Source organism: Phalacrocorax carbo, chromosome 1, assembly GCF_963921805.1.
Source record: "Phalacrocorax carbo chromosome 1, bPhaCar2.1, whole genome shotgun sequence".
NCBI classification, from domain to species: domain Eukaryota; kingdom Metazoa; phylum Chordata; class Aves; order Suliformes; family Phalacrocoracidae; genus Phalacrocorax; species Phalacrocorax carbo.
This window is the reverse complement of record NC_087513.1, coordinates 114909638-115195931: the sequence shown is the minus strand read 5'-3', so window position 1 is coordinate 115195931 and position 286294 is coordinate 114909638. Positions and strand designations below refer to the sequence as shown.

General features: G+C 44.5%; 3 protein-coding genes and 1 long non-coding RNA gene across 13 annotated transcripts; 2 read left to right on the top strand and 2 right to left on the bottom strand.

The window, feature by feature from the left end:
* Positions 1-3638: 3638 nt before the first annotated feature.
* On the bottom strand, positions 3639-7293 carry LOC135316630 (uncharacterized). Of its 2 annotated transcripts, none has more exons than XR_010375884.1 (2): positions 7132-7293; positions 3639-6873 (listed from the first exon to the last, which is right to left on the bottom strand). It is a non-coding gene; the product is annotated as an uncharacterized LOC135316630 (long non-coding RNA). The 2 variants fall into 2 exon arrangements; XR_010375883.1 differs by having other exon boundaries at positions 7148-7293.
* A 56-nt stretch (positions 7294-7349) lies between these two features.
* SCAF4 (SR-related CTD associated factor 4) lies at positions 7350-54257 on the top strand. Of its 2 annotated transcripts, XM_064470571.1 has the most exons (21): positions 7350-7660; positions 19309-19392; positions 19990-20034; positions 20929-21090; positions 23340-23475; positions 25931-26070; positions 26624-26800; positions 27156-27256; positions 27753-27800; positions 28955-29063; positions 29412-29579; positions 31048-31133; positions 32555-32745; positions 34606-34706; positions 35739-35852; positions 36571-36727; positions 38305-38459; positions 44474-44636; positions 44768-44848; positions 44948-45136; positions 53048-54257. In XM_064470571.1, the coding sequence occupies exons 1-21, from the start codon at positions 7631-7633 to the stop codon at positions 53887-53889; spliced, it is 3279 nt and encodes a 1092-aa protein (XP_064326641.1). In that variant the 5' UTR covers positions 7350-7630; the 3' UTR covers positions 53890-54257. The 2 variants fall into 2 exon arrangements, with proteins under 2 accessions (XP_064326641.1, XP_064326646.1); XM_064470576.1 differs by lacking the exon at positions 27753-27800.
* Positions 54258-57552: 3295 nt separating this feature from the next.
* On the bottom strand, positions 57553-62768 carry SOD1 (superoxide dismutase 1). Its single transcript, XM_064470587.1, has 5 exons — positions 62615-62768; positions 61759-61852; positions 61190-61259; positions 59035-59149; positions 57553-58148 (listed from the first exon to the last, which is right to left on the bottom strand). Exons 1-5 carry the CDS (start codon positions 62687-62689, stop codon positions 58038-58040), a joined length of 465 nt encoding a protein of 154 aa, XP_064326657.1. The 5' UTR covers positions 62690-62768; the 3' UTR covers positions 57553-58037.
* Positions 62769-89257: 26489 nt separating this feature from the next.
* TIAM1 (TIAM Rac1 associated GEF 1) lies at positions 89258-283024 on the top strand. Of its 8 annotated transcripts, XM_064470513.1 has the most exons (30): positions 89313-89402; positions 125876-126215; positions 137458-137518; positions 147107-147166; positions 189835-190013; positions 195343-196322; positions 214523-214970; positions 217353-217525; positions 221639-221863; positions 223320-223505; positions 225950-226096; positions 228163-228237; positions 229287-229457; positions 235238-235342; positions 239173-239254; positions 244688-244774; positions 248131-248355; positions 258391-258494; positions 266617-266796; positions 267239-267307; positions 267619-267744; positions 269412-269520; positions 271678-271857; positions 271983-272101; positions 273890-273998; positions 275555-275613; positions 276585-276687; positions 277444-277531; positions 278398-278570; positions 280592-283024. In XM_064470513.1, the coding sequence occupies exons 6-30, from the start codon at positions 195354-195356 to the stop codon at positions 281074-281076; spliced, it is 4797 nt and encodes a 1598-aa protein (XP_064326583.1). In that variant the 5' UTR covers positions 89313-89402; positions 125876-126215; positions 137458-137518; positions 147107-147166; positions 189835-190013; positions 195343-195353; the 3' UTR covers positions 281077-283024. The 8 variants fall into 8 exon arrangements, 7 of the variants coding, with proteins under 7 accessions (XP_064326619.1, XP_064326583.1, XP_064326592.1 ...); XM_064470522.1 differs by lacking the exon at positions 189835-190013; XM_064470549.1 differs by lacking the exons at positions 125876-126215; positions 137458-137518; positions 189835-190013 and having other exon boundaries at positions 89258-89402.
* The last annotated feature ends 3270 nt before the right edge of the window (positions 283025-286294 follow it).

The window sequence follows — 286294 nt, the reverse complement described above, 5'->3', positions numbered from 1 at the left end:
AACAACCACCAAACAAAAAACCAGAACAAAACCAAACCAAACCAACAAACAACTCCCGGTTGTAAATCTAAGGAGTAAAGTCTGTAAAGAATTATTTGCTCTAGAGATAGTAGAGGACAAAGAACAAGTGCTCACAGATTTAATGTGAAGAAATCTCATCTGGAAGGTAAAAGCATCTTCCTGAAGTTCAGAGCCATCACACTTGCAAGCAAGATTCTAATGTTCATAGCATGGGGAAGGATAGACACAAAGCCCTCCTTTGAAGTGCATCAATCAGGTAATGTCATTTGCTTCAGCTGGAAGCAGCTGTAGCCAGTGACCCAAAAGTCCTCCTTATTCTGTGTTCCCAAGATCAACATGCTGACACCTGTAAAGCTAAATAGATGCCACAAAAGAGGACTGTGCCACTGGTACTTCTCAACAGTACCAAGGAAAAGTGTTCAAATCCCTCTTAGGGCACTTTAGTCGAATTTCAGAGACATTTGTCACCCCTCTATTGTGTTGCTGGGCTGAAGGAGCAACACAGAATGATACAGAAAATATGCACCTGAATCAAGTGAATCTCAGCAATCTGTCCATGCATCTCCCATGAAGGCTAAGATGCCTTCCTATTGCCACATTTTATAAACTTAGGCCTAAGAACTGTTGTCTCTTGCATACGATTTCTTCCTCCTCCCTCAGGTATCATCTGACTAGAAATTTTTACCAGTATATTGCAAAAACAAAAATGCTTAAAAGTTAGTTACATATTCCTTCTTAGTCTTAACACTTTGTGGCTACATCCCACAGTAAATCAAATCTCACTGCTAGTACCTGGAATTTTATTGCACCCCATGATACTTAGCTGCCTTAAAATTGCATCTTCTGAAGTAGTGACTGCATGATGACTACATGGACATCTTGATGTTAAAAAAAAAAAAACAACCAACAAACCAAAACAAAACCCTAACTTGCTCATCAGCATGAGGAAGAAACACTAAAAAAGCCAACTTCCAAAAGCTAGAAAGCAAATAACTACAAAACACATCTACTGTTCTTGGTGACTTTTGTGTCTCACTCATTACAGGGGAAGAAAAAAGGACTGAACATGTTTTTTGAATGCCTGACATAGACAACAAACTAAAGCACTTTAACACAGGTTTAACAGAATGGGTTACTGTAAACACAGATTATACAACATACTGCGAACTGATTATATATAAAGAAAAATCACTTTACAACCCAGAACCTATTCTGCCCTAGGTAATACAGGAGAGGGAAGAAGAGAGGCTAAAAGGAACAATAGCAAGCTATTATTTATTGTTCCCGTGCAAGATGTTTGGCACAAACTCTTTTGAGACCTAAAATGAGCCTGATGGGTTTTGTGATAATCACCAAGGACAAAGCCCCCGGGGTGCTTCTGACCTAGTGATGCTAGTAGGAGGTTAAGTACAGAGTAAAGGAGCCGAGGCCTGCAACAACTGTCACTGAAACCTGTGGAAGATTTATCTCTGTGAAATTCAGAAGCACAGAACTTAAAGGCACCAAGGTTTGATCCTGTTTAGAACTGATTTGCAAAATAGGTGTCAGTGCTAGAAGAGGTGAATGTTGCCAGGTTTTACTCACAAGAAACAGTAAGCTGAAAGCTGGTTTCATAAAGACAGCGTTTTCTGCTTCTGTTGACTGTGTAGTCTGATTTTTTTTCTCCTAGATAAACAAACACAGAAAATATGAAACAATTCCTAGCTGACACAAGTTCTTGCTGCTTCTCACCTCACTTACGGAGGGTGTGGGAAAAACCTTTTGAAGTCAAATTTCATTTAATCCAAAATTAAATACTTTGTTTTAAAATATCTAACAGGAATGGGGATAAAGAATAAGGACCACAAAGTTACAAGAAAAAAGGAGAAATTTTACAAGCGGTGAACAGTTCAACATTTCTAAAAGTTTTATTGCTATTGGCTTACACACGTGCCCAGAAATTAAGTCAAAGTCAGAACGGTGGCTGCCTTAGAATTGCAGACTTTTTTCCAAATAAATTATTAGCTAAAAAATATCATTTGTGATTCCTAATTTAAAAAAATCACACTTGCTTCCTATTATGCAGGTTTCCTAAAGTACTGAATAATTAATTTTAATGTGATGATGTGAACACATTACAGTTGTTCTTAGAAACCCTATATTGTGCTAAAGAGATTATTAACCATCACATATAATATGTATTTCTGTATGTTTCCTTGCCCTGTGTCCTAAATTCCATATGTTCACATCATCTCTTAAGCCACAGTTAAACACTGAACTTTTCAAAAGAATTACTTAGTCTTTGTTTAATGGCTGTTAGCTCCCAGCAGTTTCCGTGCCTCTGGACAGTAGGAACAGCAGTACCAGTTTTACCAGAGAAGGAAATAATTTCTGACATACTTTGATCTTCAGGCTTTCACCTACAATAAAACCTTGTCTAGTCTCATTATCTTGCCAGCCTCCACGTCAGATGAGAAGAGGCTGGTGAGATAACTATGGAGGAACAAAGTGGGAAGTCTGTTCTCATGTGTTTACCAGCAAAAGCAAGTCTAGATTGCACAGAAAACCTCAACAGCGGTTTGTCTTCTACCAAGTTAATATTGTTTCCCATAAGCTTTCAAGTGCAAAACCTCCATTCACTTAATAAGGAGTTGTGAAGTGAGCTCCTTATTATCATCATGCTGTATGATTTGGAATCTCTGTAAATTCTGGGGTAATATTCCAGATCCACAGGAGGCAGGGGATTAGTGGGCAGTCCCATTTCCACATGGTTAACCAAGCTATCTTGTTAAAGGCAGAGGATTCCTCCTGTCTGCAAAATATTAAAATAAGTTGTTACCCTAAGCATCAGATACAGACAAGCCACACCCTCAGTGGCTAGATATCCTGCAGCAGCAGTTTTAGATATTGTCTCATCAGCAGTAGAAAAAAGAACCAAGTATTTTTTTAACACCAAAGCCAAGTATACATAGTGAAATTATGGCAGAGCATAAAAATCTAAATGCTCACAACAGACAAAACCCATAAATTTCCACTGCTCCAACTTGCCTCAATAAGTAGTTCAAAAGTAACCTGCTGGCCAGAAAGAAGTATTTTACACCCTGCTCAAATCTTGGCATTCATTGAGAATACAAGAGAAAGCCCCACAGCTAGAATATCTTAAGTGCAAACATCAGATCCAGCTGTCTGCACCAGAGGTCTGCCTGCAGAATTACCTTATTTTACTTTGGTTATTTGTATCACTCCAACAGTGCAAAGGAAGAGTCAACCTCTGAGGTGACCAGCTGTTAAACTTTACAAGGTTTCCTAGGTTAGAACCCAGGACCTTAAACTATACCTGCATACTTAAGGTGGGACTTAAATTGAAAGCCAGCTCTGTCCAAAGCTTCTGCATACTGATTCACTCCACCAAGAAGGCAGGCAAAGTGCTCCGTCCTATGAAGTTTTCAAAAGGCTTTCAAAGCACAGTTCCACTACAGTCTGCCCATCAGTAATACCTGACTTTACAAATGGTAAATGAACAGATCAGCACCCATAAGCATCAGTTTAACTCTCAAGTACAGAACCACAGTGCCAGGCCTACATGTTTAATCCCACCAGAGTGCAGTGAGGGAAAGCAAACATCTCTCAAAGACGTATTGATTTCAAGGATTTTATTTTAGCGTGGCTAGAATTTGATGCCAACATTTAGGAACAATAAGTAAATCCCTCTCCGTGGTGTGACGTAGCCAGAGTGCCAATCACATTCTAAATACTTACAAATCATGGTAAACATAGAGTATTATTTTAATAAAGAATATAAAGCCACAGCGATATACTGAACATTGCAGGAAAAACAGTTTTGTCTTTCTGTAGAACAAAGGATTCCAGGAAATTCTAGTCAAAAAAGAAAGTTGGCCCATAAGTCAAGTTACACCAGTAAATTAGATAGTGATAATGCACAAGTGATAACTAATCCTTATTGAATGAGTCAGAGACACTCTGACAGGCTGACATAGATAATCAAAGGACAAGGCATACAGATTTATGGATTATCATTGTCAATCATTTTCTTTGTCAATAATAATGCATGATGCTAATAATTTAGGAGACAGCAAAGTTTAGGATTATCATTTTCAAAGATCAAGACAATGTTACTGCAAGAAAAAATGACAGACATATCATTATGTAAAACTCTTCAAATGCTTAAGCTAACTGAAATTCAGTTAAACCTGTATTTCATTATGTACAAAATGACAAGAACTATATTGAATTCAAAAACATTTCAGATTTCAACAAGCTTGAATAAGACTTGCACATGTATTTCATCAGCTGGTAGAAAGATAAAAAGAATCATTACATCAAGTAACCATAATTTGTTCTCACAGCGATTTCCATACATTGGTGCGCCCATTTATTGCCCATCTGTTGGAAACAAAAGGAAGCAAGCTGAACAAACTAAACCCACGCACCAACACAAGTCAAAAAACTGTTAAACATAGGACATATGGAATAATATGGAACGATATTATTTTAAAATATGTGTTATATGAACAATAAGAATGCTATTAAATGCTCTACGAGCCACACTGGATTGCATGGTCTTTCAGGCAAGGACCATCCTTCACATCATACAAATACATAACATAATGCTGGGCATTGTACACCATATATTTATACAATGCCTAATGTTGTAGTAAAAGCAACTTTAAATAATAAACCTGCTGTAAGGTCAAGTACCTGCAAATGTAAAATTGAGAAAATAATAATGAAAAGAACATTTTTGTTAAGAAATTATATGATTGTCTCCACTCTCTCTAGAGGTAGTGATAATACAATATAAGCAACGGCAAATTTTACTGCAAAATTACTGAGCATATTATCTTGATGAAGCAGATCTGCTATGAACAGCAACGCTATAGCCTACTAAAACCTAGACTTCAGCCTAAAGCTGCAGCAGTCATTAACCTGCTTCACCCTATCCAACCCCCAAATCCTAACATTCAGCCCCTGAGGAATCAGAATTTAATTCTCAATGAACAAAAGTTGCCAGGGATCATTCTACAGACCCTAATGATTTGTCTATACTGCAGGCAGAACTAGGACCATATTACAGCACAGTCAACTACACCAGATTTTAGCTTGGTAGGGGAACGGGCACAGAGCTTCGCATGGCAAGGTAAGCACTTTCACAGCTAGCCCACTGAGCACCAAGGCAGTGCAGCTACCAGCATTTGTACTAGACAATTTTGAAACACACCTGTGTATACCTACATTATTTCCTCCTCTGTGGTTACAGAAAACCTGATTTTGCAAAGTCTGATTACAAACATGCCTCAAAAGCGTATGTTTAAAAATAAGTTTAACAATAAAACAATACCTAATACATAAATAGAACTGAGGAAAACTGAAAAAGTTTCCTCACTCAGTTTTCAGAGGAGTTACCTGTAGAACCTGTAGTCACACCCTCTGAACAGCAAACATACAATATAAAAAACTTAAAAAGTTTTAATAAGCAAAAGAACTCCCAAATTTAATGTGAATTTCCAGAACCACTGGTAGGTTTTCCTGTCCTGGTACTGATGGTGTGTTAAGAGCATTCCATTTGTATTATCATATATATATTGAAAGGAACATGTCAGGTACTCAACATTACAGAAACAGCTGTCACCATTTAACATCTATGTTTCAAACCTGAAAATTAACTACCAATGTAGGAAGTCTACTCTCTCTCCCTAAACCAAGAGCCCTCAAAGAAATCATTCTTACTTTTCAGACATCTTTTCAGCTGATACAAGAACTGGATAGAGACAATTCGCATTTTTTAAACCTTTCACCATATACTCCAGTTCTACTTTTGCTGTTTGTATTTTTCAGGTACCAGAAAGAGGTACCTTTTTTAAGTTTTTGGGCAGTGACATGAACAAGAACAGTAGTAAAAGCTCCCTATGAAGTAATTTACCATGTTGAAACTAGTAAAAATCACAAAGACACTGACACTAGATGGGCAATATTATCTTTTTTCCCCTCATTCTTCTCTAGCTTAACAGCTTTGTTTGAAAAAAACTATGAAAGGTAGAATTACGGTTTTTTCTGCTAAAAGAGCAACTTATAGAAATTAATGACATCTGAAAGCATTTTTCATTTCCTACTAGAACCTATTTTAAAAATTCCTCTGAATATCAGCCATATAACTGTACACAAACCCTACCTTATGCATTTCATAATCTGGGTAGAACAAGAGTTCCTGTTGCTTTCTTTGAATTTCGAAGTATTTGCTTTTAAAGACTGCTAATTGCTGGACAGCCATATATTGATGACAGGGAAAAGAGACTCCTGAAAGCAATCTACATTTGATTAACACCTCAAACACCAGGCACAGCTAATAACAGAATGTAAAATAAAGCCAAGCACACCTTCTTTGAGATTTCTTCAACACTGAGTTTCCTCTTTCCAATTTATTCCCTTGCTGATGTACTGGACTAGAGTCAAACAATGAAATCGGAAGTTAAACACTAACATTTGGAACATACCATACAGCACCTTGCAAGCCTCCGAACTGCTGATTTGACATTGATACCAACACATTACTATTGTACTTGACAAATGCACTCTTTATTAGATGCCTACACTTCGAAGCGTACACGCAGTTTGCTCATGAACATCAGCTGCCGTTGTCAGCGTAAATGTAGTCCTTAACTATGTTCTTTACCGGTGCAAGAGACTCGATTTGGAGAACAGCCTTTCAGTTTCGCTCTGGTTCGTAGTTAAGCAGCGCCGTCTCTTCCCCCCTGCGGGTAGGGACCATGCTGGGTACCAGACACACTCCAGCGCCGGCCCTTCGCTCTATGCAGGGCAGGGCTTAGCCCGTACTCTGCCACCCGCGAAACACCGCTATGGGGGATTAGAAAAACGGTGATTTTAAAGTGAGAACGCGGAAGCAGACACCGCTCTCACCCGTCTCCCGCGGCTCCTCGGCCCAAACGCGCACGCTACCCCTACCTCCCCCACCAGAGAACCGAGCTGAGCTAGGCTAAGCCTAGCCAAGTCCAGCCTAAGCCAGCCAGCCCAACAACGCCACAGGAGCGGCAGGCTCCCTGGAGAAGGGCGAGCTCCAGAGCCTCCCGCCTCCGCCCAGGCGCAACGACCCACCGTACCGCCCGCTAACCTCACAGCCAGGGGAAGGGGGGGAACTGACGCCTTTATCCTCCGCCATTTCCCCTCCCCGGGGGCGGGGCCGGCGCTGACATGGCGGGGCCGGGGAGTAATGCGTCACGTGGTGTCCGCGCCGCGCGCGCGCTCGCTCGCTCGCTCCCTCCCCCCCCCGCCTTCCCCCCATCCCCCCCCCGCCCTCTCCTGTGGGTGGCGCGGGGCCAGGAGGCCTGCACGATCCCAGGGTGCTGTGCGCGGCGTGGGCTCCGCCATCCCGCGGGGAGAGGCGGTCTGTGCCGGGGCCCTGCCAGCGAGACGCCGCACCGAACGAGTGGGTTTGGGGAGAAGGAAGAGGGGAGAGTGCCAGCCCCGCCGCCGTCGCTGAACGGCCATGTCCGCGCGCAGCCCCTGAGCGGGACCGAGCCGCCCCTCCTCTCCCTCCCCTCCTTCCCTCCCCCGCGCGGGCGCCCGCCCGCCCGCATCAGCCGCCGCCGCCAACATGGAGGCCGTGAACGCCTTCAACCAGGAGGTGGGAACCGGGGAGCGAGGGGGAGGGAGGGGAGGGAGCGTAGGGCGGGAGGCCGCGGTGGAGCAGGGTGGGTCACGGTGGCCGCCATCGTTTCCCACCACCCCCACGTCCCCCCTTCCCCGCCAACCCGCGCTCGGCTTCCGGCTCTGGGCCGCGCGGGCCCGGTGCGGCGCCGCCAGAGGCCTGCGGTGGGGAGGGCCCGGCAGCGCTCGGCCCGGCCCGGCCCGGGGCCTCCCGCTGGCCCGAGGGGCGTGGGGAAGATCGGGTCTCCTGATTAAAATGGAGGCGAGTGGGGTCGGGCTCGCTGTGGCCGTTGCAACGGCCCGGAGCGTTCCCCAAGCCACGCCGTAGGCCGGGTTCCCGCACGGGCCGGGCCGTCTGGGTGGGGGTGGGGGTGGGGGGTGTCGTTGAGGGGACCTTCGGGCTCCCGTTTCTGCCCACCACCGGCTTCCTCCTCGCCCCACCGGAGAGCCTCTGAGCCGGGATCCCTGTTACAAGGCGTTCCCGCTGCCTGCGCGTTGTGAAGGAGGGGGAAGCCGCGTTTCAGGGCGCGAGGCACTTTTATTTCCTCGAAGTGGTTTGGCGAGGGACCTGCCATGTGAACAGGCGGCCAGTGGGATAGGCTGGAGGTTGGACAGAGAGAGGGAAAGCTGCGAGGGGCCTTATCTCTGCCTAGAAACGGCGCCTGGGGACGGGACTAAGGGATCGACCCCAGCGCTAGGGACATGGGAGGTAGGTTGGAAAGCACGAGGCGCTCGGTCTCCTTTCATGGCACACAGAAGGTCACTGTCGTCTCCCCGTGATTTTTTTTTTTTATTCCTTAGTCAGCCAATCGAAATTGGAAACAAAATAGACCATGATTGTTTTTTGCATAATATACAACAAAATACTCTAGCCTCTACTTTATAAAGTTGTTGACACGTGACTTAAAAATGATTCTTAGATTAGATGATGCTGCCGCCTCAGTTTGAGGATTTGACTTTTGCAGATCCTGTATGGACTATGGAACGTGCGTATTTTCATTGCAGATAATCAGTTAAAGCTAAGCCAGAACCTATTTTGGAATGTTTAATACATTTTGAAAGTCAGATTGCTATGCTTGTTTACTGAACAGAAACAGGAAAAATGGCAGACTACTCTCATGTGATGAAGTCATGCTGTGTAAAGTTCACTCTCTGCAACTGCTTGTCTTACACACAGAGAGACACAACTGAAAATCTACTCATCCTTAACAAAATTATGGAAGTGCAAAGTGAAAAGTAGCTAGGATATGCCTCCTGTTAACGGTTTTATTTTTTATTTGCCCGTGTCATGGTTGTATTGTGCTGTTTTGACCCAGTGATATGGAAGGGTGCAAAGAAACCTTCCCAAATATGTTAAAATAGAATGGCATGCATACGGTGTTTTCAATTTCCATGTAAACAGAGAACAGAAATATCTTTACCTGCCTAAATAGAAACAGAAGTTCTAGCAGATGATTGCTTTCACTTAATTCATTTCAGCCTGATAAAACTTAATTGTACAGACAGTCCTTAGTGTTTTTCAAACAATAAAACCCACTTCTTCTGCTGATCTAGTGGTGAAAATATGTGTGACTTTAGAGTGAAAGCAGTGTTTCTTGGTATTCTGTGACTAACCTGTTTTAGAAATGGGCATATTTTATTTCATACATATTCCTCTCAGATGTAGGAAAAACATGATGCTTTTGTTTGAATAAATCAGATATATTGAGTGAAACTTTGGTGGCTGGCTGCTGAAAGGTAGTAAAACACTGGATTTCATTTGACCATCAGTTCTGGGAAGAAGACCATACTTAGAAAAATCCCTATTCTGCAATCATTTGTACATATGAACAGTTCCACAGGACTGCTAATGTGTACAGCAAGCATGTTAATAAATTCAGGATTTGTGTAATTACTGTCCTGTTCTCAGGAGGTATGTTTATGATACTAGTTAAGAACATGAAATCCAGTTCTTAAATTGTTCTCTTAGCTTTCCAGTGAGTGTTGCCTGAAGTTGTGCATGCCAAACAATACATACTAAAATAAAGCATGAAACATTTCAAGCTTTTTTTTGAAGAGGGTGAGATTTACAGTCTCATATTGTTCCATTTCTGGGTTTTCTCAGTGAAAGTGGAGAAAGTAAAAGAGCTGCTTTACAAAAGGTCTCAACGTTATTCACAGAGTGGTGGGAATAGCAGAGGCTAGTGAGCGTGTGAGAACTCATTTTGTCTGTAAGACTGTCTTACAATGTGTAGACATTGTGAGCATTACAGAGGTACCAGTCTCTGTTCACTGAATAGTTAACTATTTTATTGAGAGCGGAATAGCTTCAACAGCAAAGATCAGGGTATATACATAATACCCTGTAGGTCAAGAATTCCTGAACTTGCTGGCTGTACAATACCATTGTAGACAGAGAATTGTGGCTTTATAATGGTAAGTTTAACTGCAGCAGCCATGAGTTTTGTGCTGGACTTCCGATGTATGCTAGAGGTGATACACGTCCAGCTCTCCTGTCTCTTCTTCTGTGGAGGTGGCAACTGTCACCTCTTTGCCGGTCTACATGAAGGAGGAGATGTCACTGCTTCAAGTGATACAGTCATTTAGGACTTTTTGGGGTGGGTTTGGTGATTACAGCAATTTCTTGAGTGGTGGGAGGCCCAAGTTCAAATCATGGCTGTAAATTAGGCATCCTCTAAGCTATTAGGTTGGTATCCCCTTCTCAGACAAAAGAGCTTAGGGAGGAAGAGAAAAGCACCAGCAACACTTCTAACTTTTATGTATGCAATTTGAACCGTTTTGTTTTGGTTGAAGCTGTTCACCCAGTCCAGTAGAAACCATTAGTATTTTTGGCTGACTTAGGTTCCAGTTCTACTTGGAAGTTCGGTTTCTGCGCTTTGGGTTATAGGTTTCTGATGGTACTTACGGTTATGTTGCAGTGAAGTAACAAGTTTCTGCCTGCCAGCTAATTGTGATAAGTATGTGATCTCAACTGCCCATCTGAATTGTGAGGTATAACTTAAATATAGAGGTGTGAGCTAGCACGTTGCAGTTAGCAATTGTGGCAAGTTAGGAAGGAACACTTAGAGTCACTTAGTTTGGCTCTGGCAATGGGTGGTAACTTACACAGGTTGCATAATTTGATCATGTTTGATTGTGTTGCCTATTCTCTTAGTCCTGTTCTTTGTATCTATATTTTAAATGGAAGCTTACCAGGAAATGTGCCTCTTAAAAAGTAATTTTTTGTAGGCACATTTTTTGTATTGAACAAACACGTTTGCTGCTTTATTTTTATCCAGCTCTACTCTGAGCAGATATTACTAACTGAATAGGTGGGATTTGACAGTTACGTAGTATAGTATATTTTGCCTGAGGAAATTAGTTCAAACTGGATCCTGGAAGAATGAGTTAGAATTCATGTACTGTTAGGTGTATTTGTTGTGTTAAATTAATAGTACAGTGTAAGTAAATCACAAAAGGTAACTTGGTAACGGTGCAAAACTTTGTTATGTTTTTAAGAAAACAACTAAACATTTTTCTAAAAAAAAAAAAAAAAAGGGAACCCCCCCCAAACCAAACAACAAAAGCAAACCCACACATTTGCCATAGTTGATAAAGCTTTTAATCCTTGTAATTTTTCAATTTAGGGGTTATGTGTTTCCTTTTCTTTATTCTGCAAAACTTGAGGGGTAGTTTAATTGTTACAAAAGTTAGAAATTGAGACTTCTTCACAGTCTTGCTGCTGGAATTAGAATAAAGTCAAGTTTCCTATTTTGTAATCTTGTATTTGTATTGAGTAATGCGGTACATTCACTTAATCGCACGTCTCAGGTTGGCAATAGTTAATCTGTACTACTGAAATAATTGATATTCCACTTAAGCGTGCCTAGGTCACAAACAGGATAGGTATTTTGTGGGCTGCTTCTTTGAAGTTAGAGCTGTAGCTTTCTTCTTTACTACTTATCCATACTCAGTGAACTGGACAGTTGTAATTTTGATCTAGTATAGCCATCTTATGCTAATGGTAGCTCTTCATTTTGCATGCTCTATTACAATCTGTTGCTCCCTGTTCTTCCCCTCCCCAGGTCCTATAAATAGAGGTTAGCAGGATATCCTTCACTATGATTCTTAGCAGTTACTGTAACTCATGAACCCCAGTTAGATTCCTTCTGTTGTATGGCAAAGCAGTAAGCACACAACTACCAAGATCTGAGGTTGGAGGAGGGATTAACGTAGTCTTGTGCGTTTTGGCGCCCTTTGTCTCTCTCAAAAAAAACCCAGTGAAAGCTGCTACCTGTTGTAGCTGTCTAAAATGATTCCCATGTTCCAGTAGGTGCAGTAGGCTGTATTTTTAAGTCAGTGCTGCCTCCCACATGTCCTGAGAGAGTGCTTAAGCACTTCAAATGCTGTTTGCATGGGTAGAGGGAGAGAAAGATAGGGGAGTGCTACTAGACTTCTAGAGTGAATTTAGTCCTTTTTTTTTTACACTGTGAGGCCCAGACTGAAATTATTGCAGAAGTAGTGTGCAGCTCTTTCGGAGGGAAGTTGTTCTGTTGCTTTTGTGACTCTATCATGGTAATTGAAGGGTCATCATCGCTGTGATCTTGAAAGAGCTGTGTCTCTTGCTTCTGAACTGTTCCTGGGAATATTGAAAGCTGTGGCACTCTAGCAGAGATTCTTGGTAAGAGAAGAAATGGGATGAACAGCTTTTCAGGAGACATGCTGGACTTATGAGCACAGCACTGATCCTAAGAGGCAGATAAGTTTTGAAAACATTTGTGTAGAAACCAAAATTCTGTTCTGTGTACTTTTATGATCTCATTTTTATATGAGTGTCTTCTGTAAAGATGTTTCTCCCCAGTGATTAAGAATTTGTGAATGGTCTTTCTAGGCCACAGGAATAGCTTAGTTGATTTAGCTTCATTGCCGGGGGTTCATATCTGGTTAAATTTAAATCTCACTTTATTTTCCAAAGAATGTAGCCTGACAGCCATGAATTTTATGGTCATCTCTTACCTTCAGCAGCACCTAATACTTGGTACACTTATCAGCTGATGGTCCAGAATGTAAAACTTACATTGAACCTGTGAGACATAGCTTAGTGACAGAAGTTTAGTAGACATCATTACCCTTTTCCTTTTCTTAGTAGCTCAAGGAAGAATGGGGACCTGGTGAGGAAAGGAAGCAATGAGTTTTACAGGGAAGCAGAATATATGTGACTGACAGATTTTCTTTGGACCCATGTATATTTTTTAAAACAACTGACCTTTTAAAGGTCTGATCGTGCATTAACAGTAATGGTGTTTTGTTAAAAAATAGTATGGTATCTGTGCTTTTCAGTCGTGTCTTCCAGCATCCTTTTTTTTTCCTGTGGGCACATGAACAAATAACTACAATTATACATTTGTAAGTGACTTGTAGTTTGGCTGTATCGTGTGGTTTCTAAATGTGTAAATAAAATACATTCCAAAAAACAATGAATGAACGTACAAAGTACTGACTGTGCCATATGTGTGTATGGAGTCTGCTTAGAGAAGTGTTCTTGGACGTGTAAGACTTGATGAAATTGTTGAGGGCATGTTAGCCTGCTCTGTGAAAACTGGAGAAGGGAAGATTGAGCCGAGAGTATTTTAACAATGACCTGAGTGCTCAATATGCACTAAACACTGTGTTTCTTTCAGTGGATCGTGATTCTGTCTGTGCTGCTTCTTTTCTATGGGCTTTATTTAGTGAGTATATAAGATGGACCCGTACCTCTTTTTTTGTAAATGAAGAGACTTTTTTATGGCAAAGAAACTTCAGCAAGAGAGCAAAGCAGGGAAGTCAGTTCAAGTCTTAAAGGTATTTTTACCTTCCTACTATGTTATCTCATGCTTAAAACAGATAAATAGACTTAAGATCATACATCAAGCTTGAAACACCCCAAAGCATTATAAGCCTGATCTTTTTCCTTCTATGCCAGTGGGATAAGTCTCACTGGATGACACTATCGCGCATCTTTCCTAGTAGTTTGGAAAGCATATGAGCTGCTTTCTTTCTCTGACCATGTGTCTTATGTTTTTGCCTTGGCACCCTTGTTCCTTCTCTACTGGCATGCACGCATCACTGTCTGGTTTTGCTTTTCTTGTAATGAATTCAGTAACAAAGTGAAGCTGATCGTATTCCTGCATTTCAGCTTGCTCTCATTCTGAAGACATGCTGTGCCTAGACATGCTGTCTTTTTAGAACTCTAAGGTAGGGCTGTGGGTAAATATGAAAATATTGATTCTCCCCTTTGCTTCAAAAACCCATAGTTCCTAGGTTTCTGTGTAAAATGGACCCTCAAAGGGCATTAATTGTAAAATGTCAGAAATTAATAATTTGCTGCTTGAAAGAGTGAAAAGTAAAGACTGTCATCCTATTCCTTCTCCCGTTACTCTCACCTCTCCAATACACCTCACCCAGGGCTTATGAACTGGAGCAGGTTCTACAGTTTGAGTTGGAAGGCCTTAGTTCAGTCCTGCCACATGTTTTTGGTTTTTTTTTTAAATAGTACTTCCATACTTTACATTGAATTTTAATTTTGGGGTGGTTACTAGCTTGCTCTTTAAATAGGCAATATGGTTAGCCTCCCTTTAGCTATCTGCTATCGTTTAATGAGTGGCTCATCTTTGGTTTTTTTGCTTTTGCAGTTGCTTTGCAATTGCTTTTATTAGCCTGAAAATGAGCAGGTGATTTTTCTGCCTTTGAGGTTCTTGGCTTTATAGATATTTTATCCTGTACTTCCATACTGTGGTGAAAAGTACACAGAAATACTCTTGAATCAGTATTTTATATTGTGGCTTGCATTTAGTAGGCTCTTTAATACCTCCACTTTTTTATAGTACATGGGTTGATACAGAGCAAAAAAGAATTGATTCATTTTAAAAACAGTGCTTTTAAAAACATGTACAGCTGCAGTGCATGGACTTTCAAATGTAGGGATGGAGGTTCCAGAAATGTTTGGAAATTCTTGAATTGAAATTGTATCCTAAGCTAGAGCTTGTGTGAAACAAAAATGTAGGTTTTTTCATACTGCTTTCAGCAGGTGAGACTATTATAACTGAAATAGGGAAGTTTTTTTATTACCTTTGCCTTAATGATTTGGATAACGTTTTGTGGCTAAGCCTTTCTGCTAGTTTGTCTGCATTAATTTTTCCTTGTGTATAAAAGAATCCATGTGGACAGCAGGAGGCAATTCTTAAACTATTGAAATTATTAAAACTGAATAAAGATCCAAGTCTTGAATGGTCCTTGGAGTAATTAGTTCTTATGTAAAAATAAAGTTCCACTTCCTTTCTTTTACACTGCTGTCTCTTGCCCTATGGTACCCCCCCATCCCAGTGAACAGGATACCCTGGATGGTTTTCATTGCCAAATGAACGGACTGGGGGCAGTGGGCAGCAGAAACAGAGGCAGAGCTAAACTGCTTTTTTCTTTAGCAGGTGGTGTCACTATATGGGGAAGGAAGGTAGGGAACAACTAGAAGCTGTTGTTTTTTTTTTTCCCCAAACATCCAGTTATGGTCGATAAAAGCAGCAAGTCATTTCTAGCAGGTCAGGCTTTACAGGGCAGAGCATTCCAGGGACAGGCTCCTGTTGTGAGGCGGTACATTGGAGACACTTTCAAGCTGCAAATTATTGTTGCCTTTGTTACATCCATCACATTTATTTTTTAAATAAAGTGTAAGTTTCTGTGTCTAGGTTGTTTCTTGAGCTGATCGTGGTGCCCTTTGAGGAATTAGGTGTATTATTAGAAGGATGGTCCTCTGAAAATGCGGGGGGAGTTTCCATATATTGGTTTGGGAAATGTAAAGTACATGGGTGTCTTACTGAACAGTTTCCCCTTCTAACTGAAAATCCACAAGCAACTAGTAGGGTTGTTAAATTTTAGATTTACCTGTCTTTAAAACATGGCTTTGACACATGTAACTGATACTGAAAATTAAATAACAATCAGCTTTAAAATAGTCATTTGGTATTCTAAAATCTTACGAAAATTTAAAAAGGCAACAAAGTTTTGATGTGCTATTCCAAGAGGTAGTGGTGGGGGGTGTGTGTGAAGAGAGGGCAGAATACATACATACATATACACACGTACACATATATGTGTGTATAAATGCACGTGTGCATCTATATATATAAAAATATTTGCATCTCGCTTTGATGCATGTTTCAGCTGTAGTTCATCCTGAGCTGGAAATATCTGTGTGTACTGACCTCATTGCTTTTAGTACGTTTTTGTTGCTGTTGCCCAGAGTGCTGTCTGTAACAGCAAAGGAACAGTTCACAGTGAACTGTTCAGTCCTGCTCTTCCAAAGCTCTTGTTTATTCCCACCTTATTAGCCTAACTTTCAGCCTCTTGTGTTCTTTAATTTCTGCAAGCTACCGTATTCTTTATTGCATCCTCCCTTGCTGCTTCAGTGTATATAGCTGATTTCCCCTTTTTCTGCCTTCTGGCAGTTTTTCTCCTTGGAATTTTTTTTTTCTTCCCTGCCCCACCCTGCCCCGGTTTGCAACGTCATTCTTGGGATACCTTTTAAGACACTCCTTTTTATTTTTTTGCTGCCACTTGTTTATTGTCATCTTCTGTCCTGCTATGAGCTCTCCTAGTTGCATGGTTCTCTCCAGTTCTGTTCCTGAAATAGGAACGCTGAAGTGCTGCTTTCACACTGGCTTCTTTGTTCTTGTTATATGGGACTGGCTCCTTTTGCTGGAGGACCAGTTGCTTCTTGGTCTGTAAAGGAAAGGATATGGAGTGCCTGCCTTAATGTTGGCTTCTTTTTTCCTCCTCCATCTAATTTTTCAAGTCTTCTGGTAGTTTGTTTGCAGGTATTGGGCTTTGGATTTTTTTTTTCTTTCATTACCTCTTAACACAGATTTTCCTGAATTTTAAAAAATCACACTGACTTTCTTAATCAAGAGGCTTTCCATTTATTCTAAAGAAATAAAACTAAAAATTGGAATTAAACTTTTTTTTTTTAAATCAACGCACAGACACTTCTGTCTTTTATCTGACAGTTTTTATTTGTCCGTGCTGTGATTTCTCAGCAGGCAAGGATGTTAGCTGAAGTATGTCTTACAGCTTGAATGGCTTTAAAAAGCAAACATTCTGGCACTAGAACTTGCCTTTTATGGAGATTAGTAATGAGAAATCATGGTCTTGGCTTGATTTTTGGTGTTGGAAAAGATATGTGGCTACCTCTGGAAGTACAATTTTTCTTCTTTCATATCTCCTGGAATAGGAATAGAATTAAGAAAGTAAATACCTTCTTGCCTAGTCTTTGTATTTCATTGGTGTAAGGCTTTCATTTTGTGTTGCTGAAAGTCTTGTAACCACTTTACTTGCCTTTAAATACTTGGCCAAATTTTTTTATCTTCTGCATTGTTTTTTTTCTTAACTGAGGCAGTGGATAGGTCTGTGTAAGTGGTCACATCACAAGTATCTCGGAACTTTAAATTAATAGAAAAGTAAGAGATAATTTTTTAAATTACATATTGCTTACATCATGATACGCTGTCAAATGAAGATACTTTTATTCTCTTATTTTGCTTTGTGGCAATTGATTATATTTTTGGCTAGTATACAAGGGCTCTATTTCTTTATTGTGAAGAGCAAAATCAAATTATATAATGAAAAACCATTTTTCTATTATTTTTGGGGAATATATATATAATAATTATGTGTGTGTAGGAAATGTTTAAGATCTCCATGGTTGTTTTGCACTGTACAAATCATGACAATATAATGATTCTACCTTCAGTAAGCCACAGCTTAAATAGGAAGTTAAGTTCATGGGAAGAATAGAAGATAGTATTTAATGAGGCAGAGCACCTAGCCATGAGCTGTGATATAGAAGGAGGAATTAAAAAGAAGTACTGGGATGTCCTGGCTTCTTTCTGCTTGGAAGATAGGAAGGAAGATCAGAGAAGAGAGAATGGTCCTGACAAGCTGATGTGGATTATGCTTCCAGGTCTAATGACTAGTGGAACAGAAGTGTGCACAGTATGCTGTAAAAACATAGTGTAGCATACGGTGTAGTTTTTGTAACTGGTTATTTTACAGTGTGGAATCACCACACCAGTTTATGGAGTATATAGAATTCAGTGTAGATCCAGAGTAGGCAGAGTGGTCTGGAAAGTGGCGAAATGTGTATTAGATTTTGATGTCTTCTGGCATGCATGCATGCATGTTTATGAGTGCTGGACTATAGGACTGCTATTTAAAAACAAACCTCCCCAAATCCCTCATTTCCCTATTGTCTTCAAATGCTCTACAGGAAGTGAAGTACAATAAGTATGTCATGTTGTTCAGGTGGTGCTGCGGTCCTGAGGACAGTGTATCCCTCTTCCCTCAGCTTTCTGTGTTCAGCCCTTCACAGATATTTCATCAGCTCTGGCAGTTCTGTGTGCAAGTTTTAGTTTCTCTCAGTTTCTGAAATGTGAAGCTAATACTTATTTTCAGAGTTATGGTCAATTCTGGAAGGCAGAGCAGTGTCTTTTCTGAATGCCTAGGTTGAAGACTTTTTGAAAGTGTTTTGTAATAAATTTTCTCACGTGAGGTGTAAGTCATGGTGACGCTATTTGTGAAAATGAAGTTTGGGGTTTGTTTTGCTTTTTCAGATTTGAAGAGCTGAACATTCTAACTGTTTATACATGTTTTGAATATAGAATATGCTTTCTGCGAATTCAGATTTTTTAAAAAAGAGAAGAGTATTTAAAACTAGCACTGCAGAATCCCTTTTGTGCTTAATGGTCTTAACAGAACAGCACTCTTAACTTCTGATATGATTAAAACTCTTTGAAATAGTGTGCCTGGGCCATGTTTATAGAAACGAGATCAGAATTATTCTGTAGGTCAGGTTCACAGAATGCATCAAACTGTCATATATAAAGACTAGTAACTTCTGAAAATTTTGTCCTTGAGGAATTAACTTTCCCACTGGCTGACATTAGTATGGAGAATAGTGCAGAGGATTCTCCAAAACAGTTTGTGCAGTTGATTTTAATAATAATGTGGTATGGCCGTAGCGAACAAAATGGTAAACATCTCCATTAAAGACATTAGCAATGACTGTACATAGTGGGATAATTCAAAAACTTAGTATTGATTTGATCATTTTAATGGATAAAAGTTGTCATACTTTTATGTACATTATTTTAGGATGGGTTTATGTGAGTCTAGCTATCTGTAGGGCCGTCCTAACATTTCTATTTGGTAAGCATATTCAGGCTAATATAAATCAAGCTGCAGTTATTTCTGTTTGGGTGTTGTGGGTTTTTTTTGGTGTTTTTGGTTTTTTTTTTGTTAAATAGCAAGTTCCCATACCATAAGTTAGCAGTGCCTATACCATAATTTAGAAGATACTCATTTGCAGACACAAATGGAACTTTGACAGCAGCCTTATCAAAATCTGGTAAATCAGTGAATATGGGTTAGTTCACAAGGAAGACAGCTTTGAATGATTCCTGGAAAAATCTGCTTGTTAGCCTCTTTGTTTCAAGGGCCAGCCAGCATTGTGTACATCATGTGGAATGTCAGTAATCAAGCAGTTGTCTGAAATGTTGTCTTTTTGGTTAATTGCTTAAACTTCAGAATACTTTTTTGATATTTGTTTTCTCTCTTTAGCTCTTTTCACTGATGGAAATGAAACCTCCTATTTCCCGAGCAAAAATGATTCTCATCACAAAAGCTGCCATTAAAGCTATTAAGGTAGAGTACAATAGAGCAAACATGAAACTGTTAACAGTAGCAATGTTTTATTATTTTACTTCTAAGCAAATGCACCTCTGGATTTCCCAGTCTTAGCTTCATGGATGTTTTATTCTAGAAACAAGTGGGTGGTGAATACCATCTTTTGGTTTTAGACTAGTAGTGTAATGCCAGCTTGATTTTTTTTTTCTTTTTTGAATCATTGCTTTTTAATGCTACACCCACTATGGTGTTTTGATCTCTAGGTAATAAAATTTTAAATGTTGCAGGATGCAGCTCTACTGTAACGTGTTAAAATATAGCAGACTTGCTTAATAAATCCAGAAAGCTCTCACTAATACTGTAGCAGCAGTGTCTTCTGTGTCACATTTACACACTTCTGACAGAAAGGATGGCTTGTTTCTGTCTGTTCCCCCCATGAAATCTTTTCCTCTGTGCTTGATTAACTTAGCTTGTTAAGATACTTCTTTTTAGAATGTGACTACAATATTTTGTAGTCTTTCCTAAGTGGTAGTAAGCACAGAGAGTTAAAATACTTCTAAAATTATGCGCTACTGTTGAGTAGATGATAAATTAATTTCTGTATTTATTTTCCAGCTCTACAAGCATGTTGTCCAGATTGTAGAGAAGTTTATCAAAAAGGTAAAAAGTAACAAATTATCTACTGATAAAGATATTGTCTGCATCTATTACTAGATATTATTAATAATGCTAGTAAATAACAAAAAGGCTTGTGTTATTCAGGGATTGAGTGAGGAAATTCTGTTTTGCTAGGATTTTATACATTTTGGTATCTCTTCATCTATATAATCTCGTCATTTTAGTTTTCCATAGTACATTAAGAAGGGAAGAAAAAAAATTTGTGAAATTCCCCTTTCTTCCTCTACCCAGCAACTGGGGAGGAAAGTGAAGGTACTGAACTTCAAGTTAATTTTCACTGGCTAAGATAATACATATTACAGTTTTCATGCTTGCCTAGGCATGTAGAACAGGCTAAAATATAATACTCACTAAAACCAAACTATCATGCTGCCTAAAGTAAGTTCCTCTGAGTGAACAGGAAAAATATTTTTTAATTAAAGTCCTTGAAAGACCTCCAAAGAGAAGGACTTTGCATCAAATTCTGGAAAATAGAATTGGTGGAAGTAGTTCAGTGCACTGAGTGTGGGGTAGCTTGATAGCAGAATTGTGACAATCTGTACTGTAATGTAGTAGACCTCTTGTGGTCATGTGTTTTCAAGCTAAAGGTACTGTAAAAGCAGTGATTGAGAAGATAAAGGCTGCTTCAGGCCATCCAGGTATATTTTACTCTGCCCCAAATGCGAAAGCATGTTTTTCTCCTTTCTTTTCCATTTCTACAAAGCAAACCCCTAAGACTCCCACAAAAAACAAATTAAATCAACATTTTTTTTTCTACTCAAGTCTATTAAATATGGATTTCCTGTAGGGATCAAAGATGAATGTAAGGATCTAAGGTGAATGCATGTTACCTTGTTAGTATCACTGCATAATGGAAAATTATTTCTATGTTTTCAGTGCAAACCGGAATATAAAGTCCCTGGACTGTACGTTATCGACTCTATTGTTCGTCAGTCTCGTCACCAGTTTGGAACGGACAAAGATGTTTTTGGGCCAAGATTCTCTAAAAATATTACTGCCACATTCCAGTATTTGTATCTTTGTCCATCTGAAGATAAGGTACAACTAGAATTTCTTAAGTGTTGTGAATTGATAACAGTGCTGCCTTGGTGTTCCCTCTTACATGAACGCTAATTTGGTGATTCTCTATGTCCATGGTAGTGAATGTTGTTATATGAAATGATAAAACACACTGAGAAAGATTATCAAAAGTGATAGTTAAGTGAAAGTTCTAGTTAAAATATTTATTTTGCCTAGCTTCATCAGTTTTGTTTTGCCTGTGCAGACACTTGAACAGTATGTGTAACTATGCTAAAACTTTTTGTCTTGAGGCTCCTTCAGGAAAAATTACTATGGAAGGTGGTATCTCCCACAAAAAGAAAGTGTTGTAGGAGAAGCTCTGGTGTTGTAGGCAGTGAAAGTTCCGCTCCCAAGTGTTTTCTAAGAAAATCATTATGTTGATTTCCTCTGTCTTCTCTACAAATCCCACACTTGAGAGTTTCCTTGCTGCTCTCCATTTTCTAGACTGGTTTAAGGCCTCGATTTTCTTAGTTTTGCTGTACTTGCTGATAGAACAGAGGCTCAGAAAGTATCCTGAATTCATGATGGTCCAGGTTACTACCAACAGAAGATGGCTTTTATGCCCTCTGTCAGAACAATTTCAAAAGACACCCAAGGAAGTTGCCAACTGGTTTCCAGAAAATCGCCTGCTTACTCTTCTTTTTTAAAACTGAATTTTCCACTAACTTTCTAACTAAGCTTTTGAAAGGCTTTGATGCTCTGTAGTTTTCTAATGGGGAAACATTTAGACCTTTGGGTCTTGAATCTCGTATCTGGAGCTTCTGGGTTAATAGCCTGGTGAAATAGTGCAGTCCCTCTTCTTTCTGTCTTTGTGGTTATCATTTTGTTCATCTAAGTGAATTAGACTATCCATCTCCTTTATGGAGCTACCTGATATCTTGCTGCTAAAATAATTAAGATGATTTCCACTAGGTAAATAATACTGTATATAACGTGCTTGCTTTAATGAATTTCCAGTACCTAAACAAAAAACCTGATCTGCAGATACAGAACAACTATGCTTGATTTTCAAAGATAATGATACTACTCTTTTTAAACAGCCTTTCTGTAAGATTATTATGTGACTGAAAACAAGAGTATTAAATTTATTCATTTTTTGGCCTTCATATTGTTTCCAGGTCTTTTGGAGAGACATAATACCCAAAGCCAAAATACGCTGCTGTTTTAAAGTTCACTGTTTTTTTGGACCAAAATCTTAACAAAAGCCATTTCAGGTTTCTCTCTAATTGATTGTATTGTAGAAAACATTTTGTGAAATTCTTTGATTGCTTAGCTTGTGAAAGTATAGGTGGATTTGCATGAGTGTATATAACTGAGTCACAGTGAGGCATTTTATTGTTGAAAAAGAAGGAACAGAATCGATTCATTCTTAGCAGCTACAGTAGAAGTAAAAAATACTTAAAATGTGTATGGTGCAAGTCAGATGACTAAGTATGCAAAAAAGACATGTGTGTTGATATAACATGTATTCTGACTTTTACCTGCTTGCATGTTCCAACTGAAGCAGCACATCTAGTTAGATATTACTGTTTAATACAGGGAAGGAAAGGCTAATTTCCAGCTTGTTCCTGAAAGCTTCATTGTTCTAAAGGTTAAAAAAAGAAATGAGCTTAAAATAACAGCTGACAATCAGAGGTTCTAACTTAATCTTTTTGCAATGATTGCTTAGAATGTTTTCGACTTGCTTTCCTGATCTTCTGAATGATGGTGGAGATGGGTTTTCTGGTGTCAAGAGAGAATTGGTTGGGTTAGTAGAAAAAAATTGAAGCAAACCATCTTCTGTTGAACTTTAAAGCTTTGTTTTAGTGTTTTATAGTCTAATTGCCCCCCTCTTCACTAGGGTTTTCCAGCTCATCTTCATTTTCTCTGTCTTTCTTGTCACATTTGTTTCACCCCCTTATGACTGTGAAGAAGTGGTGGGGCTGATGTAGCTTCCCCTATCATATATCAAACCGGAATTTTTCTGACTGGCCAGAACCATTTTCGAAAAATGGCACAAGTTGTTTTTGATTAACACAGATAGTAAAATAAGTTGGCAGTTTTAATCTCTGCCGTGTAAGAAGTCTTGCTGACCTATGTGACAACATTGGGTTGTTAAATAGGTATGCCTGATTATTCTGAACTCCTATACTGTTCAAACCTTTCGTCTCACTGTACTGAAGATAAAATTGGAGTTTGTGAATTAGGAAAGCTGTATTTAGTGTTGATGCTTGCTTTTGTTTTGACAGAGTAAAATAGTCCGTGTCCTGAACCTTTGGCAGAAAAATGGAGTATTTAAAATTGAAATAATTCAACCTCTTCTGGATATGGCAGCAGGAACTAGTGCCACTGCACCAATGACAGAAAATGCTACTAATAATGAAGGTATGAATGACATCATAACTTCCTCTTTTAAAAGGGCGATTGATAATAGCTTGTTTGCTTTCACATTAAAGCACTTACTATTAGTTTCAACAGAAGCACATTAATAAACTCAACTTTGTTGTCATGATTACGTGGAGCAGCTGAACTCATTCTAAATAAATGCTGATACTGTACTTCAGAAATTATCAGAATGTGAACACTTGGAATAGATCTAAAATGTATATCGTGTGTATGCATATGAATGTACATACAGGTGCACGCTTGACTTACAGATTACTTCAATGCCCCCTCTTAAAAATACTTCCATTTTTTCCTTTCAATCAGAAATATTTTTCTGTTGCTTCTCAATTTTATAATTTTGCTGTCATTTTTTAAAATGTTAGAATCTGGATAAGTAAAATATGATCATATATGTTAAGAGCTTCATCTTTCTTTGAATCAGCTTAGTATCTGAAAGCAACAGCTGTCAGTCTGTTTCAGTATGCAGCCCCAAAACATTTTAGCTGGTGTTTCAAATCCAAATTCTTGATCAGTAAATTTATGCTTGGCAGTAGGCTTTTACACGGGCTGCTGGTTGAAAACCACTGACATGAAGAGTAAAGTAATGACAGCCTGCCCACAGAATTTTCACTGACCTATTTTATGCCACATAAAAAGCTGGTAGTGAAGTTACTGAATTCTGGATGAGAATATGCATACCACAATTCTTTTTTCTCTGGAGGGGCATCTCTTTGAGTTTGCACTCTATATTTCAGACTTCGCTTTGGTAACCTCCTATTCATTGCGCTCATGTATGTTGGAGTAGGACTTGCAAAAAATGTAATGGAGTGAGGGAGGTGTGACAGAGAAGAAAATGATGCACAAGTGAAATGGTCTCCAGCAGTGTTTAGGAAAGCTTATCCTACTGACATATTTTATAAACATGGCAGGGCAGGAGAAGGGAGTGTCTTAGCATCTGAGCTTGGGTGCAGACTGGTGGCTATACAATTTCATTCTTATATGACAGGTGAGTGGAACTATTTTTCCATTGTTGTCTCACCACTAGTAGCTAACAGGTTGGGTGCTGTCTGTATAGATTTTCGTGTATAAAATTACCGATTTCAGTGAGATTGTTTAAATGCACCAGAGGGGATAATTTGGTCCTGAAATAAATATGCTAATGAATAATAATAAATATATTAATGCATTATGTGAAATAGAATCTGTTTAGCTCGTAATGCCACAAAGTCTGTGTAGCCGAAAAAAGAGAGAGAGAGAACTGCAAGTTTTCTCCCTTGAGCAGGCAAATATTCTTCTGAATATATACAGGAAATAATTTGGAAGTTAATTTATATTTAAAAACAATCACGTATCTTTTTGCAGTATTCTTATGTAGCATCTGACTTAAGGGAAAAATTATTCAACATGTTTGTCTCTGCTTGCTGCATGTCAACACTGCAGTTATTTAAACTGCGAACAGATGAAAGCTTTAAAGAAGTTAGTATTATGAGGCAGACATTTGTGTAGTGTCTCAAACTAAAAAAATCTTTCTGTTTCCTCTAAACTGTCTCTCCTTTTACAGTTTTATAGTAGTCCATTAAAAGATATTTGCTAAAGAATAGTTACTTGCTCACAGCACGTACAACTAGATGGCATTACTCCTAATTTACTTCGTAGTGGCAAAATGTTAAAAAAAGCATTGTAGTCGAAAGCAAAGAGAATGGGAAAGCTGCATGTGTAGACAAAGCTAATAGCGTGTCTTAAAATGTGATCTCAGTTTTAGTAGAGGCCAGTGGAAATAGGAGTCTTTTCCTGGAAGAATTAGTAAAAATTATTTTTCTGGTAGGAGGATTCATCTATCAGATGCAGGTTTGGCTTGTGCCTATGCAAAAGTGGCATGTGAACAAACCTTATCAAATAAAAAGTTGCTTGTGAAATTATTTTTAAAACCTTCAAGTATTACCAGACACTTCAGCAAGAGTTCAGTTACTGCTAGAAAACAGAAAATATTAAGAGAAATTTGGTTGCTCTTAAAATGAACCATTAGATGTTTGATTTGAAATACACACCCAAAAGAATGAGTCCAGAACTTTGTAATCCAAGCTAAGGTTTTAGGTGTATTGATACACATTGCTTAACACTGAGAAATTATTTTTCTCTTATCTTTTCTAAAATTGGAAAATTCTAAACACTGAGTTGTGATCTAAATGCTGGATGCTAGACTAGCTTTCAGATAGGCCATTTTTCTTTTTTTTTTTTTTTGTATTGTATATAATGCTCAGATGTGAGCAGTGAATGGAGCAGTTAAAGGCAAAATGAATAGAATATGCAGTTGGGGTAGTTTAGATAGGACTTTTTGGGTTAAATAGAGTATTGTAGATAGACACTTGTTTTGAGGAGGTAGATGTATGCACTGAAGAGTAAGATGAATGTTTTGGAGTAACATAGCGCTTTCTCAATTCCTGTGAACTCTCAGGTTCGCCACCCCCTCCAGCAAAGGTTCCTTCGGAGCCCCCGCAAGTTACTGCTAACTCAGTACCTACTGTGCCACAGTTGCCCAGTTCTGATGCCTTTGCAGCTGTAGCTCAGTTGTTTCAAACAACGCAAGGACAACAGGTAACCTGTTTATATTTGGTTCCCTTCTAACTCCAGTTTTTATGTTAAATTGGGGGGGGGGAAATTGCGGAAGTAATATCCTTGATTTGAGGCAAAACAAAAAGCCTCCCTAAGGTCTTCAGTGGAAAACTTGTAAGAGTTAAAGTCAGTATTTGGATGATCTGTCACCCTTCTAACCAGGGGTTATGGTATTTGAGGAAAATGCAGTTATATATTCCTAAATAATTAGTTCTGATTGGTGCAGTTACAAAGTTTCAAGAACAGTCAGAATATATCAAACAAAATGTTTGAGTTCTATTGTTCGGTTCACTTAATCGTTGGCAGTTTTGAAAGGCCTGAATACTGAAATCTTGGGATCTGCTGATTTTAGCCACTGAAATGTTTAAAAAGTGACTTTTGGTCTTGCTGAAATTTCTCCATAGTTGGGTCAGGTTGCTGTTGGTGTTCATCCTGTGCCATAGTCTGGTTTGATGTAAAATTTATATCCTACAACTCTTTCAATACTATGTGTTTATGTAAGAACATATACTTAACACTATATGTGTTTTTGTAGCTTCAGCAAATTCTTCAGACTTTTCAACAGCCTCAAAAACCCCAGTCACCCGTCATAGATAACACTGTGATGGCTCAGGTTCAAGCTATTACTGCTCAGTTGAAAACTACAGCAGCACAACCACCAGAACAAAAAGCTGCTTTCGCACCGCCTGAGCAAAAAACGTCATTTGACAAAGTAAGTCTTCATTTGTTCTGTGCGTTTAACTTTTTCAGTTCAGCAGAGGACTGTTTGATGGAGACCTCAATGTCACTTGTTTGTTAGGAGAAAAATTATGCAAATTTTGTTTCTTCTCTTTCCGTTTGGAGGTTGGTTTCCTGTTTTTATAGCCTTTGCATTTTCTGAAGCTGAATAAAACTGGTTTTGGACAGTTTCTGATTCTGTATTAGAATATTTTTTTTTTTCTGATTCTAACCTTGTTTTTAATTCCACAGCTGTTAGATATATAGTAAGACTTTGATAATAAGCATGTTTTGGCTGCCAATTATATAAGATACAGAAAAAATAGTTGTTTCAATATAATTTCTTTCAGAAGCTGCTAGATCGGTTTGACTATGATGATGAGCCAGAAGCAGTGGAAGATTCAAAGAAAGAAGATTCAGCTCCTTCTCCTTCAGTTTCTCAGCCAGCTTTGTAAGTTTTGTGTCATAATAAAATTAACAAATCTTGGTTCTAAAAAAATCTGCTTTAAATTCCAAGTTACTTCAGTGCTTAACTGTTACAGACCAAAGTTAGAATGGTGTTAACAACTTCTGGTTGTTCATTTTTTCTTTTTCTTTTTTCTTTGGTGATCCGGTGTAGCTTTGGCATGTTGCATCATTGATTGAGGAATGTGTTCTGTAGAGAAAACCTCAGTTTGGTTTCAAGATGAGTTCCATGTTTTTATTGCACAACTGAGTGCATTAGGGCATTGTTAGTAATCAGCTGGATTGCTTTGCTGGCTGGGGAAAAGATGCTGTTTCAAACATTGTGGTAGATCTAACAATTAAAAAAATTTAAATTGGCTTTGCAGCTTTACGTTCTCAAACATTAAATACCCACGCAAACTAACTCAGACTCCTGTTTCCCTTTTGATATGCATTATGATAAAGTCTTAAATTACATGATCACATACTAGTTTTTTCCACAGGACCCCTCTCTCATTCAGTGCACAGGCTGGATGGTGCTCAATACCTGGGTTAGTCAATATTTCTTTTTTCCCTGCTTCAGTATGTGGCCCCATGTCTTACTTTCTGTATATGCCATCCAAACCCTGCTCTTAAAAACAGAATCACTAACTTTGTCATTAGCTTTCTTACTGTGTTTATCACCTTGAACACTTTGATGTTCCACAAGTATTAGTTAATTAAAATGCCTTTTAAGTAAATTGGTAATATTTTCCCTATAATACAGATGGAACTCTGGAGTACAGAAAGATAGGGTAGATCAAACATAAGCACTGCTTGTGTATGTCCAACTAGAGGTCATTGGACTAGGCTTTTCAGCATGTTTAGGTTCTGTTTGTAGCACTTCAAAGCCTCTGTCCTTTTTACCTTATAGTTGTGTAAGATGCCTCTCAAGATTGGATTCCAGTAGTCTCATTTTTGGGCACATAAATTCATTAATACTCTGTATGAAACTGATCTGTCCAGAATCATCAAAGAATTGTATGGTACTGGTGTCTTAAAATACTACAAAGTTCCATTTCACATCACCATTAAACTTCTTTATCTTCCTGAAATCCTGTTCGGTTTCTGACACAAACTGCATCTTGTAAGCAGGTCCTGTGAACTGCACAGACCCCATTAATTCCCTGAGCACTGTCCATTCTGTGTGTTGAATCAGGAAGTGAATGGCTTGACTGTAATCCTTGTGTGATATACATACCCCTTTCTCCTCTGCCCTAAATTCCTCCCAAACTAAAGTGGTTTTTTCCCAGCAAAAGTATGGCCAATTTATTTTCTGTGAGGAAAAGGCTTACTTCTTTTGTTCCCAGAAAAGGAACTGGAAAGGCAGAAAGTTAGCCTAAGGCAGACAACCTTCCTGAAAAATTTCTGTAGACTGAGATCTTTAGAAAGATCGTCCAAGTACAGGGGGAAGAGAAGCTTAAATCTTTATGTAGCATTTCTTTAAATGTTAAAGGACTACTCTTACAATGGAGAAAAATTATAAGGAAGCCACTCATCCCCTTTCTTTGTTTTAATTTTTTAGAGAGAAAATGGGATCATAATAAAGATAATTTTTCTGTCTAATTTTGAAACAAGAATGCATAAATATACATAGAAATATAAAATAAAGGCAAATAATCTGTGTATCTACTGACTTGTCTCACCAAAATATTACTGGTTTTAGTGGATTTCCAGGAGAAGGTATACAACAGCCAGTATTTCCTCAACTTGCAAATATGGATCCCTTTCAGCAGCGAATGATGGGAATGCAGCAGGATCCAATGCGTCACCAGGTGACTTCAGGCGTTTCCCTTGTCCGTCTGTTGTGTTATGTTTTCCATTTTGTGTTGTTTTCTTTGGTGCCGAGGTAAGAAAGTGGTGTTCCTATTGGTGAAGGGCAAATATGGCTTAGCCCTCCAACTTTCCCAAGCATCAAATTTTTGTTCTCTGTTCTAGTCAAGCTTTGAAAAACAAGATTTTTATTTTATACACCGAAACGCTTGACCTATTTAATCTTTCTCGGGTTTCTGATCTTTTATTGTAACTTTGGAGCAGAGGTACAATTTTACTTTAGCAAACTGGGAAGGCTAACGTAATTTTTTCTCCTAACTGGAAGTTTTCATGTTTTTTCTCCTCCAAAGGTTCCGCTTCCTCCTAATGGGCAAATGCCAGGTTTTGGTCTCCTGCCTACCCCACAGTTTCCACCCATGACTCAACCTGTGATTCCACCAACAGCACCTGTGCAGCAAACTTTTCAGTCTCCTTTTCCAGTACAGAGTGAATCACACATGCAAAAACCACATCAGCAGGTGAGGACCCCTTGCAGTATACAAACAAACTTAAGTGCTCTAATACATGTCCTTCTCAAACTTGTATAGTTTGTTCAGGAGGGGAAATTTCATGATAACCATGGACAGAGATGGCTGTGAGGGTAGCTCATCTGAGAGAAAGTTGGATAGCTGCTGCGCTACATGACAAGCCTGGCATTTCAGAAGTCTCGCAAAACTAGCATCTGTATGCTTTATGCTTCCTTTTGTGAAAGACTTTGGATTGCATTTTGTCCTTCCAGTTCTCTTTCCCTCATCCTCCCTTTCCTGTCCCCATCATGCTTCAGGAATGTTTTGTTCCATGGAATTCCAGCAATGCAGTCTCATTCTGGAGAGAAACTATCTGGAAAAGTTGATTTTTAACAGCCTGGTAGATCACTAATATAGTGGAAATGGACTCAGAAGTCTGTAAAAGTTTTAAAAAATAGAGGGGTATGTAAACACCTCTCTCTTGCTTCTAAGATTTTGGAGGATATTGTTTCCTTGGTAACTGGCTGCTATTAAAAAGACATCAAAGAGCAAGTCTATTTATGAGCCTATATCTTAAAAAAACAAAGCTTCATTTATTTACCTCTTCTGTTCCAAGGAGAGGAAATACTAAGATGAAAAATAGAGATGGAATCAAGCTGTCTTTATACGGTTACCTGTGATGTCACAGATTCTAGAAATAAGTTCTTGCTTTCCACTTGGAATAAAGGGACAGTTCTCAAGAGTATCTTTGTAGATAGTTTTTTTTAGTCTTGAATTCTGTTGGATCAGTACATTTTGAGAGACTGCTTGTTTGGATGTTCCCTGCCAGGGTTGCATCATGAAGACCATTTAAAGCTTAGGCAGGACACAGTATGTTCTGGAGTGGGGAACTGCAGGGGATTTGGGGTAGGAAGAGCTGTGTTGAACTCACTGGTTTGGGTTTTTTTTTCTTGTGTTGGGGTTTTTTGTTGGTTGGTTTAAAGCATGTTCTTGCATTTTATGTATTGTTTTTATGACTTGCTGCTTCATTCTTCAAATTTATTGCAATGTAATTTGCTTATATATATAGCTTACAGTAGTTTCCTATAACATCTTAGAGAATAGTTTTCTAGTAGACCTTACTGTGCCTGTGATTTTGATGACAGAGCACGAGCCACTTACTGACGTCAAGGAATATACTCATATTCTGTGGAGATACGTACGGTGCTGAAATTGACTAAAATTTGCAAATTGAAAATGAGAATTAAGTGTAAATTATTTTTGCAGTGGTTGTATTAAGTTCTTTTAATACTGGACTGTCTACCTATTAGTGACTACAAAGTAGTGGTGAAGCTTCTGAGGAGAGTTGTATTACATTTGAATTACACATATATGAATATTCAGTATAATTTTAGTGCCATTACATGTTTTAGTCTAGGCACAAAATGAAATAAAATGCTTGTACTACCTACCTCTAACACCAGTCAACTTAATATTTTAGGATATGGAAGTGGAACAGCCACCTATTCAAGAGGGAAAACGGCATGTTTCTGACAACAGAAAGTCAAGATCTAGATCTGCGTCAAGGTATATCTGTGAAAGTTCTTTTAGTGAGTGTATAAATTATATCAAGGATTGGATTTTGACGTAAGGAACTTAAGTGTGTCATGTAGAAAGACTTGAAAACAGTTTACTAATTCTGTACGAGTAGTGAGGAGAGTTATACTGATTATCTGGAGCTCAGAGAATCCGGTACTGTACTGCCAGATCTAGTGCGGGGGGTGGTAACTTCTAACTGAGATGACAGTAAATAGCTGAGAGGTGAGCTAATTCCTTGAACTATTGGTGGAGCTCATTTCCAGTGCCTTAGGACATAATCCTGTTACCTCTATTTCGAGTTGGCTCGGGTGCCCCAGTCAGCACACTTCTTTTGAAGTCGTTTCTTGTAAGTGCCCGGTTGTGCTGTACAAATTGGATTCTATGACTAAATGCCAAGAGACACATGTAACAAGAGTCCACTTCAGTTTAATCTAAGGATTCATTACAAGAATTACTGTCTGTGTATTATTCTCTGTGTGGACAACACTAGTGAAATTTCTTGGTAAAGTCAAAACTGTCAAGGGCTTTATTTGAATTTCTCTTCTGGAAGTCAGAAAAAAAGACACCCTTTGAATCTCTTACCTCTGAGGGGAGTTGTGTATAAATACAGCTAAATATTTTATGTACTTCAGTGCAGTGGTAATGAGACACAGATTACTGACTCTTAAGACCTGTGAACCTCTGAAAGTCATCTACCTTCTAAAGAAAACTGGGTATCTATGCAGTTCTCTTTTATTGGTAGAGAGTAGCTTCATGCCCATCAATCTGAGTAAATTTTAGGGAAGCAGAATATGATAGTTTAATTTTGTCTGTGCTCTAAAGACAGTTTTCTTAGGAAGAAATCTGTGATCCAGTATACTGTGGGACTTCACCTGTCACAGAGGCATATTTCACATGCCTCAGCTGACCTAACAAATCTGGCTCCAGTATTAAAGCAAAGCTATCTGCTTAGTTACTAGTCTTCTCCTTTGCCAAGTTTCATATGACTTCTTTGAAGGTTTACTCTGTCTTTCAGGCCTTGAGTGGTTTAGAACTTGAACATGGTGTGAAATACAATTCCACTGGCCGAATTTATTTTTAACCTCTCTTTTTAGTCATTCTTTGTAAAAGCAATAAAAATTTTCCTCATATAAGCAGGTGTAGTTTTTCTGTGTTAATATGGACATAGTTTTGATAGTGAACTTCAATACAAAATTAATAGAAGATAACAAAATGGAACTGTTCAGGTAGAGTGCATTAATAACCTACTGTAATAATTTATTCTAGTTCTAAATGCATGTGAGCTTGGATTTTTGGTTTTTTTAAGTGACTGAACTCTTGCCTGGTTATTTAAATAGATCGCTGAAATAGTTGTCTGTCAATGCCAGGGTCAAAAAGATGGAACATAAATGGGTTTCCGTTTAAACTAGGTCACCGAAAAGGAGACGTTCAAGATCTGGCTCCCGATCGCGAAGGTCACGTCATCGTCGATCTCGATCTCGGTCCAGGGATAGACGCCGACACTCTCCTAAGTCTCGGTCGCAAGAAAGACGTGAACGTGAGAGGGAAAGAGAACGCAGGTCAAAAGGCCTTCCTCAGATCAAGTCGGAAACTGTTAGTGGTAAGTTCACTCTTTCCCTATATTTTTGATGTAACTCTGCAAATTCTTGCAATACCATTGTCAGATGTTCAGCATCTTCCGGGTTCATGCATGGAATTTTTTTGTCAGTGCCCAGTATTTTCTTCAATGAATTTTAGAGTTCTGTGAAGTGGAAGATACTACGGTAGATACTACCCCTATGTAAAATGGAATACTAAGACGACAAGCAGTTATTTTAGAAAAACAGTAAATGTCAAAGAAATACACTTCTTGTATCTATTAGACTTTTTTTTTAATGTAATACTGACAAGTCCACTTACCTTCAGTATATGATATCTGCTCAGAATATCCCAGAAGGCAACTCTGATCTGATGTGTGTTATTTAAATTTGTTCCTTTTTCTTGGGTTTAATGCTATTTGATGTGGGTTACAAGACTCATCCAAACAGAAGAGAAGTTAACTATACTGCGTTTTATTTTTTGAACAGTTGTAAAGCTGGTAAGAACTAAATTCACCGCTCATCCCTGTACTTCCTTTACTCATAGTAGACAATTTGGCATTTTTTTAATATCTCCAAGTCAGAAATATTTTGGCTGTAAAATGAGGAAAGAAAAAGCTGAAACACCATGGGTTTTTTTTCCTTCCTTCGAGTCATAGAAGGTAACGCAGATTGGGCAACAAGAAGCTGAGCACATTATTATGATTTTTCTAATGACTCAATGTTGTGTGCCTCTCAAACCTGGAGGGGAGCTTTGACCTGGAAACCACACAGGCTAACGTTCAGATTTCTGAAATAATCCCAGTTTTGACTGTGTTTATAGACAAAATGTAGTAGTTGTCTTCTGAATATTCCTGGGGAGTGTGGAATCTTCTCTGGAGTCATCAAGTAAAATGAGAACATTCTTTAGTTTTTGTTTCTCTTAGATAAAAAAAGAGTGTTAACTGGCCAAAACTTGGAGAATGACAATGCCATTAGTTTAAAAGGACTGAGACTTAGTAGCTGTCCATTAAAAGCTTATTGGCAGTGGTGCAAGATATGCATTTGCCAACACCTCTCCCAGATTCTGTCACATAATGCTTTTCAGGTTTTCAGTTTTATGTCACTTAGTGGGGAAAACATAGATGAGTATTAAATATTGCTGTAGTAGTCTTCAGTGAATGTGATACTTGCAGCTCATCTGCTATTTTATTACCTGGAAGCGTGAGGTGAGATAAGCATGTTGCTTACTCTTTCCTGAAAGTAAAAGCTTGTGACAATAGTTTTTCACCTAACTGTAGAAAGAAATGGCATTGAATAGGCCACTAAAGAGGTCAAAAGTTTGGTTGCTCATTGCCGTTGAATTGTCACCGTGTTCTGGAGGAAACTCTTGCTAGTAGTGGGTGTATCACTGTAAAGGATCTAGTTATCACCTTGCCTGTAAGTACCATCCATAACTTGCAATGGTGGCCTGAAGCTTGGATTTCATACTAAGCAGAGTGAGTTACCTTGTTGTGAAATATCCACTGAATGTGTTGCGATGTTTTATGGAGCGTTGTTAGCAGCAAAGCACATTTCTCCATTTTATGAAGATTTGCAGGGGTCACGATCATCTGAACTTGTAGGTCACTTCAATATTAGATAACTAGAGAAGCTTCTCAGTGAGTACATCCTAACAGTGATTCCGATGTAGTTGCTCTGGTTAACTGTTAATGCAGCTCCAGGCAGGCAAGAAAAATAGGATTCTGTCAAACACTCCTGAAGATTAAAATATGTATTTTAATATTAGCTGGCTTTTAAATTTGAGTAACTGATTATTTTAAAATTACTATTTTGGCATTCTGGCTTGTAAAAATGTGTATTTCCAAGTGCGCTTACAATCTCTGTTAACTCTTTGATTGTAGTTTGTAGTACTACGCTTTGGGTAGGACAGCTTGACAAAAGGACAACTCAACAGGATGTTGGAAGTCTTTTGGAGGAGTTTGGCCCAATTGAATCAATAAATGTAAGTATAAATGGTGCAGTGTAACCATACCATATCAAAGTAGCTTACAAAAACTCGTTTCAGACTGTTTTAAGACAGCTTTAGTTTTGATATATTCAAATGAGTCAAAAGCTCTTATTTCCTATATGGGTGGTTGTTTTCTAATGTGTAAACTCAATTCATTTGGTTGCTTTGTAGAAAAACAAGAGGGTAGTTGCTTTAGTTTCTTGCAGTTTAAAAATGCTCTTGGGGGTAATACAGAAGATTATCCCATTTTCATAAAAGTCATGCTTTCTCTGGAGAGCATTGAATGAGAAAGGGTTATTGAGGAGATGGGTACAGAATTACATCCTGCGCTACCATGTTCCTTGTGTGCGCCATTTTGTTTGATTATAGAAATGTGGACTCTCAGCGGGTGTTCTTGTTTCTTTTGCTTATTCTTCTCTAGAATTGTTATGCTTTGCTGTATTTAAGGATATTTTTATACATAAATGATTGCTGTTCCGGTAGCTATAAAATTTCATTAAAACAAATACAAAGGAGTGACTGTAATTTTCTTCCTATTCCCAAATTTTATACAACAACAAAGAAGTTTCTTGTCAAATGCATTACAAATAATAAAAATTATTACAAAACTGCAGATAAAACTTAATGTGAAGGTGCAGCTGGCAGCTTGTGGTATATGGAATGAAGTGGGATATTAGAGCATCTTGTTTCTTCCAACAAAGTAACTAATTGCCGAGCACAGCGTTTACATGAACACTACTGTTTAACAATTTTAAAGGATTAAATAAAGAAGTCGTCCATATTCTCACAGAGAATAGAGTTTAAAACTTTCCACATAAGTTGCTTTTAATTTACTAGGAATTTGTATTTCCAGAGGATACTGGTTATCTCAGCCTCTTAAACTAACATTCTGTTTCATACTTCCATAGTCCTTTTTGAAACACCTGGTGATGTTCCAGCTTACTGTAAATGAACACTTGTATGTTGTTCATCACTTTGTTAATGGTCTAGCAAAACCAATTTTGTTTTTTATTAAAATGCAAACAGATGATACCGCCTAGAGGATGTGCCTATATTGTAATGGTTCACAGACAAGATGCTTATCGTGCCCTACAAAAACTGAGCCGAGGAAACTTCAAAGTCAACCAGAAATCTATAAAGGTACTTCTTAGAAAATGTCAGGTGGTTCTAAAGTTATTGTAATTACTATAATCCGTTTTAATCTCTTCTAGGCTTTTGGTTATTTTAGACTTTTATGTATTTTGGATATGGTATTCTGTAAGTTTATAGGAATGGACCACTTTGTTTTCTTGATAAGTATTCTTCCCGTTCTGTAATGTAACTAGTGGAACTTGTATCGGTTTCCTTGAAAGATTGCCAATAATTGTCTTTTTAACCAACAAAAATGGTGTCCTTTTAGTCATTACAGTGGACTGTAGCTGTGTTTTTCTTGTTGTTGGTTATCTGTCTTGTGACCGAGTTTTGTTAGATAAGATAATCCTACAAAGAGTACTAATAAATAAGGAAGAACACATTCATTAGTGAAGTTCTTCCTTTTGTAGAACATTGTATTAGTGTGTGACACTCCTCTGAAGGAAAACAGAATTAATCTTAGTGACTGGGAAATATTTGAAGAAACTGCCTTTATACAGTTTTACAAATTGTGTGCAAGATTCAAGCCAAGACATAAGAACTAAGTCTGCTTTAAAAAAACCTCTTATTTCAGAGTTTTGTAACTAGCCTGTTTTTCCTGCTGTTTCACTTAGAGCATTCTTTTTGCTTTTTAGCCCCAAATGGTAATGCTGTTTTGTCAGAACTAAATATTAAATCCACTAAAATGGAAGCATTTTACTGACTACATGTATTTTCCCCCCCAAAGATTGCATGGGCTTTGAATAAAGGAATAAAGCCAGATTACAAGCAGTATTGGGATGTAGAATTAGGTGTTACTTACATACCATGGGACAAAGTGAAACCTGAAGATCTTGAAAGTTTCTGTGAAGGAGGAATGTTGGACAACGAAACTCTTAGCCCAGGTAAAGTGGTGCTACATCTTTAAATGCTTTTAAAGAATTGTCCTTTGTGCTGATGTACTGAAGTTGGTGTGGCTGACTTTCATGACTCTGAGGTGCATATAAAGTCCTTGAAATGGCTGAGAAGTGTGGCATGTGTAACCCATAGATTGGAGAGTTTGTAAGCACTTAAGGACTGTCCCTCATCAGGAGCTGTGCAGCTGTGTTATGGGAGGCTGGGCTAAAAATGCATGTGGATACCAGGTGACCTGTCAGCTGCGCTGGTATTTGCCCTTGATAGTAATGCATGATGCGAGTGTGTTAGTTCCAGAGCCAGCTTGGTGCCCCCACCCTGGTTTGTGCAAGGCACCCCTAGCAAAGGAGCCTGCCTTTGGCGTGCTTGTGTAGCAAATGAGCTGATGGCAGCTTTATGATTTCTGAAAAAAGTGGCTATAGTTTTCACACTTGTGACATTTTCAGTTGCTTTAGCAAGTCTTGTATTTATAGGGGCCTGATAGAATTCTTGTTATTTTGTGTGTAAGCAGTGAAAATAATCAGGCTTCTATAGTTGTATTAAGAAAATGACACGTGTTACAATCAGCAGCTTCAAATCAATTACAGGCTTCAAGTCAGTATAGAGTTGTTAGTGGGCTGGCTGTTGTGATTTTAGAAGTAATATTAAATGAATGCAGTACTTAATTTAAGGCAATTTCAATTTTTATTTGAATTGATACTCTAGGCTACTGTGTTGGTTTTTAACCATTGTGTGGTGTGCTGTCTAGTTACTGAAACTTTATTCAGGGTTTTGTAATTCTGTCCAATTTGCCCTAATTAGGTAGTGGTTATGCTAAATAGTAGCATCTCTTCATGATAAATACACAAAAATAAGTCAAGTGTATATTTTAAATGGAAGCCTAAAAATTATAAACATAACCTCAGTGTGTTCCAGTCTTCTCAATGCTATTCTCTTTCCCATAATGCCCCTTCACTGATCCCTTTTTTCTGCTTATCTGCCTTGTCCCAGGAAGTTCTGACAAACAATAGGAGCTGTATTTCTTCTGTACAATGAGTTTAAACCTATATTTGATGTTTTTCTTATTTTGCTGTGAATCTTTGTTGTTCTATTCTCCTTTTCCTTGTTCGAGACTTGAAAGTGTTGGGGTTTTTTCAGAAATTACTTCTCAAATTAGTGAAAAAGCTGCTGCCTTCTTGCTCCAGAGCAATGGAATGAATCTGTTGAACACTTGTCCCAAAACAGCCATACTTGTTTGTGTTACAGATAATGTGTTTCAGAGTCCCGGTCGTGTATAAATGCTGTCAGTGCAAAGAATTGTTAAATGACTAATGAAAGGACTAAATTTACTTTTATATTTAAGTGATTAACTGTACTGTGTTTAAAGTAATTTGGAGTTTTTAATATCAGAAATACATTTAAGTGCTTCTTAGCTCTGTGCTGCTCATTATCTGAATATTTTCAATTACATTATTTTTGTAGATATCACAAAGCATGATAGTTTTACATGGCAGTACTTGACTACTTGTCTCCTTCTACTGAGCTGATACATGTATGTTTGGGTTTGTTTGTTTGTTTTTTTTAATAGAGTGGAAGGGGATTCCTAAGAAGGCAGAAAATGAAGTAGCTCAAAATGGAGGTGCAGAAGCTACACATAATGAACCAGTGTCACCTATACCTAAAGCTTTACCTGTTCCAATTCCTGTTCCCATGCCTGCACCAATAACAGTACCTCCTCCACAGGTGAGAGTTGCTTCTCATTTGCTCTGGATATCTAAACAAAATCTTACTTTAAAAAATAATTCAGTATGGCAATATGTAAGTTAGAGAGGGAGGAAATAGGATGAATGGTGACTAGTTATTTCGTGTGTGTGTTTGTCATGTTCTTGTCCCTGGTTAAAAATGCTGCCACATTTTTACACAATGTTGCCACACTTGGCTGTGCTGTCAATTTATGAAGATAACTTTTCTATGCCACGAATCAAGTATGCACCTGAAATCCATCATTGGAGTTTCTTCATGTAAAAGAGCCATACCATAGAAGAACGTTTCTTTTCATCTAAGTCACAGTGGCAATGGAAGAGTTGAAAAAAATGAACCCGTTAGGGTTTGGAGCGTGTTTTGTGCCCAGCAGCAGCAGAGACTCTGGTTTGATTTCGTTGAAAAGAAATGTAGCTTGCATGTAACAGAACAACCCTGGGAGCTGAGTCAGCACGTGGTTAGTGGGAATGATGGAGGATTTTCTCCAAAACCTTGTTGCTGCTTAATGCTAATGTAGACAGAGTGTATGTGTCTCTGCCAGATCTTTATTTGAAGTATTATAGGGACTGTACTTCTAATATCTGCTCTCTCAGTCCCAGATAAATTACTGCAGTAGATTCTTTTTATTAATGGACTGAATTGCATCCTCTGTTTTATGATTGCTTTTTTTCCTGTTTTCCTAATCAGTTTTCCTCACTGTTGGTTTAAATAAGCTACAGACCTCCTAAAATATGCACATTGTTTTCATGTTTGTTCATATCGTGTATACTCTCTATGAGCAGCCTTTGGGAATTTAATATAAATATTCTCATACTCTTCCTTTGTTGTGATAATGGCTCTTTAGTCAAAGATGGTGCTGTATATGCATTCACTAAAAGAACACTCTGAAATTTTACCATTAGTTTAAGTAGTGTGTAATAATAATAATTCCCTCCAGTGTTTGATAATCTGTATTTCTTTTGGCTTTACTTAATGACAGACGTGTTACTACTTTTATAGTAATAGTTTGTTTCTTGTCACTGTTAAAATAGTAATAAACCTTCTCCCAAATGGGAGGAAGTGTGAATAAAACTATTTTACATCTTGAGAAAATGGGATTTATGAACTGCAATATGGCAGACACTCAGAAAAGATCAAGAACACGAATTATTTGAAGACATATATAATTTAGCCAAGTATGTGATTTGAGAACATAGTATATTGAATTTGGTGTTGTTTTGACACAGAATTCCTGAAATGCTGTAAGGTATTATTAGTAAATGAACACATTAAATAAAATTTCTCAGTTCAGAGTGTTTTAAGAGCCATTAACTATATGAAAGAGTAGTGATTTTGTTTATTTTCCTTAAATCCATGCTGAAAAAGAAAGTGGAAAGGAAAAACCAACCAGTTTCAGAATATATAGGGGGTGCTGAATTCTTGTCCAGGCTCCTCCACTTCAGTTTTTTACTATGGCAAAAAACCCTCTGTCTTCACAAATTCAGGCCAGGATCAGAGAACTGTATTTAGTCTTCATCTTTGGTTTCGCTGTGAACTTTCTTATGCTGTCTTATACTTAACCAATGCAGTTGTCTTCTCTGGCCATAAAATGAGTTTAATGATTTGTAAATAGTTCTTAAAGCTTGCTAAGTTCAGCTGTGCTGACGTTAGTGGTGTTAGGAGTAAAAGTAATATGTTTTGTAATATGCAAATGTGACCTAATACCTAAAGGAAAAAGCTCATTATATTCCACTTCTTTTGTTTAAATAACTTTGTAGAATACTCTTGCATTTTAATTAGCTGATATATTTTTGTCCTTTGATACAAGCAGAACTGCTTTCATTTGTATTTGGCTTCAGTGTTCGGGACTGTAAGAGGTGGGGAGGTTGTTACGAGTGCTGGGTAGCTGCTGATGCTGTCCAGCCTGGAATGGCCATCAGTACAGGTATACCAGGTAGCTCAATCCATCTGTCTGGCTGCTCCCCTATTAGCCATGGAAAGCACCCTGCCCACCCTGGTCCCTGACTGGAGAAGCAGGTTTGATGCGTGTGGTATATCAGAACAGGCTTTATGTGTTGTCCTGATTCAGGCTGCAGTGGTCAGACATAAGGCTGCCTGACAGATAACCCCAAATGGCATTGGCTGCATGATTCTCACTTCTTGACCTTCCTTTTTGTTGTGCTTTCTCCACCCTTTCTCCACTCTAATCTCCTTCCAAGTAAACAACTCTCCCCTAATTATGTTTTTCTGTGTTGGTCCCAGTTTTGCTGCATCCTTACCCAGATTTGCTATTTATGGTACAATTACCTAAGTAATATTGTCCTTGTATGGTATTCTTGGATATGGTTACTTATGTGTTGTTAGCCTCACAAGGGAGGTCCTTTTTTCCATTAAGACCTCCAGTGCTCTTTTCTGGTTATCTATGAAGTCTGGCTGTTGTTCGTGAAGCAACCTGTTAACCTCTGGCAAAACCCATCCATCCCTTATGGCACTGTCTGTAACTTGTCAGCTTCTCACATTGTTATCCATCATGTCTGGCAGTTTCTCATGTTATGTCCAGTAGCTTCTCATGCCCATAATGCCCTTAATGCCCTTTCTCATGAAGCTGAACTTCAGGCCAGGGCCTAGTCAGCAGCTTTGTGGTCTGCCCACAGCCCTAAAAATGCCATGCTTAAAGGTAGGATGGGAAGGAGCTGCATCACTCCTTTCTCTGGCAGAGCCTGAGTGGGCCTTCTGTGCTACCCCCCTGCATGGGCTGGACACATAGGGATGGGGCCCTGCTCTGCTGGACACGACCTGTGAGCAGCATAAGTAACTGCGGACTGATCTGTAACTGCCAGCATCACCTTGACCATGAATTGCAGCTCTGTGTATGTAGTAAGGCACTTAAAAACAATAACATCCTTCTAAGAGCGATAGCCTGTGTAGGTAAGTCTGATTCTTTGACCTCAATGCCACAGCATCTTCTCAGCCACAGGGTACTGGGTTGTTGGCAAGATAGGTGGAATACTTTTGTTGTGTTGTGCCACTGGAGTGAGCCCTTTTCTTGCCTATAGATTCAGATCTCTGAGCTGTTGCTGAATCTGGTCCCACTCCTGCAGGTCTGAGTAATCCACCTCAGTGGTCGGCTCTGAGGGTAGGTCTGTGTTTATTTTTGAGTCATATTGCAGTGTCCAAGATCAACTTAAGTCTATTACTTGGTTATTGAGAGTCAGTTTCAGTTAATAGCACTCATGATATGGCTTGTGTTGTGCATTCATTGATGAGGTTTTGGGCAATGGGTGTTCCATTCTCCTGGCAAATCTTGGTGTTACCCTACCAAAACTGCTATTCTTTCACAGTGAACCATGGCTCAGGCTTTGCCAGAATTGTACATTAAAGTCCAGGGGGTTTGCTGTGGCCACCCTTTCTTTAAGTTTTCCCATCCAGCCTGAAGTTCCTTCATTTAATGAGTTTTCAGCCAGAAACCGGAGTCCAATTTGAGTGGGTACCTCCCAAATTTCCTGATGTATTTCTCAGTCCCATGTGCTCCTTCTCCCTGTAACTAGATGTGGGAGTTGTGCACTGATCCAATATCCATCCCATACCTTTCTTACTGAAACTGGCAGATTCCTCCTTTTCAGTCTTCCTGTTGGAGACTCCAGGTGCCATTAAATATGTATTTACTTGTCTTGGAGCACTGTAGGTAGACTGTGCTCCTTTAGTTCACAGGGACAATGATTCTCCTTCAAGTCTCAATCTGAGAGGTTGTGTAGTAAGAAATAGTTGTACCTGGGCACAGGCCAAACCCCAAGACATGTTCATGGAGATGCACCTGGCAGCCTGCATTACAGTTATTGAGAGTTTAGTTATTCCAGTTTCCAATGTTGCTAGTAAAATACCAGGTTTTACCAATATTTGTCTCCCCTTGATTAAAGGATCTCCCCAGTAGCGTTTGTTACTTTGTTTTATGCAATTCGTTAGCTATCATTCTGAAACCGTTCACCAGTCCTCTGTTTGTTATCTGTCAACGTTTATGAGCCATTGGTTCCATCTATTCAACAACAGAGAAACTTTATATGTCAAATTGTATTTTAAATTAGATGATGTGACATTTATGCAGAGATTTGTACCATCTTCCTTTTTTCTTTCTGCTTAAAGGAAAGGCTTTAAGTGTTACTTGCAATTATGTATTAGAGGGTTAACGTCTTAGAAAAAATTAAGTATAGCGGTTAAGCTTAGATAATTGGGTATGAATATCCTCTAATATGTACCTAAATCATCTTCCTTTGATGATACTTGTATTCTGGTTCCATCATAATATGGTACTGTTCATGATACCTTCTCAAGCCATTACGTACACATGCTTCATCCACGGTTTTCTCAGCTTATAACTACTTACGGACTGGCAGCGCTTGGCAAGTTTCCCCTCTTTTTTAAACCTTTTTGCCTTCTTGGTACCCCTCCCCAATTCCTTCTGCTGCATATGCACTCTGTACATGAACGTTTGCTTCACAGAACATTACTGTGATCAACAGATCTGTCACAATGTCTAGCTTAATTTTTTAAGCTGTTCTTTCAAGGAGTGCCCTGTAAAACAAACAGAAAGACCTACCAAGACTGCTAGGTTACTGTGGTTTTGGAGCACTTTTTCGAAGGCTTTAACTGTGATTGATGGAAACATCTCTAGGGTTACTCAAAGTTAATGTTTATCTAGGTAGTCTTGGCCTTACTTCGTATTCCTAGATATGCTTACCTGTGCAGGGTTAGCCTTGCAAGGTCCTACTTCCCAGAAGGTCCCCAGTGCTCCTTTCTAATTCTCTGTGAAGTTTGGCTGTTGTTCACATAACACCCCCTCAACCACCTGCAGAATCCATCCATCCCTCATGGTGCTACGTGTAACTTTTGTCAGCTTCTCACGTTGTTGTCTGTCATGTCTGGCAATTTCTCATGCCACATCCAGTAGTTCCTTACATCCTGCTCTGTTAGCTTAACCTCAGGCCAGGGCCTAATCAGTGGGTGGTTATAAGCCAATAAATAACCAATTTAAAACTAAAAAGTAGTGATCTGCACTACAGCCTAATGAATTAAAGCCTATTGTAATTAACTGATTTTAAAATTCAAGTACTACAAGTTTTAATGTGCCTCAGCTCACTAACTTAGCCATTGCTGAAGAACTTGAAACAGAAGTTTGAAGGTGTATCAGGTACTTGGCAGCTTTAGCATCTTCTCCAGCTTTAAGGAGAATATTCTGCTTACTTTGGTTTAATGCCACTTCTTTCAGTTCTGAGAATAAAACAGTAAAGGCTTTTCCTTCTTTACTTTAGAAATAAAAAAAATGAGTTATGAAGGGTCTTGATGTAGTAGCTCTGAAATGTTGATGGTCATGGAGGTGAGTCAGTTACAATCACTTGAGTACGCAGCTCTCCTTTGCTTTAATAAATCAATTTTAAAGCAGAGCATATTTTGATTAAACTTTTTTCCTTTTGATTCCCAAACATTTACTTTAATTTTTATAGTCAGGTCATAAATATGAGTCTAAGAACCAACTTAATTTAAATCAGTTTTCATTCAGAGCTTGATATAAATCAGAAGTGAAAAAAATAAATGAATAAGGAAACAGTAGTCCCTCTCACATAATATACAAACTCAGGTAGCAAAAAAGAAAAGGTTTTCCGTTGTTCCGAAGTTGCATGTATTAGAGCGTATCATGCTGGATGGTAAAATTGATTCCAGGTACTGTGTAAAGTGTATATTTAGATGAGTTACCAGCATGCCTTAATATGGATTTACCACAGAGAATATTTTTTCTTCAAGAACAAAGGCAAACAAGATCAGTGTTGGCATTTTAAGTTGTAGGAGTTCTTTGACGACTAATTAGGTCAGTTACATAAGTCACCTTGCTGCACAGTAATTTAAGGTAGCTTAAATTTTCTTGTTTTAATGGACAAAGCACAGAAGACAGCAGTCCACATTTGAAGAACAAATAATCCATTCAGTCTTCAGGTAATGCATTTTTCCCCTTACCTTTTTCTTAGGTTCCACCACATCCGTCAGGTCCTCCTGTGGTTGGAGCACTCCAACCACCTGCTTTCACAGCACCTTTAGGAATCCCACCTCCTGGATTTGCTCCCGGAGTGCCACCACCGCCACCACCTCCATTTTTACGACCTGGTTTCAACCCGATGCATTTACCGCCAGGTATATTTATATATTTTTAGGAATAGTCAGTCTTTTTTTAACCATGTAGCAATTAAAAGCATCTGCCGTATAAACTGCACAAGTATGTTTTGATAAAGTGATACTCAGTGTTAATATATACTTGTTTATAGGTTTTCTTCCTCCTGGACCGCCACCGCCTATAACTCCTCCAGTTTCTGTTCCTCACACTCCAGCAGTAAACATCCCAAATTGTAAGTGTTTAAATCTTGGGCAAGCGGCAGTAGAAGGAAGGTATCGTGCAAGCAGAAAAGCTGACTTTTTTTTTAATATGTCAATGCATTGTTTCTCAGCTACAGCAACTGGTGTGAATGAAGACACTACAAAAGATTCATCTGTAGGAAATCCCATCCCAACAGTGGTTTCTGGATCCAGAGGGAATGCTGAAACTACCGATAGTTCCAAAATATATGCGACTGTTCCACCTCCTGTAGCACCTACTAATGTACCTGCTCCTGTCACCCAGGCTATTCCACTTCTTGGTAAGTTAATTTTTCTATATATTCTTCAGTTTATTCTGCCCTGAATTTAAAATATGATTCTGATTTTGCTACTGACTTACACTTCGTGGGAAAGTAACGCAGATTTTCCTAAACTCGTCATAATTTCTGCCCTTCTGTTGGCTTTTAAATCATTCTTAGAGGTTTGATTTTGCACAGAAAGAGCAGTAAATTTTTTTTATTGTTCAATATCTGTTTTCTGAAGAAGCAAAAAAGCCGTAACGTTTAAGTTACAAATTCAGGACAGAACAAATGCTGTCTACTTTTAATAAGCCAAGTTTCATACCGTAGAGAAAATTAACTTACAACAAAATATCCGTATGACATATGAACTATGTTATAGACTCAACTATTACATGTATAAAATTAACTTATAGAGAAACAGTTAGGGGTTTTTAGTGTATTTTTTAAATCTGTGAAAATACGGTATACTTTTTATGTATGGAATAAATGATTTTAATAAAATGAAAAAATGAAAGCTTTTATTCAGCCCCGCAGTATTCTAGGTTCTGAAACCTTTTAAACAATAGGTTACCTTATTTAAATATTATGAAATAGTGTTTTGACTAGCAAAACCAAGCTGATTTTGGATATTCTGATATAAATCACTCATCACAAAATGATAGGAACTTGGTCAGATTTTTGAAGAGACTATATACTGTTTAATGTTACAGAGGTCTACTAAATATTTATTTTAGGATGGCCTTTTATGGGCCAGTGGCCAAGAATATACTCAAGAGATGACAAATTTTAATGAAATTATTACATTTATGGGATTTTAGACCTCTAAATGAGAGCCTAACAGGTGAATGAAAAGATCATTTTGTTTTAGTGTATTTCTGCCCAGAACTTCAGAGTGTACGCTGAAAAAAACCCCAAAGACTTGTCTCCCTGAGAGCTCACGGCACTGTTGAATCTGATGGCTAAATTTTACAACAGTGACTAGTGATTTTTGCATCCTTTGTGTTGGAAACTTGAAATAAGACCCTTTTAAAAGGCATTTTTCAAAAAGTGAAGAGCTGCTTCTCTCTGAAAGTCAGTCTGCTTTTTAAAAATCTACCACAGCAGATATGCAAAACCAGTAGCTAATGCCTTTAGAGTATCTTGGACTTTTGGGAAACAGAGAAAAGCTTAAGAAAAAAATTCTGCAGTGACACCGTGGACTGAGAGAATTTTGTAGTAATAAGGATTATTGGGCTACACATTTGACATTCACATCTTAATGATGAAGTTACACTTTTTGTAATTGTAAAACAACATTCCAGATTTTTGAAGTTTCATGGCACTACGTCTTGTACGGCATAACTTGAACTTTTTATTCCAAGCCTTTGGAATGTACTGAGTTACTCTGCCGTTTGCTGTATCACTATACACATACGAAAAATACTTTATTACAAAATAAAGATTGGAACGAAGTAAAATATATACCCACATTAGTTACTTGGACAGTACATTTTTTTTTATACTTACACATTCAAAGAAGCTGAATTCGATAAATCTGAAGATCAAGAACTTGCTTTTGTTTTTATTATTTTGCTTACTGAACAGCTGAGGCAGGTCAAGTTGTCCATTTGGTCAGAGTGACTTCTCTGAACATTCAGTCTCATCGACAAGGCGACGGGAGAGATTTTTTTTCTTCTTACAAGATTGCACGTGTGGGCTTACAGAGTAGTCATGAAGTAATAGCTTAGAGATCTCTGTGTTTACTTAAGTCATAGCATTTTATGTTGATGAGTGTCTTATTTCAAGAAGTTGTTATTTATAATCAAGGAGTTATGTAAAATCCTTCCATCCTGACATTTCGGAGTTAAGGGGGACTATTCACAATCTGATAGAAGATACAAGAAAACCAGAAGAAACAGATAATGATATTTTACTTGATTAAAGATAAAAGATTAATATCAGTTGTCTTTGCTTTTAAAATTTTTTCAGTAAGTTAACACAAAAGAAACTGTCTTCTTAAAACCACTTTGACCCGCGTTATCAGTTGAGCTCAGCTCTGTGTGTGAGAGTCCAGATCTGGTCTCTCCTTAGGCTGGAAGAAAAACGTGAAAGAGGTGATGTTTTCCACCACTCATGCTGATCTATATAGCAAAAAAGCGTCCCTTGAAGTCTTGCCCCCTCCCCCCCCCCCATCCTCTGAGTTCAAGAGCTGGCCAGGCTGCATCGTCATTCCTTCCTTTCCATTCTGTGTGTCAGGTTTCACTCCTAGGGAAATCAAAGCATGGGAAATGGAGCGTGCCAGGGTTTCACCACGCATGCGGACATGAGATGCAATCTACATACGCATCCCAGTCCCAGAGACCAGAAGTACTTGCAGGCTTGACAGTTGAAATGTAGCCTTAGTGTCTGACGTGCGGTCTTGTACAGGTCAGAGGCAAATGAACTGGACAAAGCAAATGAGTAGGTACAGCATCACCCTCAGTTAGCTGTGGGAGAGTGCAGACAAGGGACGTCAGACACTTCAGACTAAAGGACCTCCTGTTCAAGAGTATATGGTTTAGCAGTTTTCACAGATGACCGATTGTGTGACTGGTTTCTCACGAAGTCCTCAAACTGCTCGTTACATATTCCCATGATGTGGCTCTCCAAGCTGAGATAAGAAGGTGGAAGAAAGATTTGTCTGACAGCATCATGAAGTATGTCATGAGGACTTTGCTTGGGGAAATAGGGATGAAGGGGCTTGAGTAGTGTAACGTGAAGAATGAAGAAATGTTCTTCGGAAATTTGGGCAGGATAGAAGAACTTCAGCAGGCTGAATAGAAGGAATGAAGATTGCTCTGAAGAGACTGTCATAGAAATCTAAACTTAACCTTGCTTGAGAACACCTTATGTAATCTGTACAAACTCAGGAGCTCTTTTCTAATTTTTGTAACTTCAAAATGAAGCTTATCTATCTGTTCAGATTTTATATGGAAGATATGTCACAAAGTAATTCTAAATTGATTATTGTAAGATTTCATATGCTTTCTTAGTAATGTAAGTTACGTTCTGTTTCATCTCCACTAATTTCATTCGTTCCCCTAATGTAATTCCTTCATCACTTCCAACAAAGACATGTTTGTGCTTAGAGGAGTGATCCCTCGTGGACATTGTGTCTGAATATTTTTGTGCTTATTCCTAAAAACCACCCTCACCCTCAGGTTGTTCTGATTTAGTTGTGTCCTTGATCATATTCACTGCTGCTATAGCTTCTTGTTCTTAATTTGAACAAGATTATCCAGACTGTAACTGGTTTTGTGTGTGCTCATATGCCATTTTTAAAATGATCTGCAAAGCAGATACTTTTAGACTCCTTATATGTGTGCATATTGCAGAAAGCAACAGGCTTTTAAATCATTTTTGATTTGCCAACTTGTTCTTAGCATTGAGCAAATGCTGTAATTTGGACCAGTAATAAACTGCTGTTGCAGATGCTATGTTTGAATATTCAGATTCTGTGATCTATTATCTCGATTAAATACACTGTATTGCAGTTTGTAGGTTCTGGTCTAGTGCTCTTTTTACCAAAATTCCTACCATGATAATTACCTATTATCAAAGATGAATTATACTGTAGTTCTCATCGAACTTGGTATACATTTCCTGTTAATGCATGCTGAATTATTATTCTTTTCTCCCTTGCTGGTTTGTTCTTAAGTGACTACATGGTCTTTTTGTAATCTGCATTAATATGAAAGATGACAATATTCTCTGAGCTCCTCAGAGTACTATTATATCATAAAGCAGCTGCTTCCTTCACAAGAAGGATGAGCTTCCTGTTAATACAGGATATGAATGGTGATACACCTAATACACTTCCAAATTCCTTGTGATGGACCATCTTAAAAGCACAACGAACACTGCATGTTTGCTAATTACATATATGACTGTTCCTTTCATAACCCTACCGACTGAGAATTCAGAGGTAAGGGAACGTGACCTCTCAAGCACCATTCATGGAATTCAGTTTCTCCTTGATGATTCCTTTGACCTGGATCAGTTCAGTGTTCATGTTTTATAAAGCAGGAATTTTAGACGTCTCTATACCAGTAACCAACACTGTACCCATAACGTAGTTTGACTCTTAGGTCCTTGTTTAAGCATCTGCTGTGAACAGGAGCAAGCTCCTAGTGGCTTCAGTGGTGGACATTGACTGCCCAGAAAAATGTTGGTATTTATGGCAAGTTACTTAAGCTGTGAATTGATATTTAGGCTTTTAAGTTTAGGCTTCTTTCTTTACAGTCTTGGCCTGGCCTAAAGGATTCTGTATCAAACTCTAGAAAAAGACATGAGACTTAAAACACTGGCCCTCTTTCAAGAATTTCCTGGTAGTATTTCATGATCTAAGACGCAGCATTCCCCACTGGCAAATGACAGAATCAGTGGGACGTGCTAAATGTTGCAGAACATCAGCATCAGACTCAAAACTGTGAACCTTTAGCTTGTTCTGCTGGAATTGTAAGCTCTTTACTTCTTGTTCTTATATGTATTTCCATCAGATTTGCAAAGGGAGGTGTATTTGAAGCAGGGTTGCTCTGCCAGATACAGAAAACACCATTCCTCCACTTGCTTTCTTGTAACAGCACAGCGGAGAAGTAATGTAAGGGATTATAAGAGACACTGTCATCACTCATTGAGCAGAGTTGAGTTAAAAAAACCCAACACCAAACCCAGATGCTACATTTCTCAGTTACATTAGCATTTTTAACACTGATAATTACCACAGAGGGAACATGGGCTTTGTCCAGCCAGAAGAAAAGATAATCAGAAATGGAATTACATCTGGCTTTTTACCTAATTTACCAGAACAGTAAGGATGACTCCTGTGACCTCTCTGGATAGAAGACACTTCTTCAGGACAGCTCTAGCATTCTGGGCTGTGTCTTACGAGTAAAGTGAAATTACAAAACTTTTGACGCTGTGTGATTGTTCTTGCACCTCTGAAACAACACCTGTGGTGGTTGGCGATGGGTTTTCGTCATACACTTGCACCTGCGTCCTTCATAGTGAATGCTCTTTGCATGTTCTGAGGACCTTTATGAATCACTGGTAAAAGTTACAAATAAAAATAAGGTTCGAAAGTAATCTATAATTTTACACATTTGAACAGAATTACATGCTACGTGTAAGGTCTGAGGATTATATCTCCAGATTTAAGAACTGTGTCTTGCAATAAAAGCCATGTCTTATCAAGTTTTGCAGAATAATGACCTGGTGAAAGGGATGGCTGCGTTGCATACCCATAAGCAAGAAAGAGAAGGTTAGCTACTACAAAAAGGTGTACAGTTACGAACAAATGAATAAAGTACAGGCTGAGGCAGATAAATTCTGTCACTCATCTGCACAGGTATGAGGTGGTCATTAAATCACTTTATTGTTTCTCTAGGAGCTCCGGTACTTCAAGTTTCACAAACAGTTTGAATTTTACGTACTGTCTTTCCCTATACAAAGGGCTTTGAACTCTCCAGGACATTCCTAGATTTCCTAGACAGTGCAATCTGCACCACTGATTTCACCGAGCATCTTCAGTAAACTTGGATGTGTTTCTGGATGAGAGTAAATTTTTAATTGGTGCCCAATTTGTCAGCATAACGAGGAAACTCTAATAGCTACAGCACACTTTAGCCTCATGATTTGAGTGGGCTGATCTAAAATAAAAAAGTGTTCAGCTACCCTGCTGATGCAGCCCAGATTGGAAGAGAATGCGTTTCAGATACCATTATGCTGCTTCTGTGCTGCATTTTGTGTAGAAATAAGGTTGAGAAATTCAATTACTCGTACTTGTTGACTTCAGAAAAACTTTCCACGCTTGCCTCACGTTCATGCTGTTGTGACCTGCGTCTGCTCTGCTGCTATAGAGCAGAAGCATACGCTTATCCTCTCCAGCTCCTTAGATCTCAGTTAGTCTTTTCTGCTTTATTTTGAATCTTCTGTGGAAGATTTTACTTACCAGCAAAAAATATCCCCAAACCTCAGCATTCATCAAAATAACGTTCTTGGAAGACGTCGCTAGCCGTGTGTCTGTCTCGTCGGATCTGTAATACTAAGCCATGGGAGGAGTTTAAACTAGGTGACTTACAGCCCTGGTTATGAACAGGAAGTGGGTGGGTGGGGGTGTGTGTGTGCCTTTTAAAGTTAAAGGGGAAAAAAACCAAAGCAGAAAAAGTATGCTGTTGCTGCTGGAACATTCTTTCAAAGAGTGTGAGCTATCAAGCCGTGTCTTAAAAGTGACTGCTTGGAGGGGAAGGTAAGGTGATACCATGGGGTGGAAGATTATTCACATCTTTGTTACCCGAGTTCTCCTGATTGGCGAAATGTGGTTTCCTTCTAATATGAATAGAGAGAGCACTCAGATAAAAAGGTTTCTCTTAGAGATGTTCTTAAGCCTAAGAAGTGGTGTGGTGAAAGGGCAACACGTATGTTCTTCAGAAGGCTCAGGCGTATTTGGGATAGAAGTGCTAAATAAATCGGAGGGAGAGGGAAGCAACAATAGCTGAATGGAAGGTTATTTGGGATGTCTGCTCCTGCGTACTCATTAAGCTGAAATCAAAGTGCAGTTTTCATCGACGATGCTGCCAAGTATTCTAGTATTAATTTACATAGCTGCCTCACATGCTAGTTTTATCTAGGGCAGGAGTTCCAGAATTTTACATAGCCTGCATTCTTACCTTTCATTTTTATTAATGTATGTGGAAATAAACCATTATTTATCGTCTCAACAAACGTGTAAAGGAACGCAAGATGGAGTAGGAGAGGTTTGTGCTTGTTCTGCGGGCAGCTGCTGGGGCCTTTAAATTTCAGTTTGGGAGTTTTGAAAACAACACATGCTTTCTCAGATAGGGAGCTTGTTTTCAGGTAAATAACTGCTAGTGAGCAGAAAGCAGAGGGATGCAGTATAAAGGCTACAGAGACCATGAGACAGTAGCGTTGTAGTTCAAACAAAAGGAGGCACCCGAGATAAGCTGGCCCACGCTTATTGGTATGAAGTCCTCAGTTGGAGCTCGGTAATCCCCGTTCATTCTGGCTCCTGTTGGTGTCAACAGGGTTTGGGCTGAGCTTTCTCAAACGGTATGTTTCGAGAGCTAATTTTTTTTTTCCTCTTACAAAGACCATGCTAAAAACAAGAGTCCAGGAATAAAAACGGAAAATAGTTGGTGCTGGATATGTGCTGTGAAGGATGGAAAGTCGCATTTAGAAAAAAAATAATCTGGAAACTACTGGTTGCATTTCCTTTTAGTTTACATTGCGAGGTTTATTCTACTAAAATTAAACTTTGACGTATCCCTTTTCTCTGGAACGGTAAATTGAACTCTCTGATTTCCTGCTCCTACTCCAGCCCTGTTCTGACCTTACCTCCCCCTTCGTGGCTTACTGTATCTGCCGCCTCTCCTGCGCGTTAAATCTTGGTGATGACCAGATCACATCTCCAGCATTGTAGCCAGATACGCTCTCACTGGTGTTTGTAAGAGGAGAAATGTTTCAAAGCTAAGGAAGGGAGGTGAGGTGTCTTTAATTAGAAGCCTGGGAAGCGTAACCAATTAGGAAGGTGTTTCGTCAGCAGCAGTTGACGAAGCAAGGCACCGAGCTGGAGGTAGGGAGAGCTCTGACCTGCAAAATGGCAATGGCTTCTTCAGAAAAGGGAGCCTTTAGGATGAGCAAAGAGTTACTACCATTGCAACATGAATTACCTCTAGCACAACACAAACCTGTCTTTAAAGACGATGCTCTCTTTACAGCATGTAAACCAGCAGAGGAAGCTTTGCAGGCTGCTCTTTCCCCCTCCTCCCCCGTCAATTTTGGTGTTAGTCATTTCATGACATAATGTCAGAATGTTTTTGAAAGAATGAAAATGCGCTTTTTTCCCCCTCCTGCAGCCTCTGATTTTACTTGGTGTGTCTGTGTTTGTTTCAGGCACTCAAGGAGTTGCACCGCCCCCACCAGCCCCCGTTGTTGGCTTGCAGACTCCATCCACTGGCCTCTTAGGTGCCCGGCCCGGTTTGATACCACTCCAGCGACCGCCAGGAATGCCACCGCCGCCTCTGCAGCGGTTTCCTCTGATGCCCCCGCGACACATGCCTCCCCACATGATGCACAGGGGTCCCCCGCCGGGGCCGGGGGGCTTTGGGATGCCTCCCCCCCACGGAATGAAAACCCCCTTCCCGCCGCCGGGTCACTTTGTGAGACCTGGGGGGATGCCGGGAAGCGGGGGCCCAGGCGGACCCGAGGACAACAGAGACGGGAGGCAGTTTAGGAACGACAGGCAGACATTCACGCCTAACAGAGACCAGGAGAGGTTTGGAAGGAGGTCTTTTGGAAATCGGGTAGAAAATGATCGTGAGCGCTATGGTAACCGCAACGATGACAGAGATCACGAGCGACTCGGTAATCGTGACAGGCGAGACTGGGGACGAAGAAGCCCCGAGCGCGACAGACACAGAGACTTGGAGGACAGAAACAGGCGGTCCAGCGGCCATCGAGACAGAGAGAGAGATTCGCGAGACAGGGAGTCTCGCAGAGACAAGGAAGAAAATCGAGGGAAGGAGAAACCGGAGCTGACAGACAGGTCCGATGGCGACAAAAACCACGAGTCTCACAGCGGCAAAATGGAAGATGCAGACATTGTTTCCGAACTTGCTGCGGGAGAGTCTGAACCTGCGGGTGTAAAACCTGTTGAAGAGTTACCATCCGAGGCTACCTCATCTGTGGAACAAGCGGAAAAGGATATGGGCTCAGTGGCGGAGGCTCCGCGCTAGAGACTGGAAGTTGTCGAAAGACGACAGTGACATTTGTTGGAGTGTAGAGCTTTAGAGTTGTACAGTCTGCTGTATTATATTTGCTTCTGCTTATATCACCGCCCCTCAGTAGTTGGTGGGGAATTGTAAGCAATTTGATTGCTTCCCTTCTATTTAAAATAGCCACAACATAACATGAAATACTGAAGATATGATTAAAATATTACCCATTTTTGCTGTAACTTTTTTAAAGTTTTGACTTTAAAAAGTTTACAAATCAGAAGTAGAAGTGCTTTCTATTTTTTTTTTTTAATTTAAGAAAAGGTAACGGTGAAAGCTCCTCAAAACAATAGGGATGTGTTTTTAATAAACTCTATTTTCGTAACAAACTTTAACGTGTGCTATTCTTCCTACACTGCACTGAAGTGGAAAAGGAGTGTTCAACATCTTAAAGTTTGAACTGTTAATGCTGTACTGGAGTCTAAATTAGACTGTTCTGTTTATATTTGTTAAAAGAAATACATCTGTTTGTGTAGCTATTCACAGAAGCAAATTTCTATTTGTAATAGTCATCTTGATTTTTAGATTGCTGCATTTTAATGATTACTTGACCATACTAGGTAAGAGTTAGTGGTTTTAAAATGTTAATTGAAGAGTTAACTGTTTAGTGTTTGCAATGCAATCAGTTCTCCCCCCCCCCCCCCCCCCCACCTGGTTCTGTGGTAAATGTTGCCCTAATTAGCCTTTTTTTTAAAAAGTGGACGCCTTCAGACATACTTTGTCTGCTCTGCTTGTGATGTTATAAACTTACTGCGCGCGGCGGGCTGGGAAGCCCACCAGTTCAGCAGCTTTTGTACTTGTTGTTCATTGATGCTTTTTGGAAAGCGGGGTGAAAGAGAAATCAAAGACGCCAAAATAGAGAATATAGAATGCTAACCTATTTTTTTTAACCGGGGCCAGGAAAAGGAAGGGAGGCGGGAGGGCGCGCGAGGATTTTGAAACGCTGCCTCTTCATTCACTCGAGTCTGGGTTGCTACTGGTGTCAGCGGCAACGCCGTCTGCCTCCTGTAAGCCTGCAAGAGGTAGGTTTAACACTTTTTACCCACTTAGCGTTGTACCTACCGGACTGATGGACAGAGTGCATTTTCTTGTGTTTGTGTAAGTTTTAACCATCTTCTCTCCGTAATCACTTGAGCAATTTTGAGAGGGCAAATGCTAGCTCTTGGTGGCCGGCCCTTCAGGCGCAAGCAGTTTTGAATGACGGCTGCGCTGTACGGAGCGGCAGCCGAGCCCTGGCGGCTCTGCCCTGAAACACGCTCACTCGCCGGCCGCCTGCGTTTGAAGCTTGGCCTTCAGTTGAAGCTTGTTTTAATTCTAGAAGCGTAGTGGGGAAATTGTATGAATCCTGTGCATATTTAATTTTTTTTTTCTTTCTACTTGATAGAGGTGTGTTCTACTTTTGAAGTTGGGTTTGGGTTTTTTTTGTTTGTTTGTTGTTTTGGTTTTTTTTCACCTAAGTGAAGGGCAGCTGCTTTCTTACATCAGTACTTTTTCATAGCTGCTCTGGGGCAGCGGCATTTTTTTTCTGGGGGAGGGAAGAGGGGTGGGAAAGCAAATGCGGAGTTACGGGCTGGGGAGAGGACATATATTTTTATGTTCTTGCAATAGCAGAATAAAGAGGCAAAAAAAGCAAATGTGTTTACATACTTGTAGTGAATTCAGCTTCCATGTGGTTAAAAACCTGTGTCCTTAATGTCTGTTTCATGCTGGGCCAGCGGAACTAACTTTATACATACGAAGCCAGACATTTATGTCTTATGTTTAAGACTTGTCTTAGTAAAAAATGCCATTAATTCTGTAAGGAGGTAGGATTTTTTAAAATGAATACACTTTATTAAAAGATTTGAAGACAAGAATGAAAGAGGCGGAAGGCTTGTCTGTTCACACAAATGCCACCTCACATTCTCTCCATTTCCCCTTTTTAGGAAATTGATAACAAAGCCTACGAAAACTTGGGACGTCCTTTGCAGAACAGTTTCTTGCTGCCCCCTGAAGCAGTAATTGTAGAATAAACCTACTGGCGGTGCATCACCTTTACAGCATCACCAGAGTAACCGTATCTTACTCTCGTACAACTACCAGATTTCTTCTGGCTTTAAAATCAGACAAGCCATAAATTTGTTCTGGAAGATTGATTAGCTCGGGGCAAGGAGCCACTACTGATAAAGACCAGACAGGGTTAGCAATTAACGTTAACCTTGGATGACCGAGCCCGCGCCTGCCAGTTACGATGACTGGTACATAAACGCAGCACTACGTCAGCACGGCAGTGACCTCCTTCTAGGCTAGCGCGCCATCAGACATGTCGCCCAACAACAGAAAACGGGTCTGAAAGCCAACACCAGGCTCCAGCAGGCTTTCAGAGCAGCAGGGCTCAGTGCTAAGAACAGCTGGGAGAGGAGGTGAGCAGTGGCACTGCCAGGGCTCACCTGCTGCTGCAGCTCGACCCACAGCTGCCAAGTACTTGCTGTAAGGGAAAGGGGAGATGACATAACCGTCCTCTGAACTTCCGGAACGCAAAGAGGCAATGGTAGTATTTGCGAGTGTTCGGTGTGCTGCTGCACCCCCGATGCTTAAGGAGGGAGCGGAAAGGTGTGTGTGCTGTCTTAATTCTGCCCCAGCAGCTGAATCAGGGCATAGGCTGATCCACTGGAAAAGGTACAGGTGGGTAGAGGCTGCACACGCAACTGTTTGCCACCCACAATGAATGTAAGTTTAAAGCGTTTTTACAGTATTCTTGCTACACTGCGAAAAGCCATGCCCTTTGTAACATGCTACACTGGGACCTGGGTGGAACTACAACCAACTACTCCATGAATATTCTCTTACGTATAAGACAGAGGAATGTTGATACAAGTCTTCATTAAAATTAATATTTTTCTCTATTGGAAGACTTGGAAATCTGTGTTGAAGAGGTACATACGAGAAAATACTGAAAGCTGGCACTAGTATACAGGAATTACACTGCTGAGAAGTTTTATGAAATTCAGTACAGAACTTCTGGCTCTGTTTATCCTTTTTAAGGAAAGACCTAGTCCACACTGGACACTGCTGAATAGCTTAAGAAAAAAGGACTTGCCTTCACCAAAACATCCCGGCTTTCACTGCACGCCTGCCCAGAACAGCCTGACCCACACAGCCAGAGGCCCAGACACAGCACAAGGAGGCATGTCTGAGCCAGACCATTCTACATGCCTGGGGCATCCCCAGCACATGCACGCTCTGCAGTCACATGTGAGTGCCCCAAGCGTCACACACCATTAACATTTTTCAGTAATAAGGTATTTCTGCAAAGCAGCAACTCTCCTTCAGTACATAAAAGCCTTAGCTGTAATGTGCAGAGGGTGCCAGGTTATTACCACAGAGCATGGGGTTCTCTCACAGGAAAACACAGGACAATGTTTCTTCTGACTCACATACCCATTGATCTCAGTTCTGGGTTCTAGGCTTACCAGCTGGAAGCAACTGGGATGCTGGGGGTGTCTAGCAAGTTAACTACTCACAGTATGAAGTCCAGGCCTACTTTTCATGTTAGCATATCAGCAAGTAGCAGTTTGTTGTTAGGGTTGGGTTTGTTTTGGTTTTTTTCTGGTGTTTTTTTTTTTATAGACAGCAAGACCAAGGTATATTTGCCCAGCAAGTTTATTACACAAGTTTGAAACCTACAAGTGCTGCAACTTTGCCAGGAGGAAGCCCTGATACATACAACAGTGCCTACTGCTCTTTGGTGAGTGGCCCTGGTAGAGCTCGTGAGGCTAATCCTCCACACCAGAGAGTGTACTATAAGTTTTGGTGCTCAGGATGTGATCGCTGCTACACATCTTCCATTACACAGAATGGGAGTTCCAGTTAGTACCAATTACACTTAATGGTTACAGCAGATGCTTTAGCAGAAGACTACAGAAACATTCCATCAGGGTCACTTTAATCGCAATGTACATCATACAAAATTAAGTCAGTGTTCACCTGTTTAAGCGATACTCAGAACACAGAGTAGTAATGAGATTAAGTGATAAATCTTTTGCTTGCACAAGGAAGGGCAAGTACAGCATTTGCAATGAAATACAGCCCATTTATCACTGTCACCTTAAGCATTTTGGGTACAATACTTAACTCTTCGCTATTCCAATTACACCACAAGCTAAACGAGGGCCAGCATTGCCAGTTATTTTGCTCTCGTTATCTCCCCCTCTACCCAGGTCATCACGTTTTTCATGGACCTAGAAGAAAATTGAAGATACCTTAATGCATGTTATTGCATAACCAATCACCATTTTTCACCAGCAGGGTGCATTACAGAAGGGTAAGAACCTGTTCTAACTACATAATACTGAATGCCAAATGGATACTCATGCTAAAGACTAGATTTGTCTAAAAAGATGAGTTGCCCTCAGCTGAATTTGTTTTGAACTGGAAGTCACTAAAAACCCCCACTTTAAAAAGTCATTACTAGTCCAAGAACAAGCTTGGACTTGAGACACGAGGTCACCCTCACAACAGGAGGCTGACGGCCATGCTACAGGTGTGGTGCCTTGGCCACACGACCCAAGCGGCCCCACTCCTTGGCCATCAGTCCCAGCTGTCCCACACAGGAGCAGGGTGACTTCAGCACACACTGGAGTCCCAAGGGAAACAAGACCAACAGTGCTCATGGGTGGCCAATGCCACTCAGCCTCTGCCAGCCCCCATCCCAGGGATGCCACGGCTCCAGTTACACCAGCAGTGACCAGACCAGTACTGGTGAACAGTGGCCTGGAGTGCCCATTGCCATGCCTTTCCGTTACACCATTTGTGCCAGACTGCTGCCTCCTGCCTCAAATCCAGTTGCTTTACTCACTCACAGCTGGGAAGAAGCAAAGGTAAATGGAGAGGAACACCTCTGGAAGGCAGGCAGAAAATGAAGATCTCATGGCAGTGAAGCACCACACTCACACAGAGAGGACTTGCGGCAAGGCTTCAAAGCACTCCCTGTGCTGGAAATCTTGCACTACAAGTTCTGCAACGAACAACGCCAGGGACTGGCCTCCAGCATCAAAAAGTCTCCACTTGCTGGCAAGATTGTTCTAGAGATCCTTGAAGCATACAAGTAGGCACCAAGACACTTACCACCATGGTGCGTCCAATGATGTTGTGTGGTCCACAAAGAGAAATGATGGAATCTTCTATTTCCACTTCTGCCACTCCTCCTTTAGCGGTCACATTGCCAAGGTCTCCCACATGCCTACACAGAGATGCAGAGAAACTCATGGAAAACTTGGTTAAATTGAAAGCTCTTCTAGGGGATGGCCTGGACAATACAATACCCACCGTTACTACACTGAAGTACTCCACCACTGTATCACATTATTAGAGCACATACAGCCTCTTTTATCACCACCAGCCAATCTTGACCACTTCCACTATTTTAACTCCTCAACTTTGGGGAAAGGAATGCCATCACTCCCTAACAAGCCAAGCACACACAAATCTTACAGCCAAGAACTCCTCCATGCTGATGACATCTCTCTCTGCCCAAAGAAAGTCTCAAATGAGGTGAAAAACCTTCCCTGCACATACAGGGTTCAGTGTAAACATTGCTACTATCCTTGAGAGCTTTTAATGTCTATCACAAATCAGCTATTCTGCAGGCAGCTGCAGGATTTAGGTTTAAACAGGATTAGTAAAAAGCAGTTTGTCAAGTCACAGGTCAGAGGGGATACATTAAGTGCTAGCTAAGTTCTCATCAGTTCAAGGGATGACTATTTGAGTTTGCCTAGCATTTTTCCACACGCTGGGCCTTATACCCTACCACAGAGTTTTTACCAGAGCTAGATCTCCACTAGGACTTCCTTGAAGAATTAAGCCTCAAGCAGTGCAGTTTTCACTGTCTACCATTCTACAGGTCCAGTGTATTGTTTCCTATGCATCTGCCCCCCAAAGAAGTATTCACTCAAAAGACAAGTCGGCGATGTTCTGCAAGACTTCTATCCAGATTCAGAACCTTGAATACCAACTCATTTCTAAAACTCTCCATGCACGCAGGGTAACCAGCTCAGCTAGCTGAATGCTGACTGCCAGCTTCTTAGTGCCAATTTAATATTTTTAACCAAGCCCTATAAAACCAGGTCAAGGGCAGTTTTCCCTTTAGGAATCTGCTTGATTTAAGCTTCCAGGAAGCTTCGGTCCTATTGTTTCAACTCTACACTGATATAAAAGTTCTTGGTCAAGTTCTTATACCCTCCTAAGGAATTTCCCAGCCTACAGCTGTCTGAGCTGGCAGGTTACACCAGAAGCAGGATTTGACAGAGCAGAACCAGCAGAAGCCACCATGCTCATGCAATTTTGATCTTCAGCACTGGAGCAGCTGGCTGCCTGTGAAGCTCACAAGCACACCACTTCATGCTGCTGTCATCCAGACAGTTGGCTAGCAGCCAGCTTGCTTGGTCTGGCACACACCTGATCATTCAGGTATGAATTTATCAGTCACAGAAGGTGCAGTTACAGACATAAACGTGAGCAGTCTCCAAACCCAATCAGCTCAGACATCAGCTCTCAAGCATGCAACAGTTCCCTGAAGGTAACTGGACTATGAAAACTGCTTCCAGAGGAAGAACTAGGTCTGAGCTCCCACTGAGGTACAGATATTCAGCATAAGCATCAGCCCATGTACTTACAGGCAGCACACACAACCCCCAAGGACTACATACTGTTGGTAGTATGGTACCCAAGTATGGCTAAGAACAGCCCAGCAAGCCCAATAAAAAGCCAGCATGCCTGGGCACACAGAGCTTTGTATTCATCTTGCAGCTTCCCCAAAGCCTCAGTACCTTCCATTGCTGATCCTGATCTGCCACATGATAAGCCTGCATACAGCTCAACACCTAACAATCAGGGCTCCTGCTGTCCAAAGCTAGCCCCAAAACAGAAGCAAACCACTACTGACCAAATAAGGCTTGACCACACACATTCCACCACCCCCCCATACCCTGAGGGACCTTCACTCACTAAGAACCCGTGTTTCCTCTTCTCCCCAAGCTATGAGAAAACCAAGAGTATGTCCCAAAGGCATACCCATACTCTTGGAACCAAGGTGTCTAGCAAACCACAGTGTGGTTATGACAGCCTTTGTTAACTGACCCTGGAAGTCCTGCAAGAATTACCAGTCATCTTCTGGTATTGTCCTAGCATTAGTCATGAAACAGCCTCTCAAGCACAAAGTAGCACTTTGATGGCTGCTGCATGGAGCAGGTACCCACTAAGAGGCTGGGCACGTTAAACTCACCGTTCTGCATCTTTTGGTCCACCGTGCTGCTTGCCTTGAGGGTTGAAGTGAGAACCTGCACTGGTACACCCTGAAACAGAACATAGCCATCAAAAGAAGTTTTTTTTTCCAGCAGCCAGTTTAAATCTATTGCTTATAAAGCATACACCAAGGTAGTCCTCCCATAGCCAGAGGAAATGAAGTCAGTAATGATGAAATAGCTACTCTCCTGTTGGATGTTCTACTAATCCTTTGGAAGCAAGTAACCTACTACAGACTTACAAGTCCAATAAATTAAGATTACTTGTTCTAGAACACTCTGGGCTCAGCTGAAAGCTTTCTTAACACTAGCTTATCAAAGTAACTAGGTTAGTGCTTGATACATCAGTTCTTGACCACAAGCCTAAACATGTTCAAAGTATTAAACGAGAAGCAATTCCTTAGGAAACATCATCATTTCTTAACACTGATTTGCAGTCATGAGACTTAAGCACACCTATGCTAGCTGCTGCTGCAACCGAAAAAGCAGTTCTTTAAAGCTGAGCAATCAAATTACAGCTGCAACTCAAAAGCTCGAACAGACATCTTACCATTTGTATTGTCCCCAAATTCATGGACGTGGAAGCCATGGTCTCCATCAGCCAAGCCACTGATTTTTCCAGTAACTTTCACCGGTCCATTATCCTTTAATGGAAAGAATTTGTTATCACCAAAATTACTATACCATTAGGTGGCCTTGTGTCAGGTGAAGCTTCCTCATCAACAGAAAGCACTAGAGACTTCACAACAAGTTCAGCTACCGAGACACGAATGATCACCCTCCTACGCTAACTGGCTCTGCGTGGCCATACGTTATTTCACAGAACGGGTGCCATTTATTTAGCCACATAAAATATACTCTTGCTACCACGTATGAAGAAGCAGAGGGAATGCCTTTTATCAGATCGCTTGCGTTTAGCGGCCATCGCACGCTTCCATTCGGAAGCAGAAGTAACCCTGAGGCCGCTCCTCCCCGAGAGCCGCAGCCCTGCCTGCGTGCCGCCCCAACTTCTTACCGCGTACAAGTGACCGAAAGGGCTCCGGCCATTGCGCACTCGCAGCTCCGCCAAGCCCCGCTCTCGGAGCGGTAAACAAGCCCGGCGGGAAGGCGAGGGCCGGCCGCAGCACGGAGCCCAGCGAACGGCCTCCGCCAGGGCGGGAGGCACGGCCCAGCCGCCCCCTTCCCGCGCTGCGCCACACGGGGCCCGCTCCCCGCCTGACCCGGGGGCGCCACTCCGACAGCCCCGCTCCCTCCCCCCGCCCGGCCTCCGCGGCGGGGAGGAGGAGAGAGGTAAGGGAGCTCGGCGCCGCCCGCCCCATCCCGTCCCGCGCGATGACTCAGCACCACGGCCGGGCGAGCCCCCGGGGACGGCGCAGAGGGGCAGGGAGGCGGCCGCCGGCCCTTGCCTGCTGCTGGAAGTGGATGACGCCCTGCACGGGGCCGTCACCCCTCATCACGCACACGGCCTTCAGCACCGCCATCTTCCCGCGGCGGCCAGAGCGAGGCGCGCTACGCAGGACCTCAACGACGTCGCCCGAGCAGTGAGCGAAACCTCACCCCCACCCGCCGCCTTTATATAGCCCGGCCCGGCAGCGCCGCGGCCAATCGCGGCGCGCTGGTGGGTCTCCGCGTGCAATTATTACTCGCGGTTCGGCCAATCGAAGGAGAGGGGTCGCGGCAGCGCGCGGGTACTGGGCCAATGAGCGGCGCTCCGTCTCGGAGCCAATGGGTGGGTGTGCCTCCTCCTCGGTGGGGCGGGCGTTGTGTAACGGTGGCGAGTGTCGCCGTCGCTGTCGCCGCCGCCGCCACCGCCGTTGGGGGGGGCGGGGCGGGGCGGGGCAGGACCCGCTGCCCCCGGGGGCAGGGAGGGGGAGTGGGGCCGCTCCGGGCGGTGGCGGTGCGGTGCCCGGGCCTGGGCAGGCCGGGCAGCGGGGCAGAGCGGGTCGGACCCCGCGCTTTGGCCTGCTCGGCGTTTTTTCTCGGGAGCCTGAGGGAATTTGCTGCTGCGTTTCACATCGCAGCGGCACTTGGGCCCTGAGGAGACCGTGTGTTTTAATCAGGCTCACTTTAAAGTTTCCATCAGTCTTCAGTTTTTCAGTCTTCTAATGTTTTGATTTCATTCAGACATAGAAAAACGCGTTTTAGAGGCGTGCCCTAAAGTAGTGACATGGGGTGAAGCTGCAGTAGTGCTGTTCTTGTTTTCTGCAAGCATTTTTTCTTGTAGTATCTCTGCATCTGTTTCCCTCCCCTGGAGGCAAGAGCCTTCCAGTATTGCCGTGACTGAGGTGTGTTGCATCATGAACTCCCGCCTAAAATTAGAATGCAATTCTGAGGTTGCCTCAGAATAGAATCAGAATCGTTTAGGTTGGAAAAGACCTTTAAGATCAACAACACCCACTGTTAACCTACTGCTGCCAAGTCCACCACTAAACCATGTGCCTAAACACCACAGCTACAGGTCTTCTAAATACCTCCAGGGATGGTGATACCACCACTTCCCTGGGGAGCCTGTTCCAGTGCTTGGCAATGCTTTTCAGTGAAGACATTTTTCCTCACACCCAATCTAAACCTCCCCTAGTACAACCTGAGGCCAATTTCCAAGTAATTGCTTGATACTTGGGAAAAGAGACCAACCACTGACCACACCTCACTACAACCTCCTTTCAGATGGTTGTAGAGAGCAATAAGGTCTCCCCTCAGCCTCCTCTTCTCCAGCCTAAACAACCCCAGTTCCCTCAGTAGCTGCTCATAAGACCTGCTCTCCAGACCCTTCACCAGCTTCACTGCCCTTCTCTGGACACGCTCCAGCACCTCAATGTCCTTCTTGTCCTGAGGGGCCCAAAACTGAACACAGGATTTGAGGTGTGGCCTCGCCAGTGCCGAGTACAGGGGCATGACTGCTTCCCTGCTCCTGCTGGCCACACTATTCCTGGTACAAGCCAGGATGCTGTTGGCCTTCTAGGCCACCTGGGCACACCAGCTCATACTCAAGCCGGCTGTTGACCAGCACCCCCGGGTCCTTTTCCCCCAGGCACTTTCCAGCCACTCATCCCCAAGCCTGTAGTGTTGCATGGGGTTGTGGTGACCAAGTGCAGGACCCTGCACTGAGCCTTGTTGAACCTCATACAATTGACCTCAGCCCATCGATCCAGCCTGTCCAGGTCCCTCTGCAGAGCCCTCCTACTCTCAAACAGAAAAACACTCCCACCCAACTTGGTGTCATCTGCAAACTTACTGAGGGCGCACTCAATCCCCTTGTTGAGGTTATTGATCAAGATATTAAACAGAACTGGCCCCAAAACTGAGCCCTGGGGAACACGGCTTGTAGCCAGCCGCCAATTGCATTTAACTCTGCTCACCACAACTCTCTGGGCCTGGCTGTCCAGCCAGGCTTTTACCCAGTGAAGAGTACACTCATCCAAGCCATGATCAGCCAGTTTCTCCAAGAGAATGCTGTGGGAAACGGTGTCAAAGGCTTTACTAAACTCCAGGCAGATAACATCCACAGTCTTTCCCTCATCCATTAGGCGGGCCACCTTGCCAAAGAAGATCAGGTTAGCCAAGCAGGACCTGCCTTTCATAAACCCATACTGACCGGGCGTTGTGTACGTGCCATGTGATGGCACTCAGGATGATCTGCTCCATCATCTTCCTTGGCACTGAGGTCAGACTGACAGGCCTGTAGTTCCCAGATCCTCCTTCTGGTCCTTCTTGTAGATGGACACCAAGTTTGCTAATCTCCAGTCATCTGGGACCTCCCTAGTTATCCAGGACTGCTGGCTAAAGGATTGAAAGTGGCTTGGTGAGCGCTTCTGCCAGCAACCTCAGTACCCTTGGGTGGATTCCATCCAGCCCATAGACTTGTGTGTGCATAAGCAGTGTAGCACATTGCTAACCATTTCCCCTTGGATTTGGGGGCTTCATTCAGCTCCCCATCCCTGTCTTCCGGCTGAGAAGGCCAGAGAACGACTGGTCTTACTATTAAAGACTGAGGGAAAGAAGGCATTAAGTACCTCAGCCTTTTCCTCATTTTTTGTCACTATGCTTCCCCCTACACCCAGTAATGGATGGAGATTGTCCTTAGCCCTCCTTTTGTTGCTAACACATTTATAGAAGCATTTTAATTGTCTTTTATGACAGTAGCCAGATTAAGTTCTAGTTGGGCTTTGGCCTTTCTAATTTCCCCTCTGCATAACCTCATGACATCGTTATAGTCCTCCTGAGTTGCCTGCCCCTTCTTCCAAAGGTCTTAAATTTCCTTTTTCCCCTGAGTTCAGTGAAAGTTCTACATTCAGCCAGGCTGGTCTTCTTCCCTGCCGGCTTGTCTTTCAGCATATGGGGACAGCCTGCTCCTGCCCCTTTAAGGTTTCCTTCTTGAAGAATGTCCAGCGTTCCTGGACTCCTTTGCCCTTCAGGTCTGCCTCCCAAGGGACTCTGTCAACAAGTCTCCTGAACAGGCCAAAGTCTGCCCTCTGGAAGTCCGAGGGAGCAGTTCTGCTGAGTCCTCTCCTTCTCCAAGAATCAAAAACTATCATTTCAGGATTGATGTGCCCAAGATGGCCTCCAACCGTCACATCACCCACAAGTCCTTCTCTGTTTGCAAACAACAGGTCCAGGGGAGTGCCTTCCCTAGTTGGCCCAATCACCAGCTGTATCAGGAAGTTATCTTCCACACAATCCAGGAACCTCCTAGGCTGTTTTCTCTGTGCTGTATTGTATTTCCAGCAGACACCTGGTAAGTTGAAGTCCCCCACAAGAACAAGGGCTAGCAATTGTGAGGGTTCTCCCAGCTACTTATAGAATATTTCATCTGCCTCTTCATCCTGGCTGGATGGTCTATAACAGACTTCCATGATGATATCTGCCTTGTTGGCCTCCTCACTGATTCTTACCCATAAACACTCAACCCTATCGTCACCATCATTAAGCTCTAGACAATCAAAACACTCCCTAACATACAGGGTTATGCCACTGCCTCTCCATCCTTGCCTATCCCATCTGAAGAGTTTATAGCTGTCCGTTGCAGCACTCCAGTGTGCCAGTCATCCCACCATGCTTCCATGATAGTGACTATAGTGTAGTTTTCCCGCTGCACAATGGCTTCCAGCTCCTTCTGTTTGTTGCCCATGCTGCATGTGTTGGTGTAGATGCACTTCAGTTGGGCTATTGATCCTGCTACATTTTTTGGGGAAGAAGCCCTAATTCCTATGTGACCATTCTCAGGCATTTCTTCGGTTTCTAACACATCCATAACCCTTGCGTCTTTGCTGCTGCACGGATCTCCATCCCCTACCTCCACTGAGACGGCAGACATAAAGACCTTGCTAGCACACCATCCCTCAAACATTGGCATGCCACACCCAGGCTTATCACTAGGAAGCCTGTTTTTATCCCTTTCCCCCTTCAAATCTAGTTTAAAGCTCTTTCAGTGAGCCCTGCTAACTCCTGTGCAAAGATCCTTTTCCCACTTTGAGACAGGTGTACCTTGTCTGTCACCAGCGGGCCTGGTGTCGTGTGGACCGACCCATGATCAAAAAACCCAAAATTCTGCTGGTGACACCAGGCTTGGAGCGAGGTATTGACCTGCTGGCTCTTCCTGTTTCTTCCCTCATCACTCCCTGCAACTGGAAGGATAGAGGAGAATGCTACTCATGCTCCTGATCCCTTAACAAGTCATACCAAGGCCCCGAAGTCTCTTTTGAGTCATGGCTCAGGTGACATGACTGAAACAAACTGGGATTTGTTTGCTTGAGTGGTGTATTTCTCTGCCTGTGAAAGAAGTGCCAGGGAAAAGAACCACATACATGGAGAGTATTTGTCTAAGAGACAGATAAAGATTTGTAGTTTAAGCCCAGAAAGAAGCTGAGAAAGCAGGACAGCTGGGCAGCTTCCTGTCTAGGAGGCATCTTGGCACTGCAAGTTAAACTCCAGAGTGTTTCATTCCTGATGTGCCTGGAGAGAAGAGGCTCTGTAAATTACGTGTGAGCAAACAGGTCTGTGCTCATGGCACAACCCGCAGCACCCTGAATGCTTGCTAGATGAAGAGGAAAGATGCCAGTGCCGTGGAGGCAATTTTTGTTTGATTTAAAATGTTTTGTAACCTTGGAGGGACAATAGTGACTCATTTTACTTTCAGTCATCTTTGGCTTCCCATATCATAATCTTTGTTTGTCAGTGCCCTTTCATAAAGAGGGACACCTTGAGTGCTGTGCTATTGTGTTTTCTGTTATTTTTAGGCCTATCTCCAAATCCAACTATGTTTCTATCGGACAGGTTTATTCCTTCCTTCCTTCCTTCCTTCCTGGAGGTAAGTTTTCAAGATCTGCCCTTCTTCATGCCTCTGCATGACCGTAGGACAAACAGGTGGGTAAGAGCCAGATGTGTCAGGCCTCTTAATATGTCAAGTGAAATAATTTGAAGTAATAATTTCAGAGATTTATTGCACTAGGCATCAGTTTCAGGTTACCTGTGAACGTACCCTGAGGTGCCCAATGCCCAAGTGAGGCAGAACGCAGCTAACAAAGCTGGCATGCTGAGAGGCACCATGGCAAAGAAATCAACAGTAGGAGGCTAAAGGAGAGATGTGAATTTCAAGGACTCATACACAAGGGTTTATACGGGATGTGCAAAAAGAGATCAGCAATCTTATATAGGTCATGGCCTCGCCCTTTAGAGTGTTTTCTGTTATTCTTTTCTTTCACAAGTACAATAGAAATACTAAAGTGTTGGTTTACAGGTGCTCTCTTTCATGTAAGTCTTATACAGGAAGCCAGGGAAAGGTTTTTCATTTGTTTTCTCCCACATACTTCCTTTTAAGTAATATTTTCTTAAATCTCACCAGTAGGTGAAAAAATCCACCCCAAAGAGGCTGAATGGGGTATTTGGCAGCAATACCTTATTTTGTTATTTGGAGTGTCAGAGTCAAAGCAGAGTGGAAGGATGAAAAAGTGCAAGGTGGGATTACAAACTTTGATAGTAGGAGCTACAATAAGACAGGATCTGGCAGGCATGAGAACGGGTGGCATCTCTTAAAATTCAGGCACCTCTTGTTTGACATCCCCCTTTGCCCCATGCCCTGATTCTGCCACCCCAGCTTGGAAGAAGCCTAGGGCTTGGGCTTGAGTACATCTTTATAGGTAAACTGGTGGTAAAGTGGGCTGATCTGGAGCCCAGAGGGTTGAAATGAATATGGGAGGGACAGACTTAGGGCTGGGCAGACGCACAGCTTTGTCTACTCCCCCTGTTGTGCAGTTGCCTGCAAAGCATTTCTGTTGTAGCAGGGGAGCGAAACAGTTTTTTGTGTTGATAGAAGGGTTGCTGTCACCACATTAAGGGTAGACACAGAGGGATCTCTGAAGAATGAGGAGTCAAGTCTTGGTTATTTCCTAATTTGCCAACTTAAAGGGCAAGTGACATACTTACTGTGTCATGTAGGTTTACAGAAGTCCACAGTCTACACAGAAGCTAATCAACTCCTAAGCAAAATATGCAAAAGTAACAAAAATCGCAAAGCCTTATGTACTGTAAAAATATGGCATGTATCAAGCTTAAAGCCCATGCAGCACACTAACATGCTTTCTGATCAAGATTTTGTATGGATTAAAAAATCAGAGGGAATTTTTAAGATTGTGGTTCCCATGGCAACCATACCTTTGGCACCTGGTGCAAATATATAGTATTTTCTACTTGTGATGACTTGTCTGGAAAAACATGGGGTAAAAATAAAATTGCAGTGGTAAATATCACTCCAGATCGCCTGAGCTTGTGCACATAGGTGCTTGCTCGTTAAGGTCACTGTCCACGAATCTGCATTTTTTAATGTTTAGTCTCCTATATTAAGAAAAGTAAACAGAACCAGCATGAATTTTGAATGATGGTCCTTCGTAAGGGCCTGTTATGTCCTTGGATGTGTGTCTCTGGAGGAGGCACCACTGTTGAGATAAGTACTGGTACGCTCATCCCAGCATGCAGGAAAGCAGACAACTGTCTCTTCTCCACAACCTTGTGCTCTAGCAACTGAGAATCCCAGTGAGGCTGGATCAGAGGAGTCCCTCCTGCTCCTGGAGCAGATCTTTGGCTATTCTTAACCCATTTTCTCTCTGGCCTCTAGCTGCTACAGAAAGGGGTCCTGGAGCTGCTACTCCCTACCTGCCAGCCTCCCTGCACATCCCTGATGGCACTCTACAGCATCTCAAAAAGCACTAGGTACCTACTCTGAGGAATCAAATCGAACCCTGAGCCTTTGTGTTGTCCTGGGCAAGACATCGCATGTCATTAAAGTCTTCCCATTTGATTACACGTGGGTAACGACACTTCCCTACCTGTAAGGGAAGCTGGGAGGGGTAATTAGCTGAGTTTATGTTTGTATAGCATTTTGAAGATGAAAAGAGCTGTGGAAAGTACTAAGCATTATTTCACTAGAAACTTTGTGATGGCGGCTCCCTAGTGGAAAGCCTGCTGTTCCAATTACAGGGTAGCGGTGCTGATAGAGAAAGTATTCATGCAATTAACATAGTGTCAGCTGGAAAGCCTTTACATGGAACATACAAGATTGAAAATAACATTCACTTTTAACGGCTGAACTGAGCTAATCTGCCTGCTGCAAGTCCCGCATCCTCCGTTGCTTGACAAGCTGAATAAACTTGAAACATGAGACTCAAAGGAGAGGTTGTGTAAATGTTTTTGAAAACCTTTGTACCCAGCATGGGGCTTGCAGCCACAAATTACTACAACCCTTCTAGGGCACCTGTGCTATTCAAGGTCTGTCCACTGATTTTTTTTTTTTTATTTCCTTGTTAATATTCACTAAGGGCTGGGCTTCAAGTATTTAATGCAGTACCAAAGCCTGTGCATGTTATTCCAATGTGAATTTCTAGTGAATCCAGTGGATTGTACAGATCCCCTGCTGAACCATGTATGGAAGTTGGCAGCGGGTGGTCTGTGAAAGCAGTGCAAAACTGATGCTCAGCACCCTCTCTCACCCATGCAACCCCGTAAGGGCATGCTCTGAAGGAACTGGACAGTAGGTGCCTGCGTGGGGCAGCAGCAGTTGCAAGAGAGGGTGCTTCTGGCAGCACCCACTGCCATGGGGATTGCAGACTGTGTTCCCAGCAGCTGCCAGCTCTGTGCTAAAATGCTGACAATTTTTTAATGATATTAGTAAAGCTATATTTTTTTGCTTCCATCTCCCTCAAACAGCAGAAGCAGCTTATGAGAGAAAATGTAGACCTTTGTTTCTGCTTAAAAGGCTGTGTGACCTTTGGCTAAAAAATATCATGAGAATACAAGGAGTTCCTGCCAGGAATGGCTGATCCTGCAGTGCCCTGCTCACATCTCACGGGGTAGAGCTCCAGCGTGCCCGGCAGCCCTCAGGAGAGTTTCCCCATCACAACAGCCTGAGAGGCTGAAACTGGGAGCACAAAGCAGCTAACAGTGGCTGGCAGGATTGTCATACGCAAGATGGGATGGATGCACACACGTGGATCCTGTGGATTCTGCGGGTGTTTGCAGAAAAAATAATTTGCTGAGGTCTTTATGAGAGCTGATGCTATAGCACAAAGTGATGGCTGCAGTCAAACTGTATTGTGGGGAAACATAGCTGAAGCTTAAAATGGCTTTCAAAGTATTCACTAGATTTTTTTTTTTTACTGGGCTTGAATAGCTTATAAAAAATTCAAAAGAATATTTTGATTAAGGTAATGAAAACCATAATTTGAGGCCTTATTCTCCTGCATCTACCTATTTTAAACTAGCGTTGCTCCATCAGCCTCAGTGCATGCACTCCCCACCTCAAGCAGTTTATTTGCTCACTTGGATTACAGGCAAAGAAACACAACCACAACCAGCAGCTGCAGGAAACGGCTGCTCCGTTGTGCACCCCACTGAGGTGACAGCCACCTCTCCTCCAGCCACGGCAGCCCCCCGCAGCCCCCAACCTCCTGCCACCTCTGGGGGAGTGAGGCAGAAGGCTGTGGGCAAGCCCCAGGATTGTGTGCTGCAGCTGGATTCACTGGGGCAAAAATCAGGCCCAGAGGGTTTGGGTTTCTGCCTTCATGGGAGCACAGGGCTGTCAGCATGGCCAACGTCGGGCAGGCCAAAGTCCTGTGAGTCCTTCACCCTGTTCCTGGCAAACAGGCGTCTCTTGAGGCTGTGCCAGCAGAGCTCCCTGGCAGGACGCCAGGCGCTCGGCCCACCCCATGCCAAGCCCCGGAGCAGCAGAGCAGGAGGGGCTCGAGCTCTGGCATCGTGGCCAGCGCTTATCTGGTATTTGCACTTTCAGGAGGAAAATGGGTGCACGCATGTTTGAAGGCACTCGGTGGTGGCTGGCAAGGCTGCTTCGGTGGGGGAGCAGAACCAGGGCTACAGAGCACAGCACACTTCAGGTTACTGGTGGTTAAAGTTTTTGTCGTGAAGAAGTTAAAATGTTCCCTTTGAAACCGGTGAGCTGAAACTAAATTTGAAACAAAGACAGAACATTGTCCATAAAGGTCTTCTGAAAGACTTTTTTTTTAATTAGAGACTGCCAAAATGTTTATGCGTTCAGGAATGTTATTTTGTCTGAAAGGGTCCAGGCACCTAAATGGATGCAACTAAAACATTGTGTATATGTGTGTGTGTATAACTATATATTATGAAATATATTTAAAATATCAACTGGGATAAAGATCAATAAAGTCCAAAGAAAGCCTGTACCTTCTCACACATTATATATGTTATGTGTAATGACCTACTAAGAATTTAATTCACAGCGTAGAAAAAGAAAAGCTTATTCTTAGATTTTTATCTAGGATTTTGTTTGTAAAAGCCCTCATAGTTGTAACTAAACTCTTAATGTCAGGGGATATGTAAGTTGCTTTGCAAATCCCAACCCACATAAGCATATGCCAGAGGTAACTTCCCATGCGGTTTCATTTGGATATACTTTTCAGCACTCCCTGACACAAACTGTTCTGCACTCTCTCTTCAATATTTACCACATTTACATTTTGGTAGTAGAGCAGGTATCAGTACACCAAAGGATTCAGGGGTTTGGGATTTTTTTGGGGGGGTGTTTGTTTTTGGTTTTTTTTTTTTCTCCTCTCTGCTGTGTTGGATAATTCTGGAGATGCAATCACCTGATTCAGTACAAAGCCACAGTGAAAATGCTAATTAATATGCAATTAGAAAATATGTAAATGATACAACAACGTAAACTATCCCATTTCTGCAGTGGGAAATCAAGACTGCCAGACGGAATACATCTAGGCAGGTCTCCAAAATAACAAAGATGTGTTTTTATTTGGATTCTTAAACACGTGATTTCATCTCTGGGGACACTGGGTTGTTGGGGAGCGGCCGAGTTCTTTCATGAGCAAGAAGCAGAACTCAGCTTGGGTTTGTACAGCTGTCGGTGAAACGAGGCTTCTGGGTGCTTTTTTTAATACGAGCAATTAATAAGTGGGAATGCAGCTGTGAAATGCATTAGCCAGGTATTGTAATATGATTTCCACAGTACCACGTATGTAATATTTATGTGACCATTTTGTGTCTGTTAGAAAATTTTTTCCATAGGTCAGCAGACATCTCCAGCCTTGCCAAAAGAATGAAGTGCACCACAGGAGAAAGCCTGCAGACTTTGCACCCAGCGTGCATGCCGTGAACCACCGTCCCTCTGGGTTTGTGTGATCTGGAATGCCTTCATAAAATGTGGCCAGAGCAGATACGCAAGTTCCCAGTCAGGACTCGGGCACCGTGACTGTTGGTTTTGGTGAACAGCGGAAAATGTCCCCTTCCACATTCACTTGTGTCGAGAGACTTTTAAAAGCCCACCTGTAGATCTCCACCAGGGCCAAGCTTTGTTGCTGTTCTGGAACAGGCTGCAGCATCCACTGAAACCCACGTCTGCCTTGAACTGCATCCAGCCCTGTCGGCACGCTCCCCAGCTTGTCGGCATCAGGGACTCTGCATGGGCACGTGGGCCCAGCAGGACAGTGCCCATACCTTTCCAGAACCGGAGTGATTTAAACCTCGTAACAGTCCCTGGCAGGCAGCCCAGTGTGTCACATGCATGTGAACCGCTCAGCTATGCTGGTCCGCCCGTGGCTGTGGAGGAAGACGAGGTTATAGCACCCAGCTGCTGGGAGCAGCGCCACTTCCTGACTTCATGCGTAGTTATTCCCTAATCTGGTCCTGTTGCTATGATCTAGGCTAATTTGCACACTTCTAATAGCAGGAATTTTCTAGCCGGGGTCCTCTGACATAGCGTGGTGAAGGAGCAGCTCCACGTGCAATTATGCCGGGAGGTCTGAGGGACAACGGCAACCTTTGCTCAGGGCAGACTGAAGGAGCTGCTCGACATGGGTGGGTGCAAGGCAGCCCCTGCCATGGAGTGCCAGGCACCTCTCCAGGCCCAGATGCTCACCATGAATGTTCATTGCAGCCTCAGTTGACACCCCTCTGGTGAACAACTGGGCCAGACAGTTTCCACAAAGTAATTCTCCTGCCTTTTTTACAGCGAGTCCCAGATTCCACCTGTGAGTGCCAGCCATGGCAACTGGGATCTGGGCACGCACCAGAGGGGCTCCTTGTAGGAACAGGCTGTCCTGCAGAGGTGTAATGATCAACAGCAGCCCATTTGCTTCAGGGCGTGGAAGGCCACTTCCACAGCACTAGCCCTGGATATGCAATTTTAATTCTCCTGGGCCCCTCTGTCATTTCAGCAATGGGTGGGCATTGCCCTCTGGCAGCCCTGCCTTCCAGCAATGCCTGGCACCCACTGACCAGGGTTACTGCAGCTCAGAGCTAGCGAGTACCTTGGAGCGACTGCCACTGGGAGGCATGCAAAGCTGCCTGCTGCCTAGTTTCCCCTGGAGCTGTTGGCTTTTCATGCCATCCTGAGCATTGTGACTGTATTCTGGAGAAACAGCAATCGCAGCAGCTATTCCTGGGTCACTGCAGGGACACTTGTCTTCACCCTGCCATCTGTGGGAGGAGCAGTCGCTGCCACCGTGGTGGGTTTGCTCCACTATGCTGTGGGAACTTGCAGCAGAGGCAATCTGTGCACAACCACATCAGCTGCATCACCTGTGTGCACAGTGCCCTCCTGCTTCTGAACAACATCCCTGCCGTGATATTGGTTGCGGCTGATCCCTGTGGTGGAGACAGCACCTGTGCAGAATTTTCAGGTCATATATCCCAGTTGTGCCTGGCTCTGAGCAGCTGAGGGCCTGTGGGTGGTACCTCTGAAGCGGTTTGTTGCCAGCACAGAAGACATTTTTTGGTCCATACATAGAGCATGGTCTCAGCTCACAAGAGCTCCTGTTCCAGAAGGATCACTTCTGTGCTGGTCGTGAGTCATGCCCCTTCTCTCCCCAGATGCCATTCCTGCGTTGGTTCGACTGTGGGACCCTCAGCTCCTCTCTCTTTTAAACCACCACACTGCTTCTTTATAGAGTTTTCTCATTGCTTTCACCTCAGCAACCTCTGCACACCAAACTTCTCCTCTGTGCCTGGGAGAGCAAGCAGCAGCCTGGCGGTCCAGGCAGCCCAGGCCAGGACTCTTCATCCCTGTAGGGCAATGGGAAAAAACCCAAAGAAATACTTTCTGTCTCAAAGCAGAAGGAGAATTCCCTGCACTGGATCACCTTTCTGCTTTCTTACCTTGCTCTGAAAGCAGAGGATGTTGTCCTCCTGTAGGGCTCTGCTAGTAGCCCACAGCAAGCCCCCCACACAGATGCTGGAGTGGATGCAGAAACACATCCTGGCTGGGTTTCGTGATCCTGCAGCTCTGCCTGCTCTATCTGAATGGACATGAGAGAGGAGCGGACCAGAGCAGGGTGCAGATGACACTGATTTCACTGTGGCAGTGGTTAGCTGCTTGGATTTTTGGAGGATGTGGCAGTTGGTGCTGGGCTAATCTCTGTTGCAACTACAGCTTTCTCCTCGCCTCTTGCCAGCCAACACTGAGTGCTCCTGTTGCGCCTAGCTGTTTTATAGGGGCTACATGAACTATGTAGGGGCAACAGTATATGACTGTGTAACACACTGTTGCAGAAACAAATAAAACAGTCAGTTTTGTTCTGTACCCCAAATTCACTTTAATACATTTCCCCCATGGCTCTTGGCTGAAGATACTCACTGTAAAAGGGCAGCACAGCTTACTGCATCAGGTGCATGAAGAAAGATCAGCAACAAACTCAGCAGCATGTACAACGTTCATGGGGATTACTTCACCGAGACTAAGCGCTAGATGAAAGGAAAAATATGCTTAAAAGAAGCTAGATAAAATATATGGGTGTTTTCTTACATTTTTTTCGGTGTAAGCCTGGGCTCTGATGGGATCAAGTGCAAAAAACCGCTGTGAATGCTTGTAAACAGCGTGGGGGGAAGAGTTCAGAGCTGATGTTCGTTCCAGTCAATTCAGGGTTTATTAGCGATGGCAAGTGTGTTAGTGCGTGCTGGCCACGGGATGGCATTAGTGGTCCAGGTTTCCTTTGACAGACTCCCACAGTACTTCTACTCTTCCTTTGCTAAAACACTGGAAAAGTTGTAGTAGCTAGAAAAGGAAGATAACCGGGCACGTTGGTTATTTTATACCTACACACGACTGCCCCTGCCCTCTTTCATGTAGATATTGCCATCTTCATCCTTCTTTAGGAAACCCAGAGGCCTCATAAACCAGCAGACCAACCACCAGCTTTTCTGAAACGGCCACTGACTTCCTGCAACCCATCTCATCCCAGTTTTGGGCACTTAACTTTTAGCAGTGTTGGGTTCAGGTGGGCCCTGCCCAGTAGAACCAGCACGGTGCGAGCTGCTGGTGTCAGGCCCTGGGAAGTATTCAGCGCTTCAGGGAAAGTCCTCTGCAGGGTACCGCTGCACCTATCTGCCAGGCATTCAGACCTAGGGACTGTGAGAAACCAAAGCGTAGCTGAGCCAGGTAAGGTTTTATAAGTCATGCTTAATTCCCTGTTGGTGCATAGATCAGTCCGTTTCAATGAAAATGAGACCTAAAAGGAAAATTTTGAGAAGACCTTGAGCCATCAAGCAAGAACTGTTTTGGTAGGCTCCTTATTGCCCTCCTCCCAGTATATCCTTTTACCAGGCCAACATGCTTCATGACTAATCCCATTCTATACAGATTCCAGCTTCAGACCATCTGACAAAAGCAGGACTTGGCTAAGACTTAATTGTCTCTTGGATATGCTTGATAACATTAAGATTTGTGGGTGAGGGGTCTGAGGAAGCAAAGGAAAGAAATGAGTAGGCTTATCAGATCAACAAAAATAAATTTCCCCTTTTTAAATTAGGTTTGCAATTTGGAAACCTTGATGAATCTTTGGCTGTGACAATATAAACTGTTGAACGCCCGCTCCCCCTTCCTTATCCCACAACACCTGGGGAGGATAGCTGATAGTTTTCTGGAAGAGAGAATCTGTCTCGCAAGGGTTGAAAATAACTAGTCTGAAAAGAGATCAGAAAGCCTTCAGGTTTGTACAAATGATTGCTCTAATCCCTCTAGGGACACAGACAGGTCTTTATATAGCATCTTACATCAGACTGTAATGAAAACAAGAGGCATAAGGACTTGCTTGTCCCCATCCATTGCAGAACATGGAACCAGTCTGTCATGTTCACATGGCCTGTCTGGGAAAAAATGGATTTAAAAGTGAATATCACAGAGACAGTGAGTTTTTTAATATTGCGATAATCACGGAACATCAGCAGCTTCAGTAAAAATGACAGGATGCAATCTCTCGCCCTTTGGCAAGGTGTAGGGCCTCTCCATGATAGAAAGAAGCTGGGGAACATAAGAGCCTGACATAACAAAAGCCCTCTTGAGTGCATAAAATGGGAATATCAATGTAGGCAGCACCTGGCTCCTCCAACATACCACTCCCCTATTACACAGACCACTAAACAATTCACTCTGCTTCAAAAATGAGAGCAAAATGCCAAGGTCACAGACGGGCTAATCCCCTAAGGAGACTTAGTAACAAAAGGGTTTGGGGGCAGCTCCAGCACCCACTTAACTTTGCAGGGGCTGAATTCCATGAGAAGCCTTCAAGGTTTCTGCCTCCCATTCTCCCCTGGCTCAGACAAACCCTGTGAGAGCAGTGCTTATGGGTGGTTGTAAGTACAATGCTTGGCACAGAGCCATTTTGCTCCCTCCACTTCCAGCACAGACACAGACTGTAGTTTGTCCGTGTAGGAGGAGAACAAGTGCCAGTCACGGAGAAACTATTTGCTGGAATCAGAGGGTAGAGTGACTTATTACCTGCATTAACTTGACAGGGTTGAGTTACGGGTGGACAGCAAGAGTGCTTGTGTAAATAGAAATAACGTAGCTAATAAACACAAATCAATAAGCATGAGTGTTCAGCAGCACCTAACACCCTCTGGTCCCCTCTAAGGTGGGATCTAACATCCATCACAGCAGGCGAGGGCAGGATGGATGGGTTTGCTCTCAGCACAGGCAGTTCTGTACTCCTGAGCTGCCCAAGGCTGCAGTGACAAAGTGCCTACAGCAAAGCATCTCAGAGCTTTCTAGTCCAAGCAGAAAACTCCCAAAAGCCAGAACTGGCAAAAGTCAAGGGGTTGTTTAAAACTGTCCCATCATGACATCATCTTGGAGGATGCATGTCCAGAGAAGCTAATTTGGACTCTGGTTTTACCTGCTTTCTGCCTTTCCCCCCCAAGTCTTACAGCACATATTCTGGCTTGTGGGAGTCCTTGCAGGGTAGCACTTTTGCCCCTAGCTCCTCAAGAAGACAGAAGGTGCACCTACACTTGCTGAGTACAGGAGGACCAGTGGGAAAGTTCAGGCACTGCATTCCTGATCATCGGCACTGAGTAAGTATTAGGTCAATGTTTCAGATCATTGTGGTGGTCTCTCCTGCCACTGAGACATGACACGAGTCAAAGCCTCTGCCCCAGGGTCAGAGCAGCAGTCCTCTTCCAAGCTCCTCTAAACCACCATCTCAGCTCTCCTTCTGCCAGCACACGTTCAAAGCTGAGTTAGCAATAGAAATCCAACCTAGTGCTTTGCCATAGTGGCCAAGAGTCACCAGTTTAGGTATGACACATATGCAAGTTGTCTCTTCTGTCACCTCATCCTTCACCTTCCAGCACGTCTTAACTATACCTCAAATCCCTTTCAAGACCATGTCCTTCCAAAGCTCAAAGCTTGCGGTTGCTGATCTGCCAAACCATTTCTTAAACTGTGCCTTAAATTCCAGTAAGTGAATCCAGGTTCGTGGTTGACCTTGGGAAGTGCCATGAAAAAACAAAAGGAGGATTACACCTGGGTTGCTTGTGGCAACACAGATAGCAGGAGTAAGAATGACACAGGTTTGTGCTGTCTGCTTGATTTGTTTATTTTGAGAAAGGGCAGTGACCCCATCAGTGGCTACCTACAGAAGCAATGATGCTAAGTGTGGCTTAAAAATATAGATAAATTGAAGGACATTGAGCTGTCCCCCCCTTCTCCCCAATTCCTGCTAGCCTTCCCCACTCCACACCTAGACGCATGTGGGAGAAGATGGTCTGTAGCAACTCTGGCCACTGTTTTTGCTCTCCGTACTGCCATTTCCAAAGAACTAGGATGCTGGGAATGCTTCCCATTGCTTTCCTCCCCAGGGAAAGGGTGGCATGGGCAGGCCATGCTCTAACTCACTATTAAGTAGAAGTTCAGTTCTCTCTGGTTTTAATATTTTAAATGAATTATTCAAAGGGTCTGCAGGCACAATCACCTTTTCAGAAGGAGCAGGTAATCAGGAAAACATTAATATTTGAGGAAGAATAGCTCCAGGCTAACGATCTAGGGGCAGGAGTATTCTCTCCCTATCCTTTCCTAAGCAGCTTTGTGCTTCTCTACGTCTCACAGTTCTGACACATTATGGGGTAAAGTATGATTAATTCTCCATAAATATGCTTGGGCTGTAAGTTTGCCTCAAAAGGCACATTGATTTGACATCACTGGGGACAGAAGGCTTGAAGGTTTGAGTTAGGCTTGCTGCAGCCTGCTCACCCTCAAGCAGCGGGGCCACCTGCCCCTTTCCCCTGTCATTCTGCAGGCTACAAGCCTTTTTCCTCAGGTAGCCCCTTTCAGGAGGCAGGGCTGGCAGGCAAGTCTAATGGAGTACAAAACTATGTCCATAAGACTTGCTCTGGGAGTACGTTCCTGCAGATCTCTGTGCTGCTCAGTCAGCTTTAGAAATCAGGAAAACAAGTTATGAAGAGACCCGCTGAACGCTCTCCACAGGCAAGTGCCCTGCTGCTGTGGCACACGGGCTGGGGAGCACACAGGTTGAAATCATATCTCCGCGCAGCCAGGGCTGAGGCATGCCCAGCTTCTACTGGGTCCACCCGGGGAAGGTAACAAGGCCAGGCATGCAGCTGCCCAGACCTCAGCACAGCAAGCCACCCTAGCAGGTAACAGGGCAAGGTTATAATGGCCCGTGACAAAGCCGGGACCACCACGTCCCCATGGTTATCAGTGTCCAAGTTCACCAGATGAACACAAATGTGGTGGTGCTCACCTACTGCAAGAACCCATCTGATGGCAACACGCGAGCTGCATGTTGGTCCCCGTCCCCCCATGTTCTGGGAGGAGAGCAAAGCTGTGCCTGTCCTCCTACAGGGTTTTGTGCCTGACTAAGGTGCTGATGGGCAGTGTCTGACTCTGCATGGTTGGTTGCTGCTTGCCTGCCTCTCATCATGCTCAGCAACTGCCCCTCTCCTTGCACCTGGGAGCAAGGGTTAGATGCCGTATTCATCCACTACTCAGGCTGAAAGGGGAAATCCAGCCCTGTAGCACGAGCCAACATTCATTTGTTTTATGTGCCCTGTATCTGCTCTTCAGATAGTAATAGCATGATGTACAGCCTCCACTGAGGACTACGTGAAACCTGTGGGCTGTATAAATCCTACGCAGCTCTCCAAATGTTCAATGGCATGTTGGCCCTTGCTGGCCCTCCACCAAGCGGCAAGTTTCAAATAATGCCAGTTGAGGGACAGTGGTCTTTTGGAGTTACCTGAGCCAAGTTCTCCTTGAGTTCTTCCTCTGAATCCAGTCACTGTAGGAGAAATAACTTACCTAGAGGAGGAGAAGGAGTGATGGGGAGAAGAAAAAGAGTCAGGGAGGTTATGAGGTATTACAGTAATGGAGGATACAGAAATGATAGGTGCTGGAGGGGTAATTCTTCCCTGCTGCTACCACCAGATGATGCTCCAGAGCAAGCTATCAGAAGCACTGAAGGCTATGTCTGTAGGAGCCCAGTAAAACCATTTTCGAGATACAATGACTTATTAAGATCCATTTTATGACTCTTACAGGTATTTCTTAGACATCCTCTCTGCAGAACGGAAGTGCCTTTCATGAATTACTCAGCCGAGCTCTTCCCTAGGCGTCCCTGTATGAGGATTACTGCACAGCACCAGCTGCAAACTTGCCACGACACATCCCCAACCACCAAAGCAGTCGGGGCGCAGCACGCACATGCACGCACCAGAAGGATGCCTGCACCACTCAGTGCACCACTGCCCTTGGAGAAATAACATGGGGGAACCAGGCAACCACTAGTCACCAGAATTAACTCCTACAAACAGCCCACAAAGAAAGATGCCCCAAATTGAAAAGGAGTGGGGAGAGGTCACATTTTGCATAAAACAGACACTCAGAGGAACAAGACACCTTCAAAAGGTGAATCTGCAATTAACAAACCTACTGGCTAAAAAGACATCTTGGCTATAAAGAAGATACTGACTTTTAAGAAACATTAAAGATGCTCCACTCCTACTAGCATCTTAGTATCTCACCAGCAGTATTACCTACTTCTCCTACCATATCTCCCATGTGAGCGCTTCACAAGTACTGACTAAACTTGTTCTCAAATTGTCCAGTTGATTAATGTAATTCAATTAAACCCAGAACAATTCATGTCAATCTGTTCTTAACATGAAGATTGCTGCTTCTGTTGCAGATATGAGGAAGGGCTTGTGTGCCTGAAAGCCACTCTGTTTTTTGACAGCATCAATGAATCTAGTGAAAAAAAACAACAGCCATCCAACACCAAATGACACTGCCTCTACCTGCAAACACCTCATTTGTGGGCTTAGGCTATGCTTTGCTCAGTGGCAATGGCACCTTGCATGTCTCCTGGCTCCTCTCTAGTTTCCCCGCCAAGTCCTGCCTCTGCCATCCCCTTTTGCTGCACTGTCACCACTGTTCGTGGCACTGCTTGCTGTATGCTTTATATTATAGCAAAACCAGTATAATAGCTATCTGGTGAGGGAAGGTTCTCCTTTCCTTTATGCTAGTATCAGCCCCTGCCTGTCTGTCCTTCCAGCTTGCTCAGGGGGCTAGACCGAGGAAGCCGATGTTTTGGTTTTGGAGAGTTGATTTTTGGGTGACTGAGCTTGCAGGGTCAGATTGTGCAAGGCAAGCACCAAGGGAGAGGGACAAATGCTACCCCTTTGCACTGTCATTTACCGTTAAGGGTGGCTTAGCTGTAGTATCAACCTGCATCCCAAGAGAGACGTGGGAGTGGTTAACCTGCCTAGAAGCACCCCAGAAATCCGTGCTCCCATCCTGTGTCTCCTGATGGCAAAGCCCACTGTCTGCCTGGTCTGCTGTCTCTTGCTTTGCCATTTATAAGGGGTGTCTTTCATGTAGACACTCCCCTTGCATCTAGCTTTCAAAATTTTGTTTATTTCTGTCTTCTTAAAGTGCACCCCTGAGGTTTCAGACAGTGCTGGTGTTCCCTATAAAATTGTCACTCATGCACTCAACACACCAGTCTCTCGCTGGTTTATCCCACACCTCTGTTACTGTGTTTGCAGATGGAAGGGTAGAAGAGGAAAACGCTGCCGCAGAATGTGCCATGCCTGTCCTCTCCTCTGCTGACCTTCGTTGGTTCCTTGTGGTTCCTTTCACAAAGGCAAAAGCCAGCCACGCAGGGCTGGGACCAAAGCCTGCTGGGGTTTTACTGAGGTGGTCGCAAGGGCAAATGTCCCCTTTGGGATTTAGTTAAGGACAGTAAATGATTTTCTGTCTGTGACCTACATGAGGGCTGAGGCCAGGTTCCCAGTAGTAAAAGGGTAATGCAATCACACAGATTTTGCTTAGGTTTACATGTGCGGGTTAAGCTTATCCAACAAGAGACAAACATTTTCAGTGATGGTCCTTTTTGTTTTTCTCCTCATATAGGCTGTCTAGTAATTTATTCTTTATCCATAAATTAGCAAGGACATTGAAAAAGACCCTTTAATACCATAAATCAACAACAAAACAGGGACAGGAAGCAAGGGCTATTGCCTTCCCCGTACGTGTCCTTATGACATAAGCAATCATACCCTGGGAAAGCTCAGACTTTACCATTATCCGAAGCACTCCGTGATTTTACATATTACTTCGCTCACAACTGGCAGTGAACAGAGATAACAGCATTTTTCAAAAGAGAGGCTAAGGCGGACAGTCATTCATCGAACGCATCTCCTCTTTAGCATTACCCTAGATGCACAAGGATACGATTCTGCTGTTACCCTTGCTGCAGCCTGAAAATCATTCACACAAGTACCTGCTGGAAAAAACATGGAAGGCATTATTATATTTTTTTAAGCATGCAAAGACCTGGGAGGGCTTCTTCAAGGGACTATAAGGAGTAACAGATACTTAGCACTCATGGAAGCAGACCGTCCCTCCTAAAAGGGATACTAAGAAGAGGTAGTTACTATGTACGCATTTCACAGTCTTGGAATCAGCTTGCATTTCTTACACTTAAAAGGCAGCAGGAAACCTCCGCGATTACACTGTCGTTCCTGTTTTCAAAGAAAAACGAAGGCAACAGCTTCTGGGTTGTGGTGAATGTCTTTTATAAGTTACGGGCAAAACTAACAGGAAAATAAGTAGAAACCATGAAGTTCACTGGTACAGAACAAACCCTGATTCAATCCCACTTTGATGGCCTGGTTAGGACCTTGGTGCAAACAATCCTTCTGCCAGCTGTGTGCAGGACATAAAATGTCAGCCTACACGCGTGCAACAGCACATCTACAACTATTTTCCTGATCTTTTTTAACCTATTTTTCAATTTTTCAACTTAAAATGCCCTCTGCCATTCTTCTCTCTCAGATACATGAGTGAGCTGCTCAGGAATAAGAGCAGTGTTTTGTGTAGAGGAGAAATATCAAAATATGGATTACAAAGAGCAAAATGCTTTATTTACAGGTAATTAATTTTACAAATGGACAGGGAATGTCTGGAGTAGAGACAGAACTTTGCTTTCGAGTTTTCCTCATCCATACTTTTTTTTTTTTAATAAGCACATGCTATTTCATGTTTTCAGTCATGGAATTACCATCCTTGCAATAAGTTATACTCTGTTCATTGTGAATTGCCAAGTTGTTTTTTGTGAGTGAGCTACTCCTGTGTGCCCCATCTACCACTTGTGTCAAAACCAACTGTGTTTTTTGCAGCTCAGTCATTTGTAGACAGACAGTAAGATGCCTTACTTCTGCTAAATTACCTGAAAACAACATTTGCTGATGCTGGGAAAAGGTGTTTAGCAAGGGGAGATTTCTGCTCAGTCCTGTGTTCTGCTTCCTTTTAAAATTTTTTGGAGGAAACTGAACTTTTATGCACACAATCACTGCGAGCCAAAAATAACAACTCTTAAATTAGCACTGAGTAGGTGGAGGGGTACAACTAGCACGCCAGCTTGCCGTAACAGTCTGGATTTATAAAAGAAGAGGTAGGACTTGACATGCAGAATAACTAGAACTGTCAGATGACTAATGGATTTCACTCCTTATATTCTGAGGCCCTGGAAAAGTAGCTGATGAAGTGGGATTACTTAAAAAGTGTGCCTATATTAGCAGGCATAAACCCCAGTTGCGCAGTCAGGTCTGCTGAGACGCAGCTGCCTGCCCACATGCGCCTGACCACGGGAGCAGCGTCTGGTGTGCGCAGGGCCGCAGCAGGGGAGGGGGCAGCAGCGTTGAGGTGGGGGGGACAGTTCTCCTGTGCTGTTGTCTTGATGTGCACCTGAGCCTGCGCCGTGGCAGAGAAAAGCAGTCCCTGCAGGGGTTTCAGCCTCCTTTTTCCCTGCTTGGTGCTGACATGAGCACCTGTAAAGCGGAGTGGTGAAGGGGATGCCGGAGCTGGTCTGGGGCAGGGGCAGCCCCCATCCTCCCTCAGACACCTGGAGCTTTCCACGGGAACAGAAATATTCCCCCATTGGGGCTGATGGTAGATGTCACCTACAGGAAAACATCCTCGACCGTTTCGGTTTCCCGCTGTTCTGGGGCAGCCGCTGAAAACCACACCAGTGTTTAAGCGGGACCATGCCAGTGCTATGCACAGTGGTGGCAGGAGACGACAGCACCCCTTCTGGTGTTGGACTCTCATACACTGCCGGATGTCTCTTGCTACCATTTTGCTTTACAAGCTACTAGAAAATGTCCTGGCCTTTTTTCACCTTTAGCTCTTCCTTACCATCCTTCTCCATGTGCCACAAAGGACCTGTGGGAAGGAGCAGATACTGGGTGTGAGAGGATCCTGGGAGCCTATACAGTGCTCGGCTATACAGTGCTCTGCTATACAGTGCTGTGCTATACAGTGCTCTGTGGGAGCCACAGGCTGTGAAACGGAGGAGACAGAGTGCAACAGGACCTTATGGATGATTGCCTGATTCATTGCCTTGTGTTTGTCTCAAAGCATGCTGACAGCTGCAGGGTTTCTCCTTTGGAGAGGTATGAAAGCCCCTGTACCAGAGGGAGGCTGGCAGACTGGAGCATGTCCAGTGGAAGGACACAGAGCTAAGGGCTGGAGGAGCACAGGCTGCGTAGAAGCCATGAAGCCTCAAGCCTTGAAAATATGCAGACCTTGATGAGGCAAGTCCACACACAACCTCCCTGACTGAAATTAGCCTTGCTTTGAGCAGGTGATTGGTTTAGAGGCTCCCAGAGGCCCCATCGACTTCACTGTCTGTGATTTACAGTCCCACTGATGCCACTGGTGCTCCATGTAATTAAGGAAGATTTTCTGCACCATATTGCCTTCTTTGCCTCCCCTTAAAATACCTCAACTCTCCTCTCTGCCTTTCTTCCTTCCCCCTGACTCATTTCAATGAGGCTGTCTCTGAATCGCTTTGCTTGCCCTGTGGGGTGGTAGCAGCTTGGTAGTCTCATCTGTAAGGCATGGACAACGCAGCATGCTCAGCTTAATCCAGTCCTTCTGGCTTTTCTTTGCAAAATCACATGAAGTGGGAGCATTTGGCTCCTTGTCCTGATTTTGCTCTGTGAGGACAGCTCATCATCAAAGCAGTCTGCTGCTGGATGGTATTAGCCAAACCTAGGTAGTGACACAGCCTTCCTCAACCACTGCTTGGGCAAAGCAGCCACACTGCGCAGAGGATCCTCTGCCGTCTTTGGTAGCTTCAACTTGGTTGAGAGTTGGAATGATGTTCTCCTTTTTTTTTACCATGCCTTTTCCCTTTCCGTTCACTAGAAGTTTTCCAAAATGGCAAATCAGATCGGAGTTACAAATCTCATTAGCCGTACAACTAATAGCCAGGTTGAGAGACCTTAAAGACTAACAAGTTGTTGTTATAAAGGAACGTGTGTATCAAGCGTGCCCCAAGCTTGGCTGGGGAGCCAAGCACAGCCTACTAGCCAACGGAGCTGCCTGCAACATGGAAGAAGTTGATTCTGGGCTGTGGGATATACAGAAATAAAGCAATGCTGTGCCAGGCACACCCGCCTGGTGGGGCAGCAAGTCACCAGACCTAGCTGGCACGTGATGACAAAGCAGCATTGCCTGGCTGGTGACTTGCACCCGCTAGTGGCCAGATTGCACTTGTGGCCAAAGGTGCTGGTGGTGCAAATGAGGCACGCATCAGACATAAAAAGCCCAAGGTGGAGGAAGTGCATATAATTGCGGGAGAGGAGGGAGGCTAGGGTACATAGGATTTGGTCACAGAATCACAGAATGGCTGATGTTGGAAGGCACCTCTGGAAAGCATCTGGTCCAACCCCCTGCTCAAGCAGGGCCACCTAGAGCTGGTCGCCCAGATGGCTTTTGAGTATCTCCAAGGTGGGACATTCCACAACCTCCCTGGGTAACCTGTGCCAGTGCTCGGTCGCCCTCACAGAGAAAAAGTGTTTCCTGGTGTTCAGAGGAACCCCCTGTGTTTCAGTCTGTGCCCATTGCCTCTGGTCCTGTCACTGGGCACCACTGAAAGGAGCCTGGCTCTGACCTCTTTGCACCCTCCCTTCAGGTATTTATACATGTTGATGGGCTTCTCCCTGAGCCATCTCTTCCCCAGGCTGAAGAGTCCCATCTCTCTCAGCCTTTCCTCATAGGAGAGATGCTCCAGTCCCTTCATCATCTTCAAGACCCTTCACTGGACCCTCTCCCATATGTCCATGTCTCCCTTGTACTGGGGAGCCTGGAACTGGACCCAGCGCTCCAGATGTGGCCTCACCAGCTCTGAATAGAGGGGAAGGATCGCCTCCCTTGACCTGCTGGCAATGCTTTGCAGCCCAGGATACCATTTGCTGCTTTTGCTGCAAGGGCAGAAGGTCCTGTCCTGCCAAGCCGCTTTCCAGCTGCATGGGCCCCAGCATATATTGGTGCATGGGGTTGTTTTTCAGCAGGTGCAGGAGTTTGCACTTCCCCTTGCTGAACTTTGTGAAGTTCCTGTCAGCCCATTTCTCCAGCCTGTCTAGGTCCCTCTTGATGGCAGCATGACTCTGTTTTATGTCACTCTTCCCAGTTTTGTGTCATCTGCAAACTGGCTGAGTTTGCCCCATCATCCGGGTCGCTAATGAAGATGTTGAACAGGACCGGACCCAGTATTGACCCTTGGGGTACGCTGTTAGTTACTGCCTCCAACGAGGCTTTGTACCACTGATCACACCCCCTGGGCCTGGCTGTTCAGCCAGTTTTCATTCCACCTCACTGCTCATCCAGGCTTCATCATCTTGTCTGTGAGGATCTTATGGGAAACAGTGTCAAAAGCCACACTGAAGTCACGGCAGACAATACCCACTGCTCTCCTTTCACCTGCTGAGCCAGGCATTTCATTACGATAATACTCGATGATCTTAAGTGTCTTTTCCAACATAAATTATTCTGTGATTCTATGATTGTGGAAGATTGTCAGGTTGGTCAAGCATGACTTCCCTTTGTGGTCCTAGTGAGACTGAAGGGCTGAGGTGGCTGAGGGCCGTGGCTGGCCTGGTCTGCAGGAGGTGTAGCAGCCCTGCACCGGGCCAGGTAGCTCTTGGCTACACGGAGGTTGTGATGTGCAGGGCATAGTCTGGTAAGTTAGGTTTGTTTATAAAATGCTGGACACCTTGAAGACCTGGTTTTAACTTATGCCACCAATTGTGAGCTATAAACCAAACCGCACACCTGGGGTAGCTGTCACTTTCCTGGGTTTGTACGATTATTTTGAATAGCCACTTAACTACGTGAACTTTCCTAATCCAGGGCTGTTACACGCTATCAAATTTTAATAAGATCTCCTGGCTGAATCAGTGGGGAATTTTACCTAAAAATCAATGTCAGGAAAGGACCTGCATTTAATCTTGCTGATGAAACGCTTTCACTAAAGTGCCTGGTGCGGTAATGCCATTTAAAACCTGCCATTAAGTGATCAATGGCTTGATGAAGAAAACTGATGTTTTATATTTGGATTTGATTTGCAAGCAACATAGTGATTAGTGAGTAGATAGTTGCGGTTTTGTACTTGTTTTTTAAAGGCAGGACAAATACACAGTATTGGAAAAGAAATATTCTTTATTCGATACGCATCCAATTGTTAAGATTAACAGTGACGACTGACTTGGACTTCCCCATCTTGACTTTCATAGTTGTCAGGGAGGTGTTTCCCCCTTTTTGTGTTGAAAAATCAGCTTGTGTAGTTTGGCGGGTTTTGTAAAATACCCCCAGTTGAGACACAGCTCATGTTTATTTATTAATGCATTTTAAAATGTACTTATCCAGATTTGAGCTGAGTCATTACTTAAAAAAAAAACCCATCGAACACTTTGGCAGCCGGGGCAACGCTTGTGACAAGGTGCTTTCTGGCATCCCTGCGTCCTGCTGAACGGAGTCTGTGTGCGTGATGCACAGCTAAAACACTGGCTTCAATTCCCTCAAAGTCTTTAGCTGCAGGAGTAGCACAGGAGCAGGCGGGCAGGGGGCAAAAGCCGTTGCACCTCGCTTGTGTTTCTGGGCCTTGCAGATAGCCGTCGGTGCTCAGGGGTCTCTGGTAAATGGCAGCGAAGGAAGGGGAACATGGCGTGGGATGGCGCCCACTGTGAGGAACGCGAGCGCAGGCAAGGCCCAGGGGGAAGATCCAGTGCCCCTGGTGCCTGCCGGGCGACAGCTCCTTGTAAACGCCTGGTGGCGACCGTGAAGGAGGGGAAAATGGGGAAAGCTCCGCGCTGCTCCAGGGAGCTTCCAGGGGGTCGGAAGCCGCGTCACCGGTGATCAGGCACCTTCCTCTCACGGCTCCCGACCCCCTCGCAGCCGCCGAGACACGGCGCAGAGGTGCCGGGAGCCGTGAGAGGTCGGTCCCCGGCCGCCTCAGAAGTCGGTTTGACTTCGAAGCCAGGCTCTCTCCGCCCCGCAGCCAATCCCGCTCGCCGCCGCCGCGCGCGCGCCAACTTCGCCCGTCGCCCCCCCACCTTTCCCCCCACGGATTGGCCGGGCTCCGCCGCGCGGCGGGCGGCCCGCACTCCCCATTGGCCGCTTTTGTTGCGGACCCCGCGGTGCGGGGGCATGTGTGGATGTGCGTGCGCGCGTGGGGGGGTGGAGGGGGCGCGGTCCGCCCCCCGGGGAGCGGCCCCTCCCCTCCCGCCCGGGAGCCGCGTGGGCCATTGTCACACAACATTCCAACTCCGAACACCCCGCTGTTTCGCCGCCGCCGCCGCCTATTGGTTCGCCGGACTCGAACTGACACGGCGGGCGGCCAATGGGCGCCGGTTTCCAAGGCGGCCGCCGGCGCCGCCCCTCGCAGCGCCGGCAGTAACAATATGGCAGCGGCGCCTATTGGTGGCGGCGCGCTCTGAGCGGCGACGGCGGCGGCGGCCGCGGGCGCCCGGCAGCGGCAGCGGCAGCGGCAGCGGCGGGGAGCAGCTCCCTGGGCGGGTGGCGGCAGCAGCGACAGCGACCGCGACCCCCGGTGCCGAGCCCAGCCGCGGCGGGTGAGTGGGCGGCCGATCGCGTCCCTGTCCCTGTCCCCGTCCCCGTCCCCCGTGCACGGCATCCCCGTTCGCACCGGTGCACCTTGTCGGAGCGCCCCACGCCGGGGGCGTTGCGCGGCGCCGCGGCCCGGCTGGCAGCCCCTCGGCCGCCCGCAGCAGGGGCCCGGGCAGGGTGTGTGTGCGCGTCTGTGGGGGGGGGGGGGGGGGGCGCGGGTGGGTGGGCGCCCGGCCCACCGGGGCCCGCTTTATTGTTCGCGGCGTGGGCCGCCGCCAGCCGCCGCCGCTCCCCCCCCCAACCGCCGGTGAGGCGGCGCGGGGCCGGCCCCACCGGGACATGCCCGGCTCTTCGGCGGGGGTCCGGGGCCGCCGCTGGCGCGTCCCCGGAGCCGGCCCTGCGGCAGCCGGCCTCCGCTGCGCCTAAAATGTCACCGCCGCCCCCCGAGGGGGCTCCTCGGGGTCCGTGCCGGGGGCTGTCCCCGTGTGTGTCTCCCGGTCCCGTCCCGGAGAGCCCCAGCAGCCGGTGCTGGCCCCCCGCGGGGCTGAGGCGGCCAGCGGCTCCCTTCCCCGCCGGGCGATGCTGCTGCTTCTGCGGGGGGAGCCGTGCCGGCCGCGGTGGGGGGGGTGGCAGCCGGGGTGTCACTTGGGGAACACAGCACTTAGCGAGCCCCTGGCAGGCGAGGGTGGTGTGTTGTGGCCTGGGGGTCACCGACGGCGGGGCGCAGCCTGCCCCCGCCGCCCTTGCTGGAGCTGGGGACAGCTGAGGGATGCTCCCTAGTCCCAAGCTTTGACGGGAAGCGCTGGCACAAACGCGGTCTTAAATATTGGGTTGCAGGAACGGGTGCGTAATTCCCAGCGCGCGGCTCTGTACCGCCGTGTCGGACTGGGAAGCGCTGGGAGAAATAGACTTTCTGTTCCTCATCAGTCTTTCGTTCCTACCTCCCCGCTCAGCGGCAGCCAGCGCACTGTGGGCTGGTGAAAGCTGGCTACAGCTGGGAAATAGGTAGTACTCGTGACTTGTTAAGCATTTGGCTGTGTATGAAATTCTGATTAAAAAATGTATTGGAATAAATCAGGGGAGGCTGAGATCTATGGAGTGATTACTTGGGTGCCTAATCTGTGATTAGAGCATCTTTTCCCCTTCCTGTATTATTAAAGCGCTTCTGTCAATTTCAATGACACTTCAGTGCTGTGATATAAATTATTGAACAAGGGCAAATGAGACCTCCTTCACCTTAGCCTTAAGGACCCGATCCCGCAGAGAGCAACTTCCTTCCGCCCTCCAGGTTTGGCAGCAGCTGGAGCCCCTCTGCCGAGTCCTTGCTCCTGTCCCTGAGTGATCCCTGGCTGCCCTTCCCCTGGCAAATGCTGCCTTGCTCAGCCGGGGTGTTGCTTATCAGATTGCACGTAACGGTTGTCCTTGCTGCTTCCCGATGAGCCCACATGGATGGGACAGTCCCATGGGATTCTGAAGGTGCGAGTGACCTTGGAAAGCGCTGTGGTTTTTCTCTCTCAGCTTTTGCTTTAATTGCCTTTTGATGTGGGGACTGATGTATGCACAGGTCCTGGGAGGTGTCTTAAAATCTTACAATCACCCCTGTGGTAGTTAGTTATTGTGTATGTTTGGTAGTGGCAATGATCATGCTATGCTAGCACCTCCATACTACTCGAGGTAAAACATGATTTAGGGAGTGGGAATGGGACTGTTTTTTCCCTTCCAGGCCCTGGAATGGTGGAGGTGGAAGAGGAATGTGACACATCCGTGGGGAGCGGGTTCACCTCTGCTTTGGTTACAGGCAGATTAGTTCTGCTCCCACTTAGGCTGCAGGAACACTTGCTGCCCCAGAATTATGTTTCCCGTGGAGGAAAAAGCCGTTTCCTTATTGAACAGCAGAGCAACTCAAAAATGAAGTTTTTGTAAAGGGATTCTCCCAACAGGGGTTTAATCTATAGCCTTTTTGTTAGTGTTATTCTTGCATTAATGATGCAGTTATGCTTTCCAGTTTGTTAAAGGCAATATTCTGGAGTCCTTAAACAAATAGATTGCTCGTCATCTTTAATGATAACTGACTTTGGGATCTGGCCCTCTGTAATCTTACGCAATGGTGACTGTAATTTGCCTTAAGGGAAACAAGATACACTGCTATTTTAAATGTTTTTTTTTTTCTTCTCTGGTTGCTCCTGGCCAAAGTAGAATTCAGTGAATCCTCCCTGTTGTCTGTCTAGTAATTCATGTGGTCATGCTTGGAAGAGGAAAGACACGTTTTTCTTATATCAGAGGTGATTATGCCATGTAGTCATTCAGTGACCAGGAACATCAGAAAAACCTTGTGAGGTATCATTTGAAAAGACTGCTGCATGTAATGGGGGAAAAAACCACGTTTGTCTGGTACTAGAGTTCTCTATTTCTCAGATGAAGTTCTCATGCTGTAGTGAGGAGCATGGTATAAATAGCAATGCTAGGTTTTAGCCGCTGAATTCAAAGTTATGGTTTCCACAGCAACCAGCACTCAGGCTGTCGTTTACGTACGTAATATTTCCCCCTTTTTCAAAAAAGAAAAAAAAAATCTAGTGTTGCGCTCTGTCCGGTCATCCTCTGCGAACACCCCGCACTCGCTCCTCCTATTCTGCTTTTGAGCATCCCCCTCTGCTTTCCTTCTCCCAATGGCTGTCGTCTTGCTCTGTTCCCAGCTCCAGCCTTCCTGCTGCCTTCTTCTGGGCCAGCAGCTGAGGGCTTTCTGCACCAGATCCCAGCCTGCCCACCATGTTCATTTGTCTTCAAAGTCCTTGTGTTGGTACCAGCGTTTGCTTCCAGCTGTGGTGCGATGGGTACCACGCAAAGACAGGAAGAAGCACCCTGGCTTTGTATCCCTGGCATATCCCTCCAATACCCACCTGTGTTTCCCATCTCACCCTTATCTGAAGGGTCGTTGCCTCGACGATAGGTCCACGTGCTCTCCTGGCTCCGACTCAGTCATCTCTCTTGAGGCTTAAAGGAAATGCAGTCAGAGAACTGTGCCCTGTGTGGAGGGCTGTGGGATGTGCCCTCCCTATATGAAGATCCGGGTGCAATGCTTGTTTTAAAAAATGTTTGTCGCACAAATGTGCAGTGTTGCTAAAGTGTTTTAATTTATAGCCAGGGGGTTGATGTATCTACATGGTTGTGTCCAAGTTACAGTTTCCAGAGCAACTGGAGCTTTGTATCTTGGAAGACTGTTAACTAAAGCACGAAACATCACATCAAATTTTCCTTTCTTAAATTCTAGTAATTTTAGCTACTGTTAAAAATGCAGCTGTGCTTATCTGAGAACATGTTTAAAAACCATAAATGAACAAGCAGATCTTCAGATATGTGCCTCTATGATGAGAACAAGAATGGGAAATTTCAGCCCGCAAAGTAATTATCCTTAGACTTGCAGCATCAGGTGACTTTTTTTTTTTTATTTTGTCTAAACTAAAGAAGGAAATTGAAGTGCCATCTCATATGTATCTCTAACCAGAGCTAATGACAAAAGTGCGGTCTGGCAAAACTGAGTAAAAAGGCTGATGTCTGCTGAAAGCAAACATCAAATGAAGGATTCCCGTGGCTGGAGAATCGATACTAGGAAGGAAGGGGACTCAGGGTCCCCTGTACCTGGGAGCAGCTGGGCAGGCTGTGGTGCCAGAGGCTGGTCTGGTATTGGTATTTTTTTTTTTCTTGCCTTCTCTTTCCCCTTTCATTTGGCTGCTGCTCCTTGTGAAACTGGGTCCCTCTTGCAGTGTTTCACAGACGCTTTTCCTCAGAGCGGTAATGCCAAGGACCTTTGGCAGCCAAACAGGTCATTTTCCCATTATAATTAAATTTGAGCCAATGTTACTTTCAAAAAAGTTGATGTATCTGCATTGTAGGTTTTCTCCTTGCTCTGTGAAGAATTTTGTCAATAATAGGCATGTCATTCCCTTATAAATTGCCCTACTGGATACTCAGATTGGTTTGAGCAATGATGCCATAAAATGGTTTGTAGGTTACCTGGGGAATCTCAGCCAGGAGGCTTTAAGTGTTGGCTTGTGTAAAAAGGAACTACAAAGAGAATGTCTCAGGGGTCTTCTGTTCTATTTTTGTTAGTATCCTTCCAGCTCAATGTTTTTCTTTTTATATGTATTTTTTATATATGTATATAAAAAAAAGTTCCATTGATGTTGCCGTCTATAATAGCATTGTCAGCAGCCTATGGTTTTTGCTTAATAAAATGGAGGAATGATTCTCCTAAGAGATGGTTTTTAAATGAAACTTAAACCTTGTGATCTTTGGTGTGCTGCCCAGATTATAGAAACAAAATGATTGAAACAGCAGCTGGCAGTGGCTCGAAGAGAGTTAAAATACCTTGAACTTCTCCCTGGGTCTCTTTGAGCAAAGGTAAGGATTTTGTTTTCTCTGTAGTCAGCCTAACCTTTGCGATAGGGCACAGGCCAAGAAAGGATTTTAGCTTGTTCACGTAGGCGCAGGCTGTTGCTCAGTAGCTGTAACCCACCTCCATGGCAGGTGATGCCGCAAGCTGGGGGGTGAGGCAGAGAAAGCTGGTAACAATCTGGGAGAAGAGCCAGATCCTTTGCTGGAATAAGAACTGCCTGTTTATTTTCCTGCATGCTCCGAAAGTGCCAGTGTGTGCTGTGCTATCAACTTAATTGGCTAAGTCTTTCTAAGTGAAGGTACCGATGCTGGGGTTGAACATTATGTAAATGTGTCTGTCTTGGCAGCAGGGCACCTAGTTATACTTTTCTCCAGTGCACAGTATAAATACACCTCTTTCTTGACTTCCTCCATTAATTTCAGTGGATAAAGCCAAGTCTTCTGAAGGACCAGGCATTTGAGAGTTGGAACAAGATACCTAATCCATTAACATTAAAGGAGACTTATTTTAAGAATTCCTTCCCTTGAAAGAGCAGGCAGTAAGGGTGGTGGGAAGGTCTTGTATTCTTAACCAGGTGTCCTGGTGCGTCACTACAGCCCTTCAGTCCTCCTGGGGACCTGCAGCTGTAGTGCCTGACCGGCTGCTTCTGTGGTAACCATTGCTGGGGGAGCAATCTAACAAGGCTGCAGTGGGCTGGAGTGTCGCTCCCACCCTGTATATCCTCCACCTGGGAGGTCTTCCTTATGGCTTGGGTAGACCCTTGGCTTTGAAAAGGGAGGTAGAGGAGGAGAAGGTTAAGATCAAAGAAGAAAGCAAGAGGTTGTCGTCTATGCCTGAGTGATGAGGAGAGACAGTCTGGTCCGTAGCACTGGATGTCATGCTTACTTATGGGAGAATAGTTCATGAAGTAGTCTGTTTTTCCCCAGACACTGCTTTTGTTTTTGAAAAAAAAAAAAAGTAAAAAGTTCTGCTCCTTCAAATTAGGGAAGGTACCAACTTTTGACTGAGGCTTTGTGCTTGTTGAAAACACTAATTTTGCCTTATGGGTAGGAAACATTTCTTGTGGAAGCAGCAAATCTCTGTATTTTGAGTTTTGCAGCCCAGGCTGCAGTAACATAAATACTTGGAGCACCTTTGGCCAGAGTTATCTTGTGCATGAGAGACTTCTCTACTGCTTTGCATTATTCAGCATATCTTTATGTCTAATTGTTTTTCCCCTTCATATGCTCTGTTCCTAAGATTAGTACAGCTTTTCTCCTCATGGATAAATAATTTAAACACCTGAACTGATTAAATGCATGCATCTGAGCTCAGAACAATCACGACTTTTTTTTTTGTTTGTTTATTTCAAAGGCTGACTTTTCTGAAGAAGTTTCAAAGCAACTGAAAATAGCTTCATCACAGAAACATCAAGCATAACTTGAAAATTATCGCTATCATGTAATGGATTCTGGTAGCGTACTTTTGCCTTCCCATTAGCGACGTCTCATTGAACAATCAAGGGTTTATTGACAACTCGTTTACTTTGCCTAATTGTATGACTTACTGGAGGGCACGGCAGTCCTTCCCTTCACAGAATAATGGCAAAGAAGTCATCGATGCAGAGTGGGTCTGTGTCGTGCAGTCGCTTGATAGCTCTGTTGGAGGGTATTCTGTGAAGACAAAGTTGACTGCAGAAGGTTTGAAGCAACCTCCAAAGTTGGATTCGACCATGCATTACCTGCAACATGTCCCTTTCCTGGCGTGGCATGGGAAGATGCCAGGGTCCTTTGGCCCAAGTGTGATGCCACCCTGCAGCAGTGGTGGCAGGGCTCATGGGAGCTGGGTGGCTGCTCCAGAAGGTCTGGGCTCAGTGCTGTGGTGCCAGGAGCAGCTGCTCAGGGGTGGCAGCAGTTGGTGCTGGTGTGAAGAGAGCTGTCAGAGAGGTTTAGGAGCCAGGAGCTGTCAAGTTCCCCCTCTGCCATCACTGTTCCTGCTGCTGTGGGCTCATCTGAGGGCTCATGCAAAACCCCGGTGCTGGTAGGGGCAGATGTGTTCCTTGCAGGGGAGGATGGAGGGGATGTAGCAGTGCTTCCATATCTGGAAAAAGTATTTTCTGTTAATTTTCTTTCCAAAATATCTTTCAAAGAGGAATAGCTCTCTTGCTCTCCCCATGTAAAAGCCATACATGCTCCACAGCTGCCTCTGGAGAACTGCAAACCAACTACCTAAGGAAAGAAGTCTTTTTCCCTAATGCGAGACCCATCTCATCCTGCATTGTTATCAGTCAGTGCTGTGCCATTTCATCTTAGACTGGCTGACAATTGCACTCTCAGATGACTGGAGGTTCCTCTCCTTTTGTTGTAAAAAATATTCTTAGGAGCTACCTTTATAGAGCAACTGCATATCTCTAGGCTAAAGTTAAACCACAGCTGGAAAACATCTCTCATCTCTCACTCAAAACATCTTATATCTAGAGATATAAAACCTCATGCCAGAAGGCTGCAGCCTGTTACTGTGCCCACGATTTCCTGCTATACCAGCACTACTCTACAAGAACATGGATACTCTGATTGCCTATGTGTATGTTGTCTGTCTTTATTTGCAGAGGAAAGTGGGAAGAAAATTTGTGATTTTATGGAAGTTTTGCTTTGCATTTTGACCCCCTTGCCCCTGGGTTTTTTTGTTTGTTTGGTTTTTTTGTGTGTGTGCAGCAACCTGGCCGACCCTTTGCTTTTATCATCACACTAGCCCTCTGGCTCTTCACCTTCTCTGATAAGCATTGCTCAGCCAGGCACCAGGCTTTCAGCAAGCCAGGGCAATTCCTGCTTGGATCCAGTTACTTTTCTGTTGGACCCATCCATTATTGTAGCAGCAGTGTTTTTTTTGTTTTGTTTTGTTTCAAATTATCTCTCTCCCTAGTCCATCACGGTTAGTTTCCTTTGCTGCTTCTAAAGCAAATCCTGTGCCTGCCTTTATCTCTTGGCATGGTTTGGGGAGAGACATGGCTTTTCATGTTAACCCCAGGCAGGCTTCTCGACTGCTTCCCATCTGACTTCACCTCTTGCCATCCTGATCTCAAAGCCTGTCCTCCTCTCTCCTGTTTGCCACCTCCTCCCACTCCAGCACTGCTTTGATCTCCTGGGCTGTGGAAACCCCCTGAGCTTTGAAAGCTTACTGTCCTGCTGTCAGTCATTCCTTCGCTGTGAACAGGCTGGGTTCTCTGTGCTGTGGCCCACCACTTGGTCCCACCGCTCTCCTCTCTGCCAGCACTTTCCCCGTTAGTCACCAGTGAAGCCTTGCTCAAAAGGCATTTCCCTCTGTGTTCTAGCCAGTGCTCCAGCAGGGCTCTGTTTGGTGGCATCAGCTCCTCAGCTCAGTTTGCTTACTGAAAGCAAGTCTTAAAACTTTGAGTACCGCTTCCTAACCACCCGATGAGTTCCTGCAGAGTTTCGGTGCTGTTTGAAACTTTTATGAAAGCCTTAATTCATGCCATGTCTGCATTTCTGTCCACACCTGCATAACTTGCAGGAGGCCTCCATTTGTAGCTTGTTCCTTCATCATGGACCTTCCCTAGAGTTTGGGTAGGTGCCGGTGTGATGTGATTGCAGAGGCACTTTTAAAACTGTTTTCCACTGACTGTGTGACGGGTGATCTGCAGAACCACAGTAAAAAAATGCAGAGAGGGCTGACTTCAGTTAATTTTTCCACTTACTATCATGTTCTTTTATCATCATGCTTTTAAGAGATGACACTGAGTTTTGATCCAGAGGGTCTGATATCTCCTGTGCTGGGAGATGGAGAGCTGTTATGGTGATGAAGCAACATGACAGCTAGCAATACTTAAGTTGTTCCAACTTGGGAGCAAAAAAAGCTTAAGCATCGTTCCTAAAGAGGCTTGGCTTCCCTGTGGTGTTAGCCAAGACCACGTTGTCCGAAAAGCGGATTCATCGTCTGGTGTACAATGAGTCAATAATCACACACTCAGGAGAGACGTTGCTAATTTATTTCAGGGTTGCACGAGCCTAAGTGCTCATTAGTTTTCCACAAATCAAGGGGAGGGAGGAAGGTGCAAAACAGTGCAGAAACTAGATGATGTGAGAAACCTTTTGAGTTGAGGCTGTTGCATCTCCATCTTGTTACTAGTGCTGCTTGACTCCTAGGTTGCTCAGATACCACTGAAGCAAAAGAGCCCCAAAAGGACTTCTGCCACTGTTAACTGCCTCTGGTGCCTGAGCTGCCTCCTTCCAGATGAACCGATGCTTTTTCAGGCTTGGCACTGTCTTATGTTGTTGTGCATCCCCTACGTCTGTGGGAGCTTGGACAGGTGAGGCACGAGCTAGCTGTGGTGATTTTGGAGGCAGGAGGAAACCCTAGGAGCAGTTGAGGCTAGGCAGATGTGCTTGTTGTCTAGCCCCTGGGAAAGCTTCCCCAGAGCTTGACTCATACTGACACCCGCTTGTGCCCGGGGTGAGGTGTGCAGGATGCTTTAGGGACGCACTGATTGATTGGGGCCATGCAGTTCCAAGTTACTTAGCACTTTGGAGAGCCATTTTGGCAGGATTGTCTCCGTAACACTAAGCAAGAAGAGAAACTGTTAGCATGAAGTGACCTTTTTTTTTAAAGCTATGTGTCTTGTTTTGCTTGTAGACATTAATGGATCTGTGTAAAAAAAATGTTCAAGACCTGTTAATGGGGAATGGTGCTGAAGTATAGTGTGGTTATATGGAGTGCAGGAAGAGAAAACCTCTTTTGAAGACTCAGCATGTGATGGTGAGAAAACCTTTTGCACTCCGGCAGCAGAGGAAGACGAATGTAGCTTCCATTTACTCTGTGCTATCTGTATGGCACATGTTAAAAATGTATGTGTTGTGTTTAAGAAAAATTGAATGTAAATACTGCTACGTCTGCTTGTTGCTAGTAAAATACATTTCCTCACTAGGTCGTCATGGTCTCCTGGGAAAGTTGCACCAGTTGTATTAATTTAATGGCAGATCTGCTAATGAAGTCCTGGGTTCGGGATTTCACCCCATGACACTAAAACTTTGTTTATTCTGTTGCTATAGGCTGTGGGGTTATAAAAACGTGATTGCTTTGTGCTGTCAGTTTGCAAAAGGGTAGTTGTGAGGAAGGAAACTTGAGCTGACAGAATTACCTGCCAAAATAATTAAGTACATAGCTAAATGAATATAAAAAGACCAGACAAGTAAATTGCTTTTGTACAAATAGCCTTTTTTATCCACCCTCCCCCTTTTTTTTTTTGAGGCTTTCTGAAGCGTGAAGATACCTCTGTGAAAATAAGGTGAGCAATTAGTATTAATTGATTTGGTTTTTAATATCAGTTGGGATGAACTTGCTGAGGATTAGCGTGGAAATATATGCAATTTCAGGAGAAATTGATTGCATTTCATCTCTTCCATGGGTAGCTTTCCCTTAAACTGCTAATGAAAGTTCAATAACTAATGAACAGGATGTTTCATTAAATGTGTGTTCAGCTCAGAATAGTTAACAAGTGTCTTTCTGGGAACCCTTTTCCTTGCTAGCCCCACCCCTCCCTTTGCTGGGTATACAGTCTTAGAATATTTTTTTTTTAAAAGATGTAAGTGGAGATGATAAGACTCTTGTGTCCATTCCTATATTCCTCTTTGGAGAGTATTTTGCATGGAAAGGCTGGGATTTTTTTTAGTATGTTTTGCCTTTGGTAGCAATTACTGCTGCTTGCAGTTGTGGCTTCCAGTTCGGAACAAAGCTATTTTGTGTGCCTAGCCAGTAATAATTGTTGACAGTTGATAATGTTGGAGACCTCTCATTGTGGCTGGGATCTGAATTATACTAGCTGCTACTGAACCCAAATTATAGGTTTTTAATTTTAGCTTCAGGGTTCCCATGCTAGAATAATCTTTCCTCTTGTAATAAACCAAAAAGAAGTTGGTGTTTAGAGGTCTTTCCTAATCCTACCAAGGAAGACACAGAGCTGAAGTGTGTCAAAGGCTGATAAATTTTTATTCTTATTCTTTTCTGCTCTCAAGACTTTCCTGGTAACACCTAGTTATCACATCCCGTGGGGTGGTTAAACTCATTCACTGCATGTTTAAATCTGCAACATATATGTTAGCTGGAATATATTGAGGAAGAGGGGAATTACTGGGGGACTCTGCGTATCCTGTTACTGATGCAGCTCATGGACCACAAGCCACTTAAAACCCATCCCGAGCAGCTGGAAATGGAGGGTGGGTGCTGTGGTGGCGGGGGTGGCTCGATGATGAGACCCCCGGTGTGGAGGAGCCCCTGGTGCCTGCACCAGTGACAGTGAGTTGCTGCTGTGGACAAGGCCTCTGCTGTGAATCTTTCTTGCTTGTAGCTTTGAATGAGGTAACTGGTGTCACTTGGGCATTTTTCAATTTATTTTCTTGGTTAAATTTTCATGAGTAGGATGGTATGAAAATGAAGGTGTCATTAACAAATGTACGTGAATGCTGTTTGCTTAGGAGTGATTAGGAGATTAAGTAATGGATTAATTGTAATTATTCTGCTGGAACCCTCCTAATGTATGTAGACACAAGGCACGTGTCCTCTCTGAAAGGGTTGTGTCTGGAGCTTGCTCACGTGGGAGTGTGAGGTTGTGTGTGTTGTGTTACTTTAGAGAATTATTTGTTGGCAATTCATGTTTTCATCCTTGCTTCCCAAATTAAAACTGTTTAGCTTTCAACTTTGAATTGGTCTGAAATTTTTTACTTTTCTTCTGCATGTGGAAATTGTTTGTTGGCAAAATATGATTTCAGGGAAATGTTCCTTTTGCATCACAGGAATGCATTTGTGGGAATGGTAAAGCAGTTTTCCTTTGGTCACGTGTGAGTGTCTGGAGGTACCTGCTGGGGCGTGGGTTAAAGGGGGGCTCAAACTGGATGAATGAGGAGGTTCTTCGTGCAGCCTCTCCCCATGAGGTCTTGTGAATGCACTCTCACATCATATGTGATTTTTTTTTTTATTTTTTTTTTTCATTAAGTACATCTGTGGAAGGCTACTAAATAGCGCCAGACCCTTCTGTGCTAGGGATGAGTACAAGACCAGGGCAGGTGCTACTGACACTTCTCTGAAGTGCTCTCCCAGCTTCTAGCATTGTGCAATTTAGGGATTTTGCAGGCCAGCAGCAGCCCCTTTTGTATTTAACAGCTTTTTCCAGGGGGAGGCGAGCAATGTGTTATTTTGCCCTTCCTATGAGTGGCAGTGGCTGTGAGACCTTTGGGTGGTGTGAGTCTCAAAGGTGGCCCTGACTGGCGTGGCCATGGAGCTTGCCTAGACGGGCCATTGGTCAGGTGCCACCTGGCAGCTGCTATCCATTTCCAGTGCAACCACAACCTAAGAAGGGGGGAAAAAAATTATGGTTTAGACATGAGCAAAGGTTTACTTCTACTACCTTAGGCTCTTATGTTTCAACTAGTTACATGAGTGGTGGTGCCTGGGTTAAACGTCTGCGTAGCAGCTTGTGGTGGCATTGACACGAAATCTCTTGTGCTGGAACATCCATGTACGCCTTGTTGTGGATGCTCCCGTGTAAGGGATTTTATGTCCTTTTGAGTGTATTTCAGGGGTCAGAGCCTGAGTCCTCCAATTCAGGGGTACCCAAATGCTGATTCTCCTCTCTCTTGTTTTCTGATGGTCTGCACCAGTTTTTGTGATGACTGTATGCATTTCTTTCTGGATAATGCGAACTTGAAATCTGTCAGTGTTGTCATCGTATATGTCATCTGTTATGGGTGTATGTTGTGTGTGAGGTTTTGCGTTGGGTTAAGGAACGGCTTGGATGATATTGCCCAGCAGTCATTGGTTTAATTGATGACCAAATCCATGGTGTGGGTGCTGGGGTGTGTCGTGTCCCCTTCCCCTCCCCGGGCCTCAGGTCAAGGATGAATTAATGTCGATGTTAAAAGCTCAGGCATAGCTGCAGTGGGCTGTTCACGGCTTTCTGAAGACAGTCACTGAAGCATGTGACTATGGAGGTACTTAGTGGTTCACTAATTACATTACGCACTTCAGCTTGCTTGGGCCATCTGTGGTTAATGCGCTGCTGGCTCTGTAGCACGGCGTTAAGGTCTGACGCCTGCAAGCATTGCTCGCTCAGTTCTCCCAGGGCAATGCTGGGAAGAAGAGCTGGGCTTCAGGTGTCTGCTTGGCCCCTACAAATAGACAGCCTTTAACAGCGAGGTGTGGGACAAGTCTCCAACCATAGGGTATTCCAAACTTGTAGGAAGAAGCTGGGTATGAAAAAGATTTGCAAAATTTTTGCCAAGTGTTAAGACTTCAGGCAAAGACTGGTGGCTTACTGAGGAAACGAATATCTTTTCTGTATTTGTTTGTCTGCTGGGAGATAGTCACTCTGTCTCAAGTGTGCCTGGCCCCTGCCAGCTGTGGAAAAGTGGAGGGACTGAAGGGCAGGGAACAAAATCCATCAAAGAAACATGGGAAAGCTGCTACGGGATCCCTCTGGTAAAAATGGCCCTTAGCAAGCGCAATTAGCGGCAGCTGGGGGTCTATGTGTGTGGTAGTTGAGTTTCTTGGAAGTTGTGGATGTATAATATATAAGTAAGGTGTCCCAAATGACAAAAACATCCCTTGCTGTACCTTGGTTTCAGTCTATGTTAAATTAGAAAACACATTCTGCTTTCAACAAAGCAGACCTTGTTAAAACAAAAGCTGTGTGTATGGGCGCCCTTGAATTAAACCAAGAAGAAAAATGTACCTGTTTGATGTTTGGATGCTGTTGTGAAGCCAGGTGCTTGACTTAACTGAGGGATCCCACATGTCATCCCCTTCCTTCACCTTTTTTCCTCATTACAGCGTGGGATCTGTCCTGGTATCCTCCACCTATGGCCCGATCTGGGGGGTGAAAGAGGCTAGGGGCATCTGGAGAATGTGACAAATCTGGGGAGGGGCGGAAAAAGTGCTTGTAGGTTTGGGCAACAGAGTAGGTGTCCTTATTTTTTTTTCTTCTTTTTTTTGAACAAAGAGTGCCAAAAGACACTCCCTCCTCCTTTCTCTTCCTGGAAAAGAAGAAAAAACACCCTTCAGAAGGCACCCCCCAGGGTATGATAGATAAGCTGTCTGCATTTTTGTGGCGGGGAGGGGTCTCCTTCCCATAGCCCCTATGCCATGTAGGCCCTTATCTGTTCCCCATCTGAGCCCTAGTGGGCTCTGGTTTTACTGACATTTTTAAAGAGAACTAGACTCTTAGTCAAGTCCCATGAAGCCTCCTTGGGTGGATGGCTGTGACTTGCTGCTGCCGGTAGGTTTGCAAAATGCTGGAGGGCTTCTCCTGTCTTCTCTGGTTTTGCACAGGTCTGTGTAGGGCAGGTGTGTCAGGACAAGCACAGACCTCTGCTGGAAGGAAAAGCAAATCCTCTGCAAGTGCTCTTCCTCCTGCTGGACACCTAAACCAGCAGCTAGGTGTGCTTGCACACTTGCTTGCTTGCAGTCTTTCTTACTTGTTGCTGAGCTTCTATGGATGTTTCTGGTCCCTCTAGTTTGTTTTCCTGATCTGGCCTTCTGTTTCAGTGGAACTCAGGCATGGAATAGGGGTTTGCCAGAGTAATGTCTACTCTCTCTTTGCCTAGGATTGTTCTATTCAAATGGAGTAGTCTTACAAGTTTTATGACTTTTTCTTTTTTTTTTTTGTCTCAGCACTTTGCCTGTTGCCTCCCTCTGTCCTGCAGTGGGAGCGGGAGAGGCAGCACCAAAGACGACTGAACCTTGCGCTCAAAAACAAGCTTTGGGCATGATGCGACTGTAGAAGCAAATCTATAATTCTTCTGCAGAGTACCCAAATCGTCTTGAAATATGGGAGGAGAGGAAGAGAAATTATGCTCCAGGTTGCTCCTTGTGGTGAAAGTGTGGGAGGACACCCTTGGGCCTGGGTCTTGCCTGGCTGGTTTGCTCTGTCCTGGGTAGGGGAAAGGATATCGATGGAGCTCTGTACCAGAAACAGAAAAGACTGGTTTTCGAGAACGATTTGAGCTGTGGCCTGTGGGCATGCTGTAAGGGTCAGCAGCAGCAGTGAAAGCAGTTTTGCTACTGGTAGAGAGAGCCCTCAGGATCTGTGCCAGCTGAAATCCTAACTGAGCTCTGTGGAGGAGGTGGGGGCACCCTAATGGGAATCATCATGTGGCAGAATTGGGAAAGGCAGTGCATGAAAAGCCTCGGGAGATTTCCCTGCTGCAGATGCTTGAGGTCTCCGGAGTCAGTGAACAACTGAGTCTCAATCCGCCGGGAGGTAATTTATTCCTTCTTTTGATGGACAGTAGAAGGAAGAGCTCATGCATGGTGCCTCTTGGCAAGTGCGAGAGGGAGAGAGCAACAGCATAATGCGAGCGTCTGGGGCTGGGGATCCTGCTCAGTGACTTGCACAGCCTAAGGGCCGTGGACCGTGACAGCCAGCAAAAGCAGCAGCCCTGGGGAGAGCTCCTGAGGCTTTGGTTTGATGCTGGGGAGTTGCGGCCAGCAATGAGGAGCAGGCATACCCGCGTAACGCCAGGCGGGGTAACAGCGCTGGTCCAGGTGGATCATCAGGCGTATGCAAAGGGGAAAGGCAGCCACTCGAGGAAGTGTACAGACCTGCTCTAGGATGACATGTCCTGACCCTGCCAATTGGGCAGATAAAAAGGACTGACAGCAGACTGGGGCTGCTGGTGCAAGCAGAGCTGGGTGAGGGGTGGGAGGTCAGAGGGATGCGTGGTCTCTGAGCTACGCAGCCCGTAGGCCAAGAGCAGGCTTGTTTACTTCAGCAGAATCTGACACATCTTCAGGGCTTTCACTCATGACTGATAGTAGTAAATGTTGCTCTCTTAGATCTGCCTAAATCCTTGTTGACAGAAGGAATGTGCAGATTTCTTGCCGCATGCCTCCTCTGCTCCAGCACACCCTGCATGCACACACAGAGGGGAACCCGTTTATCTAGCTTTCCTCTGGGCCACCGATAATCTTTAGGTGTTAGGGCTGGGAAGCCTCCTGCTAGGTTCCAGTTCCTCTCTTGAAGAGGCTCATTTGAAGAGGTATTTCAGCATCTGGCTGCAAATATGGGGAGTCTTGCAGTGTTGTTGTTGGGTGGGGATCTTCTGAATACATCTGTATTATGTGACCCTTTTTGTACACAGACACTTTTTGGATGCAAGGATGCTATTTACTGAAGCTGCTGAGAGCATGCCGTGTTTTGGAACGAGGGGAAAAAATGATGGAAACTATGAGGATTAAACATAATGTCTGTGATGGACAGAAGTCTCTCTTTAGGGCGGGTGGCTGTCCTTAAAAGGATGTATACCTTCTCTCAAGCTGAAGCTGGAAATTGCTTATTTTTTGTACTTTTGAAGGGTTTCCAAGGAAGCAATAAGAGTCATCAAGCATTTTGAAAACTACCCGAGAGTGTTGCCCTACCTGAAATCTGCATATGGCTTTTTCAGCACCGGTGTGCTCGTTAGCTGATCTGCTAAGCTAAGCATCTCTCTTCATGTCACTGAATTATTTTTTTGGTCACAGCTGTCAGTTGTACCTCAGTGGTGAAACTGCTTCCTTTAGAGAGCTGTAAGAGAGGACTGGATATAGTCTGTAGGAGTTAGTGACAGAAGACTGATACCTTAATCATACAATTATGGCAAGTGACAAACAACAGGAGAAGAGTAAGATTGGTAAGGCCAACCTGATTAAGGAAATCAGCCAGTACCAGCAGGTTGCAATGTAGGTGTGTGCGCATTTCTAAGATGGGGAGAAAATCGGTGCTCAACTTGTTTTGTTTCTAGGTCTGCTCAGGTCTTTGTGAAAAGAAATAATCACCATTACCTTAGTGTCAGGTTTAGATGTATTGTTAGTCAGGTTTTTAGGTGTTAAGGCAACCTTTGTTTCTGAAGTGATTATGAAAAAACATAAGCGTTTGGGGAGACAAGAAGTTAGAAGTGTCGTCTTTGCCCAGCTTGGAACGGCAACTTTGGATTTCTCCTCATTGTGGATAGAAAGAACGAGTTGTCCCAAGGTGATGATTCAGTCTCAAGTTTTACAGAAAATAAGAAAAAAAACTTTTTTCTTTCATTTCTAGTATGTCTGTGTGCTTAATCTTCACTTCATGTTACCTAGGTATTTTCTGAAGTGCAGTCTTAACCTGAATACTAGCAGAGGGGGGGTGTTTCACCATGTTTTTATATACCACTGTCCCATTTCTCTCTCCTTTCCTCCTTGTCCTCCATTTACCATGGGCGTGGACCTGCCAGTGATAGAGCGGTGCACCTGTGAAGCTGTAGAAGACCTTCCCTCACCCAGGAGCTCTGGAGTCCTGAGCCCTCCGCTGCCGCCCATATTGCATGCTGTGTTTGGTGAGGCCTGTTGTCTGTTTTCATTCATGCATCGTAGTCATAATCATCTCTTTAATAAATGTGGGTACACAGAAGTGTTTATACCATCAAAGTGTATGATGCAAATGTATGGTCTTCTCTCAGCACATCCTTCCTTCCCCTGAGTAATTTAAAGCCTCCTTGAGATGGTGGGAGGAATTGTATGTGAAACACTCTTTATCTTTCTAAGAAAAGGTGTCTGAACCTGTTTGTACTTCAGGGGCAGGTACTATACCTCCTTCTTTTATCCCCATGAAAGACCAGCTTTTCTTCTTTTGTTTGCAGGATGCTTTGGGCTTTCCCTTTGCTTGGTGGTGTCACAAGCCACAAAAAATAGGAAGATGCCAGAAATACAGGAAAGGAGAGGCAACTGCGTGTGTGTGTGTTGCTGTTTTCTTCTTCCCTGCAGTTAACTGTGGCCAGTAAATGAATCTCTGATCTGCAGCAGTATCTGGCCACTAAATGCTTGACTGATGAACTTTAACCAGCGTGAAATTTGAAGATAACATCTGTTGAGAAATGTCACTTGCTTCTCACCCTCCCATCCTGTGGGTTAAGGGTGGGGGATGCCTGGGGTTGTCCCCGGAGTATGGGTGCAGCACCGTGCAAGCTGGGCTTTGGCAAGGCTGTGGGGTGCCCCGACCTGCGGCTTGCCAGTTGCACTGCCTGATGCTGTAAGAAGAAAGCACCAACATGTACAGGACAGGTTTTGTTGAGGGGGGGATGTTTTTGCTGTAATTCACTACTATGCTATTTCCAGTCTTCTCTTTGTAGGAGGCACTCGCTTCCCTCTGCACTGTACCACGTCTGCTAATTGCTTTCCTTCCAGGGATTCTTGATGCATGTTCCCTTCCCTCCCAATCTTTAGATACCTGTTGAAGAAAATGGATACTTTTTTTCTTCTCTCACCAAGCGCTGGCGGCTAAATGCTGCCTTTTTTTTTTGAGGCATTAAAGGTTTCTGAAGGAATTAAGATGTGCCAGGATCTGATCTGTCTCCCAGATCAAGTGGAGCATATTTCTTGGATATGCTATTGCATATTTCAAGACTGAGACAATAATTGTTGCTGGTTTGACTTGGTGGCATATTGAGATGGAAGATTTGGCTGTGTCCATAGACATTAATGCTTCAGTAGGACACCCTGTTCCTAGCTAATACAAGCTCAAAACTGAGGTCACATTGTGCAGTGCCATAAAACGCATCCTCGCTTAACGTAAGTGGGTAGGACAGTTGATATCAATGGAGTTCCTCTGGCTTGCCAACAAAACTTAATCTGGCCTTAAATCTTGTCTTTCAAGTTAGATGTAGCAGTGTCACTCGTCAGTGGGTGCTTTCCTTTAAAATTGCTTCTGTAGTGCTTGGTGGAAGAAGATAATTTCTACCCTTCTATGCTTTTGAAGAGATTGAATCAATTTGTCTTTTGTTAACCCCTGCCAGTCTTTTCTGTCTTTGAAATACTCTATCTCCTAGCTGAGATTAAAATGTTGAATTTCCCATTCTCATTCAACTTAAACACATTCTGAATTTCAGGGCCTGAAAGTGTGCAGCATTGCCAGAAAGGAGACTGAAGTATCTGTAGCCTTTGTTGCAAACAAAACATTCAAAAGCAAAGTAGAGTCATTTTGTATAACGTCTTTTTACAGTGTAAGATGAAACTTGTAGAAATCCTCAAGAGATTTAAACACCATCCATCCATCTATATAGTTAAAGCTGCAATGATGTCAAAGTGGTTGTCAGACCCTGGGTTTCTCCCTTCAGATTCCTCAGAGGTTTGTTCTCATGCTTGGGCCTGTTTTAAACTCCCTGTCTCGTTATCCGAGTCCTGCTGGCACTTATGGCTCTCTTTGTACTTGGGTTGTAATACCTGCTTCCATTCCAGATGCCTAAAGTAAACCTGCTGCTACTTTTGTTCAAGTAGTCTCTTTAGTTGTTTTTTTGGAGGTGAGTATAACCTGGCATACTCTCAGTATTTATTTGCGTTAAAGTGGTGTCAGCCTAGTGACCCGAAGGCCTGGTGTGCTTAAGCGTTTCACATAGAATAGCCCCTGTCTCATAAAGAAAACACTAATAAATAAAATAAATCAAAATCTAGCCATGAGGTTGTGAGGATCACAAGATGTTGCTGCCCCATGGTTCAGTTTCCCTGCTTGTGGTACTAGGTAACGAGACCCTGACAGGGGGTGCAAGATTGCTATCATACTGTATAACGAGAATAAGGGAGTCAGCTGCTTTACTGGATACTTTTGTTATCTGCCACGGTGAGTGAAACTTCTAGTGGTACCTGGAATGTGGCTGCTGCTCCAGGTGTTGCAGCCAGCCCCAGCAAGGGCACAGGAGACTAAAGGCAGCCACTTGCCTTGCCTGCAGCTCATGGGGGTTTGCACTGCCGTGTGGCTGTCCAGGGGGTTTGGTGCAGACGAGAGCTGGTGTGCCCTGTGGTCTTGGTAGGGCCTCTTCTAACAGAAGGAAATGTTTTTGGGTTTTTTTTGGTTCTTATCCCTGCTGTCTTTTGAAAACACAGCTGGTGGTCCCTTCAGTTCTGGATAGCTGGTCTTGGAAAGAGACTACTGAGCTTTCTTAAAACAGCTAATTAAGTATGAATTTAAGCTTGTCTGTGTGAGAAACTAGCCAGCCTAGCTGTAATAGGATTGTTCTGGATTGTTTTAATTGTGTTGATCTAACTTGTGTGGATGCTTTAATACGAGGTAATGTTTGGGAGCAGACTTCTCTCTGAAATGTGCAGTCAAACCAACCTGTTGTGGCTGTTTGAACCCTTCTTTTAAGCCTGGTGGCTTTGAGACCTGCCAGCAGTTATGAGTGATCCAGGTAGCCAAGAACATTTCTGATGCTCATTCTTACTAGTCCTTGCTGCTTGTGCTGTGGATCTGAATGTCTTTGCATTGCGGGTGACCCACCTTGGGGGTAATGATAATAGTATTTCATAAATATTTTAAGTCAGAAGTTACTCATGCATACAGTATTCAATTTTATTTATTTTATTCAGTATTAAGAGCAGAAGAGTTGAACACTCGGAAGTCCAAGGGAAACCCTGCCTGAAGACTGTGTGCATTCATCACAGCAGTCTTAAGTAAATTGTATGCAATTGTGTACTTAGGTGTTTTTTTCCGTCCTAGGATCATCATTCAGGATGTTTCCTTTTAGCAAAGAATTAATAGATTTTTATTTTTTTAAACATCCCTTGTATAACCTCCAAGGAATATTTCAAGCAGCAGTTTGCTTTTTTCCCTTTTTCTTTATAGAAGTAGTTTTTGCAGAAATAGCAGGACATATTGGGTCCAGACGGGTTGTTGCTCTGTTTTACATCTCTTGTGGCTTTACAGAATTGCTATTGCTCTGCCTTCATTAGCTGTGGGAATTCCCTTTAGAAATTATTTAGGTGCTGGGGGAATTTGGGCTGTGCTTCCTGTCAAATCTTTGTTGGGCTAAAGAGAAGGTTGTCCTTCTAACTATTAAATTCCTGTACTATGAGAGAGGAGATCAATACTAACCCCTAAGTCTTAAAGCAATAGGGCTCATGTGAGCATCTTGCTGACAGCAGAAGCTTTTGGCTTCTTCCCTGGGGAAGCAGCCTGGCTCTGTGGCTGGGACTGCTGCCTGATGGAGGGGTCCAAAAATCTCCTAATGCAGCTCAAACAGGGCCTCTATTGATGTTTTCCCCTTTGGGGGTTTAGAACAAGCTTTTGATATAAGTGTCACAAACTGGAGAGAAAAAAAAAAAAGTAAAAACTCCCCAAACTCTACCTCTGAACACGTTACTGCAAAAGTGTTTGACTTTAATACCTTGTTTTAAGCCTTGCCTTCTGAGCTCCTTTCAAATCAGATGTATTACTGAAACCAGTTTGCAATATTTATAGAGTTTTGCCACTGAATTTGCTGTGTGTGAGAGGGAATCCCTTTCTTTTCCACTGTAAATGAATTGCATCAGGTCGGTTCTCCTTTTTATGGAAGAAGGTTTGCTTCAAAAGACTAAAAGTACAAATTTTCTATCTGATATTTGACTTGAATGGGTAGCACTGCTAAAAAATTAATGGAGCAGAATAGCTTGGATGATGATTTCTCTTCTGATGTGAAGAAGTTTTATATTATTCTTTTCTTTTTAATTGCCTGGTGAGCTTTCTCCTTAACTATCCATATATCTATCTCATTTTTCTCTTTTCCTTTGCATCCAATTCCCTTGGATCCTGGTGCTCATAGTCCGTTTAGCAAATTACTCAACCAGAGCTGGTATTGCTTTTAGAGATCTGACTGGGCCAGCTGCTAACGTGTTTAATACGGCTCTGTACATTTGATGTTTGTGCTGATAACCTCGGGCAGTTTGGGATGCTTCAACTACATAGAAATGGAGCTGAAATAAAAAGTTTTTATACTTGAAGACAGTTTTCTGCACTGGAGGTAATGGTGATTTCCAGTTGTCTTTTCCTTGTGTGTGTTGTCTTTTCCTTGGCATGACCTTTGGTTGCCCACTGCCACTCCACGAGCAGCTGTGTTGGCTTTGCTGCCGGTCCTCATGGGAATGGGCAGCGGACCTACGCCGGGTGTCCGAAAGCCATCCAAGGCAGCCCTGGGTACCTCCATGATGGGCAGCATGGGCTGGATGGGCCACATCATTGCTGCTGCCCCCAGCCGCCCCTCAGGGTGCCCTGGCATGCAGGGTGGCAGGTAGCACTCCCACGGGGAGCGAGGGCAGCGTGGCCCCTCGTGGGTGATCCTGGAGAGAGGTGGTACAGGGCCTGGCAAGGGGAGCAGGAGCAGCGTCTTTGCCTTTGCGAGGTTACCCACTTCTTTCTGTTCATGTGCATGCACAGATTTTTTTCCAGGGAGTGATGAGGGCAGGGCAGAGGTGGATTTTACTCTGGGACAGTGTTTTATATCACTTTGCAACAGTGTTTATTTCCCGTGGGGAAAACCAAATGGTAAATACCTTTTAGACTGCAAAGAAACATTAATTACTGTAGCATATTCTTCTCTTTGGCTTGGTTCTTGTCTTTTCAAAAACCTAGGTACGACATTTTCCATAGCTTGGATTTGGTTGTGTGTGAAGTCAGAGTTATATAATTAAAACAAACATGTTTTCCAGCAAAATGTTTTCCCTTAAATAAGTACAGTCTATAGCTGGGTAAAAATAAGTAGTGTCTTTGTTGAAGTTCTTTTTCTTCTTTGAAGATTTTTTATATACTATACCTAATTGACGATTTCCAATATTATTCTTTGTTTTGTGGTCATTGTCTGCTCTGGTTTGGAAAGGCTCATTAGGAAGAAAAGCACTTGATTCCCAGCTGAAAAGTGGTATTTACGATGTGTTATGTGCTCTTAGTTTGGTGAGGGTGGTTTGCAGAAGGTGTTTTTGTTGCTTCGGGTCCTGTCGCTAACAAAAGCGGTACTGATGAGAAAATTTGATTTGAACCAGGCTTCACAAAACAGTGTTTTGCAGAAAGAGCTGTGTTGGCAAGGGAGTGTGGAAACATCTCCTTTCTTCCCCATTGCCTCCTGGGAGTGGGCAGGTACCCTGGGCAGGTAGGTGCCGCAGCCAGCAGGCTGGTGTGGTGCTGCTGGCTGAGGAAGAGGATAAGGAAGGAGCTACGGCAGTCTTTGCAAGAGGACTGCTTGAGAGGCATGCCCTGGCCCTGCTGCTGTGGGGATTGGCCTGCATGGCTAGGGGCCAGGGACAGCATTTGTCTATGTTGGCTCTCTGGAGACAGGGTGGGGTCTGTGTTAGTGCAATGTGAGCACCTGGGATGTGGCTGAAACCCTTGGGGTCTTCAAGAGGAAGTATGCCTACAAATATTAATAGAGCTGCCTTTGGAAGGGCTTTTCACTTTCCTCAGTGTTGCAGTGATGTTTATATGCAGTATGCCTTTTGAGGTACACCTCAGTTGTTCAGTTTTCACACTTGTCTCCTTATTTTATAGCCTCTTGATGCTGGCATCAATTTGAGCTGTCTCTTGTGTAAAATTACGTAGTTCATTCCTACTGAAAATCAAGAGCTTCATTCAGTCTCACTGTGGTCACCAAGCTCGCTGGAGCCACATAATATTGGAGACAGAGATAAGCTCCTTTGGGTATGGCACTGTAATACCAGCTGCAGTCCTGCTGAGATTTGGGCGTCTGCTTAAGTGTTATGCTCATGGTGTGTAAATATACACCATCATAAATATGTAAAGCCAAGCACATGCCTTGGCCTCTGCAGGACTTAAGCCATCAGATGAAATGTGGAATAGCCTGAACTGAAATGGAAAGAGTAACTATGTTTTCATAATATCTAATGGATATGTTGCAAGAAACAAACTGCAGGTTTTAAAAACTGACAGTTCCCCAACAGTTGCATTTGTTTTGGTGCTCAATTATGTACCTCTGCATGTGTGTCTGTAGGCATTTTGGAAGCGATAGCCTCTGAACTGTGTTTATGGAGCAGCTACCCATCAGGAATTGACCTGAGGGTCCTAAGGAGCTAAAGGCATGAATTGCGACAGCCTGCAAGACATGGAACCGTAATTGAGGTTTCACATCCTTCCTGCGTCAGCAGCAGAAGGGGACTTACCAGTTGGTTGGATTCACAGAGACAGCGGGTTCAGGGAGATGGGCGCACAAGGAAGAGAGACCAGACGGAGCAGTTCTTCTTGTTCCTGATATCCATGTTCTTGATCTTTTCAGAGCCTGCTTTTTCAGCAGCAAACATGCCTGTGCTGTTACTTGGCTTGGTGGTTTTCGTCTTGCCAGATGAAGGACTGATCCTGAAAGGCTCCTGTGGGGTACTGTGAGGACCCTCCCCCTGTTTCCTCTGTAAGGAAAAGTTGTGCATACTGTTAGCACAGGCATCAACTCAGCCCCCACTGACTTCAGCGAGACATAAGGGTTCTCAGGGCAGGGTGAGGGGTGGAAATCTAGCCCTAAAACTTTCCTGTAGTTTATGCATCATTATTTTTGGCTGCGCAGAATCAGAAAGGTCACGTATATTAACCTTTTCTTCTTTGCTTAATTTCAACATGGCTATTACCCTTTCTGCAATCTGGGCTGCCTGGCTGAGTGTGCTGATGTCTTGGGACACGTCTGTTTCCTGGTCTCTTGGAGTAACTGCATACAGACCATCTTCCTACCATAGTCTCAGCCTAAATTTGCCCTTTGCAATTGGGCAAACCGGTAGCTGAATGTAAGGGAAAAAGATCCTTTTGCTCTCGTAATGGAATCTGATACTAACTGCGTCGGTGGGCTATCGGGGATGGAAAGAAGTTGCCTTTCAAATTGTTGTCATCGTCCCCATTGCTGATTCAGATGCTGCTTTGCCATTGAAACAAGAAGCAAAAAAAAAACTTTCCAGAATCTTTCCCTTCTGAGTTAATGAGAAAATGTTTGTGGCTGTAGTATGTGTTACACTATTTACAACAGGGCTCTGCTGTAAATAGAAGGCTGAATTCAACGGTGGCGTTGATCTGCAGCTTGCTCATCCCATCTCCCTCCCTGACTCTCAGCCCCTCAGGTGAATTACGCCTTGTGTTCAGTGCAGGGCCATCTGTTTCCCTGTATGTTCTCTCTTTTGCTGCAGCCTGATTTGAATGGAAAGGTGAGTCTAAATACATATGACGAGGAGCAGCTCTTTTGTGCTTCAGACAGCTTGTTTTCCTGCAGAGGAGTCAAGTGATAAAAGAAACGCTGGGTTTTTAGCTGTCCTGCAAATGTGCTCCTAATGCAAGAGTAGAGGGGATTACTGGGAGCAGAGCTGAGGGGCACCTGAGTTTTGCGATTAATTTGGCACCTCAGACAAAAAGGTCTTTTGTGACTGGGCCCGAGTGGCTTTTCAAAGATGCTGAGATCTGTATTATGACCTAAAGCTATTGCCAGATAGCACCCACCCCCACACGCCCTTCTGATTCATGCAGAGGAGCTGTTGCTGCTATCTAGGTTTTTTTGTGGTATCTCCTTTTACACTGTAAATGGTAATTTAATTTCCACATTTAGAGACCTTAATTAATTATGAATAAAATCATTTGTATGAATTTTAGAGCTGAAGGGTGACAGATTAATGGCTGTCTGGAAATGCGAGGCTGCTTTGCCAGAAGGGATTCAGCTAGCTCTGCCCTGTTCTGCCTCATGTGCATCCCTGTGATGTGGGATGGCAGAAGGAGGAGGATTTCCATCCTGTGGCATCCTGGGGACGCTGGCACTAGGAAGAGGACAAGGAAAATGCTAGCAACCATGTGGTAAGGTGTTCAGGGAGCCAGTCCGCTTGAACCCACTCTTGGTAGGGTTGATTTTCACCAACCACCCTACCCTGCACACCCTGAGTTGTGTGGGCGCAGGAGCATCCAGGAGTGCAGAAGGCAGGGCCCAGCATGTGGGTATATATGGAAGAAGGAGTTGTCATCTCTGGCAAGAGCGTGGACTTTGTCTGGCCCAAGACACCTAGACTAGTGTGCATCTCCATCTCTGCCACGCTATGGAAGTGGTCTTGTGTGCTCTTCATTTTCCACTCTCTTTTGGGTGCTCCTGCCTGCTACTTGTGCTGCCCCAAGCCTTCTGGCAGACTCAGTCGCCTGGTGGTTGCTTAGGTTGAGTAGGTTGAGGCTTCCCTTGATGGTTGGTTTTAATAGGTCTGATGAAGTAGGAATTTGGTTCCAAGTGCATATTGTCATACTTTATACATGGTAGGATTTGCTTCCTGTCCAATGGAGTAGAGCACTGTGCAGATTGGCTCTGCTTGTCTCTTTGTGCCTTCCCACACCCCCCCCCCCTTTTTTTTTTTTTTTTCTTCTTCTTTCTTTAGGGATTATGGAGTTAATTGAAACTTTTAGGCTTGGTCCTCAGGTCTCCGTACAGGCAAAACTTCTACCGATCTCAGCAGTCACCTCTGCTTTTGACACGAGGCTGGTTGCTGGATGTCTGTGGGCATCAATCGTTTCACAGCTGCAACATTTGTCAGGTGCTACTCGAAGAGCTCTCTTCCTCCAAGAAGTGTTTTGCCTTTAGAGCTCCTTATTGTTCCTTTTTTCTTTTGTTATCATTCTGCAGAGGCCAGTGGGCCTAAAATTACTTCTGCCGTCTGTCTCCTGGCTCCCGAGCAGCAGTGCCTGTTTGATGCCTGCATGCACACACATACTGCACTGTCCTTGTGCTCTCCCCGCCTTTTTATTCTTGGGGACAGGCAGGGTGCAGAGCTGAGTCCAGGCCTAGTACTCCAGCCAATTCTAGGACCGAAAGGGGTCTGTCTTCTTTTCCTAGAAGCTTTGCTTGCAAAAGTGAACAGGGAGCAATCCAGCTCCTAGCAGTTTTATTTGGCAAAGTTTCCTACCCTGGGTTGTCTCTAGCTCTTCCTCTGCAGAACTGGTGGAAACATTATTGTTTAATCCCAGCAGCCTTCCCAAAGTCACTGGTTTTGTGTTTCTGGCTCGTCACCTTCCCATGCGCCGTGGGTATTTATCTCCAGTTAGCAGTCCCGCTGGGTGATGCCTTGGCTTTGGATGCAGGTCGGGTGTTGCGCAAGGTCTGTGTCTGGAGGGCAGATTGCCATCAACAAGCTTCAGTATTTTTTCATGAAACAATACTTAACTTCCAGGGGTCAGTTGGAGGTGATGGTATCATGTTGCTTGGAGTGACTGACAAGGCAGTGACAAAGCTTTATGCTTCATAACTTGCTTTAGCATCACCAAGTGCGATAAACAGCTCACTCGGACCCCAAAAGCAGCAGCGAAGGCATGCTGGGTTAAGGTTTTAAGTCCTTTATAACAAACTGTCAAAAAATAGTCTAAACAGAAGGGGTCAAATTACTCATGGGGCCCCCTGGTTTTGTATGATTTCTTCATGCTTAATAATTTCTTTTCCAAGCTAATAATTTCATAGCCTCTGTTTTACAGCCTTGTGAAAGAAATGCTAAGTTAAACAAATGCTAGGTGTTTGCAGAGTGTGTAGGTGAATGCAGTGGCATAGGCTGAGGTACTGCACATCCCGGCCTGTAGGCTTCAGTGGGTGCACAATGGTGTGAAAACTCGCCTATGGTGAAGATGGGGCCAAGTCATGGGGCTTCCCCATCGGTCTCCCTGTTGCCCTGGCCCACCTGGCGGGAGGGGATATGCTGGTCAGGGGGAAGACTCAGTGATGGGGAGCCCTGTTTCTGTCCCCTTGCCCTGTTGTGTTTCTGGCCAGAGCCTCACCAGGAGATGCCCATCACCTCTGTTGGGTGGATGCTCTGCTCAGGGTCCCTCTCTGTTTTGCTCTGACCTCTTGATCCTCATACCTCTCCCCGTGTTTAGTACGTGTTGTCCCTGGCAATCATCTGGTTTCCCAAATCCTTCTCTCCCTCTTTACAAAGTAGAGCTTACATTGTTCTTTAACCTATCTTTGTTACTCCTAAAACATTGGTTTTGTATCCCGGGCCTCTTTTGGTGAAGATACCTGATGGTAAGAGAGGCACAAGCTGGAAACCTTTACTGCTTTTTTGTGTATTTACCCCAGTACTTGCTGGGCTAGGCTGTTCTTAAAGTTTTCTTGAAGTTTAAATAGAAAAATGACAAACCTGCATGTTTGCATAAATGTATTGAACTAATACCTAGCCTGTTCCGAAAACAAGACACGTTCAGCTACTTGAGTATCCACTCTGGCATATAGCCACAGTCTCTCTTACTGACACGCTCAGCTGCTTTGGGAACCTGGTTATGAAGGTCTATTTTACACTAGTCACCCTAATAACTATATTTACTACTATAACCTACACTAGTAGGTTATTTAAAAAAAATGGGGGGGGAGGGGCAGAAAAAAATAGAACTTCAGAGCTTTGCTGTCTGCATGTTCCTCCTGAATCCTGCAATTTTTCTACTTTGTTTTTAACAATTAATGTGGTTGCTCAGTCTTGCTTCTTTTTAAATATCTGGAGGATCTTAACCATTGGTTTCTACAGGACAAAAATCAAGTGTCTGTAACTATATAATGACGTACCATAGTGGTTATTAATGAGATGGTGATACATGCATAAAATACCAGGATGAGAAGGACATGTTTCTCTGAGATGGCATAACACATTAAGTGTTGCTCCTCTTTTTCAGGATATTTTTTTGAAAAAGAAAAAAGGGAGGAAGAACTAGAGATAGGGCAGCATTCACAGCCCTCCCTGTGCCATCCATGTCCCACCCAACCTAGTCTGCCAGAAGGAAAAAAAGTCCTGGAGTTAGAGGTCCCTCTCTGCAAATCCCAAGGAGCGCCACAGTCCCATGGGTGTGAGAGCCCCAGCTTGTTGAAGGGTGCAGCAGAAATAATTTGGCTGCCTGATGCGCCACTCATTGGGCCCACAGCTGGGTGCTGGCAGGGCATGGGTGCCAGCGTGCCTGCTGATGGGGGAGCTGGGAAGGGAAGGCTGCAGGGCGACATGGATGCAGAAATGTATGCTGGACAATTTCTACCCTCTACTTGATTAATTCTACCTGATTATTTCTAATCATTGGTCTACAGAGAGTCCCTGCACTCCTGGCTGGGAGAGTAATTATATATGTTCCCGTTCGTTTTCAAAGAACAGCATGGTTTTCCCTAATAAAACCCTGTGTGTTTTTCTGAAGGCTGTTCTTGTTCAGTGCGGGTGCTTGCAAGCGCTAGTCTGGAGGATGTCGCCTGTCACCCATGGGCTCTGTTTGAGCTGCGGGTGTTTGGGCTCACCACCCCTGCGGGGCTGGTGTGTGGGCACGGTGGGGTGTCTGCTCACAGCCGCGCTTGGTTGTAGCTCTTAAGCCTCCCAGACATGGGTGCGACTCCCCGGTGGGGCGAGCATGGAGGTCTGGTGACGCCTCATCTCTGTCTTCTCATGCTGGCAATTGCACGGGAGTTTGTTCAGAAGCAGGAGGCAATTAATATTGCAGGTCAGGAGGTGGGCGAGCTGTGTCGGTGCTGCAGCAGGACTTCTTTAAGGGGCTTTCGTATGAAGCAAAGCGGTGCTGAATGTTATGCTTTTGAGAGAGGTGCGGGTTAGTCTCGCTTCCTACACTTGCACCTCCGCCGTGTATCTGTCCGCAATAGTCTCAATACCCACTTTGTTGACTTTTAGCCATTTCTAAACTAGCTTTAAAAAGTATCTGGAGCAAAAATGGGTCGCTTAGCAACCCACTCCCGCTGAGGGCTGCCGGAGAATGGGTCAGTGATTAACAATTATGTACAATTGGGGTTAAAAATGCAGGGCAGTCTGCAACATCGCTGCTCTGACGGCTGGAATATTTCAGCGTTACAATGCTGGGATTTATGGTGGTGGTAAGTAAATTTATACCAGTTGTTGTTCTGACCTCGTGAACATGATGATTCAAGACTTCGGTGTTACAAAGTTGGACTGAAGCCTCTTTTCTTTACCGTTATATTACAGAAAAGCATTAAATAACCATTGGATGAGTAACATAGGCATGATCTATGTTTTACATATATGTATTTTTTTTTTATTTTGTCATGTCTCTGCCCCCCCCAGGCTCTGGGCCTTCCCTTGGCCATATGACTTCCCAAACAAACAGAAATAGATCTGCATGGGAGAGTGGAAAATGCACAGTCTAGCTACAGAGCAGAAATGCAGAGGGAAGGTGGGTTTTTGGTTTTGGTCACCTACCTGAATGCTGATGCACTGTTCCTCCAAGCAAGGAAACAACAAATGCCACATGAGCTTGATGAATACATTTTCCTGAGCCTTATTTTGGCAACATGATAATTTTCCTAAGTCCTTGGTCGTTCTTTGGTTTCTGGATGAAAAGATCCTTGGCAGCTTTTTCTCCTTTCACAGAGTAGAAAAAGGAGGTGGCTCGGTTGTGATTTCATTTACCCCAATAAAAGTCCCAGTACTTATCAATTCTGCAGGAACATACAGTGACAATATCAATCATTAAAACAGCACTCCATCTCTTAGATGTTTTTATAACTCTGGCAGTGAAATCAAGGTTGTTTTGCCAAGTCACTTACTTTCATTGTCTAATCAATTTCTAAAGGCTCTTGCCTATTTGCTTCTTTGTTTAATTAACCCTTCCTTTCAGTCTTATCCCACCCCAGTCATCATCACAAACTTGAGAAATAAGGATCAGCTGACAGTGCCTCTTCAGCAGTCACGGGAAGCGCTGAATTCCAGGAGCCCTGACTGGAGGTGATTTATATTCCTAAGGACTAATCTTCCATCACTGTTTGAAGCTGACAATGTCACGGGTGAGTGGGCAGCTCTTTTCCCTCACTCCCTTGACCTTCTTCCTCACCCTCTGCTTTCACTGAATAGGCTGATTTCCTGCCAACTTAAAAAAATACATATTTATTTTTAAAAGATCCCTTTCAGGCTAATATTACTCATCACCTTACTCACTTGCCACCACTGGTCCTGGACAAAAATCATCTTAATGCCCCTTTCCACAAGAGTAAGAGGATGCCTTAATGAATGCTGTCCTTTCTTGGTTTTGATCATTTAATCTACTTTACCATCGTTGGCTCTTTAATGCTTCAGATTAAGTGGTAAAATCCATGCTTGAGATTTTGCAGATGCTTTTAGCTGTCATTAAGGATCATTAATGTGCAGAGCAATGCCACACAACGGAGGCCGCTAGGGTAGGAAATGAGATCCATCATCTGTTGTTAGAGCTGCAGGATAACTTTAGGTCAGCAGAAATCAGTCACTGGGACTGTATTTGGGCAAGGATTCCTGATTAGTATACTGAGAGAGCGTGGGGGTGGGATGGGGGTGGAAGATGGCAAACCTGAGCAGCTTTGGGGTTCCTCCCATGCTTGTACTGCAGCGTTGAATCTTTTGAATCCCGTAGCTCTTGCAGTCACTCCAATGTCTCCTAACTACAGAAAGACTATGCCCAAACTTGATAGCTTGGACTACATTTGTATAAATTGAATTAATATCCAGTTTCAGGCTACTTACTGTCTGCTTCCACAGGCCAAAGATCTTTCCTTCCTTCCTGGCTTCTGGATTAGTGTCTTAGTTTCTGCCTTCTGAGGGTTCTCCTGGTTTTGCTTGTTTGTTTGCCGTCAGAGATTGATTTCTACACCCACCTACCCTGAGGCAGGTGGCTGCATGGAGAGTGCTTGCGCCTGTTTGTGGCAGTACCAATACTGTCGGGCAGTCTTTGCTGCTGGATTGAGCTGGCAGTGACCACTGCTTGCTGCCCCATGCCCGTGCCCGGCAGCCAGTTGTGTGCTCAGCCTCCTAGGATGAGATGGGAGTTTTAACCCAACAAACTCCCTCTTTATTGGAAAGAAATCAGAGGCTGATGCTGCCTTCCATGGTTCCTGCTTGCTTTCAGTGGTACATCATAGTTTATTAAGGCTTTCCATCTTCTGCAGTACAGGCCCGTTTTTTTTGTTAGGGGAGTACTCTATGGCGCAGCGGCATTGCCTGGGGGTGCTTGTGTTGAAAGGTTTGCTGTCCATCCACCTGTGGCTATAGGATGCTTGCTCGATAGCTGGCGTGAGCTTTTTGCCTTTCTTCCCTTACACTGAAAGGCCTCGAAGTGTCAGGGCTGGCTGTGGCAGGGAGCAAGAGCAGTCTGTCGTGGCTCAGCAAGGAAGGGAGGCTGGCTGAACAATGAATTATGTGTCTCCTTTTTATTTACTTAAAGAGCGTTTCTCCACCTTGAAAAATTCAAAAGATAATTCTATATGCTGGTTTCTGATACTGAACAAGCTGGAAATGTTAGTAGTTATGTTAACATTGCTTCTGGCTCTCATGGCATTCACTTTTGAAAAAAACAAATGGTTTTAATGTGCTTGGCGTGGGAGCTTTGATTTGAAATTAATGCTGTCAGCCATATTAAAAAGATGACAAATTACATTGAAAATGTGTGTTCATTTCTAGTAGCAGCACTAGGGTTATGCCACCAATAGAGCAAAAGCAGAATCATTTAAAACACAGGTGTTTTCCCCTGCCGGTTCCTCCCGTGCTGTGCTGCTGTTTGCAGGTGGTGTCCTGTGGTCACTTCTTGCTGGTGGTGAAGCCGTCTCCCTGTGGCGACTCCTGCTCACGCGGGGCACCAGCATGGGTGGTGGCAGGAGTTGCTGTGTTATCCCACGTGGCCTTTCCCCAGGCCCAGGTCTGTTGTGCCCTGTTGCTCCCTGCTCTCTGCCGTGCCATGGGAGGCAGCCATGGGGGCTCCCCAGGCATCCTCATCACGTGGTCCCCCTCGGTCTCATCGTGTCTGATTTGGCTTTGCCTGGCAGTGGTGAAAGCCCTGCCAGCCTCCAGGGAGAGGGATGCCTGTCAGAGGACAGCACCTGGGCTACTGGCTGCTCCCCTGGAGTCCTGCTTTTTGGGCTAATTTTGCCTGTTGCTGCTTGCTTTACGTGCTCATTAAAAGCACTGGGAATTTGTAGGTAAAGGGGAAGATAGATCTTACTCTGCATTACATTTTCTAATAGACTTGTAGATGAAAACCAACTTGACATATTTCTGTATTTGAGATTTATAATCTAATCAATCCTTCACTTGCACAGTAGGGACTGAAACAGCATGTAGTTATTTACATATAGGGAACATTAAACAGCCACCTCTTTAAACCATATGTGAACATAAAGTCCAACAACTGCTGCTGAGTAATGCTGCTGCTGAAAGATGAGAATAAAAATATAGCAGAAACAAACATAATGAAAAGGTATTATTGCACGGAGTAGCTGTGACAGCAGCATATTACACCCTTATACCGACGTGAAAATGTGACCCTGTAAATCTGCATACCCTTGCCTTTTGAATTAACACTGAACACATTGAACACACGCAGGTGGTTTGCTTTGTATTTTTCTCTAGTTGTAGTGAGCTGTAGGGGCTTTGTGAGGCCTCACCCCTTTGCCATAAGGAGCTGGAGGATGGCATGCCACATTGGTCCAAACTGCTTCAGACTGCTTGTCATTGCTCCTTTGGGGCAGTTGTGATCCCTCAGAAACCTGAAACCTTTTTTTAATTTACCGTCAGTTAACTTTGGGGCTGGCTTTGTTGCTCGGTATAATGCCTGCTTGTCCTTGGAGGTGTGGTGCCTGGTAGCTGACTTCCCAAAACGGCTGTGGTCCTGCAGGGATTGGGATTAATTTGTCCAGGTGCTGAGCCACACTCCTGTGACTGTATTGCCGGGGCTGCAATGCCGCCTGCAGTGCCGGCATGGGCATCTTGGCTTTGCCATAGTTACTGTGGATACTTGACGGCTCCTGTGGCTATTGCCAGGCTGCTGTAGCGTAAAGGTATGTGCTTCGGATGTTTGAGTTTTGAGATTGGCAAAGGGATTAGGGGTTGTTAGTGGCTTTCCCTTCCTCTTTTGGGAGAAGAATGTATGGAGGGGCATCCTCTTTGGAGAAATCACTGCTCTCTCTGTATCATACGAAGCAAATATGTGTAGAGGCTTTCCCTAAAATACTGTGTGTTTATGGATTCTTTCCATTGGTGCTTAGTTTCTTGCAAATATGCTGCCTACTGTTTTGTCCTTTTCCATTTCTAGTACTAATTATGAGCAGGAACTTGAAAATTATTCCCTAGTAAAGGGTAAGCATCCCCCTGATGGGTGTAGCTGTGTCCTGTAGAAGCCATGCTTATCCCATAGGCATGTTTTGATCGTAGGTCTAGATACTGGCATCTTAGCACGCAGGTTAGATAGAGCGAGCTGTTAATTGTAAGGGAGAAATGTATTCCCTCCCAAAAAATGCACATCTGAATTTCCTCATTGCTGGAGTCCTCTGTGGTACTGGTGACGGTGAGCCTGAGAAGAGTAACTTTTTTTTTGGTTTATACGATAGAAGGAGAAGCTAATTTCTGTGATATGGGAGGATAAGAAAGTGAGTTTCTATCACAGAACCAAAACACTGTTTCTTACTGCTAAAACACTGTTTCTGTGGTATTTGAACAAAATACTGTCCTTTGCATCTTTTTCGTCTTTTAACTGTTTGCATTCCTGTGCCCTAGAGGGAGGGTGATGAAAAATGTGGATGGCAGTAAGCTTAAGAAATTTTTTGTTCTTAAATTGCCACTATTTTAAAGTAGGATTTTAGAAATCTCAACTGTATTTTAATTTGGTTTGTCAAAGTATAATTACCGTGAATGAGGTAAGGAACTAATTTAAACACAGCAAGTGTAGTGGAGAATCCAATTTTCAGAAATCAGTGGAAATATAATTGGAGTCATTAAGTGCTGACTTCGGTAATTAAGGGTTGGTTTTTGACGTTTCAGGCTTGTGCTGCTAACCGTCTGTGGAGAGGGTAGAAAAATATTTTGTTTGCTGCAAAACTGGTCGCTCCCTAGACCCGCATAGCTGATGGCATGAATGCTGCCCGGCAGCTTGGGTGAACCCACAGCATTTGAGATTTGCTTGCTTGCGTCCCAGGCTCCTCATCCCTCTCTGCCTGCTGCTGCCCGCAGTGGGGGATGTGTGGGAGCACATTTTGGGGCTGCCCTCTGTGCTGGGGCCCATGCTCCCTGCTGTGTGGGAGGCTGGTGCTGCCTCTGCTGCTGCTGGGCAGCCCCTTGTGCTGGGACACAGAGGAGCCCCTGGGGGCTGTACCCTGTGCTGGGGCACCTTTGGAGTGGAAAAACCTGTGTGTGGCTGGGCAGGCATGGCCTTCAGCTGCTCCATGTCTGGTCTTGGCTGGGGAGGGCAACTCAGCTGTCCCTGGGTCTTCTCAGGTCCAGAGAAGCCCCTGGCGTAGGAGCTGGACTGGTGCAGGAGCCGCTCCGTCTCAAACAGGGCCTGGCCACACTCAGCCAAGGTTTTGGTAACATGGCGAATGGCTACCAAGAAGCATCATTTCATTGGTAGATGACCCCGTACAGCGCCATGTCACAGAATACAGAGCAAAAGCAAGTCCTTTATGATAATATTCAAGAGAAGGATTTTTCTAAGGCAGAGATGGATGCCCAGCTCCTTAACCTATCTTGCTTTCAAACTTTCATCTTGGATTGCAGGCTCATCTTGATAAAATAACTGGATCTCTCTACAAACTTTAAGTGCTGTTACAGTTATTCATAAAAGAAATCAGTGGTAGAAGTGTGTCCTCGTCTCTTGGTTGCAAAAATTATCTCTTAAGAAGTCGGGATGTTATGCATTTTTAACTCCTGCAGTTCAACCAGGATGCTCAGAACAGTTTTGTTATGATAATGGAGAAACTATAAAAAAACCTGACATGCTGATAGTTATCATCATATAAAACAAGCCTTATGTTTACTTTCCTATTAAAAATGCTGATTTTTCCAGAGAAATGGCATTTATAAGGTTGTTTTTTTTTCTTTAATTTTGTTGTTTTCCCAAACCCCAGATAATGCCCGTGTTTGGGCCTCCAGCATGGAAGCTGATGTGATAGTTTTTGTGCTTTTGAGCTTTCACACCCATGAACAAATCCATCGGTGGCAGCAATTTCTTGCTATCTGTTTGAGTTGTTGTAATTTTCTTATGGCCCAGCGGAAGATGGCAACTCAGCTAGGAAGTTGCTTAAAATGTGATTTTAAAACTTCGGCTGTGCTCATTTCTTAGGTGTGTGAAAACCACTGGCAGTTTGAACGTTTGTTTTAACCAGAAATCCCCTTTTTCCAGTTTTAGAGTTTTTCACAGTGCTTTGCAAAATTGTGTTTCCCTTCTTTCCCCAGGGGGTCTGACCCTTAAAGCTGAACAGGTGGTTTCTCGTGTGCTTGTTCATGTGCCTTCTAGGCATGGGGCATCCTCTGAAAAGCACGGGATACTCTTTGGGGTCGGACAGCTGGGGGTGGGCCCCTCGAGGGACTGCTTGTGGGAGCAGTCCCTGCCACCCAGCTGCATTCAGAAGGCGTGATATTGATGTCCCTCCCCCATCCCTTTGCAGCCATGTGGTTTTCTGGATTACGCACTCAGAGTACCTGGCAATGGCTGAATGTGGTGCAACAAAAGCCAGAGGATCACTTTAAATAGCTAGAACAGGTTGGAAAAATAGTGCCAAGCTTTACCTACCAGGCTGGATAGAAAGGACTGTCTCTTTGCTGCCAGGTCTTCCATACACCCAGCGAGCAGCTCTTGCGGTGAAAGGGGGGGTTCCAGGCTGGGATTGGAACTGGGCTCTCCATAGATTGTTACCCCGCCCAGGCACTGGGCACCCAGCTCAGCTCCCGCTCGCAGCTGCAGATTAGGGGAATAATGAGGATACGGTTTGCTTTAGGCATAATTTCTTTCCTGCTACTTTTCCCTTCCCCATTTCCTTTTGTTTTATTTCTTTAGACAGCCTGTGTTGCTGCCTAATTGGATTACTAGGTCACTTACTGACTGACTGTGGGCTGTACAGGATTGGGACTGCTCCCTGAGGCTTAGCAGTTCGGGGGGCTGACGTAGGCTGGCAGCCTGCTAAGCCGCTACAGTCCCATGGGGCCTCAGCGGAAAATGGCATTTCCCGCCGAACCCTACAATGGCCGCATAAAGGAGTGGATCCATTCCTTTGTTTCATCTGGCTTTTTAGCTTTAGGGAGGAAAAAATTAAAAATTATTTGTCTTAAAGCGTGCCGTGCAGTGCATAGCCTCCAAGCAGGACTGGCCATCTTCTGGGAAACACATCTAAATGTGAAACCTTGAATGCAGTTCAGATGTTTGCATATTAGAGATGAACAGCTCTTACTTTAAAAAGTGTGCTCTGTATCTTAAACAAAACACCTCCTTGCAGTTTCCATGGTAAGCTCTCCTTCATAATTGAATAACAGTCATAAATGGTTACATAAAACACAAGTAAAATGCCACACCGTAGCTGAAGGCTGCACTTGTCAGCTCTGTGTTTGCTCTTCGCGCAGGGCAGCGTGCTGGTATCTGACGGCGAGGCTCAACGTGGGGTGCAGCCGTTTGGTGCGTCAGCCCTGCACCTCTGATTGCTGAAGCCCAGCTCGCCGGAGAGGCATCTCGTGTTCGTCCTAGAGCTGCTCCGCGACTTGTCTCCAGACCCTTCTCCTAAGGAAAAGCCAACTGGAGGAACGGTGAAAGCTGATATCTGGTAATGGGACTGCTCAGAGAAAAACTCAGACCCTTTGCTTTCAAGGTATCTCTCTGCAGATAGTACTGTCAAACTCTCTTTCTGGAGCTGCTGTATTCACCTCGAAGCTGTTAGACCTTTGAAAAATAAGAGATCTTCCCAAGGTGAGTACAAATGATGTGTCAGACCATGTTTTTAAAACTTGTGTTTTTCCTTTTTCTTTTCTTTCTTCAATGACTGGGGTGTTTTCAGGAAAGAAAAAATAATAAAGCTTTGCTACTTCTGGAACAAGAAATTCTGTGCTTCTCTACCTCTTAGGTTTTTACATTTCAAGTGAGTGGGTATCTGTCATGTTGTGTGTCATCGTCCTGCCCCCACATTTCTGTGCCTCTTTAATTATGAGGCTTTGAGTCTTGCTTAAAATTTGTCACCTGGACTCAGCAGTTGTTGAAAAAAAACCAACCCCAAACAACAACAACAAAAAGCCCAAAACAAACCTCCAAAACTTGGAAAACCTCACGTGAGAAGTAGACCTCAAGGATTTGATGCTGGAAGCTTGGCAACGCTGTATTCCCACCAGTGGAGCTCCTTGCAAGGAGGGGGTTTCTCCAGCCCAGCTAGAGGATGCTCATTTCTTGTGCTGGGTGTGAATGGACCCCTGCCAAGGGCTGTTCTGCCTGCACCCTGCTTTCCTGCCTCGTGTGGGTCCCTGTCAGTGGCAATAACAGAAATGTGCTGGTGGGCCTCCCAGCCGGAGGCAGAGACCCCAGGAGTTCCGCTGTAGGCTGGGGAGACGGGGCAAAGCCACTGGGCTCAGCGGGTGCATGGCACGCAACCAGCCGTGTGTGCAGTGCCCTTAGGCCTGCTGCCTTCACCCTGCCTGTCACTGCAGGGTGACATGCTGGCCCCCAGATCCCTGCCTGTGGGTCGCACGGTGGTGGGGGTGGGTGCTCCCTTTTGGGTTTATCACTGCCAGCAGCGCTGCATGTGCAGCTGGGTGATGCCAAAGTGTGCCCTGTGTCCATGTGCCTTTCAGGTTGAACTGGGAGCATGTCCAGGGGCGTTATGTCACCTTGGAAAGACTGCATGTGACAGGTTGCTTGTGGATGCAGTTTCGCTGCTTCTCCCTCCCTGTAGCGCCACTGATTTGCAGGCAGCGGCTGCTCCTCCAGCCCTGTGCTCTCAGCACTTACCGATTGCCGCACATATGGCGTGTGAAATTACCCGGTGCTCGGCGGCCTGTGTGGCACTGGCAGCGCCAGCTAGCAGCGGAGTGGCAGACCGAACTCTGAATTTTCCCCTCTCCTCCAGAGGGAGGGGAGTGAGAGTTTTTGTTCTTTTGTTTGTCTGAGTTCATATTGCAAAGCGTGTTGGAAATAAGCCCGCTGCTTGCGTGCAGAGTGGAAAGGAAGGGATGCAGGCAAGGCGACAACAAAGGCGCCGCCTTGCTTTGCTCCATCCAGGGAGAAAGACACTGTGGGGTTTCCTACTTCCCACTTGAACAGTGGGTGCAAATTGCCCCTGTGCTGACGGGTTGGACCTGAGCATCTCAGCAGGAAGCCTGCAACACCAGTGTCACCATGCAGTGTGTTGCTGTGCCTTGGGCTGGTGGTGAGCTTGTCTTCTGACAGAGAATTTGGGATATTCCCATGGCTGTCACTGGCCCCCATGCCTGCTCAGGGGCTTGGGCTTGGGCCTGCTCCTGCACTCTGGTAAGGCAACGGTGACTCCTGACAGTCTCCACATTTTAAGGCATCTGGTCCCTACATGTGGGACCTGGGGCTGGGTGGGGAGAGGGGTACGAAGGGAGAGGTTTGCAGCCTTGGAATCACCACATAACTCGTATCCCCCCCCCCCTTTATGGGGAGGAAGAAGAGGATGGAGGTGTGGAAGGAGGATGAATAGTTGTTGTGGCTTAACCAGCACTAGCCAGATGAAGGCAACGGTGTTGCCTCCATCCATCTTGTGTCTGTCTGTGGTCCTTCTGCAGTGCTACATGCTGCAGGGGCACCAGCCGTGCCAGCCTCCCCTGTGGCAGCGAGGGGCATTGGGGCTATCTGGGGGAGCTGGAGGACTTTACTGTCAGCTCCCAGCAGTAGTGTTTTCTGCATAGCCTGGAAGCACGGAGGCCTTGTTTGTTTCTGATGAAAGCTGAAGCCCTACTGAAAAGGAAGCATCCTCTGAGGATGCTTCTGGCCCTGGACATGTCTGAGAGAGGCTGCTTTCTCCTACCCCTCTCCCCCCCGTTTCTGGTTTTCCCTTGGGCTTTTGCTAACTGCGAAGCCGCTAATGTAAAATGAAGGCATGGAAATTTCATATTGTAGCAATTAATCAGCTCTCCCTAATACTTTCCAGTTGTAAATTGCCAGCGCTAACAGATGTGTGCTGTTGCAGCTGAGCAGCTGATCCTGCCAGGAGCTGATGGTGGGTTATGTTTGGTTGGTTACCGCATCCTAGGAAGCCATAGCGTGCCCTTACCAAAGTATAGTGCTCTGATTAGTTTAACAGAAAGTTTCCAGTTGTTAAACATGTTTTTACCATTTTTTTTCCCCACTCCTGTACTTAAGTGAAACTAAAATAGAAAAGGTGTTACATTGTCACGGGACAGCCAATGCAAATTTCTAGGCTTTGGCTTGCACCCTGCAGCACGTTAGAGCTGGTCAGTAAATTCCTGTTAGATTTTGGTAGGCGTAGTATTATTTCTGCTGTGGGCCATACACACACAGATGTCCTTGTCCAGGATTTAGGAAAAAAAAAATGAACAGAGGAATTTTCCCTTTAACAACGTCTTGTTGCACAGAAGTGGGATTTATTTTCCTCTGGCACCCCCAAGACAGAGACGTTCGAGTAGCAGAGGTCAGGATTTGGGGAGGGGGGTGTTATTGGTTCAGGCTGTACCCTGCTGATGTGACTTGTTGAGTGCAATCTGTACAAAGCAGTGCTGTTCCCATCTGCCCCGTGTCTGCTGGATGTAGCTGGCTGGCCCATTTTGATTAAAACATTGCAGGGAGGGGAAAATAAGGAAGACGCTAAGTGCATTTCCTATCTTAGATTTTTAGGAGACACTTAAGGGAGTACACTTGGATGAATAAGGGCAAAGGCAAATTGCAAAAAGCACTTACTAAACTTGTCTGGGGACTTCAGCCCTGTAGTTTGTAGTGTGAAAGCTGGGCTTTCTTTAAGGAATGGCAATAAAAGCCGACAAGCCTAAAGACCCAGGTTAATTTAGGAACCCTGCAGTTGGGGGAGGAGGAGTGGAAACAGAAGTGCAGCGGCTCAGACTGACCTTTCCATCCACTCTGCTGCTCTTCCAAAACCGTGTGCGGCATCCGAGCTGTCGTCCACCATGGGGTCCCCTGGGCAACATGGGGCAGGCTGTACCTCAGACACTGGGGTACCACCTTCCTCCTCAAATGGCACCGGACCTCTGTGTGTGAGGCTCTGTGGATGGTGTGGGCTGAGGCTGTCCGTCACTCTAGCCGATCAGCGTGGTACGACGCTGCTGAAGTAGCGGCGTCAGAATCTGTCCTGAAAGTGCCAAGCAAGGCATAGAGGCTATTTTGCAATACGTAGCAGCTCTTTTGTGCAACTTTGAGAAGTTGGCCCGCAGTTATACGCGCTGTCTGACGCAGATCGGTGGCTATTAGAAAGGATTTAATTATCCTGATGACCCAAAGTAACAAAAGAAACAGGCCTGTTCACGTCGAGCTTCGATGCTGAGCGTGGTTACTTTACTTCCCTCTTTCCTTCTCCTCCTGCCTCTCCAACATAAAGCTACAAAGTGAAAGATGATACCAGTGTTCTTCTTTCCCAGGCCGCTATATGCAATTGTTTCTATAATCTTTGTTTATATAGATCTAAGGCAGATTAAAGTGCCTTTTAAAACCAGAGTACTTGTCAGGAGACTGGGTAAGCCTCTGTATGTATCACACAAAAAATATTTTGGACCTCCTGGTGCTTTCTATCCTTCTTCCCTAATCGTGCATTTGTGCAGCTGTGTCCTCCCCACAAGCTTCCTGCTGCTCCAGGAAAACTTTAACCATTTACACAGTCTAGGAAAGCTACAGGCAGATTCCCTCCCAGTATTTATTAAACCATATTCCCTTCAGTGGGAAGCAGAGAAGAGGAGCCAGCTTATCTGTCTTTGGGGCCCTTTGGAAGGAGATCAGGACCTTAATGCAGGTAAAAGCTCACACCTGTAGCGAAGGTGTGCCCTTTCTATAAATAAGCTGCCAGCCTGCCTGTAAGGATGACTGAAGGAGTGGTAGAGGGTTGGGGAGATGTAATGGGGTTGCCTAGAAGGAAATAATGCTGCAATAAATACAAGCTGGGTCTCCTCGGTTCCTGTCTGATCTTTGTCAGTTGGATGGGTCTCCTGACTGTAATGGATTTCACTTAGATTAGAGATTATCTTCCCCTTTAGCCTTTTCTATACAGGTAGGTCATTGTATGATCAAACCGTCTCCTGAAGTTGTTTAACAAAAAAAAAAAAGCTATATGTTGTGATACATGTATATGCTTGTATACAAATATCACATGTGCATATATCTTGTAATATGTAGTGACATCAGTTTAGGAAGTTATTAGATTACTTTTGTGCCAATGTTTTCACCTATGTAGAATTGGAATATTTACTGATAAATTTGTTGAAGTCTTTATCCTGCTCTTCAGTTATGATGGTGTAAGTAAAAAAGCTTTCTTTAAGAGTATGTCAGAGAAATACTGTTTTGAAAAGCTGTTTGGTTTCTTAGGAGCATGTGCACATGTGTTTTTCTCCTTATGATCTTAGGTTTCAACGGTATTTAAGCCCCGTTTTTCAAAATTCAGTTATTTAGGTAGAGTGAAAGAGGCTAATGCTTCTAAAGCAAACAAGACAGTTTCTTAAACTGCTGCATGTGTGTATCCCCATACGCAGTATGGTTCTTACAGGGCCAGAGTATCATCTTTGGATCACTGCAGAAACTGGGGAGTGCCTTGCTCTTCCTTGTGCTTTGCCTCTGAGTGGTGCAGGTGACTTGGCTGAAGCTCATGCAGCAGAACGCACTCTGGATATGGAGAATTGCCAGGTTTTTCTGACTGGCTAGGGAAATCCCACATATAAAGCAGCCCCATTTGAAGAGGTTTTTGGGAGGCAGCTGGAAGAGTACAGAACCTTGTATTTGTTGTTATGGTTGATAAGGGTTTGAAGGAAGCCGCAGTTTGAGCTCTGAGTAGTTCTGCTCCTTATCTTTACTTGCCCAAATGCTCTAATGAGTAAGAGCTGATTTGTTTCCTGAGCAGAGGAGCAAAAGGATGGATGCCACTTCAGCTCTGAAAAGCATTGAAGCTCTGCATGCTTGGTAGAAATGGGGAGGGCTTGCTGCCTGGTTTGGTGTGCTGGCCTGTCCCTTGGAGGCCTGGGTCTATAGCTTGTGCCAGGACTGGGCTGGGCAGGGATGACCCGGGCAGGGGTCCCTATGTCATGCACATGTATGTGGGAAATCTGCAGCCCAAAGGTAAATGAGTCAGACCAACCTTTATCTGCAAATGGCTCTTTTGTAAAGGCCAGGCGCTGGGGGTGTGCTGTGTTGGCACAGAAGGGCAAATTGGTGCCTTGTATGTTGCCTAGTCCGTGGTAATTCTAGCGAAGAGAGTTGCAACCCCTGCTGACCAGAGGCTTGTGAAACGTGCCCAGGACTGCAGCGCAGGTGTCTGCCCCTCTGGATGTCTGTTGGTCACCTGTGGCAGAGGTTTCTGCTTCAGTCTGGATGGTCAATCTGCTCTTAGCATTGGTCCTACAGGTCATAGCAGTAATTTTTAAGTCTGGTGGCTTAATGAATTTCACTTAGCTTGTGGTCTCTGCAATGTTTAAATCTCTCATTGATTTTAACCTATTTATTTCAGAAGTCAAATTGGAGGGAAAAGAGCACAATAATTCAGTTTCAATGCCAGGTTGTGTTGAGAGTATTATCTGTTACCAGTGAGGTACGCTTAAGTTCAACTAGGCCTTGGTAGGCGTTTTTTGTTGACTGTAAGGCCTAAGTGAGATTATTATATAAGCCTCTCCTCAACAGCTTAAAACCTAATTAAGTATTCTTTGTTCTCAGTTGTAAGGGAGATACTATTTTAATTACAGAAGCTTTCTTCTAACACACAAAGCTCTTAGCTACCAAGAAAAGTATGGTGGCTTCCTGAATTTTACCTGCACGCTTTCTTATAGTCTCGGTTGAGTTCAGCGCAAAGCTCACTAGAAGATACAGCAATAAGGTGTAAATTATACAAGCTTTTCCAGTTTGCGTCATCCAAAGCTGGTGCTTTTGAATGTTAGCACACAAGTTTCCATTCTTTGCTGTTCGTGGAGAAAATGGAAAATAGTTTATAACCCCCCTCCCTCCTCCCTTTGTCCTTTCTTTACTATCTTTGCCCTTTTAACTTTCGAAAGACATTTCTTGAGCTGAAAGCTTAGAATGCAGCTAGAAAAACTGTCACGGTCTCTTATAAAATGCATCAGACTATCCAGATGTGTAACAGGTTGATGTGAACCGAGGCTCCAGTAATTTTGAAAATGAGAAGATATCCATGCATTCAGCTCCTAGAAAACCAATCCATCAGTTATTTGTGGGGTTTTGAGCAGTTGGAATGATTTCCTAATTTTGCAGGAGACTTTGTGTGCAATTGAGGGCTAACCACTTCATTTCTGTCTGCCTCATTTACTCCCTTGTGTAAAAGACAAATAATATTAATACGAGAGAGTTGTATGAACAAATGCTTACGATTCAGTAGTGATATGCCCTGCATAAGGTACTGTTTAGATGTAGTTACTCCTGCCTTGGGGGCAGCAGGATGCCTTGTACAGCCTTTTGCAATGTCTTTCAAGCCTGTGATCTAGGCTCCATTGGCTCAAAACAACCAGGCGTGTTTCACGTAGGAGTTCAGCTGAGTCTTGATGGAAGCCCTAACCGTGCTTCTGTATAGCATGGCATTTAATTTGGTTTCTCATGTTACCCTAGTTAGTCATCTCTCATCTTAATTTTTCCTCCTCTCCTGACTTGCAAACCAGATTCTGCTTGGTGGAGGGTGTGTATCATTACAAGAATTTGCCCTAGCAACCAGATAGATTTCCAAAAATAGCTTATTCCACTGTTGCAGAGCATCTCTGAACCTCAGGATGTTGTACTGCAGTCTCCCTGAGCAGTTAAAGGCTGTAATTTTGTTTCTAATGGCCGGACAAAAATAAACTGTGCTGTAAGTGGACTTGACTTTGTGCTCAGAGTAATGCTATTTGAGACATGAGGGAAATTCCTGCAATGTTTACATGCTGAAGAAAAATGCCTTTGAAGCCAAAGTATTTCTTCTGTGTATCCATGCGTATGATTTTGTTTACAGCCTGTTATCTGAACAGTCATCTGCGCAGTGAGCACCTGATCTTGAGAGATGTAGTGCCTGGCTTGGCCGTGCCATGTTTGAAGTTATCTACTTCAGTGGCTGCTCTTGGACCTTTTGCTCCTGGTACCTGGAGCAGCTTGGCAGCACGCTTCCTAGGCTGAGGAGTGGGATGGCCAAAGAACGAGATCTTTCCCTTTGGGGAACATGGGTATATAAGTCTCTGCTACTGTTTGGTTTTTTTGCTAGTCAACACAGGAAATATTTTAAGATACTTTGAGTGTGGCCATTTTCTTTTCCCTATCTCTTCAACCTAAGAGAATTCCAGTATTTGGGATATCATTGTGCTTCCATAGCACTGCAGGAGCATAAGAATTTAGAGAAGTGTGTTCAGCTGCTGATCATCTTCTGCTCTGGCAATGCTTTTTACAACGATTATCTTTTCATTGCTTTTGGAGGGCATTCTGCAGTCTGGCATGTTGTTATATTCCCCTCTCCTGATTATCAGCTTCAGTTCTCCTCCAAACCCTTTCCTCTAGACATCTCCTTTTTTGCTATGTTTAAAACTACCCCTTACAGCTCATATTTTTTTTAAACCTTTCCCTAGCTGTTTTTCCTCTTAATGCAAACTCAGAATGAGGAATTTTAAATAACTTTATCACCCCTGCGCTTCAAGCATAACTTTTCATTGCAGTTGCATTGAAAATGTAAATGTTGTCCTATAAAACTTAAGGAATTCAGAAATGTTCTCATTATGCTTGGGTTTAAAACTGTGGATTTGAATTGGAGAGGGAGTAAGGAAGCTGCTCTGGGCTCGAATGATGACCGTGGCCTTGGCGGTGATCAGGAGGCTGGGCTGGGAGCCGGGAGCCTGGGTTCAGGTTCCTGCTCTTCTTCCCAGGACACGTCTGATCCTCCCAGGAAAATGGCCATGGGATGGATGGGTCTTCTGGGATTTCTCTTCGCCTTTGGAAAGAAACTTTCATCCCTCAACTGAAAGACTTTTCATACAAAATATTTTTGTAGCTCTTGTTTTCTGGTATTGTTTTTGACAGTCACCTCCTGATGCTGGCTGGTTTGTCTGGAGGGGTGCAGCAGCTTGAACCTGCAGGTTCAGTCTGTGCGGCTCAGACTGTGAGCAAAAAAGCCGAATTGATTTGAGTTTGATGGTAGAACCCATTGCAACATGCATTTCAGAGAGGTGGGGTGGGGGTGGGAAGCAATCATGGAATACACTGTGCTGAAATGCAGAGCGTGAGGCTTGTTCTGCAGTCACAGAGTGATTTGCTCTACAAATTTTCCCCTGTACTGTGTCTGGGGAGAAGCAGTGTTTTGGAGGGATGATTTCTCTTGCATGGTCTTACTTGTGTGCTGAAGGAAATAGCTCGCAAAGTAACCTGGCTATTTAAACAGCTTAACCCTCTTCTTGAATGAGAAGAACAGGTGTGTTCAATGAAAAAATAAAATAAAGGCAAGATATGCTAGGTACCAGCTTCTGTTTAGCGTCATATGAACCAGTATCATTCTAAATCAATTTTTAATCATGCCCATACTTATTTTATGGTAGACTTTACTGAAGAGTCAGCTGGTTCTCTGGATGCTTTGCCAAGCTTTTTAGCTCTTTGGCTCTTTCTGATATGGATTGTGAATGCGAATTTCATGGTTCAAAAGGATGTCAGTGAGAAATGATGTTACGGACTTGAACCAAAGCCGAGTGACATCCATGGAAAATTCTTAAAACTTGCATTGGAGGGCTCTCTGTTGTGTCCAAAATGGTTAATTTGTTTCATGTTGACCACTGTAAGTAGCTCTTAGATGATACAAAGAATGATGAGTCTATGCTCGTTTTTCTTTTCAGTGTGATAGGTCTGGGTCGGAAGAGCATCTGCTGTTAGTAACTGAGGAAGGGAGACAAATGTATAGTACCTGAGGGCTTTGCTTCTGATTTGATCAAGCTATACTGTGCAAGCTTTTCTTACTCCTCTCTTTGGAAAACTAACATGTTTGTTTAATAGCATATACTTATTTATCTATATTCCTTTATAATATGGCTGTGAACTGTTAAAAAAATCAACCCAAAACCCAGATGTAAATTAAAATAGTGGACAGTAATTCAGTTTGAATATGTGCGGACATGCAAGATGTAGGTTCTTGGGGGCCAGAAGTTGCATAGATCATTAGTATAGAAGATGGAGGACTGCTCAGATTAAAGTGGGATGCCAGACATTGATTTGCTTGTATGTGTGTGGGAGAAAAGAGACAATCAGATGAAATATTTACAGTGAATTACAAAAAGAGGGTTTTTTCATTATTTGCATTCTCTAGAGTATCCTATATTCTCTAGCGTATTTTTCTCATATGTGTTTTGTTTCCAGAAGTTTATCTACATTATCTGCTCTTGGTTCCAGACAATATAACATTTATTACTAGTTTCATGAGTTGTTGTTTCAAGGGGGGAAAAAGCTCTACAAAGCTGCCTGTAACTTTGAATTCTGCTCTGGCACCGTACCGTACACAATATATACAATCTGTGTCAAAGAGGATGAATAAAAAAAAAAAAATGCATATCAACCAAGTTACTGTGTGTAATTATCTTAGTCATTAATGGTCATGAAAATCTTCTTGAGGAGTGTTCCTGATGCTTTGCTGTTGGTTGCCAAGATGGCTTTTAACCCTTTACCCCTTCCCCCACCATAGTGAGAAATTAAGGCTCATGGTTTTCAAAGTGCTGATGTGCATGTCCTCACTGTGCAAGTTGTTACGGTGCTGCTTTGGGGACCTGTCCCTCCCTGCCCCTCCTGGAAAGCCTCTGTGCTCTGCTACTCGACAGCCAGTGCTGGAGAAGGGATTCAGCCTTGGGAAGAATCTACAGAGCCAGGGCCGGGTTGTCCCTGAGGGGATCGTGCAGAACTGCACCGTACCCTCCCTCAGCTCTTCTCAGATGGGTCCTGGGTGAGGAAAGGCGGAGAGGGCAGCGGTGCCCAGGTGACTTGTCTGCAGAAACAGGCAAGGAAAAGGGGGTGCATGCACATGTACACGAAGCAGCCCAAGAGGTGCTGGATAAAGCTGGGGTGTGAGGAGATGGAGGCAGGCATCTTCTGCACTGGAGAGTTTGTAGGGTCCCTTCCCAGCCTTCTTCCCCAAGATGGGGAGAGAGTGCCAAAAATGAAACGACAAGGAAACACTCTGGGGCATCTCAGAAGGAAGCCTCTTGTTGAGAAACTTCTCTATCGGGTTGTGTGCTTGCAGCCTTTAGAACGATGGATAGAAATGGTGTACTGGACATAAGTAGAGGGACCAGTGCTGTAACATTGTTTTCCACGCTCACCTTCTTTTTTTTTTTTTTTTTTTAAATCACTTACACTTGATTTTCGCAATTGATTGCAATTGTGAGAGCTAATCTTAGTGCATAAATTTTATAATGGAAGCCTGCCAAGTGTTTGTGTAATGGAGGATAACAACTGCACAGAACTTGGTACAGGGTATGTTTGTCTTCCTTTCTCTACCAAATATTGGTGACTGTTTCATGGGCTGATATATTTGTATATAGCCAGTTTTCTTGAAGCAAATTCAACCAAACCCTCCTGTGAAAACAAAAGAACAATTTAGAGAACCATGAAGAGTTTTAAGAACAAGCTGAATTTAAAGCTGATGATAAAGTGATCATTGCCTTAGTTTTAGGACAAATAGCAAAACCAATTGAGTTCACTTTTAACCTTTGCATGATAGAACAGAGGGTAAATAAAAGAAACAAATCCAATATGTTTAGTTGATGAAGTTAAAGACCAGCATGTGGGTATATAGATCTGGGCCCTTAGAAAATGTCATGGCAGTTTTCCTAGCAGCCTGGTCCAATTTCCATGAAGTTCAATGTCAGGACTTGCAGGGAGAAGAGGATTAGTTGCCACAGGATAAAACCCAAAGATCTATTTCTGAGTGAAATGTTAACTCAGGAATAAATTTTCTTTCCATATCTACATTTTCTTATCCTGAATGCAAGATACAGTAAATTTGGGGCTATTTTATACTTTCCTCTTCTTCCAGGTGTATTTGTCCGAAGAGGAGGAAGAAGTTTGAAGGAGTAAAAAGGATGTGAAGAGTGCAGGTGGGTTTGTGGTGTTTAAGGGACATTTTTAATATGGATTTGTTGTGGTTTAGCCCTAGCCAGCAACCAAGCAACACTCAGCCGCTTGCTCACTCCCCCGTGGTGGGACAGGGGAGAGAATCGGAAGAGTAAAAGTGAGGCAACTCATGGTTTGAGATAGACAGTTTAATAGGTAAAGCAAAAGCTGCGTGTGGAAGCAAAGCAAACCAAGGAATTAATTTACTACTTCCCATGGGCACGCAGGTGTTCAGCTGTCTCCAGGAAAGCAGGGCTCCATCACACGTAACGGTTACTTGGGAAGACAAACGCTGTCACTCTGCATATCCCCCTCCTTCCTTCTTCCCCAGCTGTATATACTGAGCATGACATCATATGGAATATCCCGTTGGTCAGTTGGGGTCAGCTGTCCCAGCTGTGACCCCTCCCAACTTCTTGTGCACCCGGCAGAGCACGAGGAGCTGAAAAAGTCCTTGACCAGTGTAAGCGCTACTTAGCAACGACTAAAACATCTCCACATTATCACCACTGTTTCCAGCAAAAATCAAAAACATGGCCTCATACTAGCTACTACAAAGAAAGTGAACTCTATTCCAGCTGAAACCAGGACAAGATTGAAAATTGATACTAAAACCAACCAACCCAGCTCATGTAATAGATTAGTTTTGGTACTCAAATTATTAGGTGAGTTCGCTTTTTTGATAAGGTACCAAAAACTAACTGGAACTCAGGCCATCTTTCTCCCACAGGTTTTTGGTGTCTCCTCTCACTTGTTTTTTATACTGTCATGCCAGTTGTGATTTGTCTTACATGCTTGATTAAAACCAAGTTATGTTTTCAAGCTCCCATTATACAAACATTTTTCTTGGTCATCCTTCCAGAGTTATTCACAGATGTATGTTTTGGCAAAGTGAGGGCCAAGAATGATGGCAGGTGGAGGATCCACCTTTCTGAAACATCGGCTTGTTCTTTTGTGTTGGTTTTGGGCAGTTTTAGTTCAGCTCTGTGCCATATGGGTTTTACTCAAGCAGATAGTTTGTCCCTGCAAAAGCGTCTTTAAAAAGGATAGAACAGTTTAAATATGTTCAAGAGAATTAATTAAAATGCCTTTCAGTTGAAAGGGAATGAGAAGGTTGGTGGTGGTTTGTTTTTTTGCTGTTTTTTTTTTTTTTCCTTCAAAATGAAGCTCCAGCCTTGTGAAACATTTTGCATCAATTACAAAAGGAACTTCAGTACATTTTTCTAAAACGAGGAATGAGCCAACTGCATCTGCTAGGTGTGGGAGTGACATTTCAAAATCCCACTGACAGTCACATTATCAAACTAAACATCGTCACTCTGTTACTGGTGCTAACTGAAGACCTCCACACTTTCTAGGGGTGAAATTGTCCCTTTGGAAAATGCCGGTGGAAGGTATGGGCACCGTTTGGGCCTGAAACGGGACAGAGCCCACAGTTCTCTACCATGGTAAAATTTGCTTTCTACAGGAGAGTGAAATTCAGAGCCCTTTGTCCTTATCTACATCTCAGCCGGTGCCAAGAGGGGTTCCTGAATTTATTTTGCCAGGTCTGTGTGGTAACACCACCTTTGTTTTCCTGGTACTGAAGAGGCGGCTGTGATGCTTGGTACTGCTGTGATGCTGGTGGAACTGGTAGCATCCATCAGTCCTTCTGCTCCTGCAGCTGTGTGCTGGGATGGGGCCGAGGGGCTCAGCCTCCAACCTGCGTGCCTGTCTCCAGTTTGCACACCACTGGTCACAGCCAGCTCTGGTCTCTTCAGGACTGTCAAAATGGCTGTCAAATATGCCTCATTTAAATAGCATATTTACATAAGCTAAGTCTCCTTACCCTATCAAAGAGGACTGAAGGAAGGGGGAAGTATGAAATATTTTCTGAGCAGTGAGGACTTTTACTGTTGGTTTATATTTACAAGTTTTTTTCAGGTGATACAATAATAATCTGTTATACTGTAGTGATGTTCTGCAGTCTTAAACATAGTCACAATTATCTACTTACTTACATCTCAGTTTTAATTGGTAGATTACTAGGTCCATTACAAAAGACCTTTGATGTCATATCAGCTGTAATGGGAATGAATTGTGATTTTTTTGGTTTTGTTTTTTTCTTTGTTTTGTTTGAGAAGTAGAATGTCACAGCAAAGGTCACGCTGTGGTGCTACCGCAGAGCTGGGAGAAGACCTCTGCTGTATGCTGTCAAGTAAGCAATGCTGTTTCCAGTTCTAGTCTTTACTATTTTGCTTGTAAAAAGATGACAGATTTGTAGAATTGTATAGGTTAGAAGTGCTCTCTGGTCCCTCCTCCCTCTCAGAAAGCATTTATAAGCATTTTTATATGTGTGTATGTGTATAAATGGTGATCTGGTGCAGGAGCATAATGCATATTGCTGCCTTGTTTGATGCTATTGCGCATGTTCTGAGAGGATTTATTTGCCACACTTCTGTGGAAGGGATGTGCTCGGTCCTGTACAAACTCAGATCTCACAGCCCTAGCATAAAGGAAGCAACAACATGAACTGGAAGATGGTGTTTATGGAGAAGCTGATGCAAAGAGTGAGCTTGAAAGAAAAGAAAGGCTGGATGGGCACAGAGAAGGTAATCTTGGCAATGTAGCAAACAGCATAATAGAAGGTCAGAGCTGTGGACAGGACCAGGAGACAAAAAGAGCAGTAGTGAAAGAGAAGCAGTAATATCAGAGAGGCTGATTTGAAGGCAAAGCTGGAAACACAAGCAGAGGGGAGGTTGCCCACTGATCTGTTTGATACCTAGATTCACAGAAACCTGAGGACAGAGCAGTGGTGGTGATCATCTGCACCTGTGGCTCATTGTCTGGGAATCCTTGGGAATTTCCTTTGAGAGGGGATCTGCTGGAGCTACCTGTGAAAGCAAGTTCATGTTGCTGTGAGTGCAGATGAGCTTGTTCAGCCAGGAGGCATTTCTGCAAGGGCGGCTCTTCCTCTGGAGAATTGCTTGCAAAACAGAAACCGAAGGTGAAGGCCCTGATCCAGTCTGGTGTTCTGCATGGCAACAATCATGGCATGTCATGTACTTGCTCCCCGAGGCCTGCAATGCTTCAAGTCGCAGTGTATCTCTTAAGGTGTTCAGCTTCTTTTGCCTTGGCCTTGTTTGACAGTCTGCTCTACCCCTGTGTGAGCTCCTCCGGGGCCACATTACACATGCTGAGTTTGTCATGCACATCGTGCCTATGGTAGCGCCAGAGCCGGCGGCGGAGCTGCCGTTTCAATGTGGTAGCAAGGCAGGAATCGAGCGAAAGGGTTTACAGCTGCTGCTGTTGCTGTCTTGTTGCCCAGGGCCTGCACTGTGGTACTGCCTGGAGACTCCCTTGGAGTTGGGGCCGTGTAGGCACGCGGCTGCTGGAGGAATAATGTCAGGAGAGGTGATGGCTGGTGGGAGCCAGGAGGAAGGCAGGCACTGTGGGGCAAGCTGGGTGATAGGTGATGCAGACAGCAAAGAGCTGGCACCTTGGGGAGGCATAGGGGAGGGCACAAGGCAAGCAGATATAGTGGTGGTAGGTGGCCAGCAGCCAGGTGAGGGGAGAAGGACTGTATCTGCAGTCGCTGGTGTCTGGATTCAGGTACGAGCTGTGTTTTAAATAAAACTGCTCAGCATGCACATAATGGCTTTTTTTTTTTCCCCTGAGACTTTTATATGTTCCTAAACTTTACAGTGGTTGAATACCACAGTGCAGTTAATAGTCCTGCATGACCCGGGGGAGCAGGGGTGGGGAAAGGGCTCAGTGCTGCTCGAAGGAGAAGACAAAGGCTGGGTTTGTGGGCTGATGGGAATGTGCCAGATAGGAGAGAGAGGAAGAGGATGAGAAACGGATGTCAGAAGTGGTGGGTCAGGGGTGAGGGGCTGCGAAAGGCACACCTCGGGGTCCAGCTGCGGGGGCAGAGCAAAACAGCATGGTTAAAGGAGTTCACGATGCTGCAAGGGTGGAGAGGAGAGGCAGCTCAGCAGAATAGGCTGGGATTATTCCTAGGCACCTGGTAGCCTTTTTAAACTTTTGGTAGGGCAGTGTTGTTAGTGAAACTCTGCCTTGGTTAATGGAAGTGACCTCTTGTGGGGAGGGATGGAGTGCACGCAGGACAAGATCAGATGTTCCCTGCAGGTGCTGAAGCCAAACCAGCAATCTACCTTAGAGGCTGGTTGGGAAAAACAGAAGAAACTGTTCTGAGCAGTGTTGGTGGTGTTGAGGGAACATGGCTGGGGCTGACTGCAGCCTGCTCCCTGTTTCTCTTGGCTTACTCTTCAGGGGAAAAAAATTTATTTGAGCATCTGGGTGATATATTTTTTTTTTTTAAATGCTCCATGACTGAGTTGCTGTTGAAGGGGACAGTATTATCCCACCTCTTCCTTTGCTGGGCCCTGTGCTTCTACTGCCTTGCTGCTAGCACTCCCAGGCTATGTGACTGAAAAATGACCTGGCTTCATCAGATGTGTTTTTGGGCAGCTTGATTTGACTGACATGTGGATGCAGCCATGCTTGGGAGGTATGAAGGAGCCAGTGGGACTATGCAGCCCTGGGTTGTGCTGTCCCCTTGATGGTCTTGGTTTGAACTAATAGTGAAAGTGTACTCGGAGTGACATCTCCTGCCCTTCAGTTTTAGTATTGCTGTCAATATTTAGTTGGTGGGGTGATCAGCCCAGAAAAAAACACCTTGTGGATCCCATTTGTCTAATCCTTCCTTTCCTCTCAGCATACATTCTGGTAGTGCTCCTTGTGGAGCTGCTGCAAGATGAGTCAAAAGCATCTCTAAGTGCGACTGTTGCCCTTTATGCACAAGTATTATGGTAAGTTTCTCGAGAGCACTGCCTGCTCTGTAGGCTGTCCCTGGGCTGCAGCGTCAGACCTGCTGAGAGCTGCGTATTTCGAAGGCTGGGCTGATGTTCTCACGGAGATAGAGCTGTCTCGCTGGCAAATGCTGCTTAGCTGGGGTTTAGACTTGCTAATAGTGACTAAACTATGAGTTGTCAAGAATGTGTTGGAGGTGTGATATGAGGAAAAAATGGGATGAGGTAAGAGCCAGGTCTTGGGCAAGAGCACAGAAGGGGATACCGCAGTGAAAGAGAGAGGATATCACTGGCAGGTGAATGGCAAAACAGCATTAAAACAGGGTTTCAGTGTTAGATGTAGGAGATGATGATTCAAGAAATGTATACCTATATCAGGGAGGGTAGGCCTGTAGGAGCAGTGTGCTTGGAATAAATGAAACAGAACTGGTTTAGCTCTAAATCTTTTTTTTTTTTTGTGCAAGAGGTGGGTGTGTTCCTGAGGCATGGAGACAGCTCGATGGTCGCTCAGTTTGCTAACAAAAGCAGTGAGTTGGCATGAATAGTGTTGGGCATGGGAAGGGCCATGGGCAGCTGGCAGCACCCCTGGGGTAAGAATGTATGTGCAGTTTAGGGGGATCAGAGGCAGAAGGGAGCAGGACAGGATGATCTCTCCCTGCCAGCAGCGTGGTGTGCTGGTGTGGTTTTACCCTACAGCCCCAGCCCCAAGTTTTAGGGTAAGTCACTGAAATATAGAAGGTGTCCGTGTTTCTTGCTTTCCCCTCGTTTTGTCTTTTGCCATCTCTGCTCTTGGCAGCTCCCCTTCTGACTGCTCTGCTCTAGATGGGCTCGTTGCCCGTTAGCTTGTTAGACTCATACTGCCGTCACTTCCGAAGCGACCCTGATCCTTATGAGCGTGACACGGGTTCCGTCTGCCCTGTGCTCCTCGGGAGGGGATTGAACAGACTCCTTGATTGCGCAAGTTGTCTTTTTGATAGCATCGCTTAGAGATGGGACGCTAGGGAGATAGCGTAACTGGCTCTTTCCACTGCGCTTCAGAGGGGTGGCTATTAAAAGCTGAGCTAGGAAGCTTGACAGGGCAAGCTACGTGACAGTTGCTTTTCTTTTCCAGATTTGCAGTGAGATAAAGAAGCATCTGGACGTGACCTGTCTGTAGGCTGAGATAGTTTCTGCACTGGCAAACACGGAAAGAGATAAAGCAATGGAGAGCTAAGAGCTAAATCTCTTCTGTACAAATGCTAGGAGCATATGTAACAGGATTGTTGAATTTGAGTTACATGTTTTCAAGGATAAGTAATGTATGATGATACTGTACTGTTGCAGCCATTCTTTAAATCAGAAAAAAGGACTGGGGATTTACAGTAGTTGTTGGGGATGCTTGGGTTTCACTACAGGCTTCTAGAAGAGTGAAAGGGAAGAAAAGGCCTTTGCAGATAAGACAAAAAGTGGATCCCTAAGAAGGCTAGAGCTCCGATTGAGGGGAGTCCTGGGAGGAGAAAACAGTAGCGCTCTGACCTCAATGTAGTTAGGTATCACAGATTTTTCTTACACAAAATACCAAAGTAAGGAAACTGTTCGTAGACCTTTTAGCTGAATTTTGGTTAATTTACATGGAAAAAAAAAATTTTTTTTAAAAACCACTTTCATTTGTTTTTCTGTGGACCTTTCAAAAGACGCACACTGCACATCCCAGCCTCTATGTTAAATACTTATTACTGAAGCTACAGTTTTAAGCAAGCTAAACTTAGAAGATGTCAGAACTGAGGTTGCCTGCCTAATATTAGCTTGTCCTCTTTACACGTGAGTTTCAATGTGGTGTTTAATTACAGGACATCTCCTGCCTTGCCTGCAGCATGTTTGTTTCCTGGCAGGGCCAGCAGTAGCGGGCACAAAAGTGAGGGCTGCCTCCAACCCTGGTTTTGTTGCAAGAGGAACTCAAGGATGGGGAAGAGTGGCAGGCTTTTTGTTGCTGTTGTTTTGTTGGGAAACCTGGGGTCTGCTTCTCCTGGGGACTTGCTGGCCTGGATGGATAAATGTCTGGTCTGGGCTTGGTCTGGCTTGTGGTCCGTGTGTCTGGCACTTGTGCTCTTCAGCACCTTGCCAGGTGAGGGAGGGAAATGCCTCATGTCAGATGGAGCTGCTTTTGGGGCAAGTGTCTGTGTTAGGGCAGGGGCTGGCTTTTGTGGGGCGGGAGGAGGATTTTGACATGTGTGCTCCATGAGGGCCGCCAGTGTTTGGCGTGAGCGTGCCCGAGGAACTGGTTTGCACTGTGCATGTGGCGACTGAATCTCTCCAAAGCTGCTGCCGATCTGAGCGCTGGACCAAGGCCAGAGCAGCCTCTTCCCGGGGCTTTCAGCAGCCCTCCGGAGGCGGTGGGAAGTGGGGGAAGTGCCCGGCCCGGCCCCTGGGTGTCGACACAGATTTTAATCATAGTGGAATGACAGTTCTGCCCATCATTAGGATTCACGCCAGCATGTTTTAAGACTTCCTAATTGATACCCTTTGTGCACATGTAGTAATGCCGGTAGAATTTCCCAGAAAGGTTGCTGATCTGCCAGTCCTGCCTGAACTCCTTCTAGACATAGTTCCTGCCTAGTCCTCCTTGCTGCACGAGGTGTGTGTGTGGAGCCTATTTTTAGCTGAGTTTCTACCTGTTTACAGAGAAAGCATTTCTTTCTTGACAACCTGGCTGTGCTGAGACACCATCAAAGCAACAACCAACACAAGATGAATAAGACTTGGTATATGGCAAATGACTCTGTCTTGGCCCAGCGACTGGTGGGAGCCTCTCTTAGCTGACATGAAGGTGGATTGGGATTCTGGGTTGAAGATTTGAAGCTGCTGCCTAATGCGAGTCCTGCTCTGTTGAGTCTCTGCTGCAGCCTTTCACCCAGGGTGGCACAGTGGGAAGCAGGCTGCGATGGGAAGCCTGCCCACTTTTATTTCTAGTTCGGCTAAGGGGATTGCTACTGTTTCTTGCTTTTTGTTGTTGTGGCTGCTAATCCAGCATGCAGGCTGATCATTCCCGTGTGTTCTTGGCTTTTATTTTTGTTTACTTTATGAAGAAAATCCTTTTTTCTTTTTTTTTTTTCCCCCCTCTCTCCATCCCTGCCAGTGCTGGTGTGAATAAATGGGGAGATGCCTTATTTAACCTGCAGCATGCTGGAGCCTTGCTTTACCTGCTGTGTAGTGAAGGGAGATGCCTTTATTTTTGTGAGTGGGAAACCGTGGTGTGTTGCTGGGAGAGGGGAGGTGTGGCTGTACATCTGCTGGGGTGACCTGGTGTCCCTCCAGGGCAGTTGGTGGAGCTTGTGTGGAGTTTGGTGGATCCGTGCAGAGAAACCCTGGCTCGAGGAAGTTTTCATCTGAGAGCTGCTGCACAGGGTGATGCTGTGGGATTCAGGCTGTTTGCTCTCGGCAGCTCCCTCCTCCCGTTTTCAGCTGTGTTGCTGTTTGACCATAGCTGATACGTTGTCAACTAGCAAAAGACCGTTCATGTTGAATTATGGATGCATAAAACAGTGGCAGGCTTTTAATTGGGTGGCTATTCAGAAAGCAGGTGCTTCCTCTCGGGGTTTAAGTTACCAAATTCATCAGGGCATTTCAACTTCTTGCATTTTAAATTCCCTGATCCTAAAGAACAAAGTAATTTTCTCAGCTTTGGAGGCTGACATCTGCTTACAGGGATTAAGTGTGTTCCTGCAGCAGCGGGCACAGATTTTCTTTGTGGAAGGGGATATATTGAAGAGTATTAAACTCCTGTACAAGTTCCTGTACTGGGATGGAAATTGCTTTGCAGGTTTGGAGAGAGGCACGTTGGAGCTTGCTTATTTATTTGGCAGATGTCTGATGATGTTACATCATTTATAGCACTTAGAGCCTGTGAGGTTTTTGAAAGGACTTACTGCACTGTGGTGAGTTGAATGGCAATGGGAAGCTCTCCTCTTCCTGTTTTCTTGTTGTGGGAAAACAACCATTTTAAATAATGAGCCATCGGGAAGCTCTCCCTCCTGCAAACCTGTGTTTTGAGGTGACGTGAAGATGGTTGGTCAGTAGAAAGAAGGGCTGCGTATGGTGCTCAGGGAGTCATCAATCAACTCACGTTTCCAATCTCTGAAGCGTGCAGTGATGATCTTTACTGGGGATAAGTGACCTTTCACTACTTTAGTTGGACAGGCTTTCTAGAGATTTATTTTTTAATGCATTCTGTTTTACTACCTTAAACCTATGCCAGTACATCCCGTTTATTGTTTTGTGAGAGCCAGGCTAAACCAAATTTGGCCCCAAGCTAATTTTGCTGACAGCATGCAATCAGGAGCCAAGCTTTTTATAAAACTCAAGATCAATAGAGAAATGGTACAATTAGCTAAACCCAAGTCCAGTGGAGAGAGTTGCTTTTAAGCAAGTAAATGTTCCCTGCAGGACTGGCAGCCCCAGATACTGCAGCCCTGACCGCCTGGAGCTGACCGACTGCAAACCAAAGGAAAACTGACTTAATTGGGCTTTGTGGCTCTGGCAAAATATAAACAGCAACAAATAATGAGAAGCAATTGGGATTTGAATTATTCCTCCCTCCCCTCCCCCCAGCCCCCGCATTGATAGGTCAAGGTGGTGTTAGAATAAAAATCTGGCCAGCTCTTTGGCTGCCATAGTTTGGCAGAGGTCTGCTGCAGGTAATGAGGGTTGTGCAGATTAACACCAGCTGTGTGCATGTGGCTTGATGTTTGAAGTTGACCTGTTAATCTTTCTCTTCCATTCCAGAAGCTACGTGGGACAACAAATGTTTCCCTACCTTCCTACTTACTTCCGAAACGCCCTCATGTGAGTAATGACTGCATTGGTTTTGGTAAAGACTATTACTGTTGTATCTGCTTGCCGCTCCTGCCCACCCTCCTTCTGCTCTGCTTACTTGTCCCTTCATTTCTCTGTCCTAGGGTAATGCTCTGTAGCCTGCAAAGGAGAATGAGTGGTCTCTTAGGAATAAAAATGTTAAGGCTTTTTTGAAATACGCAGTGTAATACATAGTGAAACGTTTGTAGAAAAAATCATGTCAGCAGCTGCATGTTTTATCAAAGAAAGTATATTCAGAAGCATTTATAGAAACATGACAGCACTAAATCTGGATAGTTGGTCACTAATCTTTGCAAAGATACAAGACTGATTAAATAAAAAAAATTCCCGAGGCACCCTGTAAGTCGCAGTATGTGTATGACCCAGGCTTTTAAAAGCTCCTCTCCTGCCCTCATTCTTCTCCACACTTCCTCCATGTGGTCACTCCAAATTGCTGCCAGCTGGCCTATTTGTCATGTGTGTTTGTTTGTGCTGCTTCTAATTTTTGACCTTTTAAAGAGACAGCCAAAATCTGTGGCTTATGCAGATCTTTGAATTTGCAGCCAGCCTAGTACTGGGAAGGAAAAATACAGGGAGTTTAAACTGCAGAAGGGAACAGGTTCTGGTCTTTAGTGCTTCACTGTTGACCATAGACCCTAGTGTGCCTGTAAATGAGTTGAAGCCTTGCCTGTTGTGTCTGGGGTTTTCTTACCTCCATGTTGCCTTCTACCCATATTTCAGACATCAAGATAGGTTTCTTTTGGTGTGTTTTCAGCTTGACAAATACGATCTGTTTTGTTTGTTCCAGGGTAAGTTGCTTTTTCAACTGACTGGTTTTGTAGTGTGGTACTTTCACAGAGACAAAAACAGAACAAAAAATTGATTTAAAAAAATGTCAGCATTGTAGAGAAAGAAGAATGAAACTAGAAGACTGATCCATCATCAAACTGAATGCCCCAGTACGCAAATACATGGCAGAACAGCCAGTTAACAGAAAATGATAGTGAAATTGGGTGATATTTCCAGTTTCCCTAGAGTGAAAGCGCACACAGTTTACAATGGATAATGAAATGTTATGGTTTTTATGTCTAAAATGCTAATTCTGCCAGTGCAGTAATCCTGAGGTTCCAATCCACCACAAGGCTGACATTTATGCTATGAAGAGATGCACAGACATTTATTGAGGACATAGCCTGACAGTGCATCTTAAAAAAAGAAGTGAAAGGTTTCTTCTTCGTTTTCCATTCCCTTCTCTCCCATTTCATCGTATCAAATGTTGACTAATGTCAAAGGGGCTGCTGCTCTGAAGGCTCACAGTAAACCCAAAAGTTAATACCTTTTTTTCTTGTGTGGGAAGGGGAATATCATGTGTGATATTTTCATGCATGTGTAGCGCTTGGGTTTTATAAGAGGAAATCTTCGGCATCTCCAGCTTGGAGCATCCTGCCTAGTCACACAGCTGCATCACCAGGGTGGTCATGAATCAGACCAAGGTACTGATCTGGTATATAAACCAAGTATTGCAGGATATAACCTGTGTAGCCTTTGCCTGCTTAGCTGCCATACTTTGCTGCTGAGCAGTGGAGGCATGGCTCTGAGCTTGAGATATCCTTTTAATCAGGGCCGTGTGTTCCTGCTCCCTTCCTTGCAGCGGTGCAGGTGCCTTCCTGACTGCACAGTAAGCAAGTTCAGGGAGCCAGAATGGCCAGAAAATAAAAATGTGGGTTTTTTGGCCAGCTGCATTTTGTGAGCTGGTGTGCTAAAGAGGGCTGGTGGCTGGCTGGAGGTGGAAAGGAGTGGGCAGGACGTGGCAGCCCTGATATGGAGTAGTGGGGTGAGGTGGGGCAGGGATGGGGGACAGGTGGCAGCCTGGGGGTGCTGTTGGCCAACAGTGCACATCCCTTCCCTCTTGGTGGGGAAGAGATGGCTCAGATGATGTGTGAAATTACAGCTGTATAGCAGAACCTGAGTATATTGATTTTGACTGAAAGCTCATCCTGGAGACACTGCATTTAATATAGTTGCATCAGAGATCTTGCTGTCCTTTACTTACCGCAAGTTCTGCTCTATTTGACTTAACAGTGAAGGTGTGCTGTGGCTTGTGCCCTTCCTTATTTTAATTAATGAAGTTTGGGTGTGATGAATTGAAGGGTGCTAGGTAGGGTGGATAGAGCCACATACATTTCCTTTGGCATGTTTTTTATTATCTTGCAGAATCTCTGACTGCCCGCCCGCACCAGAGTGCTAGTTAGCAGCAGTCGCCCCAGCTTTTGGTGCCTGTTGAAGTAAAGACATGTCACCATTCATTCCTATGTAACAAAACCTATAAGCATGCTGGTCAGCTTTAAACAGATACCAGAGGTCTGGTTAAAGTCAAGGGTGTTTTTCGTGTGTCTAAAGTCAATCCAGTGACTACGTCTTGCTGAGGAGCGATGGACATTTTCTGAGGCTGCCTGAAAGGCTTTGCTGCACCTTGCTTAACGAGAGCAAAAGGGAGAAGTGGAGGTCATGGGCAGCCCATGGAGCACAACTTCAACAGGGTTTCCTCTTGTGCAGAGCCAGTTTTCTTAGTTCATGAGTGATGTCCCTCAGAAGCTTTGACATAGAGGGGAGAACTTCTCTCGCAGCCTGGTGCTTCCTACCACTGTCTATGATCTTTCCTTGCCAGTGCATTGGGACAGTTTCTCCCAGTGCTGAGAAGCCAGCCACTACTCAGCCCTTTCTGGACTCTGCTGAAGGCTGATTAAAGAGACGGACACAGTTTAATGAAAAATTTTGCAAAGCTTGGACCTGTCTGTGGTGTACTTTGGGCCAGTCCTTCCTGATTCTCCTGGTATTGCCCTGAGGTCTCAGGCACAGAGCTGCCACAGAGAAGGCTCCTGCTTGTAAGAGGCTGCTACTTGTTCTGGAGCATTCGTATCCTCTGCTCGCAGCACCCTGCTTCTGACATGAGTGTCTCAGTGCTTTAGTGCATCCTGCTTCTGAACTATGCATGTGTATGCTGCCTGCAATAAATAATTTCTCAAGTGTTGTTACTGCATAAATACGCAGCCATGGAGGTCTACCCCTCCTCTTCCCTGTTCTAGGGCACATACTGCTGGAGCTCCCTGCTCTTTGGTCTCTGCCCTTCTGCACCATCTGGGTGTGTCATTTTTGGGGAGGTTTAAGGAGAAAGGTGGTGTCTTGGAACCTGTTTAGCGCTCTCATGGTCTCAGCAATCTGTGTCACTAGGATCATTCACTCCAAAGCCCAGTGGTAGATCACATCCTTGATTAACCCTTCCTTACCAGCTATCGGATTGTGCTTATGTTGCTGTGGATTTTAGAGCTTCTTTGCTTGTGTCCTGCAAGATGATGTCCCAGAAGATGCCTGCTTTAGGGACCAGCCAGAGATCCACACTGAGAGTGGGGTGGGGAGGGAAGAAAAGGAGGCATCTCCCTGGAGAGGCTCTAGATAACTCATGCTGCAGGATCACTTAATGGAAAGAGTGCAGGAGACCTGAGGCCCTCTGTGCTTTTTATTCTGCTTTGCAGGCATCTGTCCAGGACTTTCATCTATGGCTGATGTAGGAGGCTCCTTTTTCCTGTGGCTGACTGTGTCATTGAAATGGGTGAGAAGATTGATGATCACGCCCTCTGTGCTGGTCTGACTTCAGCTGGCCTGACCTTGGCTGGTCTCCAGATAGCTAAGCTGGTTTTCGCAGAGCCCTGAAATGTGGAACATGGTCATTTAAGTTTGGGGAGTTCCCTTATCTGCTGAGTGTGACTACAGTGGGGGAAGTAAGCCAAGTTATAAAAGTAATTTCTTCAAGTTACTGAGTGCAGCATTCTTGACATACTTAAGCATGCAATCTCTGACTACTGCTTTTGTGCAATTAACACAACTGATGAAACTGAACTATTTTATTGCTCTGCAACATATTTGATTTCTCCCTGCCATTGCCCTGTTTATTGCCCCTTTAATACATTCCTACCACTATTGATACCATGCAGCTATCCCACTGTGTGTTAATTTTTTTTTTTTTTGGGGGTGGGGATAGAAGAGGGTGAGAAGTCACACAGGCTTATGCAGAGAAGGATCTGCCCTGATGCACTGAATCCTCCCAGAGCTTCTTACAGTTGCAACAGTGACAGCAGGCAGCATTGCAGTCTGTGTCCCAAATGTTGTGTTTAATCACAAATCAGGCTTTAATGTTCAAGTAACAGACAAATACTGAAAAGCCTCATAAGAAAGAAAAAGAACAGGCAGGATTTTAAAGGGGGGGAAGTACAAATGAGGAAAATTAATCAGCAGTTCTAAAACAATTGGGATTTTCAGAGTATGAGGCTTTTGCCGGTAAAAGGACCAGGTCTCCACCCTTGAGCTTGCTTAAGCAGTTAATCTGCATATGAACCCTTAGTCTTAGGGATCACCCAGAGAAATTATGCATCTCTGAGCATTCAGAAACACATTTGTGCAAAACTATAAAGGCAAGGTCAAGTGGCAGTGGAGTTAGAAGCTGCAGGCTCAGGTCAGACCTTAATGCAGGTCTTTGAAAGGTGAGCATGTAACACCATGAATGTATACCTATGTACATATTGTCTGTCAGTGTTGCCACTGGTTTGCAATTACTCAGGGCTGGGCTCACAGGAGCAGAGCCATTGTTTGAGTATCACAAACCATATATTCTTTGCCTGCTTTGTCTGTAATGAGCTGTGGCCTTCTTCCAAATAGTAGTTTGGAACAAGATTTGGAGACTTTTTTTGTTTAAATTTACTGGTATCAAAAGAAAACCACAGACTTCAGACAGCAATTCAGAGAAGACACTTCCAGTTGCTTCATGCTTTCCTCCTGCTCTTGTTCTGTACCTCCTTTCCGTGCCTGCTAACTGTGAAAAAGATCCAGCTTTTAAACAACACCTCCTGGTCATGCTTCTCAGTTTCTTGTTTTCTCAGTAAAGGGAGTCTGAACAATTTCCTTGAATTTTGATGCTTTTTGAAGCAAAATGCATTGGTGGCATTTCTCAATACTATCCTATCTTAGCATGCCTCTGCTGTGCTTTGCACTTGGCCTCCAAGCTGTGTATAGAAATCCCCTGGGTTTATTCAGCTCTGGGTTGGGAATGAGGGTGTAGATAGAGGTGTGGTCTGCAGACCCACAGGATGTTGCCATCCTGCTGCCACTGGGTAGTACTTCATACTGTTAGAAGTCAGTAGCTTTCAGGTTTGCTGGTGAAATGGTTTTTGTGAGCGCTGCCACTGTTTTGGCACTCAGTGTTGTCTAGTTTAGCAGAGACCTGTTTGCTTAAGCGTGTCCTCAGCACTGTTGGACTGAAACAGGTTGGGGGTGCTGTGGCTGGCCCTAGAGCTAGGTTCGTAGATGTGTTTGGCAGCCGGTGTGGAAGGAGGAGGAGGATCCAGCTGTCACGGTCATAGGCATGGTTTGACTGGATCGAGCCCTTCCACAAGCTGTGAGGAAGCTGCAAGGCAGCGTGGCTGGATGGACCCAACACTGATGAAAGGCTCATCACCTCTTGACGTAGAGTTCTGCCCTCTCTGCCAGACATGGTCCTGGGTATTTGATTATTGTTTAGGAGGGTACCCTGAGCCTGGGGTCAACGAGTCACTCAGGTAGGAAGGGACATGTGGGAGCCTCTGGTCTAACCCCCTGCCCAAAGCAGGGCCAGCTCTGGGACCAGACCAGGCTGCTCAGGGTTCTTTTCCAGGCAGGTCTTGGAAGCCTCCAAGGATGGAGCCTGTACACCCTCTCTGGAAAACATGATCCCACTTCACTTTTCACCTTGAGCATCTTCACGGTGAGAATATCTGTATATCCAGTCAAAACCGCCAGTGATTCACTTCATGACCACTGTAACACGGTGTACCCAGACTTGGCATGGGCACCACCAGTATGGATGCCTAACAGAGACCGTAGATGGACACAAACTATGCCTTGAAATTAAAGATTTGTTCGTTGTGAGGAGCACAGAACTGGCAAACAAGTAGATGGTAATATGGTTATATGGGATGATGTGTCCTGGCAGTGAACGAGGGGAGTATAAATAGGAAAAGCAGAAAAATAGTATGTACTTTCTGATTTAATTGTGCTTGTCTTTCAATGGAATAACTTGATGTGGGTTTTTAAAAGGGAAAAAGACCTCTAAAGTAGCTGTAACAACTTAATTGGAAAAAAGAAAAAGGGAAGGCACTAAGACATAAACCAGAGATACATTTCTCCTTAAGTCTCTGTGAGACCGGTGGGAGATGGCAAGTCCTGTTGTGCTAGCCCTGTCTGCTGGCTGTCATGTTTATAACCTTAAGTCATCCTGTGAAAGTCAGTGGTGGTAGCCCTCTGGGCAGGACCTGAAGTCAAGATCTCTGCTCATGTTGGAGGGTTCCGGGTCAGGTTGTGAGTGAGGGGTGTGAGGTCGGGGCCCCCCAGGAGAGAGATATTAACTGAGCAGTGTGATTCCCGTGTTGTGCTCTGGTCCGGGGAGGTTGAAACCAGGTCGGGGCTTCTTTTCATTGAGATGGCGTTGAGGGGAATTTTTTTACCATCTGGCTGTAAAGATTTGAAAAGAAGAGAAGAAATAGATCAGAGCTTGTTTTCAAAAAAATGAGAACATGCACAGTCAACTGGCATCTTTTATTTTTATGCAGCATGTCTAAAATAGATGCAGGTCTGCCTACTTTCTTAATATGTATCTGGCAGAAAGTAGTAGTAGCAGTTTATGCTTCTGTGCTGTTTCTTTCTGTGAGAGTCGGGGAGGACCACATGATGGGAAGCTGTGCCTTTGGCTTGGATCTGCCCGGTAGTCCGGTCTGCAGCATTGGCCGATGGTGGGAAGGTGTTGCGAGGGCTTGCAGCAGGAGCTTTCTGAGCTGGTCTCATTCGCAAAGCACGCTTTGGGTTGTGCAGGCAGCTGTGCAAAAGCATCCTTGACTTCATGGCATGCTTTTGGGGAGAGTTTAGAGAAGCAGAGTGCGCGTGTCCGCCTCCGTGACTCTTTGTTCTCCTGCCAGCCAGATTGCTCCCTTCCCTGACTTGCCTGCTCCCACTGCTTGACAGTGAGCTGTTGAGAAAGTGACTTGGCTTTGGATGTGCCAATCACCCTTGCACCATGAAGGTGGAGGTGGCAGTGACAAGAGGTGTGTGGATGACATTGATGCTGCCATGGTCTCCTTCAATGAAAAGCTTAGTGTGAGAGGGAGGGAGCAAGGACACTTGTGGTAGCCTGCTCGCTGCGGTGAAAGATGCATTGGATGCACAGGGAAGCACTGCACAGATAGAAGAAATACTGGAAGGGTGATTTCTGTTCTGCTGGTGGAGTTAGCAGGTGTTTATAGTCCATGCTTGAAGCTGCAGGTTCAACTTGCCTCCTGGCTAAGTCTGGAAAGGGGCTCAGGGTTGTTTCCTTTGGATCTGTTGGGGGTGGAGGGACCTTCCTCCCCCCAGCTGTGTGTCCCCACCACACGAGGATCCCATGAGGACTCACCTGCAGCACCCAAGGGGCGGACGAGTGCTGAAGGGAGCATGCAGCGCTGTCCGTGCTGGCTGCCAGGGCAGGGGGTGGTCTGGGGGAAGGATGGCAGGGCCACAGGCTGCAGTTTCCTCAAGCAGGGTAGGAGGAATGGATGGGGATGGTGGAGGTCTGTCTGTGGCTGGTGCAGTCTCTGCCACCCGGTCTCTCCTGGCTCTGTGGCTGTGAAGAGGTTTCTCCCAGAGCTGTGAGAAGGCGCCTCCTTGGGGGACGGTGGGAGGGACTGAGACACTGAACAAAACTTAGAGCTTTGGTGTGTTGTCTGTGATGCTCCTCCTGCAAGCAAGGGAGGAGGCTGCGTCTTGGTCTCACACTGGTGTAAGCTGGAATTTATCCTGAGAGTTGAAGGCATTGCACCCATGCCATGTAACATGTGGTCAGCTGCTCAGTCAACCCTGAATTCAGGCCCCGAGATCATAGCTGCAACTGCTTTGATCCTAGTGGCAAGGAATTGGAAAAACGCATCCTGGGCCAGTGCGTGGAGTTGTGTGGGGCTGGGATGATAACCGAGGAGCCCCAGCTTGCTGGACTGAGTAGAGGTCTAGGAGAGAGTAACAGTGTGGCTCGTGGTCTGGCAATAGAGGAGATGTAACCAGAGGGCTCCCAGTTTCCTCTTCCACTTTGATATCCCCTCCCTGTGCTCCACCAGTTGTGCACTTGGACGGGTCAGGGGAGGCACCTGCCCAAACTCTACCCTTTTTTTTTTTTAATTTTTTTTTTCCTTCCTGTTGGGCAAGTTTTCCCCCCAAGCTGTCCCCTGCACTAGCAAGCCACCAGGCTGCCATGAGCCCCGGTACGTGTGCCAGGAAGGGAGCACATGGCTGTAGGCTGAGGTCTCTCCTTAAGTCAGCAGTATGGACTTTGGTAGGTTTAAGCCAACTGTGCCACCATGCTTTTTTCAGTACCGTTGGGCTTTATACAGGGACAAATATCTTCTGTCCTCTCACTGTTGGCATAAAAACATAGGTGGCAGGTCAGGTGCTCTGGTTAACTTAACGTAAGTGTTTTGAGTCAGGATTTCACCCTGGATGAGCAGCCCATGCCTGGACAAGGTGTTAGTGACAGCGGACCAGGGCATCAGCTGTAATCCTGCCTCTGCTCAAGGACTGTGGCCGTGAGCATGCTGCTTGCTCTCCGCTTGGCTATGCAGAAGATGGGGATAATACTTGCCTCACAACGGTATTGTGAAAGTTAATTTGCTAATTATTTATAAAGCACGTTGGAGTGCTGGTTCAGTTTTACACAGTGTTATGATAACATCTAATTAGCAATTCCTTATGATGCTTCATTTTCTTTCTGCTATAAATATTGGCCTAATACAGGGACAACTCTGCCTGTGCTAGCCATCTCAGTGACTCAGAGGGAATAAGTAAGCTGGATTTGGTTTGTAAATGGTCTCCCCCCTGCCCCCATGCCATCTTACCCATGAAAACAACATCCCCTTTGGTGACCTGTTTCCTGGCCAGCGTCCGTCAGTGGGTTGCTGCCTGAGGAGAAGTCATCCCTCAAATGGAAATGTCAGCCTGCTGGCAATCTACCAGCTTTTGTATCCTTTTCTAGCCTCACAGCTCTGGGCCCTTTCTTGCTGGCCTGGGGCAGGTGAGGGATGGCAGGAGAGAAAGGAGGAGCTGCAGTAGGAAGCTCTCTGCCCTCCCTTTCAGTGGGATCTGGACCAAGAGCTGAGATAATAGGATGCAGTATTTTCTGTCTTTTCCTCTAAAGCTCTTAAAGCTCTTTTTTTTTTTCTTTTTTTCCTTTCTTCCTTTGCATCCCATATTGTGCTGCTGTATTTCATGTTGTGTGCAGCATCTTGTCTTTGCTTTGGCCAGAGCTGTTATGAGATTTCATATGGCGGTGTGTTGTTTTTCCTTCTCAAAATAACTAATGCTCAGAGACTTTTGCTGTACGTCACGTGTTGCTGGTTTTACCTGGCTTTGAGTGTCTTTGGGCTCATTTGAAGGTGTGAATATCCTGTATGTTTGATACTTCAGTGTGGTGAATCCAAAAGCTTGTGATACCTATTTTTAGCATTGAAAAATTTTAACAACTAATATAAACCTACGACACCCATCCTTTGACAGCATCATCACCAGTGTACAGCTTGTCACTGTCATTTTGAGCTCACTTTTCCGATGAAACTAAAACTATTGGCAGGAATATGGTGGAAGCGTGTCAGAACGCAGCATAAAAATGACAGCAGCTACGGCCTAGTTTCTTTCAAAGAAACGAAAGGGGGTGTTTGGATTAGAGGTCTTGAATAAAATGTTCCTCCTCAAGCCTCCTAATAAAAAAAGAAAACAGTCCCTGTTTTATTAAACTCAGGCTTGTTATTGCTTCACGTGGCAGTTGTGGTAAGGACCAAACAGGCTCACGGGTGCTGCTGCAAGGCTTGTGCAACGTGGGGTGTCGCAGCAGTACCCGCTTCTGTGGTCGGGGGTAGCTGGGTTGGAGCCACCATGTGCAGCCAGACAACCCTATAAAACCATCCTGATGCTGGGGAGGTGCAGAAGCTTGTAGCAACTTCAGGTATGTGTGTGTGTGCGTGTCCAGAAGAGCTTCACCACTGTGGATATTTTCTTGAGGCTAGGTGACTAGAAGCAGGCCTCTTCTATACATATTAATCCTGTATACCCAGAGGTGTATATTTCACATGCATGCACCTGGAGAGTCCCAGTAAAGAGAAGGAGCCATACCTTTGCCCGTGAAGTTATGTGCACTGTCTGAGCAGTGTGCCTGCATATGTGCCGCAAAGTCGGTGCGAGAGCTGCCAGCCACAAGCAGCACAATGAAACGCAAGCCTTAAATTTTAACTTGTACTTGCTCCAGAGGTGGTTCATGCCTCTTGTCCTGCGTCTTGGTTTCACAGGCAAGTGTGCTGGCTCATCTTCAGCATCCACTCCCTGTAGCTCATTAGAAACCTTTTTCAACTGCCCTTGCAGTGTAACAACAGGGATCATTTTTCTCATGAGTTGATATATCTGCTGACCTCTCCAAATAGGAAAAAAACCAAAACAAAACCAAAAACCAACCCTATAGTTCATTAGCTTACTTTTGTAGGGGCTGAAAGAGAACTATTTGTGGCTGAACAATACCTGCCTTTCACAGCTCCCTTCCTAATCCCAAATAGAAACATGAAGCTGAGAAAATCTTTGTGATAACAGGGAGTATGGATACATTCAGTCTAGTATAACTTTTCAGGGTTTTAACATTCTTTAATTGTCTAGGGTTGGTTTGCAGGTTTTTATTGGACAGAGTGAAGGCAGGTAGAGTTAAACATCAATTTGAGGGGGTAGAAGTGATTCTGATGGTGGTGTGATGGTTTTCTACCAGTGCCCTCTTGTGAGCTTCTATATCACAGCGATCCAGTTTGAAAGCTGAGGCTTAAAAAGAAAATGCAGCCTAAGTCAACTTTCTTCCTCAATTTATCATTGAATATAAGATGGCTTGAGGCAAACTGTGTCCCCACCTACACAGAGACAACCCTTTGCTTTAGCAGTATTCTCAGTCATAGTCCTTCCTGCCAGATGCATGAGGCCGCACAGGCACAAGCGTGGGTGTTGCTCCCAGGGGAGGGGGGTTACCAGGGTGAAAGCCAGTGCACAGCTTGGCCACATCATCCACAGTGATGTGCAAGAGTCAGCTTGAACTTTGAAGCCCAGGTTACATTCGTAGGGCTGTAGTTTTACAGTGCTATGTGAAAAAGGAGCATAATATCTCAGTAATGTGTGCCTGTGCCGCCGGATTGTTCTGTGGTTACGGGATGTTTGGAGTAGCGCCGAAACTGGCGTCGGGCATCAGCACCTTGGTGTTCCCCTGGGGTCGTCCCTGGCAGATCAGTGCCTGGTGGGCCCTGGGGTCATGTTCTGAAACATGCTTGACCAAAAGCAGGGGATAATCATAGTGGCTGGGACCATTAGAGACTCCATCATGGCTATAAGGACTTGAAGGAAGACCTGAGTGTCTCCAGTTGTCTGGAGGATGGAGACAGGATGCTTCTCCAAGGCCGTCTGTTTGCGCAGGTGGAAAATAAGACAGATAAAATCATGAATTTTTGAAGCACCTTGGCTTTGTAAGGTAAGCTGTAGTTAGAGATACGGTTTGTGTAGCCCTGTGCAAGTGCAGCTGATGTTCTTCATATCTTACCTTGCTGCTGTGCTCAGGGTGAGTCACTGTACTGAAGTGACTCCCAACCATTTTTCTGCCCAAAGTGATAATCCATTGTTAAAATGATATTAACTCATGTGTGCTAATTAGCAGGTGTGCCAGGGTGTGAGAAGCCTGGGATGTTAATTAGGGTTGATAAATACACCTTTACACAGGATACAGACTTGGTTTATGTCTGATGGGAGGCCCTCTCCCCTCTTTTCATGACCAAGGAGGTGCTGTCCTGCAGTGCACTGTGCCACACTGCGGGGACTTTTCTCCTCTGGGCTCTGGGGAGGGGTCTTCAGGTCTCAGTCTGATATTTAGGAAAGCCTGTGGACTCCCTGGAATTGCGGTTGGATTGATGATCTTAAGGGTCTTTTCCAACCTTAACGATTCTATGAGTGTTGCTAGGTTTTGTCCTGCAGATACTGTAAGAAAAAGGGGCTTTTCTCAGTGGTGTCATCTTTATTCAGCTGAGAAGTGCCTCTTCCAGCTGCAGGGGTTAGCCAGTGGTCATGTCTTCAAGCTCCTGGAGGTGACGTCCCCTCCAGTTGGCCAGCTTAACGGCTGGCTGGGTTGTCTCTGGCCTGTTCTGGATGGAATATGGTAGGTTGTCTGAAAACAGGTTTCGGTAGGTCTTCGCTGATCGCTTAGTGCAGGAGAGCATTAAGAATTATATAAGTTGGCTCGCGCAACTTCAGAGGAAGCCCACATCAAAAGGCGTGTATCCAAATGCGTCAGCTGAGCCGGGGTGATGGGGCTGGGGCCTGGAAATGCCTGTTCTCCCGCAGCGGGCAGGCGTGAGCTGACAAGCCACGGTGCTGCCCGGGAGGGCTGTCGGCAAGGCTCCGCACCTTCCCCGAGTGGCTGGGGCCACCTGCTCTCTGCAGCCTGGACTGCAGTGGCTTGCTTGCCCAGCCAGGCTTCCCTGAAGGCCCATCCTCTTGTGTCTCAGCAAAGCTTTGGAGGAGGGTGTGTTGGCTGGTACACAGCTGGGGAGAAGGCTTCCCTTGCCTCTCCATTCAGCCGCCCCTGAAGACTGCAGCAACAACCAGATCAACCAAATCAAGTGCTGTATCTACAAAAGCCCCAGACCTTAGTTATGTGATGGCACCTGTAATTCTTCTGTGCATCTATCTCCGTACATAAGTGTTGTTATTTATTACTTGCTGTTTCTTACTCCGGTGCTATGGGTCATGATGGGAAGGGGAAATCACTGCTTTTCTTTTATTCGTCTGCCCTGACTTGAAATCCACTGGTGGCCAGACCAACTTGGGACTTGCTGACTTACGATTTGGTTGTTTGAAACTTCTGAAAGCATCTCTTACAGGGAGGGGGGCACATGTAGTTCAAGTTTTGCTGGGAGTCCCAGCCGTGCTATGGATTTGTTATAGGTAACAGTGAACCAGCAGGAAAAGATGCCCCAAACTGCTGTGACAGAATGGAAAATGTCCTAATGCTGGCAGCAAAAGGGTGTGCCTCCTTTCATCCTCTTAAGCTGAAAAATGCTTCAGACAATCACTTGCGATCTGTTGTAGTAAGCATATATGTTTCTCCTTTAGGACTGGAGCATAATTGCTTTGTATCTATGGGAGCTTGTGTGCACGCACCCCTGTGTATACGTACATATTGGTTTCCGCGCAATGGTGAAGCTGTTCTGATGGGAGCAATTAAGGGTGGGTGGTGTTGGTGCTCTGAATGCGGCTATGCCTGTCGGGCTGTTCAAATGGGTTGAAGACGGTGACTGCTGGCTGTGCCCGAGTGAACCCTAAGGCAGGTAGCAGCAGCCCCCCCCCATTGCCTTCTGAGTCACTCATGGCTCGCCAAACCTGCTCGCTTGCTTGGGGTTTGCTAGTTACCAGTGCCAAAAACTTCAGGAGCAGGCGGTGTGCTCCCCTGGGCTTTCTTCCGTTTATTTCTCCTGCCTGGCCCACAAATAGGAGCTGTTGGCTGCACTTATCTGGTGTTAAAATGTAAGGCTAAGGACTGATTGTTTCAGGGCTTTCTAGTCCAAATGGTGCATCTGGTCCCATCCCTCCTTCAGCCCTTTCCTGCTGTCGAGGTGGAGGGCTGCTGTGCTTATCAGGAGTGCCTACCGTCATGGGGGGGACCTGGCACTTTCTAAGCATGGGCAGATATATCTGAAATATCTGATACGGCAAATACTTGAATGTAAAGTTAAACCAAACCTGGTGTTTGAAGTGGGCTAAAACTGACTGCTGTACCAGGAAACTCTGCTCACGTGCCTGTTTTTTCATAATGGGGTGTGCAAGAATGATTGTGTCACATCGAATCACTTCAACTGTCTCGCCTCTTACTGACCCAAAATAGAATCATCTCCCCCCATCCTCTCCTCTAGCACCTGTAGCACCCAGGCATGTGGAGCACCACAACCTCACTACTGCTGTTTAATCATTGCAGTTGCACAACATTGCGCGTAACCCTGTGGGAGAACTGGGCTCCTGCACATACCTTTTGCTATTTTGGCTTTTTCTTTTCCTAATGGTTTTGTCCTTTTCCCAGTTTGTGGTCATTGGTGGGCTACAGAGGGCAGAACGGCAAGGATATGGTTATTACTTAATACTCTGTATTTTTAAACTATCACACAGAGTGGTAAATGTTAATTTGTTAATTAGTTTGATTTCTGTTCGTAAAAAATATTTGCTGTGTTGTCTCCTTCATTCTGAGAACAGTTTGATACCTCTTTTTCTTTTCCCGTATAAATGGTGCAGAGTCAGGGTGGAGGAAAAAACACAGATGGTTTAGGTTTTGTATTGGTATTTCTTATTTATAGCAACCATTAACCACCCCTGGTCTTGAGGACGATGCTGCTCAAACCCTAATTCAGAGGCGGTTACATGGAAGTAGTGAATTAAGTAAAACCAGATCCATGAGTAATTTTGAAATCCCTGTAGTTCCTGATCCTGCAATCACTTTTGCACCTGTGGACAGCTTAGTGGGAGCCTGTGCGTTTTAAATGCATGTCCTCTTACAGAAGCACCATCCAGATACGTACCCAGGGACAAATCTTCTGGGATGTAAGGGAGTCAAGGGCAGTGGCAAAAGGTGCAGAGTAGGTCGGAATTTTTTATTGCTGGTAAATTGCTTCCTGAATATGCAATGAAATGCCAGGGACGATACAGTTTAGCAGCGTGAGGAAGGGGACCACATGGCTGGTTCATGTGTTGCTGATGGTTGCCTCTGGATTGACTGGGTATTTTACTTCTTGGATCCTCTTGCAGTGTGCCAGGCTGGCGAGTTAAAGTCACCCCGGAGGGGTGTCCTTAGGAATTCAGATTTCAGGAGCCAGCAGGGCTGAGTGGCAGCTCGTCTGAAGCCTGTGACGGGAGGAATTACTCAGGGGAGGGAGGGAGGGAGGGAGGGATGGCAAAAACCCAAACCTTCAAACACACCCAATTGACCCATCTCATCTTAGAATGAAACTTAACGAGTTACACCCACTCTGAAGCAGAAGGGGAATGAAACGCTGGCGCTTCCTCCTTTCTGTTACAGGCAGCCGCCGCAGCTTGGGAAACAGAACAGGCAAAGATGTTTGTGCTGTTGATGATGAGCGGTAAGCTGCCTCGCGAAAGACGTTAACTTTTGCTTGCATTGTGTCTGCTGGGCTGGGGGAACCGAGAGCAGCTGAAGCTCAGTTAAAGCTGGGGAAGCGTGTTTGTGGGGTGTAGCATCGTCGTGTTGTCTAAGATGCTGTGTGTCCAGGTAGCCCTGTAAGGCTTTCCTCTTCTCACTTCTGTCTGTCCCCAGCGTGGATGGAGGTGTTGCTTTCTCTGAATGGCATTCAATTGCCGAGTGTTGTTTGCTTTTCCAGGGTTTGTGCTGCTCGCAGGTAGCAGAAGTGCGCCGGGTTCATTGCAGACACCAAGAGCTCGAACTGATTGAATGGGAGCTGGGGACTTAATAGCTACATTCCCCAAGAGAGAAAATGTAGTATCATGTTACTTATTAAAGATGGTTCCCTCCTTTAGCTGTCTGACTTTATTTTCAGTAATTACAGGTTGCCATGCTCTTTAATTGTTGAAAATGAGCCCCGTGAAAGGTTTCAACTTGAATTGAGCTCTGTTAGGTGTTTCTGCGAGGTGGGAAAAGCTGAAACGTTGTGAAGGGCGATGCTGCTGTGCTTTTCAATGAAGGTGGGAAGGCTGGGTTTGGTGGGGTCTCGCACTCGCCCGAGATCTGATAATGCTGCAGAAGCACGGGCTTTTCCATATCAGGTTGCTTATTTTTCTCCTAGTTACTTTTGCGATTGCTTACCAAGTTACTTTATATACTGGTTACTATCTTTAAATCTAAATTGCTTAATTCTTGGGTTGGTGACAGGAAATGTGAGCACAGAGCCCTGGCCCTGCAATTACTGTGACTAAGCATTAGGGCTAATAACCAAGCGGGCAGTGCTGTCTGTCTCCCGGCCCTGCTCTTCCCCTAGCAGCTGGCTGCCGTTGAGGGGCTGGCTTCCCATCCTGACCCGCTGTTTTCAGGCCTGCTGTAGAAATACTGGATATGGCTTCTGCTTCCTGAGGGGCACGGGCTTGCTTTCCGACGGCCAGGGTTCAGACCTGATTCATAGCTGTGCTGTAACCCATCAGCCATGAGTAATCCTCCCGTGCAGAGGCAAAGTATAATGCGTACCTCTTGGGGGGAATTAAGTCACGCTGTAGCTGTTGGAGATGTTAGTGCTTTAATCGTTTCATTTAATATACCAGAAACCCATTGTCAAGGTGGCTATTAATTCCTTTGATGGCGTTTTCACGTTGCAGGAGTGATTTAAATTTTCACATGTGATTAGTGCAGTGGAACGAAGGAAGCAGGTTTTGTGGATGTCGGTGGGCTGCTTGTTTTTTCCCCAATCCTTTTGGATTTAAAAGTGATCTGTACATTACAAAAAAATGTGCGGAAAACTGCTGTCTTAATCACAGCAAATGGAGCTAAGGAATCAAGTGCTGAAATGTGGCATGTCTGGTTACACTTCCTAGGGGAACTTGCTCTTTAAAGGGCTCACTTCTGTTTTTAAGAGGGTTCCAACTTGTTTTGAGGCAGAAACACTTTATTTTTCCAGAGTGCCTGTTGGAGAAAATCTACCAAACCGCAAATTTGCATAATTTAAGTGTCTGCTTGAACTTTATGCTTTTGCTGTGGGAAATCAGTGGTAGGACTTGTGCTGGAGTCCAGCACATAGGAGCGGCATTGATTTTGATTTTTGCACCATTGCGGCTGTTGAAGCCAAGCCTATTAAGACATCGGTCTTTGGAGCAGACCCATTTATCTTTAAAAGAAGTTACATGTTATGGCTTGAGTCAAGTCATAGGTCATGGCTGTCTGAAAATGAAACCTGAGGAAAATATGGATAGTTCCCTGCAGGATCAGTGACCTGGACTGGCCCAGCACAGGATCCAGTCAATGCCTGGGCATCTTCCTGCCTGAAGCTGGGGCAGGAGGATGGGGTGGGGGCATAGAAATGGGAGCTCCCCGCTTGGGGCAACAGGTTGGCTTGGGTCTAAAGCATGTCCTCACAGTGTATGTCAAGGCCCCATGACGTATGGCAGCAGCGAGCCCTTTATTGCTCCCCCTGTACTTCGGCTCTGATTAGTTAGCTGGTGCTCGTCTTTTGCCATGCTGCGAGGATTAATAGCGCAAAAAAATAGAGGGTCTTTGGTGGGGGAAAAATGAGGTCACCAGAATAAAATAGCAGCTCCTAAACAATTTATTAAAAAAAGAAAAATCTAATGCAAAAGTAATGGCAGCATCATCTTTAAAAAATTTGGCAAGAAAGAGGACAACTCTCTACTGATATGTCTTTCTCAGTATTATTTTGTTAAACTGGTGACTGTGCGGTGTGTTCCAGTGGGTTTTAAGGCCCAGTAATCCATTGCTGGATGAGAGGAATACATTATTTATAGATTAGAGTGTTTTAATATCCTAGCATGGGGTTGTTTAAGGAGGTCAGAATACAGCGCAGTGGAAATGGGATTAGCCCAGCTGTGCTGCAAACAGTGCAGAAACAAGGGATAAAAAAAGGGAAGTTATCATGTAAATATTTACATTTGTATTGTGTCTTGCAAGACACAGGTCACATAAGATTTAGGAGTTTCTAGAACCAGAATGTAGTTTTTCTCTTTATTGGTTGTGCCATCTCAGATTTTAATTGAATTGTAAACAAACAAGAACATCCTTTTTCCCTGGCTCAGCAGGCTTGCTCTCTGCTGCTTGTTTGCTATCTCAGTGGGATGGTGTCGAAAGACTTGAGGAAAGGGGGGAGTATTTGTGATAACTAACAAACCCCTCTTCCTTCCAGGGGGAGGGTGATATTTTGTTCCCATGCGTGAACCTCCCTCCATGCTCAGCTCCTGAAAATACAGCCCCATCGGCCGTGCTGTGGCTGGTGTGAGAGGCTCGTGGGCAAACAGGTAGTTAGTTGATTCACTGCAGAGTGCTTTTAATGTAATTGCTTTTTGAGACTTCCAATTATGCTTTCAATAAGAGTTGGAATGTGATGTTCTCGGGTAGCTTAAAAAGCCCTTGTAAAGCAAAGCAAATAGATGATCCTAGCAGAGGCCAGCAGTGGAACGGGGCGCCCATTAGGCAGTGTGTGCATTTGGGCTCATGCGGGCTGGGGGGTCCCATGTGGCTGCGCTCCTGTGAAGACTCTCTGTGCTGAGCCCTTGCACAGGAGGCTCAGCGGGCTTGCTACTGCTTGCTCCTACAGCAGTTCCCGCTGTCCCTCGCTGCCTTTCGTCGTCTTCCCAGCGGCGAGGTCCGGTGCGACAGGTTGGAGATTAGCTCGTGGGAGATCAGCAGTGGTTTAACTCTTGCATTTTCTAGTATTGTCTGGGGTTGGTCTAGATTACAGCGTAATTAACAGCTCAAACTCACAGTGATGTTAAGAGTTTAACAAATTGTCAAGTGTTAGCTGGGCAGCAGGAACTGAGTGCATGCTATTGGGAGCACAGCAAATGCGCTGGCGTGCAAGTTCACCAAGAACGGTATAAGATGAATTGCGTTGCCATAGGTGTGACTGAGCTACTGCTAATGGGCAGCACCTCTGTAAGCTGACTGGGGCCTGACTGCAAATCACCTTGCATACGTGCACGCCACTGTAATGCCATGAGCGTTTGCAAGCAGGGACATTTCAGGAACAGTTTGGGTCTGTCAAAAGATCAGGCTTACGGATTACCTGTGGACATAGAAATGTGTGAAAGTAGGTATGCCCCTCTGCAGAGGTAAGGGGATACAGAGGTGGTGCTGGTAGGTGGCCTTGGTGGTACAAACAGTTGTTTCTGAAGAGGCAGAAACTTTTTTTTTTGCCTTGTGAAAGTTCCTCTGCATTTCTACTTCTGTTTTCACTTCTAGACAATTTGGAACTGGCAGGCCCGGTTTTATATGATTAGTGTGAGAAAACACCTTGCTTGTTGAGGGGATTTTACATTGAATAATAAGCACAGAAAAAGCATTTGAATAAAACAGCCTTCCCCCCATTCCCCCCCTTTCCTCTGTATCGATACTTGCAGCGCTAGTATTGGGGCCCAGATACGTTTCAGCCTAAGGGGATGGCCACAGGGGGCTGCACAGCTGCTGCCAGGACAGGCAGGGGCCAGGGGACCATGGCACCTGCCTAGCAGGGGTGGATGGCTCTGCCCTGCTGGCCTCTTGCTCCACAGAGCCAAAGCCTCTTGTGTGTGTAAGGAAATGTCTCTTTCCCATAGGGTTGGAACTATCGGGGTGGTTGTCCTGGGTGCTGTGGGTGATAAGGCTCTCTGAAGTAGGCAGTGCAGGACACCAGCGAGTCATAGCTGCAGATGGATGAGTCAGGGGAGTTGCCAGACCTCCACTGTAGTACTTTGTTGGAAGCTGGAAAACGGGGCTTGGAAGCCTATAAAATAGCAGAGGTGTGAGGGAAAAAGGAAAGCATGTAGATTTTGCATTAATACCTGCCTGCACCATTTTTGGAGGATGCACGGAGCCTCTCATGCCGGTCTCTTCTTCCATACACGATGTTGCTGTGTGGCTGCTGGAAGTACCCTGGCTTTTAGTAAGAGGAGGCTTCGTGGCTCGTATTTGAAACTGCTATCACAAATTCTGAAAACCTGATGTCGTGACTGTCCCAGGTGAGCAAACAGGGCTCTGTTGTCCTGTAGCCGAGTCCCTCTAATCCTCAAGTCAGAGGGAAAACAAATAAGCCTTCTGCTGTCTGCTTCCCAGTGGAAAATTGCTTTGTTATTCATTTGCATTAACCTGGGCGGGGAAGGTATATTCAGAGTGTGCTCCAGGCCCTTACATGCTGAAATGGAGACAAAGACTCCCCATTGCGCAAGGCCACCGCTGGGAAGGGAGGTGGGTGCAGCCACCTCCCTGCACCCGGGCAGGAAAGGGGCCAAAACCCTGGTCTGTGCAGGAGGGATTTTGATCAGGTCTGGGATTTGCAGGAGAAAGAGAATTTAATGGTTACAACAAAACAAAAGTAACTTGAACATTACTGCTTGTAGGCACATTCTTGCACGTTAGCTGAATTGCCTAGCTGGAAGAAGCTAAAATGATTTTGACAGGCTGCATGGTATTACGCTGAATATTGCCAAAACCCCCAAATCCAGTGTGTCAAAGGACATCAACTTGTAGTGTAGCTTCCCAACCTGAAATTAGTGGACATGAGTGATCAGTCTGAGTTTAAAAAAATGCATCTGTATGACTGCTGCTTGCCAGCTCCATGCCTGTGGCAAGTGTCTGAGAAGATGATTTTTGGGTTATCCCAGTCATGGGAAAGGTGTGTCTCGACACTGAGGTCTCACCTCCAAAGGGATCAGACGCGTCCCTGCCTGTGCCTGGGTTTTGCATGAGTGCTGGCAAAACCTGGAAGACCCCCAACAGAGGTTGTGTGCTCCTCCTTGGCTGCAGGGAGGCCGCTCGTCTGCCTTTGCGAGTCGCCTCCCACCACGCCTGGTGAGGGGGGACCCACGTGCGAGGCCCCGCTGCGGCCAGAGGGATGGTGTGGCACGGCATGGCGTGGCTGCAGCCCACAGGTTGCTGGAGGAAACCTGTCGACCAAGCACTGCGGAACTGGAAGCATTAACTACTCCCAGGTTTCCTGGAGGGGGGATTATTAAGTGATCGCTGCAGGTTTATGCAGTGAATTAAAGTGGTTACTGAAAATCTTTGCCAAGCGTTTGATGACTTACAGTGAAAGTGATGTATAATGCACGCCAAAGGTTGTTTTGGTTAAAAATGACTAATGTACTTTTTTTTAATAGTAACAAAGGAACCTTTTTCTACAGAACTGCAAAGAAAATGCTGTTTTATACTGTACCCTGCCCCCCTTCAGCTGGAGGAAAGTTGCGTTTTTGTTCACTTTTATGGCATCCTAGAGCGGAGTTGGGAAGGTACTGCTGTAAGAGATGCAAGCATAGGCACCAGGCACCAGAAATGCACATAGCCTTGGTGTAAGACTCAAAGCAGAATACAGAGTCCATTTAGTTAGAAGTTGTAGGATGAAATTTATGACAAAAAAGCCAGTGGGAGTAATTTGTTGCTGCTTTTTTTTTTTTTTGAGCAAATTAGTGCTTTAGTAACATCTGGATGATTTCTTGGTAATCTTTTTTCTGGGAAGCGCTTTTTTCTGTGTGTACTTTGTTGTGGAATGATAAATCACTGTAATTTACCAACCTGTTTTCTTAAAATTTGGAGAGTCATACTATTTGATATGTTCCTTCAAGCTGTCATTCCTGGAGGCATATGAATGAATGCATGACATTTCAGCTTCTGTTTACTGTTTAAAACAGGTCTTTATGCTTGACATGGTTATCTGAGCATACCTTCAAGTTTGGAAGTTATGGGTTTTTTTTCAAAGGGAAATTAATAAGGAATGGGAGATTTTTGAGGAAAAAGTAGATGCAGTCAGTTGTTTTGCACCACCTGGACTTGGTAAACCTGTATAAATACCCAGAGCTCAGCAGAGACTTTGGACTCACTGGCAGTGACCCTGGGAGCCCCTTGTCTGTCTTCGCCAGCAGCACCAGCTGCCCCCCCAGCCAGGGGACAGCTGGGTGCCTCTCTGCTGACATGTGGCCTCCAAAGAAATGGCAATGAAATAATTGACAAGCCTGAGTCTGCAATGATAGGGAAAATGGCTATGGCTTTGCATGAGCTCCTGGACCAAGGATCACATAACCTTGTATGATTGTAAGGCAGCCGGGAGCTCTGGTTTCAGTCCTCACTGGAGCTTTCAGATGCAGCTGCAGTATAAATACAGCAGGGTCCATCATCAGCGCTCAGGAAGTGATCAGGGTGGATGGTGTCTCAGAAGAAAAAGGTTTCCAGAGAACGTGCCCCTTGCGTGTATAAAACACAGATATAACAACTTGCAAATGTATAGGAAGTATGTCAGTAAAGTATACTATTTTTGCATAATTCAGCAACGCAGAACATCAGAGAAATATGTCTTGTGAAAGTAGAATCAAGTGCTCTGACAAACATTTGTTCGGTGCCGATTACAAATGTGTAGGGGGAAAAAAGGTTGAAGTCTTTGAAGGTTAATTGAAGGAGCCCAGTAAAACAACAGCTTGGTCAGGCAGGCAAAATTGCAAATAAATCTATTAAGAGAAAAAATTAACATCCTATATACTAAAATGTGCAGAGAGATGTAGAGATGGCATGATAATAAAAGACTGAGAACATTGTATGTGGTTGACATGGAGTAGCAAAGAGGTATGAAGTTGCTGTCCAGGGATGGCATCTTATTCCTCAGAGACCAGCTTTACTTTGGGAGGTGCCGGTGGAGGCTGTTGTTATGTCAAGGATTGGGGTGTGTGTGTGTGTGTGTGTGTGTGTCTCTTTCCAGCTGTAGTGTCTTTTGGCGAGGTAAAGCCTTGCACTCATGAGGCAAGCACGTAACACAAACGTACTGAGTGAGGCAATGCCTCACTCAGATCAGGTTCCTGATCTGCATTCAGGGCTTTGCTGGATTACTTCCCCCCACCAAAGACTTTGCTTTTAAGTTGGTTTCAGTGTTGATTTTCTGAAGAGATGATAGGGGGCTGCAGGGAGTGTCGTCTGGGTGTTGGAGTAGATCAGTTCCTGCTGCCGATGACTTGCCCACCGTTCAGACATGGTTGTTTGGTGCCTCCGTAAAGGAAGATGATGGCTCCTCGCACACAGATTTTTTTTTTGGATTAAGGAACACTTACAAAGTTTTTCTGATACTTACTGAATAGAGTTTGCACATTTTCAGTGCATTTTACCCTAAGTTGTTATAGCCTAGAGCTGTTGTCCACAAGAGGAACAGGAAGCCTGAGGATTTGCCTTTGGAGTCAGTTTTGGGTTCAGCTGGCCTCATTTCCAGGGCGCAGACCTGCCTGTAAGCCCCTGTAAATATATGCACCCTTGCACTGGGATGGAGTCCTAGTCTGAGCTCCAGGGCTTCCCAGGGCCAGGGGGCCGGATCCTGCTTGCCACCAGAACCTGCTCCAACTTCACTGTGCTTATCACAAGCCTGCTGGTTGATCATCCTGTTTTTGAAATGGTTCCCTAGCCTGTGTTGCCTGAGATGGCCAGATACCCCCTCATCTGTCTGGGATTTTCCTCCACACGGCGGGTTTAGGAGAAGCACAGCTGGCCATCCGTAACTTTCTTGTAATTTAGACAAGATTACAGGCAAGCTGCAGATAGCCAGCTTTTCAGGAGCGATCTTGAACTTGCTCATCAGAGTGTACGACTCACTTAACTTACTGAGACCAGCCAGCTGTGGAGAGCTATTTCTGTACAGGAATCCCTTTAAAGTTTAATGCAGTTTTTGTTCATTGAACCCCAAAATGAGTCACTTAATGGAGTGGCATCAGATTTTCAAAGCCTTTACCCACCTGTTGCTTCCACTGACTTTTCTGTAATGTGCTTTGGTCCTAAATTATTCAGAGAGAAGTAAAACAAATCCAACAGATAGGTTTTGGCAGCACATAATACTGATGAGAAGGAATTAAGGATTAAAGCATTTTCAGCAGGTATTTAAAGTTACGCTTTTATCAAATTCTCTTTAAAAATGTGTATTTGAATATGGGAAGATAAAAGCTTTTAGAAGGTTTTATTCCTCTTGGAGCTACTGATTCATTCTCTAAATGGCAATAAAATTTCTTGCCTCGCTGCAATCTGCAAAAAGGTATTAGTCATATCTTAATGTTACTCAGAATTTGGTACAGAAGGGAAAGACAGCAACTTCATGCCTTCCTGGCAGCGCTTGCTTTTCACTACCCTCTTTGCACCAGAAGGTACCAAAACCTGTTGCTGTGATTTTGTTAGCAAAATTCTTATGAGGTCTCAGAAATGAATACATTCGTGTGGAGGCCTGTCCAGCCTCTCCGTTCACCCGCTTTCTCAGCTCTCCACTTGAAGGGCTTTCAAAAGCCGGGAGCATTGGCCGAGTCAAGCTGGTGGGTGCTGGAGACCGGACCTGCTCCACTGCCCCTGGAGCTCAGTGAGGCTCTCAGTCGGAACTCTTGAGAGGTGGAGGTTTGGGATGTTGTCAAATAAAAATAATTTATTTTTATTGCTAAAGCTGGACCAAATTTCAGGTTTAGAGTCTCTAGTAGTGAAACTGATAGAGCAATAAGAGGATTATCTTCTTCTGACCTCTCTTTTTAAATCTAATAGATGAATGCTAGCAGCCAGGGATTCATATTCCACCATGCCTTACCTACAATTTATTGCAATATATTACCTCAAAGTAATTGAGTGGGTCCTACAAGTCTGTATATCAGACTAATTCTGGACATCTCTTAAGGAGGTGCATATGACTCCTTTCCCTTCATTTTAGAGTGGCCTTTTATGTGAAGCAAAGTGATGTTGTGTTTTTTGATACTCTGATGAAATTATGTAGTGTCGAGACAGTCCCTTCTGACTAATTAGATCTCTGTCACTACTATGTCACCTGCTTGAGCACTTCACCTATATAAATGGATTTATTCTGACTTTATTTCAGTGATACAGGAAAGTAATTTATCCATCTGTAAAGGGAGATTTGAGATGCAGGGAGATTTAAGTTACTTCCCTGTAAATCTGTGGAATTAAGTTTGAGAGTGGAGCCCTAATCTGGTACCTTCACTATAACATGCAGCCTTAGCTTAAGCCTAACAACTGAATATACTCATAAACCTGTCAGAAAGCCTGGGTGCTGCATGCTGAAATTCTTGGCTTGCAATTGAAGAGAATCCTCTAGAATGAAAATATTTAGAAAAAATGGGCCTCAACTTTAAAGGTACATGACCTTCTTTGAAAACATCTCCCCCACATCTGACCTGACTGTTCTCCTAAAATCTTGTTGAATACATCAAAATAAGTAATGGTGCTAAGTGTAAGGAAAACAACAGGAACATGAACATGCCCAGTGTAAGTACTGCAGGTTATTTCATCAGGCTAATAACAGAAAATAGGTCTACCCAATGGGACAGCATTGTATAACACTGTTGAATTTCTTCAGCAGTACAGAATGTGATCTGAAATGCTACCTGTTAGCATTAGCTGTTTCACTGTAAATCGTGGATTTGAGGACTCGGGCTTTCTGATTGTTTTTGGCTGACTGTGATTATCTCAATAGCTACACTTGAAAGCTGCTATTTTATTTTCAGTATGACATTGTAATAGTGCTCAAAGGATTAAGCATAAATGTATGTGAAGAGCTTGATCCCTAAGAGTGTGAGGCAAAATCGTGTGCCTCGGCTGGGTTGTCATGATTCCATGTAGAAATTGAGAGGTTTTTTGACTAAGTGACCATTTATGCATCCAGCTTGTTGCAGACCCATGCAGATAGCCGTTTTCTTTGGGCTGTCATCAGGGTTGTGTACGCACATTGGATTGCACCATGGGAGTTGGGCAGCCAAGTCCTGAAGGCGTGAGGATGCCCAGAAGACTCAGCCAGTGCCATGTCCCTCTGGAAATGCCTGGAGCTCCGTAGGCCCCCCCAGGTGAGAGTTTCCCTGCTTACGGTGAGGTTTCCCTTGCGTCCTTCAGCACAGCTCATATTTGAGAACGCCAGTGGGGTTGATTTTCCTGTGCAAAGGGGATTCAGCTGCAGCAGCAGACAGTACCTGTACATTGATATCACCTCATTTGTGTCTCTACAAAATCACAGTAGAACGACTTTTTTTGGTCTTGTTGCCAAAAAGGTTGTATGGAGACCAGAGTTTTAGAGGCATGAAGAAACCTAAACTCCCACTAGCTGAGAAGAGTTTGGGGTGTGCAACGGAGTAGCCACAGGGCCATAGGATCTGGCCGGGGCAGCAGCCATGCGTGGAGCGCTCAGTCCTGAAAGCGACAAAGAAAAGGTAGCTAAGGGTGTTGTCTTCTTTAATAGCAAATTAAACTGGGCACTGAGTCACTGACTGCCCGCAGCCGTCCGCAGCGGTCCCCTATTGGAAGTTACCGCCCCTGCAGCTGCGATGGTGAAATATGGCATTAAACTGTAGGGCTCAGCCTGTGCCCGAGTTAAAATCAGAGCAGTGTGCTTGGGTACACACATGGGGATGGCTTTAGCTACTGCACCCTAACCAGCCCTCCTGTTGATCTTTATGATCCCTTGCTAGTAGGTAAACACATTAAGACAAGGTGATGAAATCACAAAATGTAAGTGTGAGGAGAAAGGAGAAAATACTGTATTATCTACATTTTATATTAGTAAAATTTCATGTTAATAGTAATTTTGAACTTCACTTGAACTATGAGATGAAGTTCTTTTAGCTGTTCTTGATGGAGCAAACACTACAGTGTTTTTCTTTGCAGCAGAGTAATCCATAAAGCTGTACCAGGTTTTTCTTCCAAGTCCTGTAGGTTATTCTTTTAATTAAAAATTGAGTAAATTTAAGTGCTGTTTTTTTAGTAAGAGAGTGTTGAAAATATTCTAAATACAAATCTTTGTTAGTCCAACGCAAGACCATTTTAATTTAAAATCAACAAATGTTTCAGCTGGGTTTCCGTAGTGATTATTAGTTTTTAATTATTTCTGTCATTTTCCCTGATGAAAAATGGAATTATTACTCTTCTATTTCTAATTCTGTTTACTGACTTGGCATGTAGAATTGCTTCCTGACTTCTTTCACAAAAGACACTGTAATCTCCTTGGAAAAGCTGGATGGCTTCATCTATGTTTCTTCATCTAAATGGATTTGAAAAATACTGGTAGAATTCTGAGGTTTTACTTAAGGCTTGTCTAAATAGCAACATATTAATGTATTTAAGCATCAAGTTAGTTTCTGTGACATCAATCACAACTTTATGGTCAGTCTAGTCCAGGATGTCATGTTTGGTATCATGTTGGCTAAATTAAAATTTATAGTTAGCTGTCATGATATTGAATGTGATTTATCCTGATTTATTCTTCTCTATATGCATATTCAAACCCGTTCCAGTGCACATAGCCTGGGCTTTTGTGCAGTGGCTTTCAAAGTCCTTTGGTTAGTACATCCTTACAGCTGTTCCAGCAGAGGCGTGGATCCCTTAGAAGTCGTCAGTGGGCAGCGTGCTGCGTAGCAGCTGTGGCCCTGCTCTCCCAGTCCCCTCCTGCAGATTCCCAACAGGCTGTTGCAGAGACCACAGCTGAAAACCCATCGGAGAAGCGGCTGAGGCCTTTGAGCGTATGAACTTGGGATATCACCCCTGTGCCATGGGCTAGGCTGGCCTTAGTGTTTCAAATTGTCGCTTGCATGCCTCCAGGTAATGCAAGAATGGTCTTTGAAATTATATGCTTTCAGTAGAAATTTTAGCAACATGTTACACTTGGTGCAAGCAAATGAATCAACCAAATTATCTGCGTTTTGGGGTTTTTTGTTTTACGTTATTACTAAAAACTGCGTTCACTGTTGTTCATTTTGTTATTTAATGCTTGCTTTAAATACAGGCTAAGTTAGAAAATCCATACCGTAGGACACTTATCTGTTCACACCATGTGGCAATTTCCTACTATTTCTCTCAAACTCAATTAATGAATTAATCGGGTAAAATCACATACAGCTGACAAAATTCTTGCTGTTTCATTTTGATGGGTAGTGTCTTAAGTGATGTACACTGCGAGAAGATGTCTAAGTAGCATTCTTATGGGATCAACAATCCTTAATTCAATTTAGTCCGAAGTCGCTGGTTGACAGGTTAAACTGAGAGCTGTCCTCATGTCTCCATTAATCTTCATCTGAAAGTTCCCTGGAAAAATTGCTAGCCTGGGGATGGTTTCATTGCCGATAGGTGTGTTAGCAATCTTGCTTCACATTGATCCGTGCTTCAAGCTGCTCACTTGAATTATGGGCTAATACTTTCTGGAATTCTGCATAATTTTAAAATCTTGTTTCTTTTAATAAAGTTACTTGTCAGGGTGATATCTGAAATAATGACCTTGGTGTAGCATTGTGGGACAATACTTAGTCACGTGAGTGTTCATATTAAAAAAAAAAAAAAAATCACTTGAGTGTAGTGGGAGCCAACTTACGTTACAGCAGTGCTGAGCTTTGCTCAGATCTGGTTATTGCAACATTTAAATACCTTCCTTGCAAGTGGACGTTAGATTTCCATGGGGGAAAAGAACATGGATTCTGGAAAACTTGCATAAACAAATTATACTTGGCAAGCAGGATGCTGCTCTGTTTTCTCTGCTTGTTAAAGGTTCCAGTAAAAAGGTCTCTTGATGATACAGAAATGTCCCAGAATATAGTTTTGGTTAGAAGAAGCTGGGAGCCAAAGCAAGGCCCTACCTTTTTACTTTGAAGCACCATCCCGCCTATGTTTGCATTTTCTGCATTTTTCATGATGTATTGAAAGAGAAATGTCAGGATAAGTTTCCTGAAAACAAAGGAGTGAATGAATAAAGCCTCTTTCTCTATTGTTCCCAAAACTGGTTACTGGCCTCCCCCCCCAAGCCTTTTAGGTTGGGCTTTAAAAAGTAAACCCCAAACAATACAGTAAAAGCCAAAGCGCCAGAGCAGGTGTTGCCCACTTGTTCAGACAAGTATAGGACTCGTTTCCTTCTCAAAACGTGGTTACAAGCCAGGTTTTAAGGAGGAAGATCAAAATGGAACTATTGAGCATAAACTTAGAAAGTTGGCCCCTGTCCTAAAATGGTGTGTTTATGCATGGTGTTGTAAGAAGAACAGGTTATTAACCTTGCTGAGCTCCTGCGAGCACACATAAATCCCCACACAAAACCTTCCTAGAGTATTCCCAGCATTTCTGCTGAAAATTAATTGCAGACCCTTTCCTTTCCCCTCCTATTCCAATATTCTGGATCTTGTTAGCTGCCTTTTCTCAATGCTTCATGCCTCAAATTAAGCACCAGCTTCTATGAATGGCTCAGAGATGCACTTGTATTACTCGGCAGACAGTTGGCATTACCTTCTGCCTGCCCACAACTAAATTATTCTTGTGAAGATTTTTGCCTGCCATCTTACGCATCTCCATGTTGCAGTGTTGGTTAGTGCCATCCAGGTAGGGGGTTTTCAGCATTTTTGTAGATGCTAAAAAAAAATGGTTGCAGCGTGTCGGGTGCCTGCTTCCTCTGGGTGCCACAGGAGTTATTTGACCGAATGCCTGAACCTGGGATCCCAGCAGCCTGGTATGCGCTCGGATGCACGTTTGGCCGAAGCTTCCTGTTTCTCCTGTGTAAACAAACGCTTATTTTTCTTAATTTCACCTCTATGTTCAGATTTCACTGGGGCATTTTTCCTCGTTGGTATGGGAGCCATCAGCAAAGGCCTCTGCCTAATTTGCTGGTGGGGCCAGGGGAAGTTGCTTCCCTTGAAAAGTTCGAGGTGCCCATTGTGTAAAATGTTTTGCAGCTCATGTTGTGCTGGGAAAAGTACATGGCAGGGCAGACTCTGCAAGCTGGAGTGGAAAGATACCCTGCAAAACTGATTATACATTCCTTTTCATGGCTTTTTTTTTTTTAAGAGACAGATATTATGTTCAGGCATGTTAAAACCTGTGTGAAAAGCGATAATCAAGTGCTTACCTCCTTTCCCACAGCTGGGTGTAGATAAGACACATCAGACCTCTTGTCTGGCTTCTTTTGTTCGCAGCCCTCTCCCGTGGGGGCTGCTGCACGGCCTCTGGTTTGAGACAGGGAGAGGTGAGGTGTTTGGGGGGCAGTTTGCCTCTTTTCCTCTGCCTGTGGTGCACAAGCAGCCCTGATACCCATGAGCAGCATGGTGCCCATCCATGTCCCCATCCCAGGGGTCTGCACCCCCCTCTCACCACAGTGCTTGCTCTTGACCCCTAAGTTGCCAGGCCAGTGGTGCACGGGGTCCTTTCCCTGCCCCATCACCCTATCCCAGGGAATGAGGTCTCTGCCAAAAACCACCTTCTTTCCCCATTCCTCCATCTAGTGAAATCAGTAAGACTTTTCAAGGTAAAGCAAAACTCATGGTGAATGGGGGTGGTAGAAATTGGCCTCAAGCCACGTTTCCAGCCATTGCTGTAGTAGTTTATTTGTTCCATTTCAAAACCGTTGCAGACACGGCTGGTTTAAATTACTTCTCCCTTGCGACCTGCTGTGCTGATAAGTGGTCAGATGAAACTGTATCCTGTGTATTAATTGGTGCAGTGGGATTTCGGGTGATGCTTGAAGGAGAGTCATTCGTGTTTTTAATATTAAGTTACTCCTCAAATGTTTTTATCATCTTTAAAAGGGATTTACTGCCTGTGTAGGTAATTGTTAAACTAATAATTAAACCTGAAACGGACCCTGAAAGTTGGTGAATCTGTCTGAAATTCTGCAAACAAAGGAAGCCCGTCAGGTCCCTGTATCTTTTATAAATATAAGCCTCCGGAACAAACGAACCGACAGAAATCCCACAAAAATGTTACAGTTAATGGGCTTACTGTTTGCTGCACTATATAAGATTGCAGAAATACTGGTAGCTAATTGCAACCTTACAGATGTCACCAAGAGGATGGTATAGCGGATTCTACAGCCCATGAGATGGGCTGAAAGGAGAGATGATTTTTCTCTAGCTTGCGCTGCCTTCATTTAGCTCTCAAAAGCTTAGAGCAATGAACGCTTTTTGCAGTGGAACCAAGGGTGTTTGGTTGCTTTTTGGGTACGCTGCCTGAAAGTAGCTGCTGTGGGAATTTTAGGTATTTAAAAAATTTTATACAAGATGTTAACAAGGGTGTTTTCAAAATGCTTACTGTGAGTTTCCTTTGAAGCACACTTTTTTGGTTTTTTTTCAAACGGGAAAGTGAGATGTGCTGCTCTGGGACTCCTACCTGGGGCGATGCCGGGAGCTGGCACCTGGGGAGAGCGGCAGCGCTGCCTGCCACCACCTTTGCTTCATCCTCCTCCTTCTCCTCCAGCTGACTGGGGCCCTTGGGTCTCCTGGGCCAAAGCGGGGAGATGGGAGGAGAAGGAGCCTTCCCTGCAGCCCAACCGTGGTGGGACAGCCCTGGCGAGAGGCTGTAAAGGCTCAGGCACAGCCCAGCTGGTGAGGGGACTGCAGGCCACAGAAAAGGGTGCTAAAAATGACCTCTGAGGAAATGGTTTTTAGAAAGGACAGAGAAATAACATCTTGTTTCTCTGAGATTTTTTTCCATTCTTTGCTCCCTTTTGCCTTTTTCTTTTTGGTGTGAAAGTAACTGCATGAGGTGAAGAAGAATTTCCCATTGCAGTTCAGAAACAGCAGAGGCCGGGCTAAGCTTTTTGGCTTTGTGTGCGACTCTTCAAACCTCATTACTTCTTCGAGGGCCTGATCCAAAGCCCATTGAATTAATTTTCCACTGATTTCGCTAAAGCTTTTGGGCTGGGCCCAAAGCAAGGTGTGTAAGAGAGCTGCTGCTTTCTTGCAGGTGGGAGGGCTTGGATCGCTCGTGTGGCGGCTTGTTCCGAGTGAGGCCGATATGCATAAGCTCCTCAGCTTCCTTTTGAAGAAAAGGATGGTGTCAGCACTATGGAGGGAGACACTTTTTTCTTCCCCTGACAGACGTGAGGGTTTCTGCCCACCCTCAGCGTAGCCAGAAGCTGGCAGCCTCGCAGACTGACAGCCATCGGCTGCAGTGTCACAGGAAGGAGAGTGTCCGCGTTGCTGCGTGTTGCAATGACTGGAGGCTCCTTGGAGCAGCCCAGGTTTTGCGCAATAGGGGCCAACGGAGAAGAGAGTGGCTTTCCCCTCCTGGCTAGCTGAGAGCACCAGGGCTGGCGGAGGAATGAAGAAAGGCATCGCATTGCTGAGGGCAGGTGCAGGCGTGCGGTGCAGCAAGGCCAGATATGTGTTAACAGCACATCGCTGGTGTGGTGCACCAACACAGCCTCCTCGCAGTTGTACAAAGCCTTCTTCATGTGGCTGGTGCTTACGGCAGCAAAACAGTGCTTTTGCTGGAAGAGCTTATTCTAAGCTTGTTTTCCTTTGGGGGAAAAAAAAGTGTTACTGTAAGTCATGTCACAGTTTTGCTCCTATAACTTTATTGCAGTGGCCTCTCCAGGCATAATCGGAGGTCACGCTCCATCAAAGTTGTGACTGACATAGCTGTGCTGCTGAATACTTGTAATGTAGGTCTGGCCTGAGTCTTGAGACTGAGCTTAGATTCCTGCTCTGCACAGAGCTGTCTTCCCTCATTTAATGTACAGGGGGTAACTTTTTGGCAAAGATTTTGTAGGATTTGAGTTGGTTGAAAAGTCTAAATGATAAAGTGCAAAACACTGGCTTTTTCCCCCCCTTCCTCCTCTTTTCATTTAGGTATGTCAGCTCTGAGAAGTGGTGGAAAAAACCAAGTAAACAAGAGGAGGAGGGAACTGCATTTGAAATGTTTTGATTTCCCTCATGGGTGACTTGAAGGGATGTGCAGCCCATCGATGCTGAGTGGCAAGGCGATCTTTTAAGATGGGGAGACTGTCTCTGATGGCAGAATGTCCAGAGGTCACCAGAGCATCTGTGGGGCAGACTCTGTACAAGTGATCTGAAAACTTCAACAGTAAAGACCTCTGAACCAGAACAAAGAATATTGTCTTTCAAGAAGAGATGCAAAGGCTGGTGCAAGCACTGAAAACCGAGGAATCTTTGTTTAGCTCAATTGTAAAGGTGTCCTTTGCTTCTCTCTTTTGGCCCCTTTTTAAAGGGGTTCCCTTTAAAATTCCCTTTTATAATGGTAGTAGACTCTTGTCTTTGAGGTATATCCACTTACTGCAAAAAACCAAAAGTTAATCCTTCTGCCCTAGATCTGTGGGGTCAGCGTGGAGGTATGGTGAGGCTGTGGCTACTGGTGGAGTGGAAGGCATGGGGGAGTCATGTCTCCTGGTGGCTTTGGCACAAGAGGCAGGAACAGTGGCTTTCAAGAAGACTGAAATTCAGACTCCTTGATATTATTTTTAACACCCATTTGAGTAAAAACCACTTTATCCAGTAACACAGTGGGGGCTGTGTGCAATACAGGCAAAAACAGTGCTGGGAAATTATTGGGAAAGTGTGGTCTTTCCTGCAGTTTGAGATCGCTCCCTTTGTCAGACAGATGCCATTTACATGAATTCAGGAACTGTTGTGAGCTCAGGTGGGCTGAATAATTCACTTTTAACACGGGCATAGGTGAATACGGTCAGTGTGCCCGCAAATACACCGTGTACATTTACTGCAGTTTTTATTTTCATTTGGGCTGGGAATGATGCCACAGAAAATATCAGTATTTTTCTCAGCTACTAAAATCATCTACCACTCTTTAAATTTAAAGAGGAAACTGGTTATTTTCTCTTAGGACTGTTTTGGGCCACATACCGATGCGAGGCATTGAAATAATGGAATGACACTTACTACTGTTGAAAACATCAAGTGCTGTGTAGATTTACTGTGTCTTCATTTGATGGTGTGGCTGGTATTTCACCAACCTGGCATTTTCGAAGAGGTACAGCTATTGTTTTGTGAGATGTTTGCATTTCTAATGCATAATTTAGAATACCTTAAAAAAATTCCACTTAAGCATTTTATAATATCTTAACACTGTATAATGTTTCGTTTATGTGACTATACCCCGCAGTAACTGCCACAGGTAAGAAAAATATTCTTCTTATATATATTAAGGCAGAACATTTTATTAGTGACCTTCTTTTATAAAAAAGGCATTGAAGCAGAGCTGACAGTAAGCAGTTTTCCACCAATGCTCTGGTCATGCTTCAGTCAGGCAGCATCTGTAGCACTCTCTCTAATAAATAGCTCTACCGGGTGACGTTCCAGTAATGTTTCACTTTGGGCTAGGCAATAAGTTTTTCTTTTTTTGGTGAATGGTTTATTCACTGAAATGTGGTTTGAGAGTTTGGGGCAGCTAAGAAACTCTGGAGCTGGTTATAAGCTGCAGAGGGCCACAGTCAAGCGATACTGTGTCAATGGAGCTCTCAAGCAGGATTAGGCAGACACGTTGGCAAGATGCGAGGCTCTGAACGATTGCTACAACCACAGATTTTACTTAAACTTAATCTGTATTTTAAATTGGAAACCTAATTTTCCAGATGTATCAATAAAATAGAGAAAGAGTGGCTTCCCCACCCTCACCCCTGCATGCGTGCACACACACCCGCATGCTCCTCTCCATCCTATACCCAAGATGGTGTCAATCCGCCAAAACCAGGGAGGCGCAGATGAAAGTCCGCTGTCTGGTGAGCCTAAAATGTTCATTTTCCACTTCTCCTGTGAGAGACACCTTTGCAGGAGGCTTTCTTGAGTTACTGCATTATTGAATGCTCCTGTCCAGGAGAAGTTATTGTGCAAAACTTGCATAGTCTTCAATCCTTGTCCATTGAAACGTTTGAGAGAGAGATCACCCTGGCTTACTCCTTCATCTCCCAGGGCCAGCACCAGTCATGCTGGGATGGTGGGGACCTGCCTGTTTCGCATTGCTCTTGTCCTGGGAGATCCCACGCATACACTGGGGACTGGCTGCTTTTAGGCAGGACTCCCTGCTCGAGCCGAGTACCTGTGTTGAGGCCATTTGTGAAGGGGGGAGGAAGCAGGAGAAAGGCACAGTCTATTTTGACCTTGCCTTACTTGTTTTGTCAGGATGAAATGGCTATGAATACAACTATTTTAATTGAATTTTTTTTTTTTTAACCTACCCTTTTCTGCCCATGAACATAAATCATGTCCTTTTGCAGCATCTTGTTTTGCCACATGAGACAGTCCTGTTGTTTTCACCTCTGAGTGAAGCTCTACGCTTCATTGTGTCTGCCTTGCTTTTCTTGAAGGTAGTCTGGCCTGTGTTAACCTTTGCCATGGATGACGAGGATTGTGTGTGTTATTCCAGATGAGGTCAGTGGTCTTCTGTGGCAGCATTCACTCCTGTTTCTGCTGGGCAAGTCTTGCTTGGTGCATCTTTTGATTATATTTGCTTTTTTGTCACTTTTATCACGTTCATGGCTTATGGTCCTCTGGGATCAATACAAAAGGTCTGTTCTCTATTGTGACTTTTTCTAGCTTTGTGTCCTTAGCACAAATCACTGGTACATCTTTTTCTTTGTGCATCCTCATTGAAAGCCTTAAAAAACCTGGTCCCTTGAGCCGTATAATTCTCCTTTCAACACAACCTCTTTGCAAAGTTTCTTATGCATATCATAACTCCTACAGTTTTCATCATCTTCAGCTTAATTAGTAGTCTCCTGGAAGCATATCTTCTGCCCTTTCCTCCCCTGGAAAATGGGTCATCTTGTTGCAGAAAGAGATCAGATTTGATTTCCCATTTCTTCCCATGCCATTCCCTGTTCCTTCTCTCAGATGCGCTCTCCAGCCTTGTGTGCTGTTGAGGCCAGACAGATGGGTGTGTTCTTGCAGGGGTCACTTGTTCTCCAGTCTGCGGCAGGACCCCGATCTGCAGGTTTTACTATAAAAATTCTTGCCAGTATCCCTGTGATTGCTTGCACCACTTCTCTCATAGTTTTAGGATGCAGATTCAAAACTCCTGCTGACCGGCACGTTGTAAACTCTTTGAATTTTGCTCCTCAGATACCTCAGACATGGTGATTCACATGCCTTGCTCCCCCATGCCCTTACTGAAAGTGAAGGCAAAACATTCATGTTATTTTAAGGCCACACTCAGAGCTGATGGGTTTCAGCTTTCCATCATGAAGTTACTTTAGGCTGACTTTTGATAGTTCTGGCTTTTCCTCTCAAAAACATTTGCTGATCAGCCCGTTTCCCCACTCCGTGGCAGGGCTCTGTGCTCCCTGCCTGCATCTTCCCGGGGCAGGGACTCACCCCCTGAGCCCAATGGGTGTCTTCCCCCGGGATTACCATCCCTCATGGGTTTTGCCCCCTCTTAATTAGAGAAACAACACCCAGCGTGTGGCCTTTGGTGTTGTGTGTTCCTCCCGCTGGGGAAGAGCTTTCAGCAGGAGCTGTGTCAGGAGATGTGATGTACGAGTTGTGACTAAAACTGGTAAACCCAGATAAACTTAACTGCGGTGTGGATACATCTCTGTGACGGTGTTTGAGTGATCAGGTTCTGTCAGGACGTGCAAGATAAAATCTGAGTGCTTAATTTAACTTTGACAGTGGCAAGCTGGTACAGACCAGCTGAGTTTTGCATGAATGTTTTCTTTTTTTCCCTGTGTGCTGGAGAAATGGCGAGGGCTTATACTATGGTAATGCCAGGCTGAGAAACCTGCTCTGCTGCGGTTGGTATCATCGCGCTAGGTGAAAACAGCAGCCATTTGGTCATATGCTTGCTTGCCTTTCTCTCCTCCCAGGCTCTGAATAAACAGTAGTTATAGTTCCCAGTGTCAGGTTTTGTGAAGCACAGCTGCTTCTTCACCTGGGGCTCCTTTTTGTTTCTCCCATCCTCTCCGGCGGCCCCGGCGGGAGCACTCAGTGCAGGCTGAGGCTGGTAGTCCTGTTTTTTTTGGCCTGGGTGAACTCCTGGCTCAAGCATCTCCACCTTGCCCTGTCCCACTAACATCTGGAGATGCCAGAGGAACGTGGCCATGGGGTCACTGACATGCCAGGCAATAACGCTCTCTTATTTTCAGGAAGCGTGGGATGTTTAACATGTGCTTTCTGCCAGGTAAACGTGGCTTTTCTCCTTGGAGTCACCCAGTACCCTTTTAAATTGGGAGTATGGCCATCTTGGGTCTTTCTGCAGTGGATGAGAGCTCTATATTCATGCTTCACAGAGAGGAAAGGAGCTATGGGGAGTCTCCCTGGCTTGTCCAAGGTGGCACAGGAGGCAGCCTACCAGGCAGGAATTGAGCCCTGCTCTGCAGTGCTGCAGCTTGTTGGCCTCTCTATATCCTAGCCCAGTGCAGTGGCCTTGGCAAACAAGTTCAGTGAAGACCGAATCTTGCAATCCTACTTGATTTAAAAGTAGGATCTCATAGAGAGAGATGGTGGTACCAAAACTTCTAGAAGGCATGCTATAAACTTAAATGGACTTCCTCCACTTCACTCCTTTATTATACTTCCTTTTCAGCCTCATCCCAGAAGCTGTTGTTACTTTTACGTCCTTTCTACTAATTATACGGCATACCTTGTAATGATTTTGTACCTCAGTGAGGTACCTCATTCTCCGCCAGAGAGAGTGAAGCCAAAATGTGAAAGCTACCCTGATCGTGCAGTTGCTCGAGTTTAATTTGCTGCCTGTTTTTCCATAGACCTCTGGAATCCCTCCCCAGTACTTAAGTTGGGGTATCTAATTTTAGATACTTGTCTTCGTATCTCAGGCACCATCTTAATGATCTGCGTGAGGTCTTTGGCATTGCTCAAAAATCAGATTACTTACCTCTGGGCTTAAATGAGGATATACACTAAACGCTTCCTCTCCAATTCCCCGTCCCCCAATTATCGGCCTTAATTTTTTTCCGCAACATTTTAATCCTTTACATCCTGCCTGCAATGGTTTCCTGGTCACTCAAGCCAAGGGTTTCAATTTTTATTGCTGGAGACTGTGACATTGGGGGGTGGTTCTGTGCGTGCATGGTCCACTATGTCCCGCTTTGCTTCTCCTTTCTCCCTCCTTCAACTGCCCATCCTCGGCTGGTCAGTGAGGGCTCTGATGGATCCATTCAGGGCTCTGTCTCCTGATCTGAACATTTTCTCATTACGGTTAAATAAAGTTTTTGATTTTTTTAATGCCTTTGGCATGTCCCATCCTTATTGTGTATCAGCAGTTCTCTGCTCATTTGGCAGAAGCAAAAAGCCATTTTCAAGCAAAGTGTAATAACAATAATGCATAACCTTAAGGTAAATAAACAAACCACACTTTATTTTTATTTCAGCTGCATTTTGGGCATCCTTTTTCTTTTTTTAAGTAACACACAAATGCACACACAGTCCTTGTAGCTACCTTTCTCATTCTTGTTCTCTGTGGAGGCCAAGTGGGCTCTTTCTTCCCTGCAGCTCCCACCTGGCTTTGTGCTGCAGCACCCTGGAGCGGGTTATAAAACCCCTCTGCTTCCCAGGACGTGGTGTGCAAGCTGCTGTTTGTCTACCCCACAGGCTCCAGGGAGTTGCCCTTGTGGCTTCCCATAGATTTGCTTATGTCTGATGATCTGAAATTAGAATCCTTTCCCTGCTTTGCCCTTTTCTGTAAATGTGTAAAACCCTGCAGATTTCCCCCAGGGAAGAGAGGGGGATTTTCCCACCATTAAAAATAAAAGGGAAGGGAAGGAGAAAGACTTAAAACATGTTCAGATACTTATAAAAATGATTAAAAACCAAACAAACCCACAACTGTGTGAATTATTCACGTCCCCTCCTATAAATATAGAAGTGCTGAAGAGGGGGCTTTCCCTTGGGCTACCTGCTCTTCTCTTCCATTAATTTATTACCAGGGCCCCATGGTGCTTTGTCAGTGCCATGTGTCTGTTTTTGTTTTCTTTAGCCATGATTTGGGGATGGCTGACTGTTGGTTATATGGAGGTTTTAGGTCTCCTGATGGACCTCCCTCCCTCCCTTCCTCTCTTTTTGCCCTTTCTTCCCTCCCTTAGAAATTCTCATAGGTGTGGTGTTACAGCTGGAGGAACAAGGCTTCCCACATCTTTCCTTTATGAGTTCTCCACAAAGAGAATGTGGGTTTATTTTTGTTTCCCCTCCTCTTCATCTGGAGCAATAACCCAGCATTGTTCTCCTAACCATGACAGACATGAAGGTTGCTTGTTAGTGAGATGGTTGCAAAGAGGTGGTGCAATGCCAGCTCTGCTGTGCGATTCTTGTGGACCTGCGGATGGTCCCACCAGCCTTGTCTGGATGGTCGTCATTGTCAGAGTCCAGTTTCAGGAGCAGCCGTTCTCTTTGACAGGTAGTATAAGCTGTGGTTGGCTTAAAATTTTTTTCTCGCAAATTAAAGCTTTCTGTGAAATTTTATATGTCATAAAAAGAAAATGCAAAAAAGAGCATGTTTGTTATTTATTTTTACTGGTTTAGAAGTCAGCTGGCTTCTGCAATCCACTAGACTTGGTCTTAGAGCTCAGTGTCGTATATAGTTTCAGTGACGAGAACAGGGAATTCTGGAGCGTTTGAGTTACATTCCTGAACCCATGCGTGCACGCAGCCCCATCATGGAAAGCCCTCTCAGACAAAGATCTGGGCATAGAGCAGCCTCCAACCAGCCACCCACCATCTCCTGTGGGTTGCATTGCTCTATTTTGTGGAGAGCAGCCCAGAGGTATGGGATGGGGAGAGCCAGAGTTGTCAGGGCACCAGGACCCTGGAGCATACTAGAGCATTTACCACCTTCTCAGGGTAGGTGATCTGATTGATTTCGGCAGCAATTCATATTAACTAGTGGTAATAAAGGCTAACAAAATGTGGCCTCCAGTTACAAATAAAGAGCCTGATTCTCCATTTCAGAAGACAGGATCGAACACTGGAGTTACAATGGTGTGAAACTGGGATTGTGGGTGGGGAATACAGCCCAGAGCCACTGGTTAATATTAAATAGTTTCTGTATGAAATTACTACTGCTTTCTGTCTACCTATATGCGCCCTGATGGTTTATGGCAGAATTACTGGGGGCCTCTCAAAGCTGGATGAAGAGGTGCTTAATGACCAACTGATCTCACATCTGCAGTTGCATTTGGACTCTGACAAAAACAATGCATCATAAGAACAAAAAATAAAAATAGAATTGAAAGAGAGCTGTCGTTCTTCTAGCCAACTTTTTGTGTTCACTGGACAAGGGGATATACTTGCGTGCCGTTTTTTCCTTGCTGGAAAGGAAGGGTTCTGCTTTGAAAAGGCAGCTTTTAGAAAACTGCAGCTTCCCTATTTTTCATCTGTTAATGTTCATGTCAGGTGTCCACAAGCAAAAAGAAAACAGGTGTGCTTTTCTTTTTCCTAATGTCTTGGTATTGTAGACTCCTCCTAGCATGTGGAAGTCAAACCTCTCTTTGCTCTACCTAGAATCGCAGGTCGCAGATGTGAGGAATAACAAGATGCTCTTTTAATATATACCGCTTCCCAACTATGCATTCATTTAATCCATTCATGGTGGTTTTCTGTGAGCCTCCTCTGTTTGGAATGACTTAAGTTGCTGTGTGATGAGCCCTGTGGGAGCTCCTTGGCCTGATTTTTCAAGGCGCTGTTTTGTGGCTATGAAATAAATACAGCTGTGCTACTTCCAAACCTTCAAAGAACAAGAGGAGTTGCATTGATGTATGTAGACATTGGCACACATGCATGCATACATGCATCATAGATGCATGTGTGTGTGCATGCATGTTTGCAGGAATCAGCCCTAAGACTGAATATTTTATCTTGAGCATGGAAGTTCGAAAATCTTTATCTGACACTTCTTTTTAAACCAGATGAACTGTTCCACGTGTTACTGTTTACAACTGTCCATCTACCCTGAGAACAGTTACGGGGGAGTTACTGGTGGTCTGAACACGCGGTCAGCTTTCCCCTCAGTCAGGCTCCACTGACAGAGTAAATGCCCCCTGTGCACGGAAGGGCTCTGTGCTGGGAAGCAAGCCAAGGGGCTGTGCTCGTGTTTGCTTCTGCCTTTCCTCCTGATGGAGCAGCATGGGCATCCCCTTTTGCTAAGACCCTGTTGGAGGGAAGTCCTTGTCCGAGGCTGCTTCGGCACTGCAGACCCTCAGAATTTCTGCTGTGGCAGAGCGTGGGCTGTTGGTGTGAACTGGGAAGCATGGAGGCAAGGACTGTTCCGGTGTGTATTAGTGGCAGACAGAGAGGTATGAAAAACTGATGTTCTTCTCCAAGTTATAAAAGTCAATAGGAACAAACATTTTCAGGAAGTAATCTGTGGGTAATGATAAATCCTTCTCTTCTGGAGGAGCTGTGTGTGCACAATACTCATCTCTTTGTGGCAAAGGATATTGCCAGCCCGTCTGATGTACTGGAGTGTAGTGAGGATTTGGATAATCCGGTATGCAGTTGTAAATGTCCGCTTTGGGTCTTCCCACCTTTTTAACAAATGAGTGCAAGAAGAATAACTTTTGTCAGAGGAGCACAGATGGTGTGGGGAGTGGGCGATGTCTTAGTTGGATTCTCACAGAAGTGACCAGAGTTCACTTCAGCCTGGAGCAGATTTTTCTGAATTACAAACTCCCAAAAAGCTGCTTCAGGATGGAAAATTTTATAAAATGCTCGACCCCGTCTGTTTTTTTCTTCTTTTGGGCAAGTTTTCTGGGGCAGCAGCAGGTGCATCTGAACTAAGGTGGTTACAATTCCTTTTTCTTTGGAGGTGAGGATGCACAGTGCAGGGTTGCTTGTCGTGTGGTGGTTGCAGGTGGAAAGCCTCTTGCCTGTAGGACCTCGTTTGTCAGCAAGAATCCCGTCTGGCAAATTATTGGCAGCTGGCATGGTAATGAGTCCATTTCAATATAAATGAGCTTCATTTTATTAATTCCTGCCAGCTCCTGAGTAATTCATGAATTGCTTTTCAGATCTCAACCCACAGCTTGGGGGATGAGAGAAAGGATAGGTGGGGAGTGGAGAGGGGAACATGAAGGAGGAGAAAGAAAATGAGAATGTTTTTAATTTAGAAAGGAGCAGGTGACTCTCATCTCTTTTGAGAATCCAGCCAAGATTGAGGATCACAATTTCCCCACCAAGCAACTCTAATAACATGAAGGGCATCAATAATCTCTTCCAAGGTTTTTGTTCCTTGAGATGTTTGGGAAAGTTTATAACTCTCAAAACTCTGTGTGCAGTGTTGAGTTATCAACTCAACTGCTGGTGTTTGGCTGGGAGAAGGGGGACTTGGGTGGCTTGAGAGCTGGCTTAGGCAGAGCACCCAGTCCTCTGGTGAGTTTGTGGTTCTTGGTATCTCACAGGACTGGACCTTGAGCTGGTGTACTTGCAAGGGAGCTTGCCAGTGGTATCAGGCCAAGAAAGGGCTGGGATTTGGTACCTGTGCGAGTGTACACGTGTGTGTAACTTGAGAACTATGCTTATGACTTGTCTTAGGCCTGAATAGGTGCAGACTGGTGAATGCAATTAACCCAACAATCCTTTCACCATGCACAAAAATGCATGTAAAGGCTCTGCCCTACACGCGTGATTCGCCCTTGAAAAATGTTAATGAAAACCCTGCTCGGGTAACAGCCCTTTCTGTAAATTAGTCTGTGCAGAGAAATCTCTTCTGAGGTCTTCCAGTTTCAGGCCTGTTCCCTGGCCAGTTGGATTCCCCCTTGCTGCCAGAAGTTAAACCCTGGTTTACTGGAAGGTGCCTTTCTTGGCAGTCATCTTCAGACCCAGGTGTGGTTTTGGACCTGAGATTTTCTGTCCCTGCCTGAGACAGACTGTCCTCAGCAGGGGCATGTTAATGTCTATGGGGGTTTTTATTGAACAAAGTGGTGGGAAGAGGAACTCTCTGTGTTCTGTAGTTTGGGCTGACAGCAGTTGACTGGGTTTTTCATTTATTCTGCCATCATCAGATTTCATCATTCAAATTTAAGCACAGCATTCGCATGCTGCATTGCACAGAGCTTCTTAGGTAAGTGATGATAACAGGACCTGGCAGAAGATGTCCTCCTGTATAGCCGTTCCTGCTAACCCTTTGTCTGATTTTTTTTTTCTCCCCTCTTTCTCCCCAGGTTTTTGGCATATAGTCATAGACTCTGACGCAAGAGTAATGGAGTCGCTGAGTGGCAGGTGCTGACAGCTTCTGCAGTCCCAGTAACTGTTCATTTTGGTATAATTTGCAATTCTATACCTCTAAATGCCACAGCTCTCTTGGGGAAGGTTGCGCTGGATACCGGTACTGCCTTGGAAGGTACATGTGTGTCCATATATTTTTATTTAGGAGTTTGCTGTGTTGTATAATGGTTCACGGGAGGGGAAAAATTGGATAAGCTGCACGCAGTTTATGGTTACACCCGTGTAGCAATACAAAGGCATTTGAATGGCTGTCAGGCAGCTACTGAAGACATCCCTTCTTCCCTCCTCCTCCTCCTCTTATTTAAATTGCCTGTAGGCCCTTTTTGGAGTCCATCCTGTGCTTTAACATATGTGAGAGCAGCTTACAAAAAAGAAATGGCTCGATAAAAGGTTCTGATTTGAAAACAATTAAATATGCTGCTGGAGTTTCTGAGAAACTCAAAGGCTTCGTGTGGAATTTCAGCCTCTCTTGCCCCTTTGAAAAAGCACATTTTAATGACAATAGAATATGTGTGTTCACACTTGGTTTTTTAGTCTTGTGCGTTTTTCTATGTGGTTCTTGTGAGTTCCGTAAAATCTGCCAGCCAACAACATAGATTTTTAGCAAAAGTTTATTTCTGTAGGCTCATGGCTTGCTGTGGATCTAATCATTGTTCTGGTTTTCACAGCCATCAAGCTCTGCTCCAGGAGAAAAATACAGATTTGTCACCAGGGCCTCCCACTAGAATCTAATTTTAAATTTGCAATCTGTTGTCTTGCGAGGTGCTTCAAATTTGTTTGGAAAGTTAATATATTTTAGATTTTCTTCTGGAATCTAACGGCCCAACTTTTTGCAAGTTTGAGAGTACCTTAGGTTTAGTTGAAATGAGTATTTTGGTTTTGTAATTATTTTAAGAAATATTTAACATCCGGGGAAAGGGAAGATAAAGGAAGATGACCATATTTACAGAAAATTGTATTCTGTGATGGGGCTGTCGTCAGTGGTCATCTAAAATGCGATCATCTTCATGTGTAGCCATATTATATAAGACGCATCCAGCAAAAAATCAGCAGTTCAGCTAGAGTTCAGTCTGCCTGTCTAGGGTGGTCAAAGTAGGGAACACTGGGTTTTCCAAAGCTTTCCTGCAGAATCTGTGTTCTCCCTGCTGATATTCTAATGTTGATATCAATCTTAAATTTTGATCAAAAAAAAAAACCCCAACCCCAACTCAAACCCCTGTACTGTCTCTTGACATTCAAGCTGCCTAAAGGTGACTTTTCTGGCCCCTGGAAGACTTCCACAACTTTGACATTTTCCCTGCGCTGAACCAGTAAGGAACAGATCTTCTGGGAGAGGGAGCCCTTTCCCAGAGCAGCTGGCTTGATGGTCAGGCCGCCTCTTGAGGATGTGGAGGAACAAGTTGCCACCCCTCATTTGCCTGAGTTGGGCTGCAGATACGGATCTCAATCGTCCGAGTCTTTGGCAAGCAACTGAGTCACCGAGCTGATGCTTTGTCCAGGAGACGTGCCTGTCTCCCCGCTTGGGTTTTCAAATCTCTCCCTCTTGGAGTGGAGGAGCCTTTCATCAAAAGCCGTCCATTCCCACGAAAAGTTTGGGTTTTGATGAATCAACATTTTCTGCTGAAAAATTTCCAACTAGTTCTGCTTGCAGTGCATGGTCTGTGTGTGCTAATCTCTGCTAGCTTCGGAGAATAATTCAGAACACATTTTTGACACATTGCAATCCTTGGCCGAGCACGACAGACCTGTTTAAAGCATCAAGACATGTCACACTTGATTTACGTTGTATCCTGGTGGTACCTTGATAGGTCTTTAATGGTCACCTTTGGATTCGATGGGTGAGCTAACAAGGGGAGCCTTTGTCCTACCAGCATTTGCGTGCAGTTCCCATTAACATTACTCATTTTCTTAATTTGATACAGATTTTTTTCATTGAGTGTGCTAAATTCAGTTAAGCCGTAGACAGGCAGCATCTGGCAGTTGTAGCTGGAGCAGATTAAAACATTTCTGCCCCAGGGTGTCTGCCGCTGCCCCTGGGAGGGGGAGGTTGGGGCTCCCCTCCCCTGCCCAGCACCCGCTCCTGCTAGTTGAGGACACTGGCATCTGCGAATTCACATGTTTCAGGGCTGCCATTCCACATCTGCCTGAGCTGACCTAATAGCTTATTGCTGCCAAAAGATGGGGGAGGTGCCACTCACAGTCCCCTCTTTCCCTGCTCCTGTGTCACCCCCCCAGGCATGCTGCCCTGTCCTCGCTCTGCTGCGTCACCAGACGGGCACCCTTGTGGTGCCTCTGGCACGTGCCAGTTGAATTCACTATCCCAGCAAAACTAAACTAATAAATAAAGTCTCTTTGTTTTTTTTTCTCCCCACCCAGCCACTTGTGGTTTATTTTCAGCTGTTTTAGTGGACTCAGCTGCATGAGCACCTGAATTGGTTGAGGGTAGCTGATGGAAACACTTGGTCAGAAATGCAGAGGGGAGGCAAAAATGGGGGCGGGAGTCATTTGTCTCAGGCGCTCCGCAAGCGGGCACCCTCAGCTTGACCCGGCGGGGTTGGCTGTCCCCACTCGAGGTGGGCTCTGCCTGTTGTGCCCCTCATCTCCTGGCGTCTGGCGGGGGATGGTTGCAAACTGCGTGGACGGTGCCATCTCGCATCGCTGCAGCTGGATCAGCTGCACCGTGCCTGTCTGCGCCCACCGCTCAGAACGAGCAAACCTGCAATGTAATGCTGGGGAAATCAGTGGCTCTAGGGTAAGGCCTCTTCAGTCATCCTCCTGGGTGCAGGAGCGATGGGCTAATCCCCAGGCTAGATAGCCATCTGTGAGATTTGCAAACGTGTCCTCACCTAAAGCGCCAATCCACAGAATTAAAAAGGGACAGCTCTTTGCTTTGAAGTCTGACACTTCTTGCCAGTATCTAGCAGATACTTCTCATTGTGTGAAATCGCTCAGTAAACATTTCTGCCGCCGTCTGGGGAGAAAAGACTTTCCTCCTTCCATGAGGGTGTTTCTAGAGGCGTTATTTCCTCGCAGGACACAGTCTGAGCTGCTGCTCCTTTCCTCGCCAAGTCATTTGTGGTTCTGTTACTTTTTGGCTGGGTGAAATTTTGCCCGGTGTGCCTGGGGACTACATCGAGATGGTGGCGCAGGGCTGCCTGGCTTTTTCATCAGCAAGTGTGCCTTGCTTTGTGGTGTGAGGGGAGCGCTCCTGGCCTTTGGCAGCTCTGTTTCTGAAGGTAAAGGGCCACTCTTCAATCATTCAGGGTTTCAAGATGACTTGTAAAACTGTTCTTTCTCCTTAGACAGGTATTGAAGTGATGGCTGCATGGCTGGAGACTGGGGATAAATGGTTGCATGTTCTGATGGGTTTTGCAGCTGGTGGAAATCCCGTTGAATGAAAGTGTGGTTAACAGAAATCTCAGAATTGAAGCAGCTGAAAGCATTACCCGGAGAGGGTTTCTTGTGCAAGATGGGGAGTGTTGAGGTCTGGTTTTAGACATCAGCGTGGACGACAAAATGCAGTTTTTGTGCTATAAAATGTTTTGGAAGCAAAAGCTAGCTGACATTTGTTTTTCAGTCCGGTCCATATCAAAGTGCTGTAGCTTTTAAGGAATAATAAACCATGCCTAGGGATTTATAATGCTGTCAATTTTTCTAGATTAAAACCTGCCCTCTGTTAAGCACATTTATTTTTCTAAATGATGCATGATACCCAAGTCTCATGACAGTCAATGGGAGTTCAGCCATTAATTTCGGTAGACATAGGGTATTTCCTGGTATAGTTTACTTGACATGCAACTATATTTATTTTAGATACAGAAATGTACAGATATTTACGGAAGTGCCTGTTGCTCCAGCACTGAACAGATTTTTAGCCTCAGACACAACCTACTTAGCTGGGTTGAAGAGTAGAGAAGCGTAGTCCTCTGGCTGTGGTCAGAAGTATCATTGCAGAAGTTCAGTTCCACCATACGCACGCAGGGCAGCCTATGGCAGAACTGCTGTGCCTGCATTTAGCACAATCAATTCCTCACTTTCTGTGTAATTTATGTAGGGCTAATTCAGTTCTGTGCAGCAGCGATAGTGTATATTTAGATAGTGATGGAAAATACGCGATCACATTCATTCTGCCAGCATCTGGCTCAATACCCATCAGCACATCCTGTTAAAGGAGAGGAAATTGCCCCAAGAAATTAAAAACTCCAGATTATTTTACTGTCATGGCAGCTTTATTTTTCAACGAAGACTAATACAAATACCTCAAAATGAGGAAGTTTTGTCTTGGAATTTTTATTCAAGATTTACAGACTATTTATTTAGATGTAATTGTCTTGTGTGTAATTCAGGATCTCCTATTTAATTTTGAATGGCCGTGTACTTTAACATTTACTTTTCTTGTTCTTCTTCTTGATCTTTGGCCAGAAGGAGCCAATACTACTGATAAAATATTTCTGACATTTGTTGAGTGAGATCACAGACCTCAAAGTGTTTTTCAAGGTTGAATCCAGATCATCACTCCCATCTTATGGATGGGAAACCTTTTTCACGGCGGGACGTGCACAACTGAATAATGCAGGAGGCTAGGTACGGAGGTGGTGACAGAAGCCCAGTCCCTGCATTCCAGCTCAGTTTTCTCTTTGCTAGATCAAAGCGCTTAGATCTAGCTATCTGCTTCAGAGTGAGTAGGAAGGAAAGGTTATTTTTGTATAGGGTGAGTCACTCATGCTAATTTATTTTTCATAATATGGCTTTCTTGTGTGGGGCTCTCTGTACCTGCTTCATGTTGCACTGTTTTTTTGTTCCAGAAATCAAACCTATCATTAGCTCACTGCTGAAGAGTTGAATTTGTACTTTGCTATTTGGTGCTTCAATGCGCGGTTCCTAGCCAAAAAAAAAAAAAAAAAAAAAAAAAAAAAAAAAGAAGGTGAAATCTCAGATAAAGACATATATCCATCTACTTTTTGGCATCTTTTTATGTGCTGATGAACAATAGCTGTTGATTTTTTGAGTTTGTGCTGTTGGCTGGAATTGCGAAGGATTAGCTAATACTAGCAGTCAAGTGAATGCATGCAGAGCTGCAATTCCCGGTGCACATTGGTAGTAAACTGGATTCAGGCTGGGCCAAGCTTTAAGGTTCAAGCAATCACTCTTCTACACTCTTCATGTATACCGGCATAGCTGTGGTCTGGCTTTTTCCTACATACTGATTTAACTGAGTTGTATTTATAAGTTTGCTGGTATGGTCACTGGCTCCCTTAATTCTGTGGGATTAATTGCCACTGTTAAAGCACACCATGTGAGACCCAGGGGAAGCAGCGGTGTAGGTTTCGGGACAGGTTCGTTAAAGAAAAGAAGCTCTTTAGTGTGTACTGAGGCATCCGTGTGTCTTCTTGCCTGGATGTTTGGTTGCTACCTTTAACAGTCCCCGCTCTCTCCCCTTGCAGACTGTGACGCCATGGGAAACGCGGAGAGCCAGAGCGTGGAGCACGCCTTCTACGGAGACAAGCACGCCAGCCTGGGCCGCAAGCACACTTCCCGCTCGCTTCGCCTCTCCAATAAAGCCTCTCGCCGGACGCGGCACGCTTCTTCCGGAAAAATTATCCACCGTAACTCAGAAGTGAGCACCCGCTCCAGCAGCACCCCCAGCATCCCCCAGTCCCTGGCGGAGAACGGCCTGGAGCCCTTCGCCCAGGAGGCCAACCTAGAGGACTTTGGAAGTCCCATCTGGGTGGACCGTGTGGACATGGGCCTGCGGCCTGTTTCCTACCACACTGACTCCTCCGTCACTCCCAGCGTGGACAGCAGCACCGTCCTCACCGCCGCCTCCGTCCAGAGCATGCCTGACTCGGAGGAGAGCAGGCTCTACGGGGATGAGCCGCCGTTCCTGGCGGAGGGGGACGGGAGGTCACATCGATACGCGGCCAACGGGACGAACTTCATGGAGACGGCCAGCTTCAAGAAGAAGCGCTCCAAATCGGCCGATATCTGGCGTGAGGACAGCTTGGAGTTTTCGCTTTCTGACCTCAGCCAGGAGCATTTAACAAGCAACGAGGAAATCCTGGGCTTGGCTGAGGAGAAAGATGCCGAGGCCACCCGGGGGACGGAGACCAGCAGTAGCCCCCAGCCGCTGGTCACCTGCCAGCGTGCCAACTCTATGAGCGACTTGTATTCCCCCAAAACCCCAAGTGCTACTGTCAATGGTGGCCCGCGAAATGCCTTTGGAGGGTACTGCCGGAATTTAGTGTCTGACATCCCTGATATTGGGAGCCATAAGATGGCATCGGTTACCACTGAGGATGCACCTTCCTACAGTAATTACAATACGCTTCCCTGCAGGAAATCCCACTGCCTTTCTGAAGGTGCCACCAACCCACAGATTAGCCATAGTAACAGCATGCAAGGCAGAAGGGCGAAAACTACTCAGGTAAGGTAGTTTTCTTCTATGTAAAATGGAAGTGTGTGGCATTTGCTACGCTCTGTCTGTAGATAAAGATATTCCAGGTTCTTCCGGGCTCTGTTTTCCTTCAACACCTGCTTTCCAAGAACAGGACTGTATCCAGGAGAGAGCTGAACTAACCAGTCTCTGGAGCTACCTTGATCGCATCACTGCCCCCTTCCTTATCTGCAACTCTGTTTGGGCCTTTTCCACTCTTTACTTCCTCTGGAAAAGATAAATCTGAATTTGCCAGCTAAAGATTTTCCTGCATGTTTCGCAGTGCTGATGGTGCCTTTTTTTCCAGGGTAGCTGCCAAAACCGATCACTCCACTCAGGGGGCTTGTGGGCATTGGTTGTGTCTCCCCTCTCTGCCCTTCCTTGCCCTGTTGCCCTCCCCTGCCTGCATATGGCAAGCACTCCTCAGCTCACGTGGCTGGAAGCAAAGGAGAAACCTGTGAGTGTTTTCCCTCCCCTCCATCATAAACACTCGCTGGGCTGAAATTTCACTCCTCTAATTAGCTGGCATTCACATTTGTGCAAAACATCACCCAGAAACAGTGCTGTCCCCTCGCTGGAGACTGCCAGTCCTGCAAGCTGTGGTGCTCACCTGCTGTAAACTAAAAAATGATGGGGGTTGTAGATGTATGGAGAAGATGCTGCTTCTCCTAGTCAGAAAGGACATCATACCCTTCATCCTTTTAACAGACAGCACAGAGCCAAGATGAGCTTTTCTGTCTGGTGCCCCTCCCGCACTCCAAACACCGGTCCTGTGACCTTTTCTTTGATGGCTATCGTTGGGTCTTTATTTTGTTTTGCCCTGCTTTTCTTGGCCGTGTTCTGCCTGATCTAGTTACACAGCACTGCCTTGTGCTGCAAACAGCAATTCTGCTTACAGTAAATGGCAGACTACTCTCAGAGGGGGGAAGAAGGAGCTACAAATCCTGCCCACGTGTACAAGCCGTGTGTGGCATACACGTTGCGGGCATATTGCTCAGTTTAAGTTCAGTCGGCTGACTTGCAGGACCTTCTCAGAGCAGTGGTCCAGCTGTCTAATGGAAGAGGCTGGCTGTGGCATTTTTTACCTTCACTATTTTCTAGCTGTGGGCGCTGGCTCAGAAACATGGCCGGGGGACACAGCCAGAACAGTCTGACAGTGCAGGTCAGAGCTGTGCACCAAACTGCATGCTTCAGCGGCTCCCTGATTTTATTGCATGGTTTCTTCTACATATGCCATGCCGCACACACACCATGCTGCATGACCCAGAAAAAGAAAAAAGCGGCACGTTGCATCAAGGTCAAAGGCTGGCAGGCTCACATCCTGCTGCTGGGCTGAGCTGTTGGCAGGACACCAGCATTAGAGATACCAGGGTGGACAGCGTGAGTCAGGCAGGTCGCAGCCTGCCGCAGAGGAGGTGCAGAGGGCTGCTGGATGGTGAGGGGAGCATGTCCTGCTCTGTCAGCTGGCACTGACTTGAGAGAGCTGATGGGAAGGGGTTGCTGAGTGACTTACCGTCTGTGCTTGATCTGTGGAGATATGCCGCTTCTAAATATAAAAATGACATGCTAAAACAGATGCTGCAGTGTCCCACAACAGCAACTTTGTACTTCAAAATCAGCTCTTTATTTTTGGAGGTATTTTTACGGTGTGAGTGCAATAACCCTTTGGTGCTCCATCAAGGTAGTGCAGGATAAAAAGCAAGCGAACAAAAACAAGTGAAAAAAAGGATGTTATTTGGCAGCCTTGAACGTAACAGCTTTCATGAAGATCGTTAGATGCAACTGCTGCCTCCAGCCCTCTTTCAAGTGTATTTAAGAAAAAGAGAACTGTGTCGCTGGTGGACAGTGAAGCATTTGTTTTTCTTCTTGGTGCCCATCTTGGCATGAGGAAGATTCCTCTGAGGCACTCAGTGAAAGTCACAAATTTGCGCAGCATTTTGTGAGGCCTCAGCTATACCCAGGGAAATCACTCTGTGGGGCTGGTTTCACTAGATACATCTCCTGAGCTTGGAGACGGTAGCTACAAGGAGTCTCAGCAGTGATTATTACCACGTATAAATTCAACAAAATTAAAGCTTTGGAAAGGTCAAAATTCTTCCCAAGACTTTAATCCTAGCAGCATACAGTAAGTATAAGATACTTGTCAGCAATGAATGTCTTGTTAGCCCAAGCTTCCCTTTAGCAAGCTTAGGGAAATGACTATCATTATGTATTTGATAGATAGAGTGAAAAGGAAGTCCAAATTTGCACACAAAGGAAAAGAACTAGTTCCTTGGAGAAGCTGATTAGGTGGCTTCGGATGGGGTGAAAAGAGGGGAGCTACTAACCTATCTTTGTACCAGGTTCCCAGTCCGACAATATCTCAGCACTTCGTGCGTTTTTACTCAACACCCCTGATGTTCATGAAGCAGAGCATGATGGTTGCCCTATCTGAGACAGTGGAAGCTCAGATGGAGAGCTGATGGCCTTACTGCTTTGCTGTTAATGTGCTCCTTGGCACTGTGTTGGCCTGTGCCAGCTGGTACTTCATCACAGTTTGGGGAATTTTGTTTCCCTCTGCCCTTCTCAGTCTTTCAACACTTTCTCAATGGGCTTCACGGTCTTGACGACCACCTTGAGCATTGCCCCAGAGCCTGCTGTGTGTGTCCTCATGGTGTAAAACATTCCATGATATAAAACCAATTTATCAGAATGAGGCAAAACTTTGCTGTTTTTTTCCTGCCTTTTGAACTGCCTCCCCCCATCCCGATCCCACAAAATAATAGTTATGTTTTAGGGCCACAGGGGCACCACACAGAGGTGACCCAGGGCTGAGTGTAATATGGAGTTGGACGGTTTTCCCTCTTGACCTCCAGGCCAGGGACCTGTCACTGTCCCTGTGTTAACAGTGCAGAGGTAGCTCCCTTGTTGGCAGTCACCTAATTGAGCCTCATAGCCAGGAGTGAGATTTCTGCCCAGATTACTGTTGCCCATCCTTACAAGAATTTGTTTTTTTATTTGCCAGTGAGTTTTTTTTTCCAGTTTTTGGAAAGTTGTAGCTGGGATATTTGCATGACTTTTTATTCTTACCTGTCCTGGTGCTAGAAATGCCAAAAGGTCCTGATGGCTACTTGTAGGTAGCTTTTGACTAGTCTAGTTCCCAAAGAGGTCCCTGAAAGCAGGAGGTGCTGAGCACAGGGTAAGTCTGAGACCACAGCAATGGGCTTGTGCCTGTGTGTTTGATTCCTGAATCCAGCCACTGTTACATGCATGTTCAACTATATGTACATCATTGTTCTATACAGGTTAAATTTATTAGAAGTTGTCAGTAGCAGTAATTTTTGTGGTGTGCTCACCACTGCTCCTGGGAAAATGCATCATTGAATGTATCACAGAAATGAGATGACAGAATCACAGCCCTACGTGTTTTGTTATAATGCCTTATACATGGGTTCTTTACAAATACGTGGTGTACATTAAAGAAGAAAGAAAAAGAACAGAAAACCTCTCCCTTCCAAATTTAAACCATAAATTGAACTGTGGGAGTCACTTTCACTAATTGAGGAGAGCTTTTTAATAGTGGAGATACAATTATATTCAATATGCGCAAGTGATTAATATTCACAGGGTGGCTTTGGGGCACCCACGCAGCAGTTTTGTTTTCGTAACATCTTAACATTAAGGGTTCAGATCTGCTGAAGCGAGACTTCCCGGAGAGCTCTGCTGGGATCCTGTTTGGCTTTTGGAGCTGATGTGATGTAGGTGGAAAAAGCTTAATTGGCTGACATTTTCACCCATTTTTGCTTGAAGGGAGACAAGCTCCGGTTGGATGCAGCTTGCTCTGACTGTGGGTTGAGAGATCCCCAGGATCCTACATCCTGCCTGTTGGGATCCATATTTTGTGAAATGGCCCTGTTGTGTCCTGCTTGTAGCTAAACATCTGCCTGCAGGAGACTCCCTCCTCCTCCTCCTTCTCCTTCTCCTCCTGGTGGATGTTCAGAGACAAATGTAGCCACGTGCTCCCCTGCTGTTACAAGCCCTAATTGAAGTTTCAGGAGAGGAATTAGGGAATGGAAACCTTGAGATATGGTTTTGTGCCACTTCCAATCCCATCTTGCCACCTCCTTATTCCATGTTCCCCCTCTGTGGATAATTTCTGACTGCTCTTTTCTCTAGACCATCAAATGGGGGGATACAGCCTTGCTTAGGGCATGAACCTCTTTTGACATTTCAAAGTCCACTACAGGGGTAGTCAGGAGAAGACGTCCTGCACATACAGAAGATATTCTGGTCACGTGGCAAAATTGGCTTACCAGGCTGTGGTGCCAGCAGCATGTCTGTTCATTGGCATCTACACTGGATCAGCATGAACCAGCCCTACCTGAAGCTGGCTCCAGGCCTGCAGTCCCTACTTCTCCCCTTCTGGTTTTCATGATGGTCAAGATGGTGATGAGAGTGGCCACCAAAGCTGGAGACCTCCATGAGCTTCCGGTGCTGGTATTTGTTTTGTAGAGAAGGCATTAAGAGTAGTCCCTAGGAGGTGTGAAGCTATGGATTGACTGTCTTTTCTGGGTGAGCGATGCTGTTTTACGAGCAGTATTTAGAGCATGGTGTGACTCCTGTGTGCATTAAAATCCACGGAGACACAATGGCCAAAGTGTTTCCGTGTGGTCAGCCACTCATGTATGAGAAGGGTGACTCATTTCTTTCTGAGTTTTATAGCCTAGTCTGTGATTTCTTCTGGAAAGCTCAGTTCCAATGTGAGTGTTACAATGGTGCAGTCCAGGTTTTTTACGTAACTTTTGAGAAGGAGCAGCAAGAAGATGTCAAAGCTTTTTTACAGCATCTTCAGTCCAGTGTTTGTTCTGAAGCTGACCAGGGGGAGAGTGAACAAACTTCCTGCCCAACTGACTTGGAAACTGTGCCTCCTTCAGCGCCAGCCCCAGACTATGTCCTTGGCACATTAAATCCCCTTTTGTCTGATTTTCAAGTTTTTTACTATTTTTAGGCCCCTGTAGGTAGCCTAAAGGAATTTGGGATCTCAAGCCTCAAAAAAAAATCCTATATAAAAAATTTTGCAGGATATGCGGAGGATGAAACCAAGGTTTTTGTGGGAATTAGATCAGGACATACACAGAAACCAGTCTAAAATTAGAATATCTTCCCAGTCAATGTTATTTTTTCACTATCTCAGGGAATTTTATAACAGGTTATAGTGTTTCATTGTGTTCTGTAGGAAGGCTAAACTCCAGAGAGGTGATACTTGTTTTTAAGTTGTGTAAAACTTAATGCTTTTGTTGCATAGGGGATATATCCTCAAGATGTAAAGGGGGCACAGTGAGTTAGTCACACAAAAGCGCCATCCAGCCCAGTACCTTGTTCCCCAAATACCAAGTGCTCAGGAAAAGAAGGGAACGGGGAGAGTACAGGGTGAACTTTCCTTTAGGGCGTTCTTCCTGATCCCAGAAAATTAATGATTTGAGTCTTCCTGAGTGAGGAATGCATCCAAGAGTGTTGGGTTGACCTGTCCCCCATGAATTCTCTTTTCTGAAATAATTTTCTCCTTCTGGCTTTCACTGCATCCTGTTCACTCTCTACATAACACTTGTGACCTTACAGCCTGCTCTTATAGCCCTCCTCGGACATTGCTTTTCCAGGCAGAGTATCTTCAGCAGCTGAAGCTTTGCTCCTATTAAAGTCATTCTGTACATCTCAGTTTGCAGTCTGGAAAACACAGCTATTTTCAACCTAACAGATTTTCCCTGACCTTTAATCGTAGTTTTTTGACTCCAGAGGGAATCAAGGAAAGAAATAAAGACAACGTTGTGTATCATTAAATTATAATTAATATTGCATACTTCAGTAAGTGCCTAAAAGTAAGATGTTACTGATTTTGTGCTGTAGTGTGCATCTCACTGATACAAGCCCACATTCGTGCAGCCCGGTAGTGCCTTTCAGATGCAGGTCATTTCCAATGTCTCGGATATAGCCTGAGCTGCGCTCAAAATCTCCAAAAGCTGGAGATACTCGAGTCGGACCGTTTGGCTGGGGTGACTCAAGAGGCTGAATCCCACTGGAAGGTGCCGGACAGCTGGTCACTTTGCTGAGCCTCCAGGCAAACAATGCTATTAAAACCAAACATCTCTGTTTTTGGCTGCAGGGGACCAAGTTAAAGGAAGGGGTGGAAATGGGCTTGGAGGGGAAGGGGTAGCCACTCGTTTTGGTGGCAGTCCAAGCTGCACCAGTGTGAACTGCTTGTGAATCCACATCTTGGGTCCTGCTGGCTGCCGGTGCTGGGGCAGGCAGCAGCCAGTATGGCAGTTCTCAGTGGGTCTGAATGACCAGACCCATTTAATGGCTAGAGTAAATGAGCTGTTTATAGCCCGGCTAGCTGGCAGTGGATTCAGCATGAGCCTGGAGGAAAGCTTGAGTAGAAGACTTCAGACCCAAACTCAAGAGGTCCTCCCTGCTCTGTTACCAGGCTGCCCTTCCCAGATAGATGAGATTAGATCAGGTATTGCCTGTTCAGGATATTTTAAAGCAAATAACAGTCACTCCCTTCAGAGCACCCAATATTGTCAGGGAAAGGAGCATGTGAAAATGAGTGTTTTGGTCTTTGCTGGCAAATATTTTGATACTCTTTCAAAGATCTTAATCTGTTTTTCTTCCTTCGCTCTTGGTCTGAAGCCAATGGAAAGCAAATCTGCAGTCCTGATATCTGATCTAGCTCCATTCAGGCATGTTTTTTTAAACAGTAGTACTTTGTCATTTATACATCTGAAGTGCTTGTACCACTGGCAATAATTGTATTCTCTGCGAAGCTATATACACTGCATGTTTTTAGTTTCAAGCACTTTCCACTGAAAAAATCACAGCCAGGTTGCCCCAGCTGCTTGTTTGCTGGGCTGTGTTTACTTAGATGGATGCAATTTGCAGTAGTGATCCTTTCCAGTGAAGTGCTCCATTGAAACATTTCTTTTCAGAGAGCTCCGGTATGTGATCCTGTGACTAGTCATCAACCCAGATGGCTGACATTTCCCTGCTCCCTTAAGTTAGGTGATTGTTTAGGTGAGCACCTCCCAGATGATGTTTTCATTTCAAGCTGCTGTTCTAGCAGCTTTCCCCTTTCCCACTTCTATTCCCTCTGTTACATTTCTCAAGAAGTGCCTCTTCTTGGCACCAGCAAACAAAAAGTAACCCAACGCTGTATTTTACTTCGAGGATTATGGTTAGGCATGTAGCCATTGTTTAACTCGAGCACATTTAGGCTGCCTGAGTTAGCTGGGGGTTAGCTCAGTCCCTCTAGAAACTTTCTTCATCTGGGTGGTCCATTGAGATGAAAGCAAGGGAAGTTTTGGGGGGTCCTCAGCATATCATTTGGGAACAGAGGGATTAAACATTGCAGCACTCAAGAACGGAGACTTCCTCCCACAGGCATCCACACCAGATCTGTGCAGGTGTCAGAAGCTGTGTGCTGGGACCACACTGCAAGAGGCTTTGCTGGATTATGGGTTGATTCTTGTTCATGGTATTATACACTTTTGCACCCCTCAAAAGTTAGTGTGAAAGCTAGGGAAAAGTGGGTGTGCTCAGGTCTCATGGTGGTGCTTCATGCTGTTTCCTGTTAAGTGCCCTGTTGTCCTTTCTGCATTCTCTCACAGGGTTGGATTTCTCTTATATTACAGAATCACAGAATGGTAGGGGTTGGAAAGGACCTTTGGAGATCATCTCATCCAACCCCCCTGCTTGAGCAGGTACACCTAGAGCAGGGGGCACAGGACGGCATCCAGGCGGGTTTTGAATGTCTCCAGGGAAGGAGACTCCACAGCCTCCCTGGGCAGCCTGTTCCACTGCTCTGTCACCCTCAAAGTAAAGAAGTTTTTCCTCATATTCAGGTGGAACTTCCTGTGTTCCAACTTGTGCCCATTGCCCCTTGTCCTGTCATTGGACACCACTGAAAAGAGTCTGCCCCCATCCTCCTGGCACCCACCCTTCAGATGTTTATTAATCTTGATAAAATCCCCCTCAGTCTTCTCTTCTCCAGGCTGAATACAGGTGTCTCAGCCTTTCCTCATAAGGGAGATGCTCCAGTCCCCTGATCATCTTGGTAGCTCTCCGCTGAACTGGGGGGCCCAGAACTGGACATAGTATTCCAGATGTGGCTTCACTAGGGTGGAGTAGAGGGTGAGGATAACTGCCCTTGACCAGCTGGTCACACTGCTTTTAAAGCAGCCCAGGATATAGTTGGCCTTCTTGGCCACAAGGGCACATTGCTGGCTCAGGGTCAACTTGCTGTCCACCAGCACTTCCAGGTCCTTCTCAACAGAGCCGCTTTCCAGCAGGTCAGCCCCCAGCCTGTACTGGTACGTGGGGTTGTTCCTCCCCAGGCGCAGGACCTTACACTTGCTCTTGTTGAATTTCCTCAAACTGGCCCCGCTCTCCAGCCAGTCCAGGCCTCGCTGGGTGGCAGCACAGACTTCTGGTGTATCAGCCACTCCTCCCAGCTTGATATCATCTGCAAACGTGCTGAGGGTACACTCTGTCCCTTCATCCAGGTCCTTGATGAATATGTTGAACAAGACTGGACCCAGCACAGACCCCTGGGGAACACTGCTAGTCACAGGCCTCCATCCAGACCCTGCCGTATTGATCATGATCCTCTGAGCTCTGCTGTTCAGCCAGTTCTTAATCCACCTCACTGCCCAACTGTCTAACCCACACTTCCTAAGCTTACCTGTGAGGATGTTATGGGAGACAGTGTCAAAAGCCTTGCTGAAGTCAAGGTAAACAACGTCCACTGTTCTCCCTTCATCTACCCAGCCAGTCACGACATCATAGAAGGCTGTCAGGTTGGTCAAGCATGATCTTGCCTTGGTGAATGCATGTTGACTACTTCTGATAACCTTCTTTTCCCCTACGTGCCTGGAGTTGACATCCAGAATGAACTGTTCCATCACCTTTCCAGGGATGGAGGTGTGGCTGACTGGCCTATGGTTTCCCAGATCCTCCTTCTTGCCCTTTTTGAAGACTGGAGTGACATTTGCTGTCCTCCAGTCCTTGGGCACCTCTCCTGTCCTCCATGACCTTTCAAAGATGATGGAGAGTGGTTTAGTGACAGCATCCGCCAGCTCCCTCAGCACTCATGGGTGCATCCTGTCAGGGCCCATGGATTTGTGAGGATCCAGTTTGCCTAGGTGATCTCTGACCCAGTCCTCCTCAACCAAGGGGAAGCCTTCCTTTCTCCAGATTTTCCCTCTCACCTCTGGGGGCTGGGGTGCCTGAGGGCCAGCCTTAGCAGTGAAGACAGAAGCAAATAAGGCATTCAGTAACTCTGCCTTCTCTACATCCTGCATCGCCAGGGCCCCCACCTCATTCAGCAGCAGGCCCTCAGTTTCCCAGTCTTTCTTTTACTACTGATATATTTGAAGAAGCCCTTCTCATTATCCCTGACACCCCTTGCCAGATTTAGTCCCAAGTGGGCCTTGGCCTTCCTCGTTGCATCTCTGCATACCCTGACAATGTTCCTATATTCCTCCCAAGTGGCCAGTCTCTTTTTCCACATCCTGTAAACCTCCTCCTTCCATTTTAGATTTTCTAGAAGCTCTTTGTGCATCCATGCAGGTCTCCTGGCTCCTTTGCTTGACTTCTTCCTCCTAGGGATGCACCAGTCTTGAGCTTGGAAGAAGTGGTACTTGAGTATCGACCAGCTCTCTTGGACCCCACTACCTTCTAGAGCCCTAATCCATGGGGTTCCTCTGAGCAGGACTTTGAAGAGGCCAAAGTTAGCTCTTCTGAAGTCCAGGGTTGTAATCCTACTTGTTGCCCTGCTTCTACCATGCAGGATCCTCAACTCCACCATCTCACGGTCACTGCAACCAAGGCTACCCCCAACCCTCACATCCTCAGCCAGACCTCCTGGTTTTTTGTTAGGATAAGGTCCAGCAGTACATCTTGCCTTGTTGGCTCCTCCACCACCTGCATCAAAAAGTTACCCCCGATGCTCTGCAGGAACCTCCTGGATTGCATGCACCTCACTGTGTTGCTTTTCCAGCAAATAATCAGGGTGGTTTAAGACCCCATGAGAACCAGGGCCTGCGATTGTGAGGCTACTTCCAGCTGTCTGTAGAAGGCCTCACTGACCTCCTCTTCCTGATCAGGTGGCCTGTAGCAAATACCCACAGCAGTGTCACCCATATATGCCTGCCCCTTAATTTTTACCCATAAGCTCTCAACTTGTTCTTCCTCCACCCCCAGGCAGAGCTCGATACATTCCAGTTGCTCCCTCACATGAAGAGCAACTCCCCCACCTCACCTTGTTGGCCTGTCTTTCCTAAAAAGCCTGTAGCCATCCATGGCAGCATTGCAGTCATGGGAGCTATCCCACCCTGTCTCTGTGATTGCAATGAGGTTGTGGCCCTGCAACCGCACACAGACCTTTAGTTCCTCCTGTTCATTCCCCGTGCTGCATGCGTTGGTGTACAGGTATTTCAGGGAGGTAATTGAGCACACAGGTATCCCTGGAGGGGTGCACGAGGACCCACTATAGATATGCACACCCTTGGTCTTCTGGTGGTTGGTCTTCTGATTGTAACTTCGTGAGACAGCTAAGGCACCTTTGTTGCTGCGGTGGTTGGCCTGGCTTATTCCCCTGGTGGATGTGATGGCATTAGCAGTGCCACTTTGGACCCTGCCCCCCGAGTCCAGCCCACCACACCAAGTTGGCCAGCCTGCTGCCAAAGAAAAAGCAAAATCAAAACATCCTCCCCCTTCCCTTTACCCAATACTTTAGCTTTTAGGGATGCAAAACTAGCTTTCTGAATATGAACAGATCGCAAACTGATGCCACAACTGTCCTGAGACGGTGAAGACCTCTGCACAGTACCTTCAAGAGAAGTGTAAAGCTGTCCTGTGTATTTCCCTGCAGCTTTATGGGAGATGATAGTTTCATTTTCAACATTCTCTGTCTCACAAGTGACAGGGCCTCCAGGGCTCTATTTCCCTGACTGCTGCGGGAGTCCCTGTGGGTCCTTAACTTGTCTTTAAGTCATCTAAGTCACCTAAGAAAACCAGGCTCCTTGGGGAAGCACGGTGGTCATCAGAGATGAACTTTCTGGAAGGGCCCAAATATTAGCTGGAAAATGTCTGGGGAGTCAGTGAACCAAAAATGTTCCCAACCCCTGTGTTAGAGGCACCAAGCTAACGTGATAGCTTAACATGGAGCAAAGGAGCCGTGAGGTAATACTGAGCTAACAGCCATACATATCCGTCAGAGTTGCCTGCAAAGGAAATGGGTTTGATGGATGCTTGATACATTAGTGTTTTGCTACCTGCCTGTCCCACAGAAGCAAAGTGTATGCACATCTCCTTCCCATATTTGAGCATCTTCTGAGTGCCTGGCAGCCAGTACCTTGTCTGTCTTTCCAAGGTGCCAAATTACACTGTACAGCCTTCACCGAGGCAAGATCACAAAGGAATTCTGCATCCAAAATCCATTGAAATCCATGCCTTAAGACTTTCCCAGGGATTATTGCCCAGAAACCTGTGACTGTGATTCATCCTTTCATAATAAGAGTGAAGCTTAGTGCTAGGAGAAATATCTAGAGGTCTGGACTTTTTGTTGAGAGTAAATTGGATCTCAGAGAACCATGGTCAAAACCTACTTGCTTGTTAAACCACTCTGAGCAAGCAGCTTTAATAACACATATAAGGGTTTTGGGTTTTTTTTGTTTTTAATTTCGACTCTTTCAGATGTCTGAAGAGCTGGTGCACCAGTGCAGTGAGTGCACAGAAGCAGGAACCAAAGCTGCTCGTACATATCAGTATCTGATCTCTTTGAGTTCCCAAAGGTAACAAACCCAGCATCTCAGTCTGGTATCCGCATACGAATTGCACTTGGTGTGTAACTGTACCTCGTTGGACTTGGGATCCTTCCTAGGGGGTATAAACAAGACCCAGCCAATCCAACAGAAAACTGTAGTTGGCCCATGTTGGTTTGTGGCTGTCATTTTAGTTCTCCAAAGCCTGCTGTTAATCCAGTGCATCCTGGCTAGTTCTCATATAGTACTGTCCTGTTTCGTGTAGGCCTGTAGATACCCTTCAAAGCCTTTCGTATCAGCTCCCAGTATCTGGTTGAGGGGCTTTGTTCATTGCTGTGGTGGCGGATATCTTTCATGTCATTATTATAATGCCTCTGACTCTACAGTGAATTACAAGGATGCAATTCAGTATGTTTGTAACAGTCTTCAAAACTGTATTCCTCTGAGACAGACGAGCTCTGGAGTTGCTTTTATGTTTCTTCATTGCAGGTTTAAAACCATTTCATTGCAACTTATGATTTGTCTTTGCTTCTTGGAATGTGTTGACTCTTCTCAAGATAGATAAGCCTTCTAATGTGTTCATTACCAGGTGTTAAAGTTACTCTGGAGAAAGGACTTCATTTTGATTTGGAGCAAGTTGTACCTTAACAGACCATCTTGACCACCAAATGTTGGTAGAGTCAGTACTGAAAAGAAAGGAAAAACACTTATCAGGCCAATCTTTTTCTACACAGGAGCTTCAAAGAGACACTAGGCACATAAAAGCATGCAAACCATCAGGCTGCTTACGCATTTAAATATATTCTGTGGTGCTTGCCTAACAAGCAACCAGACAGGTTATGTGCAATTTCAGGATGTTGCTGAACGTGAACACCTTACTGCTCTGTTGCTAAACAGGAGGGGGAACAGAGCATTTGTGTTCTCTTAGAGGGAGCCCCTTCCAAGGAAAAAACCCACTCAGTTGCCTTTTAGTAAGGAGTTCTTTCAATCTAATGGTTAATTTAGAAAGACATATTATCCACATAAGGAACTGTTTATATTAGGGAAGTAAGAGCTTTCCTACTAAATCAGTCCCATGTGCCTAAAGTGCCCATGAATCACTGCTGTCAGTCAAGCAGGAGAAAGTGATTCACCAAGCCATTGTAACAGTGTCTGTAACAGTGGTGTTGGTGGGAAGCTTGGTGAGTGCATCGTTGCTGTAAGCGTTCTGCATGTGTCCAGTCATGAGCCAGAGAGTCGGGCATGGCTTATCCCATCCAGTGGTCTCTTGCTAACAGAGGCCAGTACCAAATGTGTTCAACAAGGGGACAAAGACAGTTGGAGCCTGCCCCAGAATGTTTTGCCTGATCCTCGCTAGCTGAAGGTAGATGTTTTTTCTAAAGCAAAAGGCTTTTTTCTGTGTATCTTCTAAATCTAGCAAGAATTTTTTAGCAAGTGTGGTTATAGCAAACATGCAGAGGTATGAGTATCATGTGAGTATGCAAAAGCTACAGCACCAGCTACATAAGTTTGGTGTACCTTGCATTACAGTTTTATTCGCCACTGGTTTGCTTTGTGTGAAACCCAGTGTTTATGTGAGGAAAAAACCATATATTTAAGTGGGTTGCTAATACTTCCACTAATACTTTACCCCATTGGTTCATCAGTTAAATTGTTCTCTGAATTTGATGGGGCCATGATAGTTCCATTTCATTACACTTGAATGCTATTAGCACTTTGTTGCTGTCCTGGCATGTGGCCTGCTTGCTGGGCCTCACTGTGTTCTTGTTGGTAACAACAGCACCATTCAGTCTGTCTCTGGTTTCTCATTCTGTGGTGCATCTCTCTGGTGTAGGGCATTCCACCTTTCCCTTCTTTTTCCCCACATTACTGTCTGCTGAAACTCTTTTCGTAAACCCTGGGCGTTTACAACCGATACAGTAGCATTGCCAGTGTAAGAAACGGTGCTGCTCCTCTGTCGTCTTCAGCAGTAGCAGGGATCCCAGATCCTGGTGGAGGCTGTGCTACTACTTACTGTCTCCCCACTAAACCACTTGCATAGTGCAGCACAGTCACTAGAGCCTGTTTAGTTCCCTTCTTCAGCCAGTGGTCTTCATGCAACTTTTTCCCTGCTTTCCATTGAGCAATCTTAAATCGAAGGGACAAAGCTCCCCTATTTATTCAGTTTATTGTCTCTATGGACTGAGACCTGTGTGTTTGTGAAATGCCGAGAACTGCTATTCCCGTGACTTCCCCCATCTCTCTGTCTTAGAGGAAATATGCTTTCTTTTCTTTGCTACATGCTTTCTACTTGGTGTGACCAATTTAATGATTTCCACCTCCCTCTTGCTTTGCCCTCTTGTCCTCCCAGGCCGGAAGCTAGGTAAACACCAGTGGGGAGGCTAAGCGGGGCAGCACAGATTTTAGTTCCAGTCTCGCATTTGGTTCCTAAGATGGTGTCCCCAGGCAAAAATATTCCCCTGTGTGGGGACAGCTGTTTGCCAGCCTGAAAATACAAAATATTTTGCGAAGTGCAAAATATCAGGTGTGGTGCCCTGAATCTTACACAGAGCTGAATGACAGTTTTGGGGTTTTTAACCAGTGAAATAAAACAGAGCCCCTTGATGGTAACAATTAAAAGTCCAGATAAATGTGGTGGTGATTTGTTATAATGTGTGTATAATGTCCAAAACTGCAGGCTTCTGAAACGTGCATTCTGCAGTCTTCAGCTGTCTCCCAGCTCCCACGATGTGCCTGACACATGCCATTGGCATCCTGGTGGAGAGCCGCAAGGATGATGGGCAAGAGTCAGAGGGGTGAAGACTGAGCCATCTCTATAGTTCACTCTTGGCCTCAAGAGTCTTTGCCTGGTAACTCCTTCTGCTGAGGAGTAAAATGCTTGTTTCATTAGCAAGCCTCTGTGACGCATCCTGTCATGGACCTGGGTTGGTAGTAAGTCTTCCTTGGAGGAGAGGGGTATTGCTCTTGCCCGTGGGGCCCTTTGAGAACCTGAGCAGAAAATGTAAGTTTTACACAGCTCTCATCGAGGTTACACAACGTTTGCTTCGTGTCTGGGCAGTAGCCTCTGCTGGCTGTGTCAGTATTTTGAATGCTGGAGTCTAAAGCTAGGAGCCGGTGTATCCACATCGATCACGTCAGCGGGGAGCTGGGCTGCTCACGGTGTGAGCTGGGATGCTTAATTTTCAGCATCGTCATTTGAAAATTTGCAGGAGTAGTTCCGTGCCCCAGTGATGTGTTCATCAAACCCTGCTACGGTTTGTTGCTTGGCTTGGGAGTGTTACCCCTTCGGCCTCAGCACATTTCTGTGGAAGAACAATACTAAACCTCTGTACTTTCTGCTGAACTCCTCATTGAATGCGCTTCAGTGTGCGGATTATAGCACTGCAAGATGGCTAGAGCAGATGCTGGCTGCTTCTTGAGAGCTTTTCATACCCTCTGATGAGAACGAGCTGACATTGCAGCAGGAGCTCAGAAGTCAGAGACCTGTGCAATGAATGCTCTTAACCCTACTAACCCCGAGACCAATCTTCTCACACAGCAGACTTCCGAAAGTACTAAGCTCACTCAATGCTACGTTTCATAATTCATGAGCGTGAACAATATTAGCAGGGTGTAGGTTTTGAACCATTCTGACCTCTGTATGCTCAGACCCTCCTCCTACCAAAGGGCTTGCATGGGTTGGCAAGCAGTCTTTGATATGGGATATTGAGGAGAGGAAAAGGGAGTGCAGGGAGCAGAGGGAGATTAGGGGCAGGGCTGCAGTATTATGCTGAAAAGATCTTTTGACCCATCCAGCCTATCACTTGCATTGTGGGAAAGATTATAAAGATGTTTGCAAAATGTGCTACAATTTAAGCTCATGAGCATACATAACATTCACTCTGAGTTTTCCATCCTTTCATTTTTTTAATAAATACTAAGCCGTTATGTCCATTATCAGTTATGGAGTGTAATCCCCCATTTACGGGTGGGGAAACTGAGGTGATTAATGCTGTGTCTCATCAAGGTTACACGAGAAGGCTGAGTCACACTGGGGCATGAGGAACCTTGAGAGCCTGCACTGCAGCGCTGTGCGTGAACACCTCTGGGTGCACTTCTGTTTTTGAAAAAGTACTCCATCTGCTAAAAAGCACAAAGAAAGTTTTATGCTTACACTGGCTGGCAAAATTACAGATCCGATCTCCCGCAAGTTGGTGGTCTGTTGTAGCAGCCCTTTATTTTTTTAAACTGACTAATTCTAATTAAAGCATGAGCACGCTTCCTAAAAGTTACATCAGCTAAAATTTTGGAATTAAGTCTATACTTTTGTATAGCATGGCTAAAATAATTATGAGCCAGACTGTATATTTATTAAATCATTAACCTAAAATAAAAATCTCAAAACCTCAAATAATTTTTGTTGCCACCATTACTCAGCGTTCACTTCAGTATGCAGATTTGTTTATATTATCTGAGTGGCACACTTTTTCCCTGTAAAAAAGTTACAGAGGAAGAAGGGCCCAGAAAACAAATGTAAACCCTGATCATTCTATGGGAATAATGATCCCAGTGAACATGGGGGATCCGCCCAGTTCTTTGGCGCTCTAGTTTTACACCGATGTGGCTGTGTTAGCAGAGAGGCAGTGCCTGAGGCACACGAGTGTTGAGCGGCCATGCCAGTCCTGGCTCCCTGACACACAGGGTGTCAGGTGGAGCACTGTCATCAGAAGTTGCACCATCCAGCTTTTCGTGATAGCGTGCAAAAACTCACTCACAGCAGTGTTTTGTAAAGACCGGTTTCTGAGCAGCACCAGTTTCCCTCTCCAGATCTCTCTCCTTTGCAGTGTTGCAAGAAATGGCAAGATAAGTGGCTTCCAAAATGCAAGCGTATTGGAATAGCAGGAAAAAATGTGTGCTTGTGAAAACTGCTCTGTACGGGTAGATGACTGCACTTCCAGGAAGCCCTGCTCAGCTCGTTCACATGCGGTGGGGTAGCGGAATATTGGCCCGTCCAGAACAGCTTGTCTGTCACTGTGTTGCATTAAATAGCCAGACTGACTAGGATAACTGTGCTCATTGAGTGGGGAAGGAAGCACTTATTCTTCCAGCTGGACTCCAAGTCTCCCTTGAGATGTAGCGTTTATAAAGAACGAGCCCATCCGTTATAAATTAAAGCCTTAAAAGTTAGTCAAATTCAGCAACACCCCTCCCCTCCCCCTAAGGCTTTCTCATCCAGCTCTTGCTCCACAGGAGGAAGGTTTCAGAGTTCCGTGGAGGGTTTCTTGGTTTCTGCAGAGCTGCTCTTGGATGCATAGAAAACTGGTGCTTGAACCAATACCTAGAAGCTAGGTTTCTCTCAAAATAAATACTGCATTCTGCCACCTCTTCTCAGAGTCTCCTTGTTGTTATTAAACTTGTAAATCAAGCACCAGCTACTCTTGCAGCAGACCTAGAGGCTGAAATCCCTGTTGCTTTCACCATATTTCTCACCTCTTTGCATCATCTTCCCTGGTTCCCTCTTCTCCCAAGTACTTCACATAAGATATTTCTCTCCACTTACAGGGCTTGGCCTTTATTTGCCCTCCTTCAAAAACTGCCACAGATGCCTTTGGGTGCTGAGGTGGTAGTGGTTAGCCAGCCTTGGGCACTAGCCTTGTGGCAGGGGGCAGGCTGAGCCACTAAGCCATTGAAACCTGAATTTGGTCATGTTGTTTCCTGTCGTGCTCAAGCTGACCATATCCTTGTCTCTTGTGATCCTTCAGCTGCAAGTTCTTGGGAACCAGGAAAGCTCTGCTGTCGTTGCAGTATTTTGGCAGGTTCTATCATCATAGGATTCTGGCCCGTCATTAGGGTTTGTGGTGTAGAAGTGACTCAAACCAGAAATAATCTCAAATACATTAACTTCTTAGGAGGGAAAAAAAAGGTACCTTTTTAGTTATATAATTTGCAAATTACAGTCTTGGGATGTCTAAAATATATCTTCAACTGTAGGTGTGAATGTACAATATCCATGTTTTCTGTTCAAAATGCGTAGGTTGATTGCTGCTTTTCTTGACACTGCCAGTTTCTGCTACCATATGTTCTCCTTTTGCAAAACCTTTAGCACTGTTAACTTAGCTCAATGTAAACAGATGATGCTGCGTCTTATATTCCAAAACGCTACGGCTGTAGAGGCACCACCTGAAATCGTGTGTGTGTGACTGGTCTTTCCTAAACTGTGCTGGAAGTTCTGCTTACCCCACCTTTTCTTCCAGTTGTTTGTCTTAAGAAGAAAAAGATGAGGGATTTCCAGTGCCAGACAAAATGAGGGTGTGAAGAAATGTGGTGCCACCTGGGTGTTTTGGGTTCTGTCAGTGTCTCCAGAAGGCCAGGCTCGGACAGGCTTTTAATCTCACCCTGCGTCTCTCTTGCAACTAGGACGTCAATGCAGGCGAGGGGAGCGAGTTCACCGACAGCGGGATCGAGGGAGCAGCCACCGACACCGACCTCCTTTCCAGACGCTCCAATGCTACCAACTCGAGTTACTCCCCAACGGCCAGTCGGGCTTTCATTGGCAGCGACAGCGGGAGCAGCTCAACGGGCGACGGGCTTCGCCAAGGTGTGTACGAGAACTTCCGCCGGGAGCTGGAGATGAGCACCACCAACAGCGAGAACCTGGAGGAGGCCGGCTCTGCCCTCAGCGATGAGCAGAGCAGTGGCACCCTCAGCTCCCCGGGGCAGTCCGACATCCTCCTGACTGCCGCCCAGGGCACGGTACGGAAAGCTGGTGCTCTGGCAGTGAAAAACTTCCTGGTGCACAAAAAGAACAAGAAAGTGGAGTCGGCCACCCGCAGGAAATGGAAGCACTACTGGGTTTCCCTAAAAGGTACAGAGCAAGCATGCAAGGGTTTATCCAGATGGGGCATCCATGGTGTCCTGTGGGTTCTGTATTGCAGCAGATGAAGAAGCCAATAGCCTAGACTCGTAACAAAAGCTGCCTTGAACTTCAGTATAATTAACAGCAGGTATCAGGAAGTGGTCCTGATGTCTTTCAGAGGAGGGGTTTACTTGATGGTTGTTGATGTACTCACATTATGGCATGCTTGTAGTCCAAGACACGTCACTGTGCTGCACTGAAGTGGGGTTCATACCCTGCTTCAAGTCCTGCTGGCACCACCTGGGGTGGCTTCTCCGAGTACTGGGTGTTTTCCTTCAAAAAGCATGTCTGTGGCTTGCTGACAAACTGAATACCTGTGTGCAGCTGCAGGCACGTGGTAGCAAGAGTTTGCTAGTGATGACACTGGCAGGTGTTCAAACAGGGGCTCTGTTTGTGTGCATTCCTCTCATGCTTCGTGGTGTTGGCCTCCCCTTCTCTGAGATGTGCTTCATGAGTAGAAACACTCAGCAAGTTGCAACACATTTGTGGTGTGGACAGGAAGCCGTGGTTTGGTCATGGAGGATGGCTTGTGACTTGAGAGATGTTGGCTCTGGCTGCATCACCCATCTCGCGGTGGGCAGTACTCGGTGCCCAGCTGCCCTGCCGGCCTCCTCAGCTGCCCGGGCCATCAGGCCGTTTTCTCTCTGAATTTTTGTGGTTCCTGCTAGGAGGGTGCTGTTTGGGGTCCGAGTGCTTATAAATGCACATAAGTATTAATGGAGCAGCAAAACTCAGGTGCTGGCCTCCTAAAACGACATCTAATTAATCTTCATGCTGTTGCATCAGCAGCAAAACAGGAAGCAATGCTTGCAGGGTTTTGGGACTGGCCTCGCTCTCCTCCACTGCAACTGGCCTCCTCTGTGAGCCAGAGGAGGCAGAGCCATGTCTCCTGCTGTAGGTGGGATTACCGAAAAGCTCAGTGCAGTTAAAGGTCCTGTCCTGCCTGCAGAGCATGTTTTTTAGAGCACTAATTTTTTTTTTTTTTTAATTTGCAGCACTATTTTAAAACCAACAGCGAAGTTAGGTGGCAGCTTTTCCTTGGGGTGGTTAGATAGACTGGGGAAATGAAGGAGGAGAGAGGGAGGGCTCAGGGGCAGGGGGGAGCCCTAATCTCCTGGGAGGGGGGCCCTGTGGCAGGAAGGTCTTGCTGTGAGGAGCAGGCAAACAAAGGGCCATCTGGGAGGAAAAAGGGGAAGGATGAGCAGGGAGGCAATGTTATTTTAAAGTGCTTTGACTTAAGTGGAGTGTTTGCTCCTTAGATTGCTGTGCCTTAATAATGTTAGTGTTTAAACGAGGCTTTGAAGTTAACAGCTGCTATTGTTTGGCTGCAAATAGTTTTCTGAGAGGCTGGGTAACAGGGCATCCCTATGCACCAAGAGGGCTGTTGCCAGTGGCTGAGAAACAATGTGCCAGTTTTAGTTTAAAACAACTGTAGATAATGTGGGAAGGTGAGAGGGAAAGGAGGAGACCCTTCTTTGGGGGTCTCCCAAATTGCAGGCTTGCTATACATTCCCCCTGCCCCAGAGAATTGTAAAAGAACATTTTGTAAAACCAAGCAGGTTGTTTGCTGTTCCAGCTAAAATGCGTTTTTGGTTTTGGCTGTATCGCCGTGATTCAGAGCTGAAACGTTATAGTGGAATTAAGGATTTCTTTTATGCTTCTTGTTTGTTGGGGTTTTTTTTGTACATCAGTCTTCCAGTGAGCACAGTTCATTCCAGCCCATTTTTCTTCCAGTTACTCATCTGCATCCAGTAATTAAATCACTTGATCTTTGCCTTGCAGGGACTGTAGCAGCTGCAGGAGGCTGAGGCAGGGCCACGGAGGTTCGCCTGGGGGCCTGTCTGCTGGGCAAGGCTGGCTCGCAGCTGTCTGGCACTGCGGTGCCAGATGTGCCCTCACACCTGCATCTTCCTTTTGGTCCCCTTGGTGGGATGGGGTGGCTGTGGAGGACCTCCATTTTGGGATTTATAATTACATTTCTCATCTAAGGCTGTATTTTACTGCCTGTGACTTTCTCAGCTCATGTCTGCGGATCTGTTTTAGCTGTCCTAGGGTGAACAAAACGGCCTGCTGGGGCACGGCTCGATGTACCATATGGCTTGTGGTGTGCCCCCATGGTGTGGAAACCACCGCTGTGTCTGGCTAAAAACTGGCTGCTGCTGGTGCTCTCTGCTGTGGGGCCGAAAACCTGAACAGGCCCTGGCAAATCCTCCCTCATCCCTGTGACAGTTTTACGGATGATTTACAGTCCCAAGTACTAGTACTGAATAGATGCAGGGTGGCTGTTGCGTTTAGAAGTGTTGCTTGCTAATGCACGATTGTCTCTTTTAGGATGTACATTGTTTTTTTATGAGACTGATGGCAGATCTGGCATTGACCACAACAGCATCCCAAAGCATGCTGTCTGGGTGGAAAACAGCATAGTGCAAGCGGTGCCTGAACACCCCAAGAAGGACTTTGTCTTCTGTCTCAGCAACTCCCTTGGGGACGCTTTCCTCTTTCAGGTTGGTCTGGTTCAAGGGGTTTATGAAGTTGTTCTCTTTTTCTCTCTCTCCTTCATTTCACTTACCAAGGAGGAAATTTTAGCTCTGGTTCAAATCAATGGAAAAATCCTGCTGACTCCAGTAGGTTTGGGATTGTTCTCTGGCAGTGCAATAGGAAGGGCACAGTGTATTCAGTAAAGGCCACTCAAGACACCCACCACCACGTGAATCACTGTCAGATCTGCTGGTTTTATTGACTGACCGGACCCTCTTTCTGTAGGTGAGTGGAACAAAGTAAGAACTAAGAAACAGTCTTACATCCCTGTAAAAAACTGGGAATATTGGATGGTTTGATGGTGTGCTTATAACACACAGGTCAGGCCAGTTACCATATAGAACATACTGTCACTCATTAAATGCGCTGTAACACTATCTGCATCTCTTAAGAGACATGTATCAAAGATGGGACCTTGCAGAGAGGGTCAAGGGGGTTTACAAGACCAAGAGGAGTTTAAAGTGCAAGGGGGTACTTGGACCTCCAGGTGCTCTCCCAGTGGCGCTGCAGAATCCAGTTGCCCCTTGTTCATACAGACTTTAGTCAGCATCTTGCTGTTGCCCGAGAGGAGACTGAAAGTGCACGCTTAGTTCTTTTAATCAGAAAATAGAAATGTCTGAATTTCACAGGGTGCTTTTAAAAAAAGTCCAGTACTTGTGACAAAGACCATACATTAGTTGATGTGTTTCACTGAAAAAGATTTCTGTATTTTGCTAACTACTGCTTCCCTGAGTGATTTTTAGGTTGGCATTCTACTTTCTTACTGCAAGTTGTCACTATTCAAGGTGTGACACTCTGCATTTGTAATTGCCAGCCTGTGCTGAGGTGGTGCCATTTCCTTCTCTTCTGATTCTGTTTTCTTCACTGGCGGAATCCCTTATTTATTTCCCTTTCCAGTGACAATGTATTAAAAGTTTCTTGCCTTCGTAAACCAGAAGCTACTCTGTGATAGGATGTGCCCCCAAGTCATCGTTCCCCTGTACTCTGGAGCAAATCTTTAAAATTACACTGTCTCATAGGTCCTTGCAGCTGTCCTAAACAAGGAGCTAGATTCTCAAACTAGTGCAAAATAAAAAAGCCTTACTGACTCAAAGGCAGTTGTGCAGGCTTACCTCTTGAAGAGACTGAATATCTGATTGCATACTGAAAAAAAAGAATTTTTTTTTGCAGACTAGCTTCTCTGCCACCTCAGTCTGACTTTTCCTCAGCTCATAGTGTAATACTGCACTGCCCTTTCCTACTTCATGCCTTTCCTGGGCAGGGTGCCTGTATTCTGCCACCTGGAGAGCTTCATCCAGGAGGTAAGTGTGGCGTTTATGGTCTCAGCATGTGCTTGAAAGGCTGTGGAACACCACCTCCTCCTGATCTACTGATAGGAGCTGTAAAAACTTTTCCATGCAGCTTTCTAAGGAAAAACCTTCACTCTCATAAAATTAATGCCAGTGGATGCTAAATACTGAAAAGGTCACATTCAGTACATTTCTTTTGTGGCGACACAGGGCCTTATTCATTAAAAGCCCTGTGCCATTATGCCATGGGTAGATTTTCATGTAACTTCGTGGGAAAAAGCAAAAATGAGCCTTTTCAAATTAAACCCAATAATTTTTATTGCCTTGCAGAAATTTTTACTTGATGTGTCATTTCTGCCATAGACCCCATGCATTGCTAGCGAACCAGAAGAGAAAGAAGGGGTGGGTTAGGGGAGAAGGGAAGGAGACCAGCTGCAGCCGTGGAAGTAACGTGTGAGTGGCTGTGCTGTAGGGCTTGCTCTGCTGCGCACGGAGCAGCCAAAGCACATGTAAGGCTGTTCAGCAGTGTTACTTAACTGTTCATGTCATGCACGTCCATCCACACATAACACGGTGATGTAGTAGCGGTTTTGGTGAGAAGAAACCACAGACCTACAGAGGATTATTTCTGTCCTACGGAGACTGTGTACTTAGGGAGAAAAATAGGGTTGCTTTGTAATGCGTACAGATATTGGACATCTTGTAACAAGCCTTCCCACTGCATTGCACCTAAAGACATCACATACCTCCTACACGATGATTCCTTGCTCAGTCAGTTCTTATCATGCCTACACAAATCCATTACTTGCAGATGTCACATGTATTTTCCAGGAGCTCAGAGCAACTTGTGACACCACATACTTATGTATCAGATGTTTGCAGCTTGTTTATGTGGTCCTTTCCGTTGAGAAGCAGAGTGATTCCCCTTGCCTACTCATCCACCAGAAGAGTCTTCAGCTCCTAAAATCCTTTTCAGATTTTTTTCCCCCCTCCTTCTGACCTCCTTCTCCCCAGGAAAGAAACCAAAATGAAAACTGAATCTAATGGTATACAGATAATATTTTTAAATTGATAAAGTTCAAAATATGATGTCTTGCTGTTATAATTTTGCTAGGAATTAACATAACATGCCATCTCATTATAAGTCCAGTGGTACTGTCTTTTCTAGTGGGGGCTAGGTTTTACCACCTGACTGTAAGCAAAGTATCTTCCGTTCTGCAGGTAATTTCTCTCTTTTCAGCAGAAACTCCTCAGCAAGGGGAACTCAATGTGTCTTCAGTGGTGGTAAGACATTGTAAGCCCCATCCATGAGTGAGAGCTCATTAGTGTTATTAGCTGGCCAAGGAGCATATCCAGTTTAAGCAATATACTTTATACAGTGCCAACTGAAGGCAAGAAAATGGGGAGTAAGAGATTGGTCCTTCCGGTGTAGACCCTGTCTTCCGCTTAGGGCTTCTAACCTGAGCTAAGGAAAGTGATGTCCTTCTGGCACACGTGCTTCACCTGCGTCAGTCCCACAGAAGTTTTGGGAGCACTGGTCTGAAGTCCAGCCTGTGCATACATCATTTCCAGTGTCAGGCTTCTGTGGGAATCTCTCCTTGGCTTCAGTAAGCCACGTCCTTTGCTGTTAGTTGTCAATGCCAGGAGAGCAGTGAGGATGACCTTCTTCAACTGTGCTAGCAACTGGAGAAGTCATACTGTGCTGTCTATTTATAGATCAGGTATCATCAAAAAGTTTAATTAGAACAAGGTGGTTTGGCACCTTGCTACTTTTCAGCCACGAGCCAAATACCAGTGTGATTACTGCGAAAGGCTGACACTCAGAGAAAGCCCGCTGCAACCCTGAGTTGGCTGTAAATTTTGTTTTACAGCCTACTGTAAAAAGGAATGAAGGCTAAGAAGATTTACTTTTTATTTTGAAAGTCTGGAAAAGGAATGCTTTGAAATATTCTTTCTGTGTCAAAAGCCTCTAATCAGAACAGTGCTTGTCCAGAAAAATGTACTGGTGTCCTGTGCCCCAGCCCGGTGTCTCATATAGAATCATAGAATCATAGAATGGTTTAGGCTGGAAGGGACCTTAAAGACCATCTGGTTTCAACCCCCTGCCATGGGCAGGGATACCTATTGCTCAAAGCCTCATCCAACTTGGCCTTGAACACTTGCAGGGAGGGGAAGTGTTCCCTTTTCCCGAACTGGCACACACATGCTTGGGAAGGGGCAGTACCAGAGCCTTAAAAATTACTATGAGCCTGGCTTTGATGATAACACAGTTGACTTCAGAGCGCTTTGGGACCTTCAGAAGTGGAAAGCTTGTTTGTCTATGCATCGTAATAAAGCTACTCATAGATATCATGATCACGTTTTATGCCATTAATTTATTACTAACTGTTGCATGCCAAAACGCCTCTTGATACTGTGAAGAGCACAGAGACTGGTACATTCCCTGCCTTAAGGAGCTGGGAGTTTAGAAAACATCATTAAATGTTGAGCTACAAATTATGGCAGCATTGCATTGAACAAGGAAGGTAATTCTTGAGACCTTGTTGGGAAACACCGCACAGCTGCAAAGCACAGATATAGGTGTAATTCTAAGTGCTGAATGCCTAGTGCTGAGTTAAAAATGGCCTGCTTAAGAATGATGGGGGTTTTATTACTGCTCTTGTAAGTGGATTTAAGGCTTTGAATCTTAAGATCAAAGTGAAAGAAAACTCCTTGGAATTGCATTTGTTAATCTCCAATCAATTTTAAAGAGGATCCTGACTTCTTTTCTCCCTCTTTCCCTCTCTTCAGACCTCTAGCCAGACCGAACTGGAGAACTGGATCACTGCAATCCATTCAGCTTGTGCAACGGCGGTGGCAAGGCAGCATCACAAAGAGGACACTGTAAAGCTCCTGAAAACAGAGATAAAAAAGCTGGAGCAGAAGATTGATATGGATGAAAAGATGAAGAAAATGGGTGAAATGCAGCTGTCCTCAGTAACGGACTCTAAGAAGAAGAAGACCATACTGGATCAAGTAATCTTGCTTGCTTATGTGAAATAAGCCCCTAGCAAATATTTAAGGCCTTCTTCAGATTAGCAGTACCTGTGTCTGCTCCCACTGTGCCGTGTGTGTGTGCTGGCAGAGCTCCCCAGATTAGGTAGGACGTGTGTTGGCAGGAGAGCTGTGGTGGCTGCCTGAGTTGCACCATTTCTCCAAACAGCGTGCACTAAGGTACAACATGGGCTGTCTTCTCCCAGCCTCCACGCAAGGGATTTGGCTAGCTGCTCGGAGCTTGAGTGAGGGCTTTAGGGGAGTGAAGAGGATACCAGGCCACGGCAGCAGGATGCCTTAGGGAAGAGCTGGTCATAGACCGACAAATGCTGCTGTTGCTGTTGTCTTAAGAGTGCAAGAGGCTGATTCTCGTGCCGGCAGATGGGATGAAGAAGCAGTCCCTGGTTTCTACTTGTTGTGAGGGCCTGCCTTGACCTCATGCCTGTGGCCCTGGCTGCCCCTGGGGACCGCTTCTTCTGACTTCAAGTGGACAACCTAGTTGCATTTGAGAGGCAGAGAGCCCAGAGCAGATGTCTCTCCCGCTGCCACAGCGGCACCTTATTTTAGGAAACTAACATATGGCTCTTGCTTCATTAGTTTGTAGCTCTTTTACCACGGCTGCCAAACGCGCCTGTAATGCAAACCATAGGGAGCGGCCAGGGCTCTAATGCGCTAAGCTGAAGAGATTTCATACCCCCTGGAAGCCTGTGAGAAGTGGGGAGAGAGGGGGGAGATGCTCAGCTCTGTTGAAAGGGCTCCACTCAAAGGCTGTCAATCACAGCAAGAGGGCAGAACAGTCTCTTTATGTAACTGAGTTTTTCTAAATGTTTTGAAACTTTTCTATCAGCAATTTGAATTATTTAAATAAGTCCTTACATAGGTTGATTATAGTGCTCTTCCGCTGATAAGATTAAATATCCCCAGTGTACTACACTTTTTCAAGTATGGTGAGCTCTGTTGATGCTTACAGCAACGCTGCTGCTGCAGCTGCTGATTTGGGGTGCTCTGTATGTGCAATTTGGTGGGGTTTGGCCTTCTTGTTTCTTGGACACCCTTGATGCATGAAAGAAGCCTCTTAAGGGACTGCTCAGAAGAGAATCCTGGAATAGAAAGTTAGTTAAAAGTGAAATTTTAATCCTATTAAATTAGCATTGTATCAAAGGAGCAGTTGTCCCAGGAGAACTTCTGCCAAGAATTTTTTAAAAAGTTGTTTCTAGCTAGTGAAAACTTTTTAATTATTTGTATCCTTTTTGGGGTTGGGAGGGTAGGGGAGAGTGGGAAAGAAGGGGAATCAAAGTTTCTTGAATGAGATCAGCATTGGTGAAAAAGGTGTGTTACTGGAAACAGTTGAATTTTTTCAAGGTATTTACTGCCCTGTTCTTCCTCCTCTCCCCGTCTCTTCTCATGTGTCTTGCTCCTCAATCTTTGCTGTACACAGATCTTCGTTTGGGAACAAAATCTTGAACAGTTCCAGATGGACCTATTTCGGTACCGCTGTTACTTGGCTAGTCTCCAAGGAGGGGAGCTCCCAAACCCTAAAAGACTGCTTGCTTTTGCCAGCCGTCCAACGAAAGTTGCGATGGGCCGTCTTGGAATCTTTTCAGTCTCATCGTTTCATGCACTGGTAAGTTTGAACAGAGGCCAGGGGTCATCCTTGCCAACCTGCAAATCGCTTCACATGTCCAACGCAGAGATCATGTTGACAAACAGCAGTCTGTGCCTGGGGGGGTGAGCCCTTACCTTAGTGTGCAGAATGTTCTGCTTCCTGAAAGGGGGGTGTGTCCTGGATATAGATTAAAAAGCAGACGCTTGGAAGCCATGACCTTATGGAAGTGGAAGAACCATGTTTCTCCTAAACGTGTGATTTTGAATTTCCAGATCTGTGCTATAAACATGCTTTCTATAAACAGATCTTCCTGTTACAAGAGCAGGCTTACCTCTGATGTCCATGTACATGGGCTTGATCCAAAAGTCCCGTGAAGTCAATGGGAGCCTTTCTGAGGATCTCAGCATGTGTTGGCTTAGACCTTCTTGGGCATGGCTTGCTTTCTACCATATGGATGAAACTACTGACCAATTAGTCTAGTATCCGGTCTCCAGTGATCAACACCTGATACTCCCCAAGGGAGGGGAAGTGTTCTTCTCTGCTACTTATGGTGTGGCAAATAGTGTTTAAAAAGGTTGTTTAAAGTTAAATAATGTAACAACCCAGCTCTTAAAAATACAGAGAAATATATTGCAAAGTGGTGGGTTTTTAATGAATTTAAATCAAGTTCCTGTAGTTTCGGCTTGGACTCCTGGAGCTTCACAGAAATAGCTGAGCTCCACTGTTGTCTTGTAGATGTCAGCTGTACCCTTCAATTGAATCTAGAGCTGTAATTCAGTCAGGGGCGTTTTTATTCTTTTATATATGAAAAGATTAGCGTCATCATCCTGAAAATTGCCAGTGGATTTATATTTTTTTTTTAAGTAGCGGGGTGCAATTTGCATTTATGCTTATTTTTTTTTTGCATCTAGCAAAGCACTGAGCATTAGCCTGAAAAACAGTCTGCCTCTGCATGCTGGTGTCTCTTGAGAGCCAAGTGAAAAAAAATATGTTTTGAATATATTGTGTTGGAAAAGACACGTGCTTTCTTCTCCTTTAAGCAAGTCTCGTGTCCTCTTTTGCCCTCAGTAGCTTGGAGATGGTGCAGTGAGTGTCAGACTCGAGCTGGGTGCTGCATGGTGATAGCATGGCATCCCGAGCTCTCCTTGAAGATGTTCCTCAGTGCATTAGTCAGAGGATGTGCTGAGTCTCCCAGGTGCCTCTGCACAAATGTCCCAGGTACAGCTAAGAAGCGTCTCGCATGTCCAGGCTGTGGAAATGGAGACACTTGCAGTAGTGTTTAAATTCTCCTGTTCCTTGATTTCCTAAGGAGAATCACCATTACTCGCACAGCAACGGTTCCCTGGGTACCCAAGCCAGCCTTCTGTTTGTCCCATCCTTTATATGGGTATTTTGTATCTGCAGCACCCAAATAACCAGTTTCTCAGCTCCGTAGCTTAGGGCATCACTCAGAGATTCGGGTGTTCCCACTGAGGTTGCCAAATGACAGTCACATTTTTCTAGTTTTGGCTGTGGGAATCCAGTACAGAGGTGTTCCCGGAAACATACAGCCAAGTCGGCAGGGTGGGTCTGTCTGTCTGTCTCGCTTCACCTTGTGCTTCCGTTCGTACCTGCCATCTCCTACCACTCCCTCTTTCACAGGAGAGGAGCTCGCTCTCCTGAGGCCACCTCCACATGGAAATCTGCTTAAACTTTGGCCTAAACACTTCACCTCTGACTAATGCCACACTAACTTCTTTCTACCAGAGCTTCCTCATTTGGGAAATGCTCCCCAAATATCTGGTCTCAGTAAAGGCAATATCTTTTTGTTCTGAAGGGGTTGCCACAGGCCTTTTTTAAAGTACCGGGGCAGTTAACACTGCTGTAATCGAAAGGGTCATTTCAGCTCACTTCTTTTCGTCCTGTGTTTTGCTCACTCATTCAAATGTTGCTGTCTTTAAGGAAGTGCAGGTTTTAAATACCTTGACCTATTTGCAAGCCTTTATCTGGCCTTGTAACAGTTATGAGTCAGTTCCAGGATGCCCAGATTGCTTCTACAGGAAAGAGCAAAGAGAAAGACCAGGCTCTTCGGAAGCAACAGATAAGTTTGGAAATCTCAGTTTTCATGTGTCCAGCTTTGAAACCTTGTTAGAAACAAAAAGGAAAAACCCCAAACCCCTTACTGGTGCTGAGGCTTTGCTCTGTGATCATTAGGCTGCTTCAAAATATCTCAGATTAAATGCCAAAAAAATGGGGTTCGTACCGTCCATTTTAATTTTCGATGTTTGATGTTGGAAGAAGTGAGTTAAATTGCAGTGAGAAGGAAGTAGCCCGGCAGCATCACCGTTGTCCCTGTTGTGAGTAAATGTTGTTGCCGTAGTATTTGCCTCTTTCTTCAAACCGGATTCCAGTGTTAGATTATGTAAGCTATGGTGCGGTGGGGTGCTGTGACCTTTGGTTTTAAAACCATGTGGCATTGACAGGTGGCGGCTCGCACAGGGGAGTCGGGAGTGAGGAGAAGGACTCAGGCCATGTCCAGATCTGCCAGTAAACGGAGAAGCAGGTTTTCTTCTCTTTGGGGGCTGGATACTACCTCGAAGAAAAAGCAAGGAAGGCCAAGCATTAATCAGGTAAGCGTGCAGAAGTTTGTGATATTCTTATTTTCAGGTCTTACTTGTTAGTGTGCAGAATGCAGCTCTTGCAGAGAGTCACTTGCATCAAGCACTTACACATCCAACCTTAACCTTGCCTATTTAATCTTTCACAGCATATAGTCATCTCATTCCACATCCTCTTCAAAAATCAGTGACTGTAATGACAGATAAGTATACAGCAGCTCCTATCAAACAAGGTTTGGAGTTCACACCTTCTTTAGCTGAATTGGTTGCATTTCTACTGTTGTTGCACTTCTGCTCCTCCTACTTTTGCTGGAGGTACTTCTCCTGAACTCAGGCGTAACAAAGCAGCACCGTAAAACAGACACAATTTTGGAAGGAAAAAAAAAAGTGCACACTTGTTTGTTTCTTTAAATTATTAGTTTGTAAAATGCTTCAAATGTAGCTGAGTTTGGGGAAAACTTCCTAAGGTAACAAAAAGCTTAGCATTTAGTAGGAACAGTCCCTGTTTTGCTTCAGATTTTTAAAAAAGCAAAAGCTGAAACGTTTCCACCCAGTCACTGCCCAGATCTTTCTCTAGAAAATGAGTTTCAGTGTGGTAGGAAGGTGCTTCCCTGTTATTCTTTCCAAACATCCCTAATTATAGCTTTCAATTTTTGAAAGCCATACCTCATCTAATTGCAGGAAATGTAGGTTTGCTTTTCTTTCTCTTCTTTCACTTTCTGAGAGAAGAAAGGCTTGGGACACATGTTGTTCTGTGCCCTGTGATCTCTTCTTCCTTCTGTTAAAGCAGCAGTGGGTGTTTGTTTTGTTTAGCAGAGGATGAATGCTTAAAAATTCTTTAGCTTGTTTTAGTGAGATGTTAAAAATTCACCTAATATTTAGTGGCTTAGCAAAAGCCCAGGATTTTACTGGGAAGCAGCAGATGCCTCCTTGAGCGCATCCCTGTTGCTTTGTACTTATTTTTCCTGAATCAAGTGCAATCCCTTGTCCTGAGCTAGGATGCTGTCCATGCTGTGTCTTCAGACCTGTTTTTTATCTGAACTCACCCTTTCTTTTTCTTTCAGTGGGGATAAATGCATTCTTCACGCTTCCTCTCCCCGCCCCCACCCCTACCCCCTCACTCCTCAATAAGCACAGGCATGAAAAGGGATTGTGTTCCAGGTTAAAGAAAAGTCATACTGGAGAGACTCAAAAAGTAAACTGTTGAGAAAGTAGCAGGATGACGTTAACTGACGTCAGCCTGAACACGTATCCCCAGCTCATGTGTAGAAGCATGCAAACTATTGCCAAGGGGAAGCAGAAAACTGTAAATCCTGAAAGGACAGTGACTTTCTCCCATCCTGCATGGTCCCTGCTTCATTTTAGGTACAGAATAGTTTACAGCCAAACCTGGCAACTTGATCATAAAGCTGTGCTGATGTGGAGCTGTAAAACTTAACTTTTCAGTTTTAATTATAAGCTTCTGCTGCAGTAATACCCGTGTTTGCCTGTCTGATGCAGTCCTGTGCTGAGTTGGGGTGGATCCTGTAAATATTCCCATTCTGTTGTTCCTCCTGCACGGAGTCCTGTTTATTTTGGCTCTCTGGCATGTGCTGGGTTACCAGCTCCTATTTCATTAAAGAAGGGTTACTCTGACTTGTGGTACTTAAAAGTTTGCTAAGTACTTTTTGGAAGCTGGTTTATTACAGAAACAGCCAGAAGTAGAGCCTTTTTTCTGATTTCTCAGCCTTAGCAGAGGTGGAGAAGTGTTCATTTCCCCCACTTTACAGGTATGGAAGCTGAGCACAAAAGGAGATAAAATTTGTCCAGCTCCATCAAGTAAGTCAGTGACAGACCACTAAGCAGAACTGGCCTCTAATCTTTCAGCATGGTGCCCCATCACCAGCTTGTCCTTCATGCCCACTTCCCTTTTAACAAGCTGATTTTTTCCTTTTCTGTGTTTTCAGATGAATGTTTTTATTTTTCAGTTTGATTTCCGTGCTAGATGTTAGATACACTGTTCTCCCCTTAGCGTGTGCTGCAGATGGCACGGAGGCATGTTCAGTGTTTTAAAGCAGAGTCGCTTTGTTGTTCCTCAGGTGTTTGGCGAAGGAGTCGATTCAGTAAAGAAATCTCTCGAAGGAATCTTTGATGATACGGTCCCAGATGGCAAGGTAAAACAGCAGCTTGTCAGCTGCCTCCTTCCCCCACCATTTACAGACAGCCTAAATGCAGTATTGACTCTGGGACGCGAGAGGGGATGCAGAGCCCATGGGAGAGGAGAAGACCCTCTGTGTGCTGTAGGGCTTGTAGCTCCTCTGGGAGGGTTTGAGCTCGTTGCCCACGGTCAAAAGAGCTCACTGTGTGTGGCATCCTAAGCACAGCTGGAGGTGCCAGACCCAGAGGGGTGTTAGCGCCTCACGCCAGGGAAATGCCTGCCCACAGGAGGACCTGGATGCCGCTGGTTCTGGAAAACGGCTCCTTGTGGCGGCCATATGGGGTTTTCATAACTTAGGGTTGGCACAACTGTGAAGCGCAGGGCTTTCTGTTTTGTTCTCATGCACTTCTGTGAGCTTCTGCATTTGCAGCCACAATTACAACTGCTTTCTCCTTCCCCAGAGAAAGTCAGCTATAAAACAGCATTAAGACAGTGCTGAGAGGCACATTTTTCATGTAGAGAATATGGGTTTAGCTGCGTGAGCCCACTTGCAGCAAATAGGGATTCTGCAGCTCCATCACTTCCTGGGGATTTATAGCTTGGAGTGCAACTTGGATGTATAAAAGACAGTAAATTCAAAATAAATGCGAAGATTTGCTGTTTTGCCATTTCTAGATACCAGAACTGTAGCATCTACAACAGTTTTGTTGGCCTTGGATTGTTTTACTCGGAAACACAGTGCATTTAAGTTTTAATTTTAAATCTCTTTTTACCACCATTATTTTTTGTTGCATTCCTAGCATTCCCAGTAGCCATAGGGTGAAATCCCAGGAAAAACTCATTGCACCAGCGTAGCTGTGTGGGTGGCATGGGAAGGCACACTTTATATGGCTCAGGTAAAACAGCAAAGTTTCCTGTCCAGACAAGCCTTCAATCTAGGCTTATGAATAAAACGTCTTCTCTGTAAGAGGGCTTTTGATACAGCATATAATGTTCCTTACACTTGTTATTGATGAAGGGAGATTGTATTTGGCTGGTAGAGTCGTAACGTTTTTGTCTATTTAGAGGGAAAAAGAAGTGGCACTGAGCAGTGTCCATCAGCACAATCCTGACTGTGATATTTGGGTTCATGAGTATTTTACGCCATCTTGGTTCTGCCTGCCGAACAACCAGCCTGCTCTGACAGTCATCCGTCCTGGAGACACCACACGAGATGTGCTGGAAATAATTTGCAAGGTAAAGGCTGCGAGCGTGCCCTAGAGCCAGGGTGAAGTGGCTACAACCCTGAGCCCTTTCAGTTGAAGCTCATAGTGACTTTCTCATATACCAGTGCTCAGTCTGCACTGTGTGGGGGAATCAGTTGTACCTTAGACAAAAAACATGAATTATACCGAAATTTTCATGCTAGCTCCACACAAGAAAAATTCCTACAGCTGGAGCTAAACTTGGCATGCATGTAGGGAGAGGAGGGCAGACTAGTTCTTGCCTTTTCCACTCTGAACGCTGCACATGAGCTTCTGAAGTGCCTTTCCACCCCAACTCTGCTTCTGCTGCCACCTCTCACATACCTACCTACCCGCTCCCCCTCCACTGGAGACCAGGCAGTGTGCAGGACCCTTCTCCTCTCCCCATCTGCCCCCAACACCCTGGACCCCAGCCCGCTTCCTTTCTCTGGATGCCCCATAGCATGGTAGTACAGTCACCCTGTCCTCACCTGACCACCCTGGTTCCCCCACCTCTGCCAAGCCCTCCCATGGCTTGTGCCCTCCTCCACCAGGCAAGTGGGGTCATCTCACCCTTTCCCAGGTGCCAGGCTGTCCTGTTTCCAGGTGCCATTCCTCCTTCCTTCTCCTTGCTGCTTCCTCCCCTCCAGCTGGCGTGGGGGAGGAAGGCACGGAGAAAACAGCAGCACCAGGAGTAGGAGAAGGTGCCTGTGTTTGCCGTCTGCATTGCGGAGGCACACTCGCCTCATGTAGGTGGCAGGAGGGAAGAGAGAGGAAAGCTTTTATCTGTATTTGGGGGGAATGGAAGAAAAACCACCTGGATTTCTTTGCAAGATGAAGTATCAGAGACATTTGGCCATTAAAAAGCGTTACATCTCAGCAGAGAAGTTGAAAGCTTTGACAAATTAAATACAAGCTTTCAGTTCTGGCAGCTACATAATGTATGTTTTCTGCTAACTGGCTGACTGAAAACTAGACCCAACTCATGTCATGTGCTGTTCTGAAGAGTCTTCTTTTGTACAACAACAACAGCAAAAGGAAAGAAAACATTTATTACTATTATGAGCTTAACTTTGGGGACTTCTAGAACATGTTGCATGTGCTTCCAAAGAGAGGGAAGGTGAGAGAAAGGCATTTGTTTGCAATAATTATACAGCGTGCTCGTCTCTCTGCCAGGTGCACTATTAAAGAGTGCTGCAGCTTGTGAAAGCTCTTCATTGTATTCAGGAAAAGATGACATTTTTGGAGAGAGACATAATAGAGAAGCTGGATGACACATTATTAGTAATGATTTATTTTTAGGATTTATATTTTCCTTTGGGTAAGAGTGATTAACTCAGTGGGCCAAATCCTTAGCTGGAGTAAATTGGTGTAGCTCCACCAGTTTCAGTAGGTGCCTGCTGAGAACCTGGTCTCTCATTGTGTGTTTGGTTATTGCGGGTGGTGGTGTATAAGGAGAAGGGGAGGTGGGTGAGTGTTTGGTTTTCGAAGAGCTATTATCTGTTTCTTTCCTTTCTGTAAGAGTTTTCAGTCTGGAAAACACTGATGGATGCCTTCTTTTCTGTAGCGTTTAATAATCAATCTCTTTCTTCTGTCTCTTGCATTCAGCTCATTTTTTCCCCTTTAATATCTGATCCACATCATTTCACATCAGTTTGCCATCTGCCATCTGAGAACCAGTCAAGTTCTGGTATAGTAAACATTTCAAGATCTACATTTCATATAAACCTCTTCATGTTTGTAGATGTGGTTAAATCTCTCTGTGCTATTAAACTGAGCTTGATTATTCTGTTGGAGAACATTAAGTGCACTCAAGTCATTGTAGAAAATGTGTTCTTATACTAAGATTGCTGCTTCTTATTATTCAGCAAGTTGGGTTTTGGAGGCTGCTTTGTGACACTTTTATGATCCAAGAATGGTGGGAGGAGACTTTAAAGCATATTTTAAAGTGGTTTCTTGAAGATTTCGCCTAAGATTTAACTAATAACATCACTTGGAAGGCAGAAAAAGTCAGTGTGTATGCATTCAGTTGTTTCCTATGGATAATACCGATCAGTGTGAACATGTGTATACGTATTACTAATATTTGCTTGATGGTATGTCTTAAGACTGAGTAGAAACACACCCACTGTATAAGGATTTAGGCAGAGCCAGTATGGAGAGAATAAAACACCAAAAACCAAGCATAGAAGACTACACAGCATTTAATCTTTTAACTGAACTGGACAAAAAACGAGAATTGAAAAAGGTGCTGTTTTCTCATTATTTACATTTCTCAAATAGACTTGCATGAGGGGCAAGAAGCAGATTTCCCCTAGGTCTCTGAGTCAGTGCTCAAAGTCTCTGAGAAGTTACTTAAGCCTGATGCTCTGCAGGCTTGCTTTGATTTTGAGCTGGTGTTTTCCTACTGAAAAAGCTTGGGCCGTACAAGTGCAAAGCCCGAGTAATACGGTGGGACGGCTAGCATGTTTCCATGATGCTGTCGTTTCAGTGCTAATGAAGGTTGCCCCACCAAGCTGAAAGAATATGCCTGAAATGGATGAATAGTTCGGGTTGTGTGCTGACCTGCTACACCACGCAGAGCCTGTTGAATTGGATCGCACGCCGGGCTGTAAATTCTTCTACAAGAGCATGTTGGTTAAGCTGTCCAGTTGTGCTTTAAATTGGGTTAGCTGCTTAATTTAGTCCAGACATAGCCAGAGTTATTAGGAGAGAAATAAGTAAACCAAGAAGCTTCTTTGGACTGCTAAAAGGTATTTTGGGTGGTCTCAAAACGATATGAACATCATTAAAGCTGCCCTGTTTCTGCTTCCACCTTCCCACATACGGATGCAGCTAGACCAGCAACAGAAAAAGTGGGTTAATGGTATGGCTTTTAGGGCAGGCTGGCTATGTCCACTTTCAGAGGACCTTTTCCTTTCACGTCAGTAGAAAATCATGCCCCTGTTTGAAACAGTTTAACTAATGTAAACTGTGGAAGTAGACATCGAACTGCTGCAGCTATACAAATGTTAATTAACTAAATGGTGTGGCTCAGGTGCTGCACCATCACAGCTTTATGGTGATGACTCTCATTGCCTGACTTGGATGAGATTGCAGTGTAGCGTATGAATGGCATCCAGCCCGGCTGATAGTGTTTCCTGGAAGAAATGAGAGGCTCAAAAGGTCTCTGGCATAGTTCAGGGCTTCAGTGCAGCATTGGTCATCTTGCGTGTTGCTCCCTCCTGCTCCCTAAAATGGCCAGCGCTCATGATTTTCTTGTAAGCAAATCTCCCTGCAAAGACAGGTGTGAAAATGGAGGTGTTGTCAGTCACCTCCATGCCTGATGCAATGCCCATATCAAAGCAGGCAGAAGCCCTGTCATTGACTGCCGGGATGGCAGATCAAGCTGCTGCCTTCCGGGAAGGTTGTTCTTTTAAGATGCTATCAGGGCGCGGGCTGCGGAGGGGGTTGCAGGCAGGCGTGAGCGCACCCTGCCCCACAGCGGGCGGTGGCTCTGAACAGGTGGTGGTGGGGTGGGTGCTGAGGTGCCCCCAGCCCCGCAGGGAGCCCAGCGTGGCTGAGCACGGGCTCCCTGCCCTGCCGCTGCAGCTGAGGCAGCTCCTGGCCTGCGCCCAATGGCTGGGCCCCAGACTGGATAAATTAATGTCTCTTTGCAACAGGTTGTGATTTCTGCTGGCCTGGGGCAGGCTGGAAAGCATCCCTTTGGGTCTCCTCTGCAAGGAGAGGACGTTCAGAGTTGCTGTTGGAAGCAACACGAATACCCAGCTGCAGACAGGGGCCAACCCTGGACTTTAGCTGATGACATGTAGCTTGCCAGCATAGGTCTGGCTCGCTGGCATGGCCTGACGCTGCATGAAATGCAGCACGTGTACAAGAGCTTCGGCATAGGAGACCATGGGAAGATACGCCGTGGTGGCAGGAGGAGGCTGCCAGGTTTCCTGGCTCCTTTTTCTGCTAGTATGTATTTTCCACGTAGAATTTTTTCCCCACTGGCTTTGCTGTAAATGGCTCAAGCGTTTCATGGACTTTGAGAGAGGCTTATCACAGACTTCTCCTTCCAGACGTGGGGGGTGCAGTCTGTGGGTTTATGTCTCCTCTATATGTTTCTGTTTAATTGGTGTGCAAGGCGCTCTTCAGTTTGTGTCTCGGGATAGCCAACTAATCTGACCAGAAACTAATCTAGGACTCCTCTGTATCATTTCTGAACTGTTAAAGCCAATTCTGCTTCCCTTTAATTTCTGGAGTGTTTGTTCATCTGTGCATGTAAGAGAGAAAACTAGTGAAAACGGTCAGTAAACAATGAGCAGAGCATGCAAAATGCTTATCAAAAAAGGAAAAAGGGGAGAGGGCAAGGTTCTTCTATGTTCAGCTCTTTTTGTTGTGCCCTTGATAGATTTCAAATTTTTATTTAATTAACTAGGTATTTGTCTGGATTGTGGAGGTTATACCATTTCAGATACTCAATTTTATATAAGGATAATTTGGTCTTTGAATTGAACATAATTGAATGTGGTGCTACATAGAGTGCAGCAATAGATCTGTCTTTTTTTTTTTTTTTTTTCTTCTTCTGTTGGTAGATCTTTTTATTCCTGGGTTATTCTGGACTTTCAAAAATGTTCCCCATTCTCCGCGTATTTGCTGAAGGGTTAGCTAGGTCAGTGTGTGATCTTTTCCACAGGTCACTCGGTATACATTACTCATCATCTGTGCTGTATGATCAGTCAGCTGAGTCCCGGTGTATCATCATCTTGGCTTGAACTGGATAAGCAAGGCTTTCAAAATCATAATAAATAGGCAATAATGACATTCTTGCATGAATTTTCAATGGGCCATTGTTTTTAGTACAATCTAGGAAACTTTGGTGATTTGCTTGTATAAAATGAAAAGGCCAATGTATAAAAGCATATAATAATGGGATTTCAAAAGTGACAACGAGGAGAATTTACCTCCTGTATTTGTGAACCACTTTGGGGTCTTTTATTAGCTTTAGTCAACAGTTTACGAACTTCAGAAGTAACTTCTGAATGACATCCTTTGTGTTTATCATAATTCTAATGTGTTTTGATTATACACTGCATTAACCTCTGCTTAAATCAAGCTATTGATCATGCTGAGAAAAGGTCGTTAATATCTCCCAGACCAAATGCCACGTCCTCCACTAATTATAACTAATTCATTAAAATGGTGTGACCTGTTTCCACTGGGATGTAATCCAGTATGCAACTCTTGGCTTCTTTTAGCCTTATAAAGCCAGTCTATCCTGAGCTGCTTTGAATTTAGAGGACATACAGATTTTTTTTTTTTAATATTAACCTTGCTTGAAATTTACCACATCATACTTACTCGCTAAATTACAAAGATGCTAAAAAACCCAAAACAAACAGAAAAAACCTTCCTGTTACATTTTTCTCTCTTAGCAGAACATTTCTTTTCCTCCTTGCAATTTTAAATGCCCTTTGTATACAAAGGTATGCTCCAAGTCTTCTGCTGTAATAGTATTTGCTTATTTCTGCAATAGCATGGGAGGGAGCAGAACTACCAGATAAACAGAACCAAAGAGGGTGCTTAGAGTACTAGGACTGCCCTTGACATCCTGGTCAGTGGTTAAATGAACGTTTATTCCAGGAAAAAAGGAGGAGGTTCGGGTTCTTGTTCAGGTTAGGAGATGGGCCTCTTGTGAAAGACAATGCTGGGGCATTTTTCTTCTTATGAGTGTCAAGCCACTCTCTGAGTATAGATGATGCGTGCCATTGCTTTTCTCTTCTAAAGCCTCTTCTCTGTTTCTTGCAGACACACCAGCTGGATCACTCTGCTCACTACCTGCGTCTTAAATTCCTGATTGAAAACCAGATCCAATTTTATGTACCGAAGCCTGAAGAGGATATCTATGAACTGGTAATGCTACCTACTGAGCAAAATTAAATGACACTTGGTAGGACACTATTAATTAGTGTTTATCTGACATCTGTAATATGCAGAGTTATGCTTTTTAACTTGCAATTATAGTGCTTTGCAGACCATAGCAAATTGGTCTACAGTAAAGTAATCTCTCCAAACATTTCATCTTGAGGAGAGAGTTGGTGTTTAGCTTATGTTTGTGCATGCATGTGTCTGTGTGAAAGAGAGAGAGGAGGAACAGCCACAGGTAATGTGTGAAAGTCACTGTAACATACCTTTAAGCTTAACTTCTCTCAAGGTTGCCTTGCCTTTTCCTATTGTTCATATTGTCCTTGGTGGTTTCAAAGACATAGTATTGAGGCCTGAGTGTTTCTTGTTCAGATCACTTTGCCTGATTTTTAAAGAGTGGGGGAAAATGCATAAGTAGTTGGGGTTTTGTTTGTTTGTTTGTTTGTTTTCCTAAATGGGAAGTTAAACGTTGAGGTTAAACAGTTCTGGAGTTATGTGTAAGAATATATTTTCCTAATTGCTTCAGTTCGATGTTTTCATATCATTCATCTCAAAAGCAGACTTCAAAGAAATTTTGAAATGAGAGATTAAAAAAAAGACCAAACAGAATTAGTGTCATGCTTTAACTCTATGATTTTACACGTGCACGCTGTAAAGCTTTTTAAAGTCCTTTTCACTGATGGCTGTTTTATTTATAAAGAGTAAAGCTTTGCCAGTTATGGATGCTTTTGTTCATTTAGTAAAGAAGTTCTGGGATTTGCCATTAACGCTGTCAACAACAAAAAAAAGAGTGAGAAGGTGCTAGTGCAGTACTAAGACTGGGAAGTGAAATACAGTTGGGAAAGATTAAAACTCAGACGAGACAGATTTTACCTGTTATTTCCTGGAAGGACTTCGTTGACTTGTCTTATGTTGAGAGGATGTAGGATGGACATAGTCATCAGTTATTGTTTATTCTGAAAAAATGAAATTAAATCACAACTCCGCAGTCAGTGGGATTATGTACATGCTGAAAGATTGTAATATAGGTAGGTGCTGCAGGCAATATCTAATGTAGTAACATTAAAACAACCCACATTTGTGCATTTGTGTGTGTGTGTGCTTGCTTCATGAGCAAATTTGAGTTACTGTATTTAAGAGCTTAATTAAATGATTCTGGTGCAATATGGTAAAACTAATACCTCTATTTTTGTACTCTTGAATAGCTGTTTATAATATTGTCTAATGTTGATGTCAGCTTTCTAGAGCTATCTTCCATTTACTAAGATGCTTTTACAGACATACATTACTGCAGAGAAGTAATTTCTCAGGATGATACTCCTATTTCTTGCAGAATGTATCAGATATATTTAGATAAGGAATAAAGATTAAATATCCATATTCCATGACCCTCCAAAACAGTAATGGTGATGCTTTGCATACTGACAGTGTCTTTCAAAAATTTACAAGCTTGGTTTATTAGGCGTTAAAAATGTTAGTAAGGGCTCAGGGGACAGTATTTGACAATAGGTGCTGTACCAGGCAGTTGTACTTTTAAGCACCTTTTATTGTAAACTAAGTGTTGGAGTGTTTTGGCTGAGGCTTGACGTGCCAGACTTTTTACTTTGTGTAGGATGGCACTTTTAGATGAAAGCAGGAAACCAGAGGCCTCCACAAAAATCTTGCAGGTAGGATGAGGCTGTGGTGAAGGCATTGGGGCTGCTGGAAAAAGTGGCACTGGGAAAGGATGCTGTGTCAAGACCAAAAGTGGTAGAGGAAAAATGGGCAAGGAAGAGAAAATCTTGAGGTGGGGGGGTGGGAAATCCCAAAGCTGCCATGAGAAACACTACGAGGGATTGGAGCAGCTCAAAGGGGAGATGCTGCTGCTGTCAGGAACAAATCCTGTCCCCAGGCACCCCAATGCCTAGCAACCCCCCTGGGACGCCCCCGGTATTGCTATCAAACCTCTCCGCACAGAGCCCTCGGCCCGGTGCTAGGTCTGGAGGGGGTTTTCCGCATGAGCCTGTGGTGCCCGTGAGGCCGGCAGCTTCATGGCGTGAGCTGCTGTAGCCTGCCTTTGGTGTCAGGATGGTGGATCCACAAGGCACAGAAAGGCAAGAAGCACCTCAGGGCTGCTGTTGGACCGGCTCTCTGGTTTGGGCAGCTCAGCTGCAGTCTAGGCATCCCAGTTATTTGCCTCCTGTTCAGTAGAGGTGCTTGCTTGAAAACAGCGCTTTGGGGTGCAGGCAGCAAGTGGCTCCTATATCCCTGCAAGAGCTTGTTGGCCGTCCTCCTTGGTTCTGATCCTGCACGCTCAGTTTAGATGACTGCAGGGATCAGACACAAGTTTTGTTTTGAAAATACTGCTATTTTTGCTCCTTTTTTTTTTTCTTTCTCCTCTTTTTAAAACCCTTGCTGAAATCTAGCTGAGATTTTTGTAAATGTCATTTGACTCTTTTTCAGGTACTGAATAATACATTCCTATATTTGAAAACTGCATTTTAAAAATATTGCTAGCATGGCATCCTCATTTAATTTCACATTTTATTTTACAACCATTTTATTTATACAACCATTTAAATGTTCTGTAATACCTAATATTTGCAGTTAAACAGATGTGTAAGTGCTGATACAAGCAGGAGATAAAATTATATTTTTATTAAGGAAACCCTTTACTAACGAGTTACTCTTCTTTTTAAAAGAAATGGTTTAATACTTCAGTCCAAACACTGATGTCACTTAGTTTCAAAATGTTAATTATTGTGAATTGCCTTTTTACACACCCATACCAGCATGTAAACAAAATTAATATTTACCTGTGGGCTCTCATTCACCTGTGTGTATGATTTTTTCCGAAGACAAAAGGATGGTTTGTTACTTAAGTGGTAGCCTGTGCTATGGACAAACCAGCTTCAAACTTCTGCTGAGCCAGAGGTTTCCATTATGTCAAGGCTGTCTTACAAGGAGTAAGTCAGGGCTGACTCCCAAAGCTGTCAGCTCAGAGCCTCTGGATCGCTGACGTTGCCTGGAAGAGGGGATTTCCCTGCCTCAGGTGGGGTGGCAGGCCTCAGTACAAGCTCGGTTGTTTGGGGCTCAGGGCAGGACCCGGGTACGACAGCAAGCCGCACAAAACAGGAGGATGTAAGTGACTTAAAGCACAAAATGTGTGCGCAGCGTTGGAGGGGTGTAGCCGTGCTCAGGGTTTGCTTGGCTCCTGAAAGGCAGAGTGAATTGCACCTGTGTGCATATACTTCTGGGTTATTACCTAGGTGTGAATTCGTGCTGGTCTCCCAGGAAGGATGTTAATCACCGTTTCAAAGACTTGGGGTCTTTTCTTGGTGCAAATAAATATAAAAATGTTAAAGATGAAATTTCATGCTAAGAAATCTGGTAGTCTTCTAACAGTTAAGAAATGTATTTAAGAAACAAAGTCCCTTCTTGTGATTTTAATACTATCAAATAATGGAATGCCTGCAATGTCTTAATCAAAATAATGTAAAAACATTAAATGATGACCACCCATAAAATAAGAAAACAGGAGCAGGAGCTCTGTTTCTTGTGCACTTGTGCACTCATTGACCAAGTGAAATAAATGTGTCCTTGCTTTTATGGTGGTGATAGTAAAACACTGGTGCCTCCTCTTTAACTGTGTTCCTAACATGAAAGCTTAGTGACACTATGAATACATCTTCCACACATGGAGAAAAATTGTTTGATAAATAATGTCCACGGTCTATTTCTTCTGCCTGTAATTAAAAAAAAAAAATCATCTGTTCAGAATTATTACAACTGGTGAGTCCTCCCACAATAACATATTTTTGTGGTTTTTTTCTGTTCAGCTGTACAAAGAAATAGAAATCTGTCAGAAAATTACGCAGCACATTCAAATAGAGAAGTCTGATGCATCCTCTGATATTTATGGTGAGTTTCTCCTTGATTTGTTTTTACTTTTCTACCAAGTCAGTTCTAGGGTGTGCAGGCCCTTGCTTGATATTCGTTGATAGACCTGACAGGCCTGTTGAACACAATAAGAAAAGCACATCTGATTCCTGTGCCATCCACAGGAAGTTTGCTCCCCTGCCCTGAAGCAGGACAGTTTTATATGTAGTGCACTGAACGTTGTGTGTCCTTGTGCTCAAGCTGTAGGATATGCAGCTTTCTGATGAGAACTACGGTGGCAGAAAGGAGAAGTGTTTTCTTGTTCTTGTAGTTTCTCAAAACACCACCTACAGAGGTTGTGCAACTGAGCACCAGGGGAAAACAGCATCCTTTGCCAGTTGTCACATCTTACATGAACGCCTTCATTGCGGTGCTCACTGGGGCCCTGCAGCAGGGCTTGGGAGAGGGCTGCTGCTGCGGCTTGCTGCTGCTAGCAGCCTAGCAGGCTCTCCCCTCCTCACCCCTTCCACCAAGCATGATGACACGGATGCTGCCAGGAGCATTGCTGTGAGTACGAGGCATCTTAAGGTCTGCGGCCAGGCAGCTGTCCCAGGAGAGGCTGCTTGCCTCTTCCCCCCCTGCTGTGGGCATGCAAGGCAGCTCCCTTTCTCTCACTACCATTCCTGAGGCTGGGGGAGCCTGGTCCCAGTGCATGCCTGGCCCTCGAGGATGCCCTCTGGACTCCTGGAGCCAGAATCTGACACAGGATACAGATCTGTGCATAAAATATAAAACGGGGGAAGTCCTCCCTGTGTAATCTCTGGAAAATCCCTAGTCCTTACATGGGGGTGGTCATATTTCTTAGCTTTCAAGTATTTCAAGTTACAGGCCTCCAGCCTGGTGAGTTTACCCTTTGGTCTGGCAATTACAGTTCCGTAGTGTATTTTAAAGTTATTTGTGCAACCTACCCTTTGGGAAGCCAATCAGCATCTTTTTACTCTTTACCTAAGTATTCGGTTTTAATGACAAGAATAATTCTGAATCCCCAAACTGCTTACTATACAGCTGCAGGCCATTTGAATATTGAGCTCTGCTACAAAGCAGTGGTACTGACTGCAATTTGAATATTGAAGGGCTAAGAAAGTATTATTAACCAGCACGGCGATGGCCCTAGGTTCAGTAATTATGCTGTGCCTGAAAGCACTGCAAGAATTAGGGGTATCGTGGCATTTCCTGTTTATTTCTTTTTCTTCTCTTTTTTTTAAGTGATAGATGGGAAAGACCGTGAAATGCACTGTCATGTCCTGTGAAATGACATCAGCTGTGTGAGACGTGATGTATCTGTTCAGTGGTTCTGACCCTGCAGGGAATGAATGCGAAATGTACCCCCAAAAAGCTGACTTTGTTCTCATTGAAAGAAAATGGCAAAACTTACTTTGACTGTAAATAGCAGTAGAAATTCTCTAGTCTGTATGTGCCTCATAGAAACAGTACTATGTGTTCATACAGTGTCAAGTGTGTGCTGAAATATGTGTGTATGGGGTGGGGGGCAGAGGTGAAGTGTTGATCCTGTCTTGGTGCTGGGGAGGGCCAGGGTTCCTCCTGAGATTCCTTCCCATCCTGTATGTTAGGTGCATTTGATTTTGCAGTCCTTTTAGTCTCTTCACAGAATTAGCATTGTCAATACATACTTTTACAATCCAGAGAGAAAGCTACAGCATGTTCACGAGCTATGGCAACATGAAGATCAGAGCTTTAAAATTTTGGCATAGAATCTTTTTAACAGGGTTGCTTAAGGGTTCTTGCTACTGGTTTTGTTTTAAAGAAAACCTAAATCAATAACATGACCACACAATCTCTAAGCATTTAAGCACCTGCATAAGTCCGTGTGTGAGCGGGGCTGCCTTTGGTTCTCAGTCAGCTGGGCAGCGCTGGAGGCTCAGCCCCTCACATGCACTTCAACAAGAGCTGGGAAACAGGGTCAGGAGCCAGTACTGAAACCAAATGTCTAGAGTGCTAAGGGGCTTTTATTCTGATGATTACTTGTTTTTTTCTGTGCAGCTTTGTTCAAGCCTCATACTTTTAATGCCCATTTTAAAAGCATATGTCCAAATTCCCTGTGCGTTAATTCCTCCGGAAGAACTGGAAAAGTCTTCATTTTGAAAATGGATGAGATTATGAAAATCATTAGTGACATTACCTGTTGCTGTTGCTAGTATTCCAGCTGTAGCAATAATAATACCTGTAAATAACCTTGGATTTTCAAGGTACTTCACAAGCATCTATGCATTAATCCTGACAACGTAGACTGAGTGCTGTTATCTCCATTTAACAGACATGGTATCAAAGATAGGGAGGTGAAACGCTTTCACTAAGGGTGCAATTTGGCAGGCCAGGTCAGCTCAATAGCCTGGCAGAAAGGTAAGATAATAAAAGAAGTGAATATCTGTCTGCTGGCTTCGCAAACTGTTTTGGGCCAGCTAAGAGATCCTGGTGCTGGGGAGGGGGCAGAGCTGCCCCTTCAGGCACTAGCAGGCCTTTGGAGAAGCTTCACCGTCATGCCTGAGCACACCATGAGTTCAAGTGACATAAAGAGGACGGAGCAGAGCGTTTCGGGGAAAGCTCACCTGGGAACATTTTGTAGTGTTTCTACTCCCACCGGCATGCCTGTGGTAAGAGGCACTCCTGGAGTGTCTGACCAGTGTGTTAGACCTCGCCAGAGATAGATCTGTCAACGCGATGCTATTGTTGATGCCTGGACACCTACGTTCTTGCTTCTTTCACTGATACCAGCCTCTTCGCAAAGGTTGTGTGGGCAGGAATCAGGGCACACCAGCAGTAAGAACCTATTGCTTCCAGCTCCTGTACGTACCAGGAGCACACTGGCATTTTTGTTAGCAGCTGTCTATCTCAGGGCGCTGAGGTAATTTTTTGGAGGTGGTTCGCGTATTGTGCTGGTTCAGTGAGGCCATGTGCACTCATAGATGCAGACTTTTGTCCTCCTGTCATCAAAACTTCTCAGTGAAGAAAAGGCTCTGTCTGGGTCACCACCCATCTCTTCACACCTGTGTTTCAGAGTCCACGCACAGTTTGATAATAATCTTTTTTGGCAGTAATGCCAGCTTATGCAATCGCCGTCACTTCCACCCACTCCTGCCCTTCCTCCCATGCAACGCTAGTACACGTGCTTGTGTGGAGCACCTGCAGAATTCAGCCAGATGTAAACTGTACATTGGTACTATACATGTGTATATACAAACTACACATACATGTTTATGTATATATTCAAGTATCTCTCTCTCTCTCTCTCTCTCTACACATACACACTTGACCAAGGTATTTCCTAGCTGGATGAGTTCCCTGCTCTGCTTTACTGCATGGCAGTGAAAGCACTGGCACCGGCACTGCAGTGGGACGGGAGTGCTGCTTCGAACTGTTTACTAGATCCAGGCACATCACAACTGTGGAAGTAAACCAGTTTATCCCTACTTGGGGTATGGTTATATACCCAGTCTGTGGAGGCATTAAATGTATTTGTGAGATAGGATCATAGAATAGAATCATAGAATCATTAAGATTGGAAAAGTCCTCTAGGATCAAGTCTAGGTGTCAGCCCAACACTAAACCATGCCCTGAAGTGTCACGTCTACATGTCTTTTAAATACCTCCAGGGATGGTGACTCCAACATCTCTCTGGGCAGCCAGTGCCAGTGCCTGACCACTCTTTCAGTATGGAAATTTTTCCTAATATCCAATCTAAACCTACCCTGATGCAGCTTGAAGCCGTTTCCTCTTGTTACAGAATCAAATGACCATTTCAAGGCTGTTGCCAGTTGCCCATCTCTCATCTCTTAAAGGTGATGACAACACATGTAATTGCTCCTTACACCTGTTCCTCTCTGGATTTTTTTCTTTTAATGAAAGCCAAATTAAAAAGCAACGACACCTGCCCTTAGCCCTGACAGGTTGGAGGAGTCAGAGGTCTTCTCATGGAGGAGAATGGGAGCTTGGGACTGCTTGGGCATGCTAATCTCTTCACAGTTAGCCACAGCAAGAACTTGAGATGCAACTCAGCCTTGTTTTAACTGTATGGTAGTTGGCTGCAAAACAGCATTTCAGTTGCAAAAGGGTGATGGTCATTAGTAACTGATAATTTGTGCTGACTCAAACTGCAGTCTCAGGCATGCTCCAGTATGCTTCTGGTTAAGGGTTTTCCAGGTAGGCTTTGCAGTGATGACAACCAATAGCTACTATTTTTTGCAGCTGCTCTTTTGTTTAGTCAAGAGTTTTTCTCTCTGCCAAAGTTGGTGTTTTGAGTGAGCTTCACAAATTTAATTTTATTCAGGCTGAGGAGCTCGCATACAGATTCCAAGTAGCTCAGTAAGTCACGAAGGGCCATATGCTCCTTGCTTCTAGGCTGCCACGTTCATCCCCCTCCTTTCTTTTTTTTAAATGATGGATGAAAAAATAACTTCTCATCCATAAGCACCGACTTGAAGAGAGTCCTAAAGTTGGAATAGGCTCCCAGCACATCTGCTTCCTCTTGGCTGGTGGCTGATTCGATGTCAAACAAGCGTCTCTCCTCAGAGGTTTGTAAATGTTTTTCTAGTAAGAAAAAGGGAGAGCAAATGGTTGCCTACACCCATTTAGGGGGTAATGAAGTTTCAGAAAGGCAAATGTTGTGCTTTAGATAACCCTCAACAGTAAATAAATAAACTCTATTTAACTAACCACATTGTATTTCCTTTACACATTGTTATCTTACACAGTGTCAAACACAAATGGCAGGAAAATCACCAAAACCAAATGTAACAGTACCATTTGCACTGTTTAAATTAAGGCCGTGTCAGTACTTCCATTACAAGGCTGGTCTATGTGTCTCTAATGTAGCTATAAAATGTGCGCTGAGCTGAGACTTAGCAAATAACAGGTCATGCCAGGAGCAGCTGAGAATAGAAAGGGGGAGAAGGGGAAGCAGCATTTTTGCATACTTGTCCAGTCAAGGAATTGAAAAAAGTAAAAGTTGGCATTCCGCTTCAGCAGGCGCTGTTATGCCCTGTCTGAGTGCAGGATGGCATGTCAGCCATAGCTCTTTGTTTCCTGGCTTTTGCCCGTTTGGGTCACAAACCACATCTCTGTGCAGCTTCTGTCTGCAAACAGCAAAACTTCTTGAAGTGACCTTTTGTGGCCAGAGAATTGGAAGTCTGTTCCAACGTTTTGCAGCTGTGGTATCTGCAAATAAAGCTGTAGATGATTTCTATATACACTCTGAAATTCAGTTCAGGTTTTTTCTAAAGCCACTTTCATTTTTTACTTTTCCCTTTACATTTGTAAAGGTTTATGGGAAAGGAGAAGGGAGGATATCCCAACTGCTTGCTCCAGGGACAGCACAGCACTACCTGTAGTGCGTGCTGTTGTTAGGACATGCTGGCAGCGGTTGGCTTTTTCTAACCATCTCGCTGGGTATCTCCATAGGTTTCTCTCTGTCCTCTGTGGAAGAAGAAGGGATTCGTCGACTGTATGTGAACGGCGTCAAAGAGACAGGCCTAGCTTTCAAGAAAGGTAAAAGACTTTTTAAAGTGTTTTTGTTATTCTTTATGTAATCGTGGTATAGACTATGAAATACTTGAGATAGGAGCTTTATGAACACACCAAACCAGGGTCCCAGTCCGAAAGAGACCATGGTCTTTTGGGAAGAACCTTAGGTACTGTGTACATGGCTATTCTGCTCTTGTGATCAGCTATGCTGTATAGTCAACCTCTTCATTTTGAGTTGCTGTATATGTAGCAGGGTCAGCATGTCCCTTGCTGAGGAGCAGGGGCCCTTTCAAGTCAGTGACTGCAAGATAAGTGGATACAGTAGAAGTCATCATAGTGCTCTCTGTGGCTGGAATTACTGCTTCTAGTTTTGCAGGAAGCATGACAGCACTTGGACCAGAAACCAGCAGAGATAACTAGGCTGCTGGGCTTGTCCCAGGGCAGAGCAGGATATGGCTTAAGTGCAGCTTATCCAAGCTGAGGTCAACCCTGACACCACCATGCCCTTACTGCTTTTCCCATTCATTGCCCTTTCTGGTGTGCTGGCACTGCTGCTCATGCAGTCACGGGATGGGCTGGTCAGGGAGCTGGGCAGCTGAAACCCAACTGGATTTTAAAGTATAACAGGGGGAGCATGAAGAGTGGGAAGAATCTCATCTCGTCATAATCCACCAGTATATGCAGAGTCCTCAAAAACACCTGCAGAATTTTATTGGTTAGTGGTTACATGGTCGTGCAGAGCTTATTCAGTGGTTTGCTGTTGCCAAAAGCAATGGGGACTGGTCTCCCCCGAACTGCTTCAGCCCATTGGCTTGTACAGACTCCGGCACTCTTAGCTCAGCCAATTCAACTCACTGCCTTGATAGAAAACTGCCATGGCAGAAATGCGTGGCTGGTTTCCTGACCCGCTAGCAAACAGAGTTGGCTTGTGTTGCAGTGAAGCAAGTAGCAGAATTGCCACAGTTTGAGGGACAGGGCCATACAGACAGAAACTGGGAAGGAAGAAGCGGCGGGCAGAGGAGTGGGAACAGTTCTGGCTGCAGGGGAGCCTGGAGTTTCACTCAGCTTTAACCTCTAACCCTAACTTCAGAAGACTCCATAGGTGGTTCTGGAGACTGCTGTGCATGTCTATTGAGCTTGAAAAGACTGTCTTTCTCTCCTCACCCCACCTTGGCCTGGTACAGTTCCCTGGCTGACAGGATGGGGATTCTGCCAAAAGCCCTGAATGGAGTCTGAGGGGCATCTCTCTACCAGCCTGCACCAGGGAAATAAACTCTGTGGGCTTCTTGTGGGGAGCAAAGAGAATACTGGGAGTGGGGGGGTTCTGCAGGGCTTCCTTATTTTGCTTATAGAAAATGTTTGAGCAACAATTTAAATGAATGCATGAACACAGACTGCCTCCTGTGGGGCTGGAATGCTAAAACACGCTTTCAGTGATATGTTGCTCTTCACAATTGATTTAAAAAGCCAATTCTGTATGAACAGTATTTGGCAGGATATTATGAGAAGATACCCATAGTTAGCAGAAAGCAGGGAGGAAAACTCTCTCTTCCTCCCATTATTTACATTCATGTTTGTATTTGACTGTACTTCCTATAGTAAGTCTAACCAGAAGAGACACAGTATTTCATTTTCAATCTTTTCTCCAATTAGAAAGCTTAAATTTTATTTTCTCCTCATAATTTTTATGATTTATCTTTTATTTTTCTATTGGTCTGCATTAGTTAGACCATTGTTGGAATTTGAGGTGCTTGATTGTACTGAGATAGATGTACTTCATCCCAAATGATTCAAAACAGGGATTACAAAGAGTAAATGAAGCCCCAGATATGGTGTTTATGGTTGCAGGCATATTAATGTGCTACTATTATGACATGGCATCACTAAGTAGAATAAATTAAATAATGCAAAATGCTTGACTTGCTTTGTTTTGTTCTTGTTTCAAATATGATTTTATGGTCCATTTACTTTGTAGCTATTCTATCTAGTTCATTTTATTCTCTCCAAAACTGTATGCCACACTACAGTTTCTGGGCACAACTACATGCATTTAGAAAGATCTCCATTTTCCTAAAGAAGACTGAAGCTCTTTAGCCTCCTCCCTTCCACATTTTTTTCTTGAATGCGGGTAGGTAATCTGTTTCCTGGAGGATGTAGCTGAGCTCTGCTCATAGCTCAGGCTCATCAGGTCAGGCCTTTCATCTGGGCTTAAGGGTGACAAGACTTGTGCTATCATCGCCCAAGCAGAGGACCGCATGGCACGAGGGCAGGTCACCCCCATGGAGGGAGAAGCTCTTTTGACCTTGTATATTCCAGCTTTCATCCCTATAAATGCCAGGATGGTGACTGGGATACCACGGCAGTCCTGTTGGTGGCTTGGTGGCCACGGCAGAGTATGCTTTCCCCCTGGCTCCTGGCAGGATGCCCTCCAGGCACTGCCAGCATCACCCTCAAGTGGGCAAAAAACCCCTGACGACCGGGGCTGTCAGCACCGATGTGCCCTGGAGTGCTGCTGCCTGCCTGACCCTAAAGTTTATTTGGTATTAAACCCTAGTCCAGCTTGCTGTTGTCAGTCGGAGAGCAGGCCCAGCTGGCTGAGGGGAAGGTCAGGTTTCCTGCGGCACCTCAGAGGACTGCAGGTCGTGTGACGGTATCTGTTGCCCCCGAAGCAAGCAGGAGTCAGCTGTTTCCTCTGCAGATCCCCTTTTCCCTTGGGTGCTGGTGCTATAAATAGCTCCTGAAATCAAATTGGAAAAAAACTATGACTAGCTTACCAAGCGCTAAAATTTGCCTTTTGAAGATCTGTGTACTAGGACATGATTTAGACAGGGCCAGAGAGGAGGCTATCTAAAGTCCTACACCATACATCCTGGCTGAATGGGAAATGTTTTTCTCTCCTCTTAAGTGTATGGGTAGGTGACCACTTCAAATAAAAGCCTTTGCTTAGGTGGGAAGTTAAAAGCAAGAATCAAACCAGCCCAGCTACTCCATCCTTGTCCCTGTCCTGTGTGCAGCACCTCAGAAGTCTGACTCTGTCCTTCAGTATGTATTTATTTACGAGCAGTGTGTAATGTAGGGTGGCTTGCAGTACAGCAGCTGTTCACTTGCAGAGTGGTGTGAAGAAAAGGGGGATATCTTGTTGCTGGTATGTTGTGCGGGACTTCCACCATGCTCTTGAGGATGGTACTGGAGTACCAGCCTGAAATCAGATCTCACAATAATCCATCAAATTGCAATATCATTTGCAGTCATAAATGTTTACTTTATGTCTAGACATAACACTGTCTGGCACTTCATAAACACCTGGCTGAGCTCCTTGATGTCTGTGGGTAACAGAAAAGTTACTGTGCAGGTCTTACCTGTTCCTTTCTGTGTTGCAGGCCTGAAGGCTGGCGATGAAATTGTGGAGATTAACAAGAAAGCTGCTGAGGATCTGGACTCAGCTTTGCTGAAAGATGCCCTTGTTCAACCTTCACTGTGTCTAACTGTGCGCACCTATCCTGAGATAGAGGAAGGACAGAAACTAACGCAGCCGCCACCACGCCGCTTGGAAAACCCATCTGACTTGAGCGACAGTGCACTGGCATTTGCTGGGAGCAACCAAGGTATTGGGCTCAATGTAGAAATTACCAGGAGGAGGATTCATGCTTACTATGGGCTGGTGTAATCCCATTGATCCCTGCATGTAGCTTTCATGGTGGAAGTGAGAGGAATTACAGTCTGAATGCGCTGGGCAGATTACACATGGGTGCTCTGGAAGCTGTAAGGTATGGTCTGCAGTAGCAATGAAGGATGACTGTGTATGTGGTTAGGCTGTGTCACATGCATGTCACATCCTCTAGCTGTGCCAACAGCAAGTCGCAGAACTAATTGCTCCCTTATGGGCTGCTCAGGAGGTGCCTTTACCTCTGGATTTGCCCACAGGATATACATATGGCAGAGAAGGAAGAGGGAATAAGCATTAGCCCTCTCTGGGATTGGCCCGGAGCACAGGAGCCCTGTGTGTTTAATGAGACACATAAATAACTCACAAGGACAGTTCAAAACACCTGAAGGTAGGGATTGACATTACAGCCAAACGTATCTAACTGGTCCCACTTTGGTGGGAAGGGACATTCCTGCCCCTCACACTGCCCTGTTCCAAGAACTGAACTGGCAGAAAATCCATCCCCAGCAAATGTGAATTGGTTGCCATTAGTTTAGCTTCCTGAATCAGCTGAGGACAAGCTCCTGTGCTGGGATAAGAGAAATGACTGCAGAAAACCAGTATCACCTCCTTGGTAGTTGCTAGCCATTACCTCTTTAAAGACAACAGTGTTGGGAATTGCACTGGGATAGCAGGAAAGCTCCTGCACCATGACTCCTCTTACTTGCCTGCTTAGTCAAGTGTGACTTGCCAGCTTCTAAATGCCCCCAGTACTCAAAAACAGAAGAGGATACTGGACATACCTGCTTGCTTTAGTTTTTTTGAGTAATTTAAAATACATGAAAAGTTAATGAAATGGCCAAAGAGAAGTAGTTTCTAGATAATCAAAACTATTCTGAGCTAGGTGAATTTTGACTTCCAGTTCAAAGTAATTGGTGTCTGAATATCTCAAAATACTTCATTTTCTCCCCAAAGTACAGGTTTCAGAAATGTCAAAATAATTGTTTTGATACCTATGAAGTGGTTTTGTTTTGGGCATTTGGAATAAAAAGCTGGAGCAGGAGGAGGTCCATTAATGCACTTCACTGGGGTTGGTCAGCCTTCTCCCAGGACTCATCTGTCTGATTGCAGCAGTCACTCAATGTCAGGGCTCTGGGATGAGTCTGGGTGCAAAGTGGACCTAACCCAGGAGTGGTGTGAGTGCATTAGCATGATGCTGAGCTGGAGCAAATGAGCCACAGTGAAAGACAGCTTGCTTGGGCTCAGGACCAAGCTGACTCATCTCTGCATGCAAAGGGTCAGGGAGACAGAGCCTGCCTCTCAACCTCTCTGGATGCTGCTCTGGTTTTGCTTAAAATATTTACTGCAAGTGATCTAGCAAAAATGGCACTGTTCAGGTGACAGGAACACTTAGTGGGGAAAGGAAAAGCTGGACTCCTAGCCTGACTTTGGGGAGTGTGGTATTTATAGCAAGTGGAATAGCGTGACTTTGCAAATACAGCTTATTGCAAATACCTCTGAGGGGACTGATAACAGCAACCTCATGTAAGATGTGGGATAAACCCCCCAAGGCAGTTAAAATTTAAAATATTCAGAAGGTCATTTTCCCCTTTCAATTTTCATTGAACTTTTTTCAGTTAGGCTTTTGTGCTGAAAAATCAAGCTCATCTTGTACATTTTTATAGCTGGCCACAAGATGCCCCCATTTCCTACTTAACAGCAGCTCTTTGCCGGCCCCATCCTTTTGTCCTCTGCTGTGCTTTTTCACTGAAACCCAAAGTGCTGAGTCCTCATACCCTGACTTTTTGCTGAAGTGGATGTCTGCCCTGGGTGCAAAGATTTGGGAACTGGGACTTTTGTATTTATGCAACATAGTGATTTCTAAGGCAGAGCAGTCACATTTTGTAACACAGGGTCTCAACAGCTGGTCTCAACAAGCAGTTTCTCTGCCACTGTCAGTTCTCGGCATCGTTATTTTGAGAGACATCGAGGGGTTGTTTTCTTTGCTGAGGGTGAGACAGTGCAATTTGCCAAAAGTGTCAGAAGAGCCTTGCATTTGCCTTTTAACGTTGTCCAGTAAAAACGCTGCGTGCACCATGTGAAATGAAGACATAGGACGTGGCTGATAGACATGTCACCGCAAAATCAGACCTCCTGTCTCTGCTGCTTTGTAGACACAACTTCCTTTGTGCTGCTCTCAACTCATGTTCGTCCTCCTTTGTAAGCTTCTCCAGAGCTGAGTTTTTGTGGTTATCGCAGTGGTGTGGAACGGCTGCTTGTTTTTCCATGTCCTGCAGTGACCATCTGAACTGTCTGGTGGGCCAAAGTGCCTACTTCTTAAGTAGCTCCCCAGGACCAGGGATGAGCTTTAGGGCTTCCTTTTCCCTTCAGATTTCTCTCAGTACAGCTGCCCTTCACTTTTGGTGTGCTGTAGTCTGCTCCTTCGCTCTCTTTTTCAGGCAACAGGCGGCACAGAAGCTAGAGCTCTCTTGACAGGTGCTTTCCTTCAAAACGCAGCAAACGCTGAGGTGGGAATCACCTTCATTCCTCCTCAAAGCGGGAGGAATACTCTTTTAACCAACAGAAGCAAAAGAATAACTGAGCAGCAGATGTGCAGTGTCTCTGGCAGCTTCTGAAAGTGCCTGCAGTTGCCATACGAAATATGCCTCTGAAGAATGACGTTAAGATGGTGTTTAAAGCTAAACAACGCTGATGCTCTAATTTGGGATGACTTAGCCTGAGGTGGGAACGAAATCAAGGATCTGCACCCAAGTGTGCAATTGGGAGGCAGGTGTTTTGATCTTCCCCATAAATTTCTCTCTTTTTAGGTATTTGTAGAACACCATGTTTTACTGATGCCTTTCTTCTGGCCATGTGCTTTTCTGGGGTATTTGTTACTTAAAATGGGATCCATGTGAAATTTTAAAAAGGGGTACGTGTTTTTATTTGGGAGACTGTGGCTGTATCTTAGATTTTTGGTCTCGGCTCCACAGCTTCTTGTAGAGAGCAGTCAAGTATGAAATACCCACTGACCCATTTATTTGTGTCCTTGTTGATTACTGGCAGTTTGGCTGGCTACGCAAATCAGCTCAGTGATTTCTGTTATATGCTTTTTTTATAGCATGCAGATTTTTTCTTCGGTCCTGAAGTAGTGTAGATCCCCTTTCATCAGGGGGGTGAAACACTGCTGGCCAGAATGCCAGCAGGTATAAATCACCTGTAGGCACATCCATTCTCCAGAAATTCAGGGTCTGGTTGACCGATCATGCTGATGTCCTGTCATTATCTTCTTCACTAGCAATTCTTCATCGGCTGTGAAGGCAGCAAAGGGTAGATACTTTGTGTGAGGCAAATCATTTTGTGTGTTTCCAACAGAAAGATGATGGGTTAATTTTTTTCAGGAAGCTTTCCTAATGCCTTATTACTCTGTGGGAGGTCTTCCAGGAGCATAGTGGGCCTGTGTTTTTGGGAGTCAATCTCCCTGAAGTGACTGCCAGTGCTCCTGCTAAATACGATGTCTCTTACAGCTGTTTCATTATCTGGAACTACCTTGTATATAATGAGGTTGGGGCTAGAGCGCAAAATCAGCTCGGTGGCAGCGGTTACTTTATTGTGTTTACTTAACAGGTTATTCTTGAAAAGACCTTGGATTTTATATCTCTAACTGATGTGAAAAATATAATCTTGGGTATGATAATACATTCCTCTAGGAATTCATGCTGCATCAGGCTTGCAGTGCCACAGGTTTTGTTCCTTTAATCTATTATTGCTTTTCCTGGCTTTCAGTCTACTGTCCTGCTAACGCAGTCTGCATAAATCTGGTTGAGGAGGACAAACTCTCATTCTGTCTGGAGCCCCACAGCATGTTTTCCTTATTGCCCCAAAGGATGGGTGAGAGCTGTCTCCCCTCCCCATGAGGAGTGTTTTGTCTCCCCATTCTGCTCCACTCAGTCCAGGGAATGAGAGGCTGAAAGCCGAGTTGTGTCTCCCCGAAATCATAAAGAAGATACTTTGTTATTAGAAGGGGATTTGGTAATGGAAGTAGTATCCATATTTGTTTGTGGTCTCCCCACAATTCACTACCTTTTTTCACTCTGGGGTAGAGTTTCTGAGGTTCAGGCTTTGCATGCTCCTGTGTTTTGGAGACCTCTAGTATGAGGGGTAACTCTACAGGGATAACTGAGAGCCATATAAATCACTGTGCAGAGTGTATAAATGATAAAAAAAGCAAGTATACACCTGCTTTAAATGGGTATATTAATCTTCTAGATATGAAGCAGCTGGGCATTTTTAAGGAGTCTATTATTTTGTCATTCAGAAAACAGAACCAGAGGCTGAACTTAACACGCGCTCTAAAGACTATAATATAAAACTGAAACACTTTCATTGCACTATAAGAATGGCCACTATTTTTCATTCCATCCTCATCCTGTCAGAAGTCCCCTTAGGCTAAGTAATTTGGATTTCAGAACAAGCTGAGACTACCAGTAACCTTAATTTTTTCAGGGTTATTTTCCTGAGGCAGGCAGCTAATTTCATACCTTTTGTAGCATGTTAAAAAATATTGATATCATTGAGTGCTTGATTTAACAATTCCAAGGGCAATTACTGCAGCAGCAATCTGAGGGTCTTGCATATAATTAATCAGAGACATGCAGAACTGTTGTTCATGAGATCTATTTTCTAAAAGCTTAAAAGCCAAAGCTCAAGGATATTGCCTCAGTCAGAATTTCGTTCGGAGGTCTCGTTCCTGGCTTTTCTAAAGTCTGCCTGAGCTGCTGTAGAAATAAGCAGCATGGCTATTAGCATGTTAGTTTTTGCATTGCAGTTTTGGGTTTCTGACCCTTTCCATTTTAGCTGCAGTAAGCATACCTGCTCCCTTACCCATGGATTTCAGTCTTAATATTCTTGCTGTGTTGACGCTCCCCCTGCCGGCTCTGTGAGCCCGAAGCTGCAGCACGGTACTTGCAGAAGGAAAGAAAGGCTGTTTTTTTCCGATCTCAGTGTCCCTGGTTTCCAAGCTCACTGAGCACATGCTTCATTTTTATTCCTGTTTTTCCCAAACAGGCTACTCAAGTGTATTGCAAGTGTTTGATGAGGCTTGTGACCAGGGGAAGGTGAAAAGTGGCTGCTGTATAGTTGGTACGGGGAGGTTTTCATTGAATCTGTGTTTTTTTCCCCAAGAAGACTGAATTAATTGAGTGACATCCAGCATAGATTTTTCTATATTTGTGCAATTTATTCCCTAGTTGAAATGGGAAGCAATAGAGCTCTGTCGAAAGAGATTTACAGGGCTTGTTCTGTAGCTCTCTAAGAAAGGGAGAATTCCCCAGTTAGTTCCTATACTGTTCCTTTGCCACACAGGTGACTTTAACTGTGATAGTTGTAGATTGGTTTTACAGGTCTTTAGAGAGGTTACCATCTCTGCGGGACTTCTCAGTGAGACAAAATACCCCAGTGTAAAAATGATGTTTTCTTTTTTTAAGTTTCTGTGTCTCAAAGCTAACCAAAATTCTTCTAAAAAAGAACACCTTTTTAATTGTAGGTTTGTAGGTGAGATTTTGTCTCGAATGAAAATTTAACCTGAGAGACAGTTCCCTAATAATTTCTATTAAAATTGTTCCGTTTATGACAGCATCTCTTCTGAAAGGTACTCCGTTGTCATGGTGGGGCTGTTCACCCAGAGCATTTAGAATTTACTCTTCCTGTTTTAGGAAGTTGCTGTTGAACTGTCCAAGTAAGTCATACTCTTTTCTTTTACGACGACAGTCAAACATGAGGCGCTGAAAGCACTTCGCCACTGAAGCCTCGGTTGCACATCTTGCAGGAGCACAGACACCTGAGTGTCTTGGCTGGGCTTCAGCTGGGGTGGTCAAGTACTGCCTGGTCCATATTTCTTCTGTGGTTGCAACTGGGATGGGGGCCACTCCTTATTTCTTGCTGAAAGTAATTAAGCAATTGCTGTGTTTGACTTCCAGTATCGCTGAGTTTCATCAGTGAAAGTACAGAGAAGCACAACGTACCTTTTGCAGGAAGCGAGCGGTGGCAGGCGGGCAGGGAAGGACACCGGGCTGAGCTCCTTGGCCCCTGACACTTGCCACCCGGCTGCGGCAGTCCCAGATCTCTGCCTCAGTTGCACAGCAAGGTGTTGTGTGGGGCACTGAGATGTGAAAAACAACCTGCTTGAGAAACTGAGGTACCTTAAAGTTACAAACCATAGCTTTCAGCCATCCGAGCCTGTTGTTGCTTCTGGCCCACAGCACATAACATGCTGGCAGATGGCTGTCCTTGCCAACGCTTCCCCGTTGCAGCCACCGAGGGGACTAAATTCAGTATCGCCAGTTCCACGTATTCAGGAATGAGGCATCGAGATGCTAAAATTATGAACGTGGAGGGTTTCCTGATTTGTACGCTGCTTTTTGTGTTAGTAGGATATGCACTTCTGAGCTTTGCACCACAGCTGACATAGCTTGGCTAGGAATAGTTATTTCTACCGCATTCTGGCACCAAGGAACGGGCTTTAAGAGAAGCACTGAGTATCGTGGAAGTCTCATTAAAATCTTGAGCAACAGCAACCCTGCAAATTGAAAGCAGCAGCCGTGGAAAATTTTAGCCAAGTGTTGGCATGATACTTAAGCTTTACGTGATTCTCCAGGCCTTTAATCCCCAGCACCTTTGCTCCAGTGATATAAGACTTCCTTTTATTTTGTTAGTTCTAGCCATTAGTAGGAGTTTTTTAATGGGCATTAGTCATAATGTCACGGATATTACACTGCTGAGGCAACTGGGGAGCTCGTGTGACCTCCATCTGTGCTGGTGGCCACATGGATTTGACCCCTCTTTCCTGCTGCTTTTTGGATTTCCCTTTTTAATTACTTAATGTCAAGTGAAGCCCATGTATTATCATCCCTAGCAAATGGTAGGGGTTGGGCAGCATTCAGGTGCTGCAGGAGGAAATGAGCGCATTGTCCTCAGAGCTCCTTCCAGAGCTAAATAAAGATTTACAGGGCAAAAATAAAATGATGTAATGAACCTGACAGAAACGGGAGGGTAACTGGAAGGTATTGAAAGGCAGGAACATGTGGCGTTATTGAACTGATTGCCTGTGTTTAACAACCAGCAGATAAACCTGCTAAAGTCGACGTTGGCTTTGGCAGCTTAAGACATTAGAAATACCCTGAGCACATGTACTGTGTGACTGCTCATTAAGACGTGAGTGAAAGATTGCTGCCTACTGGGTACAAGTGTTTATACTGCAGGAAACAGATTAAGTGGTGTTTTAATATACAGGAAAAGAAAAAGTGGTAGCTTAAAAGCAAAAACCCAAACCCCAAAACAAACATTATTTGCCTTGGCTTGGTATGAGAAACAGCTGTAGGATGTATTTCACACAGCTTATAATGAGAAATTAATTGCAGTGAAAAAGCACAGACTGCCCAAAACAAAATATGACACATAGCACATTTTTTCTCTTATTTTTGAATGGATAGCTTAAGGGTTTAAGATTTTTTTTTTCACACATTAATAGAGAGGCCAGAAAGCTAATAGTCCAAGTTGATCAAATCATGGGCAAGGCTTGGAAAATCTCACTTCTTACAGAATTTTGTGTTGCCAAGCATCCTCTACAAGAACATCTTTTAATTTGAAAGGTAAACCATATCTTTTCAGAAGAGATGTATGTCTTCTGGAAGCTCAACTATAAGCTGCCTTTTATGTCCTTTTAATTTCCTTTTATGTCCAATTTAGCTCTATCCCAGTATGCAGAATATTTCCTGAATTTAATTCTGTTTTTCTGAATTCCAATTTTTCTGAATTACTTCCAGATTCAGTAAAGTGAAAATCTTGTACAATGCTGAAAATTGTTTTTGGTAATGGTGGCTGAAAGCTTGCAAGGACAGCAGCTGAAAGATGGGTACTGAAGAACCCTGACCTGGATCTCTGCCCTCCGTCTTGATGCAGAGTCCCTTGCCTAGGATGTGTTCATGAGCCAACACTATGCATTAATGTAACACTCCTTGAAAGAGGAGCAGTGGGTTTTCAATTGTGGTGAAGAGGCAGCAGATTTTTTCTTATTTATTTAGGAAACATATTTCTTAGAGACTATCATTTCCATATCATGAAATATATTTTGTTCCAGTATAAATATAAACAAATGTATTAGATGTATGCAATCAGGGTTTGTTTTTTTCAAAATCTCTTGATTTTAAAGCAGCTTGCCATTTTATCTGAATTTAAAAAACCATCCACGCTATTACAGCCTTCTTGGCCAAACCACATAGTGTTTAACTGAAATACATCAGTATAACAGACGTGTGTTATCATCACTGTGGCCTTTTTACTCACCACATTGCTATCTAGCCAAATGCTCCTTATAGACAAATATACGTGACTCACCTAAATTGAAATGTCTAATTGGAAAATAGCAACTAACATGAGAGTCAGCATGGGACTAACATAGAGATGATGCTGCATCTTATGTGCTAAATCACTGAAAGTCTTTGTAAAACATCCATGTTTCAACCTAGTAGTGAATAGGAGTGGTTGGCTGCTGGACCACTGGGTGCTGACAACGTGGTAGTGTGCTGTTGGTCTGCTTCTATTTGTAGGACTAGCAAACACAAAAAAACCCCACCCACTGGTTTGAAAAAAATTCTGTTCTGCTACAGAAAAGTGTTGGTTTTCCACCAAAATGCTTAAATGCTATGTGCTCACAATACAACCAAAAATTATGTTAATATAGTCTGTTGAGTCTTGGGTTTTAAAAAGCAGGGATTCTTCTGTGTTGCTGCATCCATTGAACTTTGATTATGTTTTCTGCATTACCTGAAGAATAAACATAATGGAATAAAAGGTAAAATCCCTAGTGGGACATTTCACTGTCCTATTCGTGTGGCAGGATGCGGGCAGGGAGGCGTACTCAGAAGCCACCCTTCCCCACCCAGCCCCAGGAGTGGCACTAGAGGTAAAACTCTTCCTTATGGGGTTGAGGGGAGGAGAGGGGAAAGGTAACAGGAATTAGTGTCCAGACTCAGCTGCTGCAAAGTGTCTTTTTATGCTGGCTTGAAGGTCAGTTGAGGCATGCAGGAGTTTCCTGGCAGAGTTCAGTCTATCACTGGTCATTAGGATTTGCCATGGCTAGAAGTTGAATGTATAGGAAATCTGTTTTTCTGTGAAGGCTGGCTAAGCTGTAGTAATACTGCTTCTTACAGCTACTTGAGTCACAGAATGAGATCCCCAAAAAAGTTATTTGTGCACAGAGCTCTCAGGCTGAGATTAGTTCTCCTGTTTCTTTTGTCACTCACAGGTAACTCATCATTTACAAGAAGTCACAGAAGAATTATTAGCTGTATCAACAACATAGTCTCCAGAAGAGCATTCAGGCATAGGGGTGCATAGTTGTTGCCATGTACTGATGGAAATGAAACCTGGTTTTCAGTTAATGCAGTAGACTCCTCAAAACTGCTAAAACCGAGTTTGTTTCCTTAAAAATCAACATTGAAACTCAGTAGTGGGTGTGTTAGGCCAAAACCGCACGCAATTTAAAATCATCACATCTGACTTAACTCAGGGGAAGGGCTGGCCAAGGGTTGCTTCTTGGCACAGCCTGCCCATTCACATACTGCCGTTTCCATCTGAAACCACTGAAGTATAAAGGTAGGCAATTGCTCACCAGCCAAGAAATTAATAATAAACATAAGAATTTCAGTGTGGCATTTTAGCCTTATCTCTGAATCAGCTTTCATAGTTTCCACTAAATAGTGTGTCTGGGCATAACCTGTTTGTTTTTACACCTGTAGTTAAATCTGGCCCCTGCTGTAAACCGAGGGAGTCCTTTGTGGTCATTGAGTGCCTCCGGCATTAACATCTTGTTGGCATGTACCTGCATGCAGGATGGGGCCTGGCCCTCCATGGGAACGCCATGTCTTGTTGCTCTCAGCTTTTTGAATTTTTTGAAATTATGGCTGGGTTTTCACATACATCTCAATTTCACCAGGGCACTCACTTTGCGGCGACCCGGACAGCTCTGTTGAGGCAGCTCCAGAGGAGGCAGAAGCGCAAGACTTGGAGTCATCTGATGAGGCCGATAAGATGAGCAAGGTGAGAAAGTTTCATTTTCACATGACAGGGAGCGAAAGCGCAGTACGCTCACACCTGATATGCTGACTTTACAGCTGCACACAATTAGAGAGCATCTTTCCAAGAAAATGTTGATCTTACTTTTAAGGTGTTTACAGATGATATTGAATGTAACAAATTACAGCTTTCATTATGGCACATCGCTACCTCTTAAGCAAGACTTGTGCCCTTTTCCCAGGGTTGGTTCCCATTTTCAGTATCTTGTGATAATATTCCCACATAGTTTTTAAATGGGCAGGTTTATCACCTCCTTCACCAGAGCAGGGCAGCCAGACCGAGAGATTAGTTGGATTATTACAATTACTTACTCTATCTTGATTTCTAGGCATAGGAGGAACGTAAATTAAACAGCATTTCCTTAAATCAATAGTGTAGCGCACATCCTAGTTTTTAAATGCAAACTAATTATAGCCAATCTACCTTAAATTGAAGCAAAACTCTCCAATTATAGCTAAGAGGTTGTGCAAATGGATTGCTAATTGCCATCTATTAAGGGGTGGGTTTCGCAGTGGTTGGTAGCTTGCACTTGCTCTGGTGCTGGGGAGCTTTACACAACATAAGGTGTGATGATAGTGGCTTTTGTGGCAGAATCCAGTGAGATTATTTTGAAGGCACTGACTGCTTTTAGGCATTTGTTGCATAGGTGATGGTGAGAGCTTACAGCTATTTTTCTATAAAATTTGTGATCTAATGAGTATCAGATCTCACTCAGTCTGTGCTTACATACAGGTGTGTTTTTTCTCAGCTCTTGTTTTAACTAAAATTTGTTACAGTGAACTCTGAACTGGTCCCTCTGCTATTGTACTTGTCACTGTAGCAAAAGGAAGGAAAAGACCCTGGCCTCTTGTTTCCTGATCTCTTATGTCACACTAGCCTGTAGTTTTGTCTTTGATAGCCAGACCGTGGAAGTCAGATAAGAGGAAACATTCCTATGCATGAAATATATGCAGAGCTTGCATGCAGAGAAGGTGATTACTCTTTCAGTTTGTTTACGGGACTTTTGCTTGAAGGTACAACGAATTTCTTCCTGAGTAAGTGGAAGTGTTTGTTGATACTTTAGGATTTTCAGCTGTAAATATGTGGGATTTTCATATGCTCTGAAAGGAATCTCTTCTGTTAAATGCTGAAACTGTGGAAGAGCACCGAGCATAACACATAGCTGCTTGGGGAATAAATGTTCTTGCTGTCTTTTCTGTGTAGGTTTCTTTTTCTGAACTCGGCGACAGGCTGTGGGGTTCCATTTTGCATCTTGCCTCCTGGATCTTCAGAGCTGTAATTGCCTGAAGCAAGGCATAAGGATTACACAATTAGCCTTGTGGCTCAGCAGATTTAGTTAAATTGAGAAATGTGTGTTAGCAGCTCTAATACTTAATATTCTTATACTGGAAGAATAACTTGTGATTCCAGCAAGCCTTGGTTTCCAATGAGTGGAAAGGCTGTCTTTCTACAAATGAAGTGTTGACGTCAATACATGTTTTCTTTTAAAATGCAGAAAAATGTCTTGTTTTGTTTGTGTGATACAGAGGAGAGTGAGGCATTTTACTTCACATTCTGTTATGGGACAAACTGCTTGAAATGTCCTTCCTTAAAAAAAAAGAAGCACACTTGTACATATAATACACAGTGTGCTAAATTTGGCAAACTCATGAATGCCACTGTCCCTGTTCACATAGAAGAGCTTTGTACTAAGTGGGCTTTCTCTGTGGTTCCTCTCTAACGAAAGCTGCAGAAACCCCCAAGCTATTTTGCAAAGCCTATAGAGAATTCCAGGATATGGTAGAGGGGAATATGTCATTGCTTGCTAATCACATGCTAATTTTTAAATATAACAAAAATCTAACCTAAAAAAGCTCAATCAATGGGAGAGTTTTCCTAATTCCTTTGCTTTTGTGTGTGCATGGAAGCGCCGATCTGCACGGAGTGTATGGAGTCTGTAATGTGTTTCTTGCATGGAAGGTTATCACCTGGCTGATATGGTGAGGAAAAAGCAAAGGTGTTTTCCTGTCCATGCACTGCCACACCTTTCTATGCTCCTAGGATTATGACGCAGAAGGTTAAGCTGATATCCTCAGCGCTCTTTTACACAGGATATTTTTGTACGTTGGAGGTGAAATACTCTGCAGTCATACCATCAGGAGGGGCATGTTCTCCTCTATTGCCATTACTGCCACAGCTTCCAGTCTGTCTAGGATGGTGGGGCTCAAGGGAGCGTTTTCTTTTCTGCCCTTCTTGGCAAAAGCAGGGTAGGAACACTCTTATCCATTCACCGCTGGGCAGCAGAGGAAATCCAGTTTAACTACACTGGACGATCCCACCTGAATGCAGAGCTCCCCTTCTTTGAGCGCAGATGCAGCATTAGCAGCTGAAGATCTGAAAATAGCGTTTGGGTTGTCTTTTGCTGTGTGATAGCATGATCCTGAGGTAGGGCTTAATCCTGCGAACACCACTGCTCCGCGCCTTGGTGCTGGCGGTCTGCTGATGCCCGCAGTGTGCTTCAGAGGAGGAGGGCTCCAAGCTTCTCCAGGGAAACTTCCCGGCTCTCCAGCTAGCAAAGCGATCCTAGGGGAGAGTTAATAATTCATGGGAAAAGGAGAGGAATGCAGCGCTGCAGCTCTCCTTCATCCGCTCTTGTAGCACAGGCTGGGTTTTTATGAAGGCTTTTTATGAAGGTAAGCTGTGTGAAATCCTACCAAGAGCTGCGCTTCGGTCCCTTCTGACTTTCTCACGTAGGTGATAGGTACATGAGAGGTACTCAAAGGTGTCTCCCTTTCTCTTCCTCCTCCCTCCCAGCTGTCTCTTTCCCTTCCCTCAGCCCAGCATGTGTGCATGTGGGCGTGTGTTTCCTTAGTAGTGGTGCATTTGTTTCTTAATCTGCAAAAGTCTCTAAGCTGTTGATGGTGGTGAAGGATTTGCAGGGTACACCAGTGCCTCTGAGGATTCCTCCCTTTTCAGAAAATCTTACCTTCAGTATATCTTAAAGACCTGATAACGTGGAGTTTATGTCTCCATTGCTATTGTCAGAGGAATCATAATAATAAGCAAAAATGGAGTATCTGTAGAACTATTCTGATAAAATACTAGATGTCCCTTTCCAAGGTGTGTTGAGGTGTCAGCAGTGCAGTGGTGTGGGATAGCTGTGCTCTGGACTCGCTCTCTATTTAATTTCGTGGTGCCTTCCCTGCATCAACCAGCCCTCTTAGGTTGAAATCTCTTGGGTTGAAATCTATGTAAACAGTAGCAAGCAGGTATGCTTTCTGGGTGCAACTCTTTTCCATTAAGGCATGCAACTGATAGTGGCCTGAGTTGTTCTCCCGGTTGCTTTCTGGGGTGTGCTCCCGACCTTCCCTTCTCTCCCCATTTTGTTGGGGAGCCAAGAGGAGAGAGCTGGGAGGGAGAAGGGTAGGAAAGAGGAAAGCATGCTCTCTGCCACCTCTTTGGGCTTGTTTTCTTCTAGCATGTGAATTCAGGTTTCAGGCTGTTATGAAATGTAGATTATGCCCCTCTGTCAGTCTCCAGTTCAACAGAATATCAGGAACGTTTCATACCAGAGTAATTTCTTAAATGGTTACTTGCCTCTGTGATGACCTGACTGTTTTGGCCTTTGAAATATTTTAGAATAAACTGGGGTTTAAAAGAGTTACCCTGAAAACTGAGTGAATGTGTGAGTTCTTAATGTTGCAGGTTACCAAAGGCTGAGATAGGTGTTGTGTTGCATCTCAAGATCAGTCTTTGTGCATACTTCTTCCTGTAATGGCCCTTTGAATTTAATTGGGGATGTGTTTAAAAACTGACATCAGTTAAAATACTGCAGGACACTAATTTCTCCCAGTTCCTAATTAAAGACATCTGCCTCTTGGAATAAAAGCTAATTACCTTGCAGCACTTGTGCTTAGGGGAGTGTGCTGTAATGGGCTGTGTGTGTACATGCTTATAGCATTTAGAGGTATTTTTTCAGAGAAAATAGGTCATCTTCTTTCTGCAGCATTATCCAAGACCAGAATTAAGTCTCAGAACCTTCAAATTCTTGCAGTAGATGTGAAAGGATTAAAACAGGGATTTGAGGGGTAGGTTTTTCAGTAGCGTAACTAGCTTTTTTTAAGTTCTTTTAATTCTGTGCCTCTGTCCCTTCGCATGCTTAATATTCTTCGGCTGTGCCATTCATAGCCAATCAGGTCGTGCTCAGCCGCAGGCAACAGACATTTATATTCCTGGGCTGCCTTCACCTCTGCTTTGCTGCATTTCAGCCTCTCTGCTGAAGTTTTCCTCTTAACGAATCTATGAAAAGCAGCGTTGAGTTCTCAGCTTCGACTGGTAGCCGGCTCCTACTTCCAGCTGATGTGGTGAGTGAACGAGGCTGGCGGCAAATGACACATGCGGAAAGGCTGTGCTTAGAGAAATATGGTCACTTCCTTATTAAAATACAGCCGTCTTCTGTGTTGTGTGCCAAGTAAGCAGCACGGAGTATCTGTCTGGAGTGGGAAAGCCTTTTGGATCAGCTGAATATGCGGACAACTGGGATTTTCCTCCTAGCTGAGTGACAGCTCTGGCAATACTGCCTTTCCAGCAATGTCGGCTCTTTGGAGAGTTAACCGTAAACTCAAGAATGAAAGCGCTGGGAGAGCCGGAGACTCTCTGTACCGTATGCTGTATTTGGTGAGCAGATCTGCTGTGCAACGTGACTAGTCTAAGTAATTAGCAGTTAAACGAGTTTCCATGCTGTTTTAATTTTCAGGTTATAAATTCGAGGCTGAGCTGTAACGTATATACCCTGTAGAGGCTTTTTGTTATTGTGCAATGTCATTAGCAGTCCTGGCAATGCATGAAAGGATGCAGTTTGCTTGAGTTTTGTTGGGAGATCAATAGTGCTTAGCGTTTGCGGTCCGTGGCGGAACAGAGGTGCTGCATGCCGTTAAAGGGGGCAATCTGCCTGATGCCCAGGCACCCGTATGTCTTTATACAGTGAGTGCAAGAGGAAGCGGCACTCAGCTCTCACAACCATAGGGCAGGCAGCCAAAACTCCCCACTGTGGGCAGCATCAACATGCTTGATGAATTTAAGGACTTACTTCTCCTGCATGGGAAGGGTGTGGGCTTAGCTCCTCTGCCGAGCCCCCTGCAAAGAAGGAGTTAGTGTAATTACAAAGTAAACTTCACTCTACAGCCCAGTTATAGCAGCCTTTCATCTCATTTTAAGGTTGCTAGGTGGGATTGCTTGCAGAATTGTGCCTGAAGCATGATGCCGTAATTCTTCTAGAGAAATCCTGGTTCAGTGCTATTGTTATAGCAGCTGGCAAACAGAGCTGGTGTTGGGAGATAAAGGGATGTGTTTCTGTTCCAGACCTTCCCTAGAATATCTACTTTCTGGATAAAAGTGGGGACAGAAAGGCTCTCATTAATACTTTGAGAGCTTTCAGCAAAATAGCTGTGTGCTGAACCTCCCTGGCTGTAATATGCATAAGCTTTCTGTCTAGAAATTGATTATTATTTTTTTTTTTAAAGTAAATATAAGGTAGAAAGGATTACATTCAGGAATGAAACAAGGCAGTTTGTTCAATGAGCAAGCAAGAAAACAGATTTGTGAACATTATTGTGCTTGAGACTGCTCGTCTGTCCAAAGAGTATCAGGCGAATGATACTTGGGAAATAGGTAAAAGATGTGAGGCAGGGCAGTGGCGAGGCAGAGCTCGGCCCTGCTGCGGGCTGGGGCTGGGCATGGCTGAAGTCAGCGAGTGGTCTGTTAACTGTGCGCAAGTGGAGATAAGGCTTCTAGGAGTCTTCTGCACTTCCTTTTTGGCATATGGGTGTAACTGCTGCTGGGGCAGACAGCATGCCTGTATGACAGTTATCCAATTTTCAAGTACGTGTTAGTGTTAAGCTGGTGTTTCATGGTGTAAGTGGATTTTTACTCTTTCTGGGTGACCTATCTTTCCCTGCCACTTATTGCAAGTGCGTGAACCGGATGGTGAGCTGTCTGCGGGGTATCAGACATGAACTGCTTAAAACACTTGGTTTATTTTTGGAATTTGATTCCATCCTTGCTTTATATGTGATAACTATTTTTAATTGTACAATTGGCTCTTACAGCAAAATCTCACTGGCTATGCCTTCCTCAAGTATTCTTTTCTTGAAACAGTCTTAGTAAAGCTAAATGTTTCTGAGGAAAACTCTGCCTATCCTGGGTCTCTGCAGGCTCAGATTAACGTCTGTTAGTTGTCAGCTCTTTGCCCCTTTCCAGGAGAGCAGGTAACTCGGGCAGGTTTCTGTGCTTGTGCTGAAGCCAGGCTTTCACCTCCTGCACTTTGTGGATTTGGGGCTGTTGGGATCACCTGTTGAAATCTAATGCAAACTTAGCCTAAAAGTTTGGGTATGCTTTGGGTATACTTAAGAGTACAGCGAGTATAGGTGGAACCTTACTGATAAATTAATTACTTTGACTAACAAATCCAACTCTGACGTGTGCCATTACCAGAAGCTGAGTTAGTTGGAAATGGTCTGGTTCAACTCACTGCTTCCCCCTGTTCTCAACTCACAACACTTCTCCTTTCTTCCTCATCAGACTTAGACCTCAGATACTGAAGATGAATATTTTTCCTGTAATAAACTGTGTCCAACAAGCATTTTTGCATAGTCAGTTACAGTTAGTTTGTTGCTTACACTTGTGTCCTGACGAAAATTGTCCTCTGCATAACAAGGATCTTCACTGCCTTGCAGTGGTACATTCAGGTGAGCACCCGCAGCCAAAAGATACCTTTAGGGAGAGCAACTGTGTTACAGAAGGAAATCCCTTACATGTCACTAGCATGGTTAATGTTCCTTTTGGGCTTTGTGGCTGTGTAGTGCCATAGGTGCACTGAGAAGGGAGAACAGCTATGTATGAGCAGAATTGCTCAGCACTGGGTCACCACAAAGGTGTGGGGTGGTGCAGGCTCCGGGTGATGTTGTTGCTACCAGCTGGTGGGAGTGATCTCCCAGGGGGCAGGGCTCTGTCTCCAAACTGCAAAGTGGTGATGTGCTTTTTGCTTTTATTTTTCCTCCTCTCCTCTCTTTGTATATGCTCTGTTTGAGCAGGCTAATTTTTGGGTAAGTTGTTTTAGTATGGACCAGAGGGCTATAGAGGCAGTGCTGGGAAGTCACTAAATCTGGATTAAGATACCATGGCAGGGTTAGACACAGAGGTTAGAGAGGTACGATCAAGTGCAGCAGCTCTTTTCCCTCCCGTGCTCCCTCCAGGTCCCCAGGAGGGATGGAGACAGGGCACGCCACTGCTTTGCAACCCTAGAAGCCTGGGGCTGTCGTCACTGACACCAGAGACTATACCTGCTTCAGACTTTTCGGCGTAACGAAAGATGCGAGAAGGTGATCTAACATGAGGAGGTGAAGAGAGGATAACTGTCTCTATATAGAGACAGCTGATTAAACATTAAAGAAACCAGCTAGATGTAGCAGCTCTGAAAAACCTGACTTACGGGGAAGAAATTCACCCTGCAAGGCATGTTTCCAGACGTAGACTAGATATACAGTTACTTTCCCAAAGAGCTTGACGTTTGAGGCCTTGAGAGGCTTTGGCTCCCCAGGTGTCTCTGCTTCCCCGAAAAACAGCTTAAAGGGGTTCTGTCTCCCTGTTGTCTCCTTGGCTGTGTTGACACAGCTACTCACAAGATTCTTGCAAACTAGATTAGGGAACTGGCGGAGGGCTGGGGTTCGTGTTTTGTTTGCACAGTCATTTTTGGTTCCCAATTCTTGGGCCTTTTTGTTTGTTTGTTTTTCAATCTTAAGTGCTGGACGAGCCTATTTTAATTAAAGTTCATGCTTATCTGAAACCAGGAATGTTACTGAACAGCACTTCAATTAACTGGAATTGTGCAACTCTTCTGCCCACCCCGCCCCCGCCCACCTGCCCTCCTTATCCACAGCCACTGAGAGATAGGAAAAACAGATATATGAAATGATGCGTGCACTTCTGGACTTTGTTAAAAAGCCCCCAAGCTGCAACTGCTTAACTGCAAAGGCTTCTCAGCTCCATCATTCCTATAGCTCTTACTCAAAATATTACAGCTGGTCTTTCCTCTTCCTTCTTTTTAAAGAGTACAGAGCAGGTCGCTGCTTTCTGTCGCAGTCTGCATGAAATGAACCCTTCTGATTCAAGTGCTCATCCTCCGGAATTTACAGGACCCCAGCTGGCCACAATGAGACAACTCACAGATGCAGATAAACTGCGAAAGGTTATCTGTGAACTTCTTGAGACAGAACGCACCTATGTCAAAGTAAGGGGTCTCTGTGTTGTTTCAGTCTACTAACATTTCTCCTTCTTCTGGAAAGTTTTGTTAGTTTATTCTCTAATACTTCAAATTTTGTTTCATGCGTGTATCTCTTAGTTAACTTACATTCAAATCTACAATCTGTCCCTAGAATAGTAACTTAAACCTCTGAATTAAGTAGACTTTCCAAATTCTTACGCTCTCATTTTGAAGTTACTTAGCTGGTGTGCAGAGGAACACTGCTCAATAAAATCCAGTATTGATTTTGTAAGTAAAACTGTCTAAATGTTCCCTTTTACTGTCTTAAATTCTATGAAATCCAACTGTTTTGTCTCATGCATGAAAAAGAAAAATGAATAGACTAGGTAAATGGTAATCTTTGCCACTTTGATAAATATTCAGAGGCAGTTTGAGGCACCAACATGGGAATCTTTTTCTGAATTTTTAGGACTTAAATTGTCTAATGGAGAGATACCTGAAGCCTCTACAAAAAGAAACGTTCCTCACACCGGATGAGGTATGTTAACTGTTGCTTATCTTTTTTGCTAGGTAGCTTACACACACCTCTCTGCTCCACCCACCCCCCCAGCTTGACTTGCTTGTCTGAGCAAGGGCTATGGAGAAATTTTGAATTCCGTTTCTTTTGAAGTAATGGACTGAGTAGAGTATAAAGATACTTCTCAGTAATATATAGTGTCTAGGGTTTTTTTTTTCCTGACATCACACTAATTATACAATTGGACTGAGGATTACTGAAGTTCTAGAGAATCTGATTTAGCCACAAAGTGATATTTTCAGCATCTTGCTCTTTGTTTTTCCTCTTATCAGCTGGATGTTCTCTTTGGAAATCTGACTGAAATGGTAGCATTCCAGGTAGAGTTCTTGAAAACTCTCGAAGATGGAGTAAGGCTGGTTCCAGACCTGGAAAAGCTTGAAAAAGTTGAGCAATTTAAGGTAATCTCATTGTTTACATTCTGAGTAGTCCTTTAACACTCTCCATCGTATTTGTATGACTACTGTCACTGGTCATGTAAAAACCTACATCTACTTACACTTGAGAATAATTTTTAGCTAATACTGGAGCTGTTTGAAAAAATTACTGCTGCAATTGTAATTTATGGTACATTTAGCCACACAGAGCACTAGAAATCTGTAACACTGTGTGCTTTTAGACGCTATTCTTGCCCTTCTGCCAGATTTCTTGTCTCGGGCTGTCAGGAGAAGCTAGAAGTGGAAAGTTATGTAAAACCTTTGTCCTGACAAGTCTAATGTAGTAGTTCAGAAGCCCACTAGGACTACAGATCAGAACTGTAAATTGAATTCTGTATTTGGGCTTTTGATGCGTAGTGGAACTATATGGCAAAATGCTTCAAACTAGCAGCAGATATGCATCAACGGTAGAAATGTAAACTAAAGGTATATAAACATCATTAAAAAAAATAGGAAAATGTGGAAACAGAAATTTTGTTTTATTTCTGATGCTGTCAGGTACTGGATGTATGGCAAGTAGCTAATACAGTGTTTTGTCTTTGGGGAATTTTACTCTTGCTTTGAGCACTCACCTTGGTAGAGGACAGGATGTCTTGATGAATAATAATAATAATTCCACTGCGATTGCTCTTCAGCTAACATACAGCCATGGAAGAACTACTGAAAGAATTTGTCTTTTTGTGCATGTATGGCTTTGCCAACAGGTGCTTGTTTAAAATAAGCATCAGTCATGAATGCTGCCCTTGCGTAACTAGAACACAGCTTTTGCTTAGTAGGAAATGTGTCCTTAATAGAGAAGCACAGAGACACTTTTTTTTGGTGGAGGAAGCCTCTGTGGCCACTGTACACTCTGAGCTTTAAGAGTGTGGAGGAAGCCTCCTTATGGAGAGAACTCTGTATTCTGAGTGCTGCTGCTTCCACCTCTTTCCATAAAAAGCATATCAACTTCACTTTAAGTTCTGTCCTATGGGCATAGTCTGAAAGCATTGTGTGAAATGGGACTTTAGGATCATGGTTTCAGTTCTGCAGTTACTTTCCTTCTGCTGACTGTAGGTAAGCTGCCCATGTGTTGTCTTGCCCTCCCCACCCCACATTGTCTTGTTCCTAAGTGGCAGACCAAACGCTTGACAGTGGCATAGACATCTTAGGGAAAGATCATGTTTGGCCCTCAACACAAACTCATTTTCAAGAGAGTGAAGACCTTGGTGTGTTTGTGCAGGGGGATAATAGTCTTGCTTGTAGCTCCTTAGTGTCTTGATCCATTACAAAGCCAGATACAACCAGTCCTTTTTGTGGCCTCTGGTCATTACTTACATCAATGAGGTTTTAAGGTCAGGCATTTAACTACAGTTCTAGAGCTGTCAACCTAATTCCCTCTATAGTTAGTGGTGTCTCTAGACTGTCCTAACTGGAACTTGGCTAATGATTCGCATAGCCTGAAACCAGACACTAAGGTTAGGCCTGTTTCATGCTAGATGGTGTGAAAACACTCTACGAGCGTGTTGTCCTGTCATCCAAAAGCGAACTGGAAACTTCAGGTGACCTGGCAGAAGGGAAAATAACTGGCTTTCATGTGCTTTTTTCTTCTAATGCTTTCTTTTTTTTTTTTCTTTTTTTCTTTTTAATCTTAGAAAGTGTTATTTTCCTTGGGTGGATCCTTTCTTTACTACGCTGACCGGTTCAAGCTGTACAGTGCCTTCTGTGCCAGCCACACAAAAGTCCCCAAAGTACTGGTGAAAGGTAAGAGCCATGTGCTGGACAAACAGACCTGGGCATGCAGAGAGAGAGATGCTGCAGTGATGTGTTGGTTTAGGCTGGTGCAGGTTGTCTTTGTGGGTGGTGAGAGGTGGCCTCTGCACCCCAAGCCACGCAGGGCAAGTTGTGGCAGAGGAACGGGAGCACACGTGTGCCTGGTTGCTCTCCAGGAGCCTTTGCGGTAGGGAAGTAAATCCATCTGCCTGAGAGGCTTGCGGAGAGCTCTGTGCCATGGGTGTTCTTGGACCACCATCGATGTAATGATACCCAAGAAGCCCATTACAAGAGGTCATTAACTTAACGTGTAGTTTTTCCCCCCACACTTCATTTACTCTCACCTGACGTGTTCAGTTTCTCTTCAGTCATGTGGGGAGTGGAAAAATTTGATAAATCAGCGATGTGGCATGTGCTAATGGATCACTGTGTACTTTGGAAGCAGGAGCGGTGATACTTTTAATGACCTCTGGATCCTCCTAGAGTTTGTGCTGTGAATCCTTGCTAGTCACAATCCCACTGAAGCTCCGGCCAATGTGGTTGAACGCTGACAGCCACTAGGAAAGGATCAGCCTGGGGGAATGTTTTATGGAAGCTGTCTAAATATTTTAACTTCACTGTGCTCTCTCTCCCCTCTCTTCTTCCTCTCACCTTGCTTCCAATTTGCCTGAGAAGTTTCCATGTATGAATTCCTAGTAGAGCTTGGGTTGCTGAAATGGAGATAAATGAACTGTGGTCTGGCTTATAAATGCTCATGGGCCTCCTTGCCTTGGAGTGATGTTTTTTTTCCCCTGTGGAAGTGTTAATCTCTTAGAGTTATCAGTGCTCCATGCAATTTGTTTTTGGCCAAGACATTAAATAAACAAATGGTTTCAGTTGTAGGAGCAATGCCACTAAGAGATGAGCTCTTAGTTTTCAAAGAACATCTGGATGTGTGACAATTAAAAGTTTTGGGTTTGGTTTTTTTGTTTGTTTGTTTCTTGTTTGGGTTTTGGGTTGTTTTTGCTATGCACGTTCTTTTCATTTCTACTCGTAAACTCTTATTTACCGTGCTGCAAAGAATACTTGGCAGCTCTGTGGAATATATGAATAAACGATTTGTTGCTATTCACATCCATGCTTTCTTTCAGCGTTGTTAGCCCTTAATGTTAAGGCTGCAGACTAGGCAGATCTGGTGGTTTTGTTTTGCTTTTTCATTGCTGACTGTATTTATAAATGAGGAATGGTTGTGCCTGAATCACGGCACAAACAGAACTGAAAATTTTATTCTAGTGATAAATCTCTTTAAAAGCCTGGGAGTATATTTCAAGTGCAATTTGATGTTCTCAGCTGAGGTGCAGGTGGCTTTTGGATTTGAAACTGAAGTTGCTTTATTGAAATCAGGTGACTGTCTGCAAAACACCCACCCAGCCTCAGTAGGGGACATGGCTCAAACAAAAGCAATTGTATGGAATTGTTCCTGCACTGAATAACTTGAATATCTAAAAATACCACCTTCTCCATACTTCCCTCCCTGTACAAATTTATGTTCTAGCAGAGGGAGCAACAGAGAAAGTGGTATTTTTATAAATTCAGTAGCAGTCACGTAGAAAAGATGGTAGCAATCAGGTGTCCAGTCTGCCTGTGCTCCCAAAATATGTTGTACTATCACAAGTTTACTGCTTCCTGCCTCCTTACTAGCTCTTGGTTTTTGTTGTCGTTGTTCAGTACTGCATTGTAAATTTTAATGAGGTAATAATAACCAGACTTGCCAATATTGTAGGTGTACCTGTCAGGCTAGACTTATGAGTACTGACTTCTTACAAATACCCAAATTGAGCCTTTTCTTAAAGGAAACAGATGATTAAAACAATTTATGCTGCCCTAAAATAGTTAGAAGGCCAGAAATACTGCGGAGAGTGAAATTAAAAACTGCACATATTGGTAGGGTAGGTGGGTGTCGGATGTTAAATCATACATAGCATATCTGTGGCAAAGTGTCAGTAACTCAAAACCTCAAGTGCATAAATTTAATACTGTGGATCTGATAAATCTGCACTTCTTTGCAAAATGTCTCTGGATAAATTAATTTAAAACTGGAAAAGTCACTTTATCAGAGCAGCTGTTATGATTTTTGATTTATCCAATCACTTCATTTTAATCTTACAGCCAAGACAGACACTGCTTTCAAGGCATTTCTGGATGCTCAGAATCCCCGACGGCAGCACTCATCCACGCTGGAGTCTTACCTCATCAAACCCATCCAGCGAATACTGAAATACCCTCTCCTGCTGAAGGAGCTCTTTGCTCTGACTGATGTAGACAGTGAGGAACATTATCACCTTGATGGTAAGGAGCTAACCGATGTTGCTCTTCCCCGTTCAACCGCTGATCTGGAATCCTCTTCCTCCCCCTTCCTCTCAGGCTTAAAAATACCTTTTGTCTCTTCCCCTGTCTCTCTGTATTTCTTCTAGTGGCCATAAAAACAATGAACAAGGTTGCCAGCCACATTAATGAAATGCAGAAAATCCATGAAGAATATGGGGCAGTGTTTGACCAACTCATAGCAGAACAAACAGGGGAGAAAAAAGAGGTAACAGGATGATCAAATTTAAGAGGAAAAGGCTGGTTGTTTTGTACCTGTAGCGTGAATTGTACATTAAATTGTATCAAATATTTGCCTTTTGTACTATGTCATTTAAGTGGCTCCTGATGCGAACGGATAAATCCCAATCCAATTAAAAAACTGCTTTTCCACGTATTGTTCAATAAATGGGACCAACGTAAAGAAGTATTGGGTTAATTCACCTTCAGTGTTGCGCTTGGGTCAAAATCACATCCCAACCTGCAGTTCACTATTTTGATGTCAATGTGTTAGCTGTCCTCATTCCACATGAATAGTCTCACCCCACCAGTCTGAGTGGACTGGCATGCTGAGGCAAGTCTGTACTTAGCTCTGTAATCACTTTAAAGAGATCAAAATGTGAGGTGTGGTGTGTGAGAAACTTCTGTTTCTCTTTTAGAAAGTGTGTTAGTGGGCTTATTATGTGAGACAGCCCTGGGCTTTGGTCTAGGTGTCTCATATGGTGCAAATGGAAACACATGAAGATCCAGTGTGGTAGAGTCCTGGCTGACCACCTCGGAAACCTGTAAAAGGTGTCTTGAAGTTTGAGGCTGATACCTGGACTCTCCATTTACTGACAGAACATAGGTCTGCAGTCCAACGACAGAGTGAAAGAGAGTGGTGCACAGTAGGGGGGGAACAGAGGAAGGTCAAGGGGGACTCAAGGAAGAGGTAGAGACATACTAAAGGGCCAATGGGAGCAGCGATGTAGGTGAAGGCTGGAGAGAGGCATGACTGTATGAAGTAATGGTAACGGGGTTTTGCCAACAGCCAGGGTGAAGAACAAACATAAGAGGCATTGGGCTACAAGGCAAAGAAGGTCTGGGACTGAGTAGTGTTGAGGAAGCTTTGGGTGCGAGAGCTGGATAGCAGCAGCAGGAAGGAGGATCAGATGGTGGGTAGAGAGCAGAGTGTAGGGTTGGTGCTGGCAAGCAGTGGTGGAGGGAGTGTGTCAGGACATCTGTTGGGAGAGCAATTGTGGTTTGGTGTTAAGCTGGGAGAGGAGACTAAATGCATATCTTAGGGTTGCTCTTCTAACTGGGGAGACCTCAGGTTGTTGTGCTGATGGTATCCATGGCGTCCTTTGGCAAAAGTCAGACTTCACTGAGAGGAGGGGGGAGGAATGGGATAACATGGCCCCTAGATTGGGGATAGCCCTTGATTTGTCGCTCTGGGAGACTGTAAGTCAAAGTGAAAGATCGGGTTGCTGCAATGTTAGTAGCCGTCTCCCATCAGTTGTTGAGAACTCCTTTATTAGTCCATTTCCACCAATGTAGTTTCCACGGATGAGCCTTTGGGCAAAATCAAGAGCCATAGCAACTGTGGGGAGGAAGTGCTTTGACCGCTTCACATGATGAGGTCTCCAAACTTTACCTCAAACTATGTGTGCATGATGGGGCTATGCTTAAATGTTCAAACAAAACAGAAATAAACTGTAGGGAGAAAGGTGGACAAAGGGAAAAAATGCAGGGAAAGCATCTGGGTTTTGTCCTGACTTCCCACCAAATTACAAAAGCGAAGCTTTGAGTTTGACTTGTAATTTGTTCTCACCAATTAAAGATTTACATGCATCTGTTGCTGTCATAGTCTGTTTGCACATGCTTGCAGTCATCCGATGAAATATTCCAAAAGTTTGCTTGTAGGGTGTTTATTTGTTTAGGAATAAACTTCAAGCAAGTTTTCTTGAACTGAAAATTCAGGTAAGCTTTCTTGAACTGAATACACATTGTGTCTTTGTGCATATGTTTGTATTGGCAGGTTGCAGACCTTTCGATGGGGGACTTACTCTTGCATAATACAGTGATATGGCTCAATCCTCCTGCTTCACTGGGGAAATGGAAGAAGGAACCTGAGCTGGCAGCATTTGGTTTGTATCCTAGTAGTTTTATTTTAGGCATCTGAAGATGCCTAAAAGACTGTTGACTGTGCCTTAGCAGATATTTATTGAAGGTAGTTGAGCATTGCCTTCCCCAAGGTTGGCTGGAACTTAAAACCCTATTTGTCTCTTTGCTGCAACGGTCAAACTCTGTTCTGTGTTCATGTAAAGCTAGTGAAGACTTTGGAGATGACTGCTGTAGTAGTCCAAGAGTTTCTTAAACCCATATACAAGGCTATGAATTGAGAGCTGTATAGAAAGGTATTTGTCTCTGAAAAGATACAGTTTGGTAGTCTGATCAATGCTAAGTAACTCTTACTTCACGTCCTGTAGAATGGGTTGGGGGCTTGCAGAGGCTTTGCCTTTTTTCCTCCGTGCCTTTTGGCGGAAAGAACTTGTATGTCTAAGCTTTCAAAAGTGCTTAAAAGCTAAGCCAGGACTCCCAGTGAATTGCTTTGGAGTGGTCTGTTTCCCTTTGAGTGGTCCGTCTTGGGTGGCCAAACTGGAAGTTGAAACTGCTGTTGGCGTAGATCTCAAGGTCTTTCCACTGCATTGAAGTACGGTCCCTTGGAAAGGCACATGATTGCTTATATTGGCTAAATCACATTGTTTTTACTTTTAGAATGTTATCAAGTAATGCAGAGTGTGCTAAGTTCTTTATTGTTCTTAAATTTCTTTACATGCAACAGGCTTCTTCCTTGTTGTGGCCAGAAAGTGATGCTGGTTAGGAAGCCAGTGATTTCTATTTTGGGGGATTTTTTAAATACCAGATAATGAATGAAGACTCTTTCAGCTTTGCTCTGGAAGAGCGTATAAAAATTGACTGCTTTCCTGTAAGCTGGAAAAGCACCTGGTCATACCCTGAAGCTGAGTAGCCTCATGAAAGCTGCTAGGAATGTGCAGCAGCTCTTAAATACTCCAAAAATTGGTTTTATAAAATGTCCAAAATTGTGTCCATGCAATTGAATGTGAAAATAAAGGGTGCACTTGAGGCCTGAAGAAAGAGTTCACAGGGAAAACTGGATTCTTGAAAGACAAATTCCAGCTCCATGTGGATGTTATTTGGCAAAAGGGGAACTGAATTACACCCCCACCTGCCAGTGGTGCTCACTTTTTAATTCAATGTAGATCACTGTCCCAGCTGGGAGGGGTTCAGATTCTGTCCAAGTGCAGTCTCATCTGCTGAGTGGCTGCATGTAGCTGGGTGCTGCTTATTTGTCTGAGGTGAACTTAGCCAGGGGGATTAAAGTTTTCTAAATTTTTATGTAGAACTGTTGCTGTTTGAATAATTGTTGCAATAACTGGTAACTTAAACTCTTAAGTTTCAAGTGACTTTGAAGTAACCTGGTTTTCCGTGGCAAAAGCTGTTGAGCTTGGGTTTTTTGGGAAGAATATGCAAGAGGGCTGGTAGGTTTGCTCCTGCCTTCCCTCCCTGACTCGGGTGAGGGCTGCCTGAGGAGTTGAAAGGTCTGTGCGCTTGGGCATAGAGAAGACCCATTCCGAATGTTACTGACTACATGGATTTTGTTTCTAACTTTCTCCTCCAGTGTTCAAAACTGCTGTGGTCCTTGTATACAAGGATGGTTCCAAACAGAAGAAGAAACTTGTAAGTTGCATGGACTATTTCAGTGATACTGTGTGCATTTGTGGTGCTACGATCAAGACTTGCTTTCCATAAAGCTGTGGCGCTAGAGTGTGCTTTTGCATATGTGATCCTTGTTTTCTGCCACACAGCTGAGGCTTTGGGTAATGCTGAGTGGCCTGCTGTTCAGCCTGGGCGCAGCAGTCTGCAAACATTCGTGTAGTTTTTCCTTTACTCTCTGCTGGACTAGTCATCCACGTTGCCTGCCACATCCACTCCATGCTGTGGAGTGGACTTTCATGAAGCAAGGTATCACCTTGAACATCTCTCTTGTGTTTGACTCCCTGGTCAGTGTATGTGAATCAAATGTGAGAGCTGATGTTTGTCAACTTTCTTAGTGAAACACACCGCCCTCACTTCAGTTCTGGCTGTGGCAGGCCACTGAGCAAGTGCTGGCTGCTCTCAGCTAAATTAGGTGTGCCTACAGCATGCATCGGGATTCTACTGGAGTTTGGGATTAAAAGTTAAAGCTAAGTTTGGCAGTAAGCACATGCCTTGCTACAATAGGGAACATAGTTTATAGTATTACAGAAAACTTTTTGATTCCTCCATATGACAGAAACCAAAGTGTGATTTGAAATGCTTGTATGGTGAAAGTCAGCTGGCCACAAGGTAACTTCGGAGTGACTAAAGCAAAACTAACGCATCTTTGTGAGCATGTGTGCACTTGGAGGAGAGGATGCAGCACTGATCTCAAATGACTTTTGAAGGCATTGATAAGAGTTGATTGGCCTAATGGTTGTTTTTGTCTAGATTATAGCAAGATCTTCATAGATAGGCACTTCAGTGACACTCGTTACTGATATGTTGTAGTGAGAAAATAAGAACTGCAACAAGTGTCTAGCTGGACATCCTCAGCGCAAAGCACAGGAGGCTTTTGTCTCTGGCTATTCCAAGGTGTCTCATTTCCTAACGGTATTTTGAAATTCTTCCAGGGAGGATCACATAGAGCTTCAATTTATGAAGACTGGGATCCATTCCGCTTTCGCCACATGATACCTTTAGAAGCACTGCAGGTTCGAGCATTGGCAAGTGCAGGTAATATTCCCGCTGCATGCATTTGGCAGGGTTATTAATGTTTGGTCTGGGGGCATTCACTGACCAGTCTTTGTCCTTAGTATGTGTGCACGCAGTATCTGGGGCCTGAAAAGGGAACCCACAACCTCAGCATCCATAATAGCCCTGGAGAGAGATGAAGGGGCAGAAGCTCCAGTTTTGTATTTCCAGCTTGTCAGTACTTTTCTGAAGTCAGGCGGGGTTCTGGAGAAACAGGGCGAAGTTGTTGCTGGCTCTGGTTCACTCTGTTCCTCTTCTGGAGACTAGAAAGCAATCTTGCAGCTGTGGGACAGCAGAGCTAGTGAATTTTTGTTCCTGTGGTTGATGGCTTCATGTGAAGCTTACAGTATTAAGAATTTCAAAATTTTAAACCATTTGCTCCCTTTCTAATGCATAATTGAAAGTAGAAAGAACATAGGAGGTAGCTGTAAAATGTGACAATACTCTGTGGAATACCTGAAAATCTGGGTTGGGTTTTGGTGCTTTTTTTTTTCTTTCATATTTTTATGGGACTTAGTGCATATAAAATACTCCTAGATTTTGGCAAGTTTAAGAGTTGTTTCATTAGTGGCACTTGCCCACTGCTGCCTTTCAGCCTTGAGTTAGTGCTATTTGCCGTGTATTACGTGTTATCCTGGATGGTCTTAAACCATTTTGTCAGGATTATGGAAAAAATACTCTAATTGAGGTTAAATATGAGAAACTGTTGTATGCGGTTCTGCTTACTTTTCACTTTAGATGCAGAGACGAATTCTGTATGTGAGATTGTCCATGTTAAATCTGAGTCTGAAGGCAGGCCAGAAAGAACGTTTCACCTTTGCTGTAGGTAAGTGTGTTTCCCTATTTGCAGTTGCGGCTGCATCTCTGGATCCCAGCTTGCCTCTGTCTTTCCTATAAGACAATCTGGGAGCAGCCAGTAGGGGAAGTGGGGAGAGGGTGTTAAAACCTTACTACTGGCAGGCAGAAGGTTGTAAAATATATTACAGTAAAGGCATATATTTGATCAGCCTTGCACCTTTATAGGAATATCCTTGTTACAATTTTCCTTTCACAAATTGACATCCAGTTGAACTCCGGCATTGGACCTTTATGTTAGGTAGCTGCTACTGTGTTGTGTTCAGCCGGTACCTTTCATGCCACCAAGTTCCAACCTCTGCTCTTAGGGCATTGCTCTTTCCTTAAGTAAAACTTGTCCGTCTTCATTGGGGTGGTTGACCTGATGCGTTTTAGAGTTCAAATAAGAACTTGGTACACAAGTTCACCAGGGTCCAACAGAGCTGATACCAAGTCAGTTCCTACTGCTAGGTAGGAGAGAGTTGCAGGACTGCTGCTTGGTGTGTGTTTACAGGAGACAAATAGATTTACTTAGCCACCATAGGTCAGCTTGTTGTGTATTGGACAAAACTAAGTGCCTGTTTGGTATTGGAGGAAAAGGAAGTCTCAAGAGGGGTGAATGGCTAAATATTTTGTTAGTGAAGAGTGTATTTGTTTCCTTGGGTGTCCATTGCAATGACTATAGATTTAGCTTTGCTTTGAAAGTACTGTGTTAAATTGAGTGTTCCCTGGGGGAAGTGCATGCCAGTTGGTTCGCCCTGTTGTAAATTACAGAACTGGTCATTATTTATCTCACAGTGTGTTTTCAGCAGTTCCCAAGAGATAACTCTGCCTTATGCACTCTTGCCTATTTTTCAGTTCACCAGAACACAGGAAGGACTTTCTGAAGGCAGTGCACTCGATTCTGCGGGATAAACACAGAAGACAGCTTCTTAAAACCGAAAGTTTGCCCTCATCCCAGCAATATGTTCCTTTTGGTGGAAAAAGATTGTGTGCTCTAAAAGGTGCAAGGCCAGCCATGAACAGGGCAGGTACTGTAGGGCTACAGACTTTCAAGATCCCAGTAACCCCAGCACCTTTGTAGGGCTTGTGGTGGTGTCTGTTACTTGTATATTAGGATTAGCATTCTCTCCTGTGTATGTAAAAACTGCTGGTTTTCCATGCTTCACCTCCTTGAGAGCCTTAAATTGCCTCTATCTACCTTGCTTTACACTCAAGGCTCAGCTTCAGAGCAGTCCTTCTGGCATGGAAGGAAGAAATGGGATTCCTGTCAATACCGATTGGCTGTGCACTTTAGTTGGAAATGGGTTTCAGCTGAACAAAGCAGAAGCCTGCTGCATATTTCTTAAAAGCATGTACAGAATTTTGAGCTAACCCTAGCACTTTTAAACTAAAATGCACAAGAAAAATCAGCTTCCCTGAGAGAGTGGCTTGGTTTGAAGAGATAGCTTTGTATGTCCTCCATTTTGGCCTTTTCAGCTCTATTGCTAAAGGCCTCGTGCTTCTACCTCTCACATTTTGAGAGGCATGCACTTGATACTACTATTTTTGTAATGGCCTGTCCTAAACTATGGATTTTCCTTTTCAGTTGACTTCAGGCAAAAGCAATGAGAAAATCCCAGGGAAAAACATGTTTTCATTTTCAGAACACTAGGTGACGGAGGGAAGAAACATTCGCTTCTGACTGAAAAGTACACAGCACCGCTGCGTGTTTTGTTCTGGTCTGTTATTTATTGGTTTTTTGTTTTTGTTTTTTTTTTTCTGCTCATTAGATCCAGCAATATAGACAACCAGGCTTTCTGTTCCTCTTCTGTAATGGGCAGGCCAGACCAATAACATTTGCAGCATGGCTTCTCACTCGGGGTGTTACTAGCCATCTGCCTCAGAGACACTTAAAATCGTAAGGAAGAGTCAAAGGAGGGCCAAAATGCAACTGTTTTACTACAGTGGTTCTTCAGTTGGCCTGTGGGGCTGATCTGCTCTAGATGCCAAACCTTCTTTCAGTTTGGCTTGTTGGGGCACTTGCATGATGAATTCTGCAGAGATTAAAGTCTCTTCTAAGAGTCCAGACCTCTCACTACAGTTAAAATTTGCAACTGCTGAGCTGTTGTACTTAATGCATGTTTTGAGGCTCAGGGATATGAAAATGTAATCCCTGCCCCCAAGCTGCTAGAGTTTAATAAATACATACTGGAAGTGCTAAGGTGCTGTTTAGTGGAAGGGGACAAACTATAACCTCGGAGTTCACCTGCTTGCGATGGAGCTACGTGTGTGTGCACGTAAAGCACTGGAATGCCTGCAGGTCCTTCGGCTGCAGGATTCGTCCTCTGCTTTGCCTCACAAGCCTCTTATGAAGATGTTCCAACACAGAAGATGTGAATTTGCTAATTGGGCCAGTTGCAAAAGCTAGTAGACCAGCTGATGCTGAGTAAGGAACTTCTGAAAGTTTTTCTCTTTTGGGTTTTTTTGGGTTTTTTTTTTGTTCCTTTTTTTTTTTTTTTTTCTTTTCTTTTCCCCCTCAGTAGGGAGGGAGAGGGGAAGGGAGTAGCAGAGCCTAGACCAGGAACTTACTTCCCCATAAATAATGCAACAATTGCAGCATCTTCAGCACCGAGGTAGCTACTTGAAAACCTGTAGTGTTGCTCTTACCCCAGACAAAGCAATTTCCCATACTGAGGTGTAAAGCTAGCTGCTTTTCGTGGTGTGCTGACAGCAGGGCACTGCGTGTGAGAAGCTGAGCTGAACAGATGCACTTTGTGCTGGCTGGCTGGCTGCCTACCGCTTAGGAGGAACAGTAATTGTGGGCCATTATCCCAACTGTGGATCTGAGTAGCAGAAACTCCTTTTTCAGCTGGAGAGAGACCTGTGCTGAGGAGCTGAGTGAAGTGTGACTTGCCCGCAGGGAGGATGCCGAATGACCAGGTCATTCGTGAGAGTCTGCCTGCTTTGTGCCTAGCGGTGTTAAATAAAGGGCCCCTGGAAGACTAACTTTTTAAAGAGAGTTGTACCATGTGTAAAAAGCCTGTGGGGTTTTATCTTTGTGTGTGCGCAGTGTCAGCCCCAAGCAAGTCTCTTGGGAGGAGGAGGAGGCGGCTGGCCCGAAACAGGTTTACCATTGACTCAGATGCCGTCTACACGAGCAGCCCTGAAAAAGAGCCCCAGCAGCCCACGCACAGTGGGGACACTGACCGCTGGGTAGAGGAACAGTTTGACCTTGCTCAATATGAGGAGCAGGAGGACATCAAGGAAACAGACATCCTCAGCGATGACGATGAGTACTGCGAGGCCATGAGGGGCGCCGTGGCCGACCGAGACCTTCGGGAGCGGCTGCAGGCAGCCTCTATCACGAGCAGCCAGCCGTGCCGGGGAGACCGCCTGCGCCCGGCCATGGACACGCACGCCTCCAGGATGACCCAGCTGAAGAAGCAGGCGGCCTTGTCCGGCATCAACGGCGACGTGGAGGGCCACGGTGAGGAGGTCATCTGGGTTAGGCGTGAAGACTTTGTCCCCAGCAGGAAACTGAACACGGAGCTCTAAACCGGTCCCCTTCCCCGCCTGGATGCGTAGGTCTCCCCGTCCTGCCCTCCATCCCTCCCTCCTGCTCCCGCACACCGCGGAGAGCCGATCCCGATAGATTGCACACTTGCACACACCATTTCGGCAGCTGAATTGGTCCGAAGCCATGCGGCCACACTTTAGGCAACTGTAAAACGCTCAAAACCTGGAACGGAATAAGCTTAAGGTCCTGTCTTACTTTACCAAGGGCTTTCACACTATTTTATTTATTCTAAAATAATCAGGGGCTGAAATTAAGTACGGGGAGAATATCATCACTGGAAAACAGATTACTCTGGATGTCTTAACCTACGTGCAGCAAACTAGCTTAAACCATAGCACAACGAACAGAGGGTTTTATAGCCGTAAAACAACAGTCGTAGGTTCATCTCCTTAATGAGGAAACTGCCTTTTTAAATGTGTACAGTTGCAGTATTCTTATTACTTTTTCCCTCTTTAAATGTAAGAGAATATACATGTATTTTAGGAATGTGTGAGGAGAGGTTTGGGATTTATGTTGTGTTAAGTCCTCTTGGTCTGTGGCTGGTCTAATTTAATGTCAATGTTGGAAGCTCTAGTTTTACATAATATTATAAAGATGCCAAACTCTCTTAAAAGAGATCCAAATTTAACACTTGAAGAAATATTTTTTGTATTTTACCTGAGATGCAGGGGCACAAAGGGATAAGAGTTTTACAGTGTTAGCGTAGCTCCACGTCTAGGATATGAGGCTAGCTTTTTGCCGAGGGTTAGGAATGGTGGTTTTATATTAAAATATGAACTGGAAACTCTTATTTAGGTATAACTTTCTTCAGGAAGAGGATTATTGTATATGTTTGAGACTGGAGTTTAGTTAGATAATAAAAAGAATAAAATAAAATTACGTGACTGAATTGTAGTGGACCAAACCGACCCACGGTGTAACCTCGCTGCAGCCAGTGTAGCAACATCACAGGTCTGTTTGGTCCACTCTTTCTGGCAGAGTTTGGGCTTAGGGGACAGGGAATTCATGGCCAAAAAACTGACCTCATCCACTCTCCTATTGTGGGTGAAACTAGTGTATTTTAATTCCTTTATAAAAGCTTTTCCACTGCAATAGAGTAGGAACAAGTTCTACACAAGCAAACCTCCTTAACATTTGAAATCTTTTATTTAAACATCTAAAACAGGGTAAAATGCGACTAAAATCTTGTGGTTTTTAAGTAGACTTACAAATACGAAACACAAAATAGCACTTTTTTTTAAGATTTATATAGCTTTTCCCATTTCGGTGTCACCTATAGGAAAAAAGGAAGATTATATGAAAAATTTTTTTTTTTTTTGTTGGTATCTGTTGATGTTTGACACATCAGTAGGTACTTTGAAAACCTGAAATTTTATAATAGCTTTAGGATTATATTTTATAAAATCCACTCTGACTATATTTTAAAGCATAACAAAAGTTATTCCCCCCAGAAAAATCCATCACTGTCTTTGTGTCCCAGCTAGCATTCTCCCCTTGCCCCCCTCCCCCTTTCTGGTTTCTGGTGCACTATACTTGATCTTATGAAAGCTTTCTCTATTAACTTTTTGCTATCTTCTGATTTCTTTTTCGTAAAAGCTTTAGAAAGGTTTCTATACCCTTTGTATTATCACATCGTTGTTTTATATCATCCACCTGTCAGTTGTGTCCCAGCATACTAGAGAAGCGGAGGTTTTAGCTGTCCGATGCTGTACCCAGCGGAATACAGTCAGCGCTGAAATACTGGAAGGCTGGTACTGGGAAGGTACCGTTGTTCTTGTACATAATGTCATGACATGTCTATGTCAAAGGTTCTTATATATTTCTTTTATAAGCTGAAAGAAGGTCTATTTTTATGTTTTTAGTTCTATGAATGGAACGTTGTAAATGCCTGTCAGAAATAAAATACTGGAAAAAAAAAATACAAAAGAGTGGTACGTGTACGTGTGTGCTCCAGGACAGGTGCCTCTCTCAGCAGAGGCAAGCAAGGAAGCAAGTCCTACAGTAGGTGAAGCTCTTAGGGTCACTCTCCTGGCTTTAATAGCCTGTAGGGAGTCTCTTTAACAGTAAGGTTTCGACCCTTAGTGGTGTGAGCCCTGTATCATGTGCAGATGCTCCCTCAGAATGCGTTCAGCCTGTCTCTGCTGTGGTTTTTGGTGAGGTCTGAGTTCTGGGGTAAATAATGGCTCCATTGGCCAGCACATGCTGAGCTTCAACCTGTCCCATGTGCGAGGCTGGGGCAAGCTTGTTGGCCCCTCTTTTCTCCTACCAAAACTTCATTTTTATTTATTTCCCCAGTGGGAGGTCTCAGCCTGGAGCCTTGCCTGTTAGAGGGTGGGTGGAAAACGAGACACAGAGGAAGATCAAATGCTAGATGCAAGTATTTGCCCAGAGTGTTTTTATTTGATGTGCACCTTGGCACAAAATGAAGCTTTCCTTTAATGGGACCACTAACTTTAAAATGGCATGTTCCACTCTGTAACTAGCAACGCTGTTTCCCAAATCTCTGCAAATGCATCAACCTCTACTGAAACGTGAGCGCAAAGCATGCTAATGGTGGTTTGTGTGCAGAGAACAAGCATGAACTTCTGTTTTCAATGCCACCTTTCTTTAGATGTGTTCACATCTTCATCTCCCCCACAGTTTAGTCTTTACTAGCTACTGCAGTCTTTTCAGCAACTTACTTCAGCTTTCAGATTGTATATGAAGCTGCTTAAAGAGCCTGTCCTACTGCAATAATGTGAATTTTTAATGCAAGGCATGATGTTATGTAGCTCGTTTTTCATATATACGAGCCTTACACAGAAGGCATGTAGGGGGATTAGCATAATGCTATGGAGTAGTTCTTGTGTTCTCACCTACCGGTCACTCTAATTTAGGAAAGAGCCCTTGGGTAAGGCTCAGCTCATGTTTTGCAGAAGTGAGAGTTGCCATTTTCCTTATTACGTCCATAACCAGTCATGCCTGTTTCTTTTTATATGCTGGTCACAAGGAACCGTAAGTGCACTTTTTAAAAAGAGAGGAGAAATATAGCAAATTTCAGAAGAATTCCGATTACATTGGAAGAGCTCTCCGGTCTCTCTGGCTGGTTGTTTGGCCAAATGCCCTCCCTTTAGGGTGCTGAATTTTAGTCCAAATGTAAGGAGCGCACCCCACGGTTGGTGTTTTGTGCAGCCTGGAGCTTCCCTGGCCTGTGGGTGAGACCCTGACTTCCACCACTTTTCTTCAGGGGAACTAGAACTAGTCGTGTACAGGCACTTTGGTTACGCGCATGGATCCTGGCAGATTGTCCCTAAAAGGTGGGCTGGTGGACAGTAGGGAACTGGTTTATTAGAAGACAAGGTGTGACTGCCAGAGCTGCGAGAAGAACCTTGCACAGCCCCTTGGCCTTGCCTGCAGTAGAAGAAGCAGCAGTCTCATAGGGAGAGCACAGGGATCCTGTAGCACTGGGGTCTGGGAAGGGCTTTTCTTAACTCTGCTTTTACCAGTCAGTTGTTTTTTTGCTGTCTTGTCTAGCAGACCTGCTTTGCTTGCACTGGCTTCAGGACAACACAGGAAATATTTTGTTTCTGAGGCTATTGTCTCTGCAAATAACACATCAAGAATGTGACCCTGCTCCCTGCGTGTGGCTATTTTAAATGTGGCCAGATAACCATGGAGACAGCAAACAGTGCTGCCACTCCCCACAGCTCGTGTCCCCCCTCACGGTGTCTTCGGCTTCTCTGCAACTTGCTCTCTTTTCTTTTTATTCTCAACAGTTGCTGAGGTACTTCCGTAAAACAGTAGACTTCTTTTTTTAATCCTTTCAGTTTCAAGAGCTGTCATGCATGTTGATTGAAGACTGTCAGCATGTCAGTATTACTGAATGAACCCAGTCCAACACTTTGGAAGCATGCTGCAGCTCTGCATTATTCTAGGGGGATTTGAGGGGAAACAAAGCCTTTGAAAAATTGCTTCCTCTGTTTCTCTTTTCCTTTGGCTGCATCCTGTTAATAACGCGTAGTACCTCTGCGTCGTACGTGGGCATGAACTTGAGTAGCTTTTTGCAATAATGAAATCTTATAGCAGCCTTAGGGCCTGGGTAAACTGTTCCCATTTTAAGCTTGACCAACAAAGGCAAGTGGAGGAGTACACACAAGGTCACGCAGCAAGCCTGTGGTACCGGTGAAAGGCCTGCAGAAGGCTGTGTAGCCATTAGTCTGGACAATGTTTCCTTTCTGTTCACGTAAAGAAGTAATTAGCTGCAGTAAGGAATCCTTTCTTGTGGCAGAGCAATAAAGTGATCAGGAAAACCACATGGACTGTCTGGGCAGCAGGGATTTTTTTGTCCGTTACGTACAGCTGGGAATAGACTAATGCTGTGGTGTCGAGTTTGCTTTCTTCTTTCAGCTCTGTGTTTCCAATCAATTTAGTAAGAGGCGGGGGATGATGGTGGGTCAGGGAATAATTGTAACCGGTGAAATATTTTCCATGTGACCTTCAAAATGAAGCCATGGTTTCTGTGGCTGTGCACCTCCAGGCACTGGTGTTACGGGTGATGCTGACTGCACACAGCCTCGGGGGAATACGCCTCGTGCACAGGAAGGGAGAACAGGTTGCCCATAGAGCTTGTGCAGGCTCCGTCCTTGGGCAGGTTTCGGGAACGGTGTGGAGGAAGCCCTGAGCAGCCTGGTCTGATCTCAGAGCTGGCCCTGCTTGGGGCAGGGGGTTGGACTGGAGGCCTTACTGGGTACCCTTCCCACCTGCATTATCCTGTTGTCCTATGAGTGCCGCTGCACACCACGCTGCACCCAGTCACACAGGATAAGTTTTGGTTTCTTTGCTGGTGGTTTTTTTGGTTTTTTTTTGCAGTCAGGAACAAACTGCAAAATGTGTCTTGAATTTTGTATCAAAAGATGAAAATACTGCAATGAAATCAAATAGAAAAACGCCCAGGAGGTAAAGCTTGGTGACAGTTTTCCATAGGAAATGGCAGGGGCATAGATTTGCTGTGGGGGTGGGACAACTGAAGAGGCCATAAGTCACCTTCTCCTGATCCTCTCACCCCCAGTGAGAAGTGTCTTGTGCAGTTGTAGATACATTTCCTGGGATGCCCCAGGTCTACTAAATACAGTTAATGGCAGAAGTGCCTGTTTGCCACTAATCCTTGGGTCCTTGGTGCAAAAACATCAGTGGACTTTTATCTAAATTGTGATTAGG

Excerpts from the sequence above, each read along its gene's own strand:
- SCAF4 (XM_064470571.1), top strand. The coding sequence starts at position 7,631 with ATGGAGGCCGTGAACGCCTTCAACCAGGAG. Across the intron at positions 34,707-35,738 it reads GCCCAATTGAATCAATAAAT|ATGATACCGCCTAGAGGATG; the intron begins GTAAGTATAAAT and ends AAATGCAAACAG. Across the intron at positions 35,853-36,570 it reads TCAACCAGAAATCTATAAAG|ATTGCATGGGCTTTGAATAA; the intron begins GTACTTCTTAGA and ends TCCCCCCCAAAG.
- SOD1 (XM_064470587.1), bottom strand. The coding sequence starts at position 62,689 with ATGGCGGTGCTGAAGGCCGTGTGCGTGATGAGGGGTGACGGCCCCGTG. Across the intron at positions 61,853-62,614 it reads TCATCCACTTCCAGCAGCAG|GATAATGGACCGGTGAAAGT; the intron begins GCAAGGGCCGGC and ends TTTCCATTAAAG. Across the intron at positions 58,149-59,034 it reads TCATTGGACGCACCATGGTG|GTCCATGAAAAACGTGATGA; the intron begins GTAAGTGTCTTG and ends ATTTTCTTCTAG.
- TIAM1 (XM_064470503.1), top strand. The coding sequence starts at position 162,390 with ATGTTTGTGCTGTTGATGATGAGCG. Across the intron at positions 266,797-267,238 it reads CAGAACGCACCTATGTCAAA|GACTTAAATTGTCTAATGGA; the intron begins GTAAGGGGTCTC and ends CTGAATTTTTAG. Across the intron at positions 275,614-276,584 it reads CCAAACAGAAGAAGAAACTT|GGAGGATCACATAGAGCTTC; the intron begins GTAAGTTGCATG and ends AAATTCTTCCAG.